The following is a 288,358-nucleotide window of genomic DNA, read 5'->3' on the forward strand; positions in this document are numbered from 1 at the left end:
AAATAGCCAGTTAAAAAACCTAAAATAACCGTCTACAAATAAAAATTAAATGGAATACAAAAAACAATAAAAAAGAAGATAAGATTTTTTAAAAGCCAGCAAACAAGACTAAACAATATAAAAAGACCACATCTTGTAAAAACAGGAAATTATTACCCTAAGACACAAGCCTAAAAAAAAACCTGGAAACAAAATAGCAATATAAATATCACTTAAAACAGCAGGCAAAGTCACAGAGATGCATGTACATAATTACAGAAATGGTCTCAAATCCATCTCTGAAATGAGTCCAGAGGGACCCGTGTTGGGTTTTTATCTTTTGGTGCTCTAGAATAAAGACTACTTGTGCTCCCTAGATATTTGAAGTTAACGAGACGTCCTCTACTTTTTCTGGAGTTCTGTCTAGTTTCCAAAGCTAACGGAGGTACCTATGTTCTTTCACAAAACAAGCTCCCAGTTCTGAGGCAGCAACAGCTAGGCACATGGTCCATTGCAACTCTGCCCAAATTGTGTCCCTGAGAACACCCATACATATATCATACCAGGGGCGTAGCCAGCCTTCCGTGGGGGCGGGGGCACATTTTAGCCCTCCCCCCGCGAACCCGCTGCCGCCGCTGCAGCCTACCTTTACTTTTGCTGGCGGGGGATCCCACTCCCTGCCAGCCGACGTCTTCTCAGTCCTTCCTGCTGTTCCATTTGTTTGCTGACGTCCTGCACATTGTACGTGCAGGACGTCAGACTCAGAGAACAGAACTGCCTTCTATTATATTACTATCATGTATTCCATTACCATGCAATCCAACATCCTTCTGTAACACCAAATGCCTATTCTCTTTTCATTTCCATTATCCATGATGTTTTGTAAGCCACATTGCGCCTGCAAAGAGGTGGGAAAATGTGGGATACAAGTGCAATAAATAATAATAATAATAAGGTAAATCATGCTAATTAACGAGAGGCCTAGAAAATATGACGGACAATAAAATGCGCCCAGATCCTGCCACAGCAAGCCCATGGCATGGAGGATTATTGCAGCTGCCTTGATAAACAGACTGACCTCAGTCCCCAGGGGAAAAAGGAAGCACATTTTTTTACTTTGAACTGCTTCACCAGGGCACATATTGCTAAGCGGCATGTCTGATAGACAGAACCAGGACGTGAAAGAAATCTAGCAAACAGAACGGTGACCTTAAAAGAGCAAACAGATCTGACAAAGTGAACTGTGAGCTTGAAACAAATATCACCATTTTACCAAAGAGGTCCTGATGACGTGGGTAGAAGGACACACATGCATACACAAATTACATTTTTTTTTCTTAAAAAGCTAACTAGAATTTGCTTCACAAGGTTTTCCCAAAACTGAGTCTTCAGGAGCTTCACCAGGCCCTGGTGCAACAGGTGAGCAGCACTTAAATGCTGAGATCAGCATAGAGCAAGGCCTTCCAGCCCAGGCTTGTGCTCAAGCCCTGGTGCAGCATTCCAACCCCTCTGAGAGGATTGCATTGGAGGGGAGGGACTTGGCAACGCATAAGCATGGGCCTGTGCTGGAAGACCCTGCACTGTGCTTAATTACTTTTCCTTCTTCTGGCCTGGGCAGAGGTTAAGTGTCAGGGGAGAGGAAAGAGGGAGAACATGTTGGACACAGGGATGGAGATGCAGGACATCTGGGGAGCCGTAGGGAAGGGGAGATGAAATGCTGTACAAATCTGGGGGGGGGGCTAGGGAAGAGGAGATGCTGGACACTGAGGAGGCTAGAAAAGGGGAGATGAGATGAAATGCTGGATGCTAGGTGGGTGGTGAAGGTTGGGCTAGGGAAGAGGAGATGCTGGACACTGAGGAGGCTAGAAAAGGGGAGATGAGATGCTGGACACTGGGGGTGGGGGAGATGATGCTGGATATTTGGGAGTGGCAGTGAAGGAGAGATAATATGCTGGGTACAGGTGGGGAGCTAGGGAAGAAGAGATGAGATGCTGGACACAGGGTGGGGGAGTTAAGGAACGGGAGATGAGATGCTGGACACCAGTGGGGGGAGGGGCTAGAGAAAGGGAGATGCTAGATAGGGAAGAGGATATGAAGGATTATGGGAGGGGAAGGTAAGGCCTTAAGCCACCCCTATGGTGCAAGGGATGGGCAGCTGAAGGTTTGCCTGGGGCATCAGATACCATTGGACTAGCTCTGGGATTAACAAACACTTATTTTAACCAAATGCATGCAGATATAGGTCATACATTTACTTTTCAGATATCCTGAAAACCAAAGTTGGATGAGGGGTGTGAGGAAGATCGAGTCTGGAAAAGCCTGTCATGAGTTAATTCCATCAATAGTGTTACATTTTACATGTCAAGAGGGAAGGGATCCACAGAAGGACTCTGAGCAAAATGTGCAACTAGTTTCAGGTCATCAACGCCAAGCTAAACTGATTTAAACTTCCATCTTTATTTTGCTTGGAGTTTCCAAAGGACCTGATTGCTAGAGGGAGACTGGGCCACTCCTGGATTTTGAACTTTTAGCCTTATGTTTTATATTTGCACACCTGCTTCTTTAGTAGCGTGTTAAAGATGTCAAATATGCCGATTGCCCTAAAGTCTCCTGCCAGTTTTCTGACTACAAGATCATACCACATGGAAAAAAAAAAACAGGCTAGTCTCAGACTTTTCTGATGCCATGGGGGCCATCTGATTACCACTCCGCCTGCACGACTGGGGTATAACCAAACTGTTGTAATGACGCACACTTTGTGTATGTCCTTACACTTGTGTAGGAACCTGGTGTATTGCCTCTCCCTCCCTCTCTTCCTGACCTGAGTCACTCAAACTGCTGGTCTAGGTGCCAAATGGGATGAGAAGAACCACATCACTGTCATATTTCTGACACACCAAGGAGAAAACATTTAAACAAGGCATGTGTAGAACACCAGGCCAAACTGGATCGAGAGCTGATGCTACAGTAAGTGAGAGATGTGGAATCTAGAACATCTTCATCTACTACAGGAGCACACAGAGACAATGGACATGGTCTGTGACCTACTTCCCCATGGTTCCTAGTCTTGGTTTAAATCTATCGTTTTAATTGCTACTGTGTTGCATTCTGGGACACGTAACCTTGGATTGTCCACACAAAGGTTCTAAAGACAGGCCTGCCAATGAGTGGGCTCGGTGTAAGCTTTGCTATACTTACAGATCTACAAGTCCTGCCTAGGCCTGCACTGGGGGAAATATTCAGATGGACTTGGTCTTATCTGGGAACCCTATACAAGGGCAATAATTAAAATCAGCTGCTAACCTAAGTAGTACAGCTGTTTTCAATGATCCTTGATGATTTGAAAACAACAAATATTTGACTATCCCAGACAGATATACCAATTAAAAAGAATTCCCTGTGGCAGGTCTCTTCCACTGACAAGAGATGAGATTTCATACTCACATGGTATCAATAGACACAGGAGTCCTGTCAAGTCTCACATTGTTTTATATGCAAATTGCAACAGAAATATGGGATAGCTTTTATTTCTAAACACATCTATAAAGGTGTAGAAAAGTAGCCTAATGATTAGAGCAGTGAGCTAAGAACCAGCAGAGCCTGGCTCAAATTCCACTGCAGCTCCTTGTGATCTTCAGCGAGTCACTTAACCCTCCATTGCCTCAGGTACAAACTCAAATTGTGAGGCCTCCAGGGACAGCAAAATACCTAATGTTCCTGAATGTGCACCACTTCAAGAGCTTTGGGCTTGCAAGCAGCCTATAAGAAATTAAATTTAAAAAAAAGTATATGTAAATATGTTTAGACATACTATCAGCCCTGCAAATGCAAACATATTTATATCTAATGCCCCTGTCATTTCCTCACTCTATCCGAGCAGCCAAGAGTTAGTGTTCAGAAGGCCACTGGTGATCACAAACAATGATATTGACAATTTTCTCCATTACAGGTGCCCCTATGGCCACCAGCGGAAGTGAGAGCCTGGTCCGGGCCTTCTCCTGTTCCTGCCCCTCTCCATTCACTGTCTGGGGACAGGCATTTTCTTTTTATGGAAAACACAACACTACATGTTCCAGAATGAAACAGTTGAGCAGCTTACCAGCAGCACAGCTCAGCCCAGCCTACAGGACTGCACTTGGTTGGCCACTCCGAAACCAGACCTGAGTTGCTAAGTGTTGACGAACGCTAATTAACTTTCTTCAGAGTGCTTTCGGAACCAGATGCAGGCCACTTCGAAGTAGTTAAAGCTGATACACTTTCATCATAACCCACTTTGAAGCTGGTTTCTTAAATGCACTGGTGAAGAATCAAATGAGGACCACACAATGCATCAAAAGAATTTCTACTGCCCTTACCTTTACCTTCACCTCCTCCACTCCCTCCAAAAATACAAAGCTACTGTACCTTTAAAACTAAATTCTGAGCACCAGTCTAAAATACCATGAAACTATTCGGAATACTGAAGGAAACAGTGAAAATGATTTTTAAAAAACCCATTCTGTACAGTACATGGAAGAATAATGTTAAGCTCCCCCTCACCATGGACTTCCCGCATACAGTTAAGTACACTGACTCTGCCAGATCCTTTTAACCAGTATGGGGTCTGGAAGTACTAGCATAGTTTGAAGTCGGTTCTTGGTTTCTGCCATATATTTTTTTTTCATCATCTATGTACATCAGTCCAGCAGTAAGACGGATGGTGCACAATGTCTCAGATCCAGGACTGCTTTAGTTGTGCATCGGCTGCGTGCCCTTTGGGGCCGTACAGCAGGAAGAAATAATATTGTGTTCTACTGTCTCTCATTTAAAAATAATCTCACAGATGGTCCTGAAAGAAAAAAAAAGCTCTTAGAGGTCTGTCCGTGCTTTGGAGGTATCCTCAGAGGTGTCTTGGGCTTGGGTGCCCATTGTGGTACAGCTTTTGCTTAATGTGCACCATGTTTCCAGTGTCGTCATACTGCTTGTGGTGACGTTTTCGGAACTCCTTCAAGTTACAGAATTTGGGAATCCAAGACCAAGAATTGTCTGTAAAGGTAAACACAAAAGAGTTACTACCAGTGAAAGGTTATCTGTACCCTCTCCAACGTCTATCAGTGGCTCCAGCCAGCTCTGGGCTCACTCAAACGCCTCTTCCTTCGTTCATCTTTCTATATCCATCCATCTTCTCATCCGCCCATTCATCTATCCGCTCATTTATTTATCCACAGATCCATCTACCCTCCCACCGTTCTGTTCCCCCAGTCACAGAGTCATCCTCCTAACATCCCTTCTATTCTTTTAGTCAAACGCCCAGATACCCACCCAAACTTCTATTCACCAAGTCGCACACCCATCTATCCCACCTTTCTATTCATCCAGTCACACACAGTGGCGTACCAAGGGCAGGGCAGTGGGGGCGGTCCACCTCGGGTGCACACTGCAAGGGGGTGCAGGGAGCAGCTATCGACTCCACTGGTTCCCTGCTCCCTCTGATGTTACTTCCTGTTCTGGCGAAGGGAACCGGCAGAGCTGACAGTCGCATGACTGCTCCCTGCACCCCCGAGGTGATGCGCCGGAGGGGGGGGGGAAGGTGATGTGTTGGGGGGTGATGCACCTGGGAAAGGGTGCGCGGCAGTGATCCACCCTGTGTGGCAGCTGATATAGGAATGCCACTGGTCACACACCCATCTACCCCCACTCTTCTGTTCGTCCAGTCACAGATTCATCTAACCTTCTATTCACTCATTTGCACATCCACCTGTGCATCTATCCATTCATCCACCTATCCATTTACACGTTTGTTTGCTTGTTTCTGCATCTCTGTCACTCCTTATTCAGGCTACCATTCCTGGGCTTTTTCCTTTTGCACCCACACACTCATAGTTTCAATTTCCCTATGAAAAACAGAAGTACAAGCTTATACATGCAACAGGGAAACCAAGATGAGTTCAGTTCTCTGCATGTCTCTTTCAAGCATCTGATTGATTTATTAAAATTTAATAGTCCACTTTTCATAACAACAACACAGCTTTAAATCAGTTCAATAATTGTTAACATACCAAATTATCAAATTAAAAAAAATAATGCATTCATAATAAAACAATTATCCACCGGCAGAAGTTCAAATAAATGCACTTTCCCCCCTTAATTCTATATATAGCACTCAAAATTGCGTATTCAAATTTGGGCATGTGCCAGCAATCAATTATTGGTGCTAATTGACAATAATTAGAATTTGCGCATGTATCTTTATGGTCGCTATTCTATAAAGATACGCAAGTACATTTTTCTATGTGGATCTGAAAAGGGGGCATGGCCAGGGGTGTGCTGGTAAATTTTTAACAGGCTCTTTCTCCGGACATAGCCAGCTCTGCAGTTGGAAGGGCCAGGGGTGGCGGGGGGTGGGGGGGAAGCAACACTTGCCTCTCTCTCCTCCCTCACTTCGTAGGCATACCTTTGCTGGCAGCCAATAAATGGACTGCCACCACTCCCAACGTCTTGCTCTGAGCAGCATGCTGGAACTTCTCTCACATGCTCGAGAAGTCCCAGCCTGCTGCCCAGAGCTGGAAACAAGGAGCGGGGAGCAGCAGTAGTCTATTTACTTGGCTGGCAGGGCTCAGCATCCCCACCAGCAAAGTAAAAGATAATTCAGCAGGGGGCCCAAGCCCACATTTTGGGAGCCAGTTGTTAAAACCTATCTCTTCGACAAGATATATCACAAAGATCAACATATGTAACTGTATAATCTTTTGAACTTCTAGTACTGTCTTATAATGTCTTTTGCTTTAACACCATCATATAATTCACCACCATGTAACACAAACCCTCTGTAAACCTAATGTATATTCACTTCTATTTCCAGTACCCATGATGTATTGTAAGCCACATTGAGCCTGCAAAGAGGTGGGATAATGGGGATACAAATGCAATAAATAAATAAATAAAATAAATAAAGTAGCCATGGAGGGCCCTACTTTAACAACCGGCTCCCCAAATTCTTAAAAACTTAACAACCGGCTCTTGCGAGCCTGTGAGAGCCTGCTCCAGCACACCACTGGGCATGGCCATGGGAGGGGCATGGGCGGGTGGGATGTTTCTAGGATTTGTGTGCACTGTTACAGAATTTGAGGGATCCATGCCTAATTTAGGCGCTGGGAATTACACCAGGGTTCAATTAGTGTAAATCCTCATGCCCAAAATTGGACATGGATCTTGGCACTAAGGGCTATTCTATAAATGGGGCCCAATAGAGCTTAGTGCACATTTTTTGGCACCCAAATTTGGGCACCATTTACAGAACTGAGTCCTCAATGGCTTCCTAAAATGCAAGAAATGCATCTCTTCTCTAAGTTCATTCTACAATCTGGGATCCATATAGCTAACCACAAAGGGCTGGATATTCAAAGGGGTTAATGAATCCTGCCACTGAAATCTGTCACTGACTGCCCTGATCCAAACAGTACCAAAATGGAACAAGGGTGTTCCACCTATCTGTACAGATGGTGGCGATATTCAGTGATGATCTATGCTGCACAGCAGTACTCACCGCTGTCTGTCTATATTCAGTACTTCCGCTTGTATAGATTGCAAAGCTGAATATATGTGAAGTATTTATACATCTTGGTCATGCCGGGGTTCAAATATTGACTTGAGAATTTCTAGTAGTGGATAACCAAACATAGTGAGTGACGGCAGATAAAGACCTGAATCGTCCATCCAATCTGCCCAACAGTCCGATTCATTATCAATTCAAGATTAAATCAACAATGAATATGATATTATATACTTGATGATGGTCTTGGGCCATCCAATCTGCCCAACAGTCCGATTCATTATCAATTCAAGATTAAATCAACAATGAACATGATATTATATACTTGATTGCGGTCTTTCTTTGGTGTTTCTGGGATGTAGACTGTAGAAGTCCGCCTGGCTCTGTCCTTATGTTCTAACTACTGGAGTTGCCATCAAAGCCGACTCCAGCCTATCTGAATATGTCATGTCATTTGTGGGACACAAACAGAGAATGGGGACATGCTAAAAAGTTCCTGATCTTATGAATGGAAGGATCTTGTAAGACAATATCAATGCAGACAAGAGGACAAATACACAGGTAAACCACGAAAAATCCATTTATAATCATGCAAACATTTTAAACTTTAGATGGGCCCAATAGGTATCCAACCTAAAGCACAAACGTGGTGTAACATGGTCATATTTATCCACCTCTTCCAGAAACCTTGCTGCCGCAGTCTGTTCACAATTATGTCCATTTCAGTTTAACATTAACAATTTAACTTGTATTCTGCTAATAACTCAACGAAACTTATACCAGATCTGGACAAAACTTAACTCTCCCTCCTTGACTATCTAATTCACTCTGTCACGAATGTAACTTTAATGCAATACCACTCTGTATTTCTCAAACCGGAATTGGCGATCGCCAACACGGTACTATGTAAGCCACATTGAGCCTGCAAATAGGTGGGAAAATGTGGGATACAAATGCAACAAATAAATAAATGGTTCAAAGTGGATCCCAGTATACAAGAAGCTGGACAGTTCCAGGAATTACGAGCAATGATCAGAAAGTTTACATACACATTGTATGTACATTAAAAAATAAAGTCTTAGATAAACTAATCTATACTAGCTATTAGATTGCAAAACAGATTTCAGGAATAAATGAGTTTTTATATATTTCCGAAATTGAAAATAACTTGAAGTAGCAAGTAAAAAAAAGTCTGAACACCTTTACTAGGAAGAGCTACTTATAAAGAAAAAAAAGACTATCTAATAATCTGAGTCGTTTTCATAATTTTTAGAGAAGGGAAAGTAAATAGGGCTGTTGATTGGATAGCCCTAGATTTTTGAGAAAGAACAAAATGGCCTACGAAATACAATGGGGCTAACCATAAAATTACTTTATAAATAAAATAGAACAGTAGAATTTAAATTGGACTCTAGCACCAACCGGTAACCAATGACTCTTTATAAAATACTGAGACACTCTGTCAGACTTTTTCAAGAAAATAATACATCAAGTGAAGTGCAGTGTTCTGGATGGTCTGTAACCGCTTTAATAGTTGTTTTGAGGATCCCAGGTAGACAACATTACAATAACCTAACATACAATACTCAAGATCAGAATTGCACTATCAAACGAAAGTGATCCTAATCAAAGTATTCGCGTACCTGCTGAAGATTATACACAGTGAAGAAAGCTCTCTGTGTTAATGTATTTACATGGGATTCAAAGGATAGTTTAGAATTTAGCAGGATACCTAACACTTTTCTAGATGGAGAGCACTGATACTGGGTCTGATTAAGTCTGATTCTTTTTTTTCTTTTTCTGAAGCTGAGTGACTGATTAATAAAAATTTAGTTTTTTTCTGCATTTAGCTTAAGCTTGTGTATTTTCATCTAAGAATCTAGAGTATCAATAACATTGTGATGTAAGACTGAATAAGATGCAAAATTTCCCGATATAGGGAGCTGTAATAATTCAGTCTTCTAATCACAAGGGCACAAATTAAATATAATCGGAACATTCTGATCCAGGTAAAGAGAGGGGTACAAACCAGCATAATATCAGATCCCGTTTGGGTAGTCATAGACATACTGACAGTCTAGCTTCACTCCTAGACTTATACTGCCTGATATTCAAAGCAATATAAATGATCAGGAGAGGCTCCTGGCCATTTAAATCAATTGTCCGGGGCTAACCACCAATATTCAGTGGCACTTAACTGCTTACCCATGGAGATCCATGCCAGAATCCAAGCTTATTCTATAACAATGTACTTAATTGGCTTAACAAGCAATAATGAACACTAATTGGCAACAATTAGAATTTGCACGCACAACTCACTAAGTGTATTCTGTAACGCAGTGCGCCTAGCTTCTGACGCATGCAGGCAAAAAGGGGCATGGTTATGGGCAGGAAAATGGGCATTTCATGGGCGTTCTGATGTTTCCATACGTAGTTACAGAATATGGCCCTCTGAGCTTAAATCTGTGTGCCGGGATTTACGCCATGTTTTTGTTGATGTAAATGGAGGTGCATAGTTTTAGTCGCTGGGATATTGACTAAGTGTATTCTATATACCACGTCTAAACCTAGGCGCTGCTTATAGAGTTCGCTTAGTCAGAAATGTTTTCCGTGCTGATTTTTTAGGTGTCATATATAGAATCTCCCCCTTAGCGCCGCTGAATAGCCACGGTTAGCACCTGAGCCGAAAACAGCTAACTTGAGGGCATTCTGGAGACAGAGATGGCACTTATGTGATTAAGGGATGATATTCAGTCCTTAACCGCACAAGATAACTACATAAAAAGCATAAAAGCAGTCTTATCTTTATGTAGTTGAGTTGAATATTACATTTAACCGCATAAGTTTTAGCAGCCAGCATACAACTGGAATACACGGTCTGGCATTGAATATCCAGGAACACAGTGATGGTGGACATAAAAACTCTGACCTCCACCAGCTACAATAACATTGAACATTTGAATAGGGCTATGTGGCTCTGCCCTTATGTTCCAGCTACCGGAGTTGCCATCAAAGGCCACTCCAGCCTATGTGAATCTGTCATGTCATTTGTGGGACACTGGAGTCTCCCTCAAAGCCTTCTGCAGCCCATCCTAAACCAGATTGCCATATGCGGGACCCAGACCTTACAAGCCAGCCCAGCACTGGCCTTAGCTTTTACAGCCAGGGTTGCCATCTAAGCAGCACTTGACATGAAAACACATATGCAGCGGCAGCTATGGAGGAGTGGAGGAGTGGCCTAGTGGTTAGGGTGGTGGACTTTGGTCCTGGGGAACTGAGGAACTGAGTTCGATTCCCACTTCAGGCACAGGCAGCTCCTTGTGACTCTGGGCAAGTCACTTAACCCTCCATTGCCCCATGTAAGCTGCATTGAGCCTGCCATGAGTGGGAAAGCGCGGGTACAAATGTAACAAAAATAAAATAGATACTATTGGAGATTCTACATGGAATGTTGCTACTATTGGAGATTCTACATGGAATGTTGCTATTCCACTAGCAACATTCCATGTAGAAGGCTGCGCAGGCTTCTGTTTCTGTGAGTCTGACGTCCTGCACGTATGTGCAGGACGTCAGACTCACAGAAGCAGAAGCCTGCGCAGCCACATTGGTGATCTGCAAGGGCCGACTTCTACATGGAATGTTGCTAGTGGAATAGCAACATTCCATGTATTATCTCAAATAGTAGCAACAGTGGAGGAGTGGCCTAGTGGTTAGGGTGGTGGACTTTGGTCCTGGGGAACTGAGGATTCCCACTTCAGGCACAGGCAGCTCCTTGTGACTCTGGGCAAGTCACTTAACCCTCCATTGCCCCATGTAAGCCGCATTGAGCCTGCCATGAGTGGGAAAGCACAGGGTACAAATGTAACAAAAAAAAAAAAAAAACCCTAAACAAACAGATTGTAAGCCCCGTGGGGACAGTGTGCCTAAATGCAGCTGATCTTGAGCTATTAACGAAAAGACAGGAACTAAATCCAAATAAATCAATCCTTAAGCAGGGCCACAGAAGAACATTTCCCACTGCACTCGCTTCTCCCCCCTCCCCCAGGTAAGCATTAGCAATAAAATTGAGAGATTGAGATCATACTCCACATTCTGTGGCTTAGGCGTGAGGTCCATTGCTGTTAAGGACTGTACTAAATTAACACATCTGGAGATATTGCTCCTGACAGACAGGAACTTCAGGGGAATAGAGGAATGTTTCCCAAGACACTGGCTGAATCTCTGCAGGGGAAGGTTAGAAAGCCAATAAGCATTTGTTTCTGAGCCATACTAATGTAGATTGGATATGTTGTTACATGGTCCCGTGAGAGAACTAAAACTCCTGGGAAATGGATCACGGAGTTGGATTTTTTTCCAGCATTAATCCATTTCTTGGGCCAAACTGATGAAGACACTGAGAAGCCTGTGTCATATTAAAGCATCAAAAATCCTGATGTGGCCTGGCTCGGTCTCAGGTACCAGTGCTAGAAGCATAACGCTGAGCGTTGGCAAAACCTGATGCACCATAGCACGGGCAAGTACTAGGGCTCGTGCCAGGTCACAGTTGACTTTAGCCTGCATCTGTGTGGCATTAAGGGCAGAGAGGAAAAGAAGCACTGTCCCCAGTCCTAAAACCAGGCTGGCCACCTGATTTCACATGCAACTGCCTTCTTCCACCCCGGCAGGGCAAGCCAAAGTAATGGCAGGGTGTTTGAAAGTACCCAATTCCCGGCTACTGCTATTCTGCTGTTAAAATGACAGACACCAGCAGATGAAAAGAAAAGAACCTTAATCTCAGGAAAAAAAAAAAAAAAGTTTACCAGGTAAATCCTTTGAGAAATGTATTTCTGTCCTGCACAATACCTGGGGGAAAGGTATGGGGTGGCTGGTACAACCCTAATCAAAACAGAGAGAGGGTAATCTGTACATAGCAACTGCTACAACCCGAAGCAAAGTCCTATTAATGATGGACCCAGTTTGGTGTGGGGAGTGACAACACCTTTCAAATATTTTGGGTGCTAATGCTGAATTGGTCCCCCTTCCCCGTTACCAATATTTATTTAAGGAAATTGAAGAGATTCACCAAACTGGTAGCTTGATATAAACCACTTACATTGTAACATAGTAGGGTTTGCCAAACAAGATAAACTCAAAGCATATGGTATGATGCAATATAATATAATATTATATATATATATATATATATATATATATATATATATATATATATATATATATATATATATATATTTGTTCTTAATCTGTCCTTTCCATTTTTGGGGCATAGATCATAGAAGTCTGCCTGGCACTGGTCATACTCCCCAACTACTGACAAAGTAAAATAAAATACATCACAAATACAACATAACACAAACAACAAATACCTGCTGAAAAGCAGACCCTCAATAGAATACATATTTTAGTACATCATCATAATTACTCCACACAAATAGGATGGAATTCTATCAACAGCACTCAAATACGGATGCCATAAAACTCGGCGTTAAGCTGTATTCCATAAAGAGCACGCGTCAGATTTATGCCTTCTGAAACCTGGTATGAGTGCTGGTGCCCAGGTTAGGAGCACTGAGGTAGCATTCTGTTACTACACGTGCAACTTTCCAGAATGCCCCTGACATTAATAACATAACAATAGTAAAATGACCGAATGCCAGCATAAAATACAATAAATGAGGCAAATTAAATCCTGGTACTAGCAGTATAATGTAAGGCACAACCTGGCCTGTCTAATGCCAGAAACATGCATTAACAGGAGTAGCCTAGTGGTTACAGCACCAGTCTTGACCTCAGAGGTGACCGGTTCAAATCCCACTGCTGCTCCTTGTGATCTTGGGCAAGTCACTTAACCCTCCATTGCCTCAGAGGCAAAATTAGATTGTGAGCCCTCTCAGGACCTTGAGCTAATACTGAAAAAGGTGCAAACAAAATATAAAAATATATGACTACCTTACCATTTGCCCTCCTCCCAAAATAAGCAGGGAAACTAAAGGGCGACTAAAATGATAGCGGGGATGGGACGACTTCCCTATGAAGAAAGACTAAGGAGGCTAGGGCTTTTCAGTTTGGAGAAGAGACGGCTGAGGGGGAGACATGATAGAGGTATATAAAATAATGAGTGGAGTGGAACAGGTGGATGTGAAGCGTCTGTTCACGCTTTCCAAAAATACTAGGCCTAGGGGGCATGCGAAGAAACTACAGTGCAGTAAATTTAAAACAAATCTGAGAAAACTTTTCTTCACCCAACGCGTAATTAAACTCTGGAATTCGTTGCCGGAGAACGTGGTGAAGGTGGTTAGCTTGGCAGAGTTTTAAAAGGGGTTAGATGGTTTCCTAAAGGACAAGTCCATAAACCACTTCTAAATGGACTTGGGAAAATCTACAATTCCAGGAATAACCTGTATAGAATGTTTGTACATTTGGGAAGCTTGCCAGGTGCCCTTGGCCTGGATTGGCCGCTGTCGTGGACAGGATGCTGGGCTCGATGGACCCTTGGTCTTTTCCCAGTGTGGCATTACTTATGTACTTATGTCCTCTACTTGGCTCACTTTTATTACATAGAGCAGTGATTTAACCTATTGTGATGTCATAGTGGCTCATTCCACCAATAAGAGACAACCTCATTAGTGATGTCACAATGGCTTGATTGTATAGAATGTTTGTACGTTTGGGAAGCTTGCCAGGTGCCCTTGGCCTGGATTGGCCGCTGTCGTGGACAGGATGCTGGGCTCGATGGACCCTTGGTCTTTTCCCAGTGTGGCATTACTTATGTACTTATCTTAACCATCTGCAATGCATCCTCACAGGGACAGGAACAGCTCCCAGTTGCTTTGCCTTGTTGGTACAGCAAGAATAAATAACTTAAGCAGACCTGAGCTGATCAATGCCATTCTGTGTGGCAGAGTTTAATAACAGTGCCAGTGTTCAGTCTGCTGGTGTTATTTTCTCTTGTTATACCAGTGGTGCAGGAATGACCGGGGATTCCATCACCACCAGCAGCACCTTCAGCATGGACAGGGCAAGCAAGGTGTGGGAAGAGGGTTTGTTTCTTCTTGTGATGGGGCAGTAGGGACCTGTCATTTTAAATTTTGTTTTGCTTTTCATTTTCTTTTTCTAAATCTCGTTTCTCAGCGTGTTTTTTTTTCTTTCTAATAAATGAAACAAAACAAACAGCAAATGCCATGAAATAAATGAAATTAAAAACAATTTCATGCAGATCCCTGTTGCACAGATTTGTAAGAGTCATTACAAGAGAGGATGTGATCTTAGACGCCAGAAGCCTGTAGATGACTCAGCTACAGTCATTTGCCAGACCTTGGATCCTATGTGGGATTGTATTCTCTGGTCCAAGTGCGATGACAAGCGAGCTGCCACCACCATATCCAACACTGTCTATTTACTATAGCACACAGTCTCCTGTCATTAACTCTGAGAGTGGAAAAGGAGAGGTGCTGCATTTCAAAGACTTTATACTGAGGGTAATTCTATAATAAGCACCCCCTAAAGGTCTTAGTTATGGTACCTGTTTTAAACCTATACTATCAAGAAAACTAGGTGCCTGTTTTCATTATAGAATACTAGGGCAAACAGCAAAAAACACATATACATTAAGTTACGATCAGTTACACTAGCCCAGGGGTGGGCAAAAACAGTCCTGGAGTGCCACAACTCAGTTGGATTTTCAAGATGTCCACAATGAATATGTATGAGATTGATTTGCATGTATTGCTTCTATTGTATGCAAATTGATCTCATAAGTACATATGTATTGCCATACTGGGAAAGACCAAATGTCCATCGAGCCCAGCATCCTGTTTCCAACAGTGGCCAATCCAGGTCACAAATACCCGGCAAGATCCCAAAAATGTACAAAACATTTTATACTGCTTATCCCAGAAATAGTGGATTTTCCCCAAGTCCATGTAATAACGGTCTATGGACTTTTCCTTTAGGAAGCCATCCAAACCTTTTTTAAACTCCGCTAAGCTAACCGCCTTTACCACATTCTCATGTATATTCATTGTGGAAACCTTGACTGGGTTGTGGCACTTGAGGTATCCCTGTACTAGCCTCATTGTCTGGTGTAAATGTTAACACATATGTGTGCAAATGATAAATTCTATAATTTAGATGTGTAACTGTGTGCTCTGTCCATGAGCACACCCATTGGTGTGCACTTTTCCACTACTCAGTATTCTCAAGAGCGGAGGAGTGGCCTCACCTTGAGCTACTACTGAAAAAGATATGAGCAAAATCTAATTAAAAAAAATTCTATAAGAGGTCATTTACACACCTGAATGTGTAGATGTCTCTACAAAGTTACAAACTGTTCAACATATGGCAGCCTGGCAGATATTCTCTGCACATAGGGGAGAGAGAGTGAACCTTTGTTGATAAAATTACACTTGGTTGCCTATAGAGACTCATACACAATTTAAATTATGTACAGTGGTCTTTAACATTCTTTATGGTAGAGCTCTGTCATATGTGTTGGATTCACTAGGCTTCCCAAGTATTTCTAAGCCAGTGGTATCAAGAAATTCTTTATTACTGCAGTTTTCCAGTCCTAGGGATCTTTGTTTTAAAACGGTGTTTTCAGCTAGTTTTACATATGTAGCAGCTCAAATTCGGAATGCGCAGTTCAGTTCATGTCTCTTAGAGGCAGATGCACTAAAGCTAAATGAGCCTTTAATGACTCTCCAACGAGGAAAATTTGATCCGTTGCATGCATCAAAGGGCTTTTACCGAGGAAGCCAGCAGCTAACGAAAACGGAATGGAGATGAGCAATTAGTGTGAAAACCCCATTGAAACGACATGCACTAACCTTTTCCGATTGCCTTTACGCAGGAAAAAGGCAGGAAAACTAACGAGAGGTCTGGACCACTCGTTAGGTCAGCTCTGTGGCAGGAAAAATCATTAAGAGAAAAAATAAACAAACTTTGAGCCAATCCCAGCGCATTAGCAGAGCTAAAAGCGCTGTGATTGGTCCAAAGGACGTCAGAAAAACAAAAATAAATAAAAATAAAAAAAGGATCGGGAGGGGGCAAGGGCGCTCATCAGGAGCGTCCTGTACGGACGGCCTTGCCCCCCCCCCCCGCTGCTCGCCACTTTCCGCCGCTCCCCCCACCCCGAAAAAGCAAAATTCGAGCAGCCCCTGCCCCCCTCCCTTCCTCACTACTCTCTCACCTCAGCTCCGCCTCCCGACATCCTCCGTCCTGTGCCCCGCCCCCTTTTGGGGTCGTCGCCGCCATTCCCCTCTTCCATCGGGCCCCCCTCCCTCTTACCGGGCCCGTGCAGCGCCTCTCTCCTCTGTCCGAAGGCGCTGCACGGGCAAGAAGAAAGCTGATGGCTGCCTTCGCCCAGCTTCGATGGCGCGTCTTTCTCCTGCTGGGCCCGCCCCTGTCTGACGTCGGTACACTACGTAGGTTACCGACGTCAGACAGGGGCGGGCCCAGCAGGAGAAAGACGCGCCATCGAAGCTGGGCGAAGGCAGCCATCAGCTTTCTTCTTGCCCGTGCAGCGCCTTCGGACAGAGGAGAGAGGCGCTGCACGGGCCCGGTAAGAGGGAGGGGGGCCCGATGGAAGAGGGGAATGGCGGCGATGACCCCAAAAGGGGGCGGGGCACAGAACGGAGGATGTCGGGAGGCGGAGCTGAGGTGAGAGAGTAGTGAGGAAGGGAGGGGGGCAGGGGCTGCTCGAAGTTTGCTTTTTCGGGGTGGGGGGAGCGGCGGAAAGTGGCGAGCAGCGGGGGGGGGGGGGGCAAGGCCGTCCGTACAGGACGCTCCTGATGAGCGCCCTTGCCCCCTCCTGACCCTTTTTTTTTATTTTTGTTTTGATTTGATTTGGGAGCCATGTGCTTGTGATTTGACTGTGTTTTGACTGTTTGTGGCATGCGCAGAGCAGCTAACATAACGCTTGGCTGCTCTGCGCATGATTTGGGGGCCGATTAACGATGTGTATTGTGATTCTTTGGTACATTGTACGTTTCAATACCGATCTCAGCATGTGTGACTTTTTTTTTTGGTGCATTTTTCGTTATTTTAAAATCGTTAGGGACTTTAACGATTTAGAGTTTTTTACGTTTGGTTGCTGCATCTGCCTCTTACTGCTTATACTGCTTCTGAAAGCTTTCCTTTTTCAGAAAATATTTACTGTGTTGATTATTATTCCTCATTGCGAGACTTGTAATTCTTCAGGGATCGCCTGAATATCTTTTAATTGTAATCTGCATAGAATTAACAAGTCATTGCAGAATATAAGAATACAGTACAATCTTGATTATCCGACCTAAATGGGACCGACCCATTGTCGGATAAATGAAAAGTCAGATAACACAGAAAACGACGGTAACCCCTCAAACAATGCAGAAACCAAGGCAGTAAAAGCAGGGTTCCATCTCATAACGTTGGTAAAAGTAGGGTCCCAGATTTGGAAAACAGAAAGACTCTAGAATTCGTTGCCGGAAAACGTGGTAAAGGCGGTTAGCTTAGCCGAGGTTTAAAAAGGTTTTGACGGCTTCCGAAAGGAAAAGTCCATAGACCATTATTAAATTGGACTTGGGGAAAATCCACTATTTCTGGGATAAGCAGTATAAAATGTTTAGTACTTTTTTGGGATCTTGCCAGGTATTTGAGACCTGGATTGGCCACTGTTGGAAACAAGATGCTGGGCTTGATGGATCTTTGGTCTGTCCCAGTATGGCAATACTTATGCACTTATTAAGCTGTGTGACATCACCGGGGGGGGGGGGGGTCTGTCAGATATTCTGGATGGTCGGATAATCAAGATTGTACTGTATTTGAATTAGAATACCGCCATTTATATACCTATCTGCTACCTAAAATAGACAGCTCCCCGTAGAATTACCCCCCATTATGTCACATCACCACTAGATAGAATGGCTCCCTGCACATCAAGCACATTAAAAACTAAAATCTAATGTAGTGTGTCAGAAAATGGCAACTACTTGTAATTTTATTGCCTGGTGACAGTATCATGCTACGTGTGTTCAGAATGCACAAGATTGTAAGCGGAAGGAAAGATGGTTATCCAATAAGAAACAAGGCTGTGCTGGAGGCAGCTGTCAAGACATAACCATGCCCTCCAGGTGCAGACTCTGCATCAGACACAGCAGAGCTAAAGGCTGGGAGACTAGAATTCAGTAGGATGGCACTGAAAATTGTTAGAACAGTCACCTAATCTTGATGTATCAGGATGAAAGATGTTAGCTATAATTACATTTCCTATTCTTTTTTTGTGTTATAAATTTATTTTTTGGTTGTCCTGTTTTATTGTATATGATTTTTTACATTATATATTTTATGGTTTAAAGTTTATAGATTTTTATGGTTGAAAACATTGTAACTTGCTAGGAGCAATTCTCTGTGAACTGAGAAATAAATTTAATGAAAGAAAGTGCTGTTTGCTTTAGAATCACAAGAACAAAAAAAAAAAAAAGGAAATACCAGGATATCAACATAGCTTGCAAATCTCAAGCATTTTCATGCCTCCCATACTCCGTTTTTTATCTTCAACATTTTCAGCCTTGGAATTTTGCACTGTTTACTTCTGCACTGTTTTTTCCCCCTCCTGCTTTGTCTGTTTTCTCCCAGTGATTTTTTAAAAGGATAGCTACGTTTATCTGGGGTAACAAAATGGACAGAAGCAAGTGATACCTTATCGACTAACGAACCAATGATTTTGTTCTTTCCCCCATCCATTTTCAGGGTTTTGCCCAAGCCTGGAGAAGTTTTAACACCCAGCATTCCATCTAATACACTCAAAATGTCATCTGTCTTATGAGTAGGGGTTACCCCCATCCATAAAAAATAACATGTGCATGAAAATAACGGATGTGTAACCAAATACACCCTGAGTGTCTCTGGTGCTCTGGACGCAGGCTCTACAGAAAACAGCAAGGCAAACGATCTGCAAACTCCAAGACAGTGGCGTAGCCAGACTGCCAATTTTGGATGGGCCTGAACCCAAAGTGGGTGGGCACAAAATTTTCTCTCTACCCCCTCCCCCAGCAAAATTTAGTCACGCTAATCAGATGCATTTGTCACACAGGGTAAAGTGCTGCTTTTCAGTGCATCAGATTTCAGAAAATTTATTTAATAGCCTAACACCCTTTTCAATGAGCTTTCAGAGGCCAAAACCTCCTGCCTCAGGTCAGTATAATGCTTACGGTATCCTCGCCTGACCTAAGGAAGGAAGTATTGGTCTCTGAAACTTCATTAACACAGGTACCATATTACTTTATCCTAAATTAAAAATAAAATTATTTTCTTTACCTTTCTTGTATGGCATTTTACTTTTTCTCATTGTGTCGCTCCCAGTCTCTAGATTCTGCTTTCCTTCGTTTTCGCTTAACTCTTCTGCCACGGTTTCCTGGCCATTTCTAATTTTTCTCTCCTTTTTCTTTGCTTTCTTCAATATTTTTCTGCCTCTCTCTCTCTGTCCTGATTTAATTCATTCTTACTATCCATTCTTTAATTTCCTTCATCTACTTATGGCTTTTCATCTTTTTCTCACCCTTGTTCTCCCCATGCCACTTCCTCTTATTCTCCAGTCTTTCACTACTCTCCTTTTCCATCCAGCAGCTCTCTTCTTTCTCTCCCCATCCTTCCAGTCTCCCCTCTCTCTCCCCATCCTTCCAGTAGTCTCCCCTCTTTCTTTCTGCATCCTTCCGTCCAGTGTCACCTCTTTCTCCCTACCCTTCCATCCAGCGTCTTCCCTCTTTCTCTCCCCATCCTTCCATCCATCTATCCTCTCTCCTGATCCTTCCATCTAATGTCTCTCTCCCTCTTTCTAACCAGTGTCTCTGTATCACTCTACCCTTTTCTGTTCAGTGTCCCTTCTCTATCCACATCCTTCCAGTCTCTCACCTTTCTCTCTGCATCCTTCCAGTCTCTCCCCTTTCTCTCCCCATCCTTCCATCCAGAGTCTCTCTCCCCATCCATCCGTTTTCCCTCTTTCTCTCCCCATCCTTCCATCTGTTTTCTATCTTTTCTCCCCATCCTTCCATGTTTTCCCTCTTTCTCCCCATCCTTCCATGTTTTCCCTCTTTCTCCCCATCCTTCCATCTGTTTTCCCTCTTTTCTCCCCATCCTTCCATGTTTTCCCTCTTTCTCCCCATCCTTCCATGTTTTCCCTCTTTCTCCCCATCCTTCCATCCGTTTTCCCTCTTTCTCTCCCTATCCTTCCATCTGTTTTCTATCTTTTCTCCCCATCCTTCCATGTTTTCCCTCTTTCTCCCCATCCTTCCATGTTTTCCCTCATTCTCTGCCATCCTTCCGTTTTCCCTCTTTTTCTCCCATCCTTCCATGTTTTCCTCTTTCTCCCCATCCTTCCATGTTTTCCCTCATTCTCTGCCATCCTTCCATCTGTTTTCCCTCTTTTCTCCCCATCCTTCCATGTTTTCCCTCTTTTTCTCCCCATCCTTCCATGTTTTCCCTCTTTTCTTCGACGAGGCCCGCCTTGCATGCCAGCGCCAGCCCCAGCTCCCATTGCTGGCCACTGCTGCTTTTCCTGTTGAGCAGCAGGGCCGGCGCTACAAAAAGAAGACGCGCTAACGGCGCTAAGGACGAGAAATGTTAAAAAAAAAAAAAAAAAGCGCGGCACCGGCAGGCATTGGCTGCTGGCTCGCAGGCTCCTCCCGCAGACGGGAGGAGTCTGCGAGCCAGCAGCCAATGCCTCAGCAGCCAATGCCTCAAGGCTGCCGAGACAGTGCCTGCCGGTGCCGTGCTTTTTTTTTTTTTTAAACATTTCTCGTCCTTAGCGCTGTTAGCGCTTCTTCTTTTTGTAGCGCCGGCCACTGCTGCTCAACAGGAAAAGCAGCAGTGGCCGGCAATGGGTGCTGGGGCTGGCGCTGGGCGGGCCTGGGCTGAAATTGGGTGGGCCTGGGCCCACCCGTAGCTACGCCCCTGCTCCAAGATGGAAGGACAAAAAAGCAAATCAATCAAAAAAATATAGTTTATTAAATGACAACCAAATAAGCAAATCAGCCCGACACTGGCCGTGTTTCGCCCAACAGGGCTGCGTCAGGGGCTACACAATGTTCTTTAAAAGTCAAGATGACAAGTGAATACCGTCCTGCACCTTCACAATTCTAGAATGCTGAAAAATATAGTTTTTCAGCATTCTAGAATTGTGAAGGTGCAGGACGGTATTCACTTGTCATCTCGACTATTAAAGAACATTGTTTAACCCCTACCACAGGCTCTACAGGGCTCTACAGGGCTGCACTACATGGGAGTCAGGGACTACAGGGCTATGACACTAAACCATGGGCCCTGTTTACTAAGGTGCGCTAGCGTTTTTAGTGCTTGCACATTGGAATATTGTGGGCGCCTACAAAATGTGCGCTAAAAACATCAACGTGCCTTGAGCACAGATTAAGAAACAGGGCCTCATGTTAAGCATTTACCCAAGATTCCATAGAAGTTGCCAAAAATTGAATGCACAACTTTAGGCACGTCCCCAATTTCCGCACACAATTCTTAATAGACTAATGAGCCAATTAGTGCCAATAATTGGCCTTTTAACAAGCAATAATTGGCACTAATTAGATTTAATTGGGACTTATACACCTAAAATTTACTTATCGCCCGAAAAAGGGAGTGTGGAAATGGGAGGGTCATGGGTGTTTCGGGGTGGATCGGGGGTGTGGTTTTGAGTTACGTGCGAAATTATAGAATAGGGGTGCCCTACGCATAAATTTAGGTGTGGGCGTTTGCACTACATTTTCATTGGTGTAAATGGTGGCACTTAAATTTATGCACAACCTCTCTGCTTAAGCGTTATTCTATAAAATTGCAGCAAACATTTAGGCGCGGCTTATAGAGTACTGCTTAAGCGGGTTTTGTCACTAGCCTTAATGCCCGGTAAGTGCTAGTTCAGAACCACATTAAGAGACCTTGTGGTAATTTAGCAGGTACTACATGTTAGACCAGGATTAAGTGCTTTTTGTGTCAGGAGGCGTAGCATGACTGGAGAGTAGGCATGGAAGGAACTGACAGTTAATGCGCTGCACTTACTGCTAGTTAACGGTCTAACATGGAGTTAATGCAGCACCACCTACCACCTCATAAATGGGAGGTGCTAAGGGCCGGATTCTATACATGGTGCTCAAAAATGGGCATTGGAAAAGATTGGCACTAAGGGGTAGATGCACTAAAAAAAAACCGAGCCATTAACGTGGGTTTTAAACTGGTTCAAGCCAGTTCAATGAGCAAGTAGTAAACCGTGCCACGCACAAAAGGGCATTTCCCTTTTTTTTTTTTAGCTAAACGCGCTGTGATTGGCTGAGAGAGACCTAGGGGCGGAAGATGGACGGGAGTTGAAGACGTGGACGATGGACATCCTCAACTGCGCTCTCCTGCACTTTTCTTGCCTGAGGTGGGCTCTCAGGGGTGGCGGTTGAGCCGGGATCATGGAAGGGAGGAACTCCCGGAGCTTTCCTGCAGCAGGTCGTGGAGGGGGTGAGCGGCGCGGCGTATTCCTTTTCCCGGGCGGCACAGGGAGGCGCAGGGATGGCCACAGGCATAGCGAAGGTGCCATAACTTAAAAAAAAAATTTTAAGTCCATCATGAGCACTTGGGACACGCAGCTTTTTCTTTTTTCTTTTTAGATGGGTGTTAGGCACTTTTTGGATGTATTTGGCATGCGCAGAGCAGCCAGCATAACGCTTGGCTGCTCTGCACATGCTCGACTGGCCGACTGGCTTCCGAGAATGCAAGTGAGCTACAACGAGCAGTTCATTTGCATTTCCTTTCCTTGATGCATTCCCGTTGCTTACTGATTCGATAAGGAATCGGTAAGCAACGGGCATTAATGATTGTTTTAGTGCATCTTCCCTAAGTATGATTATATAAAGTGCACACGCTCTTTACAGAATCGCACTTAGTGCAGATTCTTGCACCTTAACTTTGGGTGCCAGACTTATGCCTGCTGAAACCTGGTTTAAATGCTGAAATCCAGAATTCAGTACCAACACGAGAACCTTTTCAGGACACCTCTGCCCCTCCAGGGCCGCCGAGAGACTGAGCCGGGCCCGGGGCCCCACCCCTGCTGCCCTCGCCTCCCCGAGGTCGCTGCCACCGCTCCCCCCTCCACCCCCCCCTGAGGTCGCTGCCACCGCTCCCCCCTCCACCTCCCCCGAGGTCGCCACCGCTTCCCCCCAAGATCGTTGCAGCCACTGCTCCCCCCCTCCACCCCCCCGAGGTCGCCGCCACCACTCCCCCCCTCCGTCCGCCACCGGGCCGGGCCCCCTGCATTGAATCGCAGTCTCACCTCCGTGAAAGTAGCATTGTAGGCAGCAGAACACCTCCCTTCAGCCCTCCTTCCCTCCTTGTGTCCCGCCCTCGCGGATGTTACGTCAGACGAGGGCGGGACGCAGGGAGGGAAGGAGGGCTGAAGAGAAGTGTTCTGCTGCTTGCGGCACTGCTTTCATGGAGGTGAGACTGCGATTTCAATGCAGGGGGCAGACGGTCGACGATGGATAATACACTGAAACCTTCTGCTCAGTGTGCTGCTGCGGCTCGGAAAGCGAATAGAATGTTGGGTATTATTAGGAGAGGTATGGAAAACAGGTGTGAGGATGTTATAATGCCGTTGTATCGCTCCATGGTGCGACCGCACCTTGAGTGTTGTGTTCAATTCTGGTCGCCGCATCTCAAGAAAGATAAAGTGGAACTGGAAAAGGTGCAGCGAAGGGCAACTAAAATGATAGCGGAGATGGGACGACTTCCCTATGAAGAAAGACTAAAGAGGCTAGGGCTTTTCAGCTTGGAGAAGAGACGGCTGAGGGGAGACATGATAGAGGTATATAAAATAATGAGTGGAATGGAACAGGTGGATGTGAAGCGTCTGTTCACGCTTTCCAAAAATACTAGGACTAGGGGGCATGCGATGAAACTACATTGTAGTAAATTTAAAACAAATCGGAGAAAAGATTTCATCACCCAACGCGTAATTAAACTCTGGAATTCGTTGCCAGAGAAAGTGGTGAAGGCGGTTAGCTTAGCAGAGTTTAAAAAGGGGTTGGACAGTTTCCTAAAGGACAAGTCCATAAACCGCTACTAAATGGACTTGGGAAAAATCCACAATTCCAGGAATAACATGTATAGAATGTTTGTACGTTTGGGAAGCTTGCCAGGTGCCCGTGGTCTGGATTGGCCGCTGTCGTGGACAGGATGCTGGGCAGAGTTTAAAAAGGGGTTGGACAGTTTCCTAAAGGACAAGTCCATAAACCGCTACTAAATGGACTTGGGAAAAATCCACAATTCCAGGAATAACATGTATAGAATGTTTGTACGTTTGGGAAGCTTGCCAGGTGCCCGTGGTCTGGATTGGCCGCTGTCGTGGACAGGATGCTGGGCTCGATGGACCCTTGGTCTTTCCCAGTATGGCATTATTTATGTACTTATGAGGGCAGGTGGGACTGCGGCGCCGGGCCCCCCTTGGAGGCCAGGACCCGTGGAATTTTGTCCCCCCTGCCCCCCCTCTCGGCGGCTATGTGCCCCTCCAGCAGCCATGCTCTCTTTTGAGTTGCATGCAATGGGATTTGGGTGCCTTCTGTTACAGAATAGTGCACAGCAGGTGCTCACACAAATCCTAATGGGGTGCCAATTAACACCAATAATTGGTTGGCTCGTTAACCAATTAAATTACACTCAGGGGCAGCCCAAGACAGTCTGCCACCTGAGGCAAGGGGATGGCCTGCCTCCCCTTCCCCCCATCTGACATCTCCCCCCCCCCCCTTTCCTTCCTTCCCTGAATTTACCTTCTTTTCTGGCTTTCCAAAAGTCGGGGTGGCAGCAGTTCCCATACGCTGCCCTGCCGCCGGCCCTGGCCCCTTCTGTCTACTGCGGCCCACCCCGTCTCTGAGGAAACAGGAAGTACATCAGAGAAGCGGGCCATAAGAGAGAAGGGGTTGCTGGTAGGGCAGCGTATGGGAACCGCTGCCACCCCGACTTCGGAAAGCAAGAAAAGAAGGCAAATTCGGGGAAGGAAGCCGGGAAGCAATGCCAGAGCGTGGTGGGTGTTGAGGTGGATGCCACTTCAAAAGATTGTCACACATCCCAAGATCACACCATAAACAGAATCCAGGGGTAAGTGCTTTTGCGTTAACTGGGAGCTGATACCACGCATTAATGAGAATTTTTATGCATGACCTGCAGTAGAAAGTACTGGGAACACCCCATAGGTACCATGTTAAATCTGCAGCTAGTCCGGTGTTGAGCTATGGTAACTAAAAATTTTACCGCACCCCTTAGTTAAAGGGTCCCTATGTCTCAGTGCACAGAAGGGCAAAATTTTGGAACAGCAACAGCAGCTGTGTTCAAAATGGTGATCATACAAGATGTTTCTGTAAAAAAAAAAAAATGGTTGTCAGTACAATTCTGGAAGACTATCAGAAAAAAAAAAATTCAGGAGCTCGCAATCTGACTCACTATGATTCATTTGCGAAATAGCCTATCTGAAGGCTTTTTATCCATGAGTGTGAAGGACTGACTATGGATTCAGTGTGGACCAGCTGAGAACCCTAAGCAGGGGGGAGAGGTGGATGGCAGTCTCCGACTTCAGCTCAAAAGCCTCTATTCCTGACAGATGTGGCCTTTTCAAGCCGCTATTTTTCTGCCATCACTCAACATGACAGACAGGCCTTTTCTCTGTGCTCTTATACGCCACTGTCTAAGCAGCTGAAAACCATGTGATGCTCATGGTGACGGATTGCTGTCCCACAGTACAGCCCATATCGACAAGCTTTTAGCCAGCGAGAAATTTATTCTTCCCAGCTGGGCCTTATTTCTCAGCTCCAATTTGCATATCACACCCAGGAGCAGGACAGCATGTTCGCAGGCAAAACTGTGGATCAAATTATGGTGTAAATAAATCATAGACTACTTAAGATTTTCTGAAGAATTATAAAGTCTCTTTATTTGATGGCTTGATTCCCTAATAGCAGTACCACAAGATTACCACTAGGGGGTCAAGGGTGCCATTTTGAACCTGGGCCCAAACGGAGTAGGAATGCCTGGGGATCACTCCTGCTCCTACTAGAACACCAGGAACCCCTGATAAGAGCCAGGGGTGGGTGATCTGTCTGCAAGGTGAGCAGGGGAGTCTTTTCTGTCTGGTGTGTGATTGGCAATGGGGTGTAATGAGTATTTGGGGTAGGGGTGAACATGTGCTTGGTATCATGAGGTGTCTGGGAGTGGGAGTGATCAATGCAGTCAGGAACAGTGATTTTAAGAAGCTGCTTTCACCAGAGGCATAGCCAGACCTTGATTTGTGGGGGGGGGGGGGGGGGGGGGGGACCCTGAGCCCAAAGTTGGAGGGGGGCACATTTTGTCCTGCCTCCCCACAGCTCTCCGTCCCCAAGCCCCACCAGCAGATGCCTTCCTGCGGCGATACTCCATGCTGTGCTGCCTGCCCTGCTTTCCCGCCCGAGTGCGCATGCTCAATTTCATTAAAACCAAGCATGCACGCAAGGGAGGGGAAAGCAGGGCAGGCAGTGCAGTGGCGAATATCACTGCAGAAAACCTTCTGCTGGCAGGGCTCGGGGACCCCCACCAGCCAAACTAGCAGACTTTGGGGACCTGGACCCAAATTGGGGGGGCCCAGGTCCCCAACTGGCATCCACTCACAAATGGGAGAGAGCAGAACGCTCTTGCTCCTCACTTTAAAATCACTGCTCCCTCTAGACATGCCAGTAAATACCTTGGTATGTCCTTATAGTATTTTACAAAAGGCTGTACAATTGGCAGAGTTTTATAAAATACTGGGCGACCTGTAAATGTTCTGACCTGGTTGTCTCGATTTCTATCTCAATGTTCCATGTAAAAATTGAGCTGTAACAGTTGTTCAGGAGCATTTAAATAAGGTGACATTTCCCACAGTAAGGGTCCAAATCACTAAGCTATTTCCCCGTCACAAAGCGGGAGAAAAATCTTAGTGAATCAAGTCCTAAGCCATTAAAGAGGGAGTGGAGTATAAAGGACAGGCTCAAGGTAATCTCTCTGAATCTGTGTAGAGTTCTGCCTGAGAAGCCAGCAGCTCTAGCGGGAATCCTAGCACAATGAGCTGCTTTCTCCTCAAGGACACTGGAAAAGAACCAAACCTAATTCATTTTTTAGAAGCCTTTTCATTATCAACATCAAAGTGATATGATGGGGCAGCATCTGCCAAACTGTTTCTTTCAGTTGGCCAGGTTCAACTGCATCCTTTTGGGAGATTTCATGCCTTAGGCTCTGGCTGTGAGGGTCGCACTGACCCCATCTGGCAGTCAGATACCACTGCAGGAAAACCAACTCAACTTGTCATTCTGTGCACTGTAAGACATGTTCCTGCAGCAGCCAGACAGACCCCCTAACTCTCAAATCTCCTGAGCAGGCTGCAGTGGGGACTGTAATAAGAAATTAATCGAATTTTAATGGAAATATGGAAAATGAGTCAATCAGCTTTCCTCATTATAATTTTTATCATTTTGCAAGTGAATGATTTTTTTTAAACTCAGACTGAGCTCCACAAATGTATATTACAGTGGAAATTAGGGGGAGTAATTTACAGACATTAATATTTTTCTAATAGGATTTGCAGACCACTTGTACCACTCATAAAGGTACTTTTTCCTTTCCTGAAGGCTCGGCAAGTAAGGCTAGCCTCCATAGGCAGGCATAGGATCTTTCATCGGTCTTTAAAAAACTCCCCTTTTTTTATTCTCAAAATATGCAAATTCAATTATCTATATTTTAAAAGTCATGTGGTGGTCAAAACGCCAAGTAGTAATGGGGCTACCCTTTCACCCAACGAGTATTCCATAAGCATGAATAGTTATCTTGCCAACCACTGTAAAACAAAGCATCATACAACCTTGTAAATGTAATTGAATCAACGTAATCTCTAACAACTGCTAAACGTAAGCCACGTTGAACCGAAACTCATTTTTGGGTAATTGTGGGATACAAGTATGAATAAATAAATAAACATCGGTGATGCTTCCTCAGGGGTTAAGTGCTGCTATCCAAAACAGGTTATGATACCAACCAAGCTGAAGACATCTGACATCAGGAATTGAGAAATGATCAGAAAGGTTTGTGAGTGAACCGTGGGAGGCTTTTGAATTGTAAGTCCAGCTTTTGTTGTGGACTTTCAAAGCTTATTTCAGTGTTTTCTCTTGCAGAATGTGGTGTTTTGGACAGCAGCACTTTGACCATCACATGACTTTTAAAATATAGATAACTGAGTTTGCATATTTTGAGAATAAAAAAACGGGAATTTCTTTTAAGACCGATGAAAGGTACTATGCCAACATTATAATATCACAGTAACATAGTAGATGGCAGCAGATAAATATCTATACGGTCCATAATAGTAGCTATGAACCCTTGATGGGTCTCTTTATGAGGTCTTTTTCTCCCCCCCAAAAAAACAGTAAGTTAGATCAAGCACTAAGCAGTATAGGTTTCACTGTAAAGCAGTGGCGTAGCTACGTGGGGCCAGGGGGGCTGGGCCACTGTAGATTTGGCCCTGGACCCCCTGCCAATGACCCTCTCGACCCCCCTCCCGCCACCAACCCTCCCCCGCTGTCACCTTGAGCTACCTTTACTGGCGGGGGACCCCAATCCCTGCCAGCCGAGGAGGTCTTCTTCCTGTGAAGGCTTTGTTCTGTTTCTGACGTCCTGCATGTTGTACATGCAGGAATCAGACTCACAGAAACAGAACGAAGCCTTGCAGATCAGCGTACAGGACGTCAGAAACAGAACGAAGCCTTCGCGGGAAGAAGAGGACCTCGGCTGGCGAGGATTGGGGTCCCCCGCCAGCAAAGGTAGCCCACAGCGCCGGCGGGAGAGGGGGGTCGAGAGGGTCGGCGGCAGGGGAGAGTTGGCGGCAGGAGGGTGGGGTCAAGAGGGTCGTCAAAGTTGGCGGCGGGGTCAATAATGGCTGGGGGGGGCTAAAATGTGCCCCCTCATCTCGGGCTCTTGACCCCCCTCCCGCCGAAGTCTGGCTACGCCCCTGCTGTAAAGCTGCTTATTTGAGCGTAACTAGTCTGGCAGCATTTGCACACAGTCTGCTCTTGTATTATGCACTTGTTTCTACTGTGCATTTGCATTATTGCATATTTTGGTTAGTGAATACTCCATAGGCAGGACCGGGAGGTGCAACAGGGCAATTGCTCTGGCCCATAGCTGCCGATAGGAGGGACAGGGGGGACAAAATTCCCTGGGCCTCCAAGGCGGGCCTGGCGCTGCAGTCCCACTCGCCCTCCGTTGTCGACCGTCTGCCCCCTGCATTGAAATCGCAGTCTCACCTCCGTGAAAGCAACGCTGCAGGCAGCAGAACGCCTCCCTGCGGCCCTCCTTCCCTCCCTGTGTCCCGCCCTCATCTGACGTAATTTCCGCGAAGGCAGGAGGGCCAAAGGGAGGCGTTCTGCTGCCTGCAGCGCTGCTTTCACGGAGGTGAGACTGCGATTTCAATGCAGTGGGCCCGGCCCAGTAGTGGATGGGGGTGGGGAATGGCGGCGGTGACCTCGGGGGGGGATGGAGGGGGGAGCGGTGGCGGCGACCTCGGGGGGGTGGAGGGGGAGCAGTGGCTGCGGCAATCTTGGGGGGGGGAGTGGTGGCAACCTCATGGGGGGTGGAAGGGGGAACGGCGGCAGCGACCTCGGGGGGGGGGGGGGGCAGGGCAGCGAGGGCAGAGCCCCGGGGGTGGCTTTGCCCCGGGCCCGGCCTAGTCTCTCGGTGACCCTACTCTGGCCCTCATGCTCTAGGTGGTCCCAAAGCTGTGCAAAATAGAAGAAAGTGAAACCTGCCAGCCAGCTTGGGGTCTCCTCCCAAATTGCTGCCCTGGGCCCCAGTATTTCTATCCCTGGCCCTGTCAGGACCAGGGGGCTATGTGGAGTAGAGATTACTCCCCTGGATATCACAGAGCACAGTCCCAAATCTAGCAGAATCTGGCTGCTGTTTAGCTCAGGTGTTTGATGCCTTCAAAATTTGGCACCCTAGGCAGTTGCTTGTGTTGCCTATGCTCAACTCTAGGTCTGTCGGCAAAATGGAGCAACTGTTGAAATCGACAGATAGCCACAGGTAGAGACCATGGCTTCTGTAGCATTGCCTTTCACTAATGCTGCTGCTCGTTACTTCTCAAGGGATGGCTCTCTCTCCATCTCTGGGCTTGGCGTCATGGCTGTAAAAGTGAGAGGGGGTTGAGCAAAAATCTAAGGGTTTGTATACTAAGAGAACAGATCTAGCAAAGGGCTAATGGTCTGAGAAGACATAGCCCTGTAATTTCAGAATCACAGAGGTATATCTCACTTTCTTCAAGGAGATACAATGAAGTGAATTCCGTGACCACCCAACTGTTTTCACCTGTGATTCTTCAGAACACCCGCCAGGGATTTTCAAAGCTTGACTACAGAGCATACACAGAAATATGACAAGGGACAGGGAGAATAATGCTTAAAAATCCCAACAGAGAAGCAGACACAATGTGCCACCTGCAGTGACCAAATCCCAAAATGGAAGTTTCTGTTGAATAAGTTCAACAAAAAATGGCCGACAAGGAAGAAAACAGATTAGCGACAAAGCAAGTACCTCAGGTTTTGTGTTCTGTATAAGAGCCCCCAAGAAATGAGCTCACCCAAACATCCAGCAGACCCTCTTATCAGCAGCCCAGAGCAAAATCTATGCAGATACACAGGAGCCAACTTTTCAAAACAACTGGGTGCAAATCCAACACAAATTAACCCTTCATGGACTCAGTGAAGGAGGCTGCTTAATACTAGGGGTGCTCAGTGCCCACAGAGCTGGAGCCTACACCCAGATATAAGACTTTTTGACTTATTCTTGACGAAGGTGATCCTCTTGTTTCAAAAGGCAGTTCCCCTCTTGCCCCATTTTATTCCCCTCCAGAGACCTCAAGGGTGTTATCAAAAAAGAATCACTGGATGTGAGGCGACCCTCTGTCCCCATCCTATGTATCAGGATTATTCCTCTCAGACAATGCAATTTCGCTTATTTGATGCTACAAAACAAAATCACCTCAATATAGGAAGGATTGCAGCTTACCATACGGCCGACTCGTCCTCCATGCTCGAACAGCATAGTGAAGCACCCCATCCATCCAGACCAGGAACCAGCTTATACAGAAGCCAAGCAGAAGTCCCAGCATCAAGTCAATCTCCTGCTTGGTGACATTATCAGTCACAAAGTAATTCTCGGAGGAGTCTACCACCGACTGGTCTCCGTCGTAAGGAATAACATAATGAATGTGATGCCTGCAGGGAAATGGAAACGCAAAGGACAGTCTTATAGTCAGGGAACGAGAAAACAACCCCCCTTTCTCAAAGCTTTACTCCGTCTTCCTAGAGTTACCTAAGCAAAGGGGAACAGTACAGACAAACATTCCATAGTGTGCATTCAGGGGTCTTTTTACTAAAAAGAATTAAGAAATGCGTCCCCCAAAATAGGGCTTTTTTCAGGTCCTGTGCTAATTTTTCCATTAGCACATGAGACCTGCAAACAGATTAGTGCAGGAGCTCTTATCGCCTCCTAGTTAGGAGGTACTGTTTGCATATTAAGGGGGTCTTTTACAAAGGCATGGTAGCGTTTTTAGCGCATGTTAAATGCCAGGGAAGCCCATAGGAATTTGTGGGTGTCTCTAGCATTTAGCGCATGCTTATTTTTAGCGCACACTAAAAATGCTATTGTGCCTTTGTAAAATGACCCCTAAATCTGCATTATCCAGTTAGCACACGCGAATGTGAATGGGCTAGCTGGATAACGCTTCCACACCCATAACATACCCCTTCATGAAAAAAAATGTTTTTTAAATGTGTGATAATGCACACTAATGGGCAAATTATCACAAATTATTTTGGTGCATTTTATGCAGGGGTGTAGCCAGACCTCGGCGGTAGGGGGGTCCAGAACCCAAGGTGAGGGGGCACATTATGACCCCCTGCCGCCCCTCCCCCGCCACTTTCAACCCCCCCCCCCCCCCCCCACCTCTGACGACGACCCTCCCCCGCCGGCGCCGCTGCCAGGTACCTCCAGCGCGTTCACTGATCTGTTTCTGTGAGTCCTGACTCAGTCAAGACTCACAGAAACAGATCAGCGAACGCGCCAGAGACCGGCGCTTCAGAGGACTTTGGCTGGCGGGGGTTGGGGAAAGGTTGGCAAAGGTACCTGGCGGTGGCGGGGTCGAAAGTAGAGGGGACCAGGGCTAAATCCGTGGGGGCCCATGCCCCCGTGGCCCCACCTAGCTACGCCCCTGATTTTATGGTAAGCTATTTTCCTATATGTTAGTGCTTAATGCAAGTTACTAAAAGAGCTCCTTGCCAGTGGCTTTCCTAGGGACGCTGACACCCGGGGCGGATCGCCGATGCACCCGCCCCCTGAGTGCACTGCCCCCTCCCCCCCGGCGAAATAACCCCCCGGGTGCAGCGCGACCCCCCCCCGGCGAAAGAACCCCCCCCAGGTGCACGCCGCTGGGGGGGGGGGGTGCCGCGCGCCTGTCGGCTCTTCGTTTCCATGCTCCCTCTGCCCCGGAAGAGGAAGTAACCTGTTCCGGGGCAGAGGGAGCATGAAAACAAAGAGCCAACAGGCGCGCGGCACCCCCCCAGCGGCGTGCACCCAGGGCAGACCGCCGCCACCGCGCCCCCCCCCCCCCTTGGTATGCCACTGCTCCTTGCTTTGTTAGTTTTGGTAGACTGGTACTATTGATCATGTTGGCAGGGGGAGGGGGAGGGGTGGGATGTGGTATAAGAGGTATGTTGTCGGCTATTTACCTGTGAGGGACTGGGATGCTTTCCGTTATCCATGTTAAGTTGTATTATGTTCAAAGTTTAATAAAAATCAATGTCACGATTTATACCTGCATCCCAGGACGTCTAGGTTTCACAAAAGAATTTCTATTGAGCAGTGTTACAGATTCTATGCCAATTTTGGTGCCGATCTTTAGGCACATAACATAGAATCCGGGGGGTACATTCCTGTGAGCATCTTAGCGTTTAGCACCAGAAGATTTTTAGCATGAGCTAAAACCGCCAGAGCATCTTAGTAAAAGGAGACCCTCTTAGTTATCATTTTTTTGTTATAATAGGTATAAGGGACATTGATGATACCTATACTAAGGTTTCCAAAAAGGTTTCATGTGTTTTAAGTTCATTTATTTATGTTCTGCCATTACATTATATTCTCATTTGATAAATGAATATTTTGATTTTAAATATATATATATATATATATATATATATACATACTAGTAGAAAAGGCCCCTCTCGTCCTCTCCTCCGAATTCCAGACCCGTCCCTCCCCCATTCCAGACCCCCTCCCTCCAAATTCCAGACCCCCCTCCCTCCATCCAAATTCCAGACCCCTCCCTCCCGCTCTCCAAGTTCCAGACCCCACCTCCTTGCCTCCCTCCCTCCGATTTGCAGACCCCACCTCCCTGCCTTCCTCCCTCCGATTTGCAGGCCCCCCCCTCCCTACAATTTCCAGACCCCCCCCTCGGAGTTCCTGACCCCTGGACCCACCCTGTCGCTACCCTCTCAAGCCCCCCTTCCCGCCGCCAAACCTCCCCTGCCGCCGTCGCATACCTGTGCTGGCGGGGGACCCCAACCACCGCCAGCCGAAGTCTTCTCTTTTCAGCCACGCGGTGTGGACGAATGACGTGATCAAGTTTGAATCAGTTTGTGCTCGTGCGTCTGACATACACACACAAACAGATTCCAACTTGATCACGTCCCCTGGGTTTTCGGTGTAATGTGTCCAGTGACGTCAGCTGGTGCTTCGGAGCCCAAAGTTACGGACACAGGCAGCCAGGCTCATAGAACGTTGGAGGTATTATTATATAGGATATATATACACGACATTTTTTTTAGTTGTTACATATTTTTTAGTTCATATATCTCATGCGGTTTTTATTTACATAAGATTTTATTTTATACTAGTAAAAAAGCCCCGTTTCTGATGCAAATGAAACGGGGGCTAGCAAGGTTTTCTTCTGTGTGCATGTGGGAGTGTGTGTGCCCCTGCCCTCTCTCCCTTCCCCTGTGCTGTCTGTCCCCTCCCCCCTCGGAGTCCTTCACTGTTACAGAGAGAGCGATTTGGTTTCGTGCTTTGCTGTGTTTTCCTTCTCTGTTTGTGTTACAGAGAGAGCGAGGGCGGGGCAGACACTCATGGGGAAACCGGATATCTCTCCCCTTCATACTTCCCACTGGAGGCTTCATTTAGAACGTTGGTGGTGCCTTTTATATATAGAAATTTTAATAGAACCCCTGACAGAGCCATTAGCCGAAACACGGTCATTTCGGGTCAATCTGTAAATAAAACTTTACTACAATATACGACTCCTGTGGCAAGTTCTCCTCTCCTTGGCCATCTCAACCCTTTTTTCTTTCCTTTTGTGTCCCGTCCCACTGGTTATCACATTTCTTTTTTACTTCTCTCTTCCTCTACTGCTTATACAATCTACTTTTTTATGAAGTCTTGCACTATATAGTACAGCTCCATTTTTGAAACAAATTGCCTGACTCGCCTGTGTGTTTGAAAAACCCAACAACCCTGAGGAAGCCATTTTTATGGTAACGTATACATAGTAGATGACGGCAGATAAAAACCTGAACGGTCCATCCAATCTGCCCAACAAGATAAACTCATTTTACATGGTACGTAATACTTTATATGTATACCCGAGTTTGATTTGTGAAACAAGTCCTGTTGGTATGGGGGTGATTCAGAGAGACTGAGTAATGTAACATTAAGGCTGAATATATAAAAGGTGCTTTAAATTTCTCAACTCATCTTGTGTTTTAAAAACAAAAGGATTGAAAAATATTGGAGCAAGATTTACAACGAACTGTAATAAAGAAGAGTCAAATGGTTATAACCTTTATTTATTTATTTATTGCATATGTATCCCACATTTCCCCACCCATCAGTAGGTTCAATGTGGCTTACATATTATAAGAGAGGTTACAGAGTTTCGATTTCGTTGGAGTGAAGATCTTAATAAAAAGGATCAAATCAGACAGGTTTTTTGAATAAATATTTTCGGTATTTTTGGTAAGAACTTTTGAATTGTCTTCAATCTTGTACGAGAGATTTTTGTATGGCGAAATATTCTGTAATCTCTATTTACCTCCTGAAGATTTTTTAATATGTAGCATGGGCCAGATTCTATAAATAGTACCGAAAATGAGTTGCCAGGAAAAATCTGCGCTCAGCAGTATTCAAGAAAAGGCCCACCAGAATGGGTGCCCTTTATTGTCTAGTGCTTAGCACAGGGGTGTAGCCAGACTTCGGCAGGAGGGGAGGTCCATAGCCTGAGGTGGGGGGGCACATTTTATCCCACCAGCCCGCTGACACTTTTGACCCCCCCTCACACCGCCGCCTCCCCTCCCACCGCCGACCCCGACCCTCCCCCGCCATTTTCGACCCTTCCTCCCACCGCCAACCCGGACCCTACCCCGCCACCTTTGACCCCCTCTCCCGCCGCTGCCGCCGACCCTCTCCTTCCACCAACCCAACCCTCCCCCATCGCCACTGCTGCCAGGTACCTTTGCTGGCGGGAGTCCCCAACCCCCGCCAGCCGGTCTTCTTCAATGCCGGTCTCCGGCGTGTTCGCTGATCTGTTTGAGTCCTGACTCCTGACATCCTGCACGCAAAGGTACCTGGCGGCGGCGGGAGGGGGGTTGAAAGTGGTGGGGGAGGGTCGTGGGGGGGGGGGGTCAAAAGTAGAGGGGGCCAGGGCTAAATGTGTGGGGGGCCCATGCCCCCGTGGCCCCACCTAGCTATGCCCCTTGGCTTAGCATAGATTTCCATGTTGATCTTTGGGCAACGAGGACTTGCACCTGCTGACACCTGGTGTAAATCCTGGCGTGCAAGTTGGGCTTGGATCTCTTTTATTCTAAAACACTGTGCCTAGTCTTGTGAACGCCCCTGACCCACTCATGCCCCTCCCATGGCCAAACCCCCTTTTGGGCTGCGTGCATTCCAATTTAGGCACCCAGTTACAGAATAGTGTGCAGCCAGATCTGCGCGCAAATCACAATTAGTGTCAATAAAGTGACTTAACTCCAATAATTAAATCACTGGAGCTCATTAATCATAATTAGTGCCAATTAAGTGCTTGTCAGTTCCAATAATTAAATCATTGGAGTTCATTAACAAATTATTTTGCATGCGGATCTGGGATCTGTGCCCAAATGTAAGCAACCATTATAGAATCCTGGGGTATATACAGGATGAGGCAAAAAAAAAAAAAAAAAAGTAACCACCCTAGAGGTTTTTGCTGTTTTCTCAGCAACCGTTTGGAATTTCAACCTGAAATTTTACAGCTTTAATTGCTGTTTCTATTTACATTTATGTGCTGAGTGGAATGAGATTATTTTTAAACACGGCAAAGTTACAGACGTTTTAGCATGATCACCCAGTGATTTTCACGTGTACAAAAATGTTTGCCCTGTAACACTACCATTATTTGAAAATAACAGGGTACCAGCTTACTGTTAATAAGTACATAAGTAATGCCATACTGGGAAAAGACCAAGGGTCCATCGAGCCCAGCATCTTGTCCACGACAGCGGCCAATCCAGGCCAAGGGCACCTGGCAAGCTTCCCAAACGTACAAACATTCTATACATGTATTCCTGGAATTTTGGATTTTTCCAAGTCCGTTTAGTAGCGGTTTAGGACTTGTCCTTTAGGAAACCGTCCAACCCCTTTTTAAACTCTGCTAAGCTAACTGCCTTCACCACATTTTCCGGCAATGAATTCCAGAGTTTAATTACACGTTGGGTGAAGAAACATTTTCTCCGATTTGTTTTAAATTTACTACACTGTAGTTTAGTCTTAGTAATAGGTTTGTCCCCAAATTCTATATATGGTATCTAAAGTTGCACATGCAGATCTGGCACTGTGGCCAAACTGTGCACGCAACTTAACTGGTTAACAAGCCAATCGGCGACGATAATTGGCCACTAACAAGCAATTTATCACACTAATTGGAATTTAAATGTGCAACTTTCTAAGCAAATTCTGTAAGGGGTGTGCATAAATTCTAACGTGCAGCTCTCAAAAGGGGATGAGGCCATGGGAGGGGCATAGGCAGGTCATGGGTGTTCCTAAAATGACACACACTGTTAAAGAATATGCCCAATCCTTGCCTAAGTTAGCGTGGGCATTTGCACCAGGTTTTAGTTGGCATAAATGGTCGCGGCTAAATTTTAGTCATGGGAACGGGTGCTACGCGTATTCTATAAACTGCGCCTAACTTTAGGTGAGATTTATAGAATAGCGTTACACGTGCTTTTTTCAAACGCCAATTTTTTTTTAAAGCACTATCTATGCATAGTATGTAAAATGTCTCATTGAAATTCAAAGCGGTTGCTGAGAAAACGGCAAAAATAGCTAGAGGTTTGTTTGGGGGTTTTTGCCTCACCTTATTATATGTATCTACATCACAGATAACCCAGTGTTGCTGCTGAGTTAGTTCACTTGATAGAAATAAAGGCTTATCAGACAAAAATAATAATAAGGCGATGCCTTTTTTGGGGTAACTTAAAACACTTGGGGGAGGGCCAGTATGCATCCGAGTACCACCACTGAATATTCAGGGTCTGCGACGGCCACTGGGAGTTACCTGGCTACCGCTGATATTCAGCAGCCTATAGGCTGTCCTAAGTTAACTGTGTGATACCCAAGTAACGCTGCTAAGTATCGGTGGTGCCTGGGTACAGGGCCAGTCTTAGCAATTGTGGGGCTCTGTGCAGACCAGTTTAGTGGGCCCCCTACCTGCGCCCCCCACCCGCTACCATAAGCCATAATTTATCAGTTTAAAAGGAGGTTTAGAGCTCTCAGAACCCCACATCATTCCATAACTTGACGTACATCCACCACATTTCAGTAGAGAGCAGCAGACATCAATTTTCATATCCTGTCAGCTGCCAAGCCCAGAGCCCCCTCGCTGCTGCATCCTGCCCTTGTGGAATCAGGAAGTGTCATCAAAAGGGGGCGGGATGCAGCAGTGAGAAGGCTCTGGACTTGGCAGCTGACAGGACATGAAAATCGCTACCACTGCCTGATGCTCTCTACTGAAATCTGGATACAAGACAAGAGGACAGACGTGCCAGAGAAACGGGGCCCCTAGGAGCCACTCTCCATCCCCCAGCCCTCCACACTGTATATACCTTGGCTGGTGGGATCCAAAGGCCCCGCCAGCAGAAGAGTCTTCCTCCAGCACTGCTCTTCTTCACTCTGCCGCATGGCCTGCCCCTTGCGGCTGCTTTTTCTCTCAGGTTGCACATGCTTGTTTTCAAAACTCGAGCATGCGTGGCCTGAGGGGAAAATCAGCTGCTTGGAAGGCAATGCGGCAGACTGTGAAGAACAGCAGTGCTGGAAGGTCCCCCCCCCTCATCGTATCTACTCCTCCAGGTCCTCCCCAGTCTCCAAGGGGGGGCCTTGCGCCGGCGTTCTCTCTCTCCTGCTCCTGTCAGGATGTGATCACCCGGGTCCCGTCAGGAGCAGGGGAGAGAGAGAGAGACCCCGATGCCAGGTCCCCCTTGGAGGCCTAGGCCTGGGGAATTTTGCTCACCCTGCCCCCCCCTTTTCAGTGGCCCTAGCCCCCGATTACTCATTACTGTATAATTATGGTACAGCCAGAGACCCCCCCACTGGAATGGTGGCGGGCCCAGTCATAGAGCTCAGGCTATTACAGACCTTGGCCGAGTCAGAAATCTGATGGCTGACATAACTGGGAGCTTACTGGAAAAGTATGGCCTAGTTTGTAGCCCGGATTGAGGCCCTAAATAAGCTAAATTAGGAAAAGTTAGGTCAATAGATATGGAAACAAAATGGAGGATTCAGCACAAAATGGAAGCCGTATCTGTTGCAAAGTGGAATTTTCTCTAATGTAAGTTAGAAAAACAAGTTGAGAAATGAGACTTTCCTGTGAGCAGGATTGTGGTCAGCCATGGTGTGAGAAAGGAAAGGTGTAGCTGGATGCAGGGTCTTGCTTAAGATTTGTGATCAAGCGAGCTAAAGACAAAACCATGTTAGCAAGATAGAAGCTACTCATTAGCATGAGCCAATCAGTGACAACCATGACATTAGCATAGATCCAATCAGGTATATCTACTGTCATATTATCCATATCCTGAGGGCACCTATAAAAATCAGGGTATTTCCTGGTTTAAGCGAGAGAAAAGGGTTGCCACTCTCTCTCTCCAAGGGAAACCAATGTGTCCAGCAGAATTGACAAATTACCTAATTGCTTTCCCTTGTAAAACCTCTAATTGGTGAAAGAAATTATAAAAGATTAGGAACTAATTAACACCTGTTTGCAGCTGGATTATTATATTCCTATAACTAATTGATTGTACGTGCCTGTTGTCAATCACTTATTTGACTTGTACCTTGGCAAATAAACTCCTCATTCCAAATGATGATTTGTGGACTTCACTTAATGATCAGAGGCTGTAGGTATATATGCTTTTGCTGTATCAGGCTGTCTTTCACTGCATTATATAACCTATGACATAAATCCAGTTTGTCATAAGGCTGGTATCTTTTCCTTAGACCTAACGTCTCTCTTAGTGGCAATTCCTTTTAGAACTTCACAACTCCTTGATTACCCCAGTACTAGTGCTATTTAGAGATGGAGTCAGATTTAAGGTCACTCCAGCCTTCTTGGGGGGCTCTGGACCCCTCAATTTACAACATTACATACTCCCCCCCATTTCTCCAGCCTCCGATTACTCATTACATACCCCCCCCCCCCTACACACACACACAATTTCTCCAGTCTTCTCAACAGTCCCTCCTCCATGTCCTCCCTCTGATATCTAAATAATACCCACACCACTGCCTTTGCATACCTCAGTCCCAGACAGTGGAATACATTTCCTTATCAGATCAAATCTGCACATTCCTTTTCTGAATTCAAGAAACTCCTTAAATCTTGGCTTTCCACTCAAGCCTTTTCATGTGAACTTCCTAAATACTCTACCTAGCCCTTTGGGTTTTTTTTAAAAATCCCTGATACTGTTGGTTTCATTTGCATTTTCCCATTTTCTTTCCCCCTTCTTCTCATCTGAGCTCTGCTCCTCTCTTATCTATTCCCCCTTGCTCCCTTGAGCTTTTAATTATAAGCTGCCTAGCTGCCATATGGCAATTGGCAGTACAGCTCAATCTCATTATAACGCAGTGCTTGGGATCCAAAGAATCATATCACAGTATAAGCGGATCGAGTTAGAAATTTCAGTCCCATTTGCAAACCAGCAAGAGTCTCTGAGATCTTAGGTTCAGGTTCCTCATCCTTATCTTCTTTGGCTGCATCTAAATCATGATTTTTGCCAGTAACATAGATTATCTCCACATTGGTTATGTGGCCCTACTCTCCTATCAACTCTTTGTGCATCGGCCATGTCATTGTCTTTCCAAGAACTCTCCAGGACTATACTTGCACTAGTTAGGTTTTTCCAACGTTTGGAAATGCAAATTTTTGTGATCACATCCCAGGCGTTACCAACAATGTTAAAAACTTCTTTTAGGTTTTGCTTCTTTTAAAATGCAGTGACTGAATCCTCATTCGTGATTATTCGGAAGTTCAAATTTCATATAACGGTGGAAGTCATCCATGCATTTTTGCTAAACTCATGGGGAAAAGGCATAAAGGTCATGTTCACATGGATGAAGGGAAAGGGAAAGGGGAAATGGGACTTGATATACTGCCTTTCTGAGGTTTTTGCAACTACATTCAAAGCGGTTTACATATATTCAGGTACTTATTTTGTACCGGGGCAATGGAGGGTTAAGTGACTTGCCCAGAGTCACAAGGAGCTACAGTGGGAATTGAACTCAGTTCCCCAGGATCAAAGTCCTCTGCACTAACCACTAGGCTACTCCTCCACTCATTCCACCAATAAGAGCCAACCTCATCAGTGATGTCACAATGGCTTGATTGCCCAATACTTGGCTCACTTCTGATATGTGATGTCATAAGGGAAAGGGGGAAAGGGAAATGGGACGTGATATACCACCTTTCCGAGGGTTTTGCAACTCTATTCAAAGCGGTTTACATATATTTAGGTACTTATTTTGTAGCAGGGGCAATGGAGGGTTAAGTGACTTGCCCAGAGTCACAAGGAGCTACAGTGGGAATTGAACTCAGTTCCCCAGGATCAAAGTCCTCTGCACTAACCACTAGGCTACTCCTCCCCATTGCATAGATTAATCTGATATATGTGTAACAGTTCTTTACCCTCCATTGTTGTAGATATGTATATATGAACCATCTGTTTGCACATCTTCCAAGGCCCTCAGCCGTGTTTGTTGTGGGCAAGGGAGCATGCAGAACAGAGAGAAATGTGTAGTCTAGGCATTGCCTATACATACCAGCTGGTTAGTACCTCTTTGGTATACAGTGTGAGACAACACACCTTGCTACCCACTTGGGTCTGCTGGACTTCAGATTTGATCCTATTGGCATCTCCTGTCAATCCAATCAGGAACCATGCTTTTATGACATTATAAGCAGATTCTCATTGTAATGGATCACGTTTTAAATGTAATAAAATAAAATAAAATAAATAATCAGTAGCACCCTCCACTTAAGTTGCTACTGAATATCTGCTCCTGGCTTGGTCGGTGTGGTTTAACTGACCAGGAGAGGCTCCGGACTCATTAAACCATGCTGAGTATCGACCCCTTCTTGTCCATCTTTCGGGGAGTTGACTTTCCTTTTATTTAGGTCCAAAAATAGAATGAGCAAAAGATGACATTTGTCAGTAAATCCAAGCAAATAATATACATAAAAATGTACAGCACAGAAATAGAATGACACAATCACTGCTGGCAATTACAGACCTCTCAGACTGACTAATCTTGCCAGTTGCCCCATCTGCCTTGTCACTGCAGACCCTACTCAGATTTTGGTTATCTGCCTCCCTGGCCCTTATTGCTACTATTTGCCCCATCCTCTTAGCCTTCCCTCCTTATAAATTTCTCCCCTCTTGAGTTTTGTTTTGTTTTTTTAACATTTCTGTGTGTCCATGTCTTACCCCTGAGTGTCTTCCTGCTGATTGCCACTTAGATATTTTTGTATTTGCGGTATATCAAAATAAACTTGAACTTGTATCTAGGGCAGTGGTTCCCAAACCTGGTCCTGGAGGCACCCCAGCCAGTCAGGTTTTCAGGATACCCACACTGAATATTTATGAAAGAGATTTGCATGCACTACCTTCACTGCATGCAAATCTCAATCATGAATATTCATTGTGGGTAGCCTGAAAACCTGACTGGCTGGGGTGCCTCCAGGACCAGGTTAGGGAACCACTGATCTAGGGGGTAGCTCTTTTTATCAGTCTCTTTTGGTTGCTGAAGCTTTTGCTGGGAGGTGATTCCAGACATCCTACCATCCCGTGAATAATAAATGGTCCAATATTTTAGCCACCAAAGTTAGCATTTTTTTAAAGCAGGCTGCAGCGGTCAAAAAGTCTGGATTTTCAGCACCCAAGGGTTCTTAATCCAGTCCTCAAGGCACACTTAACCAGTCAGGATTTCAGGATAGCCACAAAGAATATGCATGAAATAAGATTTATATGTAATAGAGGTAGTGCGTGTAAATTTATCTCATGCATATTCATTATAGACTAGTAAAAAAGGCCCGTTTCTGACACAAATGAAACGGGCACTAGCAAGGTTTTCCTCGGAGTGTGGTTGTTTGAGAGAGTGTGTGTGAGAGCGACTGTGTGTGAGAGAGAGAGAGAGAGAAAGAGAGTGAATGTGCGAGTGTGTGTGTGTGACAGAGAGAGAGAGACTGGGTGCAAGTGTGTCTGTGAGAGAGAGAGTGTGTGTGTGAGCATGAGAGTGTGTGCCAGGGCCCCCCCCCTCTCTCCGAGTTCCAGGGTCATCCCACCCTCCCTCTCTCCGAGTTCCAGGGTTATTGTCCCCCTCCCTCCCTCCGAGTTCCAGGGTCGTCCCCTCCCTGCCTCTGAGTTCCAGGGTCGTCCCCTCCCTGCCTCCCTCCGAGTTTCAGGGTCCCCTCCCTCCCCTGCAGGCAACGTCCTCTGTGCCCTGCCCCCTCCATCCATCCATGTGCAGCATCTCTCCCCTGCCCCCTTCCCCCCCTCCGAGTTCCAGTGTCCCCCTCCCTCCCTCCCATTTCCAGGGCCCCCCTTCCTCTCTCCCTCCGTCCCTCCCTCCCAGTTCCAGGGTCCCAGGGAACTGGGAGGGAGGGAGGACGGAGAATGGTGGAGGAGTGACGTCAGCAGGTGGTTATGATCCCAGTGACACACATTGGAATGTTGGAGGAGCAAATTATTATATACTGAAAACCAGACTGACTTGGTGTGTCCCTAAAGACTATCTTGAGAACCCCTGCTGTATTTGGATTGCCGCTGGGTAATGGTGATATTCAAACCACTATCTGGAGAGCTAACTGGATAAAGAAAGGACTAGCAGCTGATTGAATTTCGGTTTTGGTTTCAGCACTAAAACTGACCTGAAATCCGGGGTTGGGTTTTGGCCGAAAATGCCTGTGCATTTTTGGCAAAACCCAAAACGCCTCCACCGCAAGCCCCTTCCCCCAAGCCAGCCTTCCCCCAACACAACCCATTCCCTTCCCAGGCTGCCCACTAACTCTGCCCTCTCTCCCTGCTCATGCCATTTCCAATTCCAAAATGGCGCCTGAGACCTTCCATGACAGTCTCACAGGCTGCTTTGGGAAGTCACAGAGAGGACGGAGTTAGTGGCGGTCCAGGGAGGGAACGGGTTTTCTGTTGGTAGGGGGGGGGGGGTGCTGGCTTGGGAGGCCACAGTTCCAGTTATGTCCGAAACAGAGTGGCAGATTTCGGCTGCAGATTCAGTTTCAGCCAGAACCAAAACCACTGGTTTTGGTCGGCCTCTGGAAAAGACAGCAATTATTTCTGCCGTTACCTTATCTGAACGTTATCCATTAGTGGTCTGAATGTTGTCACTACCTGGATAACTGCCAGCTCTGCCATGTTCCACTCATGTCCTGCCCTGAAACTATGCGGCTAGTGCCAGGTGGCAAGTAATGATTTTCAGCGGCACTGGCCAGATAGTCACTGGATAGCCGTGGCCAGCTTTTGAAAGCCGAGCATTGACAGCCTACTGAATTTCATATAATCCACAACGTATCAGGGGCATAGCCAGATGTCCAATTTTGGGCAGACCTGAGCCCAATGTGGGTAGGCATGATAACTCTGTCCCCACAGCCCGGCATCTCTCACTCCCTTCCCAGACGATCGTGGGGGTCACTTAACTCCACTCCCCCAGTACCATTAAATCCTTTTGGTCTTAGCTGGCATCGAACAGCAACTCATTCTCCCTGGTTGCGCCAGCTCCAAGCATTCCTGGTCCTTGATCAGTTGAAAAAAAACAACCATGCTGTTAAGCTAGAAAGTTTCTATGCACCACACTGGAGGTCAAAGGCTCTCCTCGGTGCGGAGGAGATTTGCTCTGAGAAAATACCGCTGCTGTTATTGTGAGTAATTGCACTATGAGGCTTTTTTTTTGCTCTGCTTTTAGATTATGCTGACATCCTGCTCATTTAAACACATTTTTGTTTTTTTAGGTTTTGGCTATAGAACTAATTATTAGGGGAAAGAGCTTTCCAAGTCCACTATAGGTATGTATCCTTTTTGGATCGATTCACTAAGCACAGGGTTTAAGGATGCATGAGCACATATATTTATGTTAGATTCCTTTTAGGTTCATGATTATTTGAGCATTTGATACTGTTTTTTAGTTAACTTTTATTTCTGTATCTGACGTTTTACATGTATTTTAGTATTTTGTTTTAGGATTCATATTTTCTCTATCAATACTCTGTAATCCATATTATTATGTAAGCCGCATTGAACCTGCTTTGAGTCGGAAAGCGCGGGGTACAAATGTAATAAATAAATAAATAAATATATATTTTATTGTCTTATTATTTATTATGCTTTATTTTTTTTATTTGATTAAATAAACTAAAATCATACACCTACAGTTTTTTTTTGTTACATTTGTACCCCGCACTTTCCCACTCATGGCAGGCTCAATGCGGCTTACATGGGGCAATGGAGGGTTAAGTGACTTGCCCAGAGTCACAAGGAGCTGCCTGTGCCTGAAGTGGGAATTGAACTCAGGTCCTCAGTTCCCCAGGACCAAAGTCCACCACCCTACCCTAACCACTAGGCCACTCCTCCACGGTTGCTACTGTTTGAGATTCTACATGGAATGTTGCTATTCCACTAGCACATTCCATGTAGAAGTCGGCCCTTGCAGATCACCAATGTGGCCGCGCAGGCTTCTGCGAGTCTGACGTCCTGCAAGTACGTGCAGGACGTCAGACTCACAGAAACAGAAGCCTGCGCAGCCTTCTACATGGAATGTTGCTAGTGGAATAGCAACATTCCATGTAGAATCTCCAATAGTAGCAACATTCCATGTAGAATCTCCAATAGTATCTATTTTATTTTTGTTACATTTGTACCCTGCGCTTTCCCACTCATGACAGGCTCAATGCGGCTTACATGGGGCAATGGAGGGTTAAGTGACTTGCCCAGAGTCACAAGGAGCTGCCTGTGCCTGAAGTGGGAATCGAACTCAGTTCCTCAGTTCCCCAGGACCAAAGTCCACCACCCTAACCACTAGGCCACTCCTCCACTCCTCTGTTTGTGACAGTTTTGCCCCTGACGCAGCCTTTTTGAAGGCAAAACGTAGCCACGTCAGGCACCTTGAATAATAAATTCTTCTTTCTTCAATTTATCGGTCTGCTCTGTTTGTACATTAGTCAGGACCACCATTTTTCCTATCATGCTATTTAACACCCTACTCTGCCTCATGCACCCTTTGCTCCACTCAATAAAACCTTTCGGTTATTCCATCATGGTTTTTTGGACATCTTTTGGAATTCTGTGTTTAGTGTTACAGGTTCTACCTTACGGAGCAGTCTTCCTTTATCTCTACGTCTTCAGACTTTTCATCAGAGGTTAACACTTCTCTTAAAACCTTTTTCAAAGAGCATCCGATTGTTAACATCCCCTCTACCAGTCACTGGCTAGCGTTGCGAGAGTATGGTTGCAACACCCTTGGGTTTGGAAGCTCAGCAACAGAACATTTGTTTTCTCTTCTCTTTCCTATTAGAATTGTAGTTCGATACTTTTGATTTTAATGTTATTATTTTTATTGTACACTGCCTTGATGCGTTGTCTCCAAGGAGGTATAAGAAATAAAATCAAAACTTGAAACTTGTCTGGGTAGCAGGTGTTGTTAACCAGAGAAGTGCTTCTGAATATTGATCCAAAGATGTCTGTCTTGTAGCCTCTCTCTTTCCAACTTCAGCTGCGTTTCCAAAGGGACACAACCATTGCTTTGAATCACACGGAAGCCTGTCAGACATTTGAAAATTTGCATCCTATCCCCCTTCTTATTTCCATCACTTTGCACATTTAGCGGCCCTTTTACTAAGGTGCGTAAGGCTCTACACACGCCCAACGTGTGCCAAAATGAAGTTACTGCCCGGCTACCGCGTGGCTCTTGCAGTAATTTCATTTTTGGCGTGCATCTGATACGCACGGCTGAAAAATAATTTTTAATCTTGGGCATGCACCAAGTGGCATTTGGCGCGTGTAGGTCATTACTGCCCGGTTACCTCATGAGACTTTACCGCTAGGTCAATGGCCGGCGGTAAGGTCTCAGACCCCAAATGGACATGCGGCAATTTTGATTTTGCAAGACATCCATTTTCGGCAACAATTTTAAAAAGGGCTTTTTTTTTTACAGGTGCGCTGAAAAATGGATCGGCGCGCGCCCAAAACTCGACTATGATTTCTCAGATCCTATATATTGACAAGGTTATTGTTCTCCAACCCTGTATATTGACTGGGTTATTGTAGTACTAGGTGTATGAGTCAAGCGGATGTTACTTTAGGCATGAGCAGTTATGGCAGGTGTAAATGCCCATAAATGCAGTTAGATGTGTAAATGCTAGAATTCTATAAACTGTGTGTGCTACTCCCCTGACCCACCCATGTCCCCTCCTCCCCCCAGGTCCACACTCCCTTGCAGTTGACCCCATGCTCTCAAACGTGAACTGAGTTTTGATGCAATAGAATTTGGTGATCTTTTCTCGTTACATCAAATAAAATTTGATGCCACTACATCTTCTGAGAAAAAGGCAGATCTGCAAGTGTCTCTGGACAGAGCACTGGTAGTTCTTTTGCAGCAGTAGAGAATGATGTAATCTAATTCACCAGATGGCATTCTATAGTTGAAGAAAAATGCAGAAGACTCAGCCAATGGGCAAATGAACAGCATAGATCTTTCAAGAGAAACACATTTAGAAGCATTGGGAGCATTCTATAATGTCATTCCCTTCATATATCAAAACAAAGTAGGGAGATTTCGATATGTGGCATCACAAAACAGTACTATTCTTTAATCTTATCATTTATAAAAATAGAGTATTTATTCGGAGGAGAAAGCCTCTAGAAGCCTCCAGTAAATACTTTTATAATTTTTATGGTTTTGTAATTTACTTCGGAGAGCTGGGCTTCATCATTATTGGCTTTCAAAACCCCTTTAAATCACCAATCTTATTATCATATAACCGTTTTTTCTTATAGTTACATGAACTCATGTAACGGTTATATGCATCTTCAATGCAAGGCCTGGGGGCTGATGGCCACCCCTGGAGACCTCTGGAGCGGGCCCCCATTATCTTTCTAGGTGTTTTTCTGTTACTCTGCCTCTCTACCCAGGTTCAGGACATAAAGGGGAAAGTGGATTGGGGGAGGGGGAAAGAGCCCCATGCTTGAAGGACAAGGCATTTCTCAATAGACAAAAGAGAATGCATTTGAAATGGTCACAACCTTGAGGGTGGGCTTGAAAAACTGGTCAGCAATGTGGTAGCTGGGCATGGGATGATATTTGACTTCTTTCCTTCAGCTCATTAGAATCCAAAGTGGTCCCAGCTTAAAATTTAATGAAGAAAAAAAAAACTGTCCTACAGTCTTTGAATTTTCTTTGTTGTACATATTACCCTCAATAAAAATAGATTTCTTTTAATGTGTCACTTTTTTTCACATTTTTAAGTTGCTACATGTCATCCCCCAGTCAGTGTAAAAGCTGATATAGGGCCTAGGAAGGGTTACCATGTGGCTCCAGAAAAAGGAGGACAGATTGAGCCAGTCTGGGTTTTACTTCCATTGCTTTCAATGGAAGCAAAACCCGGACTGGATCAATGTGTCCTCCTTTTTCTGGAGCCATACGGTAACCCTGAGTCGGTTACCAACTGGATTCAAATTCACCTGACAGGTTTGCTCCAGCCCTGGGTTTACCCCAAGGCATGCAGGGACTTGTAGTTCTGATCTCTCCATTGCATTCCCTAAGAAAAGCAAGCCTAGAAGTCCCTGAATACAACGGAATGGGGTAAACCCAGGACTGCATCAACTCTGTCAGGCAAAACTGGATCCAGTGAGCAATCGAAGGCCTGATTCATTAAGTCTTTTATCTTCCATAGTCACAAAGTTTAAAACTCAGAAGTCCCCCAACATCAGCTTTTATCCCACATTCACCATTTCTTTTGAAGAAACTACTACTACTACTTAACATTTCTAGAGCGCTACTAGGGTTACGCAGTGCTGTACAAAATAAAGAAGGACGGTCCCTGCTCAAAGGAGCTTACAATCTAAAGAACGAAATGTCAAGTTGGGGCAGTGTAGATTTCCTGGGTAGAGGTGTAGAAGTTGGGTGCCGAAGGCGACACTGAAGAGGTGGGCTTTAAGCAGAGATTTGAAGATGGGCAGGGAGGGGGCCTGGCGTATGGGCTCGGGGAGTTTGTTCCACGCGTGGGGTGAGGCGAGGCAGAAAGGGCGGAGCCTGGAGTTGGCGGTGGTGGAGAAGGGTCCTGAGAGGAGGGATTTGTCTTGAGAGCAGAGGTTACGGGTAGGAACGTAAGGAGAGATGAGGGTTGAGAGGTAAGGAGGGGCTGCAGATCGAGTACATTTGTAGGTTAGTAGCAGAAGCTTGAATTGAATGCGGTACCTGATCGGAAGCCAATGAAGTGACTTGAGGAGAGGGGTGATATGAGTGTATCGGTTCAGGCAGAAGATAAGACGTGCAGCAGAGTTCTGAACGGACTGGAGGGGGGATAGGTGGCTAAGTGGGAGACCAGTGAGGAGTAGGTTGCAGTAGTCAAGGCGAGAGGTAACGAGAGAGTGGATGAGAGTTCGGGTGGTGTGCTCAGAGAGGAAAGGGCGGATTTTGCTAATGTTATAGAGGAAGAAGCGACAGGTCTTGGCTATCTGCTGGATATGCGCAGAGAAGGAGAAGGAGGAGTCAAAGATGACACCGAGGTTGTGGGCAGATGAGACGGGGACGATGAGGGTGTTATCAACCAAAATAGAGAGTGGAGGTAGAGGAGAAGTGGGTTTGGGTGGGAAGACAAGAAGTTCGGTCTTGGCCATGTTCAGTTTCAGGTGGTGGTTGGACATCCAGGCAGCAATGTCGGATAAGCAGGCCGATACTTTGGCCTGGGTTTCCGCAGTGGTGTCAGGTGTGGAGAGATAAAGCTGGGTGTCATTAACATAAAGATGATACTGGAAGCCATGAGACGAGATCAGGGAGCCCAGGGAAGAGGTGTAGATAGAGAAAAGAAGGGGTCCAAGGACAGAACCCTGAGGAACACCAACAGATAGCGGGATAGGGGTGGAGGAAGAACCATGAGAGTGAACTCTGAAGGTACGATGGGAGAGATAAGAAACCCCGAGGAACAGCAATCTCTAGCTGTCTATTCACTCTTTGGTCCTTCCCCTCCTACCTCTGATTTCTCTTAGTTCCTCTCGCTAAGGACAGCACAGCAGCAGAAAACCTTGTTTGCTCCTGTCCATCAAACAACAGTACAAGATCAAGCGCTGCATGAGGGCACTGCAGCAGAAATGCAGTTCCTGCTCCCAGCACAGGGCTCTCTGGATTTAACCAGTGTATTCCCTAGCATATATCTTCCATTTATGGATAGATAATTTAGCACAGAACCATGAATATGCATGAGACACCGATTTAGGGATAATTGCATTTCCGAAGCATCCAAATATTTACATAAACAAAGCATCTTGAGAGAAATACGTTTTAAGAACAGATGTAATTTTACAAATGATTTAATGCAGGGCACCTGCAGATCAGGACCTGCTGGAGGTTATGAAGACAGCAAAGTGTTGAAGAATAAGAGGTCTCCCTCCCCCTAAAGCAGCGTTACGAAAGCAGCTTCAGCAGGACTGAATTCTGTCTCCCTTCTTCAGGTTCACTCTATAAATTCCAAGATATTCCCAACATCTCTATAAGATCAGAGTCTCCCTCTGCAACAGAGGACGCCAATGTGCTCTCACTTACAAATGTACGTACGTAGGTAGAGAGACAATACACACGTCCCTAAACGCTCATGCTTAGCAACACCTTTTACGAATTCTTACATCGTTCAGAGGAAGATTATCACAGCTGAAGTCACTCATCTGCTGGAATGAACATAAGTACAAAGAGACACAAATGCACACATATATAGAAATGCAGATGACATGTAGCTACTCATACCCATTGAGCCTGACTTACCCACAGCCCTGAATAAACTGACTGTCTAACATCAATTCAAGAATGGGCTAAAAACAACAAACTTTGCCTGAACCCAAGTAAAACCGAGCTTCTATGGATCCCTAACACAAGTGGCGACATACCTGGCATCAAAATCTCTTTAGAGAAATATGAAACTCCCCTTCAAATCACAAGTCAGATACTTGGAAAATAGCTCGATTCAATACTTACTCTGATCCCCCAAATCCAAACAACCTTCAAGAGCAGCCTCTGTCACTTGTGACAATACGCTGCCTGTCTCCATACATTGAGAAGGCAAGCCTTGTCTCAGTTGTGCATGCCATATTACTACAACTAATTATTTCTATAGCGCTACTAGACGTACACAGCGCTGTACACATTATATACAGGTACTTTCTCTGTCCCTAGGGGGCTCACAATCTAAGTTTTTTGTACCTGGGGCAATGGGGGGGTTAAGTGCCTTGCCCAAGGTCACAAGGAGCTGCCATGATAACATCAAGACTGGATTACAGTAAATGCATTCAACACTGGTCTGACTACAAAGGGTTTGCACCAGCTCCAATTGATTCAGAATGCAGCAGCAAACTAACAGAATGTTGCAGGCGACATGAACATGTCACACCATTTTTGCACAAACTTCACTGGCTACCAGTACAATACAGAGACAAATTTAAAACTCTCTGTTTGACCTTCAAGGCCCTTAAAGGAAATGGCCCAGAGTACTTGAAGAACAGGATCTCCCTCTACACACCTTTAAGGTCACTGAGGTCCTCCCAAGGAGTTTTCCTAACCACACCCTCCTCAAAGGACATCACAGGATGCAATACCCGCAAGCGAAACGTCTCCGGAGTAGCCCCCAAGCTCTGGAATGCACTCCCTGAAAGGCTTCGCTTAACACAAGACTACAGGAAGCAGTTAACGGAAGAAGAAAATGATACCAGCTGCACATAATATAGCAGGACATGTTTACCCACTCCTACCCTAGCCAAGATAATGTTCCAGCGCCTTTGTGACCTCAATCGAAAGAAACTGTACCTGTAACATAAGCACAAACAAGATAACAACAGGATACAGACTCTAGAGGAAAGACTGCGAGAACAAAATGGGTTGAAGAAAAAGGAAAAAAAACAGAGGGGAGAGTAAAGATGGTACAACAAACACAAATTAATAAGGAAATGAAAATAAATCTAAACAAAAGAATAAAAAAAAAAGAAATATAAAGAAACAATAAGAACAGATAAAGAAATTCAAGTGGCAGGCCTGGGAGGAGGGTCTGTGTGTATCACTACCATTTGCCCCCCACTCTCCAAACAAAACAAATTATGGTGGCATCAGGGAGGGAAGCCCAAATGACTTTTCCATACATCATAATTATCCCCTACCTACACCTTTAATACACAATAAGGGCAATTCTATCAACTGGGACATAAAGACAGGTGTCAGTTATGTGCTTAAGTTATAGAATAATAGCACTTATGCGCTTGATTGGCTCCACAAAGTGGCAATTATACACATTACTGCTATGGCAAAAAATAAAGAGAAAACCCAAATTTCACACTAAGTAAAATCACAAGAAAATGAGGCATGGAGGGGCATAATCGAACGGGGCCGGCCATCTGTAATGATGGCCCCATAAAGCGGCGTACCCAACCATATTATTGAAACAAGATGGCCGGCCATCTTTTGTTTTGATAATATGGTCGGGGCTGGCCTAATCTCAACATTTGGGCCGGCCTTAGAGATCGCCACCATTGGCTTTTGCCAATAATGGAAACTAATGGCGGCCATCTCAAACCCGGCCAAATCCAAGCCATTTGGTCATGGGAGGAGCCAGCATTTGTAGTGCACTGGTCCCCCTGACATGCCAGTACACCAACCGGGCACCCTAGGGGGCACTGCAGTAGACTTCACAAAATGATCCCAGGTACATAGCTCCCTTACCTTGAATGCTGAGCCCCCCAACCCCCCTCCCAAAACCCACTACCCACAACTGTACATCACTACCATAGCCCTTAAAGGGTAACGGGGGGCATCTACATGTGGGTACAGTGGGTTTGTGGTGGGTTTTGGAGGGCTCCCATTTACCACCACAAGTGTAACAGGTGGGGGGGGGGATGGGCCTGGGTCCGCCTGCCTGAAGTGCACTGCAGTACCCACTAAAAACTGATCCAGGGACCTGCATAGTGCTGTGATGGAGCTGGGTATGACATTTGAGGCTGGCATAGAAGCTGGCAAAAAAATGTATTAAAAATGTTGTTCACTATGAAAACCTATTAAAAATGTTGAAGTTTATAAAGGATATACAAGGATGAAAACTTATATAAGCAAGCTGTACTAAATGGTAATACCAATGTTTAGGTTAAGATGTGACATGATGTTGACAGTTTGACAATCATTTTACGTTGTTAAGAGTAAATTCTCAATAAAGACTTCTTACAAATTAAAAACAAATTGGGGGGGTGGGGGTGGGAGGGGGTTGGTGACCACTGGGGGAGTAAGGGGAGGTGATCCCCGATTCCCTCCGGTGGTCATCTGGTCAGTTCGGGCACCTTTTCAAGGCTTGGTCATGAACAAAAAAGGGCCAAGTAAAGTCGGCCAAATGCTCATCAGAGCCGGCCTTCTTTCTTTCATTATCAGCCAAGGCCGGCCATCTCTTAACCACACCCCCGTCCCGCCTTTGTAACACTGCCAACACGCCCCCTTGAACTTTGGCCGGCCCTGCGATGGAAAGGAGTTGAAGCCGGCCAAAATTGGCTTTCGATCATACTGATTTGACCGGCCATAGGAGAAGGCTGGCCATCTCCCGATTTGTGTCAGAAGATGGCCGCCCTTCTCCTTCGAAAATAAGCAGGATAGTGTTTTAGACAGCAGGACACTATGGACCAGATTCTATATATGGTGCCTAAAAAATCCATGCGGTAAAGATTTCCACCTAAGCGTATTCTATAAGCGGTGCCTAGATTTTGGCAAAACAACACGCGTCCATTTAGGCCAATGAAAACGTGGCCTAAATCCCTGTGCACATAAATTTTAGAATGCTCACAAAACGCCCATTTCCCCACCCATAGCCCCACCCCTTTTGAACTGTGCACATTAGAATTTAGGTGCAGTTCATTACAGAATACGCTTAACAAGTTGTGCCAATTAGTGCTCATTGTCGCTTGTTAAGTGCTGTTTTCAATGCTGATTAGCTTGTTTAGCCAATTAAGTTACACGGGTTGTTATAGAATACGCCTAGATCTTTAGGCATCCAGGGGTATAGCCTTCTGTTTGCCTATACCCCAGGTACTATTCTATAACCTATGCGTCAAAATTATATTATAAGTTACGCGTACTTCAGGGTACAATTAGGCGCCAATAGTTACATCTATCATTGACTTGGAATAACTGTTGGCACAGAATTTTAGGTACATCAATGCCGGCTTAAACTAGTATTCTGTAATGGAATCTTGATGCCAAGATGTGTTCCTAAGTGCATGACATTGGGGAATGGTGCGAAGGCACCAGTTTATAGAATTGCCACCTGTAAGTCCCAAGCAGTGGCATAGCAAGGGCGGGGCGGTGGGGGTGGTCCGCACCGGGTGCACGCCGCTGGGGGGGTGTCGGCTCCGCTGGTTCCCTGCTCCCTCTGCCCCGGAATAGGTTATTTCCTGTTCCGGGGCAGAGGGATCAGGGAACCAGCGGAACTGACGCCCTCCCCAGTGGCATGCACATGGCAGGCAAGAATGCACTCATGAGGGGGGGCTTGGGTGATGCGCCGAGGGGGGGGGGTTGATACGCCGAGGAGTGGCAGCTGCCCTTGCTACACCACTGGCCCCAATGGATTTCTATGCATAAAGAATCCTGCTAGCTAGTTTCAGCCACCCAAAAAAAATACTCAGTGAAAACAATTTCACAAATTCGTCTATACGGGAGTGAAATCTAGATTCCATACAAGATAAACCAGAATCCAGATATGCCAATAGGCATCTTGGCTTTTACCGCCAGATGGTTTCTACCGTGGCTTGGTAAAAGACCTCCTAGAATCCATGCTGCAGGTCCCATAATGCAACAGTACAGGGTTGTCAGAAAGCCAGAAATAGCCTAAAATCTCCTTGTTAAAACTGGGTAACTTAATCTCAGTATAAACTCTGAACCTCCAGTTCTGAAACACACTTCACAGTTCCCAATAATATAGCTAGGACCTTTCCTCATAGAACTCACCGTACACAAATATTATTTAAATTGCAAAATATAAAGAAAGTAAATGTAGATTTCTACTGTTAATCTGACAGTTTCTATTTGCTAAAATTAAAAATAAAATTCTTTATTCTACCTTTGTTCTCTGGCCATATTATTCATGTTTGTCACAGTCTCCAGTTTCTGCTTTCTTGTCTTAGCTCTCTTTCCAGGGTCTCCAGTCCATCTGCCACCACTCCACTTCCTTTCTGTCTTCTTCCCATCTTCTCTCATATGCATCTCTGATTTCAATCTTTTCTTTTCAACTTTTCTTCCTTTTATTTTTCTGGCTCTCAGTCTGTTTAGATTTCATTCATTCATTCTTACTGTCCAGTCTTCAATCTTCCTTTTTTTCTGCACCCACCTACAACTTTCCATTTCTATCACCCCAGTCCTCCCATTCCTCATCCTATGATCCCCTAGTTTTTTCTGGTAACACTTCTCCCCTCTCTCTCTCTCTCCTCTCCCCCTCTGTATAGCACTCCTCTCTCTTTTCCTCCTCTGCCCAGCATTTCCTCTCTTCTCCCATCCAGCTTCTCTCTCTTCCACCTCCATCCAGCACTTCCCCATCACCCGACTTCCTGCCTGCCCACTTATCTCCCTCTGTCAGGATTTTCCCTTTCTCCCTATCCCCCCCCCCCATGTCTAGCACCCCCTGTCCCTATTAACTTCCAACGTCCAGCATTTCCCCTTTGTCTTCTGACTCCTCCCATATCCAGTCTTTCCTGTCTTCCTATTCATCTCATATCTAGCATTTCCTGTCACCCTACAAACCCCATGTCCCGCATTCCCTTTCTATGTCTCCATATCCTTATTCCCTCCCTATCCAATCCAGCATCTCCTCTCTCTTCCCCTCCTCTAAACCAGTATCTTCCCCATTCTGTTTCAGTACCCCCTCTCTTTTCCCATTCCAATCCAGCATTTCCCTTATCACCCTACTTTCCTCATCTCTCCTTCTCCCCTTAAGCAAACATATTATCTTTCTTTCCATCCTTCCTTGATCCAGCAACACCTCTCACCCCCCTCCCCCACAACGTCTGCTGATGTTCAGCTTCTTGCCCATCTCCCTAGTACCCACCCATCATCTCCTCTCTTTCTGTTCCTCACAGGGTCCAACATCCCCCCCCCCCCCCCACCCTTTGTATTCCTATTCCCACCTGCTCCATCCAACATCTCCTTTTTCTCCATCCCAAAGCCAGTGTCTTCCTTCCCCATCATCTCTCCCTTCTGTCATCCTACTGCCCATTTTACGGAGTGGCAATTGCCACCCCTTAACAACGCCAGCTATGCCTACATTACAAAAGCATTATAATATTCTCTGTTTTTTACTCCATCCTTTTCAAGTAATACCTAATATTTTCTTTTGCTTTTTTGACCACCACCAGTGACACAGTGAATTCAAGATCCTTTTCCTGGCTGGTAACTTACTACAGTTAGGATTGTTTTTCCCCTGTATGTATTTAACAACATTAAATTTCATCTGTCAATTAGGTGCCCATTTCCTGGTCTTAGTAGTCCCCCCTGCAACTCCTCACAATCTGCTTATAACTGACAGCTTTGAATAGCTTTGTGTCGTATGCAAAGTTAATCACCTCACTTATCATTGCCTTCTCAAAATCCTTTATACATGTTCAAATCCTCCAGTCCCAGTACAGATACCTTTCTCCATTAAAAAACAACAGACTTACTCTGGATATTTGCTTCTATCCCATCATTTTTTAATTTCTTCAGCAGCCTCTCAGGGGCAATGTCTCTAAATGGGTTAATTTCGCACATACCGATAATGAACCAAGGTGCATTGGATATGATTGCAATCTCTCAGATTTACTGCTAATGCTCACCTTCTTATGAGGGACTTTGCCAAATGCTTTCTGAGAATCTACATACACTACATTAGCCAGTTCACACTTATCTACGTGTTTATTAACACCTTCAGAAAACCCTATCAGACTGGTAAGACAAGACTTGCCTTTGCTAAACACATGATATCTCATTTCCATAAAGCCATGTCTATCTATATGGCCAGTAATTTTCTTTTTCAGAATAGCTTCTACCATTTGGCTGGGCACTGATGTCGTGCACACTAGCCTGTAGTTTCCTGAATCATCCTGGAGCCCTTTTTAAAGACCAGCATTGCATTGGCCACCCTCCAATCCAGGGAGCACTGGAAATGCGATTTGTTTGCCTCTATGGCAATCTCCTTTGCAAATTCTCTTTTGGCCTGCCTTAGTAAAGCTTTATTTCTATCTTGTCATTCTCTGTGCTTGTTTTTATTTTCTTCATTTGGATCTGCTTTCTATTTCTTGAGGGACATCTTTTTTTGCTTTAAGGGCTTCTTATCGCACCATTTAAACATGCTGACAGTACTTTTGTTGTCCATAGACCTTTTCTAATGCAGGGAATACATTCAGTCTGGGCTTTGAGATTGCATTTATTTATTTTAAAAGTACTTATATAACCACAATGCAGAACCAGTCTGATGAATGTAGTTTACACAATTACATACATAATAAAAACATAAAAACAACTAACTAGACCAGTGATGGGCAACCTTTTGAGCTTGGTGTGTCACAATTCACCAAAAAACCAAGCATAACTCGGGTGGTGTGTCACTTCAAGAAAAATCACTGCTACTAGGACCGCCCCCGGGCCCCCCTACCCGAGATCGCTGCCCACCCGAGGTCGCCGGGCCCCCCCTCCACCCGCTACCGGGCCCGGAACTAACCTTAAAGCCTCCTTTCACGTTGCAGCAAGCAGCAGCAGGGCAGACCTCTCCTCCTTCCTTCTGTGCTCCGCCCTCGCGGACGTTACGTCAGGCGAGGTCAGGACACGGAAGGAAGGAGTGGCCTGCCCTGCTGCTGCTTGCTGCGATGTGAAAGGAGGCTTTAAGGTTAGTTTCCGGGAGCGAGGAGGGAGGGCGGACCACACTGCGGCGGCGCCGCGTGTCATCGAAAATGGCTACGCGTGTCAGTGCTGACACGCGTGTCATAGGTTCGCCATCAGGGAACTAGACAGTCCATCTGCTGCCTCACTAAGCTACAAAGAATCTAGAAAACCCTGCACCATTCTCCTAACCACTTGGAAAATGTCATGCCTTGACCAGCTTATGAAAAACTTTCTATATATTTAAACAGTGCCCATGCAACATTAAGGCTGCCAACTGGATCCAGATTCACAGGGCAGGGTTAATCCAGTCCTGGGTTTACCCTGCTGAATGCAGTGACTTGTAGTTCTGATTTCCCCATTGCATTCCCTAAGAAATGCAAGACTACAAGTCCCTGCATGCAGCAGGGTAAACCCAGGACTGGATCAACCCTGCCCTGCAAATCTGGATCCAGTAGGCAGCCTTATGCAACATGCAAACGTTTAACCTTTACAACTGATCTTTTTAGTTTCTATTTAACTAATCTCATTTTATTATAGTCCCCTTTTTAAAGTTAAATGCAGATTCAGAAGTTTTCCTTAATATACTTCCTCCAGTGATTATGTCAAATTAGACTGCGTTATGATCACCATTGCCAAATACCTCCCCCCTCCCCATGCCAAGTCCTATAATGCAGTGAGGATTAGATCTAGAGCAGAGGTTTTCAACCCATTCCTCAGGACAAACCAAGCCAGTTTGGTTTTCAAAATAACTGCAAAGAATATGCACGAGACATATTTGCATGCACTAGTCCCACTGTATGCAAATTTATCTCATGCATATTCATTATGGGTATCCTGAAAACCTGACTGGCTGGGTGTGTCCCAAGGTCTGGGGTGAGAACCCCTGATGTAGAGTATTGCCCTTCTCATTGGTACTCGGACCAGCTGCTCTACAAATCACTTATTAAAACCATCTAGAAACATTACCTCCCTAGCATGTTCTCATAAGAAATGTATCCCGTCAACATTGAGCTAATCGATCTCTCCCATTATTACAATACTTGCACATTTTGTTAGTGAAATACCAACAGAAATTAGGAAAGCTATCTATTTCCTCATTCTGGCCCAGCATATGGTAGTATACCTCTACTACTATACTCTTACATAAGTTTCCACGCTGTATTTTGTTTCCTACAGGATTTTAATCCTGTTTGATCTTATGCTATTTTTAAAATATAGCATGACCACGTCATCAAATTTAAAAAAAACTTTATTGAGTTTTAGAAATCCAACAAATTATATCAAAAACTCAAAGCGAAGTACTAAACGGGAAAGAAGTTGGCAGGAAGGCAGTGATAAGGGATTAATAGGTTATCATGCAGAGTTTTTATTTGATTTGGTTATAATTTTAATGTTTGTTTGGTTTTGATATTATGTATTTAATTGATTATGTATGTGCGCTGTTTAGGTATAGGCGGAATATAAGTAAATAACTATTATGCAGCCTAATTTAAGCGGTTATCTCATGTGGTTGAGGGCTGAATATTGCACTTAACCATGTAAGTGCCAACTCTGTCCCTGGAATGCACACAAGTTAGCCGGTTTCGGCTCAGGTGCTAACCGCAAATATTCAGCAGCGCTAACCAGTTAAGTACCGTTGAATATTTGCGATTAGCAATGGACAAGTCTCTCCTGCTCACTTAAATTGCTTTAAATATCGGCCGGTATGTAAATAAAAATAAGCAAAGTGCTCTCTGAAAAACAGCTTAAGGTCCAGGTAGAAAAAGTGACTTCCTCTGTGGCCTGGTTAGCTGACGCTTGATTAGAGGTCTCCAAAATTATAGTCCGTTCCCTCCTGTCTGTCAAGGATGATGGATCTATAGGAAATTTTGTTTATAGTACTAGATATAAAATAAATCTTCTCAATCTCATGCAAAGAGTGGGGTTTCAATGTAAAATATTAAAAAAACTAGGAAAAAATGCCCGTTTCTGAGCGGAATGAAACGGGCGCTAGCAAGGGGCCCCCTCCCTCCATCCCTCGAAGCTACTTGCCTTGTTCGCTGTGGGCCGTTTCGGCCCTCGAGTGTCAATAGCTCCGCCCTCGACGTCATGACGTTTTGACGCGAGGGCGGTGCAGACACTCTAGGGCACACCGGATATCTCGGGCGCCTCAACTTCCGTGGAGGCTTCAGAACGTTGGGGTTGCCTTTTATATATAGATATTGTTTTAAGTGTAATATCTCATAAGCAGAAATCAGAGAACAAAAAGTGAAATTCAGAAAGAGTAAATTATGTACCCTTTGAACATTATCCAGTTTTTCCAGTTTAGCAGTGAGCATCTTATTCCCTTTAACCAATGCGCTATTATAGGTCTCTAACGCAGCTATTCTCTTCTTCTGAAACAACACTTCTTACATATTAACCTAACTCCTTTCTCCAAGTCCATGAGTTTCCTAGATGTTTCCTTCAAGAATTTACATAACTGGGATAGACATCCTGATAAATGACCTCCACCTTGGTCATAATCTGCCATATCTCCAAATTAGTTCTCTCTCCAGGACCACCAAAACCTGAACACCCTGCAAAGATTACTGGTTGTAAAGCAGAAATATTAACAGAAGAGCTATTACTTAATGACACTAATTCATCCCATTTGCTATTACTAATAGCGTCTTCTACTGGTGACTCCTGAGAAGGAGCTTGAAGAGGTTTGACCTTCTTCACTGATGATATTAGGAACTAGAGTACATTAGTTGCACTGAGGATTCCCTGGATGCAGCCTCACCTCCATCAACAGGCTCTCGTTCCTCTCAGAGGTTGAGGGTAAAGGCGTCAACCACAGGACTGGAGTGAGGGAGGCCTCCTCTACCAGTAATGGATCTAATGAATTCCCAGATAGTTGTTGAGAAGGCCCCTATCACCACAAAAAAACCAGTAATTGATCTAATGAATTCCCAGATAATTGTTGAGAAGGCCCTATCACCACAAAAAAAACAGTAATTGATCTAATGAATTCCCAGATAATTGTTGAGAAGGCCCCTATCACCACAAAAAAACAGTAATTGATCTAATGAATTCCCAGATATTTGTTGAGAAGGCCCTATCACTACAAAAAAACCAGTAATGGATCTAATGAATTCCCAGATAGTTGTTGAGAAGGCCCCTATCACCACAAAAAAAACAGTAATTGATCTAATGAATTCCCAGATAATTGTTGAGAAGGCCCCTATCACCACAAAAAAAACAGTAATTGATCTAATGAATTCCCAGATATTTGTTGAGAAGGCCCTATCACTACAAAAAAAACAGTAATGGATCTAATGAATTCCCAGATAGTTGTTGAGAAGGCCCCTATCACCACAAAAAAAACAGTAATTGATCTAATGAATTCCCAGATAATTGTTGAGAAGGCCCCTATCACCACAAAAAAAACAGTAATTGATCTAATGAATTCCCAGATAGTTGTTGAGAAGGCCCCTATCACCACAAAAAAAAACAGTAATTGATCTAATGAATTCCCAGATAATTGTTGAGAAGGCCCCTATCACCACAAAAAAAACAGTAATTGATCTAATGAATTCCCAGATATTTGTTGAGAAGGCCCTATCACTACAAAAAAACCAGTAATGGATCTAATGAATTCCCAGATAGTTGTTGAGAAGGCCCCTATCACCACAAAAAAAAACAGTAATTGATCTAATGAATTCCCAGATAATTGTTGAGAAGGCCCCTATCACCACAAAAAAAAGTAATTGATCTAATGAATTCCCAGATATTTGTTGAGAAGGCCCTATCACTACAAAAGAACCAGTAATGGATCTAATGAATTCCCAGATAGTTGTTGAGAAGGCCCCTATCACCACAAAAAAAACAGTAATTGATCTAATGAATTCCCAGATATTTGTTGAGAAGGCCCTATCACCACAAAAAAACCAGTAATTGATCTAATGAATTCCCAGATAGTTGTTGAGAAGGCCCTATCACCACAAAAAAAGCCTACAAGGCCTTTGGGAGTGGAAAATTGTGATACTGCTGAGTCTTTATTCATGCCTTTCTTTTTTTCTCATAATCTACCCACACAATACAGAGAAGAGAATTTTTATTATCATCATAGCTCTGATATAATGCCTTTCTTTGATACAACCAAAGCAGTTCAAATATTACAAACAGGCCTTCTATCTCAATGGGCAAGAAAAATGACAGATCCTCAAAGCCAAGTGTCTCCGCATTTTCTTTTTACAGTAGCTCCTCAGTTGGCTCCAAAGGGGGCCCTTTGGACATGTACCACAGGCATGCATCCCCGGGCCACATTCTGTAGTGGCTTCCAATTTAATAAACAGGAAAGGCACACCTGATAATGTCATGCCCAGTGCTGTGGACTAGCTGTTGAAACCCAGCCATATCAGTGGCGTAGCCAGACTGCCAATTTTGGGTGGGCCTGAACCCAAAGTGGGTGGGCACAAAATTTTCTCTCTACCCCCGTCCACCAGCAAAATTTAGTCACACTAATCAGATGCATTTGTCTCACAGGGGTAAAGTGCTGCTTTTCAGTGCAACAGGTTTCAGAAAATAATTTATTTAATAGCCTTTTCAATGAGCTTTCAGAGGCCAAAACCTCCTGCTTCAGGTCAGTATAATGCTGTTACGGTATCCTCTCCTGGCCTAAGGAAGTATTGGTCTCTGAAACGTTATTAACACAGGTACCATATTACTTGATCATAAATTAAAAATAAAATTATTTTCTTTACCTTTGTTGTATGGCCATTTACTTTTTCTCATTGTGTTGCTCCCAGTCTCTAGATTCTACTTTCCTTCATTTTCGCTTAACTCTTCTGCGCCATTTGTCATTTTTCTCTCCTTTTTCTTAGCTTTCTTTAATATTTTTCAGCCTCTCTCTGTCCAGATTTAATTCATTCTTACTATCCATTCTTTAATTTCCTTCTTTTTCCTTCATCTACCTATGGCTTTTCATCTTTTTCTCACCCTTGTTCTCCCCATGCCCCTTCCTCTTATTCTCCAGTCTTTTCCATCCAGCAGCTCTCCTCTTTCTCTCCCCATCCTTCCAGTGTCTCCCCTCTTTCTTTCTGCATCCTTCCATCCAGCGTCTCCCCTCTTTCTCTCCCCATCCTTCCATCCATCTACCCTCTCTCCTGATCCTTCCATCTAATGTCTCTCACCCCCTTCTTCTATCCAGTGTCTCTCTATCTCTCTACCCTTTTCTGCTCAGTGTCCCTTCTCTCTCCACATCCTTCCAGTCTCTCCCCTTTCTCTCTGCATCCATTCATCCTTCTTCCCCTTTCTCTCCCCATCCTTCGTGTCTTTCTCTCCCCATCCTTCCATCTGTTTTCCCTCTTTCTCTCCCCATCCTTCCAATGTCTCCCCTCTTTCTCTCCCCATCCTTCCATCCATCTACCCTCTCTCCTGATCCTTCCATCTAATGTCTCTCACCCCCTTCTTCTATCCAGTGTCTCTCTATCTCTCTACCCTTTTCTGCTCAGTGTCCCTTCTCTCTCCACATCCTTCCAGTCTCTCCCCTTTCTCTCTGCATCCATTCATCCATCTTCCCCTTTCTCTCCCCATCCTTCCATTGTGTCTTTCTCTCCCCATCCTTCCATCTGTTTTCCCTCTTTCTCTCCCCATCCTTCCTTCCGTCTATCCCCCTCTCCTGATTTTTCCATCCAGTATCTCTCTTTCTATCCCCTTCTTTCCATCCAGGCCCGCCCACCCAACACAGACCTTTCAAGTCTCCCATGAAACACACGGTGCCAGCTCCCATTTCCGGCCACTGCTGCTTCTCCTGTTTGATATTCAAACTGCTCCACTGCTCTTCCCCTTGCCTATCTTGTGTGTGTGTATGTGTGTGTGTGTGTATGTTTATAACATTTACAGCTCACCTTTATCCAAGGCGGGTAACAAAACAGCATATACAATCCAAAATCACAATCAATAAACTATATATGTATTACACACATACCTACACACACATACAAATATACATACACATACTCACAACACAAATACACACACAGATACATGCACACATATAGAAATAGATACACATGCACAAACATAGAAACATATACAGAGAACCACAACCACAGGCACACACACAGACACACATACATGCAGAGGTGCTAGAAATTATTTCACATCCTCCCTGCTGCCACACCCTATTCCTGCTGAGCTGGTTCTTAGTGATTCCGAAGTGTATTAGATAATCTTTGTTGTAAATTCTACTGTTAAACCTACCGATTGAACTCTACACCTTTCTTAGCGGTTGCTATGTACAGTGACACCCACCTAAACGAATGAACTGACTAACATAACATAGTAACATAGTAGATGACGGCAGAAAAAGACCTGCACAGTCCATTCCGACTGCCCAACAAGATAAACTCATATGTGCTACTTTCTGTGTATACCCTACCTTGATTTGTACCTGTCCTTTTCAGGGCACAGACCGTATAAGTCTGCCCAGCACTATCCCCGCCTCCCAACCACTAGTCCCGCCTCCCACCACCAGCTCTGGCACAGACCGTATAAGTCTGCCCAGCACTATCCCCGCCTCCCAACCACTAGTCCCGCCTCCCACCACCAGCTCTGGCACAGACCGACTAGTTTGCTATGAGTACAGCCTCCTAGTGACAGAGAAAAACAGAAATACCTGTTGCCTTGCTACAGAGGCACCCTCTGGGTTAAATGTAAAATGCAATCCTTGAAATCTACTGACTGTGGCATGTAATGGCAAGATCTGCATTTTAGACTTAACATTCACTTTTTTCCCAAACCTGAACTCAAGGCAAGTTACATATTCAAGTACGTGAGTTATTTCCCTGCCTAAAGTGACTTACTCTCTAGTTGTATCTAAAGCAATGAAGCATGAAATAATTTGTCCAAGGTCACAAAGAGCATCAAATGGGAGAAGCAAAATTTGCACCTTGGCTTCCATGTTCACCACCAGCTTCTCTAGCCACTGTGCTACTCCTCAACTCCATTCCTCATGCTTGGTTTCAATTTATTATTCTTTACAAACCAACAAAAATGTACAGGAGTCCTTCCATTCAAATTGCCCCATTTCCCTCCCCCTTCAGGTCAGAGGCAAACACAGTGACAACAAAGATTCAAAACATATGCATGCACATGCACAAACACACACAATACAGAAGCAGAAGGGTTGGAAAGAATTCCATGAGTCCTACTCCCCATGCTTTCCCCACTTCTTAAAATGTTAGCGCCTGCAGAATGGCTCCACCCTAGTTAAAGTGGAATCCATTCTTTCAGAACAGATTTCCCCTTCTCCAAAATGCTGCCCAATTTCTAAGAAGCCTTTAACTTTCTTTCTTGAAACATTGCACTATGGACCAGGGGCGTATCTGCGTGGGGCCACGGGGGCCTGGGCCCCCATAGATTTGGCCCTGAACCCCCTGCCGATGACCCTCTCCACCCCCCTCCCGCCGCCAACCTGCCGTCGCCTATCTTTGCTGTCGGGGGACCCCAACCCCCACAAGCTGAGGTCTTCTCTTCCGTTGCAGCAAAGCTTCCTGTTCTGAGCCTGACGTCCTGCACGTACAACATGCAGGATGTCAGACTCAGAATTTGAAACTGAAGGAAGCTTTGCTGCAACAGAAGAGAGGACTTCGGCTGGCGGGGGTTGGGGTCCCCCACCAGCTTTGCAACGGAAGAAGAGAGGACCTCGGCTGGCAGGGGTTGGGGTCCCCCGCCAGCTTTGCAACGGAAGGACCTTGGCTGGTGGGGGTTGGGGCCCCCGCCAGCAAAGGTAGGCGACAGTGACGGGGGAGGGTTGGCGACAGGAGGGGGGTGGAGAGGGTCGTCAGCAGGGGGGGGGGTCAAAGTTGGCGGTGGGGGGGCGGCAATGGCGGGGGGGGGGGCGGCGGCTAAAATGTGCCCCTCACTCTGGCTCTGGCCCCCCCTCCCACCGAAGTCCAGATACGCCTCTGCTATTGACATGACCTTCTTCTGGGATCCTGCACATAGAACAGGAAACATTTCTGAGAATGCTACCCTGGAGATTCTGGATTTCAATTTCCTACTTAAAATTCTAAATGTTACTTCCAGAACCTTCTTACTGGCATTTTGCTATATCAGTGATACCCATAAGATAAGTACCAGACTGCTAGTTCCTCCCTAGTAATCTCTACAACCTGATCTAGGTGATGCTGAATCAGGCAACCTTCACATCAGGCAGGCAAATCAGGTCCAAATTCAGGCATACATAACACAGGAAACTGCCACATCACCCAATTTTGAAGGTGCCAAATACCCATGTCGGAGCACAGCCAGGGCAGTGTGCCTGAGCTGCTTCAGAGGGCACCACTGTGACACAATGGCCTTCCTCTGCTCCCACAGGCAAGAACAAACAGCAGATTCCAGTGACTGGTGGTTAAAAGATGCCAGATGCTCCTGCAGAGGAAGGTCTGGGTATGTAGCGCCTTTAAAATCTGGCACCCTAGGCTATTGCCTATGCCTAAATTCAGGCCTGGGATCTCTTGACACCTCTCCATTCATTCTCTAGGATCTGCTGTCTTTTCTTTCCTATGAGCACCAAAATCTTAAATCTAGCCCTGAAACAAGTTACCACGCGACCCTTGTGCCCACCAGCCACCCAGCTTTCTACATTTCTAAGGACTGAATTGACTTCTATGAGGGCAGTTCTAACCCTTCCCATCCTGACAATATCTCCTGGAGACACCAAATACCCTCCCCTTCCTTTGGTAGAAGAAGATATTGTAGCTGGAACCTGCCTTCTAGGTTGTGCAGTATCACTTCCGGTCATAGTAAGGTGATGCTCTTCTCTCAGGTAACCTTTACATAACTACATAAGTATTGCCACACTGGGATAGACCAAATGTCCATCAAGCCCAGCATCCTGTTTCCAACAGTGGCCAATCCAGGTCACAAATGCCTGGCAAGATCCCAAAACAGTTCTATATATTTTATGCTGCTTATTCCAGAAATAAGCAGTGGATTTTCCACCAAGTCATTTTAATAATGGTCTATGGACTTTTCCTTTAGGAAGCCATCCAGACCTTTTTTAAACCCCGCTAAGCGAACCACCTTTACCACATTCTCTGGCAACGAATTCCAGAGTTTAAATACGCGTTGAGTGAAGAAAAAATTTAGACGATGCGTTTTAAATTTACTACTCTGTAGCTTCATCGCATGCCCCAAGGCAGCACAGGCGATGCTAGACTGGAGGTGGCACTACTCTCCATTATGTCCCTGAACTTTTCCCCTATATACCTTCTCTTCCTCCCTTTCCTTCAAACATGCCAGCCAAAAATCCTACTGTTTTCACCTTTTTTAGCCCCACATACTTATGAGATACTTTGATTCAGCAATAGTACGTAAGTACATAAGTATTGCCATACTGGGACAGACCAAAGGTCCATCAAGCCTAGCATCCTGTTTCCAACAGTGGTCACAAATACCCGGCAAGATCCCAAAAAAGTACAAAACATTTTATACTGCTTAACCCAGAAATAGTGGATTTTCCCCAAGTCCATTTAATAATGGTCTATGGACTTTTCCTTTAGGAAGCCGTCCAAAAAGACCTGATCACGTTTGAGAGCTACACATAAGGTCTGCGAGCGCCATCACTGGCTTGTGAGCCATGTAATGAAGAGCACTGGATTAGAGGTTCTCTATGTATCTCATCCAGCTGGTAGAAAAGACAGCCTTAGTACATCCCACAGAGGATGCTTACCACACCTGTCTTACAGACATTACACCCAGTCATGTTTTCAAGATACCTACTATGAACATGCATGAGTTAAATTTGCATACACTGGGTCCCTGATGCATGCAAATCTCTTTCTTAAGAACGTTCATTGTGGACATCCTGAAAACATGGCCACCAGGATAAGTGTTGTAAGCTTGTCTGCCAGGGGTGTGGAGTCTCACTGGGCAGAATGGATGTGATAATTTGATTGTTTTTGTGACCCCCCCCCCCCCCTCCCTCTACACCCAAAAATGCCCATGCTTAAAGGGTAGAGAAAGAATTTTCAGGATGGTCACAAAGGAGGTGGAGCTGCTATTAACAGCCAAGTGGCATAATCATGGTATGGGCAAGCCCCTGGGGGCAGGGCCAGAGAAATAACAAAAGTTATGGCTTAAGGAACATTCTGGTGTTTGGTAGCCCTCCCCCGCCAAAACCCATAGTACTGAGGAGATTGACGCTGGACAAGGCTTCAGTTGGCTGGGGTTGGGGACCCCCGCCAACCAAGGTATTTACTGCGGCAGTGGGTGGGGAGCAGCAGGGCGGCGAGGTGGCAGGGGGGGTGGTGGCAGACCAAAATATATCCCCTCCCCACCTCAGGCTCTGGTCCCCTTCCGCCACGAGGTCTGGTTACACCCCTGGGCATGCCTAACTTCTAACAGAACCTACATTACCTAAGCAGATAGACCCTGATCTGGAACGGGACAGAGGACAAAGAAATAATCATGTGAGTGGATTATGAGTTAAGTGAAACTAGTGTGGCTCACCCACGTACTGATTTTGCTACTTATAACTCCAGAAGGCAAAGCTAACTGGAGAAAGAAGGGAAAGGAAAAAAAAAGACTAGTGTTTTAAGGGAACCAACACCTACAGAAGGTGATCTCTCCACAGGAGAAATGAAAGCCAAATACGCGAACAGTGGATCCAAAAAAGTCCTCTCACAAATGGTGTTTCCTAAACAAGGTCTTTATTCAAATCAATAAAAACAACCCAACATATCCAAAAAATGGTCATGAATTAAATATGATAGCTATGTTTTATGAATGTGGAATAATAAATATAGAATAGAAGGATGTCACATATAAAATTTAAGATTCAAAATTTAAAATGAAAGGAAATTACATATTTTTTATTATTATTTTTTTATCTTTATTGTTTGATTTTTTATTTAATATATTTTTATTTTTCCAATTTTTCCATACAAATTTTTTTTGTTATTTAAAGTTTTTCCTGAAATCCCTATCGAAGCTATTTAGTTTCCATATGTGACAGTATCAAAAACAGTCCAGTAATACATATAATAATTTTTTTTCTGGTAGTCCTCGTCTAAGTAAATTTGTTCTATTTATGATATACATGTATACAAATTTTATATGTAATTTTAAATTTTGAATCTTAAATTTTATATGTGACATCCTTCTATTCTATATTTATTATTCCACATTCATAAAATATAGCTATCATATTTAATTCATGATCATTTTTTGAATATGTTGGGTTGTTTTTATTGATTTGAATAAAGACCTTGTTTAGGAAACACCATTTGTGAGAGGACTTCTTTGGATCCACTGTTCGCGTATTTGGCTTTCGTTTCTCCTGTGGAGAGATCACCCTCTGTAGGTGTTGGTTCTACTCAGGAAGTGCTGTGGTAATGCTGAATGCCACAGCACTTCCCGAGTAGAAGAGAGAACACACTTTTAGGAACTGTTTTTAAGAACAATTAAGGAGTTGGGTTGTTTTTATTGATTTGAATAAAGACCTTGTTTAGGAAACACCATTTGTGAGAGAACTTCTTTGGATCCACTGTTCATGTATTAGTGCTTTAAGGGAACATGGCGTGGCTAGTTACCCTACTTCATCTTTCCAAGGCATGATCAGAAGAGTGTGAAAAGGAACAGAGAATAACTGCAAAAGGTGTGTGTGTGGAGATGCACGTGGACTGCGTTTAATTAAGGGGGCCTTTTACGCAGGTGCGCTAGCATTTTTAGCGCATGCAAATGATTATTGCATGATAAATACTAGAAACGCCAATAGGAATATATGGGTATCTCTAGCGTTTAGCACACGCATATTTAACGCACGTGCTAAAACACTAGCACGAATTTGTAAAAGGGCCCCTAAGAGAGGAAAATCACCTGGTACTGTTTCTGTTTGTGTAAACAGAGGAGATAAAATTGAAGCTGAGAACCGTAAATGCCCTGATATCATTGACTATGTTTTGCACTGTGCTGATCATCTGAAGGAGAAATAACCGCCCTGTATTGCTCAGACCAAGTTGATGTTTATGAACTGTTTTCCCAAGTTTGTTAGTAAAGCAAGTTAAAGTTTTTGCAGCTGAGACTGCTGGCTAATTCTTGGACAGAGTGTGCGCCGAGAGTGAGAGTACCCTCGGCCTACCGAATTTTAATCCAGCCCCAGCTCATGTGAATCTGCCAGTGGAGTTGTAAGTGTGAGGCAGAGAAGAACATTTTTTGTGAACCCCTCCGGCCTCTGGGGAGTGCGTGCAGATGAGAGAGATCTCCCCAAAGATGAGATGCTGATCCAGAGGAGCAGGTTCAGGTGGGTTACATTTTCTATGTTGTCCTCTCCAGAGTCTTTAGTGTAACTGCCTGGATGCAGTGCCGTAGTGAGGGCTAATGGCACCCAGGGCGGGTCACCGCTGGGCACCCCCCCCCCCGGGTGCAGCACGGTGCGACCCCCCCCTGCGGCGCACCCCCCTCCGGACTGCGAACGCCCCCAGACCGCAACCCCCCCCCCCCCGGACCGCATTCATACTTGCGGGAGGGCCGATCCGCCCCGAGTGCACGTCACTCGGAGCTGCGTCGGCCCCGCTGGTTCCCTGCTCTCTCTGCCCCGGAACAGGAAGTAACCTGTTCCGGGGCAGAGGGAGCAGGGAACCAGCGGGGCCGGCACCCCCCCCGAGCGCGTGCACCCGGGGCGGACCACCCCCCCCCCCCCCCCCCTTCCTACGCCACTGCCTGGATGAAATCCCTGTGTCTCTTATATTTATTTATTGCATTTGTATCCCACATTTTCCCACCTCTTTGCAGGCTCAATGTGGTTTACAATGTGTCGTATTAGTAGATGATAGATTGGGAGACATCAGTTAGTATTACATGGAAGGTAGCATGATTGAAAATTGAACAGGTAGATATAGGTAGAAACTAATAATAGGTACGGTGGAGATGTGATAGAAAATAGCGTAATCGAATTTCAGATAAGTAGATATAACAAGAACATTGTTGATAATAGGTAAGGTTGCGATCAGGGGTGTGCTGGTAAATTGTTAACAGGGGGCTCTCTCTCGCCAGCAAAGTAAAAGAGAATTCAGGAGGGGCCCAAGCCCACATTTTGGGATCCATTTGTTAAAGTAGCCATGGAGAACCGGCTCCCAAAATTCTTAAAAACTTAACAAACGGCTCTCGAGAGCCTGTGAGAGCCTGCTCCAGCACACCACTGGTTGCGATGTACTACATTTCTAGTTGCTACTCTGATTGGTATGCCTTGTTGAATAGGTGGGTCTTCAGGGATTTGCGATAAGCACATCTGCAATGGTTTAACTGCATAGTTCTGTAGTTACACATGTTTTTAGTTGGTGGTAGAGCTGAATTCTATATTGATATAAATTGTTTTATTTCTATTATGTAAAGTTTTTGTGAAATAATAGTCACAGATGGGACTGTAGAAGGACATGCGCATGGCAGGGGTTTTGTCCCAATTAAAGCTGCTCATCCTACTCACATCTTTGGAGGGGACTCTCTTTCCCGCCCCACCCCAACCTTCCTCCTCAGCCTTTTCAAATAAGTGAATCACCGGCTGCCTAAGGGGCCTCTGCTGCAGCCAATGCAGACACCCAGTACTGAAGGTAGAAGCATGAGAGCAAGGTGCAGCATCTCTGTTATTACTATACTCTTAGAATAATAGTATTTCGAAAAGCCATCAGTGCACAGAGCCCTGAACAGGAGAGCACTAGGCAGAGAGGGATTCTGCCTTGCTCAAGGTCTCACAGAGAGCAGAGGACAAGGCGAGAAGTCTGCTCTAATAATTTTCTTCCTGCCTGGCCCCCACACATTGCACTGTTACTTTATTTAGAAATATACGCTTATGAAATTCAAATTCTGACATTTAAGAGACTCTGAAATCTTGTGAGCTTGTCCACTTCTAGCTTTCTAAACCCAAGGGGCTCCAGGTTCTCAATTTTAACTGGACAGCTCAACTAATATGTCTAAAAGGATTGGGTACTTATATATATTTTTTGTTTTGTCTTTATGGGGTTTGTTTTGATTGTGTTTATTTCATTTTGTTGAAACGACATAAAACAAATTAAATAAAAATCAAAGCAAATTTGAAATGCAATTGGCGATTTATCAATCAGGGAGAGACAGTTAAGATCTAAAACAGCAATGAAATTATTTACAAAGAGGATGACAGCAACAAGATATGCAGAAGCTGAGCGATAGCTTTTTCAGTAGCTGGTCCACTTTTGGGGAATGGATTGCCAGGAATAAAAAAAACCAAAACAAAGGGTTAGGTAGAGTAGTTAGGCAGCCGCAGTAAAGGGAAGAGGCGGGTGCCTGCGGTGGTAGGACAGCATATGAGAATCGCTGCCGGGTTTGGAACGTCACTGTGACGAGGTAAAATGCCCGGGTGGGGGGGCATGCTAGCTCCGCCTCAGGCAGCATCTTGCCTTCGGCCGGCGGCCCTGGAACTTGTTACCGATGGGCACCTATGGAATCTGATTTTTATCCTTTTGGAAGAAATTGTAAACACATTTATTTATACATGTATTTCCTGCTTAAGAGGTTTTGGGTTGTGTGATTAGTAGGTGGGATTTTACTGTATTAACAGGAGGTTGTGTGGAAGGCAAAGTATTAAGAGTGGAAGTATTTGTTTTATGATATGTGATGTGTGTTTAGTGCTGTGGTATGAACTGTGTGTACTGTTTTTTTATTTATTATTTCATATATTGGACTGCAATCTACTTTGAAACACTGTGACTAGCAGAATGCAAATGTTTTAAAAGAAATAAATAGCTAGAACATTCTATTACATCCAGATCTCTCAACAACAGAGAAGAGTCTAAGCTCTTCAACTGAAATCTCTGCTGCAACCCAAAGCACTGCCAGATCGCTGTGTGTCAGAACCAGTGTGCTCATTACCCTGAAGAAAACAGCTTTCTTACTCATGGTGGAGAAGCACTGAGGCGCTTAACTACAGGAGCCTTCTGCATGCACAAAGCAGGGGCGTAGCCAGACTTCGGCGGGAGGGGGTTAGAGCCCGAGAAGAGGGGGCACGTTTTAGCCGACCTCCCCCCGATGACCCTCTTGACCCCCCCTCCCGCCGCCAACCCTCCCCCGCCGTCGCCTACCTTTGCTGGCAGGGGACCCCAACCCCTGCCAGCCGTGGTCCTCTTCTTCCTTTGTTCTGTTTCTGAGTCTGACGTCAGACTCAGAAACAGAACGAAGGAAGAAGAGGACCTCAGCTGGTGGGGGTTGGGATCCCCCGCCAGCAAAGGTAGCAGATGGCGGGTTGACGGCGGGAGGGGGGGTTGAGAGAGTCATCGGCAGGGGGGCCCAGGGCCAAATCTATGGGGGCCCACGTAGCTATGCCTCTGGCACAAAGACTTCGTTATTCAATCCTTGACATTAGGGAGGTCATTTACTAACAGTTAACATGTGCTAAGGCTGTTATCACATGTTATTTACTGCAGGGCCTATTTTTGTGCAATTAACTGTTAGAAAATGACCCCTTAAGTCAGTGGTCTTTATTCATTTTTAAGCTGGGGCCACTTTGGATTCTAATGAGCTAAAAGAGATCAACGAATATCTTCCCATATAGGGCCATGACACTGCTGACCAGTGTGTGACATCCACCCCCACCATCCAGGGCCGGCCCAAGGCAAGATGCCGCCTGAGGTGGAGCTTGCATGCTACCCCCCTGCCCCCCCCCCCAGCAGAGATGCCACCCCCTCCCTCCCGGCCGAGATGCTCCCCCCCCCCCCGGGGTGTTTTACCTAGTCACGGTGACTTTCAAAGCCCGGCAGTGATTCCCACATGCTCTCCTGCCGCTGCCAGCACCTGCCTCTTCCCTTTACTGCCGCTGCCTGAGCCAAACAGGAAGTTACTTCAGGCGGCCACAGTAAAGGGAAGAGGCGGGTGCCGGCGGCAGGCAGGGCAGCATATAAGAATTGCTGCCACTGCCGGGCTCGGAGCATCACCATGACCAGGTAAAACGCCATGAAGCCAACCCCCCCCCCCCCCACCACCACCACCGAGATGCCGCTCCTAAGGAGTGCTGCCTGAGGCCCCCACCTCAGGTGGCCTAATGGTCGGGCCAACCTTGCCTCCAGCCCACCTTCAAACTTTATTGGGGAGTATCCTAAAGGTTCTGAGCGTTTCCAAATGCATTCTCTTTTGTCTATTGAGAAATGTGTTGTCCTTCAAGCATGCAGCTACCCTCTCCCCACCCCCCCCCCCCAATCCACTTTCCCCTTTTTGTCCCAAGCCTGGGTAGAGAGGCAGAGCGGCAGAAAAAAAGTAGAACGACAATTGTGGATGCCCAGGAAGTTTTGGGGGGGCCACTACTGGCCCCTGGGCCTCACATTGAAGAACACTGTCTTAAGTACAAACTTAAGCCAAGATGCACTAAAAAATCGTTAAAGCCCTTCCCTTACCGATTCCCTTAGCGAATCAGTAAGGAACGGGCATGCATCAAGTAATAGGAATTTTAATGAGCTGCTCGTTGTAGCTCACTTGCATTCTCTATTCCATCATTAAACAGTCGGCCGGTCAAGCATGCGCAGAGCAGCCAAGCGTTATGCTGGCTGCTCTGCGCATGCCAAGGACGTCCTTTTGGACGTCCTTCACTATATATAAAAAAAAGAGCTGTGCCTATGGATGTCCTTTATGGACATCCTTCACCCCCCCCGAGGTCGCCGCCACTCCCCCTCCCTCTGCATTGAAATGACAGCGTCCCGCAGCCCCAGCCTCCCCGCCATCCTCCGCACCCCCGAGGGCGGGCCAGGGATGAAAGGAGGGAAGTCCGAAGGGAAGCGATCAGCTGTTGCTTGCTGCAGCGCCTTCACACGGAGGTGAGAGGCGCTGTGAGATCCCAGTCTGGGGGCGGGTGGAGGGGGGAGTGGCAGCAGCAGCGGCGACCTCAGGGGGTGTGGCGGGGGTGGGGCCATGGGGGTGTAGAGGCTGGGGCTGCGGGAAGCTGTCATTTCAATGCAGGGAGGAGGGGGGAGCAGCGACCTCGGGGGCGTCGGCGTCGGAAGGGGGGAAAAAAAGCCAAGTGCATGTCAGGGACGTCCTTGAAGGACGTCCATGTTAGGCACTTTAGGAGGACGTCCCTGACGAGCACTTGGGACAGGCAGCTTGTTCTTTTTTTTTACATGGGTGATAGGCGCTTTCCCACTGGTCTCCATGGGTCCGTTCACAGGAGCCCCAGCCTAACAAGAGGTGCAGACCTCACGTTAGGTTTTTTCACGGTAAGGGGATCGGAAAACCGTAGTGCATTTCATTATAATAGCCTTGCAATAGCCTTTGGATCATCTGCATTCCATTTTCGTTAGCTGCTACCGTGATCGGAAAATGGCCTTTAGTGCATGCCAGGGTTTACTACTTGCTCGTTAATGGCTCGTTAAGTTTAGTGCATCTGGCCCTGAGTCTGTAACACAGGAAAGAAGTCAGAGCCCATGAGGAGGGCCTGGGAGGAGGATTCTCATTTTTTTTTCTGTGCACAAAGTGCCCCAGAACCTGTCGCAGACTGAGACAGGGCCTGCTCAAGGCATTAGCCAGGTGAAGCACTAGTTCAAGTGCCACAGGAAAAGGACGCCAAAGGCCTGCTTCAGCGGCTCAGCTTTCATAGCGAGGAGAGCGTGTTTTGCTCTCACCGCTGTGCTCTGTTCTCTGCACAGCAACAGCACCTCTGCAGTTTAAATGTGAGAACAAGTATTTCCAGTTCTTGCATTTAAATCTGAGCCCCTGCTGTTGGTTGAATGTGAAAGTGCGGGTGGGGCCATTGCAGATGGGGGGCAGGGTGGGGAGATGCCAATGCAGAGTGGGAGGGGGAGGGCATTAGGCAATAGTTTGGTTCAGGGTGCCACTACCCCTTGAGCCAGGACTGTGACCCACCCCCTTGTCCCTCTGGTTCCCAGCACCAGGCCACATTCCAGCAACGTTATGGCACTGTGTCATGGGATTTGTGTAGGACCGGGCTGTTATTACCTTGCTTTACCCTGTCCTCTTTGTTCTTCATCATTTAATTCGTTCTCATTATGATCACTTTACTAGAAATCAATTGCTGTTAAATCATTCTGCAACATCTGATCTCTCTGCTTCAGGGTTATGAATAAACTTACACAACACCCACACCCACTCTCACTCACACACACACATACAGAGTTCAGTCTATAAACAAACTTATATTCACCTCTAATATCTACAGAGGGTACTGGACCCTTGGGCAGGGGGTACAACAAGGGCAACTGCCCTGTGCTCCCATGCCACAGAAGGCCCCCCAGAATCAAAGAAAATACAACCTACACCCCTAAGACTCTCCCTGCCCTTAAGACTGTACCACTTTACTCCAAAACACCTAGGCAGGTGTTAATCTTGTAACAGCTGGATAAACAATTATGTGCCTTTACATTGCATCTGGAAGAAGCACTGTGCCTTTGCTGAACCTCTCTGGGTAATAACATCATGTATCTGCATTTAATTTCTTACCTTTTCCAAATCCAAGCTCAAGGTAAGTTAAAATCAGGTATATCTCTGTTCCCTACTATAAAGCGGTAGAATATCTTTAGTTCTGTCCCCCGACCCTTTTTTCTAAGCATGGGAGAAGCCACTGCCTGTCCCGAGATTGGTAGCACGGAATCTTGTTACTCTTTGGGATTCCGGAATCTTGCTACTCTTTGGGATTCCAGAAAATTGTCACTCTGAGATTCTGGAATGTTGCTACTAATTGGGTTTCTACCAGGTACTTGTGACCTGGATTGACCACTGTTGGAAGCAGGATACTGGGCTAGATGGACCATCGGTCTGACCCAGTGTGGCTATTCTTATGTTCTAACCTATACCACATAAGGAATGTTACCAGGATCTGCCATGTCATATTAGGCATCAGTAACCCCTCCCTTCTGCCATGTCTTCCGGTCATAGGGATATGATGGTACCATCTCTTAACACAGGTGTGAAGAGCAATTCTATAACTGGGTGCATGCACTTAATTGCACCTTGTACACGTAAGTACACAGAAAAGCACCACATTAGCATATAGTGCACATACACGCTTAAGTGTATATGCTATATTCTATAAGATAATGCGTAAGTACCATAGCCAGTAAGTGCAATGGGATGTACATGTGGGTGGAGCATGGTGGGGAAATGGGTGTGTCTCCAACATACACATCTCTGGCCGTGTTTCTTTTTATCACTTCATCCGGAGACCTTATACAATACATAATACACAACGCTACCATCTTATCTCAACTCTCACAATAAATCTGATACAATAAAATTGATTCTCATACCGTATCCAACCTCTAGATCTGGTGCAAATGGTCATGCCTAAATTTAAGTGCGTCAGTTTAGGTTTATGCTAATATTCTATGAAGGGAAGGGAAATGGAAATGGGACTTGATATACCACCTTTCTGAGGTTTTTGCAACTACATTCAGGTTTACATATATTCAGGTACTTATTTTGTACCAGGGGCAATGGAGGGTTAAGTGACTTGCCCAGAGTCACAAGGAGCTGCAGTGGGAATCAAACTCAGTTCCCCAGGATCAAAGTCCATTGCATTAACCACTAGGCTACTCCTCCACTAGCAACATTCCATGTAGAAGCCTGCCCTTGCAGATCAGCAACACGGGCCGCACAGGCTTCTGTTTCTGTGAGTCTGACGCCCTGCACATGCAGGACGTCAGACTCACAGAAACAGAAGCCTGCGCGGCCATGTTGCTGATCTGCAAGGGCAGGCATCTACATGGAATGTTGCTAGTGGAATAGCAACATTCCATGTAGAATCTTCAAATAGTAGCAACATTCCAGAATCTCAAATAGAAGCAACAGCAACATTCCATGTAGAATTCAGAATCTCAAATAGGGAAAGGGAAATGGGACTTGATATACTGCCTTTCTGAGGTTTTTGCAGCTACATTCAAAGCGGTTTACATATATTCAGGTACTTATTTTTGTACCAGGGGCAATGGAGGGTTAAGTGACTTGCCCAGAGTCACAAGGAGCTGCAGTGGGAATCAAACTCAGTTCCCCAGGATCAAAGTCCACTGCACTAACCACTAGGCTACTCCTCCATCTCTGCACCAAGATGAAGACGTCTTGGTGCAGAGATGCCATTCCAGACTTGGCAATCTGCACATGGCATCGGTGCACCTAACTGGAGGTGCCAAGTCACAGAAATGCCCCATAGGCTGCACAAGCTACAGAGCCATTTCCCACTTTTGTGCTCTCTAGTGGGTCAGAACCCGGGCCCAGTGACGAGAATCTTTTTCTGCTCCAACAACAACTCCCGCTCTGTTTCATAGAGAGAAGATTCTCGGGGCAGAAATTATGTCCTCATGATTCTCTTGCAGATCACTAATATACCTATAACTAATTCTGCTTTAGGAATGCTCTTGGGGGAAAAGATCTTGGGTGCTTCAGGAAGCAGGTGAAAGCCTGGCTCTTCTCCCAAGCCTTTCACACATAGAGTGACTGACTATACACCCATTCTGCACTTGGACTAGCTCACTACACACATTGTAACTTAGATCATTTCCTTATATCTTATTTAACTGTACAAAGAACTTGCCTAGAGTTTAGCCACCCCCCTGTTTATCCCAACTGACTTCGTACCACCTATCTATTTATCTGCACTTGGTCCCTTGGCTACATGGTAAGCTGTGTTGTAGAAAAGCATTGCCATCATATCTATGTTATTTGAATGTTCTAATACGTGCTTCATTAGTATTATTTGAATTTCAGTGCTGTTAAATGTGTATATTTTTTATACCGTTTCATGATAGTCCTACTACTAGGCTTTAATTTACTGATTTCAAGTTTACCTACTTTATTCTATTTATGTTTATATTTGGTCATTTTTCCTATTGTTATGCTGTTAATAAAATTGTAAGTTTTATGTTAAACTGTATCTGCTGTACACCACCTTAGGTGAATCTCTTCATAAAAGGTGGCTAATACATCCCAATAATTAATTAATATCGCAGAAGAATAAAAGACTGAAGGACCAATGCTCAAAACCGGGTGCTAAAGCCCACGGTATAAAACCCCACAGTGCAACAACTGTGCAGAAAAATAGCTAAGCGATGCTCAAATAATATGCATGGTTAATTTGTACTAACAAACTGAAAGCAAAGGAAGGAACATGCCTGGCGTGGGTTTTGCAACAAGCACGGTTCTTGTGCACATATCCAGATACAACCAGAAGTGCTGTTCTTTTGTGCTTTTAAATATGAGCCTTTTAAAAATTGTTTGCACTTAACATTTTTGAAAGGCTCATATTTAAGCGCAAAAAAACCAGGCACCGATGCGTGCTTTCACTTGTCGGTTTGGTTGGACTCGCTCATGTTTGTTTCTCATTATCAGTGCTCAAAGTTGCACGGACTTCCTTCTGCTTGCAAAATAAAGTACATAAGTATTGCCATACTGGGAAAGACCAAAGGTCCCATCAAGCCCAGCATCCTGTTTGCAACAGTGGCCAATCCAGGTCACAAATACCTGGCAAGATCCCAAAAAAGTACAAAACATTTTATACTGCTTATCCCAGAAATAGTGGATTTTCCCCAAGTCTATTTAATAACGGTCTATGGACTTTTCCTTTAATAAGCCGTCCAAACCTTTTTAAACTCCGCTAAGCTAACCGCCTTTATCACATTCTCTGGCAACGAATTTCAGAGTTTAATTACACATTGAGTGAAGAAAAATATTCTCCGATTCGTTTTAAATTTAAACCCACAGTTTAATGTGGAAAATTGACAAGAAATCTTTTCCTGGAAAACCTTCCACTCTGCCCTGACCTGGCAATAGATTTTCGGTGTAACATCTATCATTTCCTTCTGTGCATTGCAGCACTTTCATTTGTGCACTGGAAAGGAATTCTTACTAACCTCATTAACATCCATTTCAATACAATTTATGGCCATCTTCAGTGCGCATGTTAACACCGGCGTTCGAGATCTCTGAGCATTCGGCATTGCTCAAAGTGTGCGCGCAAGCCCAGCGTTAAACGCATGTTAATGCCAGCAGTAGTTTTTACATCAGCCCCTGATTTCTGGTGTGTTATTGGCATCAAGACGTGAATTGTGAGATACTGGAAAAGGTTGACTCAGGATAAAGGGAGAAAGTGGGATTTAACAGAAGGACCTGCAGAAAGCTAAAATCTAAACCAAATTATCTTACTTAGTATTTACACAAGAAGTAAAGTATGACATTCTTAAGGCAGGATACAGGGAAGTATCCTTAACCTGTCCTAAATAAAGAGAGATATGTTAAAAGCACAGGCATCTGGGATATAATCTTAACCTGTTCTAGATACAGAGAGATAAGTACATAAGTAATGCCATACTGGGAAAAGACCAAGGGTCCATCGAGCCCAGCATCCTGTCCACGACAGCGGCCAATCCAGGCCAAGGGCACCTGGCAAGCTTCCCAAACGTACAAACATTCTATACATGTCATTCCTGGAATTGTGGATGTTTCCCAAGTCCATTTAGTAGCGGTTTATGGACTTGTCCTTTAGGAAACCGTCCAACCCCTTTTTAAACTCTGCTAAGCTAACCGCCTTCACCACTTTCTCCGGCACTTGAAGATGGAAATAGCCTTACCAATGTAGGCTGGAACAATTGGGCAAACTAGCTGGGTTGCTTGGTCTTTTTTGCCCTCACCTGCTGCACTGTTGTGCTACTTAAATCATGAAAGTAGAGAAGTCCATGGGACCCGATAGACTACACCCCGAGGTTCTAAAAGAGCGCAAGGAAGAGTTGTCAAAGATCTGATGACGATATACGTCGGGTCACTTGGAGTTCATTCTGACGTTTACAGCTAGGTGTATTTAATATTGGTTAAGGCCAATAAAATATTGTATTGTCAAATAAACAGAGGGGATCGGGAGGAGTAGTTAAAAACAACAGGTTGATGACGGTTATGTCGGGTTACTGTGATTTTCTATGCTTTGCTATTGTGATTCTTCGAGTTCTGTATAAGAACCGGTTTGTCATCAACAAAAAAATGTTGAAGCATAAAAGAGCGCAAGGAAGCTCTCCACCTTGTCTTTGCTAATAACGGAGGCTCACAAGGCCGTAGGAGTGCAGGCATAGCCCACTTCTAATTGGGCAGACTGAATGGGCTGATCATCTATATATTCCATTATCTACTGTGGTATTGTATAGTATCATGTAAAGAGGAGGAAGCTGGCAACCACAGACCTGTCGGTTTAATTACATTACTAGAGAAGCAGGCAGTGAAGTATCTTGAAATATATAAATTACAGACCCTCAGACAAAGGGAAGATCGTGCCAGACAAACATGATTGAGTTCTTTAAAGTGACAAAAGCGATAGATCAGGCAGAAGCAATGGATGTTGCTTATCAGGACTTCAAAAAGGCTTTTGGCCCTGTTCCACACAGAAAACTGGTAAACAAGACTGGTAATACGAAAACAGCATGGAAAGCTGGTCTATTGAGTCCGTTCTCAGTTGTTTTCAATCTCCTGAGACTTGTTTCCAGATGATACAAAAACCTCTAGTAGAGTAAACCCGCAGAAAAAAATATTAAAGGGGGCTTGAAAATGCTGTGAAAAATGTCAAGGGCTTGGAAATAGAGTATCCATGCCAAAGTGTGTAAAATCATACACTTGGGAGTGGGACAGAAAACCTCACCACCTGTGTTTACAATGGAATGAGCTGGAAAATGTTAAACAAGAAAGAGATTGAGGCATAAGCATCAGTGACTTGGAGGTTGCTGCGTTAGTCCCCTTGGATGTGTAGCAAAAAGAATCAAGAACAAACAAGCTAGGTGACACCTTTCCAAAGGATTAAATCAGACCATGGAAAAGGTCTCACCTACAACTTGTTTGCTGACCCTTGTTTTATGCAGTTCTTGTAAAAAAACAATGGGGGAAAGTTAAGCAGCCTTTCCTTTTTCTTGCTGATGAAACCTCTATCATTACTACGTAGACCTCCATGTGAGTGCTGGGTTTAGGTCTGGAGATGGCACCTTCATAAAGGAATTAAGGCAGCCTTTCACAAAGCTGCACTAGCGTTTTTAGGCCATGGTAAACATCAGCTGGTGGTAAACACTGAGACACCCATAGTAATATGATGGAGTATCTCAGCGTTTACTGCCAGCTGATTTTTACCATGAGCTAAAAACGCTAACGCAGCCTTGTAAAAGACCCCATTACAGCAGTGGCGTAGCTATGTGGGGCCAGGGGGCCTGGGCCCCCGTAGATTTGGCCCAGGACCCCCCTGCCGATGACCCTCTTGACCCCCCTCCCGACGCCAACCCTCCCCCACCTTGGGCTACCTTTTCTGGCGGGGGACCCCAATCCCCCGCCAGCCGAGGAGGGCCTCTTCTTCTCGCGAAGGCTTCATTCTGTTTCTGACCTCCTGCAGGAGGTCAGACTCACAGAAACAGAACGAAGCCTTGCACATCAACCAGGCTTCGTTCTGTTTCTGTGAGTCTGACGTCCTGCACGTACAACATGCAGGACGTCAGAAACAGAACAAAGCCTTCACGGGAAGAAGAGGACCTCCTCAGGCGACGGCGGGGGAGGGTTGGCGGTGGGAGGGGGGGGTCGAGAGGGTCGTCGGCAGGGGTCGTCAAAGTTGGCGGCAGCGACAGCAGCGGGGAGGGGGTCGGTAATGGCGGGGGGGGCAGCGGCGGCAGGGGGAGGTCGATAATGGCTGTGGGGATGGCGGCGCCAGGGGGGGCTAAAATGTGCCCCCTCACCTCGGGCTCTGGACCTCCCTCCAGCCGAAGTCTGGCTATGCATTACAGAACTGATGCAAGGGGTCACTGAAACAGTGCACAGCCTGCACAGAAACCTGAAACAGACATACTTCAGACCAAGGAATGAAAGGAAAGAGGCTATCCAGCTTATAATTGAAAAAGAAAAACGCCTATATTGCGACCCAAATCGGGAGATAGACGTTTATCTCACAAAAACGAATAAAGCGATATAATCGAAAGCCGAATTTGGACGTTTTCAACTGCACTCCATCGCGGATGTGGACAAAGTTGATGGGGCCGTGTCAAAGGCGTGGTGAAGGTGGAACTGAGGCGTGGTTATCGGGCGATCAGAGATGGGCGCCTTTCGCCGATAATGGAAGAAAAATATGCGTTTTTAGCGAGAATTTAGGGCACTTTTCCTGGACCCTGTTTTTCCACGAATAAGGCCCCAAAAAGTGCCCTAAATGACCAGATTACCCCCAGAAGGAATCGGGGATGACCTCCCCTGACTCCCCCAGTGGTCACTAACCCCCTCCCACCACAAAAAATGATGTTTCACAACTTTTTATTTTCAGCCTCAAATGTCATACCCACCTCCCTGGCAGCAGTATGCAGGTCCCTGGAGCAGTTGTTAGGGGGTGCAGTGGACTTCAGGCAGGTGGACCCAGGCCCATCCCCCCCTACCTGTTACAATTGTGCTGCTTAATGCTTAGTCGTCCAACCCCCCCAAACCCACTGTACCCACATGTAGGTGCCCCCCTTCACCCCTTAGGGCTATAGTAATGGTGTAGACTTGTGGGCAGTGGGTTTTGAGGGGGATTTGGGGGGCTCAACACACAAGGGAAGGGTGCTATGCACCTGGGAGCTCTTTTACCTTTTTTTTTGTTTTTGTAAAAGTGCCCCCTAGGGTGCCCGGTTGGTGTCCTGGCATGTGAGGGGGACCAGTGCACTACGACTCCTGGCCCCTCCCACGAACAAATGCCTTGGATTTATTCGTTTTTGAGCTGGGCGCTTTCATTTTCCATTATCACTGAAAAACAAAAACGCCCAGCTCACAAATTGTCGAATAAAACATGGACGTCTATTTTTTTTCGAAAATATGGTTCGGTCCGCCCCTTCACGGACCCGTTCTCGGAGATAAACGCCCATGGAGATAGACGTTTTTGTTCAATTATGCCCCTCTATATGATGCACAGGCATTCAAAGGGGTGAACCTCTTCTTCATATAGGCAGTTCATAAAACCCCAATAAATATATAAATAAAATATTTAATAGGCTTCAATAACATACAAAAGAGTGTGATTTACCATACAGAGAGAAATTCAGGACAAGGAAGAAAAAGACCTCACACAACTGTGGCAAACAACTGCACAGAGAACTGGACCGCTGAATCAGCGAATCCACACGCACACAGTTAAAAAAAGTTCATCATCGATCAAAAAACCTCCAATGCAATGTTGTTAAATTGTGCAATCAAAAAACTGAAATGTGCAAGCAAAATTAAAGCAAAAAGCTGCCTGCCCCCTGCTCTTCTTTCTTCTTGTTCCTCTTGTGCACGCTGACGCTCAGCATGCACAGGTGGAGCAAGAAAAAAAGAAGAGCAGGGGGCAGGCAGCGAACGCGGCTGCACCGGAGACCGCACTGAAGAAGGCTTTGGCTGGCAGGGGTTGGGGACCCCCCCAGCAAAGGTATTTGTTTGTGAGGGGGCAAGGCGAGGTGGTGAGGGGGGGGCGAGGCGGTGGAGGGGGGCGGCACTCAAAATGTGCCCCCAACCTCGGGCTCTGTCCCCCTCCCACCGTGAGGTCCAGCTATGCCGATGCATAACAGTGTTTCCATATTTAGGGATCCTTTTACTAAGCTGTACTAAAGCGTGGCTGGCACTGTTGTTAGTGCATGGGTTTACCACATGCTACAGCCATTTTTAGCACGGAATATAAAAGTCGCATTTGTTATATCCCCCCATTAACAGACGTGCTAATTTCTCAATTAGCGCATGGCTGTTACCATGGGAGCCCTTACTGCCACCTATTTACTTGGTGGTAAGGGCTCCTGCGCAACTCCCACGGTAATCAGGGCAGCACGTGGCAATGTGCTCATGCTACCTGATTAGCGCAGGACACGCCTCCCAAGCTAAAACATAAAAAAATATTTTCTCAGTGTGGGATTATCGTTCACCGAGTGGCGCACTACCGCAGGATACCTGTGTCCCGTGGTAGTGCGCTTATGTTACTGCTGCTTCGTGAAAGGGCCCCTTAGCCTTTAGAAAAGGCTACAAAACTTGGTTTTAACTGAACGATTTAGTAGAGATTTGCAATGATGTTTAATGTGAGAAGTTTTAAAATTGTGGTTCTCGTTTCTGATGAAGTTGCTTTGATGGTTTGCAAAATGATATATTGATTTAGATACATTTGGTTAATATTATTTATATATTTTTAAATTCAATGTCATGTTATGATTGAGCGTAGCTTAGAACCTGTTTTGAGAGGTGAAACATAAATATCCGTTTGCAGTTTCTGGAATAAAATGAGCACTAATTTTTATCATGGCCATATTCCTATGTTGTTTTTAATCTGTTATGTGCCTGGTTTTCATACATTCTTCTGGTGGGCCGCTGATTTTCTTCTTCTGCTTGGATTCCTTGGGGTGAGAGCAAGTAAGTAGGAGGAGTCTCCAAAAGATTAAAACATCAACAACAACACTGCCCCAGGAAGTCAATCAAAAAAATCAGTTATCAGAAAAAGGATGATCTCCAAGTTCTTATTGAGCTCAAGGGTGATTGAATTAAGTCTAAAGAGTTTGGCTGTCGCTGTTCTGGATATTCTTTCCTCTGTATAAGCTGGGAAAGCACCATCAGTTACATCAGGGCAGACGTTTCCATGAACAACTTAAAATCTTTTCCCAGGGGGGTTTTATTGATGGTACTATGTTTAGACGATGATTTGGGGAAGTTGTTTATCAATGCAAGACATATATTTCAAAGGTCACTTAAGAGTGAATACCCTCCATTCTCTAGCCACATGCCAGATCTTTGTGCTTTTTAATCTTTCAGAATGAAAGTTTTCATACTTCCAATTCCTCTGTAAACCTGCCCTTGCTGTACTGCTTTCAAATTCTGTATTTTATCACTGGCTCTGGGCTTTACCTACCCCCAGCTCTATGCAACCATAAAGCTTTCACCTCTACTTCCACCCTTGGGGGATGCATTTGAGGCATGAAGTCTTGGCGAATGTCATTGCAGGGGTGACAGGTGACAACGGGAGGTGCTGCAAGAAGGAGCATTAGAGAAATCCCAGCTAGTAATTCAAAAACAGAAGGGTTTTTTTCCCCCCCTCTGGCCCAGGTATATGAGGAGCAAACGGAAAAACCGCACAGGGCTTAGGGACACACAGCCTAAGAATGAAACAGGCAGATACACCAAGTGTGAAGCCTAAACGAGATCACATCATGGAAAGAGAAACGTTTCAAAATTCACCAGCTACCAACTGCAGCATAGTTTGATTACAAGTGAGAAACCCTACGCTCGGTAATCATAGACCTACATGAACAAGTAAACCCCGTCTGGCCTCCTGAAGACCTAAAGGGTACCAAAGCTCAACACCCCACTAGGATTAGGAGCAGAATTTTGTTTTTCACCTGCTCTGCGCAAAGTATTAGTATTTTCAAGGAGGGGGGGGGGGGGGAGGAATCCACAGCAGCGAAGATGCCCTCAAAGAAAAGCCTGGACCCAAACTTAAGCTAGGGAGGGACATACCCCAGATCTCTAGAGACGGAGGAGGGGTGTCACTACCTGTAATCCCAGGCATAGGAGCCAACTTTTTAAAATTATTGGGGGTGCTAAGCCCAGTGGAAATAACCCCTCCATAGACACATGCAAGGAATTTTCTCAATATTGGGGGTGCTCAAGCACCCACAGAGTCGGCTCCTATGATCCCAGGTAAAAAAAAATCACTCAGTCATCGGAGGCTCTGGGAGTAGCTGGGATTCCTCCCCCCAAACCCAACTGGACAGAGCGTTCAGAATGAGCCTGAATATCAAATCCAGTTAAGGGCTCCTCTACAGGCAACTTGACTTAGCTAGAGTGGGACTGTCAGTGCACTAACATTTCTTCCCCCCCCCCCCCCCCAAACTAAAGAAACAGAACAGCAAAAAAGGAAAGGTGGCTAACTTACCTTCCACAGTTGCAGTGGCAAACTCGGTCTTCTCCTCTTAAATGCGGTAGGATGTAATTGTGAAATCGGTCCAGAAGCGCATTCATATCCATCAAGCAAGCTATTGCCTGTAAGAGCCCATAACCAAGGCATCTGGTCAACTCTAGATGATGGAATAAAACATTGACTCTAGTTTGATTGCTAAGAGACTGGGGCAGTCATTAAAACAAGAATGCTGCTTCGGTGTTTTTATGCTTAAATGGTATACATGCAGGCAAAGAGGAAATCACAACTGGCGTATAAAAGTAGTGACACACAATAATCATCAAAATAGTACTGGATACAGGCGAACATCCCTTACCATCACAATAGACGCCCCCAGGACCATAAAAATCATGGTGTTTGCGCTCATGTGCATCAATCGGTAACTGACAGCGGTCCTCGCCTGTTTCCCCCCCCCAAAAAAAAAAAAAAAAAACCAGGCGCTGCCCCTGCTGCTGGCTGGAAAGGTCACAACTGGTCACCCCCTTTCCCTCCCTCCTTCCTCCCTCCAAAGCTGCAATCCTTGAAGCTGAGGGGGGGGAACAGGATCAGCAGAGCCCTTGCATCACCCGCTCTTTTCCGAGAGATCCGACGACGTCCTCCTTTTGGCTGTGTCTTGTCCTGGGAATGGCCGGATCTCGCCCCCTCCCCCACCCCTCCAGGATCAGAGTGGCAGGTACAGTGTCCCTTTTTGGATTTTCAGGCGGAGAGGTGCGCAACATTGCCAGCAGCCCCCCTCCCCCTGGTATTTTTCTCTCTTCTTTCTGCAGCAACGGGGGAAAACTGATGCACTCCGGGGCGATGCGGATAAATAATTCAGCAATCCGGGGTCTGGTTTGAAACTAGCGGAGAGCAAAGAATTGCCCAAGATATTTCGCAGGGAGTGAGAGGCAGAGGGGAGGGAGGGGGCCACTGCCTGACCATTAAGGCTTTTGCTTCCGATCGCGTCATGAGTTTGGCTCGTTAACGATCACGTCCTAGAACCTGCCTCAGCCACAACCAGCAAAATAATGAGAGTAATTTTGGTGAAAGAAAACCCCCCAAACCTCCGCCTTGTTCTTCCAGGGGAAGAAAACGTGACTCCGATGGGAAGCTGCGCTCCCCGTTCGCTCTCTGTCTTTTTTTTTTTTTTTCCTAATATTGCAGTTGGAATTGACATTCCGCGCACAGCCTTCCTGCATCCCCCGGGCTGGGATGGGTAAATATGCAAATCCCGGGAGATCAAACACCAGAGAGCTGCAGCTTCCTCATTTGGAAACGGCTTCTGGGGATTTCTTGTAACCTGCAAACGCCCCTTCTCTCGCTGATATATGGGGAATGCAAAAAGCTTCTAATTGCCAAGTGCAGCACCTGCCTGGTGAACTCTCCAGCCCAAGAGTTACATTGCTGAAGAAGGAGCTCTAGATCCTGCCAGAGCTGCTCTGAGCTGCGGATTTGGGCCAAAACATGGACACATGTGTAGGGGTGACAGCTTTGGCCAAAGACGCTTAGTCAGTGCAGGACCCTGGAGGGGTTCACTTCACTCCCTCATCCCCTTCTAGCTTCCAATCCCGGGAACCCCCCTCCCCCATGCCTGATGTTCAAAGCTAACTACTGAACTGCAGAACAATCGGCCTGCACGACCCCAACTGCTTCCGTGCCTCAGCCCAGAGAGTCTGCAATCTCTTTATTCCGCTAGGAAAGATTTCCCCGTTCCCACCTTCTGTACTCTAATACTCCTGCTCAGGGTTTCTTCTGCCTATGTTATCCCTTATCATCGACGCGTACAACTCTGTAAGAGATAGGAAACAGCGGCGAACCACTAAAGACAAAGAATAGTAGCCCATGTACGATGCTTTTGCTAAAAACTAAGCTCTTGCAGCCTAGACAGCAGATAAAATCAGTGGAATGAGCCGCTCTCTTTGATGATGAGAGCTTGCAGTGAAGACTCAGACCTGCCTACGCTGCTCACTACTGCCCTCTGCTGGCAGCCCGAGTTTTACAGCGCGGCAGCCCCTGCATCAACCAGCCTTGTACCGTTTAGCGGAAATCATCCATTAGTAAATCAGTCTATTTCTTATACACAGTATTAAGTTTATTATTCAAACATCCCTCTGCCACCAACTGAGAGACCTTGATGGCCAAGTCACTTTAACGTCCTGTGCTTAGACAAGTCTAATGCTCCTTCTATTCCCAATGGAAACTTGCTCGCAGTCTGGGGGGGGGGGGGGGGGGGGGGGGGGGGGGGGGGGGGGGGGGAGGGAGGGGGAGGGGAGGTCACCAGGCCTTCTGCTGTTTTTAAATGTAACCTTCCTAGGTTTTAGGCAGGCTATAAGTATAAACAAATAACATAAATAATTTACTACGTCTGTCTCTTACCAACCCATTACAAGACATGAGACGAGTCTTTATGGTTAAATTACTATTTTAAAAAAATCCTGTTGGCTATAAGATTCAGCTCTGGCTTATTCCTACTTCACCAGCCAAGGAACTATTGAGTTTCACTGCGTTCTCATCAATTTCACGTTAATGGAGTGCAAACTTCCTTGTATCTTCTGAGTTTGGTGAAATCCAGACCACGGCAATTTTGTGTTACTGAATTTTATTAAAAGAGAATTATATAAAGGAGTAATTAACCTTCACCGTAGGTATACTAGCACAATTCAAATGAACTGTTGCGGCCGACAAACATTGAACCATCGGATATAATGTGGGAGGTTCTCTCCCTTGCCTGTATCACATTGCTAGTCAAAGCAGGCTGCTCATGCATTTGTATTGGGAAAACCTCTCGGGTGCTAAAGCAGACGCAGCATTGGCCACGATCACTACTGTCTCCTAGGGAGGAAATAGGACCTGTTAGTTTGCCCCACAAGTATGGAGGATTGTGTTTCATTCTGTGTTTAAAGGCATGATAAATTAGCCCACCACCAGGCGATAGCAGCAAAGTTCAGCCTGAATGGGCATAGACAAAAGGTACAGCTCAGGTGCAGGATGTTGCATCAGAATGATTCAGTCAGGGAAAGAAAAAAAAAAAAAAACCTAGCACTGCAGTAACTGAGCTGGAAGTGAGAGATGAGAATAAAAATAGGAGAAAACCTCAGCTGTAGCTCAAGCTACTGTAGTCCCAAGTAGAGGTAGCTTTGGACCCAGCTAGAAATCAGAAAGGAGGCAGTAGAGGGAAGAAACACACACCACTCCCAAAGCAAAAGGATATGTGGCAAAACTTAAGGCCATAATTTTAGACTTCAAAGCCTCGAATGATTACTCCAAAATAGCTACAGAAATGTATATAGATTTATGATCCAGTCCTTGCTTTGTGATCTATAGACAAATCCCCGTTAAGGCTAACCCTCAATCAAGGAGGCGCACCTTGAATGCAGCAAGAACTGTGCCATCTTCCACACTGCCATCTGGAATGTAATTGACAATCTTCCACATGATGCCAACCATCTGAAGTGCTGTGCCCCATGGTATAAAGCCAGGTGGAGGATAGATGAAAGAAGGGAATGGGAGAAGGATTCCTCCAGATGGGAATATCACCTCCAAATGTGGTGACAATTTTTTTTTAATTTGCAAACTATACTAAACCACGCTAGTGATTCCCAGTGCAGCAAATGCACCACAGAGTGTGGGAATTGCTGGCTTGGTTTAGTTAAAGAGGCCAGCGTTTGCACTGAGGTTTGCTGGATATTAAAATTTTGCATTGCTTCAGGTGAAGAAAGCAAATGTCAACATTAAACAAGGACAGAGGGCACACATTTTTTTGGCAGTTTGTCACATTGAAAGAAAGTCAGGTTAGAGCTACGGAAAGCATGTATTGAAACCCCACCGATAGTGTTTTTTGACACTGGGCAAATTATATTGACCCTGTTGTCTCAGCTACCAATTTACATAAAAAGCCCTCTGCAGTACTGACATAGCTATGACACAATTAATATTAACTTACCTTAAGCTACCAACAAGCAAGATGTAACAAAAGACAATTGGCCTGAAGATTTGGGTTTTTAATCAAGCATGCTTGTCTCAAACTGTAGTAAACATGTTAAGGTAAAAAAAAAAATCCAATATTGCTGTTCTATTTAATGTTTTTAACAGTCCTTCTGAAGGCCTGAATTATATTATGGTTTTTTTTTTTTTGTTACATTTGTACCCTGCGCTTTCCCACTCATGGCAGGCTCAATGTTTGATAAGTTATTGTGTGTATTTGATTATCACTGTAGTTTGTGCTGTACCATGCATCATTCTAAATGTAGCGATTACTTGTACTTATTACAGTTCTGACAGTTGAGCCTTATTGAACACCTATGACCAGGTACAGATTTCAGCTTACTGTGTTCATGTAATAAGCTGTGCTATCCTTCAACACAACCATTTGCTCGCATTTCCTGCTGTACTAAGGGTTTTAGCGTGAATGTGGCCAGGGCCGGTCCTAGGGTCTCTGGCGCCCCCCTGCAGATGATGAGTTGGCGCCCGCGCGCCCCCCTCCGGCACCCCCCCAGCATCTCCTTTCTCTCTTCTCCGACCCTGCCCGTCCAGCGATTCTCCTTCGCCCGAATTGCCCCCATCCCCCGCCACCCTTGGTGCTTTAAATCTTACATTTACCTCCGTTCCAGCAGCCATGTCATTTGAAAGCCTTGCCCCGTCTCTAGCCTTCCCTCCCTTCGTGAGTTCGTTCTGCTGTCCCACCCTCGAGGAAATGACGTCAGAAGGCAGGACTGCGGAACAAATTCACGAAGGGAGGGAAAGCTAGAGAGGGGGCAAGGCTTTCAAATGATGCGGCTGCTGGAACGGAGGTAAATTAAAGATTTAAAGCACCAAGGGCGGCGTGGTATGGCGGGGCAGCGCCGCCCTTGAAGTCAGGCGCCCCCCTGCGGTGCTTACCCCACTTACTGGGTTTGACCAGCCCTGAATGTGGCACAGTAAAACCATCACACTAAACGGTATGCAAAACTACTGAACCTGGAAGTGCTCCCAATCTATAAAAATAAAACGCCCTTGGTATGACTAAAGTAAAGATCCTATATGAGAACAGCACTTTACGTCAAAGGGCCCATTACCCAAATGAGCCTAGTAGGCATCTGACCAGCATTCCTATGCCACACAGCATAATCCCAGACCAGTATTTCCTGGCCAGGGAGGTGTCCAGCAGCATCCTGTTTCTCATACCACCATTTGAGAAAATGGCGGTGCCCAACCACCAGCAGCACATCTGAACATTCCACTGGGGATCAGGCACCATTTCCCAAGAAACCATCACAAAACGCTTTCTCAGACCAGGAAATATTCTTGAGCCAGGAGGGTGCAGCAGTATAAAGGACCTCTGGTCAAGGGACCTCCCTTTGTCAGGTGCCTCCTAGCCCATGGGTGCTCTGGACCAGATAGCTGCATGAGGGAAGAATTGGGAAGGCCTCACTGGTCCATCATGGTATTTTTAGAGTAGATATAGTGAGCAGAGCCTGGCCAATCATCCCTGCTCATAAGAACCCTGAAATAACCATTTTTTTTACTCACTTTATATTGCCTACCTTAATATATTGGGGTCCTTTTGCTAAACTGTAGTAAAAAAAAAAAAATGGCCTGTGGTAGGGTGGGCACTGGGTCATTTTTTTTTACCACAGCTGGGAAAAAGGACTCTTTTTTTTTTTTTTTTTAAATGAGCATGTGCTGAAATTAGAACTAGCACATGCCTGTTTTCTTCTTGAGCCCTTACTGCCACCCATTGGCTTAGCGTAAGGGCTCATGTGCTACCTGCATGGTAACCTACTACTACTACTTATTTCTATAGCACTACTAGACATATGCAGCGTTGTACACTTGAACATGAAGAGACAGTCCCTGCTCGACAGAGCTTACAATCTAATTAGGACAAACAAGAGATAAGGGGATATTAAAGTGAGGATGATAAAATAAGGGTTCTGAACAAGTGAACAAGGGTTAGGAGTTAAAACCAGCATCAAAAACGTGGGCTTTTAGCTTAGATTTGAAGATGGCCAGAGATGGAGCTTGACGTACCGGCTCAGGAAGTCTATTCCAGGCATATGGTACAGCAAAATAAAAATAACGGAGTCTGGAGTTAGCAGTGGAGGAGAAGGGTGCAGATAAGAGAGATTTACCCAGTGAACGGAGTTCCCGGGGAGGCATGTAGAGATGAGAGTGGAGAGGTACTGAGGAGCTGCAGAGTGAATGCACTTATAGGTCAATAAGAGGAGTTTGAACTGTATGCGGAAACAGATAGGAAGCCAGTGAAGTGACTTGAGGAGAGGGCTAATATGAGCAAAACGACACTGGCAGAATATTAGTCGTGCAGCAGAATTTTGAACAGATTGAAGAGGAGAGAGATGGCTAAGTGGGAGACCTGTGAGAAGCAACTAGTCTAAGCGAGAGGTGTGGATGAGGGTTCTGGTAGTGTGCTCAGAAACGAAAGGGCGAATTTTGGTGATATTACAGAGAAAGAAATGACAGGTTTTAGCAGTCTGCTGAATATGTGCAGAAAAGGAGAGGGAGGAGTTGAAGATGACCCCAAGGTTACGAGCTGATGAGACAGGAAGGATGAGAGTGTTATCCACAGAATTAGAGAATGGGGGAGGAGGAGAGGTTGGTTTAGGGGGAAGATAAGAAGCTCAGTCTTGGTCATGTTTAGTTTTAGATGGTGCTCAGGCAGGCTGATACTTTGCCCTGGATTTCAACTGAGATTTCTGGTGTGGAGAGGTAGATCTGGGAGTCATCAGCGTAAAGATGATACTGAAAACCATGAGATCAAATCAGAGTACCAAGGGAAGAAGTATAGATTGAGAAAAGAAGAGGTCCCAGGACAGATCCCTGAGGTACACCAACTGACAGTGGGATAGAAGCAGAGGAGGATCCACTAGAGTATACACTAAAGGTACGCTGGGAGAGATAAGAAAAGCAGGAAAGAACAGAGCCCTGCAATCCAAGTGAGGACAGCGTATCACCAACTCTATTCAACCTGATGATACCTTTAGCCAAACTTCTAGCCAATCAAAACCTCAACCCCTACATATATGCAGATGACGTCACAATCTACATCCCATTCAAACATGATCTAAATGAAATTACCAACGAGATCAACCAAAGCCTCCAAATAATGCACACATGGGCAGATGCATTCCAACTAAAACTTAATGCAGAAAAAACACAATGTCTTGTACTTACCTCACAATATAACACAAAAAACTTATCCTCCATAACCACACCATTTTGTTCTCTACCTGTCTCACAAAACTTGAAAATTCTTGGAGTCACCATTGATCAAAACCTCACTCTTGATGCCCACGTGAAAAACACTACAAAAAAGATGTTCTACTCTATGTGGAAACTCAAAAGAGTAAAACCTTTCTTCCCGAGATACATCTTCCGTACCTTGGTACAGTCAATGGTAATAAGTCATCTGGACTATTGCAACGCACTGTACCCTGGCTGCAAAGAACAGACTATCAAAAAACTCCAGACTGCCCAGAATACAGCTGCCAGACTCATATTTGGAAAAACTAAATATGAAAGTGCAAAACCCTTAAGAAAGAAACTGCACTGGCTCCCACTTAAAGAACTCATTGCATTCAAGATCTGCACGATTGTGCACAAAATCATTCATGCAGACGCCCCAACCTACATGCTAAACCTCGTGGACCTACCTCCCAGAAATGCCACAAGATCATCTCGCAAATTTCTCAACTTGCACTTCCCCAGCTGTAAAGGAATAAAATACAAGCTGATGCATGCCACCACCTTCTCCTACATGAGCACGCAGATATAGAAGGCACTACCCAGAGACCTGAAAACAATCAACGAAACAAATATCTTTCACAAATCTCTGAAGACTTATTTCTTCAACAAGGCCTACAATGAGAACCTACAACCCCACTAATCCACTTCACCAACCCATTCAGTTATGAAAGACCACCTCCTATAATTACCCTAATAAATCCTTTAGTCCCTTAATTAATCTCTTCACAATACTAACTGTACCTGACATACTGGAATAACTATGTTAACAATACTGTGTAAGCCACATTGAGCCTGCAAATAGGTGGGAAAATGTGGGATACAAATGCAATAAATAAATAAAATCAAGTGTCAAAAGCAGCAGATAGATCGAGAAGGATGAGGATAGAATAGAGACTTTTGGATTTGGCCAGGAACAGATCATTGGAGACTTTAGCAAGCGCTGTTTCAGTTGAATGAAGGGGGCGAAAGCCAGATTGAAGTGGATCAAGAATTGCTTGAGATGAAAGAAAGTCAAGGCAACGGCGGTGAACAGCACGTTCAAGTATCTTGTATAGGAAAGGGAGGAGGGAGATGGGGCGATAGTTGGAAGGACAGGTAGGGTCCAGTGAAGGTTTTTTATGGAGTGGTGCGACTACGGCATGTTTGAAGGCATCAGGAACAGGTATGAGGATATGACAGATAAAAGGGATGACAGTAGGAGAGATAGTGTTAAGTAGATAGATAGGTGGGAATAGGATCAGAGGAACAGGTAGTTAGTTTCAAGGAGGAAATAAGATGTGTAATTTCCTCTTCAATGATTTCAGAAAAGGAAGAAAAGGAGGCAGGGGTTGGAGGGTTGAGAGAATGGACTAAGGGAAGGAGAGGTGGAGGTGACCTGATTGAGAATTCAAGTTTAATCTTGTGAACCTTACCATGAAAGTACTCAGCCAGAGTCTGGGGGGAAAGTGAAGGGGGGGGGGGGGGGGTTGGAGGTGAAGGCACTTTGAGGAGAGAGTTCAGTATGGCAAAGAGACGTTGATGGTTTGAGCCAAGAGAATTTGTCAACTGGATGTAATAGTCCTGTTTGGCAAGTAAAAGAGCAGACTGGAAGGAGGTCAGCAAGAATTTGAAATGTATGAAGTCAGCATGGGCACGGGATTACAGCCAAAGGCGTTTGGCAGAGTGGGCACAGGAACATAGGTAGCAGATTCTAGAGGTCAGCCAAGGCTGGGGTTTGGCACGTTTTACAGAATGGGGAATGGGAGTTGCGAGAGTATCCAGAGCAGAGGAGAAAATAGTATTATAGGAAGAGACAGCCTCATTGACAGACTTGGATAACATAGTGGTAGAGGAGATTTGAAACACTGGAGGACAGAGTAGAAGGGTCAATAGCCTGAAGATTCCTAAATGTATTGGTTAAGATTGGACAGGACCGGGGAGGAGGGTGTTTAAGTGTGAAAGTTATCAGATGATGGTCAGAGAGGGGAAGAGTTGAGGCACAGAAACTGGAGAGTGAGCAGTTTGAGAAGAGGATAAGATCAAGACAGTGGTCATTCTGGTGAGTGGGGGGCAGTGGAGCACAGTTGAAGATTGAAAGAGGATGTTAAAGCAAGAAACTGAGAACCATAGGAGTCAGAGGGATCATTAGCATGAATGTTAAAATCCCCAAGAATGAGTGAAGATGAAGGTTCAAGAAAGAAGGAAAGCCAGGCATCAAAGTCAGTGAGAAAGGAAGAAAGGGACTTATCAGGGGGGCGATAAATGACTGCTACTTGGAGAGGCAGAGGAGCAATTGACAGATGGAGTGGACTTTGAAGGAAGAAAAACAGTGAGACTGAGGTGGAAGAAGAGGTTGAAATCTACAAGAGGGTGAAAGTAGGGGCCAGGAATGTCCCCCATGGTAGTAAATAGAAAATTATTTTCTACCACAGGATTTGGTGCATGCCAAACTCAATTACCAGAAGGCGCACGTACTAGCCCGGTGGTAGTGCCGAATTGGCACATGCTACCTACGTGTTAGCCCTCCCGCAATCTAGTAACCGGCCCTTAGAGAGTGGGGTCTGGAGATTTGTATTTGTTTCCTCTTGTGCTTTCTAACCATTTTTCAACATACAAGTTTATTGCTGTGTAATTCATTCCCTTCCATTCTGATGTAATCATGTATGTGTGGTGCAGGTAGTCTAATGTATTTTGTAAAATGTTTCAGCTGAGCTTTTATCCTGTACACCACTGATATTCGTTGAAGGGAGGCATATTAAATTTTACTAAATAAACATGCCCTGTGTAGGAAACAGCTGCAGGTTATTGTTCTTTGCACATACTTAATGCCACAATAATTTGCATGCCAGTAGTTTACTATATCAAAAAGTAAAAAAAAAAAGGCAGCAGAACATTCAGTAAAACACTGTGGGGTCCTTTTACTAAGCTGCGGTAAAAAGGGCCCTGTGCTAGCAGCAGGGGCCATTTTTGCCATGCACTGTAATAGGTTAAAAAAAACAAAACAGAAAGTAGCCATGGCCATGCGAGGGGGAGCACTTACCACCACCTCAGTGGATGGCAGTAAGAGCTCCCGCACTAACCCGATGGTAACCAGTAGTGTGTGGCGCTGTCTGATTACTAGATAACTGCTGCACTACAAAATAGTACCCTATTTTCCCTCCAAATTGGCGCACGGTAAGCCTGTGGGCTTACCGCCGCTTTATAAAAGGGCCCCTGTGTGTTGAAGCTTAGTGCACTATTCTAATGTATAGCTTATTACACTAGTCTTACAAAGGATAATGAAGCAGGACGCTGATATTCCAGTGTAAATAACTGTTCTGGGAGGAGGAAAGTGTGATCTCCTTTTGCCAAGCTGCGGCAAAAGGGGGCCAGCGCTGACACGTTTTACACGCACACCGAGACCCCCCTTTTACTGTAACTGGTAAAAGAGAAGTCTCGCTTTCCTACAGGAAATGGCCGTGTGGCAAGTAAAGCACTTGCCACGCAACCATTTCTAGGGGGGGGGGGGGGGGGAAGCCCTTACTGCCACCCATTGCGGTGGGAGTAAGGGCTCCCGCATTAACCCGGCGGTAACAGACTACTGCCAGGTACACTCTTGCGCTACAAAAAAAAAATACGTTTTTGTAGCACTGGAAATGGCGGGGCACTAGGGGTGGGAAGGACCGCTAGGCTGCTGCGGTAGCCCGGCAGTACTTCCTATGTAGCGAGCAGTAAGCCCGTGTTGGGCTTACCGCCGCTTAGTAAAAGGAGCACTGTCTTATTATTTAGAAAAATAAGCATTAATAGAAAACTGTTCGCACCTATGAAAACAAAGAATGATGCAATTTTGCCACAAAGAAAAATATGCCTTCAAGATAAATGATACAAACAAGATGAAAACCCCTTTTTTTTATTGGGTACATTGCCAATGAGCTAATATACAGATCAAGTTCACTGTCATTCATATTCTGTTTTATAAACCACATTCCAGTCCTTCAAGTCAGCTATTAACCCACCATAAAAAAAAAAGGAAAAAAAAAAAAAAAAAAGATGTACCCAACCAATACCGAAATAAATTCAAAAACTGGAAAAAGTGAATATGAATAAGTTTGGGGGATTTATTATTTTTTTTACTTCCAAAAAATTTCTAATTAGACTTCCACATGTTGAAGTACTTAAAAAAAAAAAAAAAAAAAAAAAAGAAATAAAACTCACAAATAACTTGATTAGGTTCAAGTATATGGCCTCAATATAATTTTTTCTCTTTTTTTCATATGTACACTAAAGTTATATTTCCCCCTGCTATCAGGATAACCAAGAGGGAAGCAAAACATTGCAATAGGAAAAAATATTAACAAAAGAAACAGCATCTGATGAGAAAAACAGTATTGTTCATTGTTCTGCAGGTTCTGTTTTAAGGCCTATGGATGGAGAACAGTTTCAATAAAAGCAGACAGTGTGAAGAAAAGTCCTCCCACTCTTGTCCTCAAACTCTTGAAGTAACTCATCTATGTCATTTTCCATATCATCTGTGTGCTGTATCTGGAAAGAGACAGAAAACAAAAACATTACTATTTAAAATGATTAAATAAAAACATGATCACTAGTTAACCTCCCCCCTCCCCCCCGTTCACTAAGCTGTGCTAGCAGCTGCCACACCGCAATACCAACGCAGCCCAATCAACATGAATGGGCTGTGTCGGCCTTAGCACACCACCAGAAACTAGCACGGCTTAGTGAACATGGGTGGTAAATGAGCTTGTATCACACATCATCATACAATGACTGGGCCTGTGATGACTAACGAGGGACACATTAAGCAGTACCAGAGGCTAGAGTCAGCCTTTAGCATGCATACTGAACTAAACAGAATAGAAGCAAAAGCAGATTATACTGTAGACTTTTTAACATGGCTTAATATAACATGGAATAGTTTATCATGGATCCCAATCCAGCACTTCTCTGGTGGCTTGGCCCACATGGTCTGAGGAAGGAGGTCCTTAATAGCACTGCTTTCTCTTCAGTGCAGGTTCTTCAATCTTGTGGCTCACACTAGAGAATGACTTTGTCCCTATGTCATTTTCTACTTTGAAGCCTGTTAACGGAACTGGACTGTTATTTATGTTGGAGTGATACAGACAACAATATTTTGATTTTTTGGAAAAACCAGCAAACATGCTGGCCACAACTAGCAAAATTTGCATAGGGGATCCCATACATTCTGATACCAGCACATCTTCTATTGCAGGAAGGACTGTGGAAGACAGGAGAACTAGACTGAATCCAGAGATTGTTGAGGACTTCTTGTTCATCCACAGATTAAAAAATCATAGTGCTTCATAGGGCATACAGAATGGTTTGTATTTTGTACTCCTGGACATTTAACAGGGTGGATTAGGATTTTTTAGGATAGTAGAATCACCTATTGTTGAGGTGGGAAGGGTAGAGGGTGGTGGTGAGGAGGGTTATTATAGCTGACTGCTGTTATTATTGTTTTCTATTTGTAATTTATACACAATAGTTGCACAGCATAGTTTTCCTTTTTATACTTTAATAAAAAGATTTAAATATAAAATCATAATTGTTCAAGGTTTCTGCAGATGAGGACGGGGCCAGAAACACGGCCTGCAGGGACAGGACAGGGACGGTGACAGAACCTGTGGGGACGGGGCCAAACTTTGTCCCCGTGCCATTCTCTAGCTCATACTATGAGACTGGCCCTGCACAGCAGAGGAAGCTGGCACACTTACTAACCCTTCCTCCTGCCAGCCATAGGGGCTGAGCCAGTAGTTAAGTTGCAAGGGAAAACTGAGGGCCGATGTGCAAGATTTAAAAATTTGCCCCTGGTGCCTAATATCTTTGTACTGGCCCTGGAATAGACAATCCATATCCAACAACTCACTAGGAACAGAATTCAGTTTTCCATGCACACTTGTGTCAGCTGTTATGATAAGTTCATGCAATGGCCTTGTGAAATTCTTTCCTTCAGAACACTTCTAAACAAACGCAGCCCGAGTTGCTGGGGTTAGAAAAGGTTACAGTCCAGTCCAGAGATCTGAGGTTCCATCCCCATCTAGAACCTTACTACTCAATGTTTAACAAGTTCCTCTGTGTGATGGGACAACATAACAAGCTCTTTGAGATTAGGGCCTTGTAACCTCATGTAGTCAACAGGAACAAAAGTCACACTGGTCACGTACTCCATCCTGATGCAAGCTAGTGAAAATGTATGCAGTACTTACACATTGACATAGTTCACATATGAGGAAAGCTCCTAATGTGGCCTCTTCATGATTATCCTGAATATCTACATTAATCACGTGTACTGGTTGGCATGTCTCCTGTTCACGGGAATTTAAATCTGATTGGGAACACAGTGAGAAGAAAAAAAAAAAAAAGGAAAAAGATGGAAGACAAGCATTACGTCAACAGCCCCTCTTAACTTTCCATTTGGTATTCAATATCTGTAAGAAAAGGCACAGGCCTCAACCAAGTCATCCAACTGTCATACTCCAAAATAAAAGCTATATTTTGAGAAGTTTAAAATAATTCCATTTCGTACACTGACAGCAAAACCATGATACACCACAGGATCAATGTTTTTCATTGAGACAAGGTGTGCACATGGGTCCTCCTTTAGCAACTGGATAGAGAATTCCAACCCCTCTTTTTTGTTATTAATTTGAAACCTAGTTATTTGTACTTTTTCACTACTATTTACTGTATTGTAAACCACATATTTAATTGGTGCAAATACAATAAACTTAAAACTTTTTAAAAATTATGAAAAATGTAGTCTCATTAGCATCTCAAAATCCATGTAAAAACCCGACTGAAGACCTCAGGCAATGGAAATTTGAAACATGTCCTTACAGTAGCTGCTTTGCAATTTAAATCACTGAAGACAGGATTGGCCCAAAATCTTCATAGTGTGCGCAGAGGACATAGGTTTCATCTCCCAGTTCTACCACGGAGGTTGTAGAAACATAATTCAAAGTTCTTGGTGGGGAGGGAGTGTCATTGCTTAATGATTAAAAGTTGGGCTTAAAGTCCATATTCACCAGGTTTTGGGAGAAACTTTTTTTGTGGCACCCAGCAGAGAACTGTCCCTCTGATGGTTAGGCTGATTTAGGGGCATAAATGACATATAAAATATACTGGTGGTTGATTTTTTTTGGGGGGGGTGGGGGGTGGGGGTGGGGAGGGATGGCCCATTTAGTTACAAATAAAGGCTTGTGGAACTTTAGACTATTAGAGAAAGATTTTCAATTGCCCACAGAACAGTCAAAAAAATCTCATCAACTAAGACAAATCAGGAAGAATGTTGCACTTTCCTGAAGATGTATTTCTTCCACATTTTATTAAATATAGAGACAGCCATATTTAAATGCTCTTTTGCTGCTTTCACTCTTAAATTTTCATTTTCCTGGCTAAAGTTCCCAGTGGTGCTTTCCTCTACACCTGCCAGTATGTCTTTCTTGGCTCAGTAACCGGTGAGGACACAAACCCAAGCAACCGTTTTTTTAAACATAGATGGATTAAAATCAGACCAATGGTGCAGAGCTGTAATCTGACTTCAGAGTATAAAATATGGTGAAGGTAAATGAAAATATAGCTTTGATGTGTATTGGAGGAGTGGCCTAGTGGTTAGGGTGGTGGACTTTGGTCCTGGGGAACTGAGTTCGATTCCCACCTCAGGCACAAGCAGCTCCTTGTGACTCTGGGCAAGCCACTTAACCCTCCATTGCCCCATGCACGTTGCATTGAGCCTGCCATGAGTGGGAAAGCGCAGGGTACAAATGTAACAAAAATAAAATAGACACTATTGGAGATTCTACATGGAATGTTGCTATACCACGTAGAAGGCTGCGGCGCAGGCTTCTGTGAGTCTCACGTCCTGCACGTATGTGCAGGACGTCAGAGTCACAGAAAGCGGCCACATTGGTGATCTGCAAGGGCCGACTTCTAAATGGAATGTTGCTAGTGGAATAGCAACATTCCATGTAGAATCTCAAATAGTAGCACCAGTGGAGGAGTGGCCTAGTGGTTAGGGTGGTGGACTTTGGTCCTGGGGAACTGAGTTCGATTCCCACCTCAGGCACAGGCAGCTCCTTGTGACTCTGGGCAAGTCACTTAACCCTCCATTGCCCCTGATACAAATAAGTACCTGTAAGCCGCATTGAGCCTGCCATGAGTGGGAAAGCGCGGGGTACAAATGTAACAAAAATAAAATATTGTTTTCTTCCTTAGATATCGATTACAGCCCTACTTCCTGGTTCTTCATCTATTGTGCTCTCTCTGTATAGCCTTTATTAAAGAGCAGTTCCATTCATCCATCACACAGTATGACTATAGCAATACCTACCTTCTAATACTTGATCATAGACCCTCTCTTCACAGGTTACAACTAGATCAAACACATCTTTGCAACTCTGGAATCTCTCTGGCCGTGGCTTGATTCTTTTATTTCTGTCCAACATATGTAATATTCCATTCTGAGTGTATCTGGAGTTTGTTGCAGTTAAAGAACTTTGGAACTAGTATTTTCTTTAAACATACATATAGATCCCAGCATTTAAAAACTACTGACTTACACAAAACTAGACAGTGTTTATTTTAACCAAGTAAAAATTAAGTGAAAACTATTAAGTATTTCATTTTGTGCTGAAAAGAGTTAACTTAATACATATGATTGTCCTACTGGAAGTAGACTGTTTTCCTCAGCTCCCAAAAAATGAAGATCAAGGCAAAGGAGATGTCTGTCCATAAAACCAGGGCTGTGGAGTCAGAGTTGTAGAATTGGAAGCAATTTTGGGTGGAGTCAAAGTCTGTAAAAATGTAGCAAACCCTGACTCCAGCTTCAAAATAAACATAATACTTGGTAAAATTATCATTTTATACGTCTACATATCTTTTGTCCTGGATCTAAAGTTATATTTACAAGTACTTTAGAATCAGATTAAAAAATATCAGTGGGAGTCAAGAGATGGAGTTGGACAGTAGAACTAAAAGAGTTGGAGAAGAAGGTTTGGTGTAGCAACTCCACAGCCCTGCATAAAAGTGTATCAAAGGTTATGCTATAATGGTGGGGGAAGGGGCATGGACAGCATGAATAAGGCTGATGCATCTGCAGTGATAAAGAGCCCACCTCCATTTTATTTACCTACTTAAGATATTTAGCCCTTACAAATACGAGTGTCTGGATGGGTATACATATAATATAAAGATTGGACAAATTAAAACTGTTCCCCAAACCACCCTCCCTAACAAACCTCAAACACGGACACAGCAAAATTAAAAAAACAAAAAAAAAACACAAAACCCAATATGCCACGTAAGCAACATGAAAACCCAACAGAACTGGATTAGGTACCCACATACTCCTAACCCCCACTTTTCAACTGCCTTTTAAAACAAGACAACTGAGTAATCAAATGCAACAGAGAGCCTAATCCAAAGCACGGGTTCTCCCACCTAAAAAAGGTGGACCCTTGTGTGGTCATCGACCAAGCACTACTATCTCCAGGGTCCACATACCTAGAGTGTAAATTTCTAGCTGGGAAATACCAATTTCATTTGGTCAGTAGATATCTTGGACCTAATCCATGTAACACCTTGATAGCCACCAGCAATGCCGTAAAACAAATCCTCTGATACTAGAAGACAATACATGGATTATATGTTCATGAATCCCCACTTGCCATAAAACCTGTGCAGCTGCATTCTGGATTAACAATTCAAACACTTCTTTGGAAATACCAAGTAAATACTACCACTAAAGGAGTTATCATGGAATACAGTAATGTGACAAAATTGTGAACTGGAACCCCCCCCCCCCCCCCCCCACCACCACCACCAATCCTTAACTTCAACTAATGGAAATGATTACCAACCCCTTAAATATGGGGTTGAAATGACAAAAGCCCAGCCAACTCGACACCAAGATTTCTCACTTTGTTTTAGAATGCCCAGTTCTGAAGTAGCAAGTGATGGAGTTACAGTTCCAGGACCAAAGGAGGCTTTATGCACCTACAAAGTCTCCATCTTCTGCAAGTTCAACTGCAACTTATATGAAAACATCTACTGCCCCTCCAGCTCCAGACAAGTATATAATTTCTGTATCTAGAGGTACCAGAAACTGATTGTTATGAAATATTGGATCCTTATCTCCTAAAATTCACCTGCCACAGGGGCCAGATAAAGATTAAATAATACAAAGGGACAAAAATGTCCTTCTGTAGGAAACCACACTAACAGGATGATCCCATGAAAACTGCTCAACCAACACCACTGCCTAATATCCTCGGAAGAAATGAAGAAACCAGGACAACAGTGAACCTCCAATAACCAGATGCCTCAAGTGGTACAGAATCAGGTCATGGTCCACTGTATCAAAAGCAGTACTAAGATCTAACATTCCCTGTACGGATGCCACACCCTGAGTCAACCCTGCCTGAGAGTATTCACAACAGCTGCCAGAACTGTCTATGTACTATGCCAAGATCCAGTTGATAGCTACCCAAGGCTTCAATGCCCTGAACATAGCCCTGAAGCTGGAGATGCACACACTTCTCCAGCAATTTAGAAAGAAAAGGGACACTGGCTAAGGGAATAAAATGTTCAGGCCTCATACTATCCAAATTCACTTTCTTCAATAATGGATTTAATCACTAGAAGTTAAACAATGAGGATGGAAAAATCACGGCCTGCAGGATATTCACAATTCTAGTCAGGGACTACACACAACTTCTACTGACCCTGTACCAATTTCGAAGAACAGGAATCCAACACTGAAATTGAAGGATACAAAAACCCAAGTATAGCCTCAATTTCAGCAGTAAAGCATTCCCTAAACAATGTAAAAATTGACCACAGCTCCCCTAAGATCACCAGCTGAACATTCCCCAGTCATCACCACTGGTGGAAAGCTACTGACAGCAGATAAACACCTGTACGGTTCATCCAGTCTGCTCAAACAGATAAACACATAGCATAAGGTATGCCTGATCTTGATTTGTCCTTGCCATTTTCATGGCAGAGACCGTAGAAGTGGGGACAGAAGCAGCTCCTGCGGGGTTCCCGTGGGGATGGAAGCAGTTCCTGCAGGGTTCCCGCGGAAGTGTATGCTGCACTTGCACCAGCCTCTCACCTACCGAGTACCAAGTTCTTTGAGTGCTGTCTCCTCCTTCTTGCTTTAACAGCACAGATGCAGAAAGTCTCCCGAGACAAATGGTTACAAAATTCAAAAAGGCATGGGATGAACATAGACAGAACCTCCAGATTTTGGAAAGATCTCACTGGGGAAATCTGCAACAAGGTTCGATTCTCATTATAAAGATATAACAGGACTGCACCTATACAAAATAGCCTCAAAATAACAGGCAAAATACCATGCAGGGTCTTAATAAGCAAACTTTTGAACTTCACATTACCACTCAGTTGGCAACCTATGAAGGTATCACTCTATTAGAACTCCAAAATCATTCTAAACGTGGCAATTAATTTGCAGGACGTTTCCTCTTCAAACCACTATTATAATGTAATCACTTATTCTTTTGCTCTTACCTAATTACATTTTGACCTCACAAAAGGAAGTGTAGCTTCCAAAACTAATTAAGAAATGCATTAAGGGGCACTTTTCACTAAGCTGCGGTATAAAATGGGCTTAGCATGTCCCAACAAGGGATTTTCCTGCACAGTAAAGCCCACTTTTACCGCAGCTGTAAAATAGGCTTTTAAAGAAAATTTGTCAGCCCTGCGCTAATTTTTTCCATTACTGTGCAAGACTGGTAAAAATATTATTGCAGGAGCACTTACTCAGGTTAACCCTGTGTTAACCAGTTAGTGTGTGCTAATGTGATTGTGCTAGCTGGTTAGCGCTTCCATGGTCATTCCCCACCCATACTATTCCCCCTTCCAAAAAGTCATTAAAAAAAAGTAGCATGCAATTAGCACACACAACCAGGGAAATTACCAGAAGATTCTTTAGTGCATTCTGCAGTAAGTCTTTTTCAGTGCACATATGCCACAATTAGGGCTCAGTACATCTTAGCAAAAGGCCCCCTAGTACAGTAAGAAAGTATCTGCTTATATTTTTTGGCTTATTGATCTCGACTCCCAGGCAGTGTAGGCTAGCATACCCATTTTGTCATCCACAACATATACAACACAGAAAGATCAAAAACAGAATGAGAACTTGTAATGTTAGCTAATTAAGCTTCTCAAGTTGTCCAAGACCCCGGGACTTGCCAAACTATTGCACCTGTGTGTTCTTCCAAAAATGTGTGCAAACATTTGACACAGGATATGGGGGATGCACATATAGCACTCACCACAATGGTGGAAATTTAAACTACCTCAGGGCTTACTCCTGTATGATTTTCACAAGAGTAGAGCTAGATCCAAAGACTGCAGATACAAATGCACACCTTAGGGGAAGATGCCATGAAAGCTGCATCAGGTGTCTCAATCTACTGCTGTAGAAGCTTTATAACAGGGGCGTAGCCAGACACCAAATTTTGGGTGGGCCTGGGCCCAAGATGGGTGGGCAGAAGAACTCCGCCTTATCCCACAAGTGATTTGGTCTCTCCCTCTCTCGCCTGCATGCCATATGGTCTCTCAAACATCCCCCCTCCCTCGCATAAATAGCAGATTTTCACCGGCAGCAAGCAGCAATTAATACACTCTGCTCATGTTGACCCCACAGTTTTCCCTCTGATGCAACTTCCTGTTTCCGCATAGGTGGGAATACGTCAGAGGGAAGGCTGAGGGGCCAATGCGAGCAGTATGTATCAGTCGCTGCAGACAAAGATCTGCTATTTACAAGGTATGAAGGAGGTACAGTTGTTGGGAATTTTCAGCTGGTGGGGCTTGGGGATCTCTGTCAGCCACATCATAGGTGTGCTGCTACTGGGTGGGTCTGGGCCCACCCAAGCCCACCCTTGGCTACGCCACTGCTTTATAATTAAAGCAAACTTTACTCCAGTTGAAGTCCCAGTGCAGCCGTGGTCTTCATGCCACCAACAATCACTGACATATGGTAGTTTCCAGCATGAGTTTTCCACAGATTTAATATTAATGTGTTATTCCATCTTTGTAACCTATACATGTACTGGTGAGTTCAGCAGAATTAAATTATGTTATTTAAAAACAATTAAATGTTCTAAACTGCACTTCTGGAATTGCTCATAACATTTCAAAATATTGCTATTTGGGACAGTTCAAAAGTTACACAATATGGTGAACTGAAAAATGCAAACAAAAGAATAGCAGTGAAGACGAACAGGGATAAAGATAGCCAAGGAGTCCAAAAAGCATACAATCTGAGGTTTATTTGGAAAACATCAAAAGACCCAACATGGCCATGCTTCAGCGTGTATCACCTGCATCAAGTGTCTTAAGTTTGCAGCTGAAAAGTTGTCTGACTTAGCTCCCGCTTATATGTATCAATTTGGAATATGGATGACATCTGATGCAGGTGACACAGCAAAACATGGCCATGTCGGGTCTTTTGATGTTTGCCAAATAAAGCTCAGATTGTATGCATTCTGGACTCCTTGATTGTCTTCTACCCTCTTCTTGGTCACCACTGCTGTTCTTTTGTTTGGATTTAATATTGTGGAGACCTCCCTCCTATTGCTTTTGAATTAAAAAAAAAAACAAAAAACCCAAACATCCATATTGTACTGCCCAGTTTTCAGAAACCAGTAATCACAGGCTTCATGCTATACACACACAGGACACCAACAGCAAAACCATGATTTGCAACAGGGTTAACTTTCATTCTGAGATGATGTACATCCTACATTAAGTTGTGATATCCATTAGCAGATTCTTCACATCTTAATCTATGTTTAAAAGGGTGAATCCAATTTGATCTTAGCCAGCCCACATGGAATATCTTCATGGAAATTTACTCAGTGTGTTTCAAAGTTTTTTTTTAAATTTAAGTTAATTGAAAACAGTATTGCCATTCAATCTGTGCAGAGGACATGGGTTTGAATCCCAGATCTGGCAAGGATGTTGCAGAAGCAGCATTCACAGCCCCTAGAGAGGAAGAAGTCGCCATCATTGAACAATGGTAACTCTTAATTGTGGGACTTAACATCCATATTAATGGCACCTGGCAAAGGGTTGTCACTCCAACTGTTCCACCGAGTTAGGGAGAGAGCGGTAAAATAAGGGAACCATCTCCCCAATTTTAAATGAAGGCGCATGGTCCTGTAGACCAATTGCGATAGGTTTTGAGTTGAAAGCCTGAAGAAAAATGAAGGAACTAAGAAAAATTATTAAAAACTGGAGAAAATACTGTAGTTTCCTCATCTAAAGATACACTTCATATTTTTTAAATTATGAAGCTAGTAGCAGAATTTACATTTTTTTTTAAAGAAATAGCTGAAGTTGCTTACCTGTAAGAGATTCACTATAGACAACAGCAGAAAATCACACAGAAGTGGATGATGTTATGGGTGGCTTTCAGAGCTCAAGAGAGCTATAGGATTTTCTAAGCATGTGCAGAATGCCTGTACAGTCCCTCCTCTCACGACTCCCTTAGTCCCAATATTGAGCTTAGGCGGCAACTACTTGGAATGAAGAATGGGGTATATGTCTATCTAGCTGCCTATACAGAATCTCTGTTAGTTATAAAAACTCTGCTTTCTCCATTGAAAGGCAGGATAGATCAGCTACACAAGCAGGGAATCTTAAAGCTGAAATTACTCTGATTCCTAGGAGCAACCTAGTGAAACATGTGGCAGGAGCTGCATTTTTGTTGAAAATTCCTTTTAGAACTGCCCAGCCAAATGCATTGCCTCTGAGACATCTTGACTAGGCAATAATATGATGTCAAATGTGTCAGTGCAATATCATGTGGTTCACGGATTCCCAAACTTGTCTTAGGGCCTCAGCCAGTTGGGGGTTTTCAAAACATACACAATGAATATGCATATCAATTTGCACACACTGCAGCCCTAATGCATGCAATTGATTTCATGCATACTCCTTGTAGCATCCTCAAAACCCAACTGGCTGTGGAATCTCCAGGACAACACAGATTTGGTAAGCTTGAATACAGCTGCTTTGCAGATGTCTTCTATGGCAAACGAACACAGATGAGCACCAACACTGCCATGGCTGGCTTGGTATGCTTCTGCTATGTAAGTTAAAAACATGGCAACCACAGTTCGGATGTAAAGAATTGGTTTAGATTGGCAGTAAGGTTGCATTGTCTTTAAATAGTAGGCTAGTGTTTTTACAGTCTAGGGCAGAGCTTCCCAAACTTTTCAGGTGAAGCGTCACATTTCAAATTACTGACTGGGAGGAACCTCTTGCAGTTTTGTTGAGGGTGCCCCCATTGAATACTGCTGTTTCATGGTTTTGAAATGCTGAGAAAGAGGAAGGGAGGGGGAGGCAACGTTCCCAGTATTATCAGTAATAATCATTATCAAGAACAATGGCACCCAAAAACCTCTCTCCCCTACTTCAGGAAGTGAGAAGTATGATGGAAGTGAATGGTGGAATGATTTATGTGCAGCACACTCCTAGGTTCACCCCCCCCCCCCCCCCGAAATATTTCTGTACCATGTACTTCCCTCACTCCTACCTCCTTCCCTTCCTCTTCTGCCAGCACTGCAGCATTCACCATACCAACACGTGTGGACTACATAAAGTAGATCATGCCTTGGATCAGCTAACCCATAGGCAGGGAAAGTTTGCTGGGTCAGAAATCCATGCTCTATAGGACACTATGGGAAAGTGTTCAGAACAGAGGAAGCTTGTCGGGTTAGTAAACATTACTTTGCTGGGAGATTTGGTAACTTAAAAAGACTGAGATAGAAGAGAATTTATGGGTGTATTTATAAAAATGTAGTTTAAATTAATTAAAAAAGCAAAAATTAGTTATTAGCTTGTTTAAAGAGTAAAATTAATTTTACCTCATTTTAAATTGTTATTACAGCCCTAGAACATTAAGATGTATGTATTACAATGTCTCATTTTAGCCTTCTTCCCCACCTACCCCATCTCAATTTTATAGTCAAATAGCCCAAGAGGACAAAAGGGACATTTATCACCACAGGGTATTTCTATCAGCAAGTGATTTACCGTAACAGCTCAGTGAGAAGCAAACACAATATAAGCATAAAATAGACCATATAATCTTAGACTTTTATATTAGATTAGGGATCCCTACTGCTTTAAAAAAAACTTGGGAGGCGAGGAAAATGCTGGGCAAACTTATACGGTCTGTATCAAAGCTGGTGGTGGGAGGCGGGGATAATCCTGGGCAGACTTATACGGTCTGTGCCCTGAAGAGGACAGGTACAAATCAAGGTAGGGTATACACAAAAAGTAGCACATATGAGTTTATCTTGTTGGGCAGCCTGGATGGACCGTGCAGGTCTTTTTCTGCCGTCATCTACTATGTTAACTCACCAATACTAAGATGTAGACAGCAGTTCAGCAGCAAGATGGGTGCTATCCAATGTTTTGCACCAAGTTCCACATGTATGATTATCTCAAGGTCATGTGTGTATACTTGGTGCAATGAGCTCCTGGCTCTCAGTCTGATATCTAGCAGCTAGAGTAGCAGACTTGGAGGAACTGAGGCAGACAGAGGTATATATAGAGAAGAACTACAGTGACATAGTAGAGAAGTCTCACCTCTAATCAGGAATCCCTGTGCTGCCTTGGAGAGAGGTCACCTGAGAGGAGAACGTCACTTTGGTGAGCAGGAAACAATCCTGTAGAAAGGACTTGCCTTCCAGAGAATGCAATATCCTCTTACATTGAGGATCTCTCTCCAGAGGCTTCTGCCCAGGAGGAAAGGGTTAGGATGGTCATTATAGTTGGAGATTCAATCATTAGGCATGCACATAGCTGGTTGGTTGGTGGGCAAGATGATTGCTTGGTCACTTGCCCGCCTGATGCAAAAGTGGCAGATCTCATGCATCACCTATTTAAGATTTTAGACAAAGCAAATTTACTTGCGTGTAGTATGTGTTCTCCAAGGACAGCAGGCATATCTGATGTCATCGACAGAGCCCGGGGCAGACACTGCCACTGTGAATAGTCACTTTAAAATTTTGAGGCAGTGCCCCCACCACTCATGCGTGGGTGCCTTCCTGACTGCTTGTCCAAACTGGCTAGCCTGCCAAGAATGTTGCTCCAGACAGTAGGAAGCAGTGAAGGTCTGGATAGAAGACCAAGTTAATTTATTGCAAATTTCTTAAATGGAGGCAAAGTGGAAGTGGGCTACTGAATCCACCATGGCTCTTACATTGTGAGCAGTGACACAACTATGAAGGATCAGCCTAGCCTGAGCACACGTGTAGGAGATACAGTCAGCCAGCCAGTCAAGTTAGGGTCGAAGGAAACAAAAAGCTGGGAGGACTTCCTATGAGGTTTTGTACACTCCAGATAATATACTAGAGCACACTTGCAGTCTAAGGTATGCAGTACTGATTCGCCAGGATGTGTGTGTGGCTTAGGGAAGATGACAGGAAGTACAATAGACTGAAGTGGAACTCCAATACCACTTTAGGAGGAATTTAGGGTGGGTTCAGAGAACAACCTTGTCATGGTAGAATCTGGTGTAAGGTGGGTCTGCACAAGGGCTTGAAGTTCGCTTACTCTTCTGGCAGAAGTGCTATTAAGAATATCGGAATATCTTATATATGAGGAACTTCAGAGAATAGGAATGAAGTGGTTCAAATGGAGATTTCTTGAGAGCTAAGGATGATAGAGATTCCATGCCATAGAGGCAGTTTGATAGGAGGTTTGGTGTGAAATAAACCCTTCATGAAGCTATCAAGGGATGAACAGAAACTGACTTATCAACCCTACAGAGAAAAGCACTAATGGCACTCAAGTGTAGTTAGTTTTGAGGCCAGAATCCAAAGGATGGAAGAGGTACTCCATAAGGTTAGGAAGAGAGAACAAAGTAGGGTTGAGTGCTCTGACTGTACACCAGAGGGAAAATCTTCTCTACTTGAAACGGTAACATTATGTAGATGGTTTCCTGTAGGAGTATTCTAGAGACCCTGTCTGGAAGGTTTAAGGAATGCAAGTCTATGAGTCAAAAATCAAGCCGTCAGGACCAGAGAGTAAGGGTCTGGATGGAGGGACCCCTTGTTCTGCGTTATTAATGATTCTCTGGACAATAACTCTAGGAGAAGAGGGGACCAAATCTGACATGGCAGGTAGGGAGCAATTAGGATCATGACAGTTTGAGATGTTTTACAAATGAGAGTCAGTAGGGGAGAGACATATAGAAGATCTGTTCCCCAATGGAGCAGGAAGGCATCTGGGGCTGTATGGTTGATTCTGGAAGAAAAGCAGGAAGCTTGTTCTGAGGTGGAGCAAACAGATCTATCACTACCCCACTGCTGACTGCTGGTTCCACAGATGACATCCTCTCCTTATTACGCTCAGGAAAAAGTCTTTGGTTTTTTTCTTCTCTGTTCTGTACTTACCTCTTTCCTATTTTTTTTATGGTGTTCCTTTCTGTTGGTTTTTGTCAGTTATAGAATTAGTATTGTGAACCACTCTGATGGTTTTTCTCTTGGCAATATATCAAGCTTATCAATAAACTTGAATACTTGACGAGCCACAGGCATCCCCGAGGGACCATTCCTAAGGACAAAGGCAACATACTACTCAACCCAATACCTAAAGATACAAAGAAAAAAGCAAATGAAATCACCAACTACCGCCCGGTAGCATCTATCCCTCTGGTAGTCAAACTGCTGGAAAGCATGGTAACCGAGCAACTTACCAATTACTTAAATTCTCAATATTACACAAATCACAATCAGGATTTCGCTCCAACCACAGCACCGAAACAGTACTAATTATTCTCCTAACCAAATGCAAACAAGAAATTGCAACTGGCAAAAGATACTTCTCCTACAATTCAACATGTCTAGTGCGTTCAACATGGTAAACCATAAAATACTACTAAACATCCTAGAATACTTTGGGATTGGTGGAAGTGTACTTAGTTGTATCAAGGGTTTCCTAACCACAAGAACATACCAAGTGATATCAAATTCAAACATATCACCATGGAAACCAAAATGTGGAGTACCCCAAGGATCACCGTTATCACCGACCCTTTTCAACCTAATGAGCCCACTACCCAAAAATCCCTATCCAACCAAGGCCTTAACCCTTACATCTACGCAGTTGTCACGATATGCATCCCGTACAAACATGATCTAACAGAAATCACAAACTAAATCAAGCTCAGCCTGCAAATCATGAACTCATGGGTGGATGCATTCCAACTAAAACTTAACGCAGAAAAAACACAGTCTCATCCTCTCATCCCAATACAACACAAACAAACCCACCAATATAAACACTCCAGATTACACCCTTCCTGTTTCAGACAGCCTGAAAACTCTTGGAGTTACAATCAACTGAAACCTCACGCTAGAAAGCCAAGCAAAAACTACAACAAAGAAAATGTTCCATTCAATGTGGAAACTCAAACGAGTAAAACTTCTACCCGAGGGAAATATTCCACAGTCTGGTACAATCAATGGTACTAAGTCACCTAGACTACTGCAATGGAATCTATGCGGGATGCAAAGAACAAATCATTAAGAAACTCCAAACTGCCCAAAACACTGAAGCCAGACTCATTTGGAAAAACAAGATTCAAGCGCCAGACTCATTTGGAAAAACAAGATTCAAGCGCCAAACTCTTATGAGAAAAACTGCATTGGCTCCCAATCAAAGAACGAATTGCGTTCAAAATCTGTACCCTGGTTCATAAAATTATTCACGGTGAGGCCCCGGTATACATGGCAGACCTCATAGACTTACCAACCAGAAACACAAAAAGATCAACACACACATACCTAAATCTCCACTAAAATATAAATCAACCTATGCATAAGCACGAACTATGGAATGCACTACCAAACGTCATGAAAACAATGCACGACCTAACAAACTTCCGGAAATCATTAAAAACCAACTTGTTCAAAAAGGCATACCATAATGATCCAACTAAACACCTGAACCCTGCAACACAACGAAACTCATACCAGAACTGGACAAAACTTAACTCTTCCTCCCTGACTACCTAATGTATTCTGTCACTCATGAACTCTAACGCAATACCACTCTGTATTTGTCATACCAGAATTGGCGATCGCCATCACAGTACCATGTAAGCCACATTGAGCCTGCAAATAGGTGGGAAAATGTGGGATACAAATGCAACAAATAAATATGTAATGAAAGTATGGCGATTGGACTGATACTAGATAATGTGTATAGCTATATTTATGTACTATTATATTGATGATACTAAGATATATGAGATGATTTTATGAAACTTAACATTTAATATTTTTACTTTTAAATTATTGAATCAAATGTGTTTTGATTTTATTGAATTATAGTATGAGTTAACTTAGGGCCCTGTTTACTAAGGTGCACCAGCATTTTTAGCATGTGCTAAAAATTAGTATATGCTGTGTAGACACCTATATGGACATCTACACATTTAGTGTGACTACTAAAAACGCTAACACGTCTCTAGCACGGCTTAGTAAACAGGGCCCTTAATGTTTTTACTTTAGTTATAGTTTGCAATTATTGAAATATATTGCATTTTTGAACTATACATGTTAATTATGTTATCTGTGTACCTTATTTGTTTTAGGTTTGGTTGTGGTCTGTGATGTTACCCCTGACACAGCCTGAGGGCAAAATGTGGCTACACTGGATATTTTAATAACAACTTGATTCTAATTGCTCTGCAATCTATTGTGGTGATACTTGTGTTTTTTTGTCTATGGTTTTTGTGTTATCAAGCCTCTGTGCACAGTTTCAATAAAGCTGAAGCAAGCGATAGAACAGAGCAGTTATCTTTAATCAGGTCCATTGTTTCCTTCAATTTTTTTTGTAACAGATTTTCCCAATGCTTAGCACATATGCCTCAGATCCAATACTCTCAGTCATACCAGCTTTCAAGCCGCAGCTGCTATCAACAATGCTGTTTCAGAGATGTAGTGAGAAATTTGTCCCTTTCACTCAACAAGAGGAATCTCAAACTCCTTCAGAATCTGAAAATATTGGTGTATGCTAGACCATAGGCTGCTATTCTTGATATGGCAAATTGAACAGTTCCCTTGCTGATTAGGTCCAGAATCTTTGGGTGTTTTCCCCACATAGCTAGCCTGAATGCTGTCTGGAATGATTTTTCTTTTTCAAGGTTGGTTCAGCTAGGGAGAAGGTGTACCACAATGAGAAGACAAAGACACCCCCCAACTCAAAGAATGGTAAATACAAGTAAAAGTGTCAGAAACAAGCTACGTGAACGTTAGAACTTGTGGAGTGGAGGAGTAGCATAGTGGTTAGTTCAGCGAACTTTGAACCTGCGGAACTGGGTTCGATTCCCACTGCAGCTCCTTGTGACTCTGGGCAAGTCACTTAACCCTCCATTGCGCCAGGTATAAATAAGTACCTGTATATACGATGTAAATTGTTTTGAATGCAGCTGTAAAAAAAAAACAAAAAACCCACAGAAAGGCGGTATATCAAGTCCCATTCCCTTTCAAGACGAAGCGAGAACCTGCTGAAAATCCTGGCATAGTAAGGAACCCTGCAAAAGGGAAGGGGTGGGGGATATGCTTTTAGTGTGTTCAAAATTGTTAAGGCTTAGATGAATGTCTCAATCATGAGATGATAGCTAATTTTTTTTACTAGTTGATAGTTTCCAGTGTTGACAACTCAGTGAAATTGTTTTGGGAATACTATGGACAGAAGATACTTACTATATTAGTAGAAACCTTATTTGCTGCATTTGTATCCCACATTTTCCCACCTCTTTGCAGGTTCAATGTGGCTTACATTATGCCGCAATGACAATTGTCATAAACGGTATGAGAAGAACAAAGTATTGTTACAATTAAGGTATTTTAGATAAGAAAATTAGAAATAGAAGAAATAATACATATCGGATATGCAAAATGTAAGGTAGAGTACATCATTAAATAATTACTACTACTTATTTCTATAGCTCTACTAGACGTATGCAGCGCTGTACACTTGAACATGAAGAGACAGTCCCTGCTCAACAGAGCTTACAACCTAACTACGACAGACAAACAAGAGATAAGGGAATATTAAAGTGTGGGTGATAAAATAAGGGTACTGAACAAGTCAGTAAGGATTAGGAGTTAAAAGCAGCATCAAAAAGGTGGGCTTTTAGCTTAGATTTGAAGACGGCCAGAGATGGAGCTTGACGTACCGGCTCAGGAAGTCTATTCCAGGCATAAGGTGCAGCAAGATAAAAGGAATGGAGTCTGGAGTTAGCAGTGGAGGAGAAGGGTGCAGATAAGAGAGATTTACCCAGTGAACGGAGTTCCCGGGGAGGAATGTAGGGAGAGATGAGAGTGGAGAGGTACTGAGCAGCTGCAGAGTGAATGCACTTATAAGTCAATAAGAGGAGTTTGAACTGTATGCAGAAATGGATAGGAAGCCAGTGAAGTGACTTGAAGAGAACAACACTGGCGGAATATTAGTTCAGCAGAATTTTGAACAGATTGAAGAGGAGAGAGATGGCTAAGTGGGAGACTTGTGAGAAGCAAGTTGCAATAGTCTAAGCGAGCGGTGATTAAAAGTGTGGATGAGGGTTCTGGTAGTGTGCTCAGAAAGGAAAGGGTGAATTTTGGTGATATTATAGAGAAAAACGACAGGTTTTAGCAGTCTGCTGAATATGTGCAGAGAAGGAGAGGGAGGAGTCGAAGATGACTCCAAGGTTACGAGCTGATGAGACAGTGTGATTAAAAGTAACCAAATTAAGAGTTCAATGTTGATTAGTTCTAATACAGATGTGATAGTGAGTCTATTATGAAGGATTCTTATATAAAGAGGTATGCAGAGATTAGGAGGAGTGGCCTAGTGGTTAGGGTGGTGGACTTTGGTCCTGGGGAACTGAGTTTAATTCCCACTTCAGGCACAGGCAGCTCCTTGTGACTCTGGGCAAGTCACTTAACCCTCCATTGCCCCATGTAAGCCGCATTGAGCCTGCCATAAGTGGGAAAGCGCGGGGTACAAATGTAACAAAACAAAAAAAAAAGAAACAAAAACAAAAAAACACACCAAATTAACCGTTTCTTCTTAGACTTCTGTGATGTTCTAAAATGCTGCTCAACATATCTCGATTAGAGAAATATATGCACAGGAACCAACTTTTCAAAATGATTGGGTGTGCTCAACCCAATCAAAATTACCCATCCCTGGACACAGAGTTTGCTCAATATTGGGGGTGCTCAAGCACCCACTGAACCTACAGAACTGGCTTCTATGGAGGTATGCATTTTCTTCATTAATATTAAAGCCTGGAGATGCTTGCATTATTTGAAGTCCAATTTTCTAGCCACTGGCAAGAGATAGTGTTCTGCCACATCCTGAGCTATAGCTTTGCTTATGGCATGCTCCAAAATATTAATGCCTTGAACATCTGCTCTTGGTTCTGCCTCTATTTACACAGCAAAAGGGACCACTACCTACATCTTCTATATGAAACTGGGATAAGAGAGCCTCTGGTAGTGACATGCTTCTAGGCAACGTTGGCAATGTGCTGGAGGGCAAAACTGACATTTTCCACTTCTAACAAGCCTCATGCCAGGAGCTTGCAGAGTATGTGATCTTGAAATTCCTGTACTTAGAACGGACTGCTCCTCTGGAGTGGTCCTTGGGAAAGACTGCTTTAGATGAAGAAAGATTATATCTTGGTGGAAGCCACCTTTGTGCCCATGCAAAAGCAACCTGATTGGTAAATACACCCACTACAGGTGAGGACTGGTCCTGCAGGACATTCAACACATCAGAAAGGCTTTTTAGGTAGGTAGGAGTACAACAAACTATGTCCTAGGTGGTTTTTAACAAAGCCACAGAAACACTCTGACCTATGTTATAGGAGGTGGATTTCCTTCTAGAGCACAACAGGATGGCAATTACCTTACTGAATACCTTCTCTTTCACAACCTAGCCCTCGCAAGAGCCAAGCCACAAGACAATATGGAAACATCCTGCATCTGTACTGGTCCCTGATCCAAGAGGCCTTCTGCCACTAGAAACATCAATGGGGTAACTACCATCAACTGCACTAGATCCCTGTACCATGGGCTCCTTGGCCAGTTCGGAACTACGAGACCACAAGGTTGTCATGACATTTTATCCTTTGAATGACCCTGCTCAGTAAGGGCCACAGCAGGAACGCATAGCAGAGCCACTCATAGCCATGGCTAAATCAGAGTATTGATCCCTTTTGACCAACTTTCATTCCTGTGGCTAAAGAACCTGGGAACCGTTGCGTTGGCTGCTCTCACCAAGAGATCCATCCCCAGCCACCACTAGCACTGCATGATGCTTGGTCCTGCACAATACTCTACTCTCCCAGATCCAGTATGTCCCTGCTTAGGAAGTTTGCATGAACATTTTCCAATCAAGCTATATGTGACGCTGAGAGGTCTAACAGGTGCCTGTTCTATTATTCATGCTATCTCCATAGCCACCTGCAGGCTCTTCGTGTCACCATGGCAATTCACATAGGTCACAAAAACAAAGGGCAAATGGTACTTAATGCTCTCATAAAATATAAATACAATACCACTGAACAGTATAAACTGAGGAAAAAACTTACCACTCAATTAGCACAAAAATCTGCACAACTCCCCATAAAAACTTTTAAAAATATGGTTGCCTCAAAGATGCAGTTTCCTTAATTAATAACTGCTTATTTTAGAGGGGTTTTTTTTGTTTGTTTTTTAATATAAACACTCCTGATGAGTTTAACCCATAACATAGGCAACCACAACTTAAGGGTCACTATGGGCTCCTTTTTCCAAGCTGTGGTAGTGGTTACTAGTGCAGAAATGCAATGAACCCCATTCAATTCCAAAGAGCTTTGTTGCATTTGTTGCGCGGGAATCACTACCACAGCTTTGTAAATGGAGCTCTATATGAGTAAAGTCCTTCCAATCTTCTAATGGCTGGCTATCCATTGAGGAAGAAAACAGTACTACACAAGCAATCATGTTTAAAAGTAGCTCACCCCAATTTTTTATAATATTCTTTTATATTATGCCATGGAAATATGTTGGACTACCAGACTGGAGCCACCACCCAAGAAAAGGATCTAGGTTTCATTGTTGATGGTATGTTGAAACCTTCTGCTCAGTGTGCAGAAGCAGCTAAGAAAGCAAATACAACATTAGGAATTAGTGAAGGAATGGAAAACAAAAATGAGAATTCATGCCTTTATCACGCAATGGTGCAACCACACCTCAAATACTATGTGCAACTCTGGTCACCGCATATCAAAAAAGATACTGCAGAATTAGAAAAGGTACAGAGAAGGGTGACAAAAATAACAAAGGGGATGGGACAACTTCCCCATGAGGAAAGGCTAAAGAGGCTAGGGCTCTTCAACTTGGAGAACAGACGGCTGAAGGTAGATATGATAGAGGTCTATAAAATAGTGAGAGGAGTAGAATGGTAGATGTGAATTGCTTGTTTACTCTTTACAAAAATACAAGGCATAGGGGACGCACAATGAAGAAAATATTTCATCACTCGTGTAATTAAACTCTGGAATTTGTTGCCAGAGAATGTAGTAAAAGCAGTTAGTTTAGAAGGGTTTAAAAAAAAGGTTAGGATCATTTCCTAAAAGAAATGATCCATAAGCACTTAAGATGGACTTGGGAAAATCCACTGCTTATAAGAAGCATAAAATCTGTTTTACTCTTTTTGAGATCTTTTCAGGTACTTGTGACCTGGATTGGCCACAGTTGGAAACAGGATATTAAGCTTGATGGACCTAATACGGCAACACTTATGTTCTTATGTATGGAACTATGTTAGAGTGGAGGCATACATAACCAAAGGCAGCATATTTTTAAATTCAGAAAGTTACATGGCTTGGTGTTTTAAGGAACGAACTACTGAACAGAAAACAAACAAAACCTGCTTGCAGGCTACACCGACATTCTGGCATGGAGATGCACAAAACTATTACCTTATTTCTGAAGATAATAGTGATAGGTAGCTACCAAGATGTACCCCAGTGTTGAGACATTTATATATAAAATTGCATTTAAATATTGATTTATCAGATTTCTTTTAAAATTAGATCTATTTTATATTGCATTTTTTAAATATTTAGATGCTTTAAAAGTATTACTGGCTACAAAACTAGTCGAGTTACCATATATTTTGGACTGAAAACTGTTCTGCATGCTCTGTAATTAAACTGATTTTCTTTTTATGTTAATGTGCACTTTAATTTTATATCTAGGCTTTGCTGTTAAGTGAAACTACAAGTAATCATGTATTCTCAGTTGAACTATTTAATATGTTTATATTCTGCACTAATTTAACTGTCTTAACCTTGTGTTATACAAAAAAAAACCCAAAATGTATATTTTAGTATGTTTATTTTCCACAAAACAAGCATCCAGAGTTTTTTTTATAAATACGGTAGCAAAGCAATATGCCATTCAATGCACTTGTGCTCAAAGACAGTTAAAATCTAAACTCACCAGTTAAATTGATTTCATCTTTTCTGTTCCATCTTATATAAAGTGCTGTAAAGTTCTAGAATTGTGATAAGGGCTATCCATGATCATCTTGCTTGTCACATCTTTGACATCCTGAAATGAACCATCTCTTTTAGACCACAGGTATATTGAAAAGAGAAGCATAAAACGTCTTCTAAGTTAACCATGTTAACATGGTTACATCCTTAAAAACGTCAAGTGGCAGAGTGAGATGTCATGTTAGCACCTACAATCTTTCAGATCCTGGAAAAGGTTTCTTGAAGAAAATGTTTATCATTTTAAACGAACTGTGAAACACTCTAAATTTAACACAACATCCAAAGAAAAAGCAATGACAAATTGCAGTACAGAGGCAGCATCGACCAACCAAAAGGCTAACAAATATGGTGCTAAGACCAGAATTCAGTTTCCTAAGAATGGCTGGGGTTGTAGATGTATAGTATCAGAGCTCCAGGACAGAAGAGCCACGTAATGCTCATATGGTGACTTATTTTTGTATTTTCATTTTTGTGCGTTCTGTTTAAAAGCTGTATGTCAGTTATTTTGTGTTCTACACTTTCATATAATTTGCAAACCATTTACGTTTTTAAGACTTTTAGTTTGTGTTTTTAATTTGCATTTTCCAAAATTTGTGTCTAGCAAGTGGTATAGCAAAGTAATGCAATAGTGCCACCTAGTGGTAAACATATGAGACTGCTCCAAGTAGACTACATCCTACATTTGGCTCCAGCAAGCCAGTCAATACTGGCAGGAAGGATAAAGCAAAAAAAAAAAATAAATAAATCATAGTGAGCCAGAAACACCTGATGTGATCTGGCTAAGAAAAAAAAGGTATGGACAGAAAAGGCCAACAGATGAGAAAAAAATGCATTAAATAAAATGATAGAATTCCATTGCCTCAGCTACATCGCCACGGTACAGCTACCGCAGTGTTGGCAAGTGCCAATTTAGCACTAATGCTGGCCTACTGCAGGAGCCAGCAGTAGTGCCACCCCCACTGCATGCCATTTAAGATGCAACAGGAAACTCTTCATTTTTAACACCGGGGGCTTACCCAGCGTTAATCAGGTAGCAACGTGTATAGCCCAGTTACCACTGGATTAGCGCAGCAGCCCTCACCAGCTCCTAAATAAGAGACAGTAAGGGCTCCCCGAGGAAATGGCCGCACAGCAAGTGTTACTGGCCGCACGCCATTTCCTTTCTGCGGTAAAAGGATCCCTTAGATTGTGAAACTACTAGACAGTCAAATGTACTGGCCTCAACTTGTACAAAAACTGAGTACTGAATCTTCAAAAGACTTTTGAGGACTTGGTTGTTAAAAAGACTTACTGTAACAATCTAAAATCACTCAAATTCCTTCAAATTAAGTGTGGGACAAAGTACACATGGTTCCTAATGTTATTGCAGGCAGGAAATTCCTGCAGTGTGACAGACTGCTGTCAGTGGAAGACTTATAAGCTGCAATTACAGTCCTTTAAGCTAAAGGTCAAAATTAGCTGTTAATAAATTTTTCCATTATACAGTAGATGTAGCATTTTTTGGCTTCCATATTACCATGATGAAATTGCTATTATGCAATTTGAAGAGTAACACTTGATGTGCTTCGGGGTTTTTTTTATTATTCTATTTATTAATTTCAATATAATTAACAAGCTTAACTTGTTTATGAAATACAGCCAAAGAAATTATATCTAATTAATTAAACAAAGGAGAAAAAAAATTTGTTAGCTTCCTCAGACCACAAAAAAAAAATGGAGGAACAAAAGAATAGAGAAGATTATAAGGTAGAAATAAATATTAAGGAAATATTCGCTGCATACTCCCAATCAAAATTACTTATTAGATGTTATTTAAGTTGCTTTAAATCTAAAAAAGATTTTAACTGGTCTGGTGAATAGAAAACACTTATTTAAACCCAACTTAACATTACATTTGCATGGATATGCAAGAAAAAAAAGAACCCCCTATCTCCAATGTCCTCTTTCTCATTGTCAGGAAAAGTTTTCTTTTTTGCTGGGTTTGCTTTGTAACGTCCGGTTATATCCATATCCTTTCTCCTCCGAAAGGGGTAGTGGAATTTTTGAAGTAGTTTCTCATAATGGCATTCGAGTCCTGCTCAAATACCAGAGAAACTATGAGGGTCGCCCTATCAGTACATTTAGCCAAAGTTTGTTCTAATAGAGCAGATATGTCCAAATTGCCATTTGTTTGCTGCAGATTCTGTTTTTCCCCAATCTTCTCCATAGGATTTCCAATATAATAGATTTTATTTACTGGCGGCATACTTTCAAGGGGAAACTTTAGAATCTCATTTAGATATCTTCTAAAGAGATCAGAAGGAGAGTTTCCTAGGAGTTTTGGGAAGTTAAGCAATCAAGTTCAATCTTCTATTATAGTTCTCAATCTGTTCGATTCTGCGCCGAACATCGCCACTATCTCTTATTGCTGCATTCTTAAATTCATGAAGCAAATCTACTTCTTTCTGGATATTCGTGATCTTTGTCGAGGTTTCTGTTTTAACTTGCTCTATCGTTACTTTCAATTCCTCAAATTTTTCATTCATGACATGAACTTCCCCAGACGTTTTTAGCAACGTTTCATTCATTCCATTCAACATAGTCCAAATCAAATTTAAATTTACCTCCGGTTTTTCCCCCCGAGATAATCTTCTCAGAGCTTGGCAGCGAGTATTGCAGCTCAGGTCCCTCGACTGGCGCCTCTCCAACCACACTTCCGGTGGTGTATGGGGTCGCCCCAAGGGCTGCTGACGCTGCCGGACATGGAGGAAGCAACTGCGATGGAGGAGACAGGGAGGTTTCATCAACCGGTGGAGACTCCGCTTCTCCGGTGCGTTCCACTACGGTATTACCTTCCCTTGATAATTGGGAGATTGATGTTAAAAATCGATCCAAACTTAGTTGGGTTGGTGTTGAGGTAGCGGAGGGCGAGGGAACCTTCACCACCCCTTTTCTCTTTGTGTGGGGCATTTTAAAAGAGGAAAATCGCTTTGCCCAGGTAAGTTGGAACGCTGTTACAACAGCTCTATGCAGCGGCAGACATCTTGTTCCTCCCCGCTTCGTTTTTATTTTCTAACTTAGATAGCCTAAAAAATAAGTTTGGTTCATACTCATTTTAAACAAATTTTTTCCTGATTTTCATGCACTTTTTTCATGTTTATTTCACCTATTCATTCTTTGCATGCACACTATATGTGTGCTAGAACTTTAAGCAAACAAATCGATTGTATGCAAGTTTAGTTGTACAAGCTTAAAAGTGATTTGCATGAACTTTAAATTTTTATGTGCCAAACTGAATGTGCGCTCATAGGTGGAGTCAATTATCGATGGAATCACAAGTAAACAACTTGATAAAAAGGTCTTTCTTGTTGAGAAAATTGAGAAGGATTAGGAAATATTCTGAATTACCAAAATGTATTTTGTTAGTGCAATTATCACCACAGTTAGATTACTGTAATACACTATGCGGGCTGTTCAAAGAAAAATTTGAAAAAAGTTACAAACTACCCAGAATATGGCAGTCAGAACTGTATAGTCAGCTTGAAAATTTAACAAAACACCATTTTTAAAAAATGTTTGCAACAGAAGCCAGGGTGAAATTTATATGGTGTATGATGGAGTGATTATCTTATATGATTGATCTTATTCAACTTACATTAGGAGACAATAGATATATCTTTGTAATCGGATGAAAAATCAATTTTCTGGCAGTAAACAGGATTTAAGTCCTGCAAATCAGTTACATTTTTTTTTTATTACATTTGTACCCCGCTTTTTCCCACTCAATGCAGGCTCAATGCGGCTTACATGGAGAAATGGAGGGTTAAGTAACTTGCCCAGAGTCACAAGGAGCTGCCTCTGCCGGGAACTGAACTCAGTTCCTCAGTTCCCCAGGACCAAAGTCCACCACCCTAACCACTAGGCCACTCCTTTTCCTATCAGACAGCTATGGTTTGGAACTCCCTTCTTCAATCAGAATGTTAAACTATCAGTTATTTTAAAAGGCATTGAAAACTGTCCTATTTTGCGAACATCTGTTAACTAAACCATGACCCCCCCCTCTCTATATGTGTCGCACACCATCCTTCCTGATTCGCTGTGCCACTGTTTATGATTGTAGCTACCTAAACATTGAGCTTTATCCCAATGTGTGGGCTGAACTCTACCACATCTTTACAATTTTAAGGAGAGACTTTAGATTGGAAGCTAACACATAGTATGAGCTTGAACATTTTAAGATCTCACGACAGGACATACGGGGAGATTCAAAAGACTATGCAATTAAAGAGGACATCTTTGACAAGGCAACTCTCAAGACAAAGTGGGTGGGCATTCTAAGAGTTTTATTGTGATCCAGATAAGAGCTATTTTACAATCCAACCCTATAGCAAAAAAAGAGAAGGAAAAGACATCCACGGATGGAGCAAACCAAAGGTCAAATCCAGTCTATGACATGCACCTTTTCTCTTGCGCCCAAGGCAGAATGCTAGGATGGTAGACTAAAGATAGGAAAAACCAGTCACCTTGGCATGCCAAGATAGTGATTTACCCAGTTTTCATTCTGTCAAGACAGGGGTGGTTATGCCTAAGCCCTACAGTGTGGACTATGGTGTGAATGACTGCCAACAAAAATTACATTCTAAGTCAGCTGCGGGAACTCATAAGATTATAGCAGCTCAATGGGGATTTCATTAGCTAGTCTGAGACATGTTAATATCACATGACACTCTGGAAGGTTGAAATTGAAGGAAGCATTGCATACACTTGACAACTAATAGCTGAGGAGATAAAATGGGTTCTGTTTTATAAGGTCCTGATAAAACACCAGCTCTGCAGCATTTAATCCTGAGTTGATTCCTGAGACCATAGAATAATCTACATTTGTTCTTACAATAGGCAGTAAGCCTCTTACAATATGGCCTGCTGGTAATCCCTTTCCTAGAAGAACTTGAATCACACACTCACATAATCCAAGAATCTTTATTACAGATTACTTGACATCTAGGTTATGAGGACCAAAGCAGTGATTCTTAGTTTACCATAATTTAGTCTGGCAAACTCCTAGTTTTTTGACCCAGTTTTCTTCTGCTCTTTTGGGCTCTCACCTCAAACTGGGGGCTAGAATCTAGCATCATTAGCCATCACTTACAGGTATTGTGATTTTTTTTTTTTTACATTTTATACTCTAATTCGTTAAGCCCAGGGATAGCCATCTTGGCTGGGGGCTATGCACCAGGCCCTGTTCCAGTCTATGATTATGGACTCTTAATCAGGCCAGTGTCACCATTACATGATGACCAACTTCTACCTTTTCAGCAGTTGTAAGCACTGCCTTCACAGAATACTCAGCCCTGACAACCTCAGTTGAAATGGTACCAGATTTATCCCCCTAAGGTTCCAAGAAAAGTCTACATAGGGAGGGTTCATAGGAAATAAAAAAAACCAAAAACATACTGCATATTGGTACCAAATCTTACACTTATAGGGAAAGGTTAATGCAAACCTAGCACAGCCATCACATCCTGGCTGAGAGTTAAGGCAGAAGGAAGCAATACCCAAGTCCACTTACAAATATCAGGAAATATTTTCTTTCCCATCCAAAAAAGTGACCTACTGGCAAAAAAGTCACAGAACAGCTTCTTTATCCTGCACAAACGAAAAAAGACGAGCAATGTCACGTGGTCTTGATCATGATCCATGGATGGCTAATAATCCAAGGTCTAGAACGTCAGTTGATACCTCAGCAATATCCTGATCTGCATTCTCAGCTGCACCTTACACTTTTCTTAACAAATATATTCTCTAAAGAGGAGGAAAGCTTGCTTCTGAAAACTAAGACATCCTCGAGAAATTTATGAAAAACTATTAGCTTTCCTTGTTTCCATGTGAGCTATCAAAATTCTCCATCTTATGTAGAAGCAGTTTCTCTTGAATATAAGATCACTTGCACTGATTTTATAGAAGATATGTCAGTACCTTGCTGATCACATTTATCAGTCTGCATTCTTAGATATCCAGTTGAAGGTTCAATCTTAAGAGTTCTAAGTTATAATTCCAATAAAAATGAGACCAAACCTTATTTAGCGTTTCCAAAGCCATCCAGATAGAATCTAACGTTAACTCAGATGGATGATCAATGGCACTATTCCCTGGAGCAGAGAACCGCCCAGCAGGCAGTCACCTCACAAACTGCCAAGGCTTCACCAGGAGGGATGCACTAGCTCCACCTTGCTGATTCCCTATGCACATTAAAGGTCACTGTCTGCACATGTCCAGATGCCATAGACTCGCCACTCATGAAAAGCAGCAAAAGCACTCCCTCCTTGGAATGCAAAAATGTGCCTGTCACACCCTGTTCAGACAGGCTCTCCTTGCAGCTTTGTTGTCTGGGCTGGCAATGTGGGCAAACCAGGCTGAATGACGTATTGCTCTCCAGGCAGGGATCCTGCTCTAGTCCCTATAACGCAGAAATGCATGTGTGTGTATGGGGCTGAGCCATCTGTCGAGACACTGAAGCAGATGTGTGGGGGGAGAGGGGGGAGACCCCAAATATTTAAATTTTCCACTTTGGCATAGCAGGTAATGGAATCAAAAAGCATCAGTTAACAGAATTCTACATCAGTGTTCTACTCGCCATCCTGCCTCTGGCTTTTTCTTTTTTTAAACAAAACTATTCTCCTAAAAAACTTGTCAGGAAATTAGGCAAAACCAATCCATATCCTCCTCCCACCCCAAAAAAATGTATGCTGCTGCAAGGAAGCCATGGGGTAAGGCACCATACCACCCTCTCCCCTCTGCTAGCAAAGGCAACACGGATTGATGCCAGGAGCCAACACCAAGCTAAAGCCTGTGGGCTGAAACTTGGGGCTGTAGAGGGCAATGAATCTCCTGGCTCCAATGAGGTAAGGACCATGGTTCAAACCCCAGAACATCCAGGAAGAAGGACTCAACCTCAGATTACAAACTTTGGAATGTGCCCTGGGGAGTCAGGCCTACATACAGGATCTGCTGCACCAGATTAGACCTGTACCAGCCTTTATTCTGTGATGTCACTGGAATAATTGGGCCCCCAAGTACAAAAGTGGGCCAAGTCCACTTTCTTACAACAGGTGATATTGACCATCTAAAGTTGTGAAGCATACAATTAAAAAAAAAAAATAAGCAATGCCTGAATCGGCTCATCTGTATGTACATGGGCACAAGTTTTCTTCAAGTCTTTAGTCCATAGAGGCTATGAATCCATGCATTGCTGAAATAATGCAAAAACCCCAGACATGGCCTGTATCTCGGTCTGGACTGGTACAGCAAGATTTAAAAAAAAATGAATAAATTGGGTGGGGTGGGGGTTGGAGCACAAAAGGAAGCAGTTGCAAATGTTAAAGGCTTCATGAGGCATTGAAGGTCATTTTCAATATGACGTCTTAAGTCCGAATTGAGACATTTTGCTGAAAATACCTTAAAAAAAAAAAAAAAAGTTTAGCTCACAGCCATAAATCAAATAAAAAAAAACATCTACATTTCTGGTTCAATTATGGCTTTGAGCTGGACATTTTTATGCTCAACACGTCCATCTTTAAGTAACATTAAAAAAAAAAGTCCCAAAGAAAAACAAGCCATATGAGCATCTGTCTGGCAGCATTCCTAGCAAACGGGCCACAGACATCCCAGCAATGCAGAGGAGCCGCCCATAAACTTAAAACCCCTTCAATTGCATTGTGAGCAGAAACAGAGAAAACACAATGCGCCTACAGGTCAACCACTGCAATAGCTTCAGGATTGCTTGTCACATATTTAGATACAGGAGGGTTCACATATTTGTATTTAAATTGAAGAGTTAAAGTTGGAATTGAATCTAGGTCCCGTTGTTCACAGCCCACTTTCTTAGGAATAGCCATATCATCTGTAGCTGTCAATTTGGTATCTATCTTATCACTGACCCCCTCTCACTGCCCCAAAGATGTGACCACTGGGGTGGGGGAGGAATTAAGGGTGGGTCAAGCCTTAATCCCTCACGTGGTCAGCTGGTCACTTATGACATGTCAGAAAAAGGTGCCCTGACTGAAACAGGTCTAGATAAAAATGTACTTTTGTGCCCTGGACTTAAAATCTGGATGTGTTTTCACGATTATGGAACAATTAAGGCCACCCAAAACATGCCTTCTTGCAATTTAGATAAACTGCAGCGTAAAAAAGTCCCAATTCTGAGTTTTGAAAATCGTGACATATTTTTGCAAGGAAAACGCCCAACTGCTGCTTTTGAGACATAGTTCTCTTTTGAAAATGAGAACCATAACCTTGTGAAGTACAGATAAAATGTATTCCATGCATTAGAAAAGGTCAAAAAGACCAAACAAATGCAGGTATGGTTAAAGAGTAAAATGAAAGGCAAAGGTTTAGGCTATTAAAGCTAAAAGGATAACTTAAAAAAAAAATCCACATGATCCAAAACAGACAATAAGCACTGGCAAGTTAGATGTAAGGCATAAATAAAGGAGGTCAAAAGAGAATCTGAAAAGAAGGTTGCTACAGAGGCAAACATTCAGTACAAAAAAAAAGGGAGAAAGCCTGCCAAAGGAGTCAGCTGGACCATTAGATAAATAGGTAAAAGGGAACTCAGGAAGGATAATGCAATAGTGGAAAAACTAACTGAATTTGTTGCCTTGGTTTACACAAAGGATGATGTTGGGAAGACCCCCACACTGGAAACAGTCCAATGGTGGTGACTGAAATCGTAGTGAACCTGGAAGATGTAACAGAGCAAACTGACAAGCTACAGAAAAGCACAATCTACTGAAATGGACGGAGTTCTTAAAAAATAAAAAAATGTTTTTAAAAAAAGCATACTGAAATGAAATTAGAGATCCATTAGTAGCAATGTGTAAACCATCTACTATGGTACCCGAGGTGGATAACGTCACACCAATTTTTAAAGAGGTATTCAGGACCTACACACCAATGAACTAGACATCGCACCTAAACAAACTAGAGGCTATTCTAAAAAACAAAAATGAATGAACATGGCTTAATGGATAGTATGCTTAGCATGGGATCGCATATTAATCTTAAATCTCTTTCTTACTGAAAAGAAAACTAGCTTCACCATATAAAATTATATTTCGACATTTCCACTTTTAGGCTAGAGGTTCAGTCTTCCCAGAATTGATTACTGTAATATTGTTTTTTCTGGTTTCACTAAGGCTTCTTTGAAGAAATCTAGAGGTAGTACAGAATACAGCAGCTAGGTTGATTTTTTTTCTCCGAGTTGATTTGTTCCAATAACATGGCACGGGTGCAGTTTAAATTGGGGAATTATCATCTTTAGTATGTTGCATGGTAAGGTTCCATATTGTTTAGTGAAAATGGTTATTTCCACAAGCTATAAGCCAGACCGTTTAAGTGAACAACTATTATACTTATTTATTCAGGTTAGATTCAAGAGATTTTTGCATACTTCTGTATCTTATCAGGCAGCATCATTTTGGAATGGTTTACCATTAGAACTTCATGATATTTAAACCCCCCGCCCATAAAGCCGTGCTAGCGGCTGCTGGTGTAGTAATCAAACATATAAATGGCAAGAGGCGTACTCACTCGCAAATGCGCAGTAGAGACCCTCTCTGTCCCGCCCCTGCGTCAATACGTGATGATGGGGGCGTGACAGAGAGGGGAACCTGCGCACTTGCCAGTGAGGGAACCGCCGTCGCCACCGCTCCCCCCCCCAGGGTTGCTGCTACCGCTCCCCCCACCCACCCGGCCCGGGTACCTGGCTTCAATATTCAAACCGCTGGAACGCAGCACACAGCTCATCTGAGCTGCCGTTGGCCTTCCTTACCTGCCTGTGTCCCGCCCTCGCTGACGTTACGTCACATGAGGGCGGAACACACGCAGAGAAGGCCGACGGCAGCTCAGATGAGCTGTGTGCTGCGTTCCGGCGGTTTGAATAGTGAAGCCAGGTACCCGGCCCGGGTGGAGGGGTGGCGGAGGGGACTCCGGGGGGGGGGGGGGGGGCGGCGGCGACCTATCCGGGGGGGTTGGGGGGCTTTCAACCCCCCCACCATCCTTTACTAGCCCGTTTTTACGGGCTCAACGGCTAGTGTTAACATACCCCATTCACTTTGAATGGGCTGTGTCAGCTTTGCTGCACAGCTTTGTCAACCGGGGGGGGGGGGGGGGTAGTTATTAATTGAATTATAATTGTTAATGGCTTATTGTACTTATTAGTTATCTGATTTATGTACCTTCTGAATTAGTTCACTTTTCTTTGTGACCTGCACAGAACTATTATTACTATTTACTCCTCTCAGTACCCTTCTCCACCACCGCCAACTCCAGGCTCCGCCCATTCTGCCTCGCCTCACCCTATGCTTGGAATAAACTTCCTGAGCCCCTACGCCAAGCCCCCTCCCTACCCATCTTCAAATCCTTACTCAAAGCCCACCTCTTCAATGTTGCTTTCGGCACCTAACCTCTATACCTTTCAGGAAATCTAGACTGCACCAATTTGATGACTCCTACTTGACTAACTGTACATTTGTCCTTTAGATTGTAAGCTCTTTGAGCAGGGACTGTCCTATGTTGAATTGTACAGCGCTGCGTAACACTAGTAGCGCTTTAGAAATGTCAAATAGTAGTAGTATTATGGTGCTAGCGGGATAAGTCCAGTGTAATGGGTGAGAATCAACATGGATTTCACAAAGGATTCTCAGTAGAGAAAAGGTTAAAGAAAGTGCCCCAGGGATCTGTACAGAGACCAGTGTTTTAACATCTATAAATGACAGATCAATTTTCAAGTTTTATTTGCATTTCCTATCCCACCTTATGGACCAGTCATCTAGGCAACTTACAATCTAGTATCAATTATAAGGGGAAAGTAGAGTAGGAACAGACAGCTAACAGGAAGCAAAGAGAAAGGAGGGCAGAACTCCATTAATTATAGGAAAGAGGTGGGGAAGAAGAATAGGTAGGTAAGCTCAATGTCTTTATGAGGGAGCCCCCCAGGTAGTCCTCTAATATGCAGGAGAAAGTTAATCAGCATCATTAAAAAGGAAGGTCTTGAGGGCAACTTTGAATTGAGGAAGTGAAGTGGATAGGGAATTCCATAAGTGAGGCTTTTGCACAGAAAATATGGATGCCCTAGTGTGCTCATGGGTAATTCCTTTATAGCTAGGAATAGTCAGCTGTTTTTTCCCCCAAGAGATCTGAAGCTTTGGGAAGGCGTATGTTGTATTAGATGACGGAAAAGGTAGGTGGGTACTCCAGATTGTGAGAAACTGATTGAGCTAACATATGACAAGACAACATTGAAGACTCTGCAATTAGGTCAGGTAAGCTGAACACATTAATGGTCCCTTCTTTAGTGGAGGAGGGGGGGGGAGACAGGGAAGCAGGTAATGCATTTCAAGGGTATCTTGAAAGTCTGCATCTGACTGACTGATGGAATGCATTTCCTAACGAGAGCATTATCAGATTTGAATGTATTTTGGAAGAAGCTGAAAACTATTTATTTGTGCATTTGACCTGTAAGATGTTTGTTCTTGTCTAATTTTTATGAACAATTCTTTTTTTTGTACTCACCTAGAACTGTAGTGAGTGGGGCAGTAACTGTTTTAAGAGATCTCTCAAGACAGGGGAATTGGGTGTCTAACAGACAACATTAAATGTAGACAACTGCAAAATGATGCACAATGGGAAGTGCAATCCAGATTATACGTGCATAATGATGAGCTCCATACTGAAAATCATTATGGGCAATACATTGAATTCTCAGCTTAGTGGGCCATGGCTGTTAAAAAAAAAAATAAAAGCAAACAGAAGGCTAAGTATTAGAAAGGACTGGATAACGAAACAGAATATAACACCTCTATCAATCCATGGTGCAACTACACCTTGAACACTGTGTGCAGCTCTAGTCACCTTATCTGAAATAAAATACAGAAGTAGGAGGCATAGAAAATGGTGACAATGATAAAGAGAATGGAATAGCTCCTCTACTTAGAGGGAGTAAAGAGGTTAGGGCTCCTCGGTTTGGCGAAGAGATGATAGAGAGGTGAAGTAAATAGGGAATGGCCATTTACCCTAAAAATAAAATCAGTACACAAACTAGGGCACACTCCATGAAGCTAATAGGCAGTGCTTTTAAATTTAAAGGAAGTATTTTCTTTTTACCCAACACATAATTAAGCTGTGGAATTAGTGGCAAAATCAGTTTATACAGCTGCGTTTAAAAAATAAAGTTATTGTCCAAAAGGTCAATAAAGCATTATTAGCCAGATAGTCTTGGGAAAGCCAATGCTTTTCTCTGGGGATAAGTAACAAGAAAATGATTGATTCTTTGGGATTCTGCCATGTTCTTGTGACCTGGACTGGCAACTGTTGTAAACAGAATGCTGGGCTTGATAAACCTTGGTCTGATCCACTATGACATTTAACCGTTTTTTGGTACTGCTGAAACGAAACAGGGTCCTCCCTCCACTTGTGCATAATACACTGGTACATTGCTGTTATACGTAAACATCTTTAATGAAAAGGTGCTTAACACTGAAACTGAAAGGTGATGACTACTTTGTGGATAACTGGCCCCACAGGCCCCGTCTCCATTCCCGTGGGGTCTGTTATCTGCAGAAGCTTCGAACACTTGATTCTATATTTAAATATTTTTATTAAAGTATAAAAAGGAACAATATGCTGTGTAACTGTTGTGTTTAAATTACAAATAGAAAAAATATTGTCGTCTGCATCAAACAAATAACAATCCAGTTGATTAACAGGCTTCAAAGCAGAAAGTGACATGGGGACAAAGTTTGTTCCCGTCCTCACGGACTCGGTCCCCATCCCCGTGTCATTCTCTAGTACTGGGATATCAACATCTCCTTTCTCCTGCTGGTTATACCCCTCTTTATGCAGCCTACCATCCTTCTGGCTGTGGCTACCACCTTGTCACTGTTTTGTTACCTTGAGAACCTCAGACACTATTACCTCAAGGTCCCTCTCCTGAGCTGTGCTTATCAAATCACTCATCAAATCACCTCCTTGTTGAAAACGTTCCAAACGGCTCAGAACACCGCGGCACGGCTCATCCTTAAAGAAAGGCGTTTTGCACATGCTGAACCCCTGCGATTTAAACTTCATTGGCTGCCAGTACAGGAGCGCATCGCTTTTAAGATCTGCTCCCTAACACATAAAATCATTTATGGGGCCTCCCCGGATTACATGCTCCCCTTGATCGACCTTCCACCTAGAAATGCCAACCCTGCTGCTCGGTCCTATCTCCACCTCCATTTTCCGAATTGTAAGGGAGTTAAGTATAAGAAAATCTTCGCCTCGTCCTTCTGTTATTGGAGTCCCAAATACTGGAACACATTACCTCGTCACCTTAAAACTCAAGAGGATCATGCCCTTTTCAAGAAGTTGTTAAAGACATTCCTCTTTGCTAAGACTTACCACTCAACTTGCCATGTTGATTAAAGTATCCCTTGTCCCTTACCCTACCTAGTTCACGTTGTTAGTTTCTTCCCTCCAACCTACTTCTTTATGCTTGACTAAGCTATTAAGTTTGTACTCTTATTTAATTCTCTGTGAGCCACATTGCGCCTGCATGAGTGGGAAAATGTGGGATATAAGTAATAAATAATAATAATAATAATAATCTATCCTGTACATCTCCTTTGGATTTCTGCTGCCCAAGTACATCACTGTACATCTTCGCATTACATTTTAACTGCCAGACCTTTGACCATTCTTCTAATTTATTGGAGATCTCTTCTCATATTTTCTACTCTCCACTCCGTTTGCAATCTTTGTATCATTTGCAAAGAGATAAACTTTTCCTTCTAACCCTTCAGCAATGTCTTTAACAAACATATTAAACAGAATCTGCCCTAGTACCGGCTCCCGAGACACTCCATTACTCACCTTCCTTTCCTCTGAGCGAATCCCATTTACCACCACCCTCTCCCAGTTTCCAATCCAGTTCACCACTTGGGTCTTAGCCCTCTCAGCTCAGTCATGAGTCTTCTGTGAAGAACAGTATTCAAAGGCTTTGCTGAAATCCAAGTAGATTATATCTAGCGCATGTCCTTTATCCAGTTCCTTGGTTACCTAGTCAAAGAAATCAGATTTAGCAGGATTTTCCTCTGGTAAAATTGCCTCTGATCCTGCAGCTCTAGAAAGTTAATTTTTTTCCATCAGAAGCAACTCCATTATTTTTCCTACCACCAACGTGAGGCTTATCGGCCTGTAGTTTCCTTCTTCCTCCCTTGTCCTTGCTTTTGTGAAGAGGGACCATATCTGACCTATGGGTTTCGTCGATAGAACTGGAACCAAGATAGCCCACGTGATGAGAGAAATTCCAAGCTCTTATTCTCTATTTACACTATTCCCACCTTGGGCTTTGTCAGATAAAGTCATTCATCTTTAAGGATAGCTAACCTGATTGTCCTTGGAGAAATCTAGAATAATTCTTAGTTTTAGAAAGATTAAAAAAGTGATAGCAAATGAAAAACAGTGATACGCTATCACACCAACATACCAAAAAACCTGCCATAATTCAAAGAATGAAATTTGGGACATGGATAAACCATCAAGCTTAATTTTGATACAGAACATATGCAACTATAGATAGCTCAATATGCACCTAAATAGCTGACTTTTCATATGGAAAAAGTTGATGGACACCTGTCGGATGTAAACATTTTCCACTGAATACTCCAAATCAAATTAATGTTTTAAGCATTAAAAAAAACACTAACCTTGAGACAGGATGCAACACTGATTAATACAAATTCTAACATCTTAAAAGAACAAAACTATTACTACAGCTGCTTTAAAAACTGAACACACCGAGTTAAAGATGAAGAATAACATGTCTAAGTCCTCCATTTGCTAAAATGACCATTTGATAAACTTCAGTAGCTTCATATAGATCTGTACTTAGTACTTACTAAGGACTATGAACAGAAATCAAGATAGTGCCACTGAAAAGTCAAGCTAGCACTATTATGTAGTGCTGTATATTAGTGGACCCACCAAAACATTTTAAGAATCATATCATGATAAATGTAAAAACTTGCAAAATGACTGTCTTGCTGTGCCCTGTCCCAGTGAATGAATACAGTTGTAAGACACTGTTTAAGACTCACTTAGGATAGTTCAGTTCAGTATATAGACGGCTGAATTACCACCTCTAGAATGAAGAACAAAGAGCATCTCCAATATAAGAACCCTCTAACTAACAAATCAGGGCAACACTATGCTTGCCCTAAAAGCATAAGTCTGAGTCCTAATGCCCCCAGCATTAAGCAGCTGGAATATCAAAATTGGGTCAGTTTTGACCAACTGCACAGGAATGACTTAGGAAAGGAAGATGAGGTCAAGCAGTTATATGTAAACTACAAGTCAGGATACTCCTTGAAACGAGGATCCTCTTATTGACTGATCTTGGGAAAATTCCCAACTCTCTTACTTTACTTGGCAATACCAGACATTTTCCTCCTCCTAGAGATACTAGTAAGATCCTTCCAGGGCATCTAACCTAAAAGTAGTAGCATATAAAATGTCAAGCTTCTAAAGGGAGAAAAGACTGAAGGACACCAATACTCCTCATCCCTTCCTGTTACCATCTAGTGCCATTTTCCAACTTTGACAGATATGAATGTTTCATGCAACTAAGCGTAAGTCAAACATACACCATCTTTGAAGACTATATAATCAAGTCAAATTAAGCTGTACAATACAAAAAGAGTCCTCTATATAATTGGTGGTGGAATCTAAATCACTCTAAAGTATCCTACAATGAAAGATCTACACATAAAACTGATGACTGGAGATAAGTATATGTCGTCAGAGTGAAGTGGGGAGTTGAAGTGCTGTCAAACCCCTGATTGAGAGGACCCTGAAGCAGCTTTGCTTAAAGTCAGCTTTAGCAAAACACTGATCACCGTTGGTCTAGTCGGGGTGGAGCAGAGGACTGCAGATATTTGGAGCAACGAAGTTCTGAATGAAAGGAGCAGCTTGAGCAGTTGAGATGACCATATACAGCTAAGTACAATAAGTGTTGGACTTTACAACTCTGGCTTCAAGTGGATGTATGAGTGAACCGAAGAGGGGTATTGAAGTGTGTAGCTTGGTAGCTAAGAACACATGTTTATGAATATTGCGTCCAAAAAATAGAAGGTTTTTGCTAATGAGGAATAGATAATTTGACCAATACTTAGGTTGGTTTTGATTGCTATTGGCCCATTAGATCTTCGGGTCTGGAGTGCCTTGAGGCTTTTCCTTCTTTTAAGGGACAAATGCATACTTATCTCCAGTCATCATTTTTATGTGTGGATCTTTCAGTGTAGACAATACAAAGAGCACATACTGTAAAAATGACTTTTTTTTTTTTTAAGAGGCAGATTAAAATCTTTAAAACTGGGACATAATGCTCTTCCTACATGTTCAATCTATTAGCAAAGCATTAAACCAGAAATTCCTCAACTGAAGTGTTATTATGCAGTAAATGGTAGTTCAGACTGAAAGAGACCCAGTAGGAAAGGTATTTAATATATCAGCAGCAAAAAATCACCCCTCCTGCTCCAGATCCCATGCAGGTCCTTCAATACAAAGTACAATTTTTTAAAAAGCTAGACAGAAGATGTGATGTACTTAAGCAACATTTGAGATTTTTCTGTGCAGACTGGTGCTGACTTGTAGTAGCCCAGAGAATAAAATTCAGTGGTAAGAAAATTCCAATTCTATTCGACAACAGTTAATACCAAAGGGCCAATCTGTGGAACTTTTCTTCTAAAGACCACATATAATGAATTCTATGATGTAGTGTTTTGGAAAGAAATTACATTTGAACCCTAACCAGTCACTCTGAATCTCCAACTAAAGCATATGTGGTTTCTGCTTATGAGTTAGGGTGCTATTCTAATAGAGTGTATAACAATAAGCCTATGAAGCAGCTTATGAACTTGGTGATACAAATGAATACCTAAAAATTGATGTAGCAGGCACTGGAAGTTCTTACCAACTCACAATAGCGCTTTCAAAAAACCTGTGTCCTGAAAGCATAGAATGAAATATGCTCTTACTGGGAAAAATCCTAATTGGCCAAAGTGTATGGAAAGAGACTGTTCCTCCCCAATTCTCCTTTCTATATGTTAATTGAATGGCATTCTTTTCTCCCCATTTGTTTTGTAAACTGCTTTGATCAGCATGCCCCAAGTGCAAACATAGAACATATGTGCTCACCCTCTTTATATGAGAGCTTCAGATCATGCATGAAGAACAATCTCAGATGAAAAGCTGAACTTACTTGTGTTACTAATGGTAAGATTAGTGATTTTCATGAATTCCACTGTTGACACCATCAATGCATTCAGGACTAGAACTAGATTTTAAAATGTGTAAATACTCTAGGCCTCAGAAGTTCTGTAACTATGTTTTACTGCAATTTGAAGGTGTACTAGAGATAATTATCAATTATTCTACTATTTACTTTTACTAGCAGTCTGTAGATATATTTATGATTAAATACAACCCTACGTTTTTGGAAACAAACTTCAGCACGACTAACCAAACTGGGTTCTTATTTTGCAAAAAATGCTTCAAAAGTGATGTTTAGCCTGTAGAGGACCACTATCAATAAGCATCCGTAGGGCCACAGGGTCTGCTTATTTGTTTACCAAGGCGCACAAGAGGCGCATTAGCGTTTTTAGCACGCACTAACCGTGCAGGTGCCCACAATATTTCTATGGGCACCTATACAGTTAGTGCGCACTAATTTTGTGCATGCGTTAAAAACGTAAGCGCACTTTAGTAGACAGGGCCCTTAGAATGAAAATCTATTCCAAACATGGACACCTGAATGTGGATTCCCCCAAGGATCCCCCCTCTCACCAACCTTATTCAACCTAATGATGATACCTCTAGCCAAACTTCTAGCCAACCAAATACTCAACCCTTACATATATGCAGATGACGTCACAATCTACATCCCGTTCAAACATGATCTAAATGAAATCACCAATGAAATCAACCAAAGCCTCCAAACAATGCACACATGGGCAGATGCATTCCAACTAAAACTCAACACAGAAAAAACACAATGCCTCGTACTCACCTCACAACACAACAAATTTCTCCACCATTATCACACCATACTGTTCTCTCCCTGTCTCACAAAACTTGAAAATTCTTGGAGTCACCATTGATTGAAACCTCACTCTTGATACCCACGTGAAAAACAAGACAAAAAAGATGTTCTACTCCATGTGGAAACTCAAAAGAGTAAAACCGTTCTTCCCGAGATACATCTTCCACACCCCAGTACAATCAATGATAATAAGTCATCTGGACTACTGCAATGCACTACACGCTGGCTGTAAAGAACAGACTATCAAAAAACTCCAAACTGCTCAGAATACTAACGCCAGACTCATATTTGGAAAAACTAAATATGAAAGTGCAAAACCCTTAAGAAAGAAACTTCACTGGCTCCCACTTAAGGAACAAATTGTGTTCAAGATCTGCAAGATTGTACACATAATCATTCACGCAGACGCCCCAATCTACATGCTAAACCTCGTAGACCTACCTCCCAGAAACGCCACAAGATCATCCCGCGAATTCCTCAACCTGTACTTCCCCAGCTGTAAAGGACTAAAATACAAGCTGATGCATGCCGCTATCTTCTCCTACATGAGCACGCAGTTATGGAATGCACTACCTACAGACCTGAAGACAATCAACGAAATAACTATCTTCTGCAAATCTCTGAAGACGTACTTCTTTAACAAAGTCTACAATGAGAACCGATAACAGATAACCTCACCAATATACCTCACCAATCCAATCAGTTATGAAAACCCACCTTCTATAACTACCCTAATCGCTCCCTTCCTTCTTCTCTCTTCCCTTAAACTATGCACACTACTGTATTTAAGATCCTGGATTGACAATGTTAACATAACCATGTAAGCCACATTGAACCTGCAAATAGGTGGGAAAATGTGGGATACAAATGCAATAAATAAATAATTCACCTACTGTATAGTATTAGTGGTTTCACAACAAACTTGCCTAGTGTCTTCTCTGGCCCCTTTGCTCCTGCTTGTAAACCAAGGTTATTTTAGGTACATTTCACTAATGCAAGTATCGATGTCAGCACTGGGCAAAATGAAACTATTAATAAAGAATAACTACTGAACACAGACAAATTTGGTTTAATGGGACAGTCAACATGGATTCAGCGACGAAAATCTTGCCTCACCCAATCTGCTACTTTTTTTGAAGGAATGAGCAAACATGTGGATAAAGGTGAGCTGGTTCATGTAGTATATCTAAATTTTTAGAAAGCTTTTGACATAGTCCTCTCCTTGAGATTGAAAAGCCATGAAATAGGAAGCAATATTTTGTTGTGAATTGGGAACTGATTAAAAGCTAGAAAACAGAGTAGGGTTAAATGGCCCAATTCTCTCAAAGGAAGAAGGTGAATAGTGGAGCACCTTTGGATCTGTACTGGGGACCAGTGCTTTTTAGCATTTATAAATGATCTGGAAATAGAAATGATAAACGGGGGTGATAAAATCTGCAGACGATAAAACTAACATTATTTTAAAAATAAAATCATATGCACACTGTGAGAAACTGCAGAACCACCTTATGAACATTGGGAATAATAATAATCCAAATCATAGCTACTTGATGCTAGGTTCCACATTATGAGCCATCACCCAAGAAAAAGATCTAGATGTTATTGAGCAGATTTCCACATATTACACCCAGTGTTTAGTGGGAGCCAAAAAGGTAAACAATGTTAGGAATTAGGAAAGGAATAGAAATAAAGACTATGAATATTATAATCTCTATCACTGTGGTGCAACCTCACCTTGAAGAGTGTTCAATTTTGGTCACCGCATCTCAAAAAAAAAAAATATATATATATAGCAGAATTAGGAAAGATACAAAGAAGTGTGAGCAAAATGATTAAGGGGATGAACACTTCTCATATGAGGAAAGAACTTAATAGGTTAGGGCTTCTTCAGCCTGGAGAAGACAAGGCTGAGGGGAATTATGAGAGCCATCTACAAAATCCTAAACAAGAGTAGAATGAACATTAATCAATTGCTTTCTCTTTTCAAAAGTACAAAGACTAACGGCCACTCCATGAAGTTACATGGTAATACTGACAATTAGAAAATGGGGGTTTTTTCACTTAAATGGTTAAGCTCTGGAACTTATTGCCAGAGGATGAAGTAAACGTACTTAGCATATCTGGGTTTTAAAAAAAAGGCTTGGCCAAGTTCCTAGAAATAAAGTCCATAATCTACTCTTAAGGTAGACATGGGGTAGCCATCACGTAGCCTTTGGGTCGGTAGCATGGTATCTTGCTACTGAGATTCTGCCAGGTACTTGTGACCTGGAATGGCCACTGTTTGGGGCAGGATACTGGGTTAGATGGACATTCAGGCTGACCCAGTATGGCAGTTATGTTCTTGAAATTCAGAAACTGAATTTAGCCAAAATTCAGCAAGTTATCAGGGACTTGTAAATACTGGCTTAAGAATAGGTCTTGCAGGTTCATCTACTAGGATGGTAAAGAAATACCTGCATGGAACAGCGATTACATGAAGAGTGGTACAACTGTGCTAAGATTCCAGGAAGGTTGAGACAGAGAAAATATGTTTTCTACATTCGGGTTGACCACAAGGCTTTGCTAGAGGAAAATGTTTGTGAAGTTAAACTTAGGTCAAAACTAATGCAAAATTAGAATTGCCTGACAACTTTTAGAATGGATTCATGTCAGCTTCTTGATCAAAGGAAAAGTGGCTTGTCTCATAGTTCTGACATGCACTTTCCACCCCATTTCATATGTCCCTGTCAAGATAAGGAATGTTTGATATCTGACTTAGTAGACAAAAGGAACTGAGCCTTACAAATTAAGCACACTATGCAGCATTCCTTCCTCAGAAGGGGCTTCCTCTTCTCTACTATGAGAGACACCATTACATGTTCCTTGAAAATAAGAGTCAGTAGCCCAGAATGCCCAGTCTGCCACCAGTTGCAACCTGGAAGATTCTGCAACCTAGACTTCAACTTACTGTTTTGATTAAGATGAGACAAGATGCAAAGATACTGATCACCCACCCAGATGGTTAAACCCTTGACCTGAACAAGACCCATGTATGCCCAGATCAAGACCCAAGTACTAAGGGGGAAAAAAAAACCCTCAAAAAACCACAACACTAGTTTTGTTGGTTGTTGGGGGCAACAGGGCCCTTGACTTTAAGAAGCCCCCCAAAATTAAACAACGATGTTTAGGGTCCTAAAGTCCCTGTATGAACATCTCAATGTAGACCTGCAAATGGAACTGCACAGAACCACCATGTATCTGCCAGAAAAGCAGCCATAACAACAGCTGCTCCAAGAATGACACCAGTCGAATGAATCTATAAGTAAACACCAGATCCAGTAAGTACTGGGCTGCCAAACTAGGGCCCACAGTATCAAACATGCATGAGAAATTAATTTTAAATGTTTCAGAAGCTGAAACAACTCCAGTGTTTCCCATATATTGGCCTAACAGGGAATCGGGCTGAATAAAATAAGAGAATATGTCATTCATGTTTTATTGCTGCTGAGCTCACACTTCAAATATCAATACTCATCTGAAATGACCACTGGGAAAGTGCCGACATTTCAAATGTAGGATGCTGTATAAATGTTTTAAAAAAAAATCTCACCAGCTTTTCTGGTGGACTCCTTGCCAGTTAAAACAGTGCAACATGAACCCAAACAGATTATGTTACCCTAGACAACTTGGCTCCACAGGAGGAGAAACCTTCTCAGGCTCCCTGGTAGGAGGCAAACATTTTTAAGCACCTTTACTTGTGACACTGTAGAAGAATGTGAAAGAAAAATATTAGTGTCTACAGATAATCTAATATTAGACACTAGGCTTGGTGAAAAAAAAATTAAATGAAAAGGTAACAGCAGAAAATGGTCAAATATTTGCTTCAGTGCAAAAGTAATTTAGAATTACAATCATGTGCCTCAAATTCAAAAGACAATTGGCCACTTAAAGGACAGGGACAGGAAACTTGAAAGTTTCCTGTTCCTGTCCTTTAAGTGGCCAATTGGCAGGAAAATGGCCAATGACAGGAAAGAAAAAAATCCCAGATACAATCACAAATATGAAGGCTGCCAGTGCGGCAAAACAAGAGGATAAGAATTTTTTTTTTTTTTGGTAGAGGTTACCTAGTGATATGGTGGTGGTGTTTTGTTTATAAGGACAAAGAAAAACAGAAGGCCACATCCACCAAAATTGTGTTGCTTTTATATGTTGAAGGTCTGGATGAAGGAATGTGACAAGGGTGAGGGAGGGACAGAGACAGCAAGAAAATAGAAGCAACATTAATAGACAGGGCAACTAAGTAAATCTGGGCCAAGAGGTCCTTATCTCCCTAAAAAACCTATTATGTTAGCTCCTTGGTCTACACTTCCAGTCCCTGGAGATCACCATAAGCCAGGTTTTCCAGAGTGGAGTGGAGGAATAACCTAGTGGTTAGAGCACCTGGGTGACAACCAGGGAAGCCAGATTCAAATCCCACTGTTGGACAAGTCACTTAATGCTTCATTGCCCCAGGTACTGATAGATTTGAGCCTCCAAAGACAGGAAAATTAACTAGTGTATCTGAAGGTAACGTACCTTCAGCTACTTTTGAAAAGGTATGAGCTAAACGCAAAGAAATATTACTAATGTATATGCATGAAATATATTTGCATGCTTATTACCTCCTAAAATCTGGCTAGTTAGCTGTCCTCAAGGACAAAGGTGTTAACTGGTTTAGAAGGAGAGAAAAAAACAAACAGACATTCAAACACTATCCTCTTTTGCAGCTAGGGTTTACCTATATTCTATCAGTACAAAATCTACAAAACAAGGGGGAAAATCTTCTATAATCCAATCCTGGAAATATTAGATATCAACTAAGAAATTCAAGACCAGGATTAGACAATACAAATTAAAAAATATATATATAGTATGTGCTCAGACCCAGGTACCCTCGACACAGCTACCTACCAAACCCATCATTGCACATATAAAAAATGTAATGGCATTAATTGCTGTTTTGTTAATAAAAGTTCTCAGTATTAGCCAAACAAGATGGAAATAAACACAAAAACTTATCTGATGATGGGAGTATAAATGTCCAGATTCTGCAAATGCAATGAAAGCTGTTTTATAAAAGATCAGGTGGTCAAGTTGCCTCTGTCGTATTTCCCATGTGCTTAAAAAATACAGTTCCATTCAGTGAAAAAACAAAAACAAAAAAAAAAACTGTTCCCTTATCTCTGACACTAGCTGTGTTTCACAAAGTGTTTCTTCAGGGAGATAAACATCTAAAAATAAATTTTATAATGAAAATACAATATATTGAGCACATAAAAACTCAGTGTAGTGTCGTCAAACACAAATATTCAAACTAAATAGTTCATACTTGTACAGTCGCCCACCGATGTGGGCACGATCCCTGCTGACACTAACTGCCAAAAAACACCGACTCTTCAAACAGGGAACGCCCCTTATTACATTACTTCAAACCGAGAGATACTATTGGGTAATGAAGGATTCAATCCTCATGCAGGAGGGAGCCATTTGACCTCCCGATTTAAGTCAAATGGCTGTACTATTTTCCACTGAAACATCAGTCTCTGCTCTCTAATATGTAAAGCACTCGTTACATTCTTACCACTGGGTAACTCCACCTGTATGAATGCTGCATATCGCAAGTCTGTGACATCATGATGAAACTTGCTCCAGTGTTCCACTAAAGGTGCTTCTCTTCGATTTAAACAGATATTGCTTAAGTGTTGAGCGATTCTATGTTTCAACTTACGGATCGTATGACCCATATATAATTGTTTTTACAAGGACATGTGATTACATATACCACCTATGATCTTTCACTGATGGTCAGAGAATGTAATTGGAAGGTGAAACCTAAGACTGGATGCTGAAACTGCTAAGTGAGCAAAGAAAAATTGCAATAAATGCAGTGACCGCAGCTTCTATGACCTTTTTCTGAATCTGTACTGATGTCAAACGTTACTGGTGACAAAACCTAAATTATTTGCTCTACGAAAAGCCACTATAGGATGTTCCTAAAACTCAGAATGGTAACTTAGGATTTATGAATAGTCTTCTTCACTTTGACAGCTTGCCTTGAAAACGGAATTATACACACCAGTGGAGAGGACTCAGATTTTATCTATAGGTTGTAATAGCTGCCAGTTAGCATACAATGCTCGTTTATAGGCCCCTCTTAACTGTGTTCTGGGGGTATCCCCTCTGCATGAATTGATCACTCATTTCTATGGCTTTTTTTTTTCTATGGCTTGTTTTTTTAAAGTCTTGTAGCGAAGAACAATCTCCACAGCCTAAGAAATTGACCAATAGGTATGCCTTCTTTCAAACGGCGAGGGTGATTGCTGTGAAAAAGTGTAGTGAATTTATCTTTTTCCAATAAATTGATGTTTCAAATTCTCCATCAATTTAATCTGTATGTCCAAAAATTCAATCACATGACCCCCCCCCCCCCCCCCCCCCCCCCAATGGTAAGACAAAATCTCCTCTTTCCAAATCAGGAAGGCATTGTCAATAAAAAGCTTCCATAGAACTATAATGGCAAAAAAATGAGACAAATGAATTCCTTTTCAAATTGCTCCATATAATCGCTCAACACTTAAGCAAGGAGAAATTAATCTTACCTAATTTGCTTTCCTTTAGTCCCTCCGGACCAGTACAGAATGCAACTGATGGGTTGTGCCCATCTTCCAAAAGGTGCAGACTGAAAACTCTGATTCTAAAGAGAGCCAATAAGAGCCCTGGCTAACTGGAACTAGACTCACTATTATCTTCAAGCAGAAGGAAGAAAGAAACCCCATTCTGTGCCCCTTGTGAAACTTGAGCAGCCATCCAGCATATACTACCAACAAACAAACGTCTCTTGCATAAGGTGCCTGAATCATTGTTTTGTTTTCCTTTTTTTTTTAAACTCAAACAAGACCACAAATGAGCAAAGCAGCCCCATGGAGAAAAACAGAGCGAAGCGACATAAAACTAGAAAACAAACGTCATGAGCAACAGGAAGGATCTGCACCAGTCCGGAAGTACTAAAGGAAAGCAAAATTCAGGTAAGATCTAATTTCTCCTTCCTTAGCATCCCCCGGGACCGGCCCAGAATGCAACTGATGGGAAGTATCAAAGCAGTATCTTCATGGGAAGGATTCTAGCAATCCTGCCTTGAACACGCGCACCAAAAACTGCCTCCTGACGACACTGAACATCCAGCCGGTAATGCTTAGAAAACGAATGCAAGAAAGATCATGTAGCCGCCTTACAAATTTCCAAAAGAGGCACCAGGAAACGCTTCGCCCAAGATGCCGCTTGTCCTCTGGTTGAATGCACCTTTACACCCTCTGGAATAGGTTTTCCGGAGAGTAGGTAAGCGGAAGTGATCATCTCCTTAAGCCACTTGGAAATGATGGCTTAGACGCAGCCAAACCCTTCCAGGATCCTCCAAGTAACATGAATAGGCGATCTGTGCGTCTAATACTCTCAGTCGCTTTCACATAGTGTTTCAAAACTCTTATGACATCCAAACACCGTAAGCGGCGCTGATCTTCCGAACCAGAGGAAAGCAGGTAAAACCACCGACTGAGATAAATGGAAAAGCGATAAGACCTTAGGAAGAAAGGGCGGAACCAGACGCATGAGAACCCACTCCCCTTTGAGAATTCCAAAAATGGGGACCGGCAAGAAAGAGCCTGTAGCTTCTCTGCATGCCGAGGAAATAGCTACTAAAATCACTGTCTTAAGTGTTAAATCCTTCAGAGAGAAGGATATCAATGGCTCAAAGGGTGCCCTAAGAAGAACCAAAAGAACCAAAGTTCAAATCCCAACTTGGAAAAATAGTCCTGGAAGGAGGACGGAGAAGACCCACTCCCCGAAGGTACCGTGAAATATCCAGATGACTAGACAAAGATTTACCCCGAATGTGCCACCCCAAACATGAGAGGGATGCTATTTGGACCTTTAAAGATGTGAGCGCTAAGACTTTATCAAACCCTTACTGATCTCTGGCACGGAAGCGTGCAAGGGAGAAATGTCTCAATCTGCACACCATGCCTCTAAAACCTGCCAAGTCCTGATATAATTAAAAGAAGTAGAACGACGATGGTAACGCAGCAACGTGGCAATCACACTGGCGGAATAACCTCTTTTTGTCAACCGCACCCGCTCAAGGGCCAAGCTGTAAGACAAAAATCGAGCCGGGTCTGGATGAACTACTGGACCCTGTACTAAGAGCTTGTGAGACTCCAGCAGCCTGAGAGGAGAATCGACGAGAAGGAGTACAGCCTGCAAGGCCAATCCGGAGCTATCAAGATTATACGACCGCTGTTTCGATTCTTTGAATTAGACAACCCAGAAGATGCCGAGGAAAGGCATACAGAAGTCCCGACAGCCAGAACTGAAGGGCTTCCACCCTGCCTGCCCTGGAATCTATTCTTCGACTGAAGTACTGAGGCACTTTTGCGTTGAGATGTGAGGCCAAAAGATCCATGGCGGAGGCCCCAGCAATCTACGACTGTTTGAAATGCCTCTGCCCCGAGAGCCCATTCTCCTGGGTCCAGGGTGTGATATCTGAGAAAGTCCACCTGAACATTCGTCGTCCCTGCTACATGCGACACTGAGATGGCCACCAGATGTATCTCCACCCAAGGTCATGAGCTGCGCTGCTTCCTACTCGTGGAAATGACTCCTCGTTCCTCTTTGACAATTGATATACGCCACTGCCTAGCACTGTTGGGACAGAATGTGCACCAACTTCCCTTCAAGGGCAAAAAGCTTCCAATGCCCAATGAATTACCCTGGTTTCCAAGAGGTTGATCGAGCAGGAAGCCTCCTGGCGCAACCACAGGCCCTGAGCATACTGAGACAGTGAGCTCCCCATCCTTTGAGACTGGCATTCGTTGTGACTACTATCCACTATGGTGGATCCAGAGGCATTCCTCTGGTCAAGTTGGGCATCCGAAGCCACCAACGCAAGCTTCTGCGCTCCCGAATTTGCAGAAGTAATTTTACTAGAAGAGAATTATGTCAGGGAGACCATCTGGACAGCAGACACTGTTGTAGATGCCTCATGTGCGCCCTGGCCCACGGTACTGCCTCTATTGTTGCCGCCATAGAGCCCAAGACTTGAAGGCAATCACTCGCATAGGGAACCGACTTGTGGAGGAATGCCTGAATCTGGGTCTTTAACTTGCAAATCCTGCTCCAAGGGAGAAACACTGGGCCTTGAACCGTGTCAAAGGAAACCCCCAAGCAGTCGAGGGACTGAGACCAAACTAGCCAGCTCTTTAGAAAGTTGACCACCCAACCTAGAGACTGCAAAAACTGTATCACTCGATTCATGACCTGTACACTTTCTTGATAAGACTTTGCTCTGATCAGCCAAGCGTCCAGGTAGGGATGAACTAAAATACTTTCATTCCAGAGAGCCGCAGCCACTACCACCATCACCTTTGTGAAAGTGTGAGGAGCCGTATCAAGTCCGAAAGGAAGAGCTCAAAACTGGTAATGCCTGCCCAAAACTGTAAACCACAAAAAATGCTGATGAATGGGATGAATAGGGATATGCAAGTAAGCTTCCATCAAGTCTAGGACCATCAAAACTCTCCGGACCTGACCATCACTATGACCGATCGAAGGGTCTCCATACGAAAGGAAGAAATCTTGAGGGCCCGATTTGACTTCTAAGGTCCAGAATCGGATGGAATGAACCCTCTTTCTTTGGGATGACAAAATAAATGGAATAACGACCCTATCTGAACTCTGCGGAGGGTACAGGGAAAATAGCCTGTAACTCAAGAAGCTTGTTTAGTGTATCCCGAATTGTACCTACCTTGAGACGGGAGTGAAAAGGAGACTCCAAAAAGGTGTCTGGAAGAGGAGTACTTGTCTCAAATAGCTTCTAGTACCTACTAATCGGAGGTAATCTGGGCCCCACCTCCAATAGAACTGTGTTAACTGAGCTCCCACAGGAATTATACTGGACCCATAAATCTTCATTGGACAGGACGGGAGGGGGATTGAAAAGAAGCATCCGAGTCCCTGCCCCCTCTGCAGGCTCCCTGAAAGGACTGAAAAAACTGGGATCTCTGAGCTGGAGCCACTTGCCCTGACCTAAACCTGCAAAAGTCTCACCCCCACCCCCGAGCAGAGAACCACCCAATGATCTAGGTCTGTACTCAGGGAGCCTAGGTACTTTAGTCTCTCCGAGACTCTGAACAAACTTGTCTAACTCTTCCTCAAAAAGAACCACGAAACGGAAACTTATACAACTTTGACTTAGAGGCTGCGTCCGCGGACCAACCCTGAAGCCACAGTGAGCACCTAGCAGCCACACTCAAAGCCACAGACTTAGAAGAAGCTCTCAGCAAATCATACAAAGAATCTGCCAAAAAAAGCAGAGCCCATCTCAAGCTTTCCCACTTCAGCATCTATTAAAGCCGTATCATCTGAAGCTCTGTCTAAAATCCGCTCAGACCAGTGAACGCATGCCCTACCCACAAAGGAAACACAGATGGCTGCTTGAACCGCCAAGGCAGAGACATCAAAACTGCTCTTTCAAAGGACTTCCATACACCTATCCTGAACATCCTTCGAGCCATACCCCCATCCTCCGGAACCGTATTCCTCTTTGTAACCGCTGAAACAACAGCATCCACTACAGGGAGTTAAGAAGGTCCTTGTCAGCATCTGGAACTAGATACAGATGAATCAACGACCTAGCAAGCCGAAAGGGTGAGTCTGGGGCATCCTACTGAGCTTGAATGATATCTTGTATGTCCTGATGCATAGGAAAAGTCTTACCTGGACGTCTAATATCCTTCACTAGAAGATCCACCTTATGGTTCTCCATGACCAGAGGATGGTCCTCCTCAAAATGCAAGGTAGAAGCCACCAAAGAAATACGCTCTTGCAAATCTTCCTTGTGGAAAATACAAACCACAGAAAGGTCCTCCTCTGGAAGAGAAGGTTCCCGCCACCAGGTTCCAATATGCTTGGGTCCTCAGGAAGTATTTATTCCCCCAAATAGTCAGGCCCCCCCAAAGAGGGCATTTCCTGATCTGGATCAGATACCAGATCCTCCTCCAGGAGCTGAAAGTAGATTAGACTTCTGTAACATAAAAGCTTTATACATCTGCAAGACAAACTCAGGCTGCCTTCTGAGGCCCCTGGGGGCACAGACAAGGCTAATTCAGCCTGTTCGGACAGCGTGAGCTGCAGAGGAGACCTATCAACCAGCAAAGGATGAGGCAAGATAGCGCTCCAGGCACTGGAGCTGCCTCCAAGCAGCACGAATCCTTTGAAACTTTGGCTGCCACCAGCACTATAGAAATGACCCGGGAGGAACCGGAATCTATTGCCCCGTCCACTGCTGTACAAAATTTGCAGACCACAGCAGCCATCAGACCGCCTCTTAAATTTCTCTGCCCATGGTGCTGAGTGAAAACACAGCCGTGGTCTTTTTTTGTTAAACCGAAAAGAACAAAGACTGCCGCCGACAGAGGCAGTCACAGAGCTGCTTTGCTCGTTCATGCCTGGGAATAACCCTGCCTTTAGCTATGTACCCCTTTTTTTGGGGGGTGTGGGGTGCCTCTCCCAAAGCCTAAAACACTCTTCCCTAGAAGGCTGGCTGACAATCTGCAGGAAAGCACCCAAGCAGGGAGAGGGACCCGGCCACCCGAGTATGACACATCCAAGGTTTAGAGAGACCCCCGCGGATCTCAGTCTCCACACATAGCAAGAGACACTGGGGCACAGAACATAGTAACATAGTAGATGACGGCAGAAAAAGACCTGCATGGTCCATCCAGTCTGCCCAAGACAAACTCATATGTGTATACCTTACCTTGAATTTGTACCTGTCCTTTTCAGGGCACAGACCATGTAAGTCTGCCCAGCAGTATTTCCCACCTCCCATCACCGGCTCTGGTACAGACCGTATAAGTCTGCCCTCCCCTATCCTCGCGTCCCAACCACCACCCCCTCTTCCCCCCAACTGCTCACAGAAAATCTAATGAGAGAAATATTTAAAGTTATTTAAAACTTACAGAAGAAAAAGAAAGACTGAAAGGGCTCACCACCTTCCACCTGCTTGAGACTGATAATAGTGAGTCTAGTTCCAGTTAGCCAGGGCTCTTACTGGCTCACTGGAACAAGTTTCATCATGATGACACCGACTTACAGCGCTCATACATATGGCGTTACCCAGAGATGGGAATGTAATGCGTACTTTGCATATTAGAGAGCAGAGACTGATATTTCAGTGGAAAACAGTGCAGCCATCTGGCTTAAATCAGTAGGTTGAATGGCTCCCTCCTGCTTGAGGATTGAATCCTTCATTACCCAATAGTATCACTGTTTGAAGTGATGTAATAAAGGGAGCTCCCAAATTGAAGAGTCAGCAGGGATCTTTGAGTACCCACATTGGTGGGCAACCATACAAGTATTATGAACTATTTAGTTTGAATATTTATATGTAAGTTTAACATTACCTTGAGTTTTTGTTATGTGCTCAATATATTGTATTTTCATTATAAAATTTAATTTTTAGACATTTATCTCCTTTAAGAAGCACTTTGTGAAACACAGCTAGTGTCGGAGATAAGGAAAGTTTTTTTTGTGTTTTCACTGAATGGAACTGTTTTTTTAAGCACATGGGAAATATGACGGAAGCAACTTGACCACCTGATCTTTTATAAAACAGCAATCATTGCATATTTATTTATTGCATTTGTACCCCACATTGTCCCACCTCTTTGCATTTATACTCATCATCAGATACGATTTTGTGTTTAATCCACCTCATTTGGAGAATACCAAGAACTTTTATTAACAAAACAGCAATTGAGGCCATTATATTTTTTATATGTGCAATGATGGGTTGGCAGGTGGCTCTCTGTAGAGGGTACCTGGGTCTGAGCACATACTATATATTATAAAAAATGTTTATTACATTTGTTTTGTCTAATCCTAGTCTTGATTATATTCTTATCAGTAGAGATACTTGGTATTGGGTTACCAAACTAAAATAGAAGGCCCAAATAAAAGCACACTTAAGGGCCTGATGCCAATAGGTGGTGATGGATGGAAACCTATTTGGGCGGTCACCAATGAGCAAAATGAAGAAACAAGGGAACAGTTTACTAGTTTATACATGCAACAGGAAACATGTACAAAGTTATATAGACAAGAGGGAGAAAATATGTGAAAGAACACTAGCACAAAAAAAAAATGAGACAGAGACAGAGAGAGAGAAGGTAAGTGGTGAAGTATGATGACCGACAGCTGCAGTGCTTGAACTGTGCTTTATTGCATTGCAAAAAGGAATTTCACCAAGAAACTTTTGAAAGATAAAAGGTTTTCAAGCTATTGTAGGTACAGTTTGTCAAAAGTATATTTTATTTCATTTACAATTGATAAGATTGGACTAACTCAAAACTTTCAGATAGTTCCTGCTAATTTTCATCTAGTCACTGTTTTTACAGAATTTTCAGTTTGCAATATGCTGTTGAGGAGATATTCTGGACACAGTCAGGATTTGTTTTGTAATGTTAAAACTCCGGGCTTTTTCTGAATTATCTAGAGTTACACAGGTAGGGCGAAGACAGTTTGTATCAAGGCCTTCGGTCTCTCAATTAGGGCTCAGTTTTGGTAGAAATTCCCTGGTATTTTATTTTAGTTACATTTGTACCCCGCGCTTTCCCACTCATGGCAGGCTCAATGCGGCTTACATGGGGCAATGGAGGGTTAAGTGACTTGCCCAGAGTCACAAGGAGCTGCCTGTGCCTGAAGTGGGAATCTAACTCAGTTCCTCAGGACCAAAGTCCACCACCCTAACCACTAGGCCACTCCTGTGTGTGTAATTTTTTATCAGTGTGTTAAATACACATTTTTTAAGTCACAGCTATGTCATATGTACTTTTGTCCCCCCTGTTGTGGGTTTTAATATGAAAGACTTCACAATTTTATTTTTGCCTTTTTAAAAATTATACGGTCATGTTACAGATTCCCGGTGTGGCAAATGAGAGGAAGCCCATTCAATTCCTATGGGCTTCCTCTCATTTGCCGCATGGGAATCGCTAGCATGGCTTTGTAAAAGAAGCCCTATATTTGATTGTGCTACATGATATATACTCTCCATTTGTACCTGACAAGTTGTAATACTTGGAATTTGTGTTTGAAATTGATAAAAGTTTTCAAAAAAGTGTGTTAGTTCTGATGAACCTGTCAGGAACAGTAGTTACAATTTTTGTTAAGTTTTAAATCACCTCTGCAGCTTTCTATAGTTAGCTTTGGGTGTGTGTTTTCTGGTATACCTGGGATCTGTCCTGTCACTCAATGGTGTTGCTTTCTTCTCTTTTTATGTATTTGTGACATGTTGTAAATCACTTGGATATGGATTTCCCAGGATTTGGCGATTCATCAAATCAACAGTCTGGGCAATAACATTTCAGACTGTAGCCCTGGTAGAGTCAAACCTAAATATTATTTATTAAACAGATGTCGTTTGATGAGCCTCATGGATAGGATATTTATTATTTACTGCATTTGTACCCCACATTTTCCCACCTCTTTGCAGGCTCAATGTGGCTTACAATCCATCGTGGATAGTGGAAATAAGAAAAGAATAGACTATTGGTGTTACAGAAGGATTTTGGGTTACATGGCAGTAGAATACATGATAGTAATATGACAGAAGGCATTATTAACCATTTCTGGATATGTGTGTGGAGTTTTACATGTGTTGGATCTTTGTGGTATATCTTGTCAAAGAGATGGGTCTTCAGTAGTTTGCCGAAGTTGGTCAGTTCATAGATCACTTAGGTTGCGTGGCAACGCGTTCCAGAATTGCGTACTCATATAGGAAAAGGTTGATGCGTGCATTAATTTGTATTTTAGACCTTTACAGCGGGGGAAATGAAGATTAAGAAATGTGCGAGATGATTTTTTAGCATTCCTGGGTGGTAGGTCTAACAGGTCTGACATGTAGGCTGGGGCATTGCCATGGATGATTTTGTGAACTAGGGTACATACTTTGAATGCAATGCGTTCTTTGAGTGGGGGCCAGTGTAACTTCTCTCGTAGGGGTTTTGCACTTTCGTATCTTGATTTTCCGAATATGAGTCTGGCTGCCGTGTTCTGGGCTGTTTGGAGTTTAAGTATTTGCTCTTTGCAGCCAGCGTAGAGTGAGTTGCAGTAGTCTAGATGACTGAGTACTAATGATTGTACCAGATTACGGAAGACGGTCCTTGGGAAGAAAGGTCTTACTCTTTTTAATTTCCACATTAAGTGGAACATCTTTTTGGTTGTGTTTTTCGCATGATTCTCAAGTGTTAGGTGCCGATCAATGGTAATTTTTAGGGTTTCCGAAATTGGTAGATTTAGTTTAGGTATGTTGATGGTGGTAAATTTGTTTGTGTTGTGTTGAGAGGTCAGTATTAGGCATTGGGTTTTTTTCTGCATTAAGTTTCAACTGAAATGCATCTGCCCAGGAGTGCATGATATGTAGACTTTGGTTGATGTCGTTGGAGATTTCTTTTAGGTCTTGTTTGAATGGGATGTAGATCATCATCAGCGTATATGTATGGGTTATAATCTGCTTAGGAAGGAAAGAAATGGCAGAAATGCTATTGACCTTAGCTGCACCTTGGGATGCCAGGCCTTAGGCTCCCTGCATTTGGTCAATCCCCATTTGCTGATGGTGTCCGATTCACCAGCCCAACTGCACTGTCAGTGTGACTCCTTATTGGACAGGCAGAACTAGACTGCCTAAGATCCTGCTGCCATACTGTTGACTCCAGTTAACAGATGCTAGATGCATGCTCTGATATGGATCGTCTGCTTCACTAATGGCAAGCTTTCATGCATTTGCTGTCCAAAACATACTGTAGCAGAATAGGATATCAAGGTCACATGCTGGGGGTGGGTGGGGGGGGGGGGGGGAGATGGCACTGCAGTGGAAGGGGGAACTGCACTTCAACCGTCACTGGTATGTTCTACAGACCTCAGAGTCAGAGGGAAGTAAATTAGGAGAGACCTAGTTGAAGACATAAGTGATGATGAAAAAAAAAAAAGGTGGAAAATTGTAATCTGCCAGACAAGAAATCTCATTTGCAGTATCAATCAAAACAGACTTTAAGAAGCTCCTCTCAAATACCTGGCAAAGGAACTGAAGACAGAAGGGCAATACTGAATCTGGTATTTACAAAGAAAGCATTTCTAATATCTGAGTAAAGTGCCCACTGGAGCACAAGCAATCAGAGGTATGGATTGATTTAACAGCCAGACCAGAGATGAGCCTAAAGTTCAAATCTTAGAATTCAACAATATCAGTTTTGATAAAACAAGACATTACCTTAAGGATGCAATTACAGAAAGAAAGAGAGATGAGGTAAGTGAAATGGAAGAACAATGAGCTAAACTAAAAAAGCTGAAAACCTTCATGGAGGAATGGAAGAAGCCACCAAGAGGTTACAGTACCAAGTTAAAAAAAAAAAAAAAAAGAAACCAGTGTTCAAATGTCCGCCCACTTAGGGCATGTCATCTCATCCTCCATTGCCTCAAGTATCAACTTGTATTTTAACTAAGCCTTCCTAGGAGGGAACCTACCAACTGTACTTGGAATTTGATTTTGGCTCAGAATTGGGAAGAGCAATTAAATCTAAATCCACTTCAATGTCAGGAAACTAGAAGAATATAAACATAGAAAAATGACAGAAGATAAAGACCATAGGCCTATCCAGTCTACCCATCCTTAACTACTAAGCTCTACCATGCTTTCCTTTCTCAAGAGATCCTGTGCTTGTCCCATGCTTTCTTAAAAATTCAGATATCGTCCTTGCCTTCAACACTTCCACTGGAGGCTGTTACACACATCCACTACCCTGTCTGAAAGAAGTATTTCCTTGGATTACTCCTGAATCTATCCCCTTTCACCTTCATCCTATGTACCCTGTTCCAGAGATTCATTTCAGTTGAAAAATGCCTGCCTCCTGTGTATTTATGCCATGCTGAGGTATTTAAATATATCTGCCCTCTCCTGTTTTTCTTCCATACACACTGATATCTTTAAGTTTGGTCCCATAAAATTTGTGTCAGACTACTAACCATTTTAGTTGCCACCATCTGGACAAACTCCATTCTGTTTATATTTTTGAAGGTGTGGTCTCCAGAATTGTATATAGTACTCTAAATGAGGTCTCACTAGAAATTTATACAGAGGCACTGTCACCTTTTTTTCCTGCTGGCCATTCCTCTCCCTATGTAGCCACACATTCTTCTGGCTTTAGATGTCACCTTTTTGGACACTATCATGATACAATCATCTCAAGTCCCATTTTTCTTTCATACACAGTACTTCACTTCCTATACTGTTCCCCTTGGGTTTTTGTAGCCCAAATGCATGACCCTGCATTTTTTTAGCATTGAATATTAATTGCCAAATTTTAGATCATGATTCAGACTGCTAGATTCCTCATGTTATCCACACCATTATCTGCACAGAAATGAACCTTACCAGACATCTCTCTTGCAATATTGCTTACAAAAAAGTGAAGAACTGAACCAAGGACCAATCCCTGCAGCACACCATCATTAATGCTCCTTTCCTCAGTGAAATTTATTTATAGCTACCCTTTGGTCACCCTCTACTCAAATCACTTCAGGACCCATGTCAAAGGCACTCTTTTTTTTTTTTTTTTTTTTTTTAATATGTTGCCTATGTCGAACCTCATCACAGACTTTGCTGAAATCTAAGTATACCACTCTCCCTCAATCCAATTCTCTGGTCACCAAGTGAAATTAGTTAATCTGACAAGATCTACTTCAGGTCGAATCCACTGGATTCTAGAAACTGCACTATCCTCTGTTTTAGAATGCTTTCCACCAGTTTACTTACTACAGAGATCAAGGCTAACCAGCCTGTAGTTCCCAACCTCCTCCATATTTCTGCTTTTGTGGAAGGGGGGGCACATCTGCCCTTATCCAATCCTCCAGGACCATGCCCGACTCTAAAGCAGCATTAACAATTTAAGACAGCAGAGCTGCCAGAATGTCCCTTTCAGTACCCAGGGGTATATCCCATCCGGCCCCATCGATTTGTCTACCTTTTATTTAGCTAGCTCCTCAAAAAGTCTTCCAAGGATAATTCAGATCTACTTCATTTCCATTCCTGTGTGTCTTCTGTGGTTTTACTCCTAGCCCTTCATTTAATAAGCAATTCTACTTTATTTTGGTCAGCTTCTACATATTCTTCCCCCGTCACCCTTGAAGGTGACTATGCTGCTTTTGAACTTCCTATCTAAAAGGATATTTTGCATGTTTGCTTTCCTGACTGCTTTACCAGCTTTTCCTGAAGTGGATCGTTTGTTCCAGAGAATCCGGATAAGCGCAGGCACAGTTGTGGAGGGAAAATTTCCTGCGCTAAAACCTGAAGGGCTGCTGGCTGGGAGAACCAGTGCCTACTGAACTGTTGAGAAGCCCTGGATTGAGCCAGGGAGGGCAAATGGCAAGAGACTGCCCAAGGTGAGCTGGATCAACTACCATCTAAAGATGGTGTTGGAAATGGGACTTGTACTATCCTATGTGCCCCTGCCAGTAATGTGCCTCATGGATGCTCAGCAGGAGGTATGGGCCTGAATGGAAATTTTCAGGTGGATGAAGCCTGAACCTAGCAATCCAAGTGAGATGGAGGACCCCAGAATGCAACATCATATTGACTCCTAATACAGGAGTGGACTGCTGGCCACACCATTAGGATACATCATGGGGAAGTGGTGGACTCGTACTATCAAATCCAGTTCCATGAAGTAGATTAGTTTGTCCATTGGGGGGGGGGGGGGGGGAGTACTGATATGAAAGCCCAACCCCAAATGGCATGGCTAAACTTAACATCTGGACCAACTGAGGGGTGTGTGTTTTGTATAGCATCTTGAGGAACAGTATATAACAATTATAGTTGTTACAGGAAGAAGGAAAAAAATTAATGTTCTTGGTTGAAGAAATCTGTGTTTGGGGGAAAAATATCTGTTAAGTGATTATAAGTTGCTATAGCATTCAAAGTTCTAAGCTACAAAGAAAAATTGTTACAATAAAAGTTGTTTGTGTGTTAAAAATGTTTGCTGTTGATTGAATAAGCTGTGTTCCAAGGGGAAAAAAATACTAAGGTTAAGGCTGAGCAGGTTGCTACCTTTGTTACACTCAAAGAGGCATATTTTCAAAGCACTTTGGGAGGCTAAGTTCCATAGGTTTCTATGGAACTTTGGGAGGCTAAGTGCTTTGAAAATGAGCTTGAAAGTATCCTAACCCAAGCTAGAGAATAAAATAAATGAAAGGTATATAGCAATGTAAAAGTTTAAGCAGGTTGCCACCCTTGAAATTATCGTCTTGATTTAAACACAAAGCATGGACTGGTTAAATTCAAATGAAAGAAAATGTTGAAAGTACAAAAATGAAAATTTAAGTAGGTTGCCACTCTTACATTCTATCTGGGTGTCCTGACAAGAGTTGGTAATTATGGTTGATGAGAATAAAAAGGAGGAACACAGATCGACTGAAGATGTGTACATTGTACAGTCATTGTAAAGTCATGGTAAAGAACATCTAAGTGGTTGACAGTAACATGAGAACGTACTAAACATAATAGTAATTATGTTTTTGAAGAAAAAATGTTTGATATTAAATGTGTCGGTGCCCCCTAAGGGAGAAGGGAAAATTTCCTTTGATGGAACCAGGAAAGTCATCTTTGCTTTGGGGGGGGGGGGGGGGGGGGAAGGGAGGGGGACAGAAGAGTGTAATCCCCTCTTGTATGGGGATTACTGTGTGGGTTTTCCCTGGCGATAACTTGCTGAGGGACGTTTCTAATTTGTGACCGACAAGGGAGATGGAGTTTGAAAGTAATAAAAGTGCCTGTTTGACTGCGCACAGGGTCTTTGGTTGCCTTCACCCCCCCCTGAGACCCTAGGAAGAGAGGAGGTATCCTTGAAATACAAAATAAACTAAGGCTGAAATAAAGGATGAGTTCCTGCCCCTAAAAGCAGAAGCTGTGAGGGTGTAAAGAGCTCCGGGTGGGTAAGGGGAACCCAGCCTTGAGAGCAGAAGCAAAGGAAGCCTGTTCAAGGCAAGGGTATAGCCCTGAGAGGTACATCACTGGAAGGAGGACAGACAGGGAGGTCTGATCCTGAGAGAAGCAGATGGTGAAGTGACATTGGGAGGAGCCTTGGATTATAAAGCCTAAAGGGATGGGTGATGGACTGGAGGAAGTGTGAATTAATACATAAATTTTGGATTGGAAAAAAGGAAATGCTAAGCATTGAATAAGACTATCAAATAGTCTTGGCTGGATTAAAACAAAAACATCTTAAACCAAATGCTGACTGTATATATGAACCTGGTGTTCTGGATTTACTGCCTGTTGCAGAGTTTAGTAAAGTTTTGCATAAAATTACAATCTCTTGGTGTTCTGAGTATTCTGTGGAGAGAAAGAATAAAGAAATGGCTCTTGAACTGGTAGAGGATACTCAGGAATAAGCCAAGCTTAACTTTTTAAAGGCCTTCCGGATCTTTATCCGGCCCTGGCCTGCGCCGAAGCTCGACTCAACGGAAATAATCCAAGGTATAGATGGAGATGTATGGATTTTGCCAACTGTGACCCGGGCCAGTTGGAAAGACTGAGCTGGTCAGACACACCTGGATTACAGTTTGATAACATTCTAAATAAACAGCTCATCAACTGTATTAAAAAAAAAAAAAGGTTAGCAGATCTTTATATAAAGAAGGTAAATAAAAGCTAAGAGGAAAAGAAACCAATATGGTTCTCCAAAAAAGGCAGCATTCAGAAAACACAGAAGACCCTAAGGGGGGTGGGGGGGAGAAAAAATATGCAAAGCTGGGGGAAAAAAAACCCCAATGAGGATAGCAAAAGCACAGGCAGAAGAAAAATGGCAAAAGATGTAAAGTGAGATGCAAGATTAAGGTATATCAACAAGGAGAAATTACAAGCCTCAGAGGTGCTGAAGACCAATGTGTAGAAGCAATAAGAGAAAAATAGAAATGCTCATTTTTTTCTGTTCAGTGTTCATGGAAGAGAAAGCTACAGGTGGTTGGCAGATGTTTGGCAATGATACATATGGGGTGAAGTAAATACCACTGTTCACAGAAGTAAATATTTATGAAAACCTGCAAACAGGACTGGATGAGATACATCCAAGGATATGGAGTAAGCTCAGGAAGGTTCTTGCAGGTCTTCTAAAAGAAATGTTTAATTCTTGGAGGGGGAGAGGGAGGGTTCAGTAGAATTCAAGACAGGCTAATGTTGTCCTCCTTCACAAAGCCAGTAATAGAAGAGATAGCAAAGGTAGCAGATGCTGCTGAAGGAAATGATAGTGAACTACAATCAAATGGGTTGGGATGCAAGATCCGAGGGAACATGGCTTTACCAAAAGGAGAAGACTGAATGAGCTGTGAGCTTAGAAATGTCAGAGTGGTCAAAATGCTTGGCAGTTAAGTTCAATGCATAAAAGTGAAAAACCATGTGTTGTACTAAAGAAATCTAAGGGAACAGTAAAGAAAGGTGCAAAATTGATATGCACCACCCAAAACAGACTTGGGGAGGTACATAGCTAATGATCAAGGTAGCAACCAAATGTGATAAAGCAGTGGTTAGAGCACTACTACTGAACATGAGATATAACCAGCAAGAGAGGTAATGTCATCTCTTTATAGATCATTGGTGAGACCTCAACTAGAATACTGCATAATTTGAGGCTGTTCCTCAGAAAGAATGAATGGAAACAGTACAGAGAAAAGCTTCCAAAATATTTAGCTGCACTAGAAGACATACGACAAGATTTAAGGATCTAAATGCATACACCCACAGGAAAGACAATGGAGGAATATGGTGGGAATCATTTAAATACTTCAAAGCAGATGCAGCATGTTTTCAGATGTAAGAATATTTTAGACAAGAGGGTTGGCTCTAGAAACTTTACACCTTTATTATTGTTAACTGCCAAGATGGCACTGCCCCAGGCAGTATATCAAACAGAAACTTGAAACATCTGAAAAGATTGTTTCAAGGAAATGTTGATGGATGCATCTCTCCCAGGTGTCCAAAGGTAAATTAAAAAACAAAAACAAAAAACCCAGCCAAGGTAAAGTACAGAATATACCTAGCGGCAAAAAAAAAAAAAATTTGGATTGTAATCCCTTTAGAAAGGAAAATACCTATTGTACCTGAATATAACTCACTTTGAACTACACCTGAAAAGGAGAAAGCCAATGAGCCGAGGTCTATGGTGTGCCACCAAGATATGATTAAACTAGATGAGCCTAAATGTTTAATCATTAGCAGTTATATTCTATGGTAGGAACAAAGTTGGGAGTTCAAAGTATTGCAACCATCTACCCTTTGCTCCCTTATATGCCATGGCAAAGAATGGAGAATGGAAACACAACCTAGTCCTATACTCTTGGACATGGTGTGGATAAATTGGAATTAAGCTACAACTTTCCAGAAACCACTCAGGTTAGTGCCAGCAGATTGGCTGTAGCCAATCATCCAGTAGAAATGTGGGGCTCGAGCATTTGGACAAGAGACTTTCTGTTTTGCTAGCAGTCTGAATTCTTTCACAGCATGATGGTAGATGTGGGAGCCAAATGCTAGCCTAAATATAAGATCTTGTATATTTATCTACCCAGGATAGTGAAGAAATACTGAAATAACCTACACGGAATAGTTGTAATAACATTAAAATAAGAGCAGTACAGCTGTGCTGAACTAAGAAGGCTGGGATAAAGAAAATGTGGCTTGTGTCTTCAAACAGATCGCAAGACTTCTTCAGACAACAATGTGAAGTCAAGCTCATATTAGTCCCTTTGTCACATAGGCTATGTTCATCTTTTGCCGTATAAACCCTTGGATTGGTGAAATGAAAAGTATTACAAACAGAATGTACAAACAACCATTAATTGCTGCTGAGATTAATTTATACGGAAATTGTTTTTGCTAATAATCTTGATGAGGTATCTCCCTTTTTAACCTTAGTACTCACTTCTGTAAAAGCAGTCATTGCTTTAGTGAAGTATTCTAGAAATCATGTTTCGGGGGAAAAAATGGATTCTTGTGGGTTACCATTCTTTCACTTTTTTACAACCTAAGATTCTGATGCTCATTTTTCAGAAATAGTGATAGCAATCTGTTGCCAGTCTTAGTACATGCAGCTTTCCCAGATTTTAAACAGTAGGTTGTACATTCTGCTCTCCAGATTCATAATTGAGCCTAAGTGATTTAACACAGAAAAATAAAGGCAAACAAGGACCATATGACCTATCCAGTCTGCCCATCCATGCCATCTACTATTCCTACATCTCCCTTACACATCCTATGTACTTGTCCCAAGCTTTATTGAATTCAGATAGTTTTCATCTTCAACACCTTCACTGGGAAGGTGGTTCCACAAATTCACCACCCTTCTTGTGGAGAAATATTTCCTTAGGTTACTCCTGACTGTCCCCTTTTCATCCTATGCCCCCTTATTCCAGAGCTTCTTTTCAACTGAAAGACTTGCCTTATGTCATGAAGGTATTTAAATTAATCATATTGCTTCTCTCCCGCCTTTTTTCTATTGAGATCTTTAAGTCTGTCCTCATAAGCTTTATGATGAAGATCAATCAGCATAGTCACCTTCACTTTCTGGACCGACTCCATCCTGTTTATATCTTTTTGAAGGTACAGTCTTCAGAATTGTACACAGTACTCAATTAAATCTGACCAGAAACTTATACAGAGGTATTATCTGCTCCTTTTTCCTGCTGAAAGGCACAGCGAAGGTGACAAGGTGGATGATGTTGATGAAACTACCACTGAACTCAAAATAAAAGTTCACAGCAAGAGTTTATCGATAAAGACTGGACTCGACACGAATCGTGTTTCGGCCACTCTGGCCTGCCTCAGGAGTCCCTGTGTATTGATGTTCAGTTGGTCCCTTATGTGCTACAGTGAAGTTTCTTCACCAGAGCGTACTTTAGCTTTACTAAATATTTCAGATTTTCTCTTCAGGGACCAACTGAACATCAATACACAGGGACTCCTGAGGCAGGCCAAAGCAGCCGAAACACGATTCGTGTCGAGTCCAGTCTATCAATAAACTCTTGCTGTGAACTTTTTTTTTTTTTAGTCCAGTAGTAGTTTCATTGACATCATCCACATTGTCACCTTCACTGTGCCTCTCTTGGTTTTACCATTGCGGAGGTTTGTTTTCTTCAGTGATTGTCAACCTTTTTCCTGCTGGCCATTCCTCTCCCTATGCACCCAAGCGTCATTCTGGCTTTTTTAATGTCGGCTTTGCTACCTGTTTGGCCACCTTAAGGTCATCTGATATGATCGTTGCATCCCACTCCTCTTTTGCGCACAGAATTTATATCAAAAGAACTTGCTTGGCCACCTTAAGATCATCTGATATGATCGTTGCATCCCACTCTTTTGTGCACAGAATTTATATCAAAAAGGAACTTGCTTGGCCAGAAATATATTTACAGGAAAAACTTGACATTAAATTTAACAGTGGTATCAATGAACCTCTTATTGCTCAAAATGATTAAATGGAAAATTGAGCATCACTACTGTAACAATGCTCAGGCCAGTCCCAACAACCTCCAGGAGGGCACTCCAGCTATTGGTCAACATTGTCAAATACCAGCAGCCCTAAAAGCACTTTTGTAAGGTCCTTTTTCTGTCAAAATACTGCACTAGTGGTTGGCATAGATGGGGAAATCCAGAGATTAAGTGCAAAGAAGGAAGTTACCAGGAAGCGTGCACATACTGAAACAGCTCCCAGATTATTATAAAATTTTGCTCTATTTGGGGAAACAGGTGTCTTCACCTTCTGGGTAATAGTTCTATTTTGCCTCCAAAATTGCTCTTTCTAGTAGCATCTTGGTTTACTATGCAGTCTTTTCACCTTTTGTTTTTGGTCCCCTGCTATTTAGCTGCACAGTAATGAGTAAATTAAGTTTTAATTGAAGCATTTATAGAAACTATTGTATTCTTCAGCCTTAATTGCTCACATTAGTAAGTTTATTGCATTTGAATTTTGTACAACCCACTCCAATTTCATTCTAAACCATTTTAGAAAAGATTGACCTTTCCTTGCAAAATACTAAAAAAAAAAAAAAAAAATCAGCAAGATGCACATTTACACAAGGTAAAAGCTCTACTTCTTAACTATGGTAGAGCTAGCCTCTAAGGAGACAAGGTTATTTACACAGACTTTTCACAAGGAATAAGAGATGCAGTACTGGAAGAACTGGAAACTGTCAAGTAAGCTCTTTCTTCGACTGTGAAAAGCATCTTCAATAAATCAGGTACATGTTTTAATAAAAAAAATTTCCAAGCACAATCTAACATGTTAAGCATCATAGCCCAGCAACAGCCACATTAGTATTGGTAGCAGCTATGTTTATCATGTAGACTGTAAACAATGTAAAAATTGGAAGGCCTATTGTAAATGATGGTCTTATAGTCAGGTCTCGTTTGCAGGCTGAGTAGTGGGGACTAGGTAACCAGATGTTCTGGTGATGGCAACTACAGCATTGGTACCTATTTAGATTAGAAAACTGTGGCTAGAGATGGGAAGGAGATATGATGGTCTTGTATGCTTATCTGTCCATAATGGTAGGAGTACAAATAAGGAAAACAAACTATCCAGAATAAGAAATCATACTATAAGCACTGCTGACAGGAATAACATGGCAGGCCAGAAAGACTGTTATATGAAGTTTGAATGGTAGATGATGGCAGAAAGAACTATCAGACTTACAGTGTCTGAATATATCTTTGTTTGGAGAAAGGCACTTTAGAAGCAAGCACCTCTCTTTTGTGGTACGACAAAAAAATAGCCTCCAGTGACCTGCAACAACTGGACCATCCAAGGATATCATAACCAGAAACCAAGTGAAAATCTACAATCTGAGTTGTAATTTGTATCTTTAGATTCCGATGTACTTCTGAAAGCAAGACTCCAACCCCCACTGCACTAAATTTCCAGAGGAAAGTCACACAGGAGTGTGAAATACAGTCATTTGATTTACAATACAGGCCTGATTTTATTTACCTCTGGATCTACAGACTCTCTAATCCTACCATGCACCTAGTAAAATTTGCTAAATAGCACCCAACCCATTGGAAGGTTGTGGATCCACAGAGTTTAGGCCTGTAGTACCACCTAGTGAAATAAGTTTAAGTAGCATCCTATACCAAGAAAGATTAGGAATGTTCCTTCACCCAGTAGTCCAAGAGATCTTGGGTATCCCAGTGACGTGTGGAAGTGGAACCTATAATCCCCACCAATTAAAAAGACAAAAGTGCAAGAGATCAAAAACCTGTCCAACAGTACTCAAATCACCTCACTACCAAAACCATTTAATCGAATCAGAATCTCTTTTAAACCAGCTGGAAGAGAAACAAATTTGTGCAAGTGAGAGTTTCCCTTGGCTGATAAACAAGGGAGATGTAATCTACATATTGAAACCCCAGATATCACTACAGATACGATGATAGCACTAGGATTCAGACAGATGATCACTTATCCAACCCATGAAATGGGTCACATAAGAGACTTGGTGTTCTGCAAAGGGGTCAACGACCCAGAACATTAGGATAGTGGTGTTACGACAGATACCTATCATGGGCAAAGTTTCTCTAACAGAACACTTGAAACAGATGGCACCTCCCAGAGTTTAGAAAAAGGTCAGAAAAAAAACCTGACTGCTAAGAATTCCATAGAGACCTTGGACTATCCCCATGGATAAAAAGAACCATGAATACACACTAAGCTAAGGTCATAAACTGCACCACTAAGAAAGGTATTATGCCTCCTCACACAAAAATGCTCACCTTGGCTTCTTCCAGAACTTCAGATCCTTAAGCACATGTAACAGAAACAAGAAAGGAGATAGCGTAAATCTCGCCTGGATGAAAAAAAAAATAAAAAAAAGCTAAAATGTAATGAAAAAAAAAACCCCCACACACACAATGTAATTCCTGCGAAGACTTAGAGCTCAAAATAGTTCTCGCAATGCATTGAAATGGCTGCTAAATTAAACCAAGTACTTATTCAGCAAACTGCAACCCCCACAACAAAGCCATCCTACCTATTGGAAACTGAACTGTGATGTCTCACCAATTCTTCAATCAATTAATTAGGAGCATAGGAACTTTCTCTCCTTACACAAGTATATGGGACTCAATTCAATAACAGAGGAGAGCCTTGACAAAATCTTGAGATACCTACAACCAATCACCTGCTCCCTTGACCCTGCCCATCAAAGATAGTGCAACAGGCAAGCAGGAGCCTCACAGAAGAGGCTAGAACTATCATGAACTCCTCTCTTTCTAATGGATAACTACCCAACAGCATTAAAAAGGACAGTGGTGTGCCCTCTGCTCAAGAGCAACCTTGACCAGAACAAGCTTGAAAGTTACTGGCCAGTATCTACCATCCCAATTCTAGGAAAGCTGATACAAAGTGTGTTCAGCTCAACAATTAGCTAGAAGCTACTACTACTTATTTCTATAGCGCTACTAAACGTAAGCAGCGTTGTATACTAAACATGTAAGAGAGTCCCTGCTTGACAGAGCTTACAATCTAATCAAGACAAACAGAACAAATAAGGGATTATGGAATTACTTATGGTGGGAATGTTTAAAACTGACATGGATACTGAACAAGTGAATAGGAGTAAAGCAGCCTCAAAAAGTTGGGCTTTTAGCATAGATTTGAATATGGTCAGAGATGGTGCTTGACATACTGACTCAGGAACAAAGTCTTGAGTTGGAAGTGGAAGAAAAGGGTACAGAGACCCATGAACAGAGAAGTACTGCGGAGCTGCAGAATGAATAACAAGAGGAGTTTGTATTCAGAAACGGACAGGAAGCCAATGAAGTGACTTGAGGGCTAATGTGAGAATATCGACACTGGTGGAATATAAGTTGTGTAGCAGAATTTGACAGACTGAAGGGGAGAGAGGAAGTTTAGTGGGAGACCTGTGAGAATCAAGTTGCAGTAATCTAAGCTTGAGGTGATGAGTGGATAAGGGTTTTGGGTAGTGTTCTCAGAAAGAAAGGGATAAAGTTTGGTGATATTACAGAGAAAGAAACTACACGTTTTAGCAGTCTGTTGGATTTGTGCAGAGAAAAATAACATCAATGTTATGAGCTGACAAGACAGGAAGGATGAGAGTTATCCACAGAAATACAGAATGAGGGAAGAGCAGCTACTCTCAATCTAAGCAGCAATATCAGGCAGGCCAAGACTTGGGCCTGGATTCCTGCTGAAAGTTTTGGTGTGGAGAAGTAGATCTAGGAGTCATTACCATAAAGAAGATACTGAAAACCATAGGAGTAGATCAGAACACCAAGGGAGTAAGTATAGATGGAGAAAAGAGGTCCAAGACAGAGCCCTGTGGTACACTGACTGATAATGGAATAGCAGTGGGGGAGGATCCACCAGAGCATACACAAAGTGCAATGGGAGGGATGAAATGAAAATCAAGAATGAACAGAGCCCTGAAATTCAAGTGAAGACAATGTGTCAAGGAGCAGATGGTGATCAGTGTCAAAATCAGCAGATAGGTTGAGGAGGAGGATAGAATAGAGGCCTTTAGATTTGGCCATGAATAGGTCACTAGAGAAACATCTGGATTCAGACCTGGTTATAGAAGATACTGTCCTCTTAGCCATACTAGATCTTTATAGAAACCAAGACTCACCTTGGTGTTAGTACTGCTGGACTTCTCAGCTGCTTTTGACACCGTGGCAGAAACAGGTTAATCAGTGGCACAGTAACTGCCTGGTTCAGACCCTATTAGACAAGAACAAGGATCTATGCTTTCATCTATTTGGTTTAATATAAAACTGAAGCCACTAGCTAAGCTGATTTGGTCTACAGATACTCAGTTCTACAGTATATATGGATAATGTGCATCTACTCCATATCCACTGAACCAGACTAACTTATAGCCCTGAATAAACTAACAGCAGTTCAAGAATGAGTTAAAAACAAACTTTGCTTAAACCCAAGTAAAACTCAGTTCTTGTAGATCCGTAACATAAGCAGTTACATATACAACATCAAAAACTCCCCCCTTAAATTGCAGGTCAGGAAACTTGGGATATGGCTAGACACATTTAGGATAATCCTCTAAATCCAAGCAACCTTAAGGAGTTGTCTACCAATTTCAACAATGCCGTCTCTCTCTACATACACTGAGAATTGTCACAGTGTTTTATGCCGCAACATCACGGCTGTTACTGTTATGCACTCCTAGACTGCACTGACTACAAAGAGTTTGCAATAGCTCCGATTCAGAATGCTACAGCACAACTGATGTGGAAGTTTTAAGTGACATGATCACATTACATCATTCCTGTAAAAACTTTACTGGCTACTACTACAATACAGGGTTAAATTTAAAACTCTCTGAACTTCAAGACCCTTAAAGGAAATGGGCCAGAGTACTTGAAAAGGATCTTCCACTACACATCTCAAAGTCAGTAAGGTTCTCCTCTTAAGAATCACATCACAGTTAAACAGGCCTTCTCTGGAGTAACCCCCACACTCGAACAAACTCCCAGAAAGCCTTTGTCTAACCCAATACACTCTCTACATCAGGAAGTAGGCAAAAGCTTGGATCTCCTTCCAAGACATCTGATATTAGTGCAATATACAGACCTCCCCTCGCAGGCAGAAGACAGACTTAAGACCTACACAATATTTCTATGAAAAGGGAAATGCTATTGATAAGTGATTTCAAATTGTTGGATGCCGATTAGGACACCCTGGCTGCTGTGCTATCTAAAAGGAGATCCTGGATTCTCCACAGGGAGAACTGTTCTGGAACGTGGTGCTTATAAATGGGGAGAGTGCTCAATGTTGTAGTAGGTGATCATCTGGTTCAGTTATTAGGGCAGGAATGAAGACAGTTCATTGAAATGTGGGTATCTAAGCTTCAAGGGGAAAAACACTGTCAAGACAGGGGAATACATCAAGGAGAACATCTGAGGGAAGTAGAAAAGTAGCTAGTAAAACCGAAAAGTTATTTAAGATCTACAAAACTTTTTAAGAGGAGGAAAAACAGGCCACTATAGTTTTCCATAAAAGTAACTGAAAATGTAAGCAAACCAAGAGATCACAGAAAAATGAAGACAAAACAGTATCCATAAAAGTAACTGAAAATGTAAGCAAACCAAGAGATCACAGAAAAATGAAGACAAAACAGTATCTGGGAAATCTAAGGAAGTTGATAAATCAGGAAAATCAAAGCTGTAATGGAAGAAAAGAGAAACTATAGTAAAGCAGGGGGACAAGATTTAAAAAAAACAAAACAAACCCCAAAAACCATTAGTGACAACAGAAAGTGCAAAAGTGGTATTGTGAAACTCAGTATCTCACCTGTTTACTGACTCCCTACACCTCCCAAAGAAAACAGCAATCCTCTACTCCAACATCAACAGGTGTGGTACCTTACATTTAGAGAAGTTTTCCATGAGAACACATGGAAGGCTTTTCTTTCAGGTCCTGAAAACTGGAACAAATTGCCTCAATCTTTCTGTGACCAAACATCACTCTAAACCTTTTACAAAAGACTCAAAGACCTAACTCTTTCAAAATGCCTACACTTAAGGCCTTCCTTTCCCAGAGGTGGCTCTGAACAATCCCTCCCCCCCCACCATTGTAGTTCCACCCCTTTTCCTATTAGTCATGTCCTATCTCCCCATTTCTCTTATTTTATATTTTCGTCTGTAAGCTGCTTAGGTGTAACCCACAATGGGCAGGGTAGCAAACCTCTATTAAACTTGAAGAATATGTAAAGGCTGATGAGAATCAAGCAGAATTCCTCAACAAGCATTTCTATTTTTACAGATGGAAGACCCAGTAGTAGGATCTCAGAAAATAAACAACAGGAGAAGTGAAGTAGACCTCAATATTCCAAAGACTGTTCCTGAGGAGCTATCTAAACTAAGTGTAGACAATGTGATAGGGCTGAACAGGATACATACAAAAGATATTGAAGAAAGAAGTACTGGCAGCTCAGTTGTCTGGCCTTTTCAACTCCTCTATTTACCACTAACCTCTGGACTCCATAAACTGTATTATCTCAAAGGACTGGAGATGGGTGGATGTGGTTTCTCTACACAAACATGGAGGTGGTTGTTTAGGAACTACAGGCAGATTGGTCAGTAAAATAATGGAAATGCTGCTAAAAAGCACAGGATAATAGTTTATGGAATCCAAAGGATTGCAGCATCAGAGGTCGTCAGATTAATCAGTTTTTGACTAGGTAACTAGAGCTGAATTCAGCAAGGCTCCTGGCATGCTTCCATATAGGTGATTTATAATGCTTAGAACCCTTGGTATGGGCCCTGAAGTGATTGAGTTAGAAACTGGTTAAGTGGGAGGTGAAGAGATTAGTGGTAAATGGAGGAGTTCACTCTGAGGATAAACCTGTGGTTTGGCACAGGGGATTCTCAACCCCATTCTTTAACATCTTTGTAAGCAATATTGTGAAATGGCCTCAGATGATAACAAAACCTTTAAGGTAGACACCCTGAATGATACAGATAACTTGAGAAAGGATTTAGCAAAACTCTAGGAATTGTCTAGAATTTGGCAGCTAAGACTTAATGCTAAAAAAAAAAAAAAAAATGCAGCATTATGCATTTGAACTAACCCAAGGGCATGGTATAAAAGGGTGAAATATTTCTATATATGAAAGAGCAGGACCTGGGAGTGATCTAACCTTAAGATGACAAAAAGGTAGAAAAGGTGACAGCATGAGACATAAGGATGCTTGGGTGAATAGGGGGAGCAGTGGCCAACAGGACAAAATGGAGGCAATAGCATCTCCATTTAAGTCTCTAATGAGACCTTATTTGGAGTAATGTATACAGTTCTGAAGACCACACCTTAAAAGCCAAAATAGGCTTATTCTGGTATCAAAAATTCACACTAAATCCAGGATAAAATATATAAATCTTGATTAGTCTATGAAAAAAAGTATTTGCTTATGCAGGATGGTAATATCCCAAAACCTAACAAACTTTGTGACAAAGTACTCCGAGTTTCACTATCCATGGCATCAGGTCATATTTATATAGTCCTCCTTTACACCCAGTGCTCTGCATAATGCATTTTTAAAATTCTAGCTCTTCTTAAAAATACCATAGTTAACAGTGACTGCATCCAGTTGAGACAGCACACTGCAACTTTTTGCCATTGTTGCCGATACTCCTTTGAGTGCTACTTCTCAGTAGTCCTCACAGCTACAGGACAGTCAGCTCCCACATCTACATCATCCATCCCTTGGGCTCAGTGGTGCTGGACGGAATCATACCTTTCAAGATATGAGTAGGTAGTATGGGTTCTTCTTTACCCTACCTTTCTCCAACAGTTGCATGTTTGCATGCACTTTGACATTATTATTTTTATTTTTTTTACCTTTGCTGTTCAATGGCTGCAACAATCCACCACTGTCATGTCTTTGGTTGAAATCTGCTTTACAAGCAGCAGTTCCATTTCCTTGTTAGCCAGCAGAGGGGTTCAGAGAACTTCATCCACCAAATGTTGGCAGCCTGATGAACAAAGTCTCCCTTAGGCTGGGGAGCAGGGATATAAATTTCATCCCCCAAAATGGGTTACACACTTAACACAAACCATTAAAGTGGAAAATATCTCTGGCCCAAATTCACCCAACCACTGCTGAGGAAAATCAGAGGACAACTGCAGGGATGAGAAGTCAAGAACACCGTTTTAATAGGTAAAGCTTATTCTTGAAATAGTAATCATTACAGAGGAACAAAACGTTAACTGGAAAATGGTTTTGCAAGACTTAGAAAATACTTTATAGCTAAGCCTTCTCTCAAGATGTTTTGAGGGCACTATACCTTGCCTGGTGAAAAACCATGTCCTTAACATTTTAAATTCAAACTAATTTAAATTATAAACTGGGAATGTTGTATGTGTTCCAAGGATGTGCATATGTTAGCTGTGCCTTAAGTGCACATTATATCTATTTAATGCACATTATAAGATATGAAAAAAAAAATAAACATTATCTTACCACAAAGGTGTGAATAAAAAAAAATCCAGAACTTTTATTTTTTTTTTTTTGGGGGGGGGGGGGGGGAGGAATAAGCCAATAACAAAGTTTCTGCCCTATGCACATCCCTACTGTGTTCTGTATGATTCAACTTTACAAGATCTTATAGGCAGACCAGTCAAGAAAATTAAAACACCCCCCCCTTTTTTTTTTTTTTTTGCTGGGCATGGATTCAATGACCCGATTTCCCTACAGCTAGAGGTAACAGCAATCATTTTGAGGGCACACATTATGGAGAGAGCAAAAGGGCATCACATCCACCCTACTAGACCCCAGGGACCCTCCAGTAAGCATGGGCCCCTCCAGTAAGCATGGGGAGTGAGTACCACTTGCTGTACTCACCCACTATATGGGAAAAGTAAGGACGGGTTGTATTACAAAGCTGCTCCACACCTGTGTGTGTTTTTGGAGGGGGGGGGGGCTGAGGACTGTTCTTTTCACGTACAGTTTGTCAAATTGCTGCTCCCTTTAGACATGGAGAGGCTGAACATGCAGTCCTGCTCCTATTTTACAAGAGGCTCTACATTTGGCAGGGTCTCTTGTAAAACGTGAGAATGCTACACATTCCAACACATATGTATAAATTCCCCTTTCCACATCCTTTCTAAAATACCACTCCAGGTGTGAGGTATTTCAAAAGAAAAAAAATGTTTCAACATATACAGAACATACCATCTGTTGCTCTGCTAGGCTTCTCTCAATAACAAACCACTTGCAACCTGAGGATTTGAGCTATTAATGTAGATAGAACGGGCGTCCAAAGCAACATTACAACACAGACTCTTGTGGACAGGATACAAAGAAAATAAAAAGGGGGGGGGGGGAGTGGGGGAAGCAACATCTACCCAGAAAGCTTGTTTGCCTTATGGCAAAGGTGTCCCATTCTGGTCTTCAAAGGCCATGAAACTGGTCTGCTTGTCAGTAAACCCCAAGCTTATGTAAATTAGACCCAGACCATGCAGATGCACGTCATTCACCAAAATCCTAAAATCCACTTTCATCTGTGAACACGTCTGGCCATTGCATTATATCCAAAATGTAAATATGGGCATTTTTAATGCCTGCTATTGAGTACTGCAAATTCAAAATCCTATACACCTAGTAGTAGTATAGGTAGTGAACAGTTTGTTATATTAACAGTGCCTTATATAAGTCCTCAGGTCCTTGTACAATTTTCACATTCTGTCTAGACAATACTGGTAAAAGGTGTTCTCCACAGACATCGTCCACAAGTAAGAAAATCTCCCCTAGCTGTAGAGCTTTAGACCGAGGATGAATATATAGTACTTCTCATGCTGGAGAATCAAAGGGCCACCTCAGCTTCACATGAAGCTTAATGGTTGAAAAAAACAAACAAACAGATGGGTACTATAATAACTCATAGATTTGCCTTGTAAACCTTCTCCACAAAGACTGACCTTAAGGTTCTATAGAGACATTTGGATTTGGATCTGTATATTGAGGTATTGTGTTAGTGTATGGCAGTTGTAACATAAGTTATAGTTTGCATTGAAAATCTAACAAAAAGTAAAAGGGGGGGGGGGGATAGGGACAGAAGACTATCAAGTGGGCTATTGGCACTCAAAACTCACAGCATCCAAATAACGGCACAAGCAAGTTCAGGACTACTCAGCATAAGTGAATGCATGCCAATTAGCTAACCTATGTTTGACATTGGCAACCTAGGTTTACTGGTGTCAAAAGAAAAGTTGGAGACACTGGCTTTAGTCCTCTCCAAATATAGGATGAAAGATCTTTTGCAATCCAAAGTGTGCAAGTTACATTTGCCAGCATGGGCAGGAGGCCTAGGGACAAATACAACTTAAGGTACATATATCTGATAGGAACTCTGAATTCAAGCCAAAAAGAATCTTGTTAAAATCCCCAGTGAAAGGTAGATCTGTCACTAAGGCCTGGATTTCAATGATCCTGTGTACTGAAGCAGTCCGTCACCAAAAATAAGATCTTCAAGATCAGCTACTGCAGCTGAAATGAATCTAATGGCTCAAAGGGAACTTCACATTTGGTGTCTTAAAAACTTTTATAGTCTTGACTGGAAGCTTGAACAGAAGTTTCACAAAAAAGCAATTAAAAGACTGTAGAGAGATAGGTTTACATTCTACATGGTGATGTACACCAAGATGAACCCTAACAATTCATTTTTAAGCCCTACTCCAAAAGTTGTAGAATGCATTCAAAGTAGTTTGTGTGGGGGAGCAAAAAGATCCAGGGCCTGTATCACACAAAACCTATTCCATTTGAAAAAATAAGACCATGTAGTGTCACTCCTAGAAGCTAGGAAGACCTGACAGACTGATCAAGCAGATTCAACAAAGCTCTGATTACCCTTTCAACATCCAGGCTGTGGGGAACAAATGTAGGGATAATACATAGTGCCCTTCTGTCTGTGACACTAGTGTTGGGGATTTCCCCAAATTGATCAGTTCCCTGATAACAGCACCCATGGGAGGGGGCACCTAATTTTTCTTGCCCAATAGGGAGCAATGAGTATAAAGTCCCTAGCCCCAAGTTTCATGAGGAGTCTTAGGATTGGACATACATGAAGAAGAACTTTCATTCCATGAAGAACTACTTTCATTCCAACCTAGAAAGGCAACCAAGGCTAGTCCACCTTTAGACTCTATCCCAGAGAAAGACTGAAGAATCTTCCAGTTCTGGGAAAATGGGAATAGGTATATCAAGTGTTTTCCACTTCAAAAATATCCTTTGCTATTCCAAGTCCAAAGCAGCCCTTGTGTAGCTGTAGAACTTGTCAGTGAGGACGTTGTTTTACCCTGCCAATTACATGGCTGAGTATCATTTCCTGAGAATAGCTCAGTTCCATACTTTGACAGCTTCCCAACAAAAGGAATACTTAGATCAGAAACTCATATCAATCCATTTTGAACTGTAGTTTCAGACAACAGAATGTAAAATGTGTAAAGTCATAAGACTTGTATAAGGCACTGTAAAGGGAAGATACTGTTGCATGTATTCTCCGAGGACAACAGGCCAAATATTCTCACATGTGGATAACCTGGTCCGCGTTGCCCAGTCTGAAGCTTGAAAAAGCTTTATAGAACTTTAAGAGCATGCGTGAATGAGTGCCTTCCCACACTCAAATGTGCGGGACCCACAGTAGCATACAATTGACAAAAAAAAAAAAAAAAAAAAAAAAAAGATATTGCTGGGGAAAAAGTGTATTTTAACAAATTGGATGGACAAAGAACCCCCAACGTTGGCGCAATGGAGATCTGCCATGATACAACTAGCTGCACTAGAAAGGAGATCACTAGAATCTGACACAGCTCATGGACGAACATTCCAAGCTCGCCAGGAACACTTTTGGTCCTCACTCTCACCATTAGCCTGTAGTAGACTATTGAACTGAACCTGTCAGATTTCATTTGATTAGATGGAGGGGGGGGGGGGGGGAAGAGATTATTTGAAATATGGATGTAAATTTGTTGTGGTTTTTGTAATTATACATCTAATACAGATTTTAAAAAAATTAAAAAAAAAAAAAACCGAACCTCAAGAGGAAGGGGAGGATATGTGAAAATATATGGCCTACTGTCCTCCGAGAATACCTGCTACAGGTATGTATGTATTTTCACTTTCTCCAAGGACAAGCAGGCCAGTAATTCTCACATATGGGAATCTCTAGCTACCAGGCTCACCAAAAATAATTTGTCAATTGGACCTTGCAATGGCACAGGCAAAACACAGATTAACTTGAAACTATATACAAACTATGTGAGAGAGCAGCCTGGAACAGAACACAGGTCTGGGGGAGTGAAGTTGGATTTTGGACCCCAAAGAATTCTGCAACACTGTCTGACAAAACAGACTGTTGGGTATCCTGCTCAAGGCAGTAATGAGATGTGAATGTGTGGACCGACGATGAGTTACCACCTTGCAGATTACTTCAGTACAGATTGACCTCAAGTGGGCTATTGATGCCACTATGGCTCCAACACTGTGAGCTGTGACATGACCCTTAAGGGTCAGCCCAGCCTAGGCACAAGTAAAAGAAACGCAATCTGCCAACCAACTAGAGATTGTGCGTTTCCCATTGGCAACCCCCATCCTGTTTGGATCAAAAGAAACAAAAAGCTGGGTGGATTGTCTGTGGGGCCTAGTCCACTCCAAGTAAAAGGCCAATGCTTGCTTGCATTCTAAGATGTACAGTGCGCTCACCAGAATGGACATGAGGTCTGGGAAAGAATGGTGGTAAGATAATCAACTGGTTTAAATGGAATTCCAACACCTTAGGCTCTTGTGATTAAGACTTCATATAAAGTGCATCCAATACTAAAGGCTGAAGCTCACGGACCCTGCAAGCTGAAGTTAACAGCCACCAAAAATATGACCTTCCAGGTCAAGTACTTCAGATGACAGGAATCAAGTGGCTCAAAAGGAGCTTTCATCAGCTGGGTGAGAACAACACTGGAGGTGCCATGACAGGCACAGGGGGTTTGTCACTAGCAAACCTCTTATGAAGCGAAATAGAGACTGTCCAGAGATGGGCTTACCCTCTACACAATGGTAAGCACTAACTGAATTGGTCTTGAGGCCAGACTTGGAAAGAGGTAGAAGGTATTCAAGAAGGGTCTGCGTAGAGCCGGAAATGGAATCTAGGGCCTTGCCCTCACACCAGACGGCAAACCTCCTCCCATTTAAAAGCGTAACATCTCTTAATGGAATCTTTCCTAGAAGCTAGCAAAACCCTGGAGACACCCTCTGGAAGATGCAAGGAAACAAGTTCTAAGCTCTCAACAGAGGTATGGAAGGATACGCATACAGACCTGTCCCCTACTGAAGGAGGAAGACATCTAATGCTACTCTGTTGTGGGCTTAGAACAGAACTGAGGGACTCCGAGATTGGAATGAGTGCCAAAGATCCACAGAGGGAGTGCGGCCAATGCCTATGTTGAGTGACCACTTGTGCAGTTGCATGACTCTGCTCAGTCTGTCGGCCAGGCTGTTGGATTTGCCTGCCAGATAAGTGGCTTTGAACAGAATTCCATGCCATACTGCCCAATGCAACATCCCAACAGTCTCCTGACACACAGACCATGATCCAGAGCCCCCCCACCCCGCCTCTATTGGTGTAGTACATCATAACCTGATTGTTTGAATAAATACAATTTGGTTGATCAGCTGATCTCTGAAAGCCTTTAGAGCGTTCCAGATCACCTGGAGTTCCAAGGTTGATGTGAAGTCCTGTCTCTTGGGATGACCAAGCACCTTGAGTGTGAAGCCTGTTTAAATGAGCTCCCCACCCCAGATGGGACACATCTGTCTTCAGCACCTTCTGGGGAATGGCAGTTCCAGAGACAAATTGGATCAAATAAATCCACCAAAGAAGACTGAACCAACTCTGGTGACACTCAGATGACATCTACCAGGTTTCTCATGACCTGACGCCACTGGGTAGTTCTCATGTGAAGATGACAACCTCAACAACTGCTGCACTGTGACCAGCTGACTCGCTTGAACTTGAGTGGCAAGACCAACAGGAGTGTCCGCCCTCAGCACAGAGAGAAAGGCTCGGGCCTGCTGAATATCTAGCAGGGATCCAATGAACTCCAATTGCTGGACAGAGATCAGATGGGACTTCTAAGCACCCATCCTTCAACATGCTCTTCACCAGTCAATCATCCACATAGGGGAACACATGGATTCCCAGCCTGCGTAGCGATGCTGCAACTACCTCAAAACAATTGAAGACCCCGGGAGACAAAGTGAGGTCAAAAAGCAACACGTGGTTCTGGAAGTGTGTCATCCCAGACAAAAATGGGGATAGTTCCTGTGACTGGAAGTATCGGGATGCGAGTATAAGCATTTAATTCCAGAGAACACAGCCAATCAGTTTCCCAACTATTTAAAGAACCCACCGATCAGAGGTTACAAGGGGCCACCTTTCTTGAAATAAATTTGTCTCCCCCCCCCCCCCCCCGACCGGCAAGTCATCTGGGATGGTCACTTATTGCAGCTATGCTCTGCTAGAGCCAGTCAAAAACTCGCCCTTTGCTTTGACAAGTTGCTGTCTGGGCATTGGGCGCACGCCGTTGACGAGAATGACAGCACTGGGGTTGCCTTTGTGAATAGTAAGGACCCCTCTTCAACTTGCCCAAAAACCTCCAGGAGGAGGTAGTTGCCGAAAATGTTCGGCGTCAGACAGTATCGATGGTACTTGATGAGGTCAACGACCTCCTCCATGTTCTTTCTAAAAGGATTATCCCCCTGGCATGTGGCATTCACAAACCACTGCTGAACTGCTGGGTTCAAGTCAGACACACACAACCATGGGAGTCTGGGTATTGCTATACTCCTAGCAGACATCCTGGATGCCACATCAAAAATGTCGTTGACGCCCATGGCCAAGAATGTATTACACACCTAATGCTGCTTGACCAACTGGCCGAGTGATTTGGCCTGCTCCAGTGGGAGACCAATTTACTACAATTCTTTGAAGGAGTAAACAAACATGTGGACAAAGGGGAGCCGGTTGATATTGTGTATCTGGATTTTCAAAAGGCATTTGACAAGGTACCTCATGAAAGGCTACAGAGGAAATTGGAGGGTCATGGGATAGGAGGAAACATCCTATTGTGGATTAAAAACTGGTTGAAGGATAGGAAACAGAGTGGGGTTAAATGGGTAGTATTCACAATGGAGAAGGGTAGTTAGTGGGGTTCCTCAGGGGTCTGTGCTAGGACCGCTGCTTTTTAATATATTTATAAATGATTTAGAGATGGGAGTAACTAGCGAGGTAATTAAATTTGCTGATGACACAAAGTTATTCAAAGTAGTCAACTCGCGACAGGATTGTGAAAAATTACAGAAGGACCTTACGAGACTGGGAGACTGGGCAGCTAAATGGCAGATGACGTTTAATGTGAGCAAGTGCAAGGTGATGCATGTGGGGAAAAAGAACCCGAATTATAGCTACGTCATGCAAGGTTCCATGTTAGGAGTTACGGACCAAGAAAGGGATCTGGGTGTCGTCGTCGATAACACACTGAAACCTTCTGCTCAGTGTGCTGCTGCGGCTAAGAAAGCGAATAGAATGTTGGGTATTATTAGGAAAGGTATGGAAAACAGGTGTGAGGATGTTATAATGCTGTTATATCGCTCCATGGTGCGACCGCACCTTGAGTATTGTGTTCAATTCTGGTCGCCGCATCTAAAGAAAGATATAGTGGAATTGGAAAAGGTGCAGCGAAGGGCGACTAAAATGATAACGGGGATGGGATGACTTCCCTATGAAGAAAGACTAAGGAGGCTAGGGCTTTTCAGCTTGGAGAAGAGACGGCTGAGGGGAGACATGATAGAGGTATATAAAATAATGCGTGGAGTGGAACAGGTGGATGTGAAGCATCTGTTCACGCTTTCCAAAAATACTAGGACTAGGGGGCATGCAATGAAACTACAGTGTAGTAAATTCAAAACAAATCAGAGAAATTTTTTCTTCACCCAACGCATAATTAAACTCTGGAATTCGTTGCCGGAGTACGTGGTGAAGGTGGTTAGCTTGGCAGAGTTTAAAAGGGGTTAGACGGTTTCCTAAAGGACAAGTCCATAAACCGCTACTAAATGGACTTGGGGAAAAATCCACAATTCCGGGAATAACATGTATAGAATGTTTGTACGTTTGGGAAGCTTGCCAGGTGCCCTTGGCCTGGATTGGCCGCTGTCGTGGACAGGATGCTGGGCTCGATGGACCCTTCGTCTCATAAGTACATAAGTAATGCCACACTGGGAAAAGACCGTCTGTCAAATCAGACATACTACGCAGTAAGGACCACAAGTACAGACTCGAGTAGAGCTGGTACGATTGTATACGGGAGATGATCATAGGGGCCTGATACATCTTCCGCCCAAAATCCAAGATACTAGATTCCCTGCAAGGGGGTGCCAAAGCATAGTCCCTAGAACTCCTGGCCTTTTGAAGTGTGGATGCTACCATCAGGGAATGAGGCAATTGAGGCCTATCAAATCCAAAGAAAGACAATCCGGTATATTGGGTCAATCTTCTTAGGGAGGACAGGGACCGACAAGGGGGCTCCCAGTTCTTCATTTGAATTTTACTCAAGATCTCATGAAGCAGGGCAGTCACAGCTTCTGTAGGAGGAGACTCATAGTCCAGGACCTCAAACATCTTAGCCCTGGGCTCGTCCTCCACTTCCAATGGAACGGAAATGGCAGATGCCATTTCCTTAACAAAAGATGGGAAGGAAAGGCTCAGATGGGAAGTCACAGGATTCCTCTTCCGTGAAATACCATGGATCCTCATCTAACACCCATAAGCACTCATCGATGTGAGCCAAACTACTCATGGGAGGGCTGAGACCGAGCCCACCTCGAAGAGGAACTGAGTCCCCAAGAGGGCTGTCGTCTGCTCCAGCCTCAACTCTGGCAAAGCTCCTCCACTGACGTCCAAAGGGTGCAGATACGGGCAACAGTTGACACCGAGGCCACAAGTGCCACAGACCTCACTGCAGGCTAATGGCCATGTGGGGCACAAGAACCTCAGACACCGATGCACTCCATTGAAATAGCCCTGCCAAGAGCTCAGGGAGCAAGGCCCAGAGGCGCTCATTGAGGGTTGACATCAGTAAAGGCTGGGACATTAAGAGAAAGGCTGCTGAACTGTCTTATGTGTGTGAGTGTGTTGGGGGGGGGGGGGGGTCAACGCGGGCACCTGGTCCTGGCTACATGGAGAACCACACATCAGCACCTCTTGTGGCTCTGATGTTTTTCGAGTACTGGGCGATCCCTTGTTGTTCCAGAGCTCCCAGCAACGTGCAATGAGGGCTATCAATGTCAATGCTTCTTGGGCTTCCCCCGATGCCAGTCATCTATGCCCCTCAGTGCCGAGGATGTCATCAACTCCTCATATCGCCTTGGGGTTTGGTCTGATTTTGACCAGTCCCAGGGGGCCTGCATAGCAGTCAGCATCAAGGCAGGCGGAGGCCCATTCAATACATGGTCACTCCCAGTGGGGCCTCACAGCAACACAGACTTATGCAACCAATGCCATTGCAACTCTCGACACCAGCATCAACACCGATGTCGAGGCTTCAGACCTGGCTCCAAACTTCACTGAGCTTCTCTGGCCAACTGGGTTCTTTTTCATATGAAGACAAAGACACAGAAGGGGTATGCTCAACACGGAAGACAGCAAAAATGGGTGTGTCTGCCGGAGATGGTCCTATTGCACTGTCTACAGCACTTGAAGCCACTGGGAACCTTGGATGACATGGAATGAAAAAAACAGCAGTGGCCAAATCAAAGGACTTGATAGTGCTGAAAAAAAGGGGCAAAGCACCAGGAAAAAAAAAAAAAAGATAGGAAAGCCTGACCGGAGCTCAGGTTTAAGTGCGGTATACTGAACATGGTAAAAATCAAAGGAAACTTGAGGGCAAAAATAACCTAGAACATAAGGAAAAGGGAAAAAATGTACCCCCCCCCCCCCCCAAAAAAAAAAAAGAACAGGCAAATGAACCAGGGAAGGCACACACACAAAAAAATACACTCTCAAAGAAATCCTGAACCAAGCTGTGATGACTAGTAAAAATGACGTCCTCTTTTTTTTTTTCTGTGGTGAGAAGAGAGGACTGTGGGTCCCATGCTCTCGTGACAGGTGGGAAGGCACTCGCACATGCACAGTGGCAGCATGGCAGGTGCTTATAAAGTTCTATGAAGCTTTTTCAAGCCTGCTTGTCCTCGGAGAATATTTAGACTTCAAAAATGGCATCACAACCTGATCCTTAGCTGTTCTTCAAACAGATTGGGATGCAGCACAAACAGGTAACTATTATGCAACAGCTGTGTTTTAGATGAAGTTACTCTGAATTTTAAAAACATGAGCAACCAAACAAGTTAGAAAAACACCAAAGCTTAAAAAAAAGAGCACCATAGGGCTGGCACAGTGCCTCACAGATAGAAGACCTGGATTCAGTTTACAGGTCAGGTCTTTCACTCCTAGGTTAGTTGGAGACACTAAGTGCAGCTTTCACAGCTCCTAACGGAGGCGGTGTCAGTCCAAGTCATTATGCAGCAGCAAGACCAAGAAGGAAGACTTAGGACCCATAACTGCAAAGTTCAAGGAACACCTGTGGTATAAGTCTCTCATCCAAAGACTGGAAAAGCAATGGCTGAAATTAGATGAGTTGAAAGGACAGTATGTAAGGAAGAACACAGTTACTCACCTGTAGCAGGTGTTTTGAGGCAAGGAGAGCAGAATGAATATTCTTACATGTGGGGTTACATCATCCTGATGGAGCCCATGCAGAAACTGCCTAGCATATCTTGAAGCTTTTGGAACTGTGTATATGTGCATCTTTTCACCTGCCACCATTCTGGGATCTCAATCCAGTCCTCAGGGCAAATCTAACCAGTCAGATTTTCAGGACAGACACAGACATGTTTACATACAATGGAGGTAATGCATGCAAATTTAATTTATACATATTCATTTTGGGTGTCCTAAAAACCTGACTGGCAGGGTGTGTCTCAAGGACTGAGTTGAGAACCCCTAGTCTAGTTTATGAACCCTTCAGAGAAAAAGCACTTTTTGCATTATTTCCACCTATGCAACGATTCGTAGCTTCTATGGCCTAAAGACCTAGAAGAAAAAAATCAAGTCATGTCCATGCCTAACCAAATCTGCCATTTCTTTTATCTAGGTCTTTAGGTCATAGAAGCTATGGATTAGTGCATAGCTGAAATAATGCAAAAAAAGTGGACAGGGTCCACTCTGGCTCTGAAGGGTTTAGATACAGCTGACAGTATTCAACTCCCAGGGAGGTGGCCAAGTATGTAAGAATATCCATGCTGCTGTGCTTGGAGAACATCTGCTACAAGTGAATGACTTTTCTCCAAGGACAAGCAGGACAATAAATCTTACATGTGGGAACCCTTAGATACCAAGCTGCCTTAAACAAAAAATAGGGAATACAGCCTGCACTTGCTAAGCTTATGGGTTCTGAACAGGAACTTTATAACCATGAATTTTTTTTTTTTTAAGGGAGACTGGATGTTGTAATTGTTTCCGATTTATTTCTGTATACATATTTTTAATGTACACCGTTGCAATGGTATTTACCCATTAGCTAATGGTAAATAAACTTGGAAATGGGCCTAGGGGGATGGAGTTGAATTCTAAAGAGATTCTGAAGGACTGTTTGAACAAAGACAGTCTGTCAGAAGTACTGTTTTATATCATTGTATATAGAACAGTACTTCTATATACTTCTGAAAATCTCCTCTATGAAAGCTATCTCAAATGGGATACAGACATCAGCAGTGACATGATCCTCCAGAGTCAGCCCAATTTGGGCTTAAGTACAGGAAATGCAACCCACTAGCCAATTTGAAAGTGTATGCCAATGGCAGCCCCCATCTTGTTTGGGTCAAAAGAAAAATGGGTGAACTCTTTTATAGGCATTAGTCCATTCCAGATTGAATACCAGTGTGCAGTATGAGTTCCCCGTGGTGGGCATGAAGTTTTGGAAAAGTGCTGGTAGAATAGACTAGTTATGGTGGCACTCTCGACACTACCTTAAGAAATAACTTAAAATGCATTTGCAAGACTACTCTTATTTTAAAACTTTGTGTACGGTGATCTACTACGGCCTGGAGCTCACAGACTGTGGGCTCAAGTGACCTCCACCAATAGGACCATCCAGGTGACAGGTAGCCAGTGCTCAAAAACAGCCTTCATCAGCTAGGTTAACAGTACAGATATCCCATGACATTGCAGAGGGCTTAATGGGAGGCTTCAATAGAAGCAAGACCTGCATAAAGCAAATACAAACTGCTGAAGATGGTAAGCACCAATCACATGAAGGTGAAACCCTAATGGAGCTGGGTCTTGACACCCAACTCTGAAAGATGTAGAAGCGGGGGGAGGGGGGGGTTGAGTAGGTCAAGAAAAAAAAAATATACAGGGCCTTATCCTTACACAGACAGCAAACCTATTCCACATTAAAAATACAGCATCATGTAATGGAATCTCTTCTGGAAGCTATCAGGGTTATCTACTACTACCTTAACATCCAAGCCAGGAGGGCAGGGACTGATGATCAGGATACAGAAAAACTCCAAAGATCTTCAGAGACGAGCTCCAGCTCTGTCTCAGCCAACAGGGTGAGATCAGAATCATGGCTCGTTGGTCCTGCTTGAGTTTCAGCTAAGAGTTTTCACTAAGAGATGTAACAGAATATATACAGAAGACTCTTCTGCTAGTAGAAGAGACAAGCATGAGGCTAGTCTGCCCTGTGACCCCAGTCTGGAGCAGAAGAGAGAGACTTTGAGGCAAGAGGCAGAAGGGGTGCCCTACTCAAAAGAACTTCCAGGCTATACCCATGTCCAGATACCACTTCTGCAGTTTCAGGACCTGACTCAACCTGATGGGGAAAGACAACTGTCTGGTGGACAGGTGAAGTGGCCCTGAGGAACATCCCCTGGGATATGGCCCATTTCCACTTTGACTGCTTCCTGATACAGGAGGTACGATCCCATGCCTCCCTGCTTATTGATTTAATACATTGAAACTTGATTGGATTAGAATAATCTGATTTGTCAACCAATCACTGAAAGCCTTTATAGCGCTCCAGACTACTCAGCTCCAGGCTAACTTATCTGGTGGTGTCTCTTAAGCAGACTACAAACCTGAGCGTGAAACCCATCTATATATGCTCCCCATCCTAGGTTAGATGTATCTATCAAATCCTTTTATGAATTTGAGGAATTTGGAAGGGAACCCCTCTGTGCAGATTGGCATGAATAATGGCCAGAGACGCTCCATGAGGAGCCGTGACAGATATTACATCTTGCAAGTTCCCTCTGTTCTGTAACCAATGGAAAGACAAGGTCCACTGCACCAGCCTCAAATGGAGGTGGGCCATGAGAGTTATATGGATAGCAGAAGCCATCCAAGGCACCCTGAAAGATCTTAGCCTATGATACAGTTCCACATGAACTTACAAAGTTAGTACCCTCAGCACTTAAGTGATTGACTGAGTTGGAACCAGCTGATTAGAAAGTGACACCTTCAAAAGAATACAAACAAGATGGAGTCAGTCCACCATAAAGCAAATGGGGACAAAGATCTCAATATGTATAATTTGGAAGAAAGGTGGCAGAGGGATATACGATAGAGACATTTAAATACATTCAAAGCATAAATGCACAAGAGATGTGAAGGTGAAAGGGGATCAACTCAGAAGTCATCTATGCAAGCATAGCATTCTGAAACACCTTCCCAAGAAGTCTTTGTCCTCCTGGCTCTTTTGAGAGGGGACGTGAAAACCACACAATCATATGGAAGATGCAACTTTTTGAATCCCAGAGCCTTCTGGACTTTATAGTGTTAACTTTCTTGTTCACCTGCTGTGTGTATATATATATATATATATATATATATATATATATATATATATATATATATATATACACACACACACACACACACACATACACATACTAGTAAAACATGCCCGTTTCTGGAGCAAATGAAACAGGCGCTAGATACATTAAAAGCAGGAAACCGGCCAAAGAGTCGGTTGGGCCGCTGGACGAAAATGGTGTTAAAGGGGCGATCAAGGAGGACAAAGCCGTAGCGGAGAAATTAAATGAATTCTTTGCTTCGGTCTTCACCGAGGAGGATTTGGGGGGGACACCGGTGCCGGAAAGAATATTTGAAGCGGGGGAGTCGGAGAAACTAAACAAATTCTCTGTAACCTTGGAGGATGTAATGGGTCAGTTCAGCAAGCTGAAGAGTAGTAAATCACCGGGACCTGATGGTATTCATCCCAGAGTATTAATAGAACTAAAAAATGAACTTGCGGAGCTACTGTTAGAAATATGCAATCTGTCCCTAAAATCGAGTGTAGTACCGGAAGACTGGAGGGTAGCCAATGTTACTCCGATTTTTAAGAAGGGTTCCAGAGGAGATCCGGGAAATTATAGACCGGTGAGTCTGACGTCGGTGCCGGGCAAGATGGTGGAGGCTATTATTAAGAATAAAATTGCAGAGCATATACAAAAACATGGACTGATGAGACAAAGTCAGCACGGATTTAGTGAAGGGAAGTCTTGCCTCACCAATCTAATGCATTTTTTTGAGGGGGTAAGCAAACATGTGGACAATGGGGAGCCGGTTGATATTGTATATCTGGATTTTCAGAAGGCGTTTGACAAAGTGCCGCACGAAAGACTCCTGAAGAAATTGCAGAGTCATGGAATCGGAGGTAGGGTATTATTATGGATTAAGAACTGGTTGAAAGATAGGAAGCAGAGAGTAGGATTGCGTGGCCAGTATTCTCAGTGGAGGAGGGTAGTTAGTGGGGTCCCGCAGGGGTCTGTGCTGGGTCCGTTGCTTTTTAATGTATTTATAAATGACCTAGAGATGGGAATAACTAGTGAGGTAATTAAATTCGCCGATGACACAAAATTATTCAGGGTCGTCAAGTCGCAGGAGGAATGTGAACGATTACAGGAGGACCTTGCGAGACTGGGAGAATGGGCGTGCAAGTGGCAGATGAAGTTCAATGTTGACAAGTGCAAAGTGATGCATGTGGGTAAGAGGAACCCGAATTATAGCTACGTCTTGCAAGGTTCCGCGTTAGGAGTTACGGATCAAGAAAGGGATCTGGGTGTCGTCGTCGATGATACGCTGAAACCTTCTGCTCAGTGTGCTGCTGCGGCTAGGAAAGCGAATAGAATGTTGGGTGTTATTAGGAAGGGTATGGAGTCCAGGTGTGCGGATGTTATAATGCCGTTGTATCGCTCCATGGTGCGACCGCACCTGGAGTATTGTGTTCAGTACTGGTCTCCGTATCTCAAAAAAGATATAGTAGAATTGGAAAAGGTACAGCGAAGGGCGACGAAAATGATAGTGGGGATGGGACGACTTTCCTATGAAGAGAGGCTGAGAAGGCTAGGGCTTTTCAGCTTGGAGAAGAGACGGCTGAGGGGAGATATGATAGAAGTGTATAAAATAATGAGTGGAATGGATCGGGTGGATGTGAAGCGACTGTTCACGCTATCCAAAAATACTAGGACTAGAGGGCATGAGTTGAAGCTACAGTGTGGTAAATTTAAAACGAATCGGAGAAAATGTTTCTTCACCCAACGTGTAATTAGACTCTGGAATTCGTTGCCGGAGAACGTGGTACGGGCGGTTAGCTTGACGGAGTTTAAAAAGGGGTTAGATAGATTCCTAAAGGACAAGTCCATAGACCGCTATTAAATGGACTTGGAAAAATTCCGCATTTTTAGGTATAACTTGTCTGGAATGTTTTTACGTTTGGGGAGCGTGCCAGGTGCCCTTGACCTGGATTGGCCACTGTCGGTGACAGGATGCTGGGCTAGATGGACCTTTGGTCTTTCCCAGTATGGCACTACTTATGTACTTAACCCCCCCTCCCTACCCACCCCTTCGGCGTTATGAAGCCACTGACCGCCATTGCTCCGCACCTCGTCAACGCACGCCACCTTCATCTCCTGAGTTGTGAAGCCAATGACGCCATTGCTCCGCCCTCGCTCTGTGACGCCATTGTTCCACCCTCGACGTCATCACGTTTGACACGAGGGCGGGGCCCAGAAACAGTGATTTCGGTGGCTTCACCACCACGAACCCTTCGAACCCGAAGGAAGTGACACTGACGTCAGTGTCCTCAGAACTTTGAGGGCGAGTTTTATTATATAGGATATTTTTTTTTTTGGGGGGGGGGGGGGGGGGGAAGGGGTGGCGCTTCCACATCTTTATCTGTACTAGTTTCAGGGTTCTGTGCACACATACTATCAGTGACTCCTTTGGGAGACCAAACTGAAGGACGTCCAATATGTCTGCCCTGAGCTCATGCTCAGTCTCCAACTCAAATGGGATGGCCCTTGACCATCTCCTTTTGGTCTTCCTTCAGATCCCTCCCCACCCCATGAGAAGCAAAAATCTCCATAAGAGCTCAGTCTTTATGGAGATTTTTGCTTCTCATGGGGTGGGGAGGGATCTGAAGGAAGACCAAAAGGACCCCTCCTCCAAGCAAATCTCTGGATAGTGTCCAGAGACTCAGTCATTGCCATTGCATCCTTCAGGAGATACCTGGTGTGCATCAGGGAGCTAGGTCTTGACACCTCAGAGACCGGCACACCATCTAATACCAAGGAGGGCAAGCTACCTTCATATGGTATGGGGAGGGGGGCCCTCAATTCTCTCAGCGTTGAGATAGGGAGCAGTGTCGATACTTCTTGGCCTCAATAATGGACTGCATTGGAATTTCTTGGCAACAAGGATGAATGTTTCCTGTTCCATGGGGGGAGGGGGGGAAGAAATTGCAGAACACCAGATCCCGACAGTCTGACAGCTGACATCAAGAAAGGTGAAGACCACCTTGATGTTAATGCATCCCGCGAGCAATGGAGTTCAATGCCATTGTGAATGGACTGATGGTCTAGAATTCTCAACAACAAAAATCCTTTCACACTGCTATTCATGACCTCTGATGTCTCTCCATAACATCTGCAAACAAGTTTACAAGGTGGTCTTAGGAATCAATTAGTGTCCCTGATAAACATGGTCCTGTAGCACTGGGTACACTTCTTAAAGCTACTGAGAACTTGTGTGCTGGCAAGCCTGGGAAAAATAGCAGCAGCAAAATTAAAAATATTAACCCAGCCAGGGGCCTAGTAGGCTGCAGAAAATAAAAAGTGCTGAAAACCACAAGGGAAAAGTGAGGGGCCCATATAGCAGCAGGACAGACACTTGCAAAAAAAAAAAAAAAAAGCCGCCCACAGATGAAAATAAACTACTTCATGTTCTCGTGACACAAGCTGGAAGACCTAAAGGCATGTATATACTGCTCTGGGGGGGGGGGGGGGGAGACTGAAAGATCCTATACAACAGCAGCACGTGGAAAGCATGTGCTGTGCAACACTTCCAAAAGCTTTAAGAAAAGTAGGCTGAGCAGCATTTCCACATATGCTTCATCAATATTCTTACATATTGGATGACATTCCACCACTCTGCTTGTCCTTGGAGAAAAAAATCTCTGGGTAGTTATAAAGATTTGTGGCACTGGATCCCAGCCCTGTTTAAGGCTGAGCTAAAAAGTCAAAATGAGCAAAAGGACACTGTTGGGTCATAACATATAATGGCTTCTCTCAGGTATGCTTTCAAAGCCAATCTAGAAAGATTTTTCTTTTTAATAAAATTTGACATTTTGTAGGTTAAGTCTAAGCTTCATCTTTTGTCAAATTGCAAAGATATATATAAAAAATATACTGAAAGGTTTATTATTTTAAAATCCTCGAGCAGCTTGATTTTAAACCTAAGAGGTGCCAGACATGTTATAGAGCTCAGCTCAGCCTGTATATAAGCGACCCATAAGTGAATAAAAAATCTTCCTAATATCCAAATCTATCTAGTCGACTGAATGAGATTTAATAGCTGTAAACTAAATCATTGTGCCATCACTACTGCCCTAAAAATATGATTCTTTGTAAGTATGAAGAGATACTGTTTATCTGAAAAAGTGATGCAATGCTGGCAGTGACCTAAATCTTGAGAACAAAAAAAGTTCTATACTTTATTTGTGCCACAAAGACTTCTGAAATGTCACAGAAAGGTCAAATTTTGTGGATGTCACAAAAATAAACCGTTTTGTTACTTTCCTCTATGTCATCCTATTTTACTTTTGGCCTTACCTGTCTGCTTGACTGAGCTAAATGTGTGTTCTCCATTAGATGAAAAGGGAAACCCAAAAGTCAACTTAAAAAAGCTAGTTTGTTCAATAAGGCACTAATGATCACACACATTATTGCACAAAGGCAGATAAGGAGAGATAAGATTAAAAGAAAAAACTCCACCTTCACTGACGTGAATTCAGCTTAGTGCCCTGTAAAATCGTAACACTGCCACAGTTGACCTGATGTGTGATTGCATACGCAAAAGAAAGATTTACACCTTGGAAAGATGAAACCGTGTATCGGTTTAAGTAAAGTGTGTTCCTTGAGGGATACAGTTCTTTGTCTTTCCTAAGTAGATCATTGTACATCTGATCATATGTGGTTTTGAAATCATAAACATTTGGCTTGTCTGGTGCTGGTCCTGGTAGTTTCACGTGGGTCCCTGTTCCAAAGGATCGGACAATGAATCCTCGTTTACTGAAAGAAAACACAAAAACACTAATGAATAATTCTGACTATAAATACTTTAGAGTTCTTTCATTTTGTTATGCAAAACAAGAAGCAAACTCTGAGTTACACACAGTACTGTCTTTCTAAGGAAAAACTACTTTTTAACAGATTAAATTCTGGAAGAGAACCCAGTAAAGGCACATGTTTTTCACTATTGCAGTGATCTCAACCCAGTCCTTGGAACACAGAGTCAGTTAGGTAATTTGCATACTGTGCAGGCACACCATGCAATTTGTCATGCATATTCACTGTGGATACCCTGCAAACCTGACTGGCTAGGTATGTATGAGAATTAGTTTGAGAACCACTGCCTCATTTCTGCTTTTGATGCAAGTATTCTGTTTGGATTAACTGTCTCAACTAAAAGAAAATTTAGCAACAAAAACTAATTGCAGCCTTCCTGTTAATCAAATGCAGTTAAAAAAAATCTTTGCTGAAATCACAAAACTAAATAAAAAAAAGCACCACAATATATCAACAAGGAAAAATAACCAAATTAATAACATTTAAGCTTGGTAATTGTATCAGAAAATAAGATAGGCCATGCTGGATTAGTCCACTGAGCCCAGCATCCTGACAGTGGCCAAGAGTAAACCCAATCCTTGTACTCACCCCAATAGATATATGGTTGCTTTCACCAGATCTACTTAAGAATTTATTCCCATTTATTTATTTTCCTTGAATCGAGCTAGACCAGTCAAGACATATGGATTTATGCCATCTTGTCAGAAATATTGCTACTACAGAGGCTGATGCTCAAAGCTCCGGTGCTAAAGCCAACACTGCAAACCCCATAGCATGACAACAATGCAGAAATCTAGCTAACCAATGATCAAAGCAATTTAAATTTTATGCATGCATTATACCAAAAGCAAGGGGGAGGAAGGTGCCTGGCACATGCGCACGTCACTAAGTACAGCTCTTGTGCACATACCCAGGCAAAACCGAAGTGCAAACACACATCAGTGCTGTTTTTCTGTGTCTTTAAATACAAGATTTTCAAAAGCTATTTGCACTTACACTTTTGAAAGTCTCATATTTAAGCACAGAAAAAAAGGCGCCAATGTGTGCTTTCACTTTTACTCAGATGTTTGTTTCTGTGCTTAGAAGCTTCTAAACTACCACAAAAATAGGCAATTTAAGGTGAAATCCAGAAGAAATACTCTCCTCAAAACCTTCAACACCACCCTTGAGCTGACGTTAAGTTTTCAGCGTTAAGGCCAGCATTTTTTCTGCGTTGTCTGAGCATCGGGAGGGAATACCAAGAAACCTCATTAACATCCATTCCAATAAATTTAAATTGAATTTGTGGCCATCTTTGGTGCACACACTGATACCTGCATTAGAGCCTTCTACACATTCTGTACACATTAATGTGCATGCTAGTCTGGCGCTAATCGCCTTTAACACTAGTGTTAGGTTTTGCACATTGGCCCATAAAGCAGTGCACATAGCCACTTGCAGGTATTCAAATGTCAAAGCCAAGAATTCACCAAAAAGAAAACTACACGCTAACAGACAAAATTAAAACAGCCTTCATAGCACACACCCCTCCCCCCCCCGGGGGGGGCTAGATGAGGGTTTACAAGCAAACTCTCTAAAGGTCTAAGTCTAATTTCTATGCCTGTTCTGGGGAACCCCAGCTAGTCAAGGTTTTAGGATACTCACAATGAATATGCATGAGATTTATTTGTATACACTGCCTTCTTGGTACACAAATCTCTCATGCATATTTATTGAAAACCTTACTGGCTGAAGTTCCCCCAGGGCAGGTTTGAGAATTGATGGTCTACATGGTGGCCTTGATTTGCTTCAGGGGTCTGGATTAGGGGTAGGTACTTGGACTCCATCTGGACATTGCTTATTTCCTTCAGAATTTAAACATTTCTTCATTTTTTTTTTTGCTACATTTGTACCCCGTGCTTTCCCACTCATGGCAGGCTCAATGCGGCTTACATATTGTATACAGGTACTTATTTGTACCTGGGGCAATGGACGGTTAAGTGACTTGCCCAGAGTCACAAGGAGCTGCCTGTGCCTTCTGGGTGCTTCCACAAGATCTTAATTTGGTTCAAACTGCCTTAATGGCTCTACCTTTTGAGCCCTGAAGCACACCCCACCTTTAAGATCCTTCTCTAAAGGCAGTGTTTCTGGTGGTGATTTGTTCAGCATACTGTATCCCTCAATTTCAAGACTTCTCCTGCAAGGATCCCTATTTGATTCTCTTTCTCCTCCTCCGCCCCCCAAAATTTACTTTTCATGTTTCTCTTTGCATGAATGGGATGAGTGTTTGGAGGGCTAATGACCACTTGGCTGATGTGCAGAGTTCTCCTTTAATATTTGAAGGTGACCACCACCCTTTTTTGGAAGCCTTATGGGCTTAACAACCATGTACCCCCCTTCAGAAAAATGTTGAAGACCCATCTCTTCAAGAAAGCTTACCCTAACAACCCAACTTAACCTTTAAGCCCACCCACATGATTCCTGTCCTAACGATTATTTTACCATAGACCATCTCTCCCAATCTCCTTATGCTTATCCCTCAATCTTTTCCTCTCCATCCTTCCTACTCCTTACCCCTCCCAATCTCTTTTCCTTTTGCTCATCCTATTTTTGTTAACCTCTCCATGTTCAATTCACATATCTTCATAACCCTACTATTACTATGTTTACTACAACTTGTAATATTCTCCTTCAAGACTCTGTAATTCTATTTACTATGTAAGCCGCATTGAACCTGCTATTTGTGGGAAAGCGTGGGGTACAAATGTAATAAATAAATACTTGCCTTGTTTTTGGCTGTCCCCACAAAAGGTGAGGTGGCCTCTTTCCACCTTGTCCAGGTGAATCAGGTAGTAGACGATGGCCTCCATGTCTCGGGAAAAAGACACCTATGTCTGGGGCCTTGCTGTCTGCAAGCCCCCCCCCCCCCCCCAAAAAAAAAAACATTTCCCACTTCCCTACTGCGATTCCACTTGCTGAGCACTTAAGCTAGTCCACTGGGCGGATCGCATCTGGAGACGTGCCATGGGAGTAACATGTACAGTGGAGGCCATGTGGATGTTCCCTAGGTGTCCTGGAGCTCCAAGCATGTGTTGAGGGCAATCGCTGATATTTCTTGGGCTTCCCCCAATGCCAGAGATCAATGCTCCTCGGTACCAATGAGGATGCCGTCGAATCCTTACGTTGCCTCGGGGTTGGGTCCAATTCTGACTTGTCCTGGGGGGCCTGCAAAGCAACTGGCATCGAGGCAAGTGGAGACCCACTGACTGCACTGCCATTCTAAGTGTCTACGAGGCTAGCAGCCATGCAGACCAATGCACCAAATGCAACTCTCAATGCCGATACCGAGGTTTCTCGCTGAGCCTCTGGCCAAGTCAGTTATTTTTTTTTTATGAGAACACAAAGAACACAGTTAGAAGGGGTATGTTCAGGCCCCAAACACTGAAGACACAAAGAATGGGTGCCTTTGCCAGAGATGGTCCTATTGAACCTGCTGCACCGCTTAAAGCCACTGGGAACCTTAGATGAAACGGAAGGGAAAAAAAAAGCCATAGCGAAATCAAAAGTCTCGATGGTGCTGAAAAAAAGAGGCAAAGCACCAGAAAAAAGTATAAGGACACGACCGAGTGGAGCTCAGGCCCAAGTGCAGCCTACCGAGCATGGTAAAAATAAAGGGGGGGGAAAAAACGCTAAAACCGCAAGGGTAAGAGATAAAAATACAGCCCCAAAATAAAACAAGGCAAAAAAATAAAGTAGCAGCGATGGGAAAGCACAAAACAGGCACTAAGGGAAAAAAAGCAGCTCTCAAACCGAGCAGTGAGTTAATGAAAATGGTGTCCTCTCACTGCGGGAAAAAAAAGAACTGGAGGCCTTGCACTCTCTGTGGGCATGCACTCGCGTGTGCTCTTAAAGCTATACAAAGCTTTTTCAAGCTCCGAACTGGGTGACGCAGAACACGACGCACCCACGTGAGAATTATTAGTCTGCTTGTTCTTGGAGAAGGCAAACCACCTCTATTTGAAAGCATAACACCTCTTGGAGGAATCTTTCCTGGAACCAATCAGATTGGAGACACCCTCAGGCAGTTGAAATTCTATGCTCCCAACATCTAGGCTGTGAAGGCCAAGGACTGGCAGTTGGGATGTAGAAGGGATCCCTTATTGTGTCATATGGGTCAGAAAACACTCCAACGTCCCGAGTTCTTTGAAGGACAACTCCAAAATAAGGGGGAACCATATGTGTCTCAGCCAGTAAGGCACATTGAGAATCACGATTTCCCGGTCTTGAGTTTCAGCAAAGTTTTCCCTATTATTGGAGGATATTCCTACAGAAGACCCTTCCCCTAAATCGAGGAAGACATCCAAGATTAGCCTGCCGTGTGACTCGAGTCTGGAGCAGTACTGATGGACCTTGATCTTGAGATAAGTGGCAAAAATCCACCAAGGGGATGCCCCACTCGGAAGATCTTGTGGGCAATGCCCATGTTGAGACCACATGTGGTTGCAATTCCCTGCTCAGTCTGCCAGACTGCACTCCCCCCCCCCCCCCCCAAAAGCTCAGGTATGTGACTCAGAGCAACATGCTGTGGCTGGTGGCCCACTGCTCCATTCCAGCTGCTTCAAGGGTAAGAACCTGTACTCCTCCTCCCCCCCCCCCCCTCGGAAGATCTTGTGGGCAATGCCCATGTTGAGACCACATGTGGTTGCAATTCCCTGCTCAGTCTGCACTCCCCCCCCCCCCCAAAAAAAAAAAAAAAACCTAGGTACGTGACTCAGAGCAACATGCTGTGGCTGGTCGCCCACTGCTCCATTCCAGCTGCTTCAGGGGTAGGAACCTGTCCTCCTCCTCCCCCCCTCAGCTTACTGACATAGTGTACATGGTAACCTGATTGCCTGAAATAGAATTTGGTTGCTCGGCGGATCTCTGAAAAGCCTTAGTTCCAGATCATCCACAGCTCTAGGAGAAGAGACTGATATTAAAGCATGGCCTCCTGAACAGATCCTGGGTGTGAAGTCCTTGCACATGAGCTCCCCAGCCCAAGATGGATGCATCTGTGATTAAAAATTGCTGGGGCAGGTAGAATTTGGAATTGAAGTCCCAGTAACAGACTGGTCTAAAATTGTCCACCAGAGAAAAGACTGAGCCAACTCCTATTTGACTGAGAAGACAATTCACAAGATTCCAGGTGGCCTGACACTGCTCAGAAGCAAAGGACCATTGGGTAACTAAAATGGAGGCATGCCATAGGAGTGACATGCATGGAGGCCATGTGGCCTAACCACCTCAACATCTGCCGGCTTTGCCAGACCTGAGTAGCAATACAAATTAAAGAATTATGTCTAGCAGAGCTCCTATGTACTCCAATTACTAAACTGGGATCAGCTGGGGCCTTGGATAGTTAAACCCTTCGACACCTGAACAGTTCTCTGCACAGATTCCTTGAGCACCCTTAAGAGGTGCTCTTGACCAGCCAATCGCCCAGACAGGGAAACACATGAACTCCCAGCATGCACAGCAATGCTGTGACTACAGCTAGACATTTTGCAAACACTTGAGCGGATGCGAGGCCAAACGGAGGATGCAATACTGGTAGTGGTAAACTTGTATGTGGGTGTATACATCCTTTAAATCCAGAGAGCATAGCCAATCATTTGCCTGAATCATGGGAAATAGGGTGCCCAGGGAAACCCTGAACTTTTATTTCACAAGGTATTTGTTCAAGGCCCTTAGGTCTAGGATGGCCAAACTCCTCCTTCCATCATATTTTTTGGTCACTAGGAGGTACTTGGAATAGAATCCACCAGGGGAAGAAGGGAAGGGAATAGGTTCGACAGGTGGGCCTGTAGAAGACAGGAGAATTCCTCTGCAAGCACCTCCCGATGCTGAGAGCTGCAAAAGGACACTCTTGGTGGACAATTTGGAGGGGTCTGATGCAAATTGAGGACATAACCTCCTCTCCGGACTATTTTGAGAACTGTTTCAAGGTTTTAAGGAGCCATCTGATACGGAAAAGGTTTAGCTTACTTCCTACCAATAGGCTAACCAGGACAGCCACTTTTACGGCAGCTAAACTCTCCTGGAGCCAGTCAAAAGCTCAACCCCTGCTCTGACTGGAATGCCAGCTGCAGAGGTCTGGAGCGGGCCCCCTAGGACTGCTGGGAAAGTCTTTGAGAGTAGTAGGACCTCCTCTGGTTTCCATCTGTATACCTCAAAGAAGAGATGGCCACAGATGGAACAGTGAGCTCTCTTCTTGATGAGGAAAGCTACCTCTTCAACTCTGTCCCTAAAAGACTGTCACCTCAGCAGAGAGAATTTATGGGGGGGGGGGATCAGTCCCAGAAATGACTTACATCGAGAGCACCACTTGAAACCTCAGGGAATTTGAGATAGAAGGAAAAATAGCCAATGTGAAATAAAACAGCTCAATTGTGAGGTGAAAAAAATCTCTTCACAAAAAAATAGAAAAATTCCTCTGACTGGTGCTTGGGCCTAAGCAGGCCTCAGTAGCCTTAAAAACACAAAGGAAACTTGCCAAGGCAAAGAACAATGAAAAATAGAAAAAAGTTAGTATTTACTGTGAGGGAAGTCACTGAGAAAAAAGAAAACAAGACAAGCTGAGAACTCATATAGACGTAGCCTCAGCTCCATGGAACAAAGAAGCTTGCTGGTCCTGCACGCTCACGTCAGGCAGGAAGGCACTTGTGAATGCACAGTGGGATGTTGCCAAAGGCTTCTTAAAGCTATAGAATGCTGGGTAGCATCCACACTGGGCTCTGGATGACGTCACCCAAATTTGAGAAACTATATTTTTTCTCAAACTAAGAACATATGAATAGCCATATTGGGTCAGACCAATGGTCCATCCAGCCCAGTATCCTGTTTCCAACAGTGGTCAATCCAAATCACAAATACCTGGTAGAAACCCAAATAGCAGCAATATTTCATGCTACCAATCCCAGGACAAGCTGTAGCTTCCCCATGCTTATCTCAATGGAAGACTATGGACCTTTGCTCCAGGACCTTGTCTAAACTTTTTTTTAAACCCAAATACTCTAACCACTGTTACCACATCCTCTGGCAATGAGTTCCTGAGCTTAACTATTCGTTGAGTGAAAAAAATATTCCCTCCCATTTGTTTTAATATTTCCATGCATGTAACTTCATTGAGTGTTCCCTAGTCTTTGTACTTTACAGTAAAAAAAAAAAAAAAAGACACGATTCGCTCTTACCCGTTCTACACCATTCTGGATTTTGTAGGCATCTATTATATCCGCCCCTCAGTCATTTTCCAAGCTGAAAAGTCCTAACCTCTTTAGCCTTTCCTTATATGAGAGGAGTTCCACTCCTTTATTTTGGTTGTCCTTTGAACCATTCCTAATTCCACTATATCTTTTTTGAGATACGGCAACCAGAATTGAACACAATGCTCAAGGTGATGTCACACCACGAGCGATACAGAGGCATTATATTATTCTTGGTCTTATTTACCATCCCACGCCAAGAGCTACAAGGAGCTGCAGTGGGAATCGAACCCAGTTCCCCAGGTTCTCAGCCCATTGCACTAACCATAAGGCTACAACTCCATTCCCCTAATTTTATGGTGGCTGTAATTACTGAAGATGTTTGTTGAATCACCTTCTACACTTTTGGTTTGTTTAGGCGATTGGTCTGAACATGAAACTAAACAAATATGCCCGCTCTCTCAGTTCACTAGGATATGTCTACATAATAGTAAGCATGTTCATAGAACCTAGCTGAACTAAGATGTGGTTGGATGATATACATCTTGAAGAACTGAAGGACCTTAGGGAAGTTCTGGCAGGTCCAATGTCTGAACTTTTCAATCCATTAGTAAAAGTAAGGGTAACGAATTTGATATACTGCATGTGGTACAACCAAAGCATTTTGCATATTATATATAGGTACCCTCTTGTCCTTAGTGGGCTCTCACCCCAAGTTTTGAATCTGGAGCAATGGAGGGTTAAGTAACTTGCTCAGGGTTATAAGGATCTGCAGTGAGAAACTGCCTGGCTCTCAGCCCATTGCATTACTCAGGAGTGGTCCAGGAGAAATGGAGAAGGGCCCCTCTCCACTTTGATATCCGATGAATAAATTACAGAAACACTGCTCAACAGAAAAGTGCAGTTTCTGAAATCCAATGGGTTGCAGGAAATAGCTCCCCATAAGCAAATTATAAAGAGTGCTCTTGTTATAAGCCCTAATGTGGCCTACTAGTTAGAAACAGTAGAAGGTGACAATAGTGGTAAATGGCACTCACTGAAGATAAGGTCATTGCAAGTAGTATGCTGCAGGAGCCTGTCCTTTGGTCTCGTTCTTTTTAATATTTTTTTAAGTGATATTGCAGAAAGGGTGTCTGGTAAGTTTAAAGATTTTGATTATCTACACAGTTGCAACAGGACAAACAGTCTGGATGGCATGGATAATATGTGGAGGGATCTAGTGAACACCAAAGAATTGTCCAAAATTTGCTAGCCATGATTTAATGCTTTAAAAGAAATGCAGGATCACATTTGGGCTGCAAAATCCCAAGGAAGAGGTATAGAGCTTGACTACTTCTGTGCATGAAAGGGCAGGACCTGGGGGTGATTGTTTCTGATGGGCTGAAGATGGCTACCCAGATAGAAAAGGCAACAAAAGCCAGAAGGATACTTGGGTGTGTAGGAAGAGGAAAAGAGTCTGGCCAATTTAACACCAAGTTTTTAAAAGGGTTCCAGAGGTAATCTGCGAAATTACAAGACCAGTGAGCCCGACGTTAACGCTGGGCAAAATGGTACAAATTACACAGCATAAATATAAGCACGAACTAATGAGAAGGTCAACACTGATTCAGTCAAGGTAAATCTTGCCTCACCAATCTACTACATTTCTTTGAAGGGATGAACAAAAATGTGGATAAAGATGAGTCAGTCAATATTGTGTACATGGATTTTCAAAAAAGCATCTGATGAAGTACCTCATGAATGGCTCCTGAGGAAATGAGAAAGTCATAGAATATGAGATAACGTTGTAAGAATGGTGCCGATGTGAAAGTTAACATGAATTCTCAACTTTTAAGAAAAAAATGTTTTAAAAAATATTCATTGAAAAACAAGAAAGAATTATTATATGAAAAAAATTGGGTTGATCCATGAGGATTTGCGCCTCAACCATTCTTTCCTGGATGGATAAGGAATTATTGAACCTTGCGTTTATATGGTGAGAGCAGCATTATTATCTGATGATCCCCTAAAAACATAAAAAGAAGTTAAAAAACGATAATGTTTGAAAATCTATTGCTACAGAAGGTTACAGTATTGCAATAAATATACACTGAGGAAAAAGAAAATAAGACTAGAGAAAATGTTATAGCTGTCTGGGACAACGTTTGACAGTGTATTTCTAGGATAAGCAGCATAAAATGTATTGCACCGTTTCTGAATTGGCCACTGTTGGAAACAGGATGCTGAGCTTGATGGACCTTCGGTCTGTCCCAGTATGACAATACTTATGTACTTAGTAGGGAGCAACTAGGATCATGGTCCCTTGGTCTCAACGCATGAGCAGAGTTATCCCTATGAGAGGGAATGGGGGAAAGGTAGAAGGTCTGTTTCCCAGTACAGCAAGGCGGCATCTGTGGCTATACACTTGGGAGCATATATCCTGGAACAAAAGCGATGAAGTCTGTGGTTCTGAGAAGCAAAGAGGTCTAATTGCTGGGATCTCCTATTGCTGGAATATTCAACAAACTATAGAGATGCTGAGAACATTTGCGAGGCTGAAGTACTATGCTCAATTTGTCTGCCACCACATTCTGTTTGCTGGCTAGGTAAACAGCTCCTGACAGATATTGCCCAAAGTACATATCTGTATTGGTTGCCAACAGAAGTGGTAAGAGCCTGTTCCTCCTTGTTTGTTCAGGTAAAACATTGCAACCTGGTTATCTGTGCAAATGAGTATTAGCTGATTGAGAAAGTAGTCTTGAATAATCTTGAGGGTGTTCCAGAATGCTCGCAATTTCAGGAGGTTGTCATTTCTCCTGTGGGGACCATCAAGGTGAACACCACAACCTACCACAGAGGCATCTGTGGTGAGAACCTTATGATGTGCAACGGGCCGAAACGGAAGACCCTAGGTGAGATTCTGAGATACTATCTATCACTGTAGAGAGTGTCGTAGCTGTGGAGTAACTTGAATACGGGCAGAAAGCAATCCTGTGGCTTGGGACCACTGGGAGGAGAGCATCCACTGAAGAATTCAGAAGTAGAGAGCCAATGGCGTTAAATGGACTGCTGAAGCCACATGACCAAGTAGGCAGAGCATCTGATGAGCAGATACTTGGGTGGATTTGAACACCTGAACGGCCAGATTCAGTAAGTTTGCTCGGTCGAGGAAGGAAGGCTCGATGACAGCCCCTATGAACTCTAAGGTTTGAACCAGTTGAAGATCTGATGTGGGGTAATTGATCAAACTCGGAGGAGTTCTAGAAGCCTTATGGTAAATACAATGGAGGTGTGTGCAGACACCCAGAAGGCTGCCTTGATGGTAGGGGAAGACGTATTTATGCCCCACCTGCGAAGTGTTGTAGCTACTACTATCAGGCACTTCATGAAGATTCGAGGAGCCGAAGCCAAGCTGAAAGGTAAGACCTTGTACTGATAGCGCAGAGACACTTTGTGTGCAGGAAGAATAGGTATGTGCGTGTATGCCTCCTTGAGATCTAGAGCGCAATGCTAATCGTTGAGTTGTATCATAGGAAATAGTGATCCCAGGGAAGCCATGCAAAATTTTTCTTCGAGCAGAAACGCAAGTCTCACAGATAGATAATTGGTTGTATGACCGTCTTTTTTGGTATGAAAAAATATCTGGAACAGAACCCTTGACCCCAGTCTGGTGGAGGAAATGGTTCTATTGCATTCAAGAGGAGCTCTTGGCCCTCCTCTGACAGACGTAGTGTCGTCTGGAGAGAGTTTAAACCAAACTCTTGGTGGAAGGTCAGGAGGTCTTTTTACCCTCAACGCAGAGCATAACTGTGCTATATGGTACATAGCACCCAATGTTTGGAGGTTATAAGAGGCCACAGATGAACAAGGATGAGTCGTCGTCCTACTAGTAGGTTGCTCACAATTGGACAACTGTAAGGTGGCAGTGCTCGCTCTGTAGGAATCAGTCAAATCTGGGATGTTTAGACCGAGTCACATCTACCCTTCCCTTAACATAAGAACATAAGCTTTGCCATACTGGGACTGACTGAAGGTCCATCAAGTCCAGTAACCTGTTTCCAACAGTGGCCAATTTAGGTCACAAATACCTGGCAAAATCCCAGGTATTCTGGGATCTTGCCTAAGGGCTAATAATCTCCCTCCTTCCTACTCCCAGATCCAACATCTCTCCCTCTTCTCCCAGGTCCATTCTCTCTTTCTTTCCTGGGGACCATTATCCCTCTCTCATCTCCTCCTCCTTGAATATATGTAAACCGCTTTGAATGCAGTTGCAAAAAAACTCAGAAAGGTAGTATATCAAGTCCCTTTTCCCTTTCCCTCCCCTCAACCTAATGAGCAACGCCAAACTTCTCATAGCTTTTGGAACTCACTGCCTCGGTCACAGCTTCCATCGGTGACCCCTCCAGCTCTGCTTGTGGGTCTGCAGCTCACACTTCTCCCCCCACCCAGGGTTCAGCATCTGTCCCCCCCCCCCCCCCACACCAAATACTCTGCCAGTCTACCTTAAAGGTGGTCTTCTGCTGATCCTGGGAATGGCAACATTGCACATATGCTGCCTGTGGCCTACTCTGAAGCTTTCCTTCTGGCCCGTCCTGCTTCCTCTGACATCACTTCTTGTTTCTGCATGGGTGGGATAGGTCAGAGGGAAAGGTTCTGATCCAGCAGACAGCATATGTGCAACTATCTTTAAAGTAGACTGGCGCAGGGGGATGATATTGAATTGCACAGAGGACAGGTGTTGGGAGTGTAAGAGAGCAGAGAAGATGCTTGCAGGAGACACTGCAATTAGTTTTTTGTTTTTTTTTAAATCATGATAATTTAATTCATTAATTTGCCGAGTTAACTGTGATAACCTGCAGCCCTACTAGGTATCCAAGAATTTCAAATTAGCGTGCTTGTTTCCAGCAAGCAAGAATTTTTTTTTTTTTTTAGTACAAAGCAGTTTTATTTTTACTACCACAGGTACTATTGCAGTGCACCTTCTCAAGTGGAATCATTTTTTATTTAGGAGTCATTAGTGCAGAAAGCAGACTTACTTACCTCTAAATGGGTGTTCTCCAGACAACAGGTGAATTCAGCCATACCAGTTGTTGTGAAGGAGTTAGTACAGCTAGCTTTGATACTGATGAACTGGGTTCGATTCCCACTGCAGCTCCTTGCAACTCTGGGCAAGTCACTTAACCCTCCATTGCCCCAGGTACAAATTAAGTACCTGTATATTAATATGTAAACCGCTTTGATTGTAACCATAGAAAGGCAGTATATCAAGTCCTATCCCCTTTCCCTGCCAGGGAGCCAACATGTCAGAGCTCGTTTGAACCCATTCCTGTTAAAGCCAACTGCTTTTACCAAATTCTCTGGCAAGTCTTTTGAAAGTCTGTGGAGAAAGCAAAGGCATGAGTAGTCTTCTGACTGGTCCTGCTGTTGTGCTTTTGGTGGTGTTATCCTCATATGCTGCCCAATCCATATGCTCCTGTTAAGGGTGTTGCCTAGATGCTGATGACCAAACCACTTCATTTCCTATTTGGATGGGTGGGTGGGGGGGGGGAATACATGTTGAGATAGTTATGATAGCTAGGGGTTCAAATGGCTCTTGGTATGTCACCAGTAGTGATATACAGATTTCTAGAGCAACTGCAAAAACATGGGCCTGATAATCAGAGGCACTAGATAAGAGTATGGAGGGAGTGGCATATATCTGCTTCTCCCAATGGTGTTTGTTGCAAAGAGACCACAATTTCAAATTTTGTAGGAGCTCTAAAATTTGTGGTCTTTGATGATACTGTGAATCTTTCTGCATTTCCTGAGGACATTGAGGCTTTGCCATCTCCATGACTTGTCCCCCGAATGAGAAAACCCACAGGCTGCTGGTGTCTTGAGCAGCCTTGTGAGTGATGGTAGATTAGCCCGATTTTGGGCCTTGGTGTCCCACTAGGAGCATGCCTCTGACATTTGTCGCTAGGCCCCCTGCCTCGGGTGGAACAAGTGTAAGCCCCAGTCATACAAGGTACTAGGTTGGACTGTTTTCATATCTGTCCTGGTGCCTGAACTGGGCTTGGGAGAGAGAGCAGGGATGGCTTTCATGGGCTGGAAGCCACCATAAGCTTGGAGGGAGTTGTTACCGGATCCAGTTGTCAAGACAGGAGTCTAGTGCTGCTTGAAGAGTGATTATCTGACAGGTGTTTCAGCTTCTGTAGCACTGCTAAAGCTCATTTTTAAGTATGTCTATTTGCAAAGCCCCTCTGACAGGAGAGCTGCAACTGGCAATAGATCACAGAATAGGTAAACTGACTTCACTAGCAGTCTCCTCCAGTGTGAGAAGAGACTCAAAATTGATTTTAGCTAAATGAGAGTTCTGGCATGTTGGATTTGTTGATGACATCAAACTATTCTGCTTACATCTATCCCCTACTTGTCCGCAGAGAAAAGGTACAAAACCAAACAGAGAACAGAAGATAAATAAACATTCTGACCTTAGGGTAAGTGGAGTTTCTCTGGTGTTAAACAATTTTTTGTATTAATGTTTTATCAATTAAAAAAAATACCAGAAGCCCTATGTATACCAAATATAAATTCAAATTAGGATGATCAAAGTTTAGTCACTGAGAGCAAAGCTGATCAGTAAAATGTGCTAACTCCTTGAGCGAGTTACCTAACCCCCACTTCTTGAAGTAGAAAAACTTATGGCTTATTACTCAAAAGGATTTATTCTCCAAATTTGGCCTCTGAAAATATAAACAAAATTTTGGAGCATAAAAAGTGGGTGTCAACAGAGGTGGATTTAGGGCAGGGAGAAAAGTTTGCGTTCTTTCAGAATTAGGCTGAAATCTAGGCAAAAAAAATAAATGGCAGACCCAAATTTATAAGCATAAACTTTTAAACTCCTAAATTAAGATGAATTTCTATCTGAAAAGGTTCAAGCTTCTAAGTTTGGCTGAAAACGGCACAAATTTAGAAGCTCATCCTTTGATTATCAGGCCTTTAGATCTTAGATTATAAACCCTCTAGTGAATATAACTTGCCTTGCAACGTGACAATTTGTGAGCTATATCTAAAAACCCTCAAAACTAAAATGAGAACCTCCCATATTCATTACATTCTACAGCTACAAAACATTTTTTTTTGGAAATTGCAATTTCTAATCCTTCCTGATCCACTTTTCCTCCTCCTCCTCTGCAATTCCATTTTGAGAACAAGGCTGTAATGGGGCTACAAGTGCCATGAGCCTTTATCTGCAACAAATCTAGGTCTTTCCTTTCCTTCCTTCACACAAAATATAACCCTATTCTCACTTAACATATCCACGGCTTTTTCAGCAGAGTCTGGCCTGTACATGTCACTATTGAGCACTGACTGGATTTGAAATGGAGAAAGGGCCGACATCACAAGAGACCTAAGCTTTGCATTGGATTTACAAGTTTCATAAAACTAATTTAATAAAAAGGTTCACAGATGCTATATAAGAAATGCAGTTACTGCACAGAACTCAAAAGGCTACTATAATCAATTCATTCTATAAATACAGGATTTCTAAACACCATATACAACTTTCAAGGATTGTTTGCCAAACCTGTGTCACTGTTTAGTATGTGTATTGTACATCAACTATGCACCATTAAGTATAGGCCCAAAAGCAACTGAATGGGTTAGAAATATGGAACACAATTATTCTATGTTCTCTGTAGTGGTAGCTTACAATAAGATAAGAAGGGACCATCAGAAAGTATCTCTGAAGTCCATAATCCAAAATAGTCAACTATCTTATGTTTGTAATAAGACAAGATGGTGATTGTATAAAAATCCTTGGGGAAGGGAGAGGGAGCCTTTCAAGTCCTTTATAACAATGGAAACTATTATAAAGAATAAAATTCTGCTTCATTTCTTTGAAGGCATGAATAAACATGTGGATAAAGGTGAGCCGGTTGATGTAGTGTATCTAGATTTTCAGAAAGCTTTTGATAGAAGTTCCTCATGAGAGACTCCTGAGAAAATTAGAGAGTCACGGGATAGGAGGCAAGGAGGTTCTGGTGTGATCAGGAATTGGTTATTGGATAGAAAACAGAGGGTAAGGTTAAATGGTCATTTCTCTCAATGGAGTGGAGTGCCGCAGGGATTTGTACTGGGACTGGAACTATTTAACATATTTATAAATGAAATGGAAATCAGGACTAGTGAGGTGATCAAATTTGCAGATGATACAAAACTATTTAAAGTTGTTAAAACACGTGCGGACTGTGAAATATATTGCAGGAAGACCGAGCATCCAAATGGCAGATGAAATTTAATGTGGACAAATGCAAGGGATGCACATTGAAAAGAATAATCCGAATCAGTTACCTGATGCTAGGGTCCACACTGGGGGTCAGCACTCAAGAAAAACATCTGGGTATCGCTGTAGATAATACGCTGAAATCTTCTGAAGTGTGTGGCAGCGGCCAAAAAAGCAAACAGGACGCTAGGAATTATTTGGAAAGAGATGGTGAATAAGACCAAAAATACTATAATGCCTCTATCGCTCCAATGTGCGTCCACAACTTGAGTATTGCGCTCAGTTCTGGTCACCGTATCTCAAAAAAAGATATAGTGGCATTAGAAAAAATTCAAAGAAGAGCGACTAAAATGATAAAGGGGATGGAATTCCTCTCATACGAGGAAAGCTAAAGAGGTTAGGGCTCTTCAGCATGGAAAAGAGACGGATAAGGGGACATAGGACTGAGGTCTATAAAATCCTGAGTGGTGTAGAACAAGTAGAAGTAAATCGATTTTTTTTACTCATTCCAAAGTACAAAGACTAGGGGGCATGCGAGGAAGTTACATGGAAATATTTTTAAAACAAATAGGAGGAAATATTTTTTCACTCAACGAATAGTTAAGCTCTGGAACTCTTTGCCGGAGGAGGTGGTAACAGCGGTTAGCGTATCTGGGTTTAAAAAAAGGTTTGGACAAATTCCTAGAGGAAACATTCATATTCTGCTATTGAGACAGACATGGGAAGCAACTGCTTGCCCTGGGTTTTGTAGTATGGAATGTTGCCACAATTTGGGTTTCTGCCAGGTACTTGTGACCTGGCTTGGCCGTTTGGAAAACAGGATACTAGGCTAGATGGACCACTGATCTGACCCAGTATGGCTACTCTTATGTTCTTATGGCAATTTAATTGATGCCACATACATCACTCAGGTGAGAATTCACCATCTGAAGTGGCCTATTAAGTACCATTTAAGGAGATGAGGTTTCACTAAGTTAACTCAGTGCTATTAAAATATATTAAATATTGTATAATGTATTTATTTTAGTTACATTTGTACCCCGAGCTTTCCCACTCATGGCAGGCTCAATGCGGCTTACATATTGTATACAGGTACTTATTTGTACCTGGGGCAATGGCGGGTTAAGTGACTTGCCCAGAGACATAAGGAGCTGCCTGTGCCTGAAGTGGGAATGGAACTCAGTTCCTCAGGTCCAAAGACCACCACCCTAACCACTAGGCCACTCCTCCACCATGTAGAAGAAAGCCATGTGGTTGAGGGATGACTATGTGCTAGCATTTGAGATGTGTAAACAAAACCTAACCCCCCCCCCCCCCCCCCAAAAACCAATTTTCATAAAACCATACTGCAGAAGAGCTAGAGGAATATGTTTGCTTTTTTTGCAGATACCAAAATATGACATAGGGTAGACACTCTGGAAGGTACAGTAAGCAGGATGAACTTAAGGTGAAATTTATTCATCTGCTAATATCCTTTTCTTGAGTCCTACTAGACTAGTCCAAATAATGGGCTAAATCTCTCCTACTAGCAGATAGGAGGTAGAGATATTGAACTATTCCAGTGACATCACTGGTATAACAGCTTACGCAGCCTGGAATTCTCCAGTATGCCACTGGCAGAGCAAAGTGCATTAGGTTTTCTATGCACAGTACTACTTTAACCCTATAGAACCACTGCAATTTATAGACTAAACTTTAAATGCCAAACTAGCTACAGAAGGCTTGTCCAAGTACAATCCTTGAGGGCCCCATGGGACAGCTTTTCAAGATCTCCCTAATGAATATGTACAAGAGATCTGCATGCCCATTCATTCCACTCTATGTAAATAACATGCATATTCAATAGAGAGATCCTGAAAATCTGGCCTGTACAGAGTACTGAAAGATATCATGAACACAACAGAGAATTCTCAAGTGTCCTAAACTGGTTTAGCAAGACTCAACGAAAGGAAGTTTACTAGGTATAAGTGTCACCTTCCTTTACGTCCAGCTAGACCAGTGCTGACAACTGGATATTCCTTACTGAGAGGGGGAAGACAAGACCCCCCCCCCCCCCCCCCCCCAGAAATCAAAAAGACACACTGTTCTTGGCTAGAATGACAATGAAGTGTCGCAAAGAAATTCAGTGATGACTAAGTTACTGTTTCACAGGTATTTTCATGTCTGTCTGTGCGATACTGCCTTTCTCCACATGTTATAAACTGCTTCAATGGCAGCACTAATCAAGCACGTCATGAACCTCAAAGCTGCCTGCCTCTTTGTGGGCCATGAAATGGCACAGCCTGACAGAAAGGGTTAGCCAACTCCAAATATTGAAGCAAAACCCTGTGCACATTCAGCTCGCAGAACTTCTGAGCAGACTGTCTACCCTCTAAAAAGGCAGGGAGATCTACCTGGTTCATATGGAGCAGGGAGATCACTTTTGGCAGGAAGGAATGAATAGGTTTGAAGGTCTGAAAGGACAAATATGGGTCTCTACAAGACAAGGCTTGCAATTCCGAGCCCCTCCTTGCTGAAAACACCACCTTGAGGCAACCTTCAAAGGTTCAAAGGAAGGAACCACCAGAATATTCAGAACCAAATTAAGGTCCCACTGTGGAAGAACAGGCTGCAGATGTGAAGCAAATAGACTCCACCAGGCAGAAAATGCATATGTGACTGAGCTGCTAAGAACTGCTGTGCACTTTACTCTGGTAGCAAGACAGGGCTGCAAAGTGGACCTTCAAGAGCTGGGCACCAAGTCCTGCTGCTAGCAAACACCAAAATCTCAGGTAGTAGCACCTGCCATAGATTTGCCGAACATACAGCAAAGAGACATATGCATGGGTGCCCTAAGCAGGGTAGAAATGACTGCAACCTAGTGGCCTTTGGACTTCAAACACTGCCCTCAAGGGCCAAGACATAATTCTAAAGGGATTTGGGTCTTCCATAGCCACCGGATCCTGCAGCAGTAGAAGCTGCCCCACATGGAGGTGCATGAAATCTATGTATCATGGACAGCACAGCCAGTTACCAAACAGGTGCCTGGCTGCATACCGTAGAACTCTGCCAATGACAGCCAAAGCTGGAAAGATATAAAGAGGCTCTTGCTAAAGCCAAGGCTGCACTAGGGCATTGACCTCCCTCAAAATGTTCCCTATAAATTGGGTATTTTCATAAAAAGTAGCACCCAGCAAACTCTACTACTAATCATTTCTAGTGATTATGCTCAGGGATGCTGTTCCTCTCAGAGCCAGTCAGCGGCACTCCTGTGGAATCGCCTGTCATATGATATCCTGGAACTCTGGGACCTGCAGCTTGCTGCGAAGCCATGGTATGAGGGTTAAATGAAAAGTAATGCCTCCACCTCCATAATTCATCAACAGATTGCAGCACCGACACTACACATGTTCACTGAAAACACTTCCTTTGCCTCAACTGGTGAAAAGTAGCTTGGAAAAGAGGCTGTTTTCTATTACTTGGTAGGCAAGAAATCAATAAGGTGACTATAAAAGCCAATATTCTTCAGTTTATGAAAGACTGAATAAAATGGCCAAAGTTAGCAACTTAACATTTATAAACGTACCTACAATTCCAGATATTTAGGATTTTAATTGAATCTGAGCACAACTGTTTATAAAGGATCAGGTCCAAGGGAAAATTAGATTCTTAACTTGGGTAATTTTCTTTCCTTTAGTCACAGCAGATGAATCCATTAACTGATGGGTTGTATCCGCCTACCAGCAGGTGGAGATAGAGAACACTGAAAAACCATAGTGCCTCTTGGACAGCTAGCCCCCAACTGCCTTCAGTATTTGAGATTTCCAAAGCAGAGTGAACCATAAAGGTATAGTAACACAAACTTTCCTCACAGTGAACAAACGCCCCAGAACTGGAGCAACAAAGGAGGGACGATCTCAACCTCCTGTAGTAAAACATCATGTAGAAATTCTGGTAACTGTTTTCCAACTTCTCCCAATGAGATTTATATCTGCATGAAAGATCTGAACAAAAAAAGTCAGACAGGGAGGGATCATGGATTCATCTGCTGTGACTAAAGGAAAGAAAATTACCAAGGTAAGAACCTAATTTTCCCTTCCTTATCATCAGCAGATGAATCCATTAACTGAGTGGATGTACAAAAGCAATCCCTACTTAGGGTGGGAACAGGCCACACCACAAGCCAATACTTGAGCTCCAAAAACAGCATCCTGCTTCGCTGCAACATCCAGCCTGTAATGCCGGGCAAAAGAGAGCTGAGAAGCCCAAGTATCTGTACTTCAAATCTCTTGGAGAGAGTGCACCCGTTTCAGCCCACGAGGAAGAGATGGCTCTCGTGGCATGCGCCTTAAACGCTTCAGGCGGAGACCGACCTGAAAGCAGATACGCAGCAAAAATGACTTCTATGAGCCAATGGGCTATAGTAGCCTTAGACGCTGGACCTCCATGCCGAGGACCTGACAACAAGACAAAAAGGTGATCAGAAGTCCCAAAGTCAGACATCTGTAGATACTGCAACAGCACTCTGCGGACATCCAAAAGATATAACTGCCAAAAGGAGTCCGGGAACTCTTCCCTAGAAAAGGAAGGAAGAAAAATGGGCCTCTTCAGGTGAAACGCTGAAACCACCTTAGGCAGGAAGGAAGGCACTGTATGTAACATTACTCCGAGAATTGCAGAAAAGGGTCCCGACAGGACAGCACCTGCAGCTCAGACACGTCTAGCCGATGTGATGGCCACCAAAAAGACTGTCTTAAGAATCGCATCCTTCTCCGAAGCTCGCCGAAGCGGCTCAAAGGGCGAACACTGAAGAGCCTTCAACATTAGCCCAGGTTCCAGGCCGGACAGGGCAACCAGACAGGAGGACGAAGCCTAAGCACCCCTCTGAGAAATCTGTCAATATCCAGATGAGCACCAAGGGACCAGCCAGCGACCTTCCCGCGATAGCATGATAATGCTGCCATTTGCACCCGCATCGAATTGTAAGCCAGGCCTTTTTGTAAGCCCTCCTGCAAAAAGTCCAGCACAGTTGAGACTGTAGCTCACGTGGGTGTGATCGCCTTTGAAACACCCAACGCCTCAAATCTGTGCCAGATCCGAGCATAAGCTGCAGAGGTGGACCGCTTGCGGGCCTGCAAGACAGTGGAGATGACCTTATTAGAGTAGCCCTTGTCTCTCAATTGCGCCCTCTCAATAGCTAGGATGAAAGACCAAATCGGCAGGGATCCTCCATAGCCACCGGACCTTGAACCAACAGGTTCGGCACCAGGGGCAAATGCACCGGCGTGTCCACCAACATCCGGCGGAGATCCGCATACCACGGACACCTTGGCCAATCTGGAGCTATGAGAATCACCAGACCTCGGTGCTGTTGAATCCGCAGTAGGACTCGTCCCATCAAGGGCCAAGGAGGGAACACATACAGGAGGCCCAAGGGCCACGAGAGCCAGGGTTGAGCCAGAGCATCCAACCCCGCCAAGTGAGGATCTCTCCTTCTGCTGAAAAAGCGAGGTACTTTGGCGTTTGCACTTGACGCCATTAGATCCATTCCGGGTGTCCCCCATTTGGCACAAATCTGAAGAAAGACTTCTTCTGCCAGTTCCCATTCTGCCGGGTCGATTTGACGCCTGCTGAGAAAATTGGCTTGCACGTTGCTCTGACCTACAATGTGAGCTGCTGACAGAAGCTGCAGGTGTAGCTCGGCCCAGTAGCAAATCTAAGTGGCCAGGGCCCTGCACTGAGTGCCGCCCTGATGATTTATGTATGCCACCGCTGACGTGTTGTCTGACAGAAACCGGACAGCAAACCCCTTCAGAGTCTTTTGAAAGGCCATAAGAGCCTGGAATATCGCTCAGTTCCAAGCGATTCATGGACCACCCCGCTTCCACGGGTGTCCACAGACCCTGAGCATAGCTTCATGCGCTCCCCAGCCTAGGAGGCTGGCATCTGTTATCACCAGGCACCAGGAAGCGCCAGGGACATTCCTTGGCGCAGCATCCTATCGGAGAGCCACCACTCCAAACTGAGCAGAGCCGCAGGGAGCAACGCTAGTCTGCGTTGATATTCCTGGGACATCAGAGACCTTTGTTGAAGCAGGGCAATCTGCAGAGGCCTCATATGCGCTCTCGCCCAAGGCACCACCTCCAAGGTGGCCGTCATCGACCCCAACAGCTGGACAAAGTCCCAAGCTCGTGGGCGAGGCATCCGCAGGAGCAGACGGGCCTGATTCTGAAGCTTGCACCGCCTTTGGTTGGGGAGAAAAAAAACCCCCGAAGCTGTCTCGAACCGGACCCCCAAATACTCAAGAGAGAGGGGGTCAGGTGACTTTTGGGTATATTGACCACCCAGCCTAGCGCCTGCAGGACCGCCACCACTCTGGCTGTGGCAAGACGACTCTCGGTTGCCGAGTCCGCTCTGATGAGCCAGTCGTCGAGATAAGGGTGAACTCTGATACCCTCTCGCCTGACACAGGCAGCTACTACCACCATTACCTTGGAAAAGGTACGGGGAGCTGTGGCCAGGCCGAAAGGCAAGGCCTGAAACTGGAAATGTTTTCCCAACACTGCAAAGTGGAGGAACCGCTGGTGTGGAGGCCAGATAGGAATGTGCAAATAAGCTTCTTTTAGGTCTAGAGACATGAGAAACTCTGCTGGCTGTACCGCCGCAATGACGGAGCGCAGGGTTTCCAAGCGGAAATATCGTACTCTGAGAGCCTCGTTTACTCTTCATAAGTCAAGGATCAGCCTGAAAGACCTGCCTTTTCGAGGCACGACAAAATTAATGGAATAGCGGCCGCAGCCGCGTTCGGTGGGAGGCACCGGGATCACCGCTCCGAGGTGCAGCAAGACTTGCAAGGTCTCCTCTACTGCAGCCCGTTTTACGGCAAAGCCGCATCGGGACTCCACAAACACGTCTCTCACCGGGGCACCGAATTCCAGTCGGTAACCTTCTCTGATCAGGTCCAGGACCCACTAATCTGAGGTAATCTTGGTCCACTCCTCTAAAAAGAGGGAAAGACATCCTCCTATTGCAGGCAAGGAGTAGTGGACCGGCGTCCCATCATTGTGGAGGACGCCCCTGAACACCTGGCCTCGAACCGGCCCCTGCGGAACGTTTGTCCAAGCGAAAGGAGTTCCTCTGCTGAAAACAGGCACGTTGAGAAAACCCAGCAGAGCGCCCCGGGCGATACCTTCGAGCTTCACAGAAGCGAGGTCTGGAAGAGGAGGGAAACACAGAACCCTTGGAAGAAGGCCTATCCTCAGGTAACCTCTGGGGTTTAGACTCACCCAGGTCTTTCACAATCTTCTCCAATTACTCTCCAAATAACAGGAGGCCCCAAAAGGGTAGCCTCACCAGTCTTTGCTTAGAAGCCATGTCAGCCGCCCAATGTCACAGCCAAAGGCAGCAGGCGGACACCGCCACAGACATCTGTTTAGCCGAAGCTCTGACCAGATCATACAGGGCGTCAGCCAAAAATGACAGGGCCCACCCCATCCGCGGGGCAAACTCTGAAAGGGGGCCCGCACCATCAGCGGCCTGTTCCACCGCCTGCTGTAGCCAGGCAAGACATGCCCGGGCTGCATAGGAACTGCAAATAGACGCCCTCAAGGCAAGGCCCGCAATTTCAAAGGACCGCTTCAGCGCGGACTCAAGCCACCATAAGTACATAAGTAATGCCATACTGGGAAAAGACCAAGGGTCCATCGAGCCCAGCATCCTGTCCACGACAGCGGCCAATCCAGGCCAAGGGCACCTGGCAAGCTTCCCAAACGTACAAACATTCTATACATGTTATTCCTGGAATTTTGGATTTTTCCAAGTCCGTTTAGTAGCGGTTTATGGACTTGTCCTTTAGGAAACCGTCCAACCCCTTTTTAAACTCTGCTAAGCTAACCGCCTTCACCACTTTCTCCAGCAACGAATTCCAGAGTTTAATTACACGTTGGGTGAAGAAAAATTTTTTCCGATTTGTTTTAAATTTACTACACTGTAGTTTCATCGCACGCCCCCTAGTCCTAGTATTTTTGGAAAGCGTGAACAGAAGCTTCACATCCACCTGTTCCACTCCACTCATTATTTTATATACCTCTATCATGTCTCCCCTCAGCCGTCTCTTCTCCAAGCTGTATAGCCCTAGCCTCCTTAGTCTTTCTTCATAGGGAAGTCGTCCCATCCCCGCTATCATTTTAGTCGCCCTTCGCTGCACCTTTTCCAATTCTACTATATCTTTCTTGAGATGCGGCGACCAGAATTGAACACAATACTCAAGGTGCGGTCGCACCATGGAGCGATACAACGGCATTATAACATCCTCACACCTGTTTTCCATACCTTTCCTAATAATACCCAACATTCTATTCGCTTTCTTAGCCGCAGCAGCACACTGAGCAGAAGGTTTCAGTGTGTTATCGACAACGACACCCAGATCCCTTTCTTGGTCCGTAACTCCTAACGTGGAACCTTGCATGACGTAGCTATAATTCGGGTTCTTTTTTCCCCACATGCATCACCTTGCACTTGCTCACATTAAACATCATCTGCCATTTAGCCGCCCAGTCTCCCAGTCTCGTAAGGTCCTTCTGTAATTTTTCACAATCCTGTCGTGATTTAATGACTTTGAATAACTTTGTGTCATCAGCAAATTTAATTACCTCGCTAGTTACTCCCATCTCTAAATCATTTATAAATATATTAAAAAGCAGCGGTCCTAGCACGGACCCCTGAGGAACCCCACTAACTACCCTTCTCCATTGTGAATACTGCCCATTTAACCCCACTCTCTGTTTCCTATCCTTCACCAGTTTTTTAATCCACAATAGGACATTTCCTCCTATCCCATGACCCTCCAATTTCCTCTGTAGCCTTTCATGAGGTACCTTGTCAAACGCCTTTTGAAAATCCAGATACACAATATCAACCGACTCCCCTTTGTCCACATGTTTGTTCACTCCTTCAAAGAATTGAAGTAAATTGGTCAGGCAAGATTTCCCCACACAAAAGCCATGCTGACTTGGTCTCAGTAATCCATGTCCTTGGATGTGCTCTGTAATTTTGTTTTTAATAATAGCCTCTACCATTTTCCCAGGCACCGACGTCAGACTCACCGGTCTATAATTTCCCGGATCTCCCCTGGAGCCCTTTTTAAAAATGGGCGTTACATTGGCCACCCTCCAATATTCCGGTACCACGCTCAATTTTAAGGATAAGTTGCATATCACTAGCAGTAGCTCCGCAAGCTCGTTTTTCAGTTCTATCAGTACTCTAGGATGAATACCATCCGGTCCAGGAGATTTGCTACTCTTCAGTTTGCCGAACTGCCCCATTACGTCCTCCAGGTTTACCGTGAAGTCAGTAAGTTTCTCCGACTCGTCCGCTTGAAATACCATTTCCGACACCGGTAACCCACCCAAATCTTCCTCGGTGAAGACCGAAGCAAAGAATTCATTCAGTCTCTCCGCTACGTCTTTGTCTTCCTTGATCGCCCCTTTTACCCCTCGGTCATCCAGCGGCCCAACCGATTCTTTTGCCAGCTTCCTGCTTTTAATATACCGAAAAATTTTTTTACTGTTTTTTTGCCTCTAATGCTATCTTTTTTTCATACTCCCTCTTGGCCTTCTTAATCTGCGCCTTGCATTTGCTTTGACACTCCTTATGCTGTTTCTTGTTATTTTCAGACCAGTCCTTCATGTCTTTCAAAGCGACTCCTCCCTCTACTGGGACAGTGGTCTTGTCACCGCCGTGACCAATGCATCCACATTAGGCATCCCCAAAGGGGACCCATAGCCATAGCTGACCCATAGCCCTGGCCACTCTCAAAGGTCCATCAGGGTCAGACCATTGAGCAGAAATAAGCTCTTGGATGGAGTCATGCACCGGAAAGGCCCGAGTAGGCTTCTTAGTACTCACCATCCTAAGATTAACAGAAGAGGCGTCGCCTTCAGCAGGATCAATTGAGAGGGCCGGCAACGCATCAGTAATGAGAACTGGCAGCTCGTCGCGGTGGAAAATCCGGACCGCATTGGGATCATCCAAATCCAGTGGCAAACAGGCACCCTCCTCTGGATCATCCGTCCCTGAGGGTCTACCAGATCCCTCAGACTCTCCACAGTCCGACCACGGGGGGGGGGGGGGGGGGGGGGGGGGGGGGAGGGGAGGAGAAGGGGTATGCGCCACTTTCAGACAGGGAATTTACCCGTCTATGTTTAGCATGTTTCCAACGCTCGGGGGAGGAAATAACCTCTGAAGTCATCCCCGGGGAATCAACACCCGGAGGGAAGCTAGGAGGCAACGCAGTCAGACACCTGTGGCAGAGCTCTTTTCAGCATGAATGCCTTATGCATTAAAAGCACAAACTCAGGGGACAAACTCACCCTGATCCTCCGCCTCCGAATTAGGAGAAACGGATGTAGGAACTCCTCTGACAGCCTCTAAACAAGGCGTCCCCCTGCCCTCAGACTCCTCCACAACCACGAGGGTCGAGGTATGCAGCGCTTCGAAAATGGCACCTGCTGCCAGCTCCATCAAGCGGGAAGAAACATCGCTCGGCATGCTCAAACCAGCGTGAGCATCTAAGGAGCATGTTTTACACAGCCCCACTGCTAATCTGCGTGTACCACAACAGGAGCAGTGTTCAACTCCTTCAGCAGCCATCGTCCATTTTTTCACAGGATGGGAATATAGCAATAAAATGGCGGCTTCGCACCAAAACTTACCCCGATCGGAACGGCGTCCGCGGGACCTCTCCGGAGGAGCTGGGCACCACTCTCACCTCAGAAGACCGAGTCAACGAGCTCTGGTCAAGCTGCACAGAACCAGGATCACTGGAAAAAGCCTCAGAACAGCCACGCAGTAAAAGCGCGCTTTTTTTTTTTTTAAACACTGTGAGGAAAGGTGGAGGCAGGCAGCAACAGAGGGACTCCGGGAGGCAGGGGGAATGGGTAAGGCAGGGAAAGGGCGAACCTATATGCCTGTAAAGTGGGCACCACCAACCACAACACCCCTACTCAACTGGCAAAGCACAGGAGCCACCCCAGGCAGTCTGAAATCCAGGAGCTGATCAAGCTACGTCCATACCTGCTGGGAGATAGAGAAATACTGAAGGCAGTTGGGGGCTAGCCGTCCAAGAGGCACTATGGTTTTTCAGTGTTCTGTATCTCAACCTGCTGGTAGGCGGATACAACCCATCAGTTAATGGATTCATCTGCTGCTGATAAGGAATACTGCATTTAACAAAAATTTGATTAATTCTGTTTAGAGTTTAGGATATTTCAGAAAATTGCAGGCAAATGACCAACAGTTTTTACTATAATGCATCCAGTGGCACATTTATAAGAATCACGAGTAAAAATTTCCATTTTCATAGGACATAGCAGTGGTCAAAACTCTGTGCAGCATGCATCCTTTCTTGTATGCTGAAGTGGTATATGACATCTAAAAACAGAAATTTTTTTCTTTACATTCTTGTGGCGCCTAAATATATTAACATGCCATCTCAATAAATACATTTCCCAATGTGTTTTGTATTACATGAAAGTTTCAGCCCATGACATGTAAATATATTACCATATTCATAATAGAGTAGTGCTCACAAGGTAACAGAAAATGTTTGCACACGTGAATTCAGTCTTTAGAGGGAACACTGATCCCCATCTAGGTGCATTCCTCCTGGTAGTGGAAGCACAGGACACATGGAGTTCTGAAGCCTTCTCATCAAGTGGAAGCAGAGAGCGCTCCAATGATCTACCAGGAGCTGAAGGGTTTGAGAGCTCAGCTCTCACTCCCCCAGGATCCAGGGCATACCAGAGGAATATCTGCTTGGATAGCCTCGGTTTCCAGAGAAGGGTGGTGGAGGCCTGGAATGACCTCCTTAAGGAGGTGGTGGGGGGAAAAATAACTGTGGCGAATTCAAAACGGCGTGGGATGAACACAGAGGATCTCTAATTAGAGAATGAATGATACTGCATATGTGTTTGCATGTCAAGTGGTGCTTAGATGGCAACACTGGCTGTATCAACCATATGGTGATCCAGTTTAGGATGGGCTAGAGAGCACTTCGACAGAAACGCCAATGGCTTGGAACGCGAGGACAGTGCCGGGCTGACTTTTACGATCTTTGTCCCGCAAATGACAAGATGGATTTAGATAAACTGGAGTGGGCTTTGACGGCAACTCCAGTAGTTGGAATATAGGACAGAGACAGGCGGACTTCTATGGTTTATGTCCCAGAAACTCCAAAAGAAAGACCATGATCAAGTATATAATATCACGTTCATTGTTGATTTAAATCTTGAATTGATAATGAATGTGACTGTTGGGAAGACTGGATGGACCATTCAGGTTTTTATCCACCGTCACTTACTATGTTACAATGAGGCATATTTTCAAAGCACTTAGCCTTCCAAAGTTCCATAGAAACCTATGGAACTTTGGAAGGCTAAGTACTTTGAAAATGAGCCCCAATAAGAACCATGGAAAAAAGTCACCCTCAGATGGTAAAATTACATCTTACCTGATAATTTTCTTCCCTTTAACGCAGCAGATGAATCCAGGAAGTAGTGGGTTAAGTCCGCCTACCAGTAGGTGGAGATAGAGATAAACTAAAGGCAGAGATGCCAGACGGCCAGCTCCTTCCTCAGTTAGTTTGTCATTTGTAAGCATTTGCCAAGGCCAAAATATGAAACCAACAACAACCAGAAACCATCCTCACTATGAAAAAGAGAACCAAATAAGAACTTCGAAATAACTGCAATTTGATCAAGAAATTGGAATCCTTTCCGTGTTCCCATATCTGTCTGAACTCTGCAAAAAAGAAACCGGAAAGAAAAAATAGCCACACTGCGTGGAAAATGAAAAAAAAAAAAAAAACCCGTCGGTTGAACTAGGGAGGGATCCTGGATTCATCTGCTGCGTTAAAGAAAATTATCAGGTAAGACATAATTTTACCTTCCTTGTCACTTGCAGCAGATGAATCTGGGAACTAGTGGGATGTGCCAAAGCATTCCTTAAGTAGGGTGGGAAGCCGACGCTCCCCGTGCCAACACCCCCGCCCCAAAACTTGCAGCCTCCTGAGCAGACATGTCTAGCCTGTAATGCTTCGCAAAAGTATGACGGGACGCCCAAGTAGCCACCCGACAAATCTCTTCCAGAGATAAGGCCTCCGCCCAAGAAGCCGCCTGTGCCCGAGTAGAATGCGCCTTCAGGGCAATGGAGACGCCCGCCCTTGTAACAGATACGCCGCTCCAATGGCTTCCCTAATCCAGCGAGCAATGGAAGCCTTAGAAGCCACCTCACCTCTTTTCGACTCTGACAAGAGCACAAAGAGATGATCCGAGCGTCCAAACTCGTTAGAGACCTGAAAGTACAGAAACAAGGCTCTTCGCAAGTCTGGGAAACGTAGCGAGGCAAACTCCCCGATAATCCTCTCTTTGAAAAGACGGAAGATAAACCGCCTGATTGACATGGAATGCCGAAACCAAGGCGCCATCCGGATCGACACCCCTGCTTCAGAAAACTGCAAAAAAGGATCTCTGCAAGACAAAGCCTGAATTTCAGAAATCCTCCTAGCCGAAGCAATGGCCACCAAAAACACTGTCTTAAGTGTTAGATCCTTCTCAGAAACCTTATTCAACGGCTCAAACGGTGGGGCCTGGAGGGCTCGCAGTACCACATTCAAATGCCACACCAGGCATGGCTGCCGCAGAGGAGGTCGAGGCCGAAGAACCCCGCGTAGGAAACAGACCACACCAGAGTGAGATCTGCTAAAGAGGAACCGTCCAGTTTGCCCCTAAAACAAGCTAGCGCAGCCACCTGCACTCGAAGGGAATTATATGCCAATCCCTTTTGAAGACCACGCTGAAGGAATACCAGAATAAGCAGAATGTCTGCCCGAAAAGGCGATTCAGCACGAAAAGCACACCACGCCGAGAAAGCTTTTCACACTTGTGCGTACGCTGCTGTAGACTGCTTCCGTGCCCCCAAAGAGTGACAATGACTGGTCCTGAAAATCCCTTCTTCCTCAACTGTCGCCTCTCAATAGCCAGGCCGTAAGACCAAAGCGGGAGAGATTTTCCATCTGAACTGGCCCTTGATGCAGCAGATCGGGAGTCACCGGGAAGTCGTAATGGTGGATCTGAGAGTGCTCAAATGAGATCCACATACCACGGCATCGGGGCCAGTCTGGGGCCACTAGAACGATCGGCCCCCGATGCTGCCCTATGCGGCAAAGAACTCTCCCTATCAGAGGCCATGAAGAAAAAAAAAAAACACACAGTAGCTGTTGTTCTGGCCATAGCTGGAGAAGAGCATCCAATCCTGCGGATCCTGGCTGTCGTTTGCGGCTGAAGAACTGCGGAACTTTGGCATTGCAAGCCATGGCCATGAGATCCATTACTGGTCTTCCCCAATGTTGACAGATCAGCCGAGAAGCTGAGTCCGACAGCGTCCATTCCGCTGCGTCCAAAAGAGTCTGGCACAGAAAATCCACTTGAACATTGTCTTGACCAGCAATGTGCACTGCCGACACTCTGAACACGCGCTTCCGCCCATACTAGAAGACGAGACGCTTCCTCTGCCAAGGGAAGACTGCGAGTGCCCCCCTGCCGACTGATGTAGGCCACCGTCGTGGTGTTGTCCGAGAATACACGAACCGCCTGTCCCTGCAGAAGGTCCTGAAAACTCCGCAGCGCATTCACGACTGCTCGCAACTCCAGACGATTTATCGGCCAAGTCGCTTCAAGAGGGGTCCACGATCCATGGGCTACTTGATGAAGACAATGGGCTCCCCAGCCCGCAAGGCTGGCATCCGTTACGACTACCACCCAATTGGGAGACGCCAGAGAAACACCCTTCTGCAAACTGGCTGACCAGAGCCACCACGTGCGACTGTCCCTGGCCCGGCTCGATCAAGGAAGGCGTCGTTGATAATGCAGCGACGTTGGCGACCATCTGCTCAAAAGGAAATTCTGAAGAGGCCGCATGTGAGCCCTTACCCATGCATGGAATGGCCTCCAAGGTCGCCGTCATGGAACCGAGAAACATAGTCCTACACTTGGGGAGCGCGACAACTCAATAAGGTCCGTCCCTGAGAAAGCAATTTGATCCTTCGCCCCTCGGGGAGGGAGAAACACCTTCCCACGTTTCATATCGAATTGCACTCCAAGATACTCCAGACTGAGTGGGAACCAGATGACTTGTCCATATTGACTACCCAACCTAAGGATTGCAACACCGCAATCACTCGGTTGGTGACCACTCGACTCTCCTCTGCTGTCGTCGCCCGAATCAGCCAGTCGTCGAGATATAGATGCACTCGAATCCCCTCCTTCAGCAGGAACGCTGCCGCCACCGCCACCATGACCTTGGAAAAAGTGCATGGGGCAGTGGCCATTCCGAAGGGAAGGGCCCGAAACTGGAAGTGCTGACCCAGCACCGCAAATCTGAGAAATCTCTGATGGGGCTGCCACATGGGAATGTGCAGGTAAGCTTCCCTCAAATCGAAAGCCGTCAAAAACTCGTCTGGTTGAACAGCAGCAATAACTGCCCTTAATGTCTCCATGCGGAAGTGACAAACCTGCAAAAGCTGAACTTGTCGTTACAAGTCTGGGGAAAGAAAAATACTTCTGCTTGTAAGTTCCTATAGAGATTAGGAAAGAAGAAAGAAGCGCTCAAGAGCAATAAAATAGCACAGAGCTGCCTTTTTTTTTTTTTTTAAACAGCTTGCTCGTTAAAATGCTGGGGCTGGAAAAATACTTGTACTTTTAACATTTTATAGTGGCTGCCTCTCCCAAAGAAATACACCTTTCTAAACAAAGGGTAGCCCTTCCCAGCTAAGTATGGGAGATGGGGAGGAAGGGGGGAGGGACTCGGGGACACCCGAGTTTAACACCCCCAGAGGCCGTAAAAGAAAGAAAGGAAAAGAAATCCCTATCTGATCAGCGTCTAACAGAGAAATCCTAGGCACAGAAGTAGCATTGTTATTAACCTCTAAAAGAGAAAGAGACTAAAGGGCTCGCTTCCTACCTGCTGGGAGACTGAGAAAATACTGAGGCTAAGGTCACATGGCCAGGGCTCCTATTGGCTCTCTACAGTCAGAGTTTTTTCTCAGTCTCCACCTGCTGGTAGGCGAGCACAACCCATCAGTCCAATCCTGGTCCGGTCTGGAGGGACGCTAAGGAAACTGGTTTACTCTTCTGAGATCGAGAATAGGCCGAAAAGCCCCTATTTTCTTTGGAACCACAAAGAAGATGGAGTACCGACCTGTGCGCCATTCGAGAGAAGGAACAGGCACGATAGCCCCTATCCTTAGCAGGGCTCGCAAACACTGCAGAACTGCTGTCCTCTTGGCCCGCGATACACAGCGGGACTCCAGAAAAAAGTCTGTGACGCGAGAGAAGAATTCTAGCTTGTAACCTTCTTGCACCACATCGAGGACCCACTGGTCCGAAGTAATTCTGGCCCACTCTGGAAAAAACAGAGAAAGCTGGCCACCGATCTTGCTCTCCTCCCGAGTGGACCTATCATTGGGAGGCCCAAGGAGCCCCCTGATGAGGGGGTCCAGCCAGACGCCTCTTGTTGTGAAAGGAAGAACGCTGCCCAAAACTAGGACGTTGAGAGGCTGCGTTGGACCGCCCCGGGTGATACCATCGCGTCTCTCTGAAACGTGACCTCGAGGCTCCCTGCCTGGAAGTAGACTTGGGTCTATCCTCCGGAAGATGCTGAGATTTGGAATCCGCCAAATCTTTAACAATCTTTTCTAGGTCTTCCCCAAAAAGCAATTTCCCTCGGAAAGGCAATTTAATGAGCCGTTGCTAGAGGCCATATCTGCGGCCCAATGACAGAGCCACAGAAGACGCTGATCGGAAACGGTCAAGGCCATGAGTCTGGCCGAAGCACAGACCAAATCATACAGGCATCCGCCAAGTACGCCAGCCCAATATCCATCAGCGACATCTGAGGAGTTCCCGGCATATCAGACTCCGAAATCAAATTCATGACAGAATGTAGTCAACTGAGACAAGCTCTAGTCGCATAAGAACTACAAACAGAAGCTTGAAGTGTCAAAGCGGCCACCTCAAAGGCACGTTTTGAAGAGGCCTCTAGCCATCTGTATTGCATATCCTTAAGTGCCACGCCACCTTCCACTGGAAGAGTAGTCTTCTTAGTGACCCCCGTCACCAGGGCATCCACCCTAGGTAGAGCAAACTGCTCTAAACAGTCCTCTGAAACCGGATACAGCCTGGCCATAGCCGTGGCTACTCTCAGCCCCCCATCCAGATCCACCCACTGGGCCAAAATCAACTCAATAGCTTCATGTACCGGAAAGGCTTTAGAAGGTCTGGTACTAGCCACCTTGGGGTTGACCGCCTGAGAAGCCGCAACCTCAGGGTCCTCTATATTCAGGGCTTCAAGCGCCTGAGAGATAAAGGAGGACAACTCCTCCTTATGGAAAATCCTCACGGCAGAGGAGTGCTCCGGTTGGTCAGTGAGGACACCGTCCTCCACGTTCTCTACCCCCATCTGCTCCGAGACAGCCACCATGGAGGGAGCTGCAGGCAAAAGCATGCAGGACCCCTCCTCAGACCCCCCCAAAAAACCTAGACTTTTTAAGGGAAGAGAAATTCTCTGCGGAAAAACCCCAAATCTCTTGGTTAGCCCCAGACCCCCTGAGAGGATCAAGGGCCGAAGCTGTCGCAGCCGCGCGAGGGGGCAAGGCCCTTTTCAACAAAAACGCCTGATGGGAGTAGCAAAATAAACTCTGGTGAAAACCCTTCCCCGCAACAGAGGTCGCAGCCATGGCACCTGCCCACAGTGCCTGTCGCCCCCCCCCCCCCCCCCCCTACCAGCAGAAAAGCTCTGCCCCAAACTGCTACGGGAGCCCAGCTCCGCGACCGATCACAAAATGGTGTGAGAATCGCCAGGCTCCGGGCGGGAAAGCACACTCTCGGGGGGGGGGGGGGACCGCTCCGTCGAGTCCTGCCAAATCAGCGCACCCCGCCGCCAAACACTGTTTCCCACATCGGGAACAGCGTTTTACCACCTCCGCTGCCATCACCCGCCCCCAAACAGGAACCCAGCAGGACTTACCCCGGACCGGGAAAGCACGGGAACTAACAGCTGAGCCGAAGGAAAAAAAAAACTCTTCGAGGCAGGCTCAGGCAAGCAGGCAACAGAAAACAGGACTCGGACAGCAGTAACACAAACCTGCTCTCAGCAAAAACACACTTCCCTGTGCTTAAATTCTATGGTTCTCTTCTTTTTTGAGTGAGGAGGCAGAAACAAACAGGGAAGGAAAGGAACAGCAAAAGCCTGTTCAGAGGGAATTTGAGGTGCAGCAGGGATCCAGCAACTAAGTATGCTGCCAAAGGGGACACCACCAGTCCGCCACCCCCCGGCTCAAACTGGCCACCGGCCCAGGAGCACCCTCAGAGGCCTTGGGCCTAGGAGCTGGAGAAAAGCTGTCCACCATCTGCTGAGATAGACATACTGAGGAAGGAGCTGGCCCTCTGGCATCACTGCCTTTAGTTTGCTTATCTCTATCTCCATCTGCTGGTAGGCGGACGTAACCCACTAGTTCCTGGATTCACCTGCTGCAAGTGCCAAGGAAGGGACCTGATACACCTGCAAATCCAATGAGCCTCCAGGGCCATTGCTGCACTCTGGGATGCCTCCTCGACTTGTTTATGTAGGCCACTGGTCTGCTGCCCTCTCAGGAGGGGATGAAAACTCCTACAATGCTAATCATATAGCCTGCTTCTCCAAACGCTTAGTGTGCCATACCACCCCCACCAGGACCACTGCCCCTGAGCAACCAAATCAAGGGTGTGCATGGTACTTAACATACTACATTTGGGGCAAGTCCAAGAACATCTCAGAGCAGGTGGCAAGAGCAATCCCACCACATCAGACTGCAGTACGGTAAAATTATGTATCATACTTGATAATTTTCTTTCCATTAATCATAGCTGTTCAATCCATAGACTGGTGGGTTGTGTCCATCTACCAGCAGGTGGAGATAGAGAGCAATCCTTTTGCCTCCCTATATGTGGTCATGTGCTGCCGGAAACTCCTCAGTATGTCGATATCCAAGCTCCATCCGCAGGACTCAGCACTTAGAGAATTACACCCACGAAGGGACACACTGCCCAGCTCACCACCGCCGAAACGGGGGAGGGGAATTAACCCAGCTCATCCCCACACAAGTGGGGGAGGGGAATCCGTCCAGCTCATCCCTGCGGAGCGGGGGAGGGACACCACACCCGCCGATGCGGGGGGATCTGGCTTATCCTGCAACCGCAACCGCGGGAGGAGCTGACTGACCCTAACACCGCCGAAGCGGGAGGGGTACAAAACTGCCCTACTGCTGCACGAAGCGGGAGGGAGCGCCGGCAGAATTTAAGTCTCAATCCAGCCCCGTAAAACGGAGGGGAGAGGAATGCAGCAGCTCACTGTAACACAAATTCGTCTCAACTCTTGAAGAATTCATTGAAAAACTTGAACACGAAGTCCTCCTGAACATGAACTGAAGACTAAACTTGAACCTGAAATGCAACCAGAATATAAACAGTACAGATATCTGGGAGGGGCTATGGATTGATCAGCTATGGTTAATGGAAAGAAAATTATCAGGTATGATACATAAGTTTACCTTCCATATCATCATGCTGATCAATCCATAGACTGGTGGGATGTACCGAAGCAGTACTCACCCAGGGCGGGACATTGAAATCCCTGACCGCAACACTGAAGCTGCAAACCGGGCCTCCGCCCGAGCAGCCACAGTCAAGCGGTAATGCCTGGAGAAGATATGGGCCGAAGCCCAAGTTGCCGCCTTGCAAATCTCTTCCAAGGAGACGGACCCGGCCTCTGCCATCGAGGCCGCCTGAGCTCTAGTGGAGTGAGCCTTCAGCTGGATAGGCGGCACCTTCCCCGCGGCCATATAAGCCGCTGCAATGGCTTCCTTGACCCATCTTGCCACTGTAGGCTTAGCAGCCTGCAGACCCTTACGAGGACCTGCAAACAGGACAAACAGATGATCCGATTTCCGGAAATCATTGGTCACTTCCAAGTATCTGATGATGACACGTCTCACATCCAGAAATTTGAGAGCAGAGTATTCCTCTGGGTAGTCCTCCCTACGAAAAGAAGGGAGACAGAGCTGCTGATTCACATGGAAGTGAGAAACAATCTTGGGCAGGAAGGAAGGCACTGCGCGAATAGTCACTCCTGCCTCAGTGAACTGCTCTCTACATGAGCGCGCCTGGAGCTCGGAAACTCTTCTGGCTGAAGTGATAGCCACCAAAAAGACTGCTTTCAACGTCAGGTCTTTCAGAGATGCCCTCGACAAGGGTTCAAAAGGCGGCTTCTGCAATGCTCTTAGCACCAGGTTGAGATTCCACGCAGGCACCACTGAGTGCAGAGGAGGGCGCAGGTGATTAACTCCCTTGAGAAAGCGCACCACATCTGGCTGCGAAGCCAGGGAAGCACCCTTCAGGCGGCCCCTGAAGCAAGCCAGAGCCGCTACCTGGACTTTAAGGGAACTGAGCGACAGGCCAGACCTTCTTGCAGGAACGCCAACACTGAAGAAATTGGAGCAGTGAAGGGAGAAAATGAGCCTGCTTCACACCACGCTGCAAAGATACGCCAAACCCTGGCGTAAGCAGTAGAAGTAGAGCGCTTCCTCGCTCTCAGCATAGTGGCGATGACCTTGTCTGAGAAGCCCTTCTTCCTCAGACGCTGCCGCTCAATAGCCAGGCCGTAAGACCAAAGGGGGAGGGATCCTCCATCACCACGGGACCCTGATGTAACAGGCCCTGCTCCACTGGCAGCCGCAGAGGATCGTCGACTGAGAGCCTGATCAAGTCCGCATACCAGGGACGTCTGGGCCAGTCCGGACCCACCAGGATTATCCGGCCCGGATGCTTTGCCACCCGGTCTAGCACCCTGCCCAACATGGGCCAGGGCGGGAACACATAGAGAAGCTCTTGTGTCGGCCACTGTTGGAGAAGAGCATCTACTCCCAGGGATCGAGGGTCCTGTCCTCTGCTGAAAAAGAACCGCACTTGGCAATTGGCCAATGACGCCATCAGATCTAGGCTCGGCTGGCCCCAGCGCTTCGTGATGTCCAAGAACGCCTGAGCAGATAGCTGCCACTCTCCGAGCTCCAAGGTATGGCGACTGAGAAAGTCCGCCTTGACATTCATGACTCCGGCAATGTGGGCCGCTGACAGCTGTTCCAGGTTCGCTTCCGCCCACTGGCATAGATTCATGGCTTCCTTGGCTAGAGGGGCGCTCTTGGTACCTCCCTGGCAGTTGACATAGGCTACAGCCGTGGCATTGTCCGACAGGACCCGTACTGGCTTCAACGCCAGTACCGGGATGAACTCCAAAAGCGCCAACCGAATGGCTCTGAGTTCCAGGAGGTTGATAGACCACTTTGCCTCTGCAGGAGACCAGAGCCCCTGCGCTGTCCTTCCCAAGCAGTGGGCTCCCCAGCCCGACAAAGAGGCGTCCGTCGTGACGACAATCCACTCCGGGGTCACCAGAGGCATTCCTGCAGACAACTTGTCTGTCTGCATCCACCAGCTCAGCGCCTTGCGCACTGCTGGGTCCAAGGGAAGGCGCACAGCATAATCCTCCGACATCGGAGTCCAGCGCTGCAGCAGAGAGTGTTGTAGTGGTCTCATATGAGCCCTGGCCCAGGGCACTACTTCCATCGTGGCAGTCATAGAGCCCAACAGCTGCACATAGTCCCAAGCCCGAAGAGGAGAGGCTACTAGGAACTGGTCCACCTGAGCCTGAAGCTTGACAATCCGATTGTCTGGCAGGAACACTCTGCCCACTTGGGTGTCGAATCGAACTCCCAGATACTCCAGGGACTGAGTCGGGCGCAGCTGGCTCTTCTCCCAGTTGATGATCCACCCCAGGGAGCTCAAAAGAGCAACCACCCGGTCCACAGCTTTGCCGCACTCTGCATAAGAGGGGGCTTGGATCAACCAGTCGTCCAGATAAGGATGGACTTGTACTCCTTCCTTTCGCAGGAAGGCCGCGATGACCACCATTACTTTGGAGAAGGTCCGCGGAGCAGTAGCCAACCCGAAAGGGAGGGCTCTGAACTGGAAGTGTCGGCCCAGGACTGCAAACGCAGAAAGCGTTGATGAGGAGGCCAGATGGGAATATGCAGGTACGCTTCCTTGATGTCCAAGGAAGCCAAGAACTCTCCTGCCTTCACTGCCGCTATAACAGAGCGGAGAGTCTCCATGCGAAAGTGCCGCACTTTCAAGGCCCGATTGACCCCTTTGAGGTCGAGGATAGGCCGGACAGAACCTCCTTTCTTTGGTACCACAAAGTAAATGGAGTAACGTCCCTTGCCAGTCTGATTTTCTGGCACCGGAACGACCGCACCCAGGCGGATCAGGTTGTCCAAGGTCTGCTGCACTGCCACAGCTTTGACCGGAGACTTGCAGGGAGAGAGTACAAACCCGTCTCTTAAGGGTCGGCAGAACTCTAGCTTGTAGCCGTCTCTGATGACTTCCAGCACCCAAGCGTCTGAAGTTACTTTGGTCCACTCGCCCAGAAACGAGGACAGGCGTCCTCCAATCTGCACTGGGCCATGGACCAGGACCCCGTCATTGGGTACGAGACCCTGGGGGAGGACCGGAGGGCGTACCTCCGGGACGGCGGTCTCTGCGAAAGGAATGCTGCTTGGGGGAGAAGTTCCTTTTGAAGGAAGAGGGGGCAGAGGAGCCCGACTTGCTCGGGCGGTACCGACGGGCTTCTTGAAACCGTCCTCTGGAGATACCGGGGCGAGCACTGGCCCGAGCCCTGACCTCTGGTAACCTCTTGCCCTTAGACGTGCCGAGATCGGTCACGATTTTATCCAGCTCGACCCCAAAGAGCAGCTTGCCTTTAAAAGGCAACTTAGCCAAGCGTGGTCCGCAGACCAATGTTTCAGCCAAAGCCAGCGCCGCGCAGAGACTGTCTGAGCCATGCCTTTAGCCGAGGCTCTCAAGACATCATACAGTAAGTCTGCCAAATAAGCTAAGCCCGATTCCAGGGCCGGCCAGTCAGCCCTCAAGAAAGGATCCGAGGGGGAAGCCCGCTGCACCATCGTCAGGCACGCCCTGGCCACATAGGAGCCGCAAACTGAGGCCTGCAAACTTAAGGCCGCCGCCTCGAAGGACGACCTTAAAGCCGCTTCCAATCTTGTGTCTTGGGCGTCCTTTAGGGCCGTGCCACCTTCCAACGGCAACGCCGTCTTCTTAGTCACCGCAGTGATTAAAGAATCCACGGTAGGCCAAAGAAAGGCCTCACTTTCACTTTCAGGCAGGATAGAGGCGGGACATAGCCCTAGCCACTTTGAGGCTCGCTTCCGGGACATCCCATTGAGCCGAAATAAAGGTGTGCATGGCATCATGCACGTGGAAGGATCTAGGCGGGCGCTTCATCCCCAGCATAATGGCAGAGCCAACAGGGGCTGAGGGCGAGACGTCCTCTGGCGAGGAAATCTTCAAAATGCTCATGGCCTGCAGTAACAGGTTGGGCAAATCCTCTGAGCGAAAGATCCGCGCTGCAGAGGGGTCATCCGCTCCATCCGAGCGGGCATCCATCTCCTCCAAGGAATCCCCAAAGGACCGTTGGGAGAACTCAGATACGCTGCCCTCATCTACATCAGAGGAAACAGCGTCCTCTAAGGCCTGGGAATCCACCCGAGGGCGTTTACTTCCGGGGGCCTCAACCCCGTTATCGGAGAAGGGAGAAGGGGCAGCGTTTTGCATAAGGAAAGCCTGATGCAGCAGCAAAATAAACTCGGGGGAGAAACCCCCCAGACTGTGTATTTCAGCAGCCTGGGCCACAGCCCTAGACGCACCCTCAACCGGCGCTCGCAAGAGCAGGGGAGCAACATGCTGCGCATCCAAGATGGCGTCCGGCGCGACACTCCGCGAAGGAGCCGCGCGGGAAGAACGGCGCTTAACTTTAGCCGCTTTTGTGCAGTCGCCCAAATTAAGGGCGGCCATGGCATGAACGTCTCCCAGCTCAAGGGCGGCCCAAGAAGAAGCCGTCCGAGCAGAGTGGCCGGCCAAGATGGTGGAGGCGAGCAGCGGGGGATGGGCGTTTATGGCGGGAAAAACCGCCACGCCGGAGGAAGACCCGGGACACTGACCGGCCTCCAAACTGACACCCAACAAGGGCGAATCAGACTTTAAAACCCCCGCATCCCCGCTAGAAGCGCACACGCGGTCCGGGGAGCGATTCTTCGCGCCCTCGCCCTCCGACGCCATAGGCCACGTGGAGATCAATCGGGGAACCCCCTGCCCGCTATAAAAAGGTAAAAATTACCTGCTTCTCGCTCCGAGCTGTAACGACCTGGTGTCCCAGTGAGTAGCTGCAATAAACGTTTAAATAAACATCGAAATAAACGCCCTTAAGGACGGCCAAAAAATTTTTTTTTTTTCAACGGAGCCAGCGGGAGGGGGTAGAAAAGGAGGGACCTGGCGCCACCAGGTTTGCACTTGCTCAAGAAGAGCCCTCAACCCCAGGCACTCAACAAAACCTAAAAATTAGGCTTGGAGGCCTAGCCAGAGCTGCTGCTGTGTGTGACCACCACCTGCTGAGATAGAGAACATACTGAGGAGTTTCCGGCAGCACATGACCACATATAGGGAGACAAAAGGATTGCTCTCTATCTCCACCTGCTGGTAGATGGACACAACCCACCAGTCTATGGATTGATCAGCATGATGATATGGAAAGGGTTCTTGAAAGGCAAACTGCACCTCAAACTCCTGGGAGCACAGGGCTCACTAAGAGAGTAAAGTCCTCTAAAGAGGCCACGGGTGGGCCCTTGCCCAAGGTACTATCTCTAAGGTTGCCACCATGGAGCTGCAGGGAGTCCCAAGTCCGAGAGGAATCCTGGCCACAGAAAGCCCACTTTTGGTCCTATAATTTCAGCATACGCTTCTCTGAGAGAAAAACCCTGCACTTGATATTGAAGCAAACCCCAAAATATTCCAGGTCCTGGAGGAGATCAGCCAACTTTTGGCAAAGTTCACCATCCAGCCTAAGTGCTCAAGATGACAATCACATCTCATCACTGTCTCCAAGTAAGATCTGGGAAAACAGCCATACTGGGGTCAGACCAATGGTCCATTTATCCCAGTATCCTGTTTCTAACAGTGGCCAATCCTAACAGCAGGACACAGGACTGGAAATGACTGCCTAAGCCACAGAGGCACAGAAAGTGCTTACAAATGCAGTGAATAGAAATGAGATACCCCCGCATATCTGTTAAAGGGTAACTCACCTGGCTTTACTGAGGTAGTCACCAACCACAAGGTCTCAATGCAAAATTGTGGATCTCAGAGACATCCCCCCCCCCCCCCCCCCCCCCCCCGAGCCAAGATGAGAAAAGGATTGATCCTTTTTGGAAACTACAAAGTAAATGGAGTTTCATCCCTTCCCTCCTCCTGGCTAAGAACAGACTACCACCTCCAGCAGAAAGAAGCCACTGCTGTCCTGAACAGCCTCTCTCTTGGTGGAAGAGCTGCAGGGGGATACCATAGAGGCATCAAACTTGTTCTGTGAACCCAAGAGCATAACCCAGGTGAACCATCTCCAGCACGCACCATTGAAAGGGATATGGACCCACTGATGATGGAAGAGGCAGAGCCTGCCTCCCACTTATACAAAGAGGGGTCCAGTTGTCTTTCACTGGTTTCCTTTACTGACAACAGTGGAGCCCAGGACTCTGCATCTCAGGGCCCCTCAAAAGTGTTTCATATACGAAGTGAAAGAAAGTTTTCAATTTGATCCTGCGAGGATTTTGCAGGTGATCTCTATATGGAAACAGCAACTATAAACAGTTTTCATTATTTTCCTTTAATTTTTTGCTCCTGTTATTGCTATTTTGCATGGCTTCTCTTTACTTTATTTCTTTTAACTTAAAAAAAAAAAAAAAAAAAGAGAGAAGAAAAATTAAGCCCGAGTCATATACCCAGGTGATTTTTCCAGCCCCGAATGCAGGAGTGGAAAATATGAATTTAGAAGCCCTTTTACTAAAGCTTAGTGAACACACTAAATGCTGTTTGTCCTATTTTACACCTATAGACCACATGGCACTTGGCGCATGCTAATGTCCATCAAGCACACACTAAGCTTTCATAAAAAAGAGCCCCTTAGTTAATTTGAGCAAAAGATTTTTTCCCTAGGAACCAGAACAAAAAAATGCTTTTTTTGTTTTGCTCTCCTCTATTTTGGATTATTCTTTTCATTTTGTAAGGTAATAGAAATAAAACAAAACATAGAAAAGCAAATATAACTTTTGATTAGCTTTTGAAGGTTAACAAAATATGTATTAAGTTAGTCCAATAGCGACGGTATCTTTTATTCTTTTGTTTTATTTCTATTTATTATCTTTAAAAGTGTATAAACGGCTACCACTCTTTCATTTTTGAATTAGGTTTATATTTTTTTCCGGACTTTTTAAAATCTCCCCTCTAGAATATCTTGGATATGAATTTTATATTTGTTACTCACCTTTTCCGAGCTCAAGGTGAGTCACAGAGGCTTTCTTGGGGTCAGCAGCAGCCTCTGGTGACTAATATTTAGGCACCAATCTTTTACCTTCACTTAAGGGGTAAGAGTAGTGAAATCATGAGACACTTTGCAAGCAAAAGTAGCTATAGCTACATCACTAATCTTAAAAGAAAAATAAAAACTATACGTCTTAAAGCAAAAGGCATTAGTGGGTACATTGGTATATCTGTATATAAGAAAATACTGCCAATGAAGTGATTCACAGCCAGGCTTCATATCTAATGTTATGAAAGTTCTTCATTGCCACAGATGCAGTTTTTTTTACACCTTCCCTAAGCTGCCCAACAGCTAAATGAGGTGAGAACTCAGATTTTCATTGAAAAACACACATAAGCCATCCATCTCCAATTACTCCATGGCACAGAGTATTCTGTAGGACCAAAGACCCCACACCAACTGACTATGCAATTTGAGGTACTGGACAAAGGTAGCACAATATTTGAGTGCAGTGGAGGAGTGGCCCAGAGGTTAAAGCACCGGTCCTACAATCCAGAGGTGGCTGGTTCAAATCCCGCTGCTGCTCCTTATGATCTTGGGCAAGTCACTTAATCCTCCATTGCCTCAGGTACAAACTTAGATTGTGAGCCCTCACGGGACAGAGAAATATCCAGTGTACCTGAATGTAACTCACCCTGAGCTACTACTGAAAAAGGTGTGAGTAAAATCTAAAATAAATATGCAGCTACAATAAAGGAGTGAAGTAGCAGCCTAGTGGTTAAAGTAGGCTAGGAACCAGGAAACTCTGAACTTAAATCTGGCTTCTCCCACAGATGCTCCTTTTTATCTTGGGCCTTCCATTTCACCCCTCCACTGCCTCAGATACAAACAGGGAAATTTACATTTGCTTTCCCCTTGCCCTGACCTCAGATTAAGAAAAAGGTATTAAATCTAAAAGTCAAATCCTAATTTTTATCCCAACACAACAAAAAAAACTGTACAAAAAAAAAAAACAGGGCTGTGAAAGTCAAAATGCCAGCTTGTCTGAGTACTTAGAAGATACTAGTAAAAAAGGCCCGTTTCTGGCTGAAATGAAACGGGCGCTAGCAAGGTGTGTAGTGTGTATGTTTCAGAGTGCCTGTGTATGTGGTGTGAGTACCCCCCCCCCCCCGTCTGTGGTGTTAGGACCCCCCTTCGCCATGATGTGGTGAATCAGTCCTTTTTACTGTGAAGAGTATATGACAGGGGACCTATAGGCAGTGTCCTGCAATGGAGGGCTGTTGTTCATTAAGATCGTAAGTTTTCCGTTTCCCTGTGTCAGTATTGTTGCGTTAGTGGCTGTGTCCGTCTTTGCGTTGGCCCTCACTCCCTCCCACCCATTGTTCTGGTGCCCCCCTCCGTGTTCGTGCTGGGAGGGGAGGTTGTTTGCCGGGATGTCGCTTACACGGGGGAAGCAGCGGCAGGTGTCGGTCGGAGCAAGGGGGCACTGGGATCTGCCTCCAAGTCGTCGATCGGCTGCAGGAGGAGGTGCTCCGGTCTTCAGTCGCTGTGTCCGTGCTTGTGTTGGCGCTGACTGTGAAGGGTGAGGTTGGAGGAGATGTGAAGCAGCGACCTCGGGGGGTGGGTTAGAGAGGGGAAGCGACGACGTGAGGAGGGGGCCCGGGGGGGGGAGGGAGAGAGCATGGTGCGAGTTCAAGGGCGTTGCTGGAAGTTGGAGGGGAGAGAGGGAGGGCGGGCCAGGGACCAGCAGGAGGCATTAGAGGCAATGGGAAAGGGAGTGTCAGCGGTGCGCCGTCGTCATGACGTTGCGACACGAGGGCGGGGCACACAGTAATGGGGAAAAAGCGGTCTCGACGCCTCAACTTCCGGTTGGAGGCTTCATTTAGAATGTTTGGGTTGCAAACTATGTCCGGAAGGGGCGTGGCTGAGGGCGGGTCTAAGTGAGTGGTGGGTGAGCATGAGTGAGAGTGAGCTTCAGAATGTTTTTTTTTAATGTTACATTTGTACCCCGCGCTTTCCCACTCATGGTAGGCTTAATGCGGCTTACATGGGGCAATGGAGGGTTAAGTGACTTGCCCAGAGTCACAAGGAGCTGCCTGTGCATGAAGTGGGAATCGAACTCAGTTCCTCAGTTCCCCAGGACCAAAGTCCACCACCCTAACCACTAGGCCACTCGCAGGTGAGAATTATTTATACAGATAGTCTGGCACTTGCTGTTGTCCTAAGCTTGACAGGAGATCTTCACCAATACCCAGATGTCACTTATAAGCCTGGTTATAAAAACACTGCTGCCACCAACCTAAGCTAACACTGCCATCTGAGGAACAGAAGCAAGCAAGGTGTACAAGTGGAAGTATACAGAGGAAGCACAAAGTCAGTGTAAAACAGTAAACCTCCGCACCGAAGGCTAAAAATGGCAAACACACACCCCAACACGAAATAAAAAGGGGAAGAATTTGCCCTGGCTCCTGAGATTTCTAGCTAATGCAGAAATTCTCACAATTTTGCTCTCCAAATTTAAAAAAAGCAAACCACCACTACAAAACACATATAGGGCTCCAACCTATCAATTTTTAAAGAATGAACAAGTCTAATATCTGAAATGCAACATTAGAAATTTGCAAGCTACTAAATTAGACTTGGCAGGAGTCAAATCTAGTCCAACTTGCTATGTGCAATGTTTTAAAATCAGAACTATCGGTAACTGTTAGAAATGGGGCTTCATGTTTCTTGAAGATGTACCCCCAGCAAACTGCCCTCTTTCCTTAAAGAGAAAAACAAGTGCTTTTGCAACAACCTTCATTTTTAAATTTTCTACTGGTAGCAAGCCTGTAGTCCGTTCCTCTTGGAAGAAATTCCATATACAATTCCCTAGAAGACAGAGCTTTCAATAAAATATGAATTTCTGACCAGTTAAGAAATTCTCTGAAAAATGTTCACTGCTCCACTCTATACGTGTTTTGGCCCTCCATTTTTCTTCAGGCTTACTATCTGGATTCTGCTGCGCTGCAACGCCATGAGCTCTCATTTACAACTACCCAATCTCTCCCCCCCCCTCCCCAATTTTAAAATCCCTTTAAACTTACCTAGCCCTGCCACTGAAACAGTCTTTCGCTGAGGGCTACAATGTACCAGGACTGCAACAAGTTAACCAGTTCCAGGAGGGAGACTTTTCAGCCATTCTCAGTTTTAAACATATAAAACAGAAGGTGGTATCTGTAGTCTGATTCTACCCAATGATATCAGTGACACAGGCCCCATAATACATAAGGATGAGGTTGTCAGAAATCTAGCATTGGCCTCAAATCTCCCTTCTGGAACTGGGTACAGTGGAAGCTCTACATTATATGCAACTACTGCAGAACGATTGGGACACCAGCCTCTCCCGGAAGCTGCGAGTGTTTTCATAGAAACCTCAATCCCCACCAGTCTGGGAGACAAACTCAGGTCTATTACTAAGACAGGGATCAGCCCACTATGCTTATATTTTAAGGAACATCTGGAACTGTAAAGAAATACACTAATTTAAGTTAAAATCAAAGGAGCGAATCCAGTGGCTCAGAGGCAGCGCAGCATGCTACCACACAGGAGATCGAAGGTATAACTCCAAGCTTAAGCATGCTGTAAAGAAAGTGTTCAGAGATAGAAAGAGAAAGCTAACCCGGCTATTCATGATGGTATCAATTTATGGCCAGTCTCAAAGTACATACTTACCAGGCTCCAGTTGGAGCTGCAGTTTATAGCCCCAAGCAAAGAGGGCAACTATTTATGGCCCCCCAAAAATGAGAAAGGCCCACCATAACCTATATATTTCCTCACCACCACCCTGTACCCAATATTTTCCTACCCTTCCTTTTCTGCCGCTGGCACTCTTGGTATACGTTACTTCTCTTTGCAAGTTTGAGCCATGTAGTATAGGGATTTTTGTGCTGCTGTCTGAAGAAATGAAATCAAGACCAGCATGCACCATGCTGCTTAAATGCACAGAACACTACACAATGCAAAGCAATAATGGTGGCGGCAGCAGGTCAATATGAGGATAAAGGCAACAAGTCTTGGCGAGTGACTGAATTGAATGGCTAGTTTGAGCATGTGTGTGTTTGGGGGGGGGGGGGGATTTATGTGACATAACTGACTAGAACAAGGGGGTGACCAACTGACTCCCTGGTTAGTACGGGCAGAGGAATACAGTTTGAGGTGGTGCCTGACTGGCTTCCCAGGGGGCTGATGAAGAGGGCTCCCCATATGGTTACCATGGCAAAGCAATGCAGAAAGTGTTTCTGCGCGGGTATTAACTCACATAGGTACCCTTACCCCGATTATAAATTAATGCAAATGTGGTCCATTTGATATCCTGTGGCATGCAAAATAAAAAAAGCTCTGCCCACAGGAAAAATAATGCCAGGGTCTGAACCAGAATAGAAGGGTTGGTTGAGAGGAGTGGGTATCTACCGGCACCTTCTCTCTCACCCCAACTGAGCACCATGCCCTGGATACCTGCATCAGCTCCCCTGGTGGTCCAGTTGACCCCCCCCCCCTCACCAAGACCCGATCTGGGTCCCCCCTCCCCACAGTTCAAAAGATTTCTCTGGTAGTTTACTGCTCCCACCCCCCAACTACAATTACATTTCCCTTATATGGCAGCAGGTCCCAATGGGTGCATCCCCAGGATGCACTGCCATTTTTCAGCATCAGAGGCAAAAGCAAATCCTGCTTCTCCTGTAAAAATACTTCAGGTGGACTGGGGTGGGTGGGGGTGATACACCATATATTTAAATTTTTTTGTTTGAGGAAAGGGGCTTGGGTTGGAGGAAGGGGTGTGCTACCTTTAATTGGGGGAGGGGGTCAGTCCAGTCTACACAGCATGCATTTGAGAGGGAGATGCTATTTTTTTTATGTCACTCTTTCTGTTAGTGCTCGAGCCAATCACTGATCAGGTACGGACAGGAAGGGTGATATTTATCAATAAGCTGGGCATTACTGCCACAGTTTGAATGTGGTAGTAATCTGCATGCTCATTATAGCATGCCGCTGTATTTCTTTTGTGCATCATATCCCCACAGGTAATAAGGGCTAGTTTAGTGGGTGGCCAATTTGGGAGAAGCACATGAGGTTGGGTATCAACAGTGTGGGAAAATATGAAAGCAGATGGGAGACTGGGCAGAGCTGTTGACTTTCAATGGGTGGCCTAGAGTACTACATTTAGAGCCTGTTTTACTAAGCCTTTCCCCCCTCAGACAAAGGATGGGAATCAGCCTTAGTAAATCAAATCAATCCCAAAGAAGCTGAAGCAGACTTCAGGGAAGATCCCTGCCACTGACTCTTTTGAGTTGATCTTAAACTCAATTTGTCAGCCCCATCAAGATAGTTGTGATTTAAAACCAAGTATAGGGCAGTACTGACTGCATGTCCAGCTCCACTTAAAACCGCATAATATAAAGATAAGCTTAAAGTGCAATATGGAATGCAATAGTACACAGCCAAGATAAAACTATCAATGCAATTGCTTACAAGAGCCAATCTGGAAAGCCATATGCACCATATTTTTACTACAAATATTTTGAAAAATTTTCATTTGCACCACTATATACACATATAATTGTTCGAAAGTGTGTGTATCCTTCTGCCCCCCACCCAAAAAACAAAAACCTCAATGTACTACATTTGTTTTTAAATTGAGGGCAATTTCTTTCCTGAAATGAGTTCATCAGTAATGCTTCACTATTCAACCTCAGGTTTGAGTGTACTACTGAGAATCTGAAGACCTAAATACAATATATTCCTGGTGCAAAGAAGACTTGTGTAAATATGGAAATGCTGATTTCTTCCTATTATGCAAATACACAATTCAAGTCTAGTACTGTCTTGGAGATTTATGAAGTACTAACACTAACCTTAATCCACTTTCAACCTTAAGGGTTAACACAGATGTGTAAAAAAAAAAAAAGCACTTGGAAAAATATCGAAATAGCATTGATATTGTGCTTTTTCCACTTTAAATTTATATCAAGTGCATTTCAAGGTCCACAGAGAACCAGGATTTGCAAAAAAAAAAAAAAAAATCACACTATCAAATTAAAAGGTCCAAGGAGTATAAAGAGAACAGCTGTTGAGAACCAGTCATCTGGAGTGAAAGCGCGGACAAAGCTGTTCCGAGGCCTAAAACCACCATATCATCTAACCCCCCCCCCCCCCCCCCCCCCCCAAAATCTGTCAGAACATGGAGTGTTCTCCCAAACATACTTTAGAATTTTAGAATATGATAAAGTAAATAAACAACGAAGTGTACATAGATGTACACATGTAACCCAAACTCCCCGAAAACCACACAGCCAACACATTGTTTTGGTTTGTTTGTTTGTTTTTTTTGGGGGGGGAAGAGGCAGAATTTAGACGTTGGGAAACTCAGGAGAACAAATACTTGCTGCGTGCTTCCTAAGGCAGAAAGCCAAGGTCTGTTCTTACGCACAAGATGATCGGTGCGGGGGTAATTCTCCTGCCTGTTTACCTCATTCCCCATCTATCAGCGAGTTTCAGCCCTTAACACAAACCTTTGGGCCGATTAAGAAATATCCTATCACCCCCATCCCCTAAGAAGCGCATTTCGATAGGCCCAGCCTGCTGCCAGCAAGGCATCTCGGAGAGCTTTGTGACCCTGCGCACTACTCTCCCAGGGTGAATGAAGCAGCTGAAGTTACCTGCGTCCACTTCTCGAAAATCATGTCGCCGGTGGTAGGAATCTTCCCTCCCCCGGTAATAAAACGCCTTGCTAGGCCTTGTTCCCTTGAACTGGGAAAAGCCTGTGGGGGAGGGGGGAGCCCGAGCCGGCGCCATGATAGAAAGAGCAAACCTATTTCCCCTCCTCGCCCACAGTAGCCGGCCGGACCTCCTTCCTCACCTCAGGATGTTGTGAGCCTCCATGCTCCGGTTCTGGTTGCTCGAACACACCACGGCCACCCTCAGCGGCGACAACGGCATTTTCCTGCCCTTTCCCTCCCCTGCCCCCTCCCCAAGCCACCGGCGGCTACGCCCGATACCGGGAGAAAGGCAAAACTACCACAACTGCAGCGACTTCTCTCCCTCGCTCACCAAATCAGCTTTACTTTAATTTCATTTAACTTAAATATAAAATAAAGAATAATTTAAAATAATAATAATAAAAAAAAAGAAATAAAAAGCTGTTGCCAACAAGAAAACGCTGCTGACGGAGTTCTCAACCCTCTGACAAAATGGCGCTTCAACCACTGCCGGACGTGATGTCACAACCTTGTGATGGCGGAAGCCGGACGTGGCTTGGCTATTATGTCATGATGGGAGGTGTCAGCTTCAGTCCTGCCTGCCAGAAGGTAATATAAATACAGCCAAACAAAGAAAAAAAATGTAGGGCAACTGGAAATTAGTATTACTATAGAGAAGTGGAACAGATTTGGTAGGAAACCCTGAGTATGAAAGCCTGGCTTCTAGACCATCAAGGATGTGAAGTTTATTTATTTATTTATTTACTAGTAAAAAAAGGCCCGTTTCTGTTTTGAAGGAAACGGGCTTTTTAAGTGTATTTTTGGTAATCATACAGTTGTTAGTAAAGTATTATAATGAGAAGGAATAATTGTTAAATTTGTAAATCATTCCAAGCCTTTCTCCCCCTCCAGCCACCCATGTCCAGTGACCCTCCCCTCCCCCCTGCCCCCCCTCAGCGCATCACCCAAGCCCCCCCCCCTCCCCGGCACATCACCCAAGCCCCTACCCCCCCCCCCCCCGGGCACATCAACCCCCCTCGCTACCCGCAACCCCCAATAGTAATGGTGTCTGGCCGCTGCTGCTTCCGTTGAGCAGCAGCGGCCGGTACAAAAAGAAAAAAACGAAAAAAAAATTACAACCTGAAAAACGCTGCTCCGTAGACAGCCATCTGGCATTGACTGTCGTCTCTGCAGCCGGTCCTCCTCTCCCCTTTGACGTCGCTGCGCTCCTCCGGGGTCTTCCTCCAGGGGCAGTGACGTGCAGGGGAGAGGAGGAGCAGCTGCAGAGACGACAGCCAATGCCAGATGGCTGTCTACAGAGCCGCGTTTTTCAGGTTGTTTTTTTTTTTTTATTCTTTCTTTTTGTACCGTCCGCTGCTGCTCAACAGGAGAAGCAGCAGCAGCCGGACAGGGTTACTATTGGGGGTTGCGGGTGGCGAGGGGATTGATGTGCCCGGGGGGGGGGGGGGTAGGGTCTTGGGTGATGCGCCGGAGGGGGGGGTTGGTGATGCACTGGGGGGAGGGGAGGGTCGCTAGACATGGGTGGCTGGAGCAGTGGCGTAGCCAGACAGCCAATTTTGGGTGGGCCTGAGCCTAAAGTGGGTGGGCACAAAATTATCTCTGCCCCGCCAAACCTCCACCTCAAAATATAAATACTTTAGCTAATGAGGATCCTCAAGCTCTGTTAGCTGAAGACTTTCTCCGAAGGCAATTAATACCAATCGGTCCACCACTTTTCTCTCTTCCCCGCCTCCAGTCCCCGGTCTGGCACCTCTCCCTAGCTCCACCCCATTGACAATTAATACCTTTAATTAAATTTAGATATTAGATATGTATCAAATGTCAAAGAATTTTAGATATTAGATATGTGTCATATGTCAAAGAATAAAGTGGTTGCTCAAAGCATATACTAACCACAATCGCTCAACTGCAAAACACTATGCACAAATTTGTGCAAAAACACACTCAGAACCTTACTGTATCATAAATATTACACTGGGCAGAACCTAATACACCAATATACCACCCATACGGAAAATGCAGACCGTCAACAATATGAAACAAGGGATCATATCACAATTCTCATGTAGAGCCACTAAACACCTTTTTAGGGTGGATAGTGTTCACAATGAGCTCCTTTTATTAACGACCATATTTTATAACGATCCTTCAAGAGGTAGTGTGTCATGATTTAGGCTCTACACCATTTCTGATGTTTTGGTGCCACCTCAGTAAGGCCAACACACAATCTCTCCACTGCAAAACACTATACACAATCTTGTGCAAAAAACACACTCATAACCTTACCAAACCATAACAGCACTAATTCCAAGGGCAGGACGAGCTACAACCTTATGCGTGGAAAGGCAGCACTATAATTACACCGGGCTCTAAAACACCAGTACACAACCTAGTGAAACAAAAAACAAAACAAAACAAAAAAGGCTGCAAATACTACACGCTAGCAGAATACTGCACCTTGATCACACATGAAAAACACATGACAACAGTGTAGCACTCTAGAAATGTTAAATAGTAGTAGTAGTAGTAATATGAAGGCAAATTTCTGAACTGGAAAGTTACCTCAAGAAGTCAGACTCAGCATGCAGCAATACTAGAAAAATAGAAACTTACATGCAAAATATCACAGATGCACATTTCCAAAAGCTGACATATTCCAATTAATAAATTCTGAATTAAAAAAATGTTTTCTACCTTTGTTGTCTGATCATTTAGTTTTTCTATTCGCGTTGGTCCCAGTGTCTTCTGTTTTATGCAGTGTCTTCTTTCTATTTGATATTTTTCACTCACCATGTCCACCATCCTCCTGTGTCCTTATGTTCTCTCCCCCTGCCCTCCCCTCTCCTCATCCATGCCCAGCAATTTCCTCTCTCCCCTCCTCCATCCATGTCCTGATGTCCAGCAATTTCCTGTCTCCCCTCCCCTCCAGCGATCCGTTCTCTCCCCACCCTGCCCTCCTCTTCATGTCCAGCGATCTGTTCTCTCCCTCTTCCTCCCCCTGCCGTGATGGCCAGCGATTCTCCCTGCCCTCCCTCAGCTCCCCTCTCCCTCTCATCCCATCCCATCCATGGCCAGCGATTCTCCCTCCCATCCCATCCATGACCAGCCATTCTCCCTGCCCTCCCTCAGCCCCCCAACAGCCCTCAGAGTACTCTCCGTTCCCCCCTCCCCTCCCATCCATGGTCAGCGATTCTCCCTGCCCTCCCTCAGCTCCCCAACAGCCCTCCGAGTCCTCTCCGTTTCCCCTCCATGGCCAGTGATTCTCCCTGCCCTCCCTCAGCTCCCCAACAGCCCGAGTCCTCTCCATCCACCAAGTTAAAGGTGAATGCTGCTGTTGGAACTGTGTATCAGGTCTACTAGAAACCTGCATGGAATAAAGTCCTTAAAATTTAAGTTGCTGGTGGACATTTATTTCTTGACTGTACCGGGAGCCCGTGGCTGGAGGAGATTGTTCTATCCTTGGCTGCACTTAGAGGTACCTGGTTACACCAGCTTTAATTTAAAATAACCCTATCTTATGGGCCAATGATCAGAAGCTGCCCAGTCAAGGTTGACTAATCTGTTATGACTGGAAGAATTCGTTCCTGTCCAACACTGTAGGTTTTTTCCTAACCTTTTACATATATTGTTTAGTCTGAAAACTGTCCAGATCTGCAAGTTAGCTTGGGCGGTATAGTAAATTGTAATAAACTATAAACTATAGAATCACGCTTAGTGCTGATTCCTGTATGTAGCTTTAGGTGCCAGACTTACGCCTGCCGAAACCTGGTGTAAATGCTAGTGCCTAAGTTAGGCGTGCTGAGGCTATATTCTATAATTCTGTGTTCAACTTTTCGGAATGCCCCTGCCATACCCATGGCCATGCCCCCTTTTGAGATGCCCTAGTAGAGTTAGGCGCCAAGTCTTAGAGAATAACGCAAAGCCAGATGTGCTTGCAAATTTGAATAAATGCCAATTAACATCAATAATTGTTTTTTAGCACCCAATTATTGATGTTAATTGACTTGATAATTTGCCCATGGGTATGCAATTCTGGGCACCATGTATAGAATCCGGGGGTTAGTCCCCTCTTTCAGTTGGACCAAACCAGCATCTACCCACCTACATACTCAGGGCTGGCGTTGGGGTGGGGGGGAACAGGGCAGCTGCCCTGTTCCCCACAGCTCCAGTGGGCCCAATGGTCCAGGCATCTCTTCCCCTTCTCCCCACCACAGTCTGTCTCCTCTTCCCTTCCTGACCTTCTTTAAAAATGTATTTCCCTTCTCAGAGGGGCCCCAGCACAGTAGCCATTCTCACAAGCTGCCTGTGGCTGCCCCGAAGCAACTTGTGAGGATGGCTGCCATGTTGGGGCCCCTCTGAGAAGAGAAATAAAAATTGTAAACTAGACCACAGCGAGGGGAAGGGAGGGAGACAGACCATGATGGGGAGAAGGGGAAGAGATACCTGAACCACGTAGTAGCAATGCAGGTGGGGAGATCAGGGGGAGGGGCAGTGGCGTAGCCACAGGTGGGCCTGGGTGGGCCAGGGCCCACCCAATAGTAGCACACATTTAGCGGTAGCTGGTGGGAATCCAGAGCTCCGTCAGCTGAAGACTTCCGCCTAATGGTAACAAAAACGCTACTCTCAGTGATACCGGAACCTGCGAATGCTCAGTTTTCAGCGCATGCCTTCTGCAGACTGCCAAGGTGGAAAGAAGCGTTTTCCTGCCAGCTTAGATATTTTTTTTTGGTGGTGGTGGTGTGGAGAACACTTAGAGGCATATTTTCAAAGCACTTTGGGAGGCTAAGTTCCATATGTTTCTATGGAACTTTGGGAGGCTAAGTGCTTTGAAAATAAGCCTCTTGGTGCCCACCCACTTCTTGCCTAGGCCCACCCAAAATCTGTTGTCTGGCTACGCCCCTGGGGAGGGGGATCAGGGGCCCTCCTCCTTAATTTCTGCCCTGGGCCCCAACATACACTTCTGCCTGAGAGGGTCTGGCATCTGTTGTCTTCCAGGTAAGGAATGTACTGGGTTGTAGTTGTACCTTGTGTAACTTGCCTACTAACTTTTTTTCTGCCACTCCATATCTGTGCCCTGTGCAGGGCCACCGAGAGACTGGGCCAGGCCCAGGACAAGGCCACCCCTGAGGCCCTCCACCCCCACCCGAGGTCGCCGGGCCACCCACCACCGGGCCCTCTCTCCACCCCTGGGCCCTCTGCACTGACCTTAAGCGCCTCACCTTCGAAAGCGCAGCAACAAGCAGCGGCAGACAACTCCTTCATTCCATGTCTCGCCCTCACGGAAGTTACGTCAGGCGAGGGCGGGCCATGGAAGGAAGGAGTGGTCTGCCGCTGCTTGCTGCGCTTTCGAAGGCGAGGCGCTTAAGTTCAATGCCAGGCAGCGACGGAGGGCGGGCGGGCCGGACTGTGGCAGCGGCGCCGGCCCCCCCCCCCCCCCCCCCCCCGGAGGCCCGGGCCCGGGAATTTTGTCCCCCCTGCCCCCCCCTTTTGGCGGCCCTGGCCTTGTGCGGCTGCAATGCTTGCATGGAATTGATGGCGCTGCTTCTGAGCTGTCTTTTTGCCTCACGCATACCTTTCACTGTCCACAGCATCCCCTAATTGTCATGTTTACAGCAACTGGTCTTCAACAGATGCCATCTGCAGCAGTTAAGTGTAGTATATGAATAGAGATAATAACAAGGCTGTTATTTCTGCTGCTGAATAATAATAGTGTCATCACATACAACTTGTCTGACTTTTATTTCCAGATATCTGAGTGGTCTACATAGCAACAGCAACCACAATAATTTTTAAAAAGATTAAAGTAAGGATTGGGACAGCGGTGATAGATGCTGTTTCAACGCTAGGTGGCAACAGAGCACCAGAAAAAAAGACATCAGTGTTTTAGGTTCTATGTTGCATTAATTGAGATTTTTAATCCACATAGAGGGGCATAATCGAACGTCGCCGGCGATCTATTTTGGCGGCAGCGGCGCAACAGCTGACCAGAACCGTATTTTCAAAAAAGATGGCCGGCCATCTTTTTTTTCGATAATACGGTTTAGCCCGGCCAAATGCCAGAGTTTGCCGGGTTTGAGATTGCCAGTTTTGTTTTTCAGCGATAATGGAACAAAATGCTGGCCATCTCAAACCCGGCGAAATCCAAGGCATTTGGTCATGGGAGGAGCCAGCATTTGTAGTGCACTGGTCCCCCTGACATGCCAGGACACCAACCGGCCACCCTAGGGGGCACTTCTAAAGATGTTTTAAAAAATACACAAATAGCTCCCAGGTGCATAGCTCCCTTACCTTGGGTGCTGAGCCCCCCAAATCCCCCCCAAACCCGCGCCCCACAACTCTACACCATTACCAGCCCTTATGGGTGAAGGGGAACACCTACATGTGGTACAGTGGGTTTTGGGGGGGGGTGGAGGGCTCAACACTTAGCACCACTAGTGTAACAGGTAGGGGGGGGGGGTGGACGTGGGTCTGCCTGCCTGTAGTGCTCTGCATCCTATAAAAACTACTCCAGGGACTTGCATACTGCTGGGTATGACATTTGAGGCTGGCATACAGGCTGGCAAAAAAGTGTTTTATTTTTATTTTTTTAGTTTGGGAGGGGGTTGGTTACCACTGGGGGAGTATGGGGAGGTCATCCTCCATTCCCTCCGGTGGTCATCTGGTCAATTGGGGCACCTTTTTGAGGCTTGGTCGTGAAAATTAAAGGACCAAGTAAACCCGGCGAAATACTGATTAACGCCGCTTTTTTCCCATTATCCGCAAAAGCCGGCATCTGGTAGCCACACCCATGCCCGCCCATGTCCCGCTTTCGCTTCGCCGCCGACACACCCCCTTGAACATTCGCTGGTGTGGCGACGGGAAAGCGGCGATGGTGTCAAAAACGCCGCCTTCGATTATAACGATTTCACCGCTTTTGCGAGATTGCCGGCCATCTCCCGATTTATGTCGGAAGATCGCCAGCGATCACTTTCGAAAATAAGCCTGATATCCACATAATGTTTGAGATAGCTTACAACATAGTTTGGATAATAAAAAAGAATACAGTAGCACAGTAAAAAGATCAGAATATAAGAAAACAACATAGAAGCAATAGATAATGACAAATCCCAATAAACAAATAAATGAACTTACAAACAGAGACCATAAGAAAAGCCATGCTGAATCAGACCATCAAGCCCCAGCATCCCGTCTCCGACAGTGGCCAGTCTGGGTCACAAGTACCCAGCTGATTCAAAAAAATGGGCCTATTTCTCATGGCTTATTTCTAGGGATGAGGAACGGCTCTCCCAAGTCTATCTGGCTAATAATTTCCTCCAGGAAGTTGTCCAAACATCTTTGGATCCCTGCTATGTTAGTCAACTTGATCACATCTTCCAGTAACATTCCACAGTTTAACTATACTTTGCATGAAAAAGAAATAATAAAGCTTTCTGATTTTTACTCTGCCTGTCATTAGTTTCATGGAATGTCCCCTGGCTTTTGTGTTATTTGAACGATTAAACAACTATTCTCTTAATGTTCCACCACACTCATGATTTTATGAATTTTAATCATATTCCCCTCATTCATCTTTTCTCCAAGCTGAAGAGCCCTAATCTGTTTAACGTTGTTCATAGAGTAAGAGTTCTATCCTCTCTGTAACTTTGGTCTCCTTTGGTGTAAGACCTGAAGTGATTGACTAGGTTAGAAATGATCTAAATTGGAGGTGACAGAGGATAGTGGTAGTTTATAGTTTATTAAATACTTACTATACCGCTCTAACTGGCCAAACAGGGCAAAGCGGTGTAGACGCTACATCAACATATAAGAAAAGGAACTCTATTATTTAATAGTAAACCAAAGATCACTCACTCTAAAACTGGACAAAGAGACAAATGGAAAAGGAAATGGGAGGGGGAGGAGGGTACAATATTGTAGTGTCAAAAGGATCGAGACAAAAGAAAAAGGGGTAATCGGCAAACTTTATACATCCGGGACACCGAACACCTGTTTGAAAAGCCAAGTCTTGAGGTCGGATTTGAACTGTTTAAAAGAGGAGTTCCAAATGTACGGAGAGAGGAAGAAAAAAGCAGAATGTCTTGTTGATTCTAAAAATGTGAATTTGGGACTGGGAAGAACTAACCAATGATCATTAATAGAGCGGAGAACTCTGGCTGGAGAATAAGGAATTGTTAGGGAAGAAAGATAAGCAGGTGAACCTATACAGAGAGCTTTGGAATGTTAGTATGAGTGGCTACTGCGAAGCTGCCATTTTGCAGTAGCTGCCATGACAGGCAGGCGCCAGTGGCCCCCCATTGGACCACCAGGCATTAGCAGGTAGGCCCAGGGGGGCCTATGAGGAGTGGGGGTGGGCGGCAAGAGGCCTATAGGGGTGGGGGGACAGGGGGAGCTCGGCTGGCTCTTACGTCCAAGGTGGAAGAGAGGGGGAATCAGGGGTTGTGGGGAGGGTGGGGATTCTGAGAAGCAGAGGACACCTTATGTGTGTTCCGGCTGATATTCAGCTAGGACCTGCGTAAAGCCCGGCAGCTTCCTTATCTTGAATTAGCCCCACATATTTAATGCCGGTGCCGGGATGTGGCCTGACATTGAATATCTCTGCAATGATCTGGTCTGATTTTAGTAGGTTTTGGGTTGGAGTGCTGCAATTTTGTGGGAATCTTGATACAGAAACACACCTAAAACATTTTTTATTGAAAGGCGGTATATTAAGCCAAATAAACCATACATCATAACTGCAAAATTTAGCAGCACTGGAAGATAGTTTCATGTATATAATCTGAAGTGATGACTGGCTGATTGTGTCTTCTGGAAGCATCATGGTTTCTAGTTTGCTCAGTCTTCTCTTTCTCATGGTCTACGTGAGAACCCACAGGAATTGAATACTGGGGACATCTCTCATCACTTCTATAGACCATCACATGGGAAAGCAAAATCAGAACATACTGGCAGGCAACCAACTGCTATCATTAGACAGATGACTCAAATTTAAGACTGTTAGCTGGGATCAGTCAGTCATACAGGGCTTGATTTTGTCACAGGGTGATTATCTGGAATGTCAAAAAAGGTGCCTCTTTTATAAAATTTAAATAGGCGTCCAGAACCATCCCCTGTAGTGCACAAATTCTGTCACACAGATTTACTCCTGCTGTAATATATGTGCATTCTCTGTGCATGTATATGCATCATTTATAAAATATCTTCATACATCACAACTCAACCTCTGCACTGCCCAACCTATACCCGTAGGAATGCCTATATGCATCTATTAGTTATTTTGTTTTGGGGGGTTTTTTTTTTTAGTGTTCTGTGTCCATATCTCTGTATTGGTGATTGAATGATTGCCATGGATATTATTGATGCAGAGCTTTCTATACCCCGTGATACAATTTTGGATTGATCTTGGCTGTTTGCTTGATCAAAACACAAAGGAGGGGGAAACCGAAAGCACAACAGCAAAATCAAATAGCAAAAAAGCACAAGGAGACTTCAAGAGTTGGAAGTGTCTCTGCCTTGCTTTATGGATCAGACCCGACAGGGTCCGTGTTTCGGCGAAAAACACCTGCATCAGGGGTCTAATAATACTAGTATCTGAATACAAGAAAATAAATCATCCAGTGTTGAAAAACACCCAGTTTCGTTGAAGGCAGGAAAGATTCTTAAGTACTAGTTGTGTTCTTGCGTTGTTCCATTTGGCGCCATTCTATCCAAGTCTCCATTAGATTTGTCTTTTGGAAATAGCGATCGGTGCTTTAAAGAGTCTTTGATGCATCCGTCCCTGAGTGTGCTCTAGCAATGCTTTTAGACATTTCCTTTATACTATTTTTTTTTTGTTATAACAGCATTTGTGACATCTTTTCTGTGCCTCTTTCAAAAAAGATTCTTTCTTTTTTTTGCTCTTTGTTTCTGTTTGATTAGTCCATTCTCTGCATTTACTTGAGATTAGTCAGTCTTTCTTTGCTGTGTTTACTCTGGTTTTTGTCAATAGTTTTGTTCACATCGTCACACAAGGGAGTATCACTGATGACACCAAGTAATTGACTTGTGGTGTCATTTACACTTACCACGCTAAACACTCCTTTAAGTGATTTAATTTTCTTTCCCTCCCTAGTGAATATGCAGATTGTATACATTACAAATAGAGGTTCATCAGTACCATTAGTGTCATAATCATTTTAGGTAGGTGTCTTGGCTTTTAATTGTCTGTGCATTATTAGATTACATTTTGTAACCATTTACATGTTTACCTTAATTTTTATGCTCTTTCAGTATGCCGTACACCTCCATTATTAGCTAATAGAAATATGATGGCAGATAAGAGCCAAATGGTCCATCCAGTCTGCCCATCCACAGCAACCACTATCTCCTCCTTTCCCTAAGTCACACAAAACTCAGGATTAGACCAATACTTTCTTCTTAAATAAATTTATTCTCCTTTATATCGCTGATTATTTTTTTAAAAAGCTTTTAATGCTGAGAAATACGTTTGACCTAATCATATTCAGATGAACTGGTCACTGTTCTCTATCATCGCACTACAGGAAAATATTCATATAATGTTCATATGTTTCCTGTTTTGTTCAAAAAAATACAAAATGGAAATAACAGGAACTTATCTTATAAATTATTCACTCCTCTCTTGCTGCAGTGCTGTAAAATGCCAAATCCAATTGTGGATGATAGATTCAGTGGCAGACCAATGTGACCTTGGGACTGCAACATTGAGACAGGAAGAAGAGAGAAGCAGCCGGTGTGATGCTAGGGGTGAAAATGGAGCAAGGTCATGGGACCCGGAAGTGCTTGCTTGCACAGGAGCACTCTGGGCTGGTGGGAAAGAGCAGGCTTGTCTTAGGGTAGAACTGGGCTCCAGGAATAGAGTTGGGGAGCTGCGGGCTCAAGACAAATATTCTCCTGAATCCAGCATTCTCTCATTCCATTCACTCTGCTACTCCCCACCCTGGTCTGGTCACCTCCTACTTAATGCAAGGTTGTTCAAACTCGGTCCTCAAGGGCCGCAATCCAGTTGGGTTTTCAGGATTTCCCCAATGAATATGCATGGGATCTATTTCCGTGCACTGCCTCCATTGTATGCAAATAGATCTCATGCATATTCATTGGGGAAATCCTGAAAACCCAACTGGATTGAGGCCCTTGAGGACCAAGTTTGCAGCCTAAGGAAAAATCCTTCGTAGGGGATTATGCTCCAGGTATTTCCCCCCTCCACCCCCCCCCCCCAGCTCTAAACCTCTCCTGCAGCTCCCTATGTGTGAAACTAGTAGGGAAAAAGGCACTGAGGACATGGGTCAGTACCTTACTCATCACACATTATAGTCTTACTACATCAGTCAGTCATCTTGCAGCTTCCACTTGCCAACCCCCTGAGCTAAAACCACAGATGTCTAAGAGCCATGTTTCGTATTGCTATCATGAGGGAATAAATGGTGCATTTGCACTTGTATTATTTATAGTAAACGTAAGGTGAGTCGAAGGATTTTAAGAGCCCCAGGATGATTAAAATACACTCATACCTCAAAGTTGCTTTTTTTTAATTATTTTATTTATCACTTTTCACATTTTAATTCAAGTACAATTCTTGAAATCAGCAAAGATGACTATTAGTCATTTATAACATAAAGGAAATACTTAGAACAATCTGGCTTAAACAAAATCATTATCTATTTCTCATCTTTAGTCCACAATATGGAGGCAATACTAAACTATACATCAGGAAAATTATAATAATAACAACTAAGGAAAAGGTGGCTAAGCAGAAGGTCCGAGTATAGAACTTTACGGCGTAGAAGTTATTACAGGTCCTGGTAGCGAAACGGGTGAGCCAGCTAACTTAGAGTCCAAAAAAGAGTTAAATTGTTTAGAATCATAAAATATATATTTAATAGAGTTTAACTTTATGACACATTTGCATGGAAAGTTTAACCAAAACAACGCTCCCAATTGCAATGCTTTGGGCGAAGTTTAAGAAATTCCTGTCTTTTCTTCTGCGTTACCTTTGAAACATCTGGATACATTCTTATATTATAACCTAGGAAATTCTGTTCTCTATGCAGAAAATATTGCTTTAGTATCCAGTCTCTATCAGGTTGTAGAATAAATGTAACTTTGAGTGTTGCTGGCTCAAAGTTGCTTTTATCGCTTTTCTTTTAGCAAACAAAAATGCAAGTTTAAGTTTAATCAAGGTTTGATATACCGTCCTTTCTTTGGGAAGGTTATTTGCAGTATGTAACCAACACTAGCCTCTGTGCAAGTCAAACATAATGTGTTTGACTAAGAGCTATAAGGCGGGGACTGCGCTGCTTTCTTTGATTAAAGGTCCTGTGATCCAGCCTCCAAGCGTGTTTCAGATTATTTAATTTGTTCTTTATTAAATAAATGGTTGCTCATGAATGATCTGTTTGTAAATTGGATGAATGCCGTGTCCTGCCTTGCATCTGTGATTTCAATAGGCCAAAGGCTCTAGGGGATCTCACTTTTGTAGTCCTGGCTTGATGTCCTGTGTCCTAGCACTGTATTTGTGTATGCCTGTGTATAAGTCACACATGGCATGCTTGCTACATGCGTGACCCTTGCGTTATGGAGGCAGGTGTTGTATACTTATGACTGGGTTTATCTTGTCTGCAGTTTGTGGTAATGAGTTGTCAAACTTGGAAAACTCCCAGAGAATTGTCCAACTCTTGCCTTAAAAGACACCCTATTCACCAAAGGCTGATCCAAGTACTGAAACATTTTGTGCACTTTGAGTCAGCTGTACTAATTAATTTCAAGATAATACATGAAATGGTCAAATATTGTACATCTTATTCCTAGTAGATCCGAATGGCTCTTCTGACTGTCATTGTATTACCACAGCAATCTCAACAGTAAAGCCATGCATAGGTTTCTCTCTGAGTTTTCCAAATAGATGACTATATTATATTAAAGCAAGTACCAGTGATTTTCTTATGTCTGTTTGTTTTAACTTTTGACATAGCAGTTCCTTCTGCCTCTTTGGGCTTCCAGTTCAATGAGAACCAACCTCCACTAGACTGTGGTGCCATGAGGATTCATTCACAATTACCTAGGAAATTTTTCCTGCATTTTAAAACCATTTCTTCACCTGAAACTAGGGCAAGAATTACCGCAGCTGTCCTTTGTCAGGACAGGAGCCACAGACTCCAGCTCTTTATAAAGTCCAGAATGGAAAATGGGACTTGATATACCACCTTTCTGAGGTTTTTGCAACTACATTCAAAGCAGTTTACATATATTCAGGTACTTATTTTGTACCAGGGGCAATGGAGGATTAAGTGACTTGCCCAGAGTCACAAAGAGCTGCAGTGGGAATTGAACTCAGTTCCCCAGGATCAAAGTCCACTGCACTAACCACTAGGCTACTCCTCCACTCCAATGTGTGTACCTGTGTCTGGCCAGCTAGTGTCACTGTTGCACAATAACAGGGACATCCTCAATCTCTGAATAATCCCTGGCTGACCTGGATTCTCATCTGTTCCTTAGAAAATATTTGAATGCTAAGCAGCCTACACGGGTGTTATTTGACATATCCACATGTGACTGGAGACTTCCAGGGAAGAATGGGATGGGGTATGCTAATAAATGCTGTCTACATTTCTCCATTTTAATTTGCAAGGGGTCTGGAAGTAAATATGGAGACTCCAGGGTCCCATGTGTAAAATAAAGGACCAGACTCACTACATTTGTCTGGAGTCAGGAAGTATTTTTTTACGGACAGGGTGGTGGATGCTTGGAATGCCCTCCCGCGGGAGGTGGTGGAGATGAAAACGGTAACGGAATTCAAGCATGCTTGGGATAAACATAAAGGAATCCTGTGCAGAAGGAAGGGATCCTCAGGAGCTTAGCCTAGAATGGGTGGCAGAGCTGGTGGTTGGGAGGCGGGGCTAGTGCTGGGCAGACTTATACGGTCTGTGCTAGGGCTGGTGGTTGGGAGGCGGGACTAGTGCTGGGCAGACTTATACGGTCTGTGCCGGGGCTGGTGGTGGGAGGCGGGACTGGTAGTTGGGAGGCGGGGATAGTGCTGGGCAGACTTATAGGGTCTGTGCCAGAGCTGGTGGTTGGGAGGCGGGGATAGGGCTGGCCAGACTTATACGGTCTGTGCACTGAAGAGGACAGTACAAATAAAAAAGTAGCACATATGAATTTATCTTCTTGGGCAGACTGGATGGACCGTGCAGGTCTTTTTCTGCCGTCATCTACTATGTTTACTAAGGTTTTCCTCTTCCTCTGTGTCAAGGGGGAAAATATTTAGTCATTTGGCCCTAAAATATATTGTGAGCAAAGAGCCAGATGATATGGAGTATATATCCCAGAGTTTCTTACTCCAATAACAGCTTCCTACTAGGCTTGGAAAGACCAAAATGCTGAGCAGGCCTTCATTTCAGGTGCCTTCCTAATTCATCCTCTTCCCCGACCCCCTCCCCCATTTCATAGAACAGCTGACTAAATGCACTTGGAAGAAAACTCCTAGGCTAACTGAGAAAGAGCTGTCTGTTTCTGTGGGCCCCTAGCACTGTCTTTTAATGCCACACAGTTAAGTTGCTTTAAAATGGTACCAGGTGGGGATAATTCTATGACCCAAAGATTTAAGAACCACATGGAGCTCTCATGCTCAGCAGGTGAGATGACAACACAGAATGAAACGCTGTATGTTAATGCTCAGATTTTAAGATTCAAGAAAAATCAAAATGTAAGCATTTCTGCATCCTTAGCAACAAAGACTTGAGTAGCTTATAATAATTGATTGTATACTCATAAGTGTCATCCTAAATTATGTGTTTAATTTAAAAAATACATGAAACCTTCCCCTCCCTCCTCTTTCCCCAGAACACTTGGGAATGATTCATTGCTATCCCGTGACACAAGGCAACATTGCTACAGAGATAGGAAGTATCTCCTGGAATGATCTGATTGACTGCACTCTTGAACATTGTTGGAAATCTGCCTCTGAGCCACGCTGTACAGTATTTGGCTCTTATCGGGTTAATACACTTCTATCACATTCACTTGTATGATTGGATGAGGTCACCTTTTAATGGTAACAGGAACATTCAACCTTTTGACAAAACTTCAGTCATTTCAGTGCCTGTGTTCTAGGACCACTCAGTCTTTCTACAAAGTCCCTGATTTGTCCTGGCACAAATGTTTATTTTATTTGTTTTCTGTGATTTATTTCTGGCTTCATTCAAAGCAGTACTGCACAAAACGAGTTATCAAGTGCAAATTTAACAACACTACATAGCAATTAAAACACAACTCAAAATAAAATTCACATTTTCCAGAACATGTGAAAGAAGGGAAAAAAAACACCATCTAAGCAGCTCAGTCTAAGTCCCCACTAATTAAAACAGAAGTGTACTTTAATTTTGCTAAAACTGAGCAAAATATAGCCTGATAATAGCCCAATCATGCTAAAAATAACTTTTATTTCAAGTGAAGGCAAGTTGAGGCAAAAGCTTTTTATAGCTGTCTAAAAAAATAAAAAGACTTTTTAATGTCCTTATTCCTTGGGAAGCTTATTAGAAGATTTAAGCCCTATGTAGCAAAAAGCTGTGTTCCTAGTAGACTGCAACTTAACTGTCTTAAGGTGTGGTAACTCCAAATGGACTCTCTCAGATAGGGCTTCCCAAATTATGGGTCGGGGCCCCCAATACAAGGCCCCCAAAACCTGTGTATGGGGTCATGAGCTGTATCACCCAGGGGTCACGTACTTTCTGCAGTCTCACAATTTGGGGGTGTGACTGCAGAAAGATTGATGAACACTGCTCTAGGGTGACCAAAGATTTTGGTCCTGAATATATAAAGTTGTTTTTTTTTTCTCTCAGCAAGGTGAGACCTAAATTCTGGAGAGCCTTAAAAACTAACCACCCAATATTCAAATGGAGTTATGTGTCAGCCACTGGGTAGCCAACACAGAATTCTCCAGTCTGGATATTTTAAAAAGTTACCATTTTGCCATTTAAACAGTTGAATATTATCTAGATAGAAAGGGGCCAGGTGAGCGGAGAATCAGAGGTACAGGCACTTATCTAGATAGCAGGGATATTTAGCCGCAATCCAGATACGTTATCCGGACAGACTTAGGTCTGCTTAATGGCTGGCTTACTTCTGTATGGATAATGCCGCCGACATCATCATCACTCAGCAGGGATATTCTAGTGGCATTAAATATATGGAATAATTTAAGCATCACTAGCAATGCTTAAGTTAACCCATTGATCATGCCAGTTGAAAAGCTGGCTTTAAATTACCTCTTCAAACAAGCCTACCCAAACAACCCAATTTAATCCTCAAACCTAGACCACACCACCAGTACTACCCACACTCCAATCCTTTCCCCCACATCTTTTACTATTGTCCCACTCTATATAACTATGTTTCTCTGAGATACATTGTACCATACTTTGTATTACCTCTGTGATACATTGTAACATACTTTGCACTGTCTCTGTGATACTTTGTAACATACTCTGTAAGCCGCACTGAACCTGCTATTGAGCAGGAAAGAGCGGGGTATAAATGCTACAAATAAATAAATAAATAAATAAATAAATAAATAGTTTTAACATGTACATGGTACAAACCAGAAGCCAATGTAGGGTTTTCAGTGTAGGTGGGAACCACTGGCCAAACTCAAGACGACTTCTACTTCAGGAAGCAGGTGAAAACCTGACTCTTCTCCCAAGCTTTTGACAGCTCCACTCACTTTCATCTGGATTAGCTTGCCACGTACCCTATAACTGAGACCAGTTCCACGTACCTTATTCAAATCTACATGTAATTTGTCTTCGATCTGGCCACCCACTTATATAATCCCAGTTCCTTTGTCTTACCCATTATACCTGCCTATTGAGATGTTACATGGTATTGTGCTGACTTTGTGAGTATCACATATATTTTATATGAATGATTTACCATGCTGCCTGTTATGGTATAAAAATCAAAAGGAGAAAAAGTCCCCTATGAAGAAGAAGATTCCATTCAAGAATCCTTAGCAGAAAAATGGATCCAAGTGACTACGGGACACTCAATGAAGTTACATGGAAATACTTTTAAAACAAATAGGAGGAAATATTTTTTTCACTCAATCAATAGTTAAGTTCTGGAACTCATTGCCAGAGGATGTGGTAACAGTGGTTAGCTTATCTGGGTTTAAAAAAGGTTTGGATAAGTTCCTCGAGAAAAATCCATAGTCTGCTATTGAGACAGACTTGGGGGAAGCCACTGCTTACCCTGGGATTGGTAGCATGGAACGTTGCTACTATTTGGGATTCCGGAATCTTGTTACTTCATTGGTATTCTGGAATGTTGCTACTATTTGGCTTTCTGCCAAGTACTCGTGACCTGGATTGGCCACTTTTGGAAACAGGATACTGGGCTAGATGGACCATTGGTTTGACCCAGTATGGCTTTTCTTATGTTCTCAATAAGAACATCATTCGTAATAAATTGTTCTTTGCCAGTATTCTTAAATCTTGACATGCAAAGAGGATCCAAAGGGGTCTATGAATTTTAAAGGAACCCAGGATGTTTTTAGATGACCAAGACTTTCTCCATAGACCTGGCAGCTTATTTTGTTTTTATTATAATAAATTTGTTTGACTCCAAAGTTTCCTTTTTCTACTTTTTGTTGATCCTCCTTTGCCTGTTTTGGTATATCATTTATATTCTGCTAACATTTATCATGCTTCTGTTATATGATGTTTTACTTGCATCAGGTATGTCCATTTTAAACCCAAACTCATCCAAAATATGGATGAGGTCACGAAGATGTCCATTTCACAGTACACGAACAGCTATGTTGGGCAATACTTCATTGTTTGAACTGTGTTTTACCCTGATGCTTGGTCATGTTACCGTTGTTACATTGTTAACAATGTACACCATTTATTTAAAGCTATCCCTCTTGTACACTGCCCTGGGTGAGTCTCTTCATAAAGGCAGCTAGTAAATCATAATAAATACATAAATAATTAAATTCCCAGAGATAAAGGAGGTAAAGTTAACTGGATGAATCTGGAAGGATCTAGCTCAGGACTGTCACGGCATGTGACAAATCTAAATGAGTTGATGAGGAGGTAAAATAGGTGGGAAATTCCCAGGTCAGTACAAATAAGGCTTGTTGTGCCACAGTTCAGTAGCAGCTGGTTCTGATTGAGTTGGATGCCCAATGGAGCAGAAGGAAACAGCTGAACTTTCCCCACATCAGAAAGCATGTAAGGAATCTTTAATACAGCCAAGAGCTGAAAAATCCCTGAGGAACCGTATATATTAAAAGTGAGATGTTTACTGTGCTGTTGAAAACATGAACAGAATTAATCGAGGTTCTGTTTGAAAGGAAATCCCAGATTTATTAATCTTGAGAAAAATGTTTCTTTGACTTATAAGTGTAGTTTAGAAGAGCAATCCCCCCCTCCCCCAAATGCTTCAGGAGCTGCTGCTAAATTGTCTCTCCTCTCCCACCACTACCACAACCTCCTATCTCATTTTTTTTTTTTACATTTGTACCCCGCACTTTCCCACTCATGGCAGGCTCAATGCGGCTTACATGGAGCAATGGAGGGTTAAGTGACTTGCCCAGAGTCACAAGGAGCTGCCTGTGCCTGAAGTGGGAATCGAACTCAGTTCCTCAGGACCAAAGTCCACCACCCTAACCACTAGGCCACTCCTCCACTGTTGGTACTATTTGAGATTCTACATGGAATGTTGCTATTCCACTAGCAACATTCCATGTAGAAGTCGGCCCTTGCAGATCACCAATGTGGCCGCGCAGGCTTCTGTGAGTCTGACGTCCTGCACGTACGTGCAGGACGTCAGACTCACAGAAACAGAAGCCTGTGCAGCCTTCTACATGGAATGTTGCTAGTGGAATAGCAACATTCATTCCATGTAGAATCTCCAATAGTAGCAACATTCCATGTAGAATCTCCAATAGTATCTATTTTATTTTTGTTACATTTGTACCCTGCACTTTCCCACTCATGGCAGGCTCAATGCAGCTTTCATGGGGCAATGGAGGGTTAAGTGACTTGCCCAGAGTCACAAGGAGCTGCCTGTGCCTGAAGTGGGAATCAAACTCAGTTCCTCAGGACCAGAGTCCACCACCCTAACCACTAGGCTACTCCTCCACTCCATTACGCCCTTCCCCCTAAAAAATAAGTAGGGAAAGTACTGGATGCCTGTGAAAGGTAATGTGATCATTCCAGAGTTTAATTACTCATTGAGTGAAGAAATATTTTATTTGATTTGCAGAACCACACATTTTAAATCACACACTTCATGCTGAACTTCACGCCAATGATTCACCAATGGCGCTTCTTCCTTGCCTCATCTCAAATTACTCAAATGTTGCACTATTCTTAATAGATCACTTTGTGTGCCCTGCATACCACTTTTCACATGGACATTTGATACCATACACAACTTCCTCAGTTGTACAATCAGAATGCGTTAACAAATGATATTTTTTTCTTGTGTTGGGAACATAAAGTCTGTTACCAATGCAAATTTACAATAAACACAATGACCACAATGCATAATGGTCTACTGTGTTCAATGAAACATTCCTCCGATCCCCATATTTCATTAACTCCCCCAATTTTTTTCCTCTTGTAAATGCAAATCTTGAAAGTTTCAAAACCAGGCTGTATGGACAATAACCCCCAATGTTTGCATATAATTCTCTATATCTGATTAACTTGTGGAAAAATACAGCAGTATACAGATCATTCTATCCTTTCCTTGGTCATGTGAGCTATTGAATAACCAGTCTCTGTGGGCATTATAAGCCCTTTTAATCACTCTATTGACTACCCAGTTAGGATAACCATGCTGTCTAAAGTGTTGCTTTAATTGCTCTCATGATTGTTTAGTAGGAAGCCCTGGTGCTGTGTTGGAATGTAAATTCATTAGGGATATCCTGAAAACCTTTCCCGCTTGCAACACACACACACACACACACACACATGAAAACCAAGTGCAACAAGTTTTGTTAAGGGAGATGTATTGAGGAAAGGAGAAACAGGGGTGATATGATACAGATGTGCAAATATTTGAAAGGTATTAATCCGCAAACAAATCTTTTCCGGAGAGGGGAAGGCGGTAGAACTAGAGGGCATGAAATGAGAATGAAGGGGGGCAGACTCAAGAAAAATGTCAGGAAGTATTTTTTCATGGAGAGAGTAGTGGATGCTTGGAATGCCCTCCCGCGGGAGGTGGTGGAAAAGAAAACGGTAATGGAATTCAAACATGCGTGGGATAAACATAAAGGAATCCTGTTCAGAAGGAATGGATCCTCAGGAGCTTAGCAGAGATTGGGTGGCAGAGCTGGTGATGAGAGGTGGGGCTGGTGGTTGGGAGGCGGGGATTGTGCTGGGCAGACTTATACGGTCTGTGCCAGAGCCGGTGGTGGGAGGAGGGGCTGGTGGTTGGGAGGCGGGGATGGTGCTGGGCAGACTTATACAGTCTGTGCCCTGAAGAGGTCAGGTACAAATCAAGGTAGGGTATACACAAAAAGTAGCACATATGAGTTTATCTTGTTGGGCAGACTGGATGGACCGTGCTGGTCTTTTTCTGCCGTCATCTACTATGTTACTATGTATGAGAGTTTTGTTCTAGTGCAGTGTTTCCCAAGTTGGTACTGGAGTACCCCCTTGACAGTCAGGTTTGCAGGATATCTACGATGGATATGCACGAAAGAGTTTTGCATAAAATTGAGGCAGTGTATGCAAATCAATCTCATACTCCAGGACCGACTTGGGAAACACTGCACTAATGCAAAAATGATCAGAAGTATCATCACAGTACTCTCAATGAGGGGAAAATACTCCAGTGCACCTTTGACAAATTCCATAGAATGTGCCGGAGATGGATGAAAAAGCTTTTATCCAGCTCTCACTCATTACAAGTAAACAAAAGTCCCCATAGTTCTAAGTTTTGGAAATCTGAATGAGCAAGGTATTTTAATCAGAAACAAGAGGACTTCTTTGAAATTCACCTCCGTCTTCTAAGCTATCATGATGCTTCATATAGTCAAGTAATTTTCACCTACTATCATTTGTATTTGCTTCCCTGTTCAAGTTGTTACATTGTTTATATGAAAATAATTTCTGAAGACTTGAACCTTCAGTACTAAAATCCAATGCCATATATCCAGGAATATTACCACAAATTCCATGCAGTATAGCACACATAGATGGCAGGCATGAGTGAACAGAGGATCAGTGAATGACCCATTAAGAAGTACCAAAGGCACCTTCTCTCTGAAAAGACATCTCTTGATTAGCTTCTTTGTGAAAGGGATGATTGTATATTTTACAGCCATAAATTGTAGCTGCTGGCACTTTACTTTCAGCTAAACAGTTCAGATATACCCTTTCAGTAAACTACTTATGCCTCTCTTGAACTACATCATATAAAAGGGGAAAGGGAAATGGCACTTGATATGCTGCCTTTCTGAGTTTTTTTGCAAGTACATTCAAAGTGGTTTACATATATTCAGGTACTTATTTTGTACCAGGGGCAATGGAGGGTTAAGTGACTTGCCCAGAGTCACAAGGAGCTGCAGTGGGAATTGAACTCAGTTCCCCAGGATCAAAGTCCACTGCACTGACCACTAGGCTACTCCTCCACTAGCACATAGAGGCCTGCCCTTGCAGATCAGCAACACAGCCGTGCAGGCTTTTGTTTCTGTGAGTCTCACAGAAACAGAAGCCTGCACAGCCATGTTGCTGATATGCAAGGGCAGGCTTCTACATGGAATGTTGCTAGTGGAATAGCAACATTCCATGTAGAATCTTCAAATAGTAGCAACATTCCAGAATCTCAAATAGAAGCAACAGCAACATTCCATGTAGAATTCAGAATCTCAAATAGGGAAAGGGAAATGGGACTTGATATACTGCCTTTCTGAGGTTTTTGCAACTACATTCAAAGCGGTTTACATATATTCAGGTACTTATTTTGTACCAGGGGCAATGGAGGGTTAAATGACTTGCCCAGAGTCACAAGGAGCTGCAGTGGGAATCAAATTCAGTTCCCCAGGATCAAAATCCACTGCACTAACCACTACTACTACTACTACTATTTAGCATTTCTATAGCGCTACAAGGCATACGCAGCGCTGCACAAACATAGAAGAAAGACAGTCCCTGCTCAAAGAGCTTACAATCTAATAGACAAAAAATAAATAAAGTAAGCAAATCAAATCAATTAATGTGAACGGGAAGGAAGAGAGGAGGGTAGGTGGAGGCGAGTGGTTACAAGTGGTTACGAGTCAAAAGCAATGTTAAAGAGGTGGGCTTTCAGTCTAGATTTAAAGGTGGCCAAGGATGGGGCAAGACGTAGGGGCTCAGGAAGTTTATTCCAGGCGTAGGGTGCAGCGAGACAGAAGGCGCGAAGTCTGGAGTTGGCAGTAGTGGAGAAGGGAACAGATAAGAAGGATTTATCCATGGAGCGGAGTGCACGGGAAGGGGTGTAGGGAAGGACGAGTGTGGAGAGATACTGGGGAGCAGCAGAGTGAATACATTTATAGGTTAGTAGAAGAAGTTTGAACAGGATGCGAAAACGGATAGGGAGCCAGTGAAGGGTCTTGAGGAGAGGGGTAGTATGAGTAAAGCGACCTTGGCGGAAGATGAGACGGGCAGCAGAGTTTTGAACCGACTGGAGAGGGGAGAGGTGACTAAGTGGGAGGCCAGCAAGAAGCAGATTGCAGTAGTCTAAACGAGAGGTGACAAGGGTGTGGATGAGGGTTTTGGTAGAGTGCTCGGAAAGAAAGGGGCGGATTTTACGGATGTTGTAAAGAAAGAAACGACAGGTCTTGGCGGTCTGCTGGATATGAGCAGAGAAGGAGAGAGAAGAGTCAAAGATGACCCCAAGGTTTCGAGCTGAGGAGACAGGGAGAATGAGAGAGCCATCAACAGAAATAGAAAACGGGGGGAGCAGGGAGGTGGGTTTGGGGGGGAAAATGAGAAGCTCGGTTTTGGTCATATTTAATTTCAGGTGGCGTTGAGACATCCAGGCAGCAATGTCAGACAAGCACGCTGAAACTTTGGTTTGGATGCAAGGTGAGATATCAGGGGTAGAAAGGTAGATTTGGGAGTCATCAGCATAGAGATGGTAGGAAAAGCCATGGGATGAGATTAATGAACCAAGGGAAGAAGTGTAGATAGAAAAGAGGAGGGGACCAAGAACAGAACCCTGAGGTACGCCGACAGGCAGAGGGATAGAAGTAGAAGAGGATCCACCAGAGTGAACACTAAAGGTGCGGAGGGAGAGGTAGGAAGAGAACCAGGAAAGGACAGAGCCCTGGAATCCAAGTGAGGACAGGGTATCGAGAAGTATGCTGTGATCGACAGTGTCAAAAGCAGCGGAAAGATCAAGAAGAATGAGGATGGAATATTGACCTCTGGATTTAGCCAGTAATAGGTCATTGGAGACTTTAGTAAGCGCAGTTTCGGTTGAGTGGAGAGGGCGAAAACCAGATTGTAATGGGTCAAGAATAGCATGTGAGGAGGGAAAATCAAGGCAGCGGCGGTGAACAGCATGCTCAAGTAATTTGGAGAGAAAAGGAAGGAGGGAGATGGGTCGGTAATTAGAGGGACAAGTAGGGTCAAGTGAAGGCTTCTTAAGGAGAGGTGTGACCACAGCATGTTTAAAGGCAGCAGGGACAGTCGCAGTGGAAAGTGAGAGGTTGAGAATGTGACAGATAAAAGGAATAAGAGTAGGAGAGATGGCATTAAGAAGGTGGGTGGGAATGGGATCAGAGGAACAGGTGGTACATTTTGAGGAAGAAAGGAGAAGTGTAGTTTCCTCAATAGTAACTTCAGGAAAGGAGGAAAGGGAATGAGGGGAAGGAGAGAGAGGGGAACGGACTAGTGGAGGGAGAGGTGGTGAGGTAGAGAAAGCAAGGTTTATCTTTTGAACCTTGTTGTGAAAGAATTCAGCAAGGGTCTGAGGAGATAATGAAGGGGGAGTTGGGGGAGGGGGCACCTTGAGGAGAGAGTTCAATGTGGTGAAGAGAAGTCGAGGATTAGAGCCAAGAGAGTTGGTCAGTTGGATATAATAATCCTGTTTGGCACGTAAAAGAGCAGATTGGAAGGAGGTCAGCATGAACTTAAAGTGTAAGAAATCAGCAAGGACCCGAGATTTCCGCCAGAGGCATTCGGCGGAGCGCGTACAGGAACGTAGGTAGCAGATATTAGAAGTCAGCCAAGGTTGGGGTTTTGTACGCCTTACAGGGCGGGTCATCAAAGGTGCAAGAGTGTCTAAGGCAGAGGATAGAGTATTGTTGTAAGAAGAAACAGCCTCGTTGACAGACGTGGATGGTGCCACAGTAGAGAGGAGGTTTGAAACATGGGAGGATAGAGATGAAGGGTCAATATCGTGAAGATTCCTAGATAAATTAGATAGGATAGGACGGGACTGGGAGGGAGGAGATTTAAGTGTGAAAGTTATAAGATGGTGATCAGAGGAGTGATGATCAGAGGCAAGGAAACTAGAAGGTGAACAGTTGGAGGAGAAGATGAGATCAAGACAGTGACCATTTTGATGAGTGGGGGAGGTGGAGCATAGTTGGAGATTAAAGGACGACGTTAAAGCGAGTAACTTGGAAATATAAGAGTTGGAAGGATCATTAGCAGGAATATTAAAGTCACCAAGGATGAGAGAGGGGGAGGAAGGATCATGGAAGAAGGCAAGCCAGGCGTCAAAGTCACTGAGAAAGGATGAAAGGGACCACTAGGCTACTCCTCCACACTTTTTTTTTATAAACTCTGATTCCCATTTTCTACTCAAAATCACTTGAATGGTCCTAGTCACTAAAGTAAATTTCTTTTCTTTTTAGTCTATGGTATCTCTCCTTTCTTCTTTTCACTCTTCAAGACCCATCAGTGGTGGAATCTTAAAATACTGTTAGCTGGTCAGAACCTACTGGGACAGTTTCTCTGTGAATATAATTGCTCTCTTTTTTCGACTGATGAAATTCTGGAAATACCTATTGTACCCGAATATAACTTGCCTTGAACTACTACTGAAAAGCTGTGAACTAAATCCTGATAATAAAATAAATAAATAAAATAAAAGTTTTATATGGATTAGATAATTAAGGTTGAGCTTGGTTACGAACTATATGGGATATTTCTACTTTGGGCCTAATTTACTAAGGGGCCCTTTTACTAAGCTGGGGCAAAAAGTGGCCTGCAGCAGTGCGAGTGCATCTTTTGCGAGCACGCCAGGCCAGTTTTTACCGCGCCCTGGAAAAAGAGCGTTTTTTTAAAAGGGCCGGAAAATGGACATGCAGCAAAATAAAATCCAGTGTGCTTCTATTTTGGCCTGAAACCTTACCACCACCCATTGACTTAGCAGTAAGATCTCGCACGCTACCCAGGCGGTAGGCATGCAGCACGCGCACACTGCCGTTTTTACTGCCAGGTAAGCACTACTTGGTAGAAAATATTTTCTACTGTGTGCTTTTGGCACATGCTAAATTCAGAATTACACATGGTAGCCAGGTGGTAATGCCAATTTGGCGCACATTGGATGCGCATAAGCCCTTACGCACTATTGTAAAAGGGCCCCTAAAGCTTTCTCTCATTCTTTGTCTATACTTGTACAAATACTACATTTTAGTACATTTAAAACAAGCAGGAATTTTTTTTGCTCTACACATAGGGGTCCTTTTACTAAACTGTGGCAAAAACTGGTATTAGTGTACACTTGCATGGGTTTTTCCCACACACTAAGTCCATTTTTACCACAGCTGTAAATGGGGGGGGGGGGGGGGATTGTATATATGGTGCCTAAAAAATTCAAACAAAGCACGAAAGGGCCTTCAAAGTTGGAATAACATGGAAAGTTTAATGAAAAATGACTCAACACGGGCCATGTTTCGGCGCTCAGTGCCTGCCTCAGGAGTCAACTGGTGAACGTCTCAAATGCCAATGGGCAAATAGACCATGTTGCGGTAAACATACCATTTTGTTTGTCACTAAGATTCTAGCGCATAGTAGCGGGTTCTGTTTTGACGATCTACAGAACCCACTACTACACGCTAGAATCTTAGTGACAAACAAAACGGTGTGTTTGCCATAACACAGTCTATTTGCTCATTGGCATTTGAGATGTTCACCAGTTGACTCCTGAGGCAGGCACTGAGCGCCGAAACACTGCCCGTGTCGGGTAATTTTTCATTAAACTTTCGACATTATTCCAACTTTGAAGGCCCTTTCGTGCTTTGTTTGTGTTGCCTATTGGGCTTGTGTTCTTTTGGACCATCTCTTCTGCTGCCTGCCTAAAAAATTCACACAGAACACATTTTTGTGCAGGATGTCAGACTCACAGAAACAGAACCCTGCGCAGCCACGTTGCTGATCTGCAAGGGCAGACTTCTACATGGAATGTTGCTAGTGGAATAGCAACATTCCATGTAGAATCTTCAAATAGTAGCAACAGCAACATTCCATGTAGAATCTTCAAATAGGGAAAGGGAAATGGGACTTGATATATACCGCCTTTCTGAGGTTTTTGCAACTGCATTCAAAGCGGTTTACGTATATTCAGGTACTTATTTTGTACCAGGGGCAATGGAGGGTTAAGTGACTTGCCCAGAGTCACACGGAGCTGCAGTGGGAATCAAACCCAGTTCCCCAGGACCAAAGTCCACCACACTAACCACTAGGCCACTCCTCCACACACTTTTTACTGCAGTGGGTAAAAAAGGCTGAAAATAGTCATGGCTCTTAATGTGTGACCATGCAAGGGGGAGCACTTTCTGCCACCCATTAAGGTGGCAGTAAGGATTCCAGCGCTAATCCAGCACTACCTGGGTAGTGCACGGTGCTGCCTGATTATTGTGGGTTGGTGCCATGCTAAAAATTACAGCCCTGTTTTCCTGAGCATGGGAAATGACACACGCTGGGGCTGGAACTACCGCCGGCACTCACATTGGGCTGGAGGTAGCGCCAGATTAGCAGGCGGTAAATCCGCATTGGGCTCACCACCATTTTGTAAAAAGGCTCCTAACTTAGTGCAGGAATGCCCACTGTCTGCCCCCGGACACATCCTCAAACAAAATATTTTTTTTTAAGTTTTAGCACATGGTTAGCAAGCGCACATTTTGAAGTTACCACAGGATGCCTGAGCACATCCTACAGCATGCCATTTTATACCGCATTAGGTGTGCATTATTGTCTAAAGCAGCTTAGTAATAGGGCCCTAGAGTTAGGCTCTGGAACTTGTTGCCAGCTATTCTGGTAAAGCAGTTAGTACTGCTGGGTTTTAAAAAACGTTTAGACAAATTCCTGGAGGAAAAGTCCATAAACTGTTATCAAAGTTGACCTGGGAAAAGTTGCTGCTTATCCAGGAATAAACAGCATGGAATCTTGCTACATTTTGGGATCCTGCCAAAATCCAACCTGGGTTGGCCACTGTTGAAACAGGATACTGGACTTGATGACTCTTTGGTCTAACCCAGTGTGGCAGTTCTCATGTTCGTCTTACAGCAAGAAGGCTTAGAATATCTGACCCTAAATGAGTTGAGACTAGAGCACTGATACAGTTTTAAGGTGCTATGTGCACACAGGTAGACCCAGATAAGCAAAGCCAATCGTGAACTTAGTTACAGCATCTGTGCTCTACCAAATCCTCTAGGATCACTACCACTTCTGAATCACTTTTTCCCAAATAACATCCCTCAACTTCCAGTACTTCCATCACATACATGCCTTCACACAAAGAAAGCAACATGCTGTAAGTTTGTTTTGAAAAGGTTCCCCAGAAATTGTCTGAAGTGACCTCTTCCTGCTTCAGTTTCTTTTTCAGTGCTTTCTTGGGTCAGATATGCTAAGAATCTCCACTCCAGACACATCTCTCTTTGTCTGTCCTAATGGCCCTGTATACATCCGTGAGGACCACTGACATCTCAGAACGTGACTGGCATTCACATCCTTCCCTTGACATTTCCAGAGAGTGAGCGTGTGTCACTGGAACTCTTCCTGACATTCCATCAGCCCTAATGTGGCTGCTTAAATGTCACCAGAAAGTGTCTTGCTTTTTAAAATTGTGTCTAAGGATTCTAATTTCCCACATTAACTCCAGAATTATATTACCACAAAGATTAAATACTTAGAGGCTCACCAAATACTAAAGACACAAAAGTGCCTAAAGCTTGCAACCCAGGTGCTATGATTTTTAACCTGTTTGTTAGGTAACTCTGGTTTACTGAGGGACTACAAATGGATTTTATGGAACATTTGTGCTGCTGCTCCTCTTTTACCAGAAGTGAAGGCATCTGCCCTTTCCCTTTGAGATATTTATCATCTAAAAAAAAATCATTTTCTTATTTTTGAAAATAACAACAGAACTGCAAACGTTTCTGCACACAATGTATTAATTTGCTCTACCCTTATACTGGAGTGAAAATACCTTGGGTGGGGGGGGGGGGGGTTATGACTGCTCCGTCTTTGACCTCTGTGGTCACACTGGTCAGGCAGCTGAGTCTGATGCCTGTTAGTGTAAATACTGATGAATGATTTGGTTTTTTTTCTGACAGACAGGCACACTATCAATTATAAGTGATTGATGCTGTACCTTCCAGCCCCCCCAAGCTCAGTAGGAGGGCACATTCAGAATTAGAGCCTGCACTGAAAACTTAAATTTAAACACGGATAAACAGAGAAAATATTTGAGACTGTTTTAATCTTATTTTCCACATCATAATGGGATTGGGAATCGACCATAAATAATAACATGGCTCCAAATCTTGACTAAGGAAACAGAAAACATAAAGGACGGTCTAAAACGAAACTTGGTAATACTTATGTATTTATTGTTAAAGGCTTCCTGGATTTGACATCCAATCCTCTTAAGTTATTTAAGCTTGGGAATTTTTAATAATATAATTCCATTTATTCAGGCGTTAGGCGTTAGAAGTTATACAGCCGTTTCAAACGTCTAGCCAACCCTTTTCACAGTATATTTAATATCTTTTGGGATACAACCTGGCCTGAGTCAGCTAACTTTGTATTATTGTTATGACTTACTAATGAAAATCTTTCATAACTGTTTATTTCACTTCACAGTATTGCATTCTCTATTGTCCATCTATAGTGCTCAAGTGGGGGTATTTCATATCCAAGGAATTATGCCTCATTTTCAGTGATGTGCGGTTCTTTACCTTAACAATCCTCTTCCTCCCCCAATACTTCATGTTTAGTGGACCATGGTGCTCATTTTCAAAGCACATAGACTTACAAAGTTACCTGGAGGCTTATTTTCAAAGCACGTAGACTTAAAAAGTTCCACAGTAACTTATGGAACTTTGAAGTCTATGTGCTTTGAAAATGAGCCTCTATTTTGTCCTGTTTCAAGCCCTTTGAATTCCCCACATCTCACATCCCACTCACCATCCTGCATTCTACCTAATTCCACCTACAATCAGAGTCCAGGAATAATCGGGTACTCAACGAGTCCTTGTCGTCAATTCTGAATATCGCGCATATACAGATGGCTTTCTCATGGTCCCCTTTTAGAAGGCGGTCTAGAAAAGGCAGGGTGCATGAGATTTTCCGTAATGTAGGCCACTAATAAGCAAATTATTACTAGCATTACACATATGGAACCCCCTACTGCAGTCATGGCAATCACAATGTCCTGCATTCCAGCCGGCTCCATAGTAAATTCCACACACTCATCCACAGTACTCCCGTTCACATAGAGAGTTTGCAAGCAGATCCTGTATTTGACATTGTCGTGGACGTTGGTGACTAGGTAGTCCCTGCAGCTGGCCCCGAACTGCACGCTATCGCATTGAAAGTGGGTGTAAGTGCCATTCCAGGAACAGTTCAGGGCAAAGCCTTTGATATCACGGAAGTCTGGAGGCTGCCACTGCAAAAGTACACTGCTATTCCTCAACACGTTGGCTTGCAAAAACTTGCCCGAGCGGTAGATGCGGCAGTTTCTTTGGTTGCAGTAGAAGTCGCTGTCCGAGGTTCTGAAACAGAGGCTGGCGTCCGCTTTGCCCTCTCCGGTCACTTTGTACGGGCAGAGCAAGTCCTTTGGCAAGACCCGATCTTTCAGTTGCGCGCCGGAAAGATTTCCAGCTATGCTACCCCTTCGGTTTCGCTGAGGAAGATGATGTACAGGAACTGAGCGTTGTCCCATTTCACCAACTACAGCAGAGCTGTCCCCTGATGGTGCCCTAGGATTATCCCAATTCCCTTCTCCCTGCAGCCCTGGGAAACTTCTCCACCTTCCCGAAACAGGAGCAGGTCTCCATTCACACAGACCAATGAAAACCAGTGACTGCAGCATCCCCCAAACCAAACTGATCATCTTAGTTGGAGGTAGAATCAAATATGCAAGACATGTATCTTACCAGACGAATGGCTGATTGCAATGCAGCCTTAATGCTATCAAGGCAAGGAGAGGTAATTTATCTTCCTAGTCTCTGTTTTACCTTCAAAATCAAGGTCATCCAGCACAGATCTGAAGCATACTATAGTTCAGACTCTTTCTCCTCCTGCTCTGTTCTAAGTGCTTGTAACAAGCATCACCTCAGGTAACAGTAGTGCTTTTCACATATACCTTTACTGTAACGTGAAACTTGAGCAGCCCTTGTTGCAGTTTTTCTCCTGGAACCGTAGATGTTAGATGTAGCCAGACTCCCTTGTTTCAGAAACAGAGGGGATAACAAGACGCACGTTTTTAAAAAGCCCAATTGGAAGCAGAGACTGCATCATCTCTAGGCTGCTTGCAAGCACATTCTGTGCAGCTCTTCCAGGCTGCCAATAGAAAGCCATGAACATTTTAACCACTTAGTGACTGTTTTACAAAACGGTTGTTGGACTGCCACTAATATTACAAAAAAAAAAAAAAGTTTTGATTTTTTTAGGCACATACTGAAAAAGGATTTAAAATCCTTTATTTATTTACCCCCTCCCCCTTAGAGTCCAGGACGCCACTCAGATCATTTTAGCCCCAGTGGGAAATGTGCTATTTAAAGGTAAGGATGAAATCCTTCTGATGTAATTCATTTTTATTTGCCTTTTTTAAAATCACCTTTGGTTGAGGGACATAGCTGTGAGGGGTCCTTTTACTTAGCCACAGTAGGGCTACTGTGCGGGTAGCATGCGTGAAATCAACCCTACTGCTTGGGTAGTGCGCAGTAGTTCCGAAGTTAGCATGTGCAGTTTCCCGTGGTAGAAAATAATTTTCTATGTTCTACCATGAGGGGGGAGGGGAACGTCCCAGTGGTAAGCGAGGCCACATTGCCATGCACTGCCCAATTACCACATAGGTAGTGCATGAGCCTTTACTACCTTCTAAACAGATGGTGGTAAGAGCCCAGGCAGTAAATAGCCATAGGCAAATTTTAATATTAGCGCACAGCCATTTACTGCCCCATTAATAAAAAGGCCTTTTTCCTGCCACAGTAAAAAAAAAAAAAAAGGCCCAGCACATGCCAATTTCATGCACCAAAACTAATGCAGGTCACTTTTTACCACAGCTTAGTAAAAGGGCCCTTTACATCTTTCACAAGACATTCAACAATACATCTTTCAAACAGGAAAAGAGAATGGGACTTGATATACTGTCTTTTTTGCAACTACATTTAAGGTGGTTTACATAGCATATACAGGTACTTATTTGTACCTGGGGCAGTGGAGTGACTTGCCCAGAGTCACAAGGAGCTGTAGTGGGAATTGAACTCAGTTCCCCAGGATCAACATCCACTGCACTAACCACTAGGCTACTCCTCCACTAGCAACATTCCATGTAGAAGCCTGCCCTTGCAGATCAGCAATGCGGTGCGGCTGCGCAGGCTTCTGTTTCTGTGAGTCTGACATCCGTACGTGCAGGACGTCAGACCCACAGAAACAGAAGCCTGTGCAGCCACATTACTGATCTGCAAGGGCAGGCTTCTACATGGAATGTTGCTAGTGGAATAGCAACATTCCATGTAGAATCTCCAATAGTAGCAACATTCCATGTAGAATCTCAACTAGGGAAATGGGACTTGATATACTGCCTTTCTGAGGTTTTTGCAACTACATTCAAAGCTGTTTACATATATTCGGGTACTTATTTTGTACCAGGGGCAATGGAGGGTTAAGTGACTTGCCCAGAGTCACAAGGAGCTACAGTGAGAATTGAACTCAGTTCCCCAGGATCAAAGTCCACTGCACTAACCACTAGGCTACTCCTCCACTAGCAACATTCCGTGTAGAAGGACGTCAGACTCACAGAAACAGAAGCCTGCGCGGCCGCATTGCTGATCTGCAAGGGCAGGCTTCTACATGGAATGTTGCTAGTGGAATAGCAACATTAACATTCCATGTAGAATCTCAAATAGTAGCAACATTCCATCTAGAATCTCCAATAGGGAAAGGGAAATGGGACTTTCTGAGGTTTTTGCAACTACATTCAAAGCGGTTTACATATATTCAGGTACTTATTTTGTACCGGGGCAATGGAGGGTTAAGTGACTTGCCCAGAGTCACAAGGAGCTACAGTGAGAATTGAACTCAGTTCCCCAGGATCAAAGTCCACTGCACTAACCACTAGGCTACTCCTCCACTAGCAACATTCCATGTAGAAGGACGTCAGACTCACAGAAACAGAAGCCTGCGCGGCCGCATTGCTGATCTGCAAGGGCAGGCTTCTACATGGAATGTTGCTAGTGGAATAGCAACATTAACATTCCATGTAGAATCTCAAATAGTAGCAACATTCCATCTAGAATCTCCAATAGGGAAAGGGAAATGGGACTTTCTGAGGTTTTTGCAACTACATTCAAAGCGGTTTACATATATTCAGGTACTTATTTTGTACCGGGGCAATGGAGGGTTAAGTGACTTGCCCAGAGTCACAAGGAGCTACAGTGAGAATTGAACTCAGTTCCCCAGGATTAAAGTCTGCTGCACTAACCACTAGGCTACTCCTCCACTCCACATAGCATTTTGAGGTTATTCTTCCAGTTGTAAAGTTTATTTCACACGAGGAAAGGAACTTTTATAAGATATGTGGCTGTGGTGGATGTTTTTGCCACGCGCTGAGGCCTTTTTTTTTACTGCAACAGGTAAAAAGCTCCAAAAAAGAAATGGCCATGTGGTAAGTTTGTACTTACCATGTGGCCATTTCAGGGAGAGCACTTACCACCACCCACGGAGGTGGCGGTAGGGACTCCTGCGCCAACCCAGCAGTAACCGGGCAGCGCATAGTGCTGCTCGATTACCACCGGGCAACCCCCTGTGGTAATATTTTTCTGGAATTTCCAGTAGCACTAGAAATGCTGCGCACTGGGGTTCTAACTGCCACCAGAAGCTGCGGTAGTTCCGATTTGCCATGCCGGAAGCCTGTTACCGCATGGCAACCCTTTAGTAAAAGGGCTCCTTAGATTGTGAGCCCACTAGAGGAACTGCCCGCATAAAATATATATATATATATAATCACTTTGGTTGTACCAAAGAAAGGTAGTATATCAAATCATACATTAAGATAACAAGTACTTATATGTAGGCATTCCTGAGGGCACAGTGTGGACAGAGCAGGAGGGGAGTTATAATGCACACACATACTTTTAAAAATCTGAGCACATGTAGAAGGTGTACACACATATTTACACCTTGTTCTTGAAGTGTATTTCCTCATCCGAGTAAATTTCTACCATTTTTGGGACTGCCTTTATAAAACTGGCATTTCACGCCTTTTACCAAAGAGGATGCCTTCTAGATTTTACTGGGTTTCATTGCTTTGCCTGTTTGGAGTTGAAATTAAAGTGTTATTCTGGCATTTGACCTTCCTAATTCCTTACACTGGGACTTGCTGTATCTGAAAGTTGGTTGCAGCTTGGACAGACCTCTGATGAAGGCACTCATGCCGAAACACAATCTATATTGAGATTCAAAGGTCAAGCACATCCTGTGTATTGTATTTTAAGACTGTATTTTATATTGTCTTTTGGATATTTGGAATAAACTGAGCCTGGTTGGCTGCTCCAAGAACGTGCCGTGGTGCCTTCCACTCTTTCGTCTTGTCCAGTGATTGTCTGTGGTTTTTCCTTTTGTTTGTGTGATACTGGCATAAAATTTGCATCTTTTTGGACTTTCCACATATGCACCCTGTTAAAAAATTAAGAACTGAAAAGTATCATGCTTTCAAAATAGGATAATGAGGTCTATCCATCTGGGTATTATTAGGTATAGTAAACACTCATAAAAATATAAGAAGAGCCATGCTAGGTCAAGCTAATTTTTAGGTGCCAGAAAAAGTTTTTTGTATGTTACCCTTAATTTTTTGTCTATTCTTGTTTGGTCTAGACTTTAGTTTGTTTGTTTTTTTTAATACTTACCTCTATGTCCCCTTTTTCTTTGCTCTCCCATTTTCTCTCCTTCCCCTTCTCCTCCCTTCAGGGACTTCTTTCCCCTCTTCTTCCAAGCACTCCCTCTCTTGCTTTTAAGTATTTTCTTTCTTCCCAGAGCCAATTTTCCTGCCTACCTCTCCCTTGTCATCTATCTGACAGCCTAGGCAAACCTTCAGCTGTATGACCCTCCCTCCCTTCAGGGTGGCTCAAGGATTCCAGCTTCTCCCTTTACCTTCCTCTACCATGTCCAGCATCTCCCCTTTTTTTTTTTGCTACATTTGTACCCCGCGCTTTCCCACTCATGGCAGGCTCAATGCGGCTTACATGGGGCAATGGAGGGTTAAGTGACTTGCCCAGAGTCACAAGGAGCTGCCTGTGCCGGGAATCGAACTCAGTTCCCCAGGACCAAAGTCCACCACCCTAACCACTAGGCCACTCCTCCACTCCCTTCTCTTCCTTACCCCCAAGCCACTTTGTCCAGCCTTTCTTCCACCTCGTCCCTTCATTTACCCTTGGCAGACCTGCTTCATTTCTCTTCTATTGCTACCATTGCTTTGCAGTTCTTAAAAAAACTATGAGCATGCAGCTCAGGGTCTTGAGCCCATACCAACACTCAAAGGCCTCCGAATCCCCACACCTTTAACACAAACCTCCTGTCCAATGGAGCAGAACACCAGCAAGTGCACAGATGGTTCTACCATGCTGCCACCTTCTCAATTATGTTTCCCTAGGCCACTGCCTAGTCCACCTGGTGGTTGGGCTGAGTTTGATAGGATCTTATCATGCAGTCTGGTTGTTGCTAACTGTCTGACCTTCCCTGGCTTTTTATCAGTGTTCATAACCCTTCCTTGGTTATGTACAAAATCCATCTTTCTAATTTCCTAAGGGGAAACCTTTAAGTTCCTTATTGTTTTCAGTGCTGTATCTGCAGTGATATGGAGGAGTTCAGAGAGATTCATTGGAAAATGATCCCCAGCATAGGCAAGAAAGTATTTCATCTCACTAGCACTGTGGATTTCTGCTGTGAACATGCTAAAGAAATTGAGATAAATCATAGTTGACGTATTCTTGGGTTGAGAACCCCTTTTCTAATCATTTGGGTACTACAGACTACACAGCTTGTAAAAACAAAATCAGCTATAATTGTCCTTTTGAAAGGGTTGGTGATACACTATAGTTCTCACAGATGGAACATTTTTTACATTTTCCTCAGTGTTGTTCTACTACTGCCCGAGGAAACAGGATACATGCAGTCCTTTAAAATATGGATAATACATTTGGGTGGCTTTGTAAGTTGTACATGCCTAGACCTGATACAGATTGAGCAGTATATCAAATTTCATTAATTATTATATGGCACTTTTGTATAAAGGAATTTTCATGACAAGTTTGTTCTCTTTTAAAATTGGCTAATTTTCTCATATCATAATCATAGTGAGAGGAAAAATATTTAGTACTGATTTTAGAAGTTATTTTGCAACACCCGTTTGCACAGTAATAATATAACAAAAACTAAAGTCATCAGAATACTACATTTGTAGCAAGAGGTATTTCAATATGCACAAGGAGACACTGTCATTTCTCGTGTTGTTCCTACTATCCCTCCCTTTGTTATGCTGTATCTGCTACTGCTAGTATTACGGTTAATGTTTGAACTATTGATCCTGCCACCTATATACATATATTATTAGTGGTATCCTTGTCACTTTTATTGCTATTGATAAGTGTTACTGTTCTGTTACTATTACTCTTAATATTCTCAATTCTATTATTGTTACCCATTTACACCCTAATTCTATATATGACATACAAAACTGCACATGCAAATATAGTCGTGCACCCAATTTCATTGATAATCAAGCCAATTATCACTGATAATTGGGTGCTAATGATCAATTGTTTGTGCTAATTGGCATCTTTAGGCACCAGGATCCAGGTATAAAGTTTATACGCAGATCCCAAAAGGGGGTGCAGCCATAGTAGGGGCATGGGCAGATCAGGGGGCATTCCTGGAATTTGCACGCAGTTTTACAGAATAAGGCAGATCTGCACCTAATTTAGGCACAAGAATTTACAGCAGGTTTTGTATCACAGCTCATGTTACAAAATAGGGCCTGGATTCTGGTGCCAAATGCCTATTTCATAAATGGCACCCAACTCTGAGCGCCATGTACAGAATAGTGCTTAGCGTGAATTTTTATCAGTGCCCAGATTTGGGCACCATTTATAGAATTGAGTCAATTGCTGCTATTATTCTGTTCTATTAATGGTTTTAAAATATTTTTGAGTAATAGGTGAAATGCTAGATATAATTGAAAATATAGAGACTCCAAGACCAGGATCTAATCTCCACAGAAATGAAATAATGCAGGTGTCTTTTCTTCTTCATTTGCATATTCCCGTGGATAAGATTCTGTTAAGAATATTAAATAATTTCCCATCTTTGGTTTAATTGCCTGCATAAAATGAGCTGTGTCAGTTCTGCTGTCTACAACAAGTTCTCATGTTGTCAGCCAGTAGGATGATGACAAATGTTCTTTCTGTGGCTCTGTTCATATTGGGGGTAATTTTATGAAGCCTTTTCCACATATAAAGCCTGTTTTAAACACAGAAAAAGAGTTTTTAAAGTTTTACCACAGCATACTCTTGAAAGTGAATATCTACCTTTACACAGTCTGTGTGCAGGTGTTCCCAGGAGGAGGGGGAGAGTTTCGGCAGAGTTGAAGTGCATAATAAAATTCAGAAAGTCCCAAATGGCAGCAACTAACATTTACCACCATCATTCCAAAAATGCCTTTGCAAAATAGTGAGCCTTCAAGTACTTCTTAAACTGGGAAGCATCCTATATAATAATTCTCACCTCCAACGTTCTAATGTGCCTGGTACCGTGGCTCCCTCGGAGGTGGTCTGCTAGGCAGTTTAGAATGCACTGACGTCAGTGATGTCACTGATTCCCAGGCAAGGGGAGGAGTAGGGAAACATGCGGAGCCTGCCTGGGGAACAGCTGTCAGTGTCCCCCCCCCTCGGCACAACACCCAAGCCCCTGCCCTGCAAAACCACGAGCCAGGCAGGGGGAGGAGTAGGGGGGAGGGGAGGGTTGCTGGACATGGGTGGCTGCAGGGGGAGAGGAGGGTTGCTGGACATGGGTGGCTGCAGGGGGAGCAGGGGAGACAGGAGGGCCGCTGCACATGCGTGGCTGCAGGGGCAGAGGAGGGTTGGTGGGGAGGGGGTCCTGAGACCAGATAGGTGGCTGCAGGGGGGGCAGGGGAGACAGGAAGGACACTGCGGGGGGGGGGGGGGGATTACCTTGCTAGCGCCCATTTCATTGCCTACCGAAATGGGCCTTTTATACTAGTTTGTACATAATGTTTATTTTATTTTTTTTATTTATTTGTTACATTTGTATCCCACATTTTCCCACCTATTTGCAGGCTCAATGTGGCTTACATAGTGCAGTAGAGGCGATCGCCAATACCGGTATGAACAAATACATAGTGGGGTTATGGTCTAAAAATGCCTGGAAGTTTATTCCACAGTAAAGATCCAGCTATTGAAAATCATGAGCACAAGTCTCTGCATAATGATACGCTGTGGCTGATGATGTAACCAACTGCTTCATCACTTCCGAGCGCAATGATAGAGTTGGCTGGTAAGTATTCAGCACTTTCAAAAAGTATACTGGCACATTTCCATGTACTCTGTGATAAATTAATACCAGAATCTTAAAACATACTTTATACATCACTGGCGACCAATGACCAAGGAGTAACATGAAATGATTTTGGCAACCCTACAATCAAACGTGCTGCCACATTCTTGATGATTCGCAGAACCTGGAAATGAATAGATGTCGCCCCTAAATAAAGAGAATTACATCGGGTGGTGAGAGGAGGAGACTGGCGATCGCTGATGACATCACCCACTGGGATTTAAGTGATGCTGGTTCGTGAGGAGTAAAGAGACCATTACCCTCCCTTCTGCTTCAGTGAATTTGCTTTATTGTGTTGCTGTCATCTACCTACTTAATCCAGCCTGTCTGTGCAGTTCTAGGCTGTGAATGACATCAAGTGATTTAATTGGTGATTGCTGATGACATCACCTGCTGGGATTTAAGCAACGCCGGTTTCTGAGGTGTCCTGCCCCTTTGTACGCTCCTTCGTATGCAACTTCAATAGCAACATTGAGTTTGATATTTATTTTAGTTGTTTGAGTGATAACTCTTTGAGTATGTGTAACATCTGCTCAATTGATGTTGTGATGGGGAGGGGTCAGTATGGGGATTTGATATCTATCTCTAGTTGTCGAAGAGGTCTCCCTGTGGTGACTAATGCATTAAAGCAAGTGACACTAAGTAAGAGAGAGTTGTAAGGCTTAGGAAAGATTAAAATAGGTTTAATAAATGCTAGGTCATTATGAAATAAAACAGTATTGATTTATGATTTCCTTTAATTAGAACATTATGATGCACTCTGTATTATGGGATCTTAGCTTTTGAAATCTGTGATTAGCAGCGTGCTGAATGCAAAGAAGCCTATTCATTTGCCATGGGCTTCTTCACATGCTAATCCAGCATTTTTCAACTGGTGTGCTGCGGGACCTCCCCAAGTGTGCCGTGAACCTCCTTACCGTGATCAACAGGCATGGAAGTAGTTCCTGTGGGATTCTGATGGGGAGTGCACAAGCCTCTTGTCACCTACCTATCCAGTCCTCTAACTCTTTTGTGCCACAATCTCTGAGTAAAGCACTTGCTGCACACCCATTTCAGGTGGGGGGAGCCCTTACCATCACCCATTGAGGTGGCAGCAAGAGCTGCTGTGCTAACCTGGCGGTAACCAAGCAGCATGCGGCACTGCCTGATTACCACTGGGTACACTCTGGTGCTACAAAATAAATGTATTTTTATAGAGGCGGATATGATGGCACGCTAGGGGTGGGAAGTACCACTGGGCTGCTGCGATAGCCCGACAGTACTTCCTGTTTAGCGAGTGGTAAGCCCATGTTGGGCTTACTTCCGCCTAGTAAAATGGGCCCTCAATGAATAGTTAAGCTCTGGAACTCTTTGCTGAAAGATGGGGTAACAGTGGTTAGTGTATCTGGGTTTAAAAAAAGGTTTGGACAAGGTTTGGAGGAAAAATCCATGATCTGCTGTTGAGACAGGCACGGGGAAGCCACTGCTTGCCCTGGGATTGGTAGCATGGAATGTTGCTACTTCTTGGGATTCCGGAATCTTGCTACTCTTTGGGGTTCTGGAATGTTGCCACTATGTGGGTTTCTGCCAGGTACTTGTGACCTGGATTGGCCACTGTTGGAAACAGGATACTGGGCTTGATGCTATTGAGACGGATATGGGGAAGCCACTGCCTGCCCTGGGAGTGGTAGCATGGAATGTTGCTACTGCTTGGGATTCCGGAATCTTGCTACTCTTTGGGGTTCTGGAATGTTGCTACTAATTGGGTTTCTGCCAGGTACTCGTGGCCTGGATTGGCCACTGTTGGAAACAGGATACTGGGCTAGATGGGCCATTGGTCTGACCCAGTATGGCTATTCATACGTTTTACCTCTAGGGGATGAACCAGCACCTGTTCTCCTTGCCAAGGACTGCTCTCCCTCTCCTAAGTATCTCATCACATACTGGAGGGCACAGAAGAAATGAAGAGAGTAAAATTCAGTTGCTGAGAACCTTTACCTAATTTTCTTGTACAAATGTCCAAGCAAGCAGTATAATCTCAGTAGGATCCCGTGAAGTGGGTTTATAAAATCAGAATTCTCATACTTCTCATTTTCTATAATTATTATATCCTGCTGTATTATGTTCTGATGTATTAACTTTGTTAGCCACATTGAGCCTGCACAAGCTGGGAAAATGTGGGATACAAGTGAACCAAATAAATAAATAAATACTTCACCTACTATTAATGAAATAGGTTTCCATACAGCTGGTCTCAGTGGCAGTTAATCTGCACATTTTTAGTTATTTTGAAAACCAGACCTGATTGAGATTACTATTAGCACACACTGGTTGGTTCCCAGTATGCGAGAGTAATTTGCACAGCACAGATTGTACTAAAAGACATAATCCCAGGGCATCCGTAAAATCCGCCCCTTTCTTTCTGAGCACTCTACCAAAACCCTCATCCACACCCTTGTCACCTCTCGTTTAGACTACTGCAATCTGCTTCTTGCTGGCCTCCCACTTAGTCACCTCTCCCCCCTCCAGTCAGTTCAAAACTCTGCTGCCCGTCTCATCTTCCGCCAGGGTCGCTTTACTCATATTACCCCTCTCCTCAAGACCCTTCACTGGCTCCCTATCCATTTTTGCATCCTGTTCAAACTTCTTCTACTAACCTATAAATGTATTTACTCTGCTGCTCCCCAGTATCTCTCCACACTCGTCCTTCCCTACACCCCTTCCCATGCACTCCGCTCCATGGATAAATCCTTCTTATCTGTTCCCTTCTCCACTATTGCCAACTCCAGACTTCACGCCTTCTGTCTCGCTGCACCCTACGCCTGGAATAAACTTCCTGAGCCCCTACGTCTTGCCCCATCCTTGGCCACCTTTAAATCTAGACTGAAAGCCCACCTCTTTAACATTGCTTTTGACTCGTAACCACTTGTAACCACTCGCCTCCACCTACCCTCCTCTCTTCCTTCCCGTTCACATTAAGTTGATTTGATTTGCTTACTTTATTTATTTTTTTGTCTATTAGATTGTAAGCTCTTTGAGCAGGGACTGTCTTTCTTCTATGTTTGTGCAGCGCTGCGTAGGCCTTGTAGCGCTATAGAAATGCTAAATAGTAGTAGTAGTAGTAGCCTGCTCAGCCAGTCAACGATGTCTCTGATTGCATTTCTTGCTACTTGCTCGTCTGTCTTGAATAGGCTTCTGCTTTGCCTGTCTGGGAAGAAGTGTGACGTCAGAGAGACTTCGAAGAATGAGCATCAGACCAAGGAAGGCGAGTTGCTATAGTTTCTCCCATCCCAGAGCCTCCTGTTACTGTTACTCATCTGGCCTATAACATACTATAATGATGTGACAGTCGCTCCATCCACCTCTGGATGATCACCCACGCTTGCAGTCTGGCTCTGGCAGGAAGGGCTGGAGACTGCACTGCATGTCTCTCTGCTCGTCAGAGGTTTCTGCACAGCGTCAAGAAGCCTTCAAATCCCCCAAAGATAGGCAGGCTTCTTCAGCTTTGATTAAAATGTCTAGACAGATAAACACTTGCCGAGTCACCTTGGGTTATTTATTTTTGGAGTGAACATTGCTGTTTAGGGAAGGGAAGGTATGTGGTGAACTGTACAAACTCGCCATTCATAAAAATTCTTCTCATTCAGATGGTGGAGGGTGTCAGCTGTGAGCACTGCGCTCTTTCCAAAGCCAAGGGGTGACTGATTCCAAGTACCAGTTTGTGTAATAAGAGGTACATATAGTAACATTTGCTGCAAGCATGCTTTTAACGCCATGCTTCATGTTATATAAAAGATGTTTCAGTGGTGCAGCTGGGATTGAATTGGCCCCTGGCAGAAAAAAAAAATTGAGATTGCCCCCCCCCCCCCCCAGTATAACACTATCATTCCCAAGCCAGTGGGGACTGGGGGGGGGGGAGGGTCAGGGGAGGATGACATTTTCCAAAGCTGACATATTACAATCAATACATTCAGAAGAAATACTTTTATTTCTACGTTTGCTGTGTAGAGGAGTGTGGTAGCCGTGTTAGTCCACTCTTAAGGTTATCAATAGAAATCAAACAAAATAAAACATGGAAAAGAAAATAAGATGATACCTTTTTTATTGGACATAACTTAATACATTTCTTGATTAGCTTTCGAAGGTTGCCCTTCTTCGTCAGATCGGAAATAAGCAAATGTGCTAGCTGACAGTGTATATAAGTGAAAACATTCAAGCATTACTATGACAGTCTGACAGGGTGGGAGGAGGGGGGTGGGTAGGAAGTATGCATGGGGACATCAAAGCATATCATTGATATTCTAACAGGGTGGGTGTGGATAGGTGAGGGGAGGGTGATCAACAGAGACATACAGGTTTATGGTTTATAATGGGCTAGGAACCCCAGATCCTTGTTAAGTCCTTTCTGTTGGGTGTTAAAATATTCAATCATTCTGACTTCAAAGGTCTTACATTCTTGTATGGTTTTAAAGTTACCTTTGAGGATGCCAGCAGGTACCAGCAGGGTTCCCACGCCTGTTGGTCAACATTTTACAGGACCAGGACACTGTACCAGTGACTTCACAGTGAGAATCCTCAAAGGTAACTTTAAAACCATACAAGAACGTAAGACCTTTGAAGTCAGAATGATTGAATATTTTAACACCCAACAGAAAGGACTTAACAAGGATCTGGGGTTCCTAGCCCATTATAAACCATAAAGCTGTATGTCTCTGTTGATCACCCTCCCCTCACCTATCCACACCCACCCTGTTAGAATATCAATGATATGCTTTGATGTCCCCATGCATACTTCCTACCACCCCCCTCCTCCCACCCTGTCAGACTGTCATAGTAATGCTTCAATGTTTTCACTTATATACACTGTCAGCTAGCACATTTGCTTATTTCCGATCTGACGAAGAAGGGCAACCTTCGAAAGCTAATCAAGAAATATATTATGTCCAATAAAAAAGGTATCATCTTATTTTCTTTTCCATGTTTTATTTTGTTTGATTCCATGTAGAAGTCGGCCCTTGCGGATCACCAATGTGGCCGCGCAGGCTTCTGCTTCTGTGAGTCTGACGTCCTGCACGTACTTGCAGGACGTCAGACTCACAGAAACAGAAGCCTGCGCAGCCTTCTACATGGAATGTTGCTAGTGGAATAGCAACATTCCATGTAGAATCTCCAATAGTATCTATTTTACTGTCATAGTAATGCTTGAATGTTTTCACTTATATACACTGTCAGCTAGCACATTTGCTTATTTCCGATCTGACGAAGAAGGGCGACCTTCGAAAGCTAATCAAGAAATGTATTAAGTTATGTCCAATAAAAAAGATATCATCTTATTTTCTTTTCCATGTTTTATTTTGTTTGATTTCTATTGATTACCTTTGCTGTGGAAGCGTTGCTTTGGTCCTAGACTCTGTTTTTTTCAAGGGGGGGGGGGTGTTCTTAATTGGATGCAGGATTGCCTGCCCTTTTGACAATTCTTCTTTATGTCCATCATCCATCTTTCTTATGTGTCCCAGTTGGACTACTGTAACATCATAAATGTGGGCTGTCATAAGTATTTGCTTAAAAGTTACAAACAATTCATACGACTGTGGCTCATCCAATGTACTCTGGGAATACTTGTGACAGTCATTGCCATTGTTTCTAGCTTTACATTGGTTGCCCCATTGAAGTGCAAATTCACTTTAAACTGTGTATGATAGTGTTTAATCTATGAACGAGCTACACAATACACATTAGATATGATGTTTGCAAATTGGGATAGAATTGATATTCTATAGAATACAATGTTATATTTTCCTGACCCCAGGCCAGTGCAATTTAATAAGGTTTTTTTTAATCTGGTTTTTCACATCAGGCAGCTGCTATTTGGAATGTACTGCCCATATATAAGTTAGGCTATTAAGTAATTATTTGGTATTTCAAAAGGCAGTGAAGTCATTTTTATTTAAGAAATATGTACTGGTTATGAGTTGATTGATTTTTATTACTTTCCTTCCTAGGGTTTACCTGGTTCTTGTTTTGTTTGAAATCCGCATAGAACTATAATGCTACATAAGAATAACCATACCGAGTCTGAAACCCAATAGGTAGCAGTATTCCATGCTACCAATCGCAGGGCAAGCAGTGGATTCCCCCATGTCCATCTCAATAACAGACTATGGACTTTTCCTCCAGGAATTTGTCCAAACCTTTTTTTAAACCCAGATACTCTAACCACTGTTACCACATCCTCCAGCAGCAAGTTCCATGTAACTTCATTGAGTGTCCCCCTGGTCTTTATACTTTTTGAAAGAGTGAAAAATCGATTCACTGTTACCTATCCTATACCACTCAGGATTTTGTAGACCTCAATCATCATATCCCCCCTCAGCTGTCTCTTTTCCAAGCTGAAGAGCCCTAACCACTTTAACTTTTCCTCATATGGGAGGAGTTCCATCCCCTTTATCATTTCGGTCGCTCTTCATTTAACTTTTTTCTAATTGTGTTATATCTTTTTTGATATGGTGACCAGAATTGAATGCAATGCTCAAGGTGAGGTTTCACCATGGAGTGATATAGGGGCATTATAATATTTACTATCCCTTTCCTAATAATTTCTAGCATCTTGTGGAAAATAAGAGTATTTGTAATGTAAGAATAAGCATAAATACGTGCTTATACAGGTCATTCCCCAGGGTAAAATGGCCACGTTAATTTTTGAAGCACTATTTTGAAGTCCCCTGATGAAGCCTGATACAAGATTGAAATGGAGAGCCCTGTTGGGTAAAAGCAAAAGCTAACGCTTCATATTTTGTTCTTTGCTATTGCACCATACCTAGATAAGAAGTGCTGAAGAAAAATGTTGAGCTATGGAGTAAGTTACAGCGCAAGATTTATATATATAATGATAAAAATTAATATAATTGAAAATTTGGAGGTTTTTTTTGACCAATGATAAGATTAGCGTCTGCGATGTGCTGGCACTAAGAAATTATACTTGCTGCTGAGCCGAAACATCCGAGGTCTTTTTCCTCCACTTTCGTTTTCATTTATATTTAAATTCGAATTTGATCATTTATTACTCACAGTGAGAGCTACGAGAATCAATTTAATCGTTTAGCTTTTTACTTTGTTGTCACGTTAATTGTCCCATTAGTGCGTGACCCCTACCACCTGTCTTGTAGGTGGTAAGGGCTCACACGCTAATCAGCACACAGCACTGTATCTGCACTAATCACGCTCCAACTCTCCACTCCCCGCCCCCAGTGCTAAAAAATAAAATCTATTTTGTACATCATGGGAAGCACTCAGACGCCAAAAGTACCACAGGACACCTGAGCATGCCCCACGGAAAGGCATTTTAAGCTGTGGTAAGCACACATTGGTGGTTGCAGAAGCTTAATAGAAGGACCACAGTTTGTTTTCCTGAAGTCCAGGCTCTTCGTGGCTTGTGCTCTGATAATGAACCATATCACTGAAACCAGACCATTATTACCTAGTTACTGTTTATTTTATTACCCTACTGCTGTAAGTTATTATAATTAGTAAGGGGCCATTTAACAAAGGCGGGTAGGGCCTATGTGCATCCAGAATGCACCAAATCAGCATTACTACCCAGCTACTGCGTGCCCTGGGCGGTAATTCTGAATTTGGCACATGCCAAAAATGCATGGTAGAAAATATTTTTTTTATTTTCTACCACGGGGTGCCTACCTGGCAGTAAACAGGTTGGCACACGCTGCATGCTTACCATCTGGGTAGCACGTGAGACCTTACTGCTAAGTCAATGGGTGGCGGTAAGGCCAAAAATGGACACGTGCTAGTTTTCATTTTGCCGCATGTCCATTTTCTGGTCCATTAAAAAAATCCCTTTTTTCAAGATGCAGTACAATAAGGGTCTGGCACATGCCAAAAACACGTGTCCACATTGCCACGGGCCAGTTTTTTGCGTGCCTTTGTAAAAGGGCCTCTAAAAGAGGTAGCAGCAGGAGGTTGTGGTGATCTAAGGTTTAATTTATGGGTTAGTTGTTTTTTATCCTAATATTTTTAATTAATGCTATTTTTAACTGATATGTTCCATTTTTATTTTTCTGCTTTTCTTTTTTCCTCTGTACTTCTAATTACTGATTGTTGCTAGTGTGCACATTTTTAATGTAAAATTACAGTAATTTCTCTTTCAAAGTATACCTCCAGTAATTAACTTCATTAACATAGCGGCTGGTTGTGAATTTTCACTCCATTCTGTATCCAATCTGTTGCATTTCTTTGAAGGGGTGAACAAACATGTGGACAAAGGTGAGCCGGTTGATATTGTGTATCTAGATTTTCGGAAGGCGTTTGATAAGGTCCCTCATGAAAGACTACAGAGGAAATCCGAGGGACATGGGATCGGAGGTAGTGTCTTACTGTGGATTAAAAACTGATTGAAAGATAGGAAACAGAGAGTAGGACTAAAAGGTCAATATTTGCAATGGAGAAGGGTAGTTTGCGGGGTCCCTCAGGGATCGGTGCTGGGACCTCTGCTTTTTAACATATTCATAAATGACCTAGAGATGGGGGTAACTAGTGAGGTAATCAAATTTGCTGATGACACAAAGTTATTCAAAGTAGTCAAATTGTGGGAAGATTGTGAAAAACTACAAGAGGACCTTACAAGACTGGGAGACTGGGCGTCTAAATGGCAGATGACGTTTAATGTGAACAAGTGCAAAGTGATACATGTGGAAAAGAGGAACCCAAACTATAACTACGTCATGCAAGGTTCAGCGTTGGGAGTCACGGACCGAGAAAGGGATCTAGGTGTTGTCATTGATGATACTTTGAAAACTTCTGCTCAATGTGCTGCTGCAGCTAGGAAAGCAAATAGAATGTTGGGTATCATTAGGAAAGGGATTGAAAACAAAAATAAGGATATTATTCTGCCATTGTATCGCTCCATGGTGCGTCCGCACCTCGAGTATTGTGTTCAATTCTGGTCGCCGCACCTCAAAAAAGACAGAGAGGCTCATTTTCAAAGCACTTAGCCTCCCAAAGTTCCATAGAAACCTATGGAACTTAGCCTCCCAAAGTGCTTTGAAAATATGCCTCATAGTGGAATTGGAAAAGGTGCAGAGAAGGGCGACAAAGATGATACAGGGGATGGGACGGCTTCCCTATCAGAAAAGGCGGTTGAGGGGAGATATGATAGAGGTCTATAAGATAATGAGTGGAATGGAACGGGTCGATGTGGAGCGTCTGTTTACGCTTTCCAAAAATACTAGGACAAGGAGGCATGCGATGAAGCTGCAGTGTGGTAAATTTAAAATTAAGCGGAGGAAATATTTCTTCACTCAATGCGTAGTTAAACTCTGGAAGTCGCTGCCGGAAAAGGTGGTTAAGGCGGTTAACTTAGCGGACTTCAAAAAAGGGTTGGACGGCTTCCTGGAGGAAAAAGCCATAGCATGTTATTAAATAGACGAGGGAATACAGTATTTCTAGGATGGGCGGGACAAATTGCTTGTTCTTTTGGCCACTGTCGGTGACAGGGTGCTGGGTTCGATGGACCCTTGGTCTGTCCCAGCATGGCGATGCTTATGTACTTATCCATCTTATTTTACTGCACAGTGAGAACATAATACAAATTTCAAGCTAAAATTAGAAAATTAGACAATATGGACCAAATTCTATATAAGGTGTGGCAAGTAGCGAACATTAAATTGTGCATGTGGCCAATTTACACATTCTACTCATTTAAGTAATGAGCTAATTAGTGATAATTGGCCAACAACAAATTATCACTAACTGGCAATAATTGGAATTTACACATGCTTCTGTTTAGGCTTATTCTAAAACAAAAAGGCATGCATAGCTGAAAAGGGGGCACAGCCATGGGAAGAGTGCAGGCATGTCGGGGGGCATCAATCAAATGTATGCACATTGTTATAGAATCTGGGGAAATTTGCATACATTTAAGCACAGGTATTTACACCAGGTTTTCCGTGCCTAAATGTATGTACATAGTAACATAGTAGATGACGGCGGAAAAAGACCTGAACGGTCCATCCAGTCTGCCCAACAAGATAAACTCATATGTGCTACTTTTTGAGTATACCTTACCTTGATTTGTATCTGTCATTTTCAGGGCACAGACCGTATAAGTCTGCCCAGCACTATCCCTGCCTCCCAACCACCGGCTCTGGCACAGACCGTATAAGTCTTCCCATTATAAACCATAAAAATATACTGCTTTGTTTGTCTCTCTCCTGTCTCCATGAATATCTCCCGGTCTCTCACCTATCCACCCCCATCCTGTTAGACTGCCACTGAAATGCTTTGATGTTTCACTTATATTACTACTCCTACTACTACTTATCATTTCTATAGCGCTACTAGACGTACGCAGCGCTGTACACTTGAACATGAAGAGACAGTCCCTGCTCAACAGAGCTTACAATCTAACTAGGACAAACAAGAGATAAGGGAATATTAAAGTGTGGGTGATAAAATAAGGGTATTGAACAAGTCAGTAAGGGTTAGGAGTTAAAAGCAGCATCAAAAAGGTGGGCTTTTAGCTTAGATTTGAAGACGGCCAGAGATGGAGCTTGATGTACTGGCTCAGGAAGTCTATTCCAGGCATATGGTGCAGCAAGATAAAAGGAATGGAGTCTGGAGTTAACAGTGGAGGAGAAGGGTGCAGATAAGAGAGATTTACCCAGTGAGCGGAGTTCCCGGGGAGGAATGTAGGGAGAGATGAGAGTGGAGAGGTACTGAGGAGCTGCAGAGTGAATAAGAGGAGTTTGAACTGTATGCGTAAACAGATAGGAAGCCAGTGAAGTGACTTGAGGAGAGGGCTAGTATGAGCATAACGACACTGGCGGAATATTAGTCGTGCAGCAGAATTTTGAACAGATTGAAGAGGAGAGAGATGGCTAAGTGGGAGACCTGTGAGAAGCAAGTTGCAATAGTCTAAGCGAGAGGTGACAAGAGTGTGGACGAGGGTTCTGTTAGTGTGCTCAGAAAGGAAAGGGCGAATTTTGGTGATATTATAGAGAAAGAAACAACAGGTTTTAGCAGTCATCTATATCTATATACTGTCATCTACCAACATTTGCTTATTTCCGATCTGACGAAGAAGGGCAACCTTCAAAAGTTAATCAAGAAATGTATTAAGTTATGTCCAATAAAAAGGTATCATCTTA

At 44.0% G+C, this 288,358-nt stretch overlaps 3 protein-coding genes across 3 annotated transcripts; all 3 read right to left on the reverse strand.

The window, feature by feature from the left end:
* Nucleotides 1-3,837: 3,837 nt before the first annotated feature.
* On the reverse strand, nucleotides 3,838-87,486 carry TMEM240 (transmembrane protein 240). Its single transcript, XM_030185875.1, has 4 exons — nucleotides 87,430-87,486; nucleotides 87,090-87,196; nucleotides 31,580-31,788; nucleotides 3,838-5,004 (listed from the first exon to the last, which is right to left on the reverse strand). Exons 1-4 carry the CDS (start codon nucleotides 87,484-87,486, stop codon nucleotides 4,859-4,861), a joined length of 519 nt encoding a protein of 172 aa, XP_030041735.1. The 3' UTR covers nucleotides 3,838-4,858.
* A 10,700-nt stretch (nucleotides 87,487-98,186) lies between these two features.
* On the reverse strand, nucleotides 98,187-239,621 carry SSU72 (SSU72 homolog, RNA polymerase II CTD phosphatase). Its single transcript, XM_030186292.1, has 5 exons — nucleotides 239,268-239,621; nucleotides 190,196-190,339; nucleotides 102,658-102,797; nucleotides 100,535-100,653; nucleotides 98,187-98,834 (listed from the first exon to the last, which is right to left on the reverse strand). Exons 1-5 carry the CDS (start codon nucleotides 239,345-239,347, stop codon nucleotides 98,733-98,735), a joined length of 585 nt encoding a protein of 194 aa, XP_030042152.1. The 5' UTR covers nucleotides 239,348-239,621; the 3' UTR covers nucleotides 98,187-98,732.
* Nucleotides 239,622-268,662: 29,041 nt separating this feature from the next.
* FNDC10 (fibronectin type III domain containing 10) lies at nucleotides 268,663-269,481 on the reverse strand. The gene has a single exon (XM_030222147.1). The coding sequence runs from the start codon at nucleotides 269,479-269,481 to the stop codon at nucleotides 268,663-268,665; it is 819 nt and encodes a 272-aa protein (XP_030078007.1).
* Between the last annotated feature and the right edge of the window lie 18,877 nt (nucleotides 269,482-288,358).

The sequence above is a fragment of the Microcaecilia unicolor genome, chromosome 13 (genome assembly GCF_901765095.1).
Source record: "Microcaecilia unicolor chromosome 13, aMicUni1.1, whole genome shotgun sequence".
Classification (NCBI taxonomy): Eukaryota; Metazoa; Chordata; class Amphibia; order Gymnophiona; family Siphonopidae; genus Microcaecilia; species Microcaecilia unicolor.

Coding starts and splice junctions, on each gene's coding strand:
- FNDC10 (XM_030222147.1), bottom strand. CDS start 269,481: ATGATCAGTTTGGTTTGGGGGATGCTGCAGTCACTGGTTTTCATTGGT.
- SSU72 (XM_030186292.1), bottom strand. CDS start 239,347: ATGCCGTTGTCGCCGCTGAGGGTGGCCGTGGTGTGTTCGAGCAACCAG. Junction 102,798..190,195: donor CTTAGGAAAGACAAAGAACT/GTATCCCTCAAG, acceptor AACAAACTCCAG/ATACACTCAGAATGGAATAT. Junction 98,835..100,534: donor TATGTGAACTATGTCAATGT/GTAAGTACTGCA, acceptor GTCTCTTTCCAG/ATACAGCACACAGATGATAT.
- TMEM240 (XM_030185875.1), bottom strand. CDS start 87,486: ATGCACATGAGCGCAAACACCATGATTTTTATGGTCCTGGGGGCGTCT. Junction 87,197..87,429: donor TGGGGGCGTCTATTGTGATG/GTAAGGGATGTT, acceptor GGGCTCTTACAG/GCAATAGCTTGCTTGATGGA. Junction 31,789..87,089: donor TGCCACTGCAACTGTGGAAG/GTAAGTTAGCCA, acceptor ATTTCCCTGCAG/GCATCACATTCATTATGTTA.